The sequence below is a fragment of the Heloderma suspectum genome, chromosome 5, assembly GCF_057233095.1.
Source record: "Heloderma suspectum isolate Gila_16-S chromosome 5, 16-S_ref, whole genome shotgun sequence".
NCBI lineage: Eukaryota > Metazoa > Chordata > Lepidosauria > Squamata > Helodermatidae > Heloderma > Heloderma suspectum.
The window spans coordinates 203,537,642-203,825,999 of NC_139462.1; the positions used below are offsets into that span (position 1 = coordinate 203,537,642).

At 44.1% G+C, this 288,358-nt stretch overlaps 3 protein-coding genes across 6 annotated transcripts; 2 read left to right on the top strand and 1 right to left on the bottom strand.

The window, feature by feature from the left end:
* The first annotated feature begins 28,376 nt into the window (after positions 1–28,376).
* MYO3A (myosin IIIA) lies at positions 28,377–161,763 on the top strand. 2 transcript variants are annotated; one of them, XM_084860485.1, is made up of 35 exons: positions 28,377–28,550; positions 36,870–37,004; positions 55,900–56,004; positions 58,055–58,154; positions 75,543–75,619; positions 78,561–78,706; positions 79,821–79,886; positions 81,049–81,204; positions 93,209–93,308; positions 96,836–96,952; positions 100,858–100,962; positions 101,055–101,138; positions 101,993–102,195; positions 103,751–103,849; positions 104,177–104,291; positions 108,440–108,566; positions 110,141–110,351; positions 112,585–112,744; positions 116,703–116,856; positions 117,627–117,715; positions 118,186–118,315; positions 120,634–120,713; positions 120,852–120,893; positions 121,507–121,584; positions 125,552–125,757; positions 127,137–127,248; positions 127,410–127,572; positions 128,763–128,849; positions 130,621–130,744; positions 132,643–133,909; positions 134,263–134,401; positions 150,067–150,176; positions 154,963–155,003; positions 158,339–158,482; positions 161,649–161,763. In XM_084860485.1, exons 1-35 carry the CDS (start codon positions 28,383–28,385, stop codon positions 161,761–161,763), a joined length of 5,355 nt encoding a protein of 1,784 aa, XP_084716611.1. In that variant the 5' UTR covers positions 28,377–28,382. The 2 variants fall into 2 exon arrangements, with proteins under 2 accessions (XP_084716611.1, XP_084716610.1); XM_084860484.1 differs by having other exon boundaries at positions 28,383–28,550; positions 112,585–112,732.
* A 7,740-nt stretch (positions 161,764–169,503) lies between these two features.
* On the top strand, positions 169,504–228,170 carry GAD2 (glutamate decarboxylase 2). The gene is made up of 16 exons (XM_084860486.1): positions 169,504–169,579; positions 170,523–170,582; positions 170,852–171,004; positions 172,458–172,691; positions 192,958–193,048; positions 196,192–196,304; positions 198,737–198,852; positions 201,484–201,563; positions 205,525–205,579; positions 210,302–210,418; positions 214,969–215,033; positions 220,614–220,692; positions 223,881–224,030; positions 226,079–226,186; positions 227,163–227,252; positions 227,997–228,170. The coding sequence occupies exons 1-16, from the start codon at positions 169,504–169,506 to the stop codon at positions 228,168–228,170; spliced, it is 1,761 nt and encodes a 586-aa protein (XP_084716612.1).
* Positions 228,171–265,787: 37,617 nt separating this feature from the next.
* On the bottom strand, positions 265,788–282,437 carry LOC146345087 (uncharacterized). Of its 3 annotated transcripts, XM_084859073.1 has the most exons (6): positions 282,349–282,416; positions 280,758–280,774; positions 278,894–279,479; positions 277,943–278,481; positions 276,325–276,391; positions 265,788–271,617 (listed from the first exon to the last, which is right to left on the bottom strand). In XM_084859073.1, the coding sequence occupies exons 3-6, from the start codon at positions 279,465–279,467 to the stop codon at positions 270,098–270,100; spliced, it is 2,700 nt and encodes an 899-aa protein (XP_084715199.1). In that variant the 5' UTR covers positions 279,468–279,479; positions 280,758–280,774; positions 282,349–282,416; the 3' UTR covers positions 265,788–270,097. The 3 variants fall into 3 exon arrangements, with proteins under 3 accessions (XP_084715199.1, XP_084715198.1, XP_084715200.1); XM_084859072.1 differs by lacking the exon at positions 280,758–280,774 and having other exon boundaries at positions 282,349–282,437; XM_084859074.1 differs by lacking the exon at positions 280,758–280,774 and having other exon boundaries at positions 268,316–271,617; positions 278,384–278,481; positions 282,349–282,437.
* Positions 282,438–288,358: the final 5,921 nt, after the last annotated feature.

Consider the following 288,358-nt stretch of genomic DNA (forward strand, 5'->3'; position numbering starts at 1 on the left):
GAAATGAGTGTTTTGTGAACGGCAATGCCCACCTTGGTAGCCATTTTATGAATGGGCAAGCCATTCATGAACCATTTTGGGAAAGTGCCCACTATACTCTCTCAAAATTCCAAATATGCCCACTGATCCAAAAAGGTTGAGGACCCTTAACCTACCATACCCCATATTCTGGGGTGACCTTCACATACAAGTACATATCAAAGCCTGTGTTACTACAGATCAAGGATTCGAACACCCTAATTTAAAGGGCGAACACCTTTTTGTTGCTGTTATGGTTAAACAACTTGGAGTCAGAAAACTGTGCCAATCTCTATCCAGCAATCTACCAGGAGGTCCTGATGTACCTTTGGCTCACCCCGGGTTAGACTGTGGTTTGCTTAGCATAGTCACCTATATCTAACTTCTTCCACCAGGTGCTGCAGAAGAAGCTTTAATAGGAACAGTTAATTTTAGAGCCCAACATTGTGTAAGATTGTTGCTTCCAATGCACATCACAAAAGGAGAATTGAAAAAGGAATGTGATTGGTATGTCTAGAAGAGGGGGTAACTCCAGGCAGCTGCTACTTGGAGAGTCGAATGTTGACCATTTTGAAAAAATTATTTTATGATGTAGATAAAAATTCAGCTCAGCAGTTCCATGAGGGAGGTAGACCTTTTGTTTGCTTGTGGGAAGACATTAAACCCCTCTACTCAGCACGGGTTAGGCCTCATCTTGAGTACTATGTCCAGTTCTGGGCGCCACACTTTAAGAAGGATACAGACAAACTGGAGAGGGTTCAGAGGAAGACAACGAAGATGATCAGGGGACTGGAAACAAAGCCCTGTGAGGAGAGACTGAAAGAACTGGGCATGTTTAGCCTTGAGAAGAGAAGACTGAGGGGAGAGATGATAGCGCTCTTCAAGGACTTGAAAGGTTGTCACAGGGAGGAAGGCCAGGATCTCTTCTCAATCATCCCAGAGTGCAGGACACGGAACAATGGGCTCAAGTTACAGGAAGCCAGATTCCGGCTGAACATCAGGAGAAACTTCCTGACTGTTAGAGCAATAGGACAATGGAACCAATTACCTAGGGAGGAGGTGGGCTCTCCCACACTGGAGGCATTCAAGATGAAGCTGGACAGCCTTCTGTCAGGGATGCTCTGACTTAGATTCCTGCATTGAGCAGGGGGTTGGACTCGATGGTCTCAAAGTCCCCTTCCAACCCTACTATTCTATGATTCTATGATATTGAGGAAGGAAGAAAGTCTGTTCCTTCCTACTCTTTTCTCCTGCTGCAAAGCCGTTGCTGCAGTTACTTTGGTGTTCAGGAGCAACTCTTCATGGTTTATCTAGACAGTGTTATCGTAAGTGCAAGCTATCCCTCCATCAGCATTCAGGTCAGTAATGTGTTTGCTCTGAATACTGTGGATTTCTAAAATATCATCCTGCATGCTGATGAAGTTATTTTTAGATTCCCTTGGTGACCACATTAAAAGCAGAGTATCCAAGACATGTTATCTCATCCCTCTTAATACCTCCTGAATTAACTGGCAAATTGCTGTAGAGCAGGTGCAAAACACAACTCATTTCAGCCCTAATCCTCTTGAGCCTGATATAAGATAGTGGTATGCAGTTGGTTAGCTGCATGTCTTTAGAATAAAGCCTATAATTCCATTCCTGAGGACCATCTCTATGTTGCTCCACAGTCAGATGTCCAGTGGGTGGGCAACAGAGAGACAGGGCCTTTATGGCTGTGGCACCCAGAATCTGAAAAAGCCCTCCACAGAGTTGTTCCCAACTCAATTACTGGCATTATTCCAGTAGATATTTTCAGTATATTGCTTTCTTAATTGGCTTTTATCATCAGCCCGGTTTGCACATACCTCTAACATTTAGCATTGTAGGCATAAGCCACAGCAAGCCTACGACTTGTGTGTTCTCACCTCCTCCTCTGACACAGCCACGACAAAAAGATCAGAACCATCCACTTGTGTTTTATTTTAACCACAGCTTGGTGTTATGTCTGAATCCTAAACCAGGAGTGGTCAGAAGGTAGATTTTCAGATGTTTTGGACTTCAGCTCCCAGCATTCCTGATCATTGGCAGGGGCTTATGGGATTTGAAGTCCAAAATATCTGGTGAAAACACCTTCTTCTACCCATCCCTACCCTAAACTATGGTTAATCTTGATTATGGTTTGTTAAAACAAGCCAGCTACACTTGTAAGTATAGTCTGAAGTTGGCTTGTTCCAACAAACCAACGTTAACATTAACCACAGTTTGTCTGGGTTTTCATGACACAGCAAACTGTGGTTAATCTAAAACAAAAGCAAAAGCTTCCAAACTCCTCCTCACAACCATGCTGGAGGAAGGGAGAGGGAAGCCCAAGGCTCACTATGGCTCATCATTGCAACATTAAGCTATTTTAGTGTTACATCTGAACCAACCCATTGCACTAGTCTGCATGTAACCATGGGTTAACCCACCATGGGTTAATTAACCTGGGTAGTCCGAGATGTGTGCCAGCTGCCATTTTGAATATGCAAGCCATGGGGGTGGGGGAGTGCGCAGCAGATTGTCGCAATGCATAGATCTGAGTGTTGTGGGTTATTTGAGGGTTAAACAAATAATCCCCATGACCAGTGTTTGCATGACACGACAAGCCACAGTGCGCCCCCACTACAGCTTGCATATTTAAAACGGTGGCCAGCACATATCTCAGAGCCCCATGGGTTAAATGGGGACTGAAGGTCTCTGATATCAACATACAGCCCAGCAGGAGGATTCATTTTGCTTTCTTTAGTTTTGCCATTTGTGTCCCACCTTCCTATACACCTGTGAACCAGCCCAATGACAGCTGCCTTTATTAGTTTGTTGTTGTAACTGTGTTTTGATAACTTTACTTGTTGTATTACTACTGTTTGATTTCTGACTTAGTTGGGTTATTTATTTATTTATTTATTTATTTATTTATTGCATTTATACCCCGCCTTTTTTCCTCTTGCAAGGAACCCAAGGCGGCTTACATTATCCTCCTCCTCTCCATTTCATCCTCACAACAACAACCCTGTGAGGTGGGTTGGGCTGAGGGTCTGTGACTGGCCCAAAGTCACCCAGTGAGCTTCCATGGCCGAGTGGGGACTAGAACCTGTATCTCCCAGCTCCTAGTCCAACACTCTTGCCACTACACCACACTGGTTATAAGTTGCCTTACAGTTGGTTCAACAGGTATATAGGAAGGTGGGACACAAATGGCAAAAATAAAAACAGTAAAAAAAATGCTCCTGCTGTGGGCTGTATGCTGATATCAGAGACCTTCAGCCCCCAAGACAGCACAGATCTGGTGTTGCTAAGGTCGTTTAGGCAAATAGTTGAGTGTTACTTGATCTCTGAGTGAGGTTTACTTCGGGTGGTAATTCTGGTTAAAATATCTCTTCCATAGTATCAGAAATCAAGTGGTTCATTTCTACTGGGCTGGATCTGTGTACAGCTGTCACTGCTCTCGAAAACAGAAAATAGAAAGGAAGTAGGGATGGTGGAAAACTTTTGTTTAGTCTGCATTTTAGGTGAACTGACCTATTCACGCTTCCCAGATGCATCTTTCAGCTTACACACTTTGCTGAATTTGCAATGGAGTTCTCAGCTCATAAACTGTGCAGAAAAATATGTATAATAGGGATAGGGATGTCAGAGAATTCCGCCACGGACTCCAGTGAGGCTGGATTCTTTAGAATCCGGCTCTCCGGAATATGTGGCGGAATGGCCTCCCCCCCCCCCCACAGAATCCCCCTGGGACAGAGCTTACCTGGCAGCGGCGGCGGCTCCAGCGGTGGCGGCTCCAGCGGCGGATGCGGTGGTGGCTCCGGCTGGTCCGCCGGCTGGCTGCGGCCAGGCTGCTGCAGCCACAAATGGCAGCCATCGTAGTGGCCACCATTTGCGTCCTTGCAGTCAGCCGTGATAGGCTACGTAAGTATTTACGTAGCCTATCACGGTAAAGGCAGCCACACAAATGGCAAATTCGCAACAGAGTCACAATGACACATGATGCTTGTGCTTCCAAGTGTCTAACAAAACTTCCTTTTAGGGGTGGATGAATCAGTCTAATTGGCCGCTACGCCATTTGTGCCCCTGCTCTTTGCTGTGATAGGCTACGTAAGTATTTGGTGGCCGCTATGGCATTTGCGTGGCTGCCTTTACTGTGACAGGCTACGTAAATACCCTTCAGTTGTCAATTTTCTGTGAAATAATTGTGCATTTATTAGTGAGGGTCTCTTCACCGTAAACAGGCATCTTCTCTTGTATTCAGATGGTTCAAGACGAGACCCAAGAAACAAGAACTGCGGTGACTTCTGATAGCAATTATGCACATGCAGCAATTCACAACATGATACAAGTGCCATATGCTTCACTTAAGCTAATTAAGCACAAGTATCAGTGCAGTAATTAAAGCTCATTACTCATGGCTGCAGTTGAAGAGATCCCCCTCCTTGACACAGAACATCCAGCAATATGATTGTCATAGGATTCGGTATTGATTTAAAACAAGAGGTGTTTGTTCGAAATAGAAGATGGCTTATGTGCACAGTTCTCTCGGCTAAAAACTGCCACCCAAAGTCCGGTCCACACAAGCACAGCTCCAGTAAGACATTGGGAGGAGCCCCAGCTGACCGTTTGCACACCTTCTGTAGCAAGCAAAGTTCTGGTGGGCAAAAGAGGGTTGGGCAACAGGACAGGTGGAGCAAAATTGCCTCAGCAGGAGGAATAGCTGCACCCCTCTTGTTACTGTTGTTGCCTTGGAGCTTTTAAAGCAGGGGTGTGCAACCATTTGAGACCCGAGGGCCGCACTGGACATTGGCCTGGGGTCCACACCTGCATGTGTGTGGACACCCATGAGATTGCTGGGGTGAGGGGAGAGGCTGCTTCTGGGGTTGCTGAGTGACAGGGATGCTAAAGCCTCCTCCTACATATACACACACACACACACAAGACCCCAATGGGCATTGTTGCTTTTACCCTGTTATTAGTGGCATGGAAGCAGTAGTGCCGGCTGCCTCTGGGTCACTGGGAGGTGGAGGAGGTTTTTGCTTCCTCTGCCTCTCAGCAACCCTGGGGGCCACCATTGCTTTCGCTCCACTGTTAGCAACAGCGCCGGTTACTGTGGGTTCATTGGGGAGGCGGGTGGAGGAAGCTTTAGTTCCTGCCCCCTTCCTTAGAACCTGATGGGCATTGCTGCTTTCATGACGCTAATGGCGACACAGAAGCAGTGATGCCAGCCGCTGCAGGGTCACCGGAGGGAGGAGGAGATCTCTGCCTCCTCCCTCTTCTAGCAACCCCGACCAGCATCGCTGCTTCCGTGCTGCCACTAGTGGTGCAAAAGTAGAGAGGCCAATCATCAGGGAAAGAATTCGGCAGTAGGGGGAGCACACAACCCTCAGACTGTGGGTTGTACATCCATTTTAAAGGGACAGGCTGAGGCACTCTCTCTAGGGGAAAATGTGTCACTCTGCGTTACAACCATTCCCATGCTATATCTATGTGGAAAACTGATTCTGAGAGAGGGGGACTTGAACAAGGCTGTTATGATTCTGCCCCAGATCTGGAACCCAGGTCTCACAGATCCAAGACTTTCAAACACAGCTGAAACGCCACCACACTGTCCTCAGCTTAATCCCACTGACCAAAAATGGTGGCTTAACAGTGCTTCTGAAAGATGCTTGGACTCAAGGCTGGATACTAAGGTGAGTGGCAAGGGAAAATATTTCAACAGTTTTAGAACCTAGAATCATAGAATCATAGAATAGTAGGGTTGGAAGGGGCCTACAAGGCCATCGAGTCCAACCCCCTGCTCAATGCAGGAATCCAAGTCAGAGCATCCCTGACAGATGGCTGTCCAGCCTCGTCTTGAATGCCTCCAGTGTGGGAGAGCCCACCACCACCCTAGGGAATTGGTTCCGTTGTCGTATTGCTCTAACAGTCAGGACGTTTTTCCTGATGTTCAGCCGGAATCTGGCTTCCTGTAACTTGAGCCCATTATTCCGTGTCCTGCACTCTGGGATGATCAAGAAGAGATCCTGGCCTTCTTCTCTGTGACAACCTTTCAAGTACTTGAAGAGTGCTATCATATCTCCCCTCAGTCTTCTCTTCTCAAGGCTAACCTGTTAATGATATCTGAAGGACCACTTCCTCCATATGATCCAGCCCATAATTTACTATCTCCCTCAGAGGCCCTGTTATTATGTTCCACTACCTAGAGAATCTCTTTTGGTGGGTACTTGAAACAGGGCCTTTTCTGTAGCAGCCCCCCATCTGTAGAACTTCCTCCCTAGAGAGGTTAGATTGGCTCCTTCTCTGTTATCATGCTTTAGGAGCTCTGTCTGACTCCTGAAGACCATCCTGTTCTGTAGGGCTTTTAATAGTGTTCAATGTTATAAGCCAGTCTTTATTGTCACTCTAATTTTCTTCCACTGCATTATTCCTCTGTTTGCTGTTTTTTATTATATCTAAATTTTTACTTGATTTGCAGTATACTTTTATTGCATATAATGTGGATCTATTAAATAGATCTGATGGAATCCATCACTGTATGGCAGAAACACACACACACACACACACGCAGAGACAGAGACAGATTATGGCTATATAGTAAACTTATTCCTCTGCCTTCGAATCAATACTTGGCCATCAATATTCCATTTTGTTGGGACTGAGCTCATCAACATCTCCAAACACTGGGACTATAGGATATGGATTTCAGGATTTCTAGAGTGTAAGTGCCTTGGGGCAGGGTCTTGTGTATTGTTACTGTTGCTAGCTAAATAAATGGCATTTTAATGGCAAAATATAAGATACTGTATTAACAATAATGTATTGGGAACTGATTTTATTTAACAAAGGTCATCTTCTGTCACCAAGGAACAATGTGACACAGTGCCTGCATTACCTTTATACTAATTAATGTTTTAAGAAGCACATATTAGTTTACTTCGAGTTTACTAAGGCACATTATTTAACAGAAAGAGAACAACACAAAGAGGACAATGTATTACAGCTAAATTACTGCAATGAGGAAATATTGAGTATTCCCCCACCCCTGCTCTGCATTTTTAACAATGATGTTGTTTCTGGACATTTCTCCCTTGCCCCACCCCAGTTTAAACTTATTTCATTGTTTCCAAGTTTCCAGGTTTTTATTTATCTGGTTGAATTTCAAAGGAAAAGACCACATTCTCAAAATAATGTTGTGTTCTAACTCCCCCACCACCCCACACTCTACCCTAAAATGGCAGGTAGATAAGATAGATTATGTTCATATTAAATTCTAATGTGAATTATAAAGGTAGTGGCTGGTTAATTAGTTAATGCATTGCTTTAAATAAGTGGCAGGGGCACTTCTATCGAAGCAAATTCATTTCAATTCCCTCTTGTTTAGCTTTTGCATCTAAATTATCCTTGGTTATATAGCTGTATGTTTCTGGAGTTATTTCATGTGTAGTTCCATAAGTTTATGCTAGTTCTTTATATCACAAAGTCTGAAAAGCCTGGAAGAGTTTAGTCCATTCTCCAAGCTTAGGGCAGTCTCTCTCGTCTTAGAAAAACACCAAGGAAGATGCTACTGCTACTCAGTCTTCCAAATTCGAGTTCTGTACCTGACTACCTGTCAAATGAAAATGCTTTCTAGCTCATTTTTGAAGAAATGTACTGGAGGGGGGTAGTCTGGATGTCCTTGTGAGATAAGCTGCAAACGCAGTGATTCTTGACTCTAAGATGTCTGTGCATAGGTCTTCTAGCTTCATGGCCAAGTGGGGACTAGAACCCAGATCTCCCATGTCTCAGTGCAGCACTCATTACACCACACTGGCTGTCTTGTATAAAATACAAGTAGAAGGATGTGTGGTGTTTAGGGGGATGATGTGAGGTTGCACTGGACCCTTTGTCTAACTAGTCCAGTATTGTCTGCTCCAGTAGTTGCTCTCTCCAGGGTCTCGGCAGGGGGTCTTTTCCAGCCCTGCTGCCTGGGTGTTTTTCTTTTGTTTTTTGAACTCAGGCTGCTGGGTCCCTTTGCACAAGGGGCATGCCCTCTGACCCAGCCTTCCCCAATCTGGTGCCCTCCAGATGTTCTCTCAGCATCCTTGTCTATTGGCCATGCTGGCTGAGGCTGGTGGGAGTTACAGTCCAAAACATCTGGGCCCCACCTACACGAGCCTTTTACTCTGGGGTGGCTGCAAGTTGAGGTCCCTCTGGACAGACAACACAATCACCACTTAGCAGCCATCTGTGGTTTTCTCCCGGATTTCCAAGGAGGGGGTTTGCTGTGATGTTTTCCATTTGCTGCGGGTTTCCCCATGGTTGTGAGCCTTCTGTCCCTTCCCCAAACTGACTCTGCACTTTGTAGTGGGTGTGTTGTAGGCATGCACAGTGCTTGTGTCACTCTGTGATGCCCCTTTACCACCCCCGTCCTTTCACAGCTGTGCAGTTACAGAGGCACAGAGAGGCATTTTCATTTATTTAATCACACTTCCGCATAGCTTTGCAGCTTCATATCTTCGCAATGGTTGGTTTGGGACTCAGTGCCCAAGGGCCGGGGGAGCGGGTGTGTCTTGGGGCTCCGGCCACCATTTTGGAGTGATGGGTAGGCACGTACCGCTCATGCTTGTGAGTGCAAACTATCACGAGAGTCTCAGGCTGGGGAACTGACAAACAGATGGCATGGAAATGAAGGAGAACAGAACAACCACATTTTACCTAACACGGGACGGACAGACACAGTAGAACCCCTAAAATACAAAACAGCCACTGAAGTGTCACACCCCCACGCTAACAGGCCTGCACAGCTGCGCATTAAAATATAATGGCAAAAAAAATGGGGCATGGTGGAGTCTGTTAGGGAAGCCCACAGTAAATCGCAAGTGTATCCCAGCAGAAGCTAATTACAAGCTGAAATGCTGCGCAGTTCCAATGGAGTGAAGGGTGAAAGCGGTGGCATGTAGATGGGGCCCTGGAGTTGGATCCAGATTTACACAGGATCAACTGCACTGGTGGAACTTCCCCACACTTCCTTCATCCTGCGGCAGCCCTTCAGTCCCCTTAAAATGCTACACAGGAGGCCTTGCTGAATGGGGTAAGCTGTAGTGTGGGGAGGAGGAGGGATCTCCAAAAATCAGATGGAGGAAACTTCCGTGAGTGGAGCCCTTCTTCTTGAGGAAGGGAGATCCTGGATCCAACCCCTGGAGGACATTGGGCTGGTATAGTCTACAATAAGGTTACTGGGTGACTTTGGGCCAGTCACAGATTCTCAGGCCAGCCTACCTCACAGGGGTGTTGTTGTAAGGATAAAAACGAGAGGAGGAGGATTATGTACACCACCTTGGGTTTTTTGGAGGATAAAAGGCAGGATATAAGTGCAATAAATAAATAAATAAATAAAGCCCTTTTGCCCATGCTTGATGAGTACAGATGAAAATATATGTTAAATTAGATTCGTATATATGCCTTACACATGTAGGGAAGGCAGATCTATGGAGTTGGATCCAGGATCTGCCTTCTGTTGATAGAAGAGCTCCACTCACAGAGGGTGCCTCTGCCTGATTTTCAGGGATCCTCCCTTCTCCCCAGTTCACCCCATTAATTCAGCAGGGTCCCCTGACCCTCTGTGCAACATTTTTAGGAGGCTGGAGGGGCTACTGTGGGGAGGAGGGGTGAGGAAGTCCAATTGCACCAGCCCAGTTGCACACGGCTAAATCTGGATCCAACCCATGATCCTTAAGGCAGCTAAACCCTTGACTTAGGCAAGAATGAAAAACTTCAGTATCGTCAGGTCCTGTACCTTTAAGAGCAGCACCTAGGGGAAGAAATTCATCACTGGCGGCTTTTAACATCAACACACTTCTGTGACAGGATGAAAAGCACATTTGTTTGTTCGAAATCTCAATGCAATTTTTAAAGGTAGAAACCCCCTCTCAAGGTCTGCCAATCTTAGGAAGGAGCCATGACACCAATTCCTGACTTGTGTGGCAGATAACTTCGTCCTACAAAAAGGAGAGGAAGGAACTAGAGGATTGGCTATCCTTGACTTGATCCTAAACAACAGGGATGACTTAGTGGATAAAGTAGCAGTTACAGGATCTCTGGGGGAAAGCGACTATGTTGTACTTGAGTTCTTGGTTCTAAAGGAAACAAAAGCCGAGTGTAGCCAAACACGTACCCTGGATTTTAGGAAATCCGATTTTAATAAACTCAGAACAATGATAAATAAGGTCCCATGTCAAGCAACTCTAATGAGAAAAGGAGTCCAAGATGGGTGGGCATTTTTTAAAAAGGAAATTCTCAAGGCACAATTACAAACCATTCCAACAAGAAAAAAAGTTAGAAGACAACAGAAGAAGCCAACGTGGCTTCACAAAAAGCTTAGAGATGACCTGAAAACAAAAAGGCACACATATAGGAAGTGGAAGGAAGGCCAAGCAACAAAAGAAGAGTACAGGCAGGTAGCATAGAATTGCAGGGATGGCATCAGGAACGCTAAAGCTGAGAATGAGCTGAGGTTAGCAAGGGATGCTAAAAGCAACAAAAAGGCTTTCTTCAGATATGTGCGTAGTAAAAGACAGAGGAATGAAATGGTGGTTCAACTATTAAATAAGGATGGCAAAATGATAACAGATGACAAAGAAAAAGCAGAAGTGCTCAATTCCTACTTTGGCTCAGTCCTCTCCCAAAAGAGGGTCTATGACCCCCCTGGCAAAGGTGAAGTACAGGCTGAAGGGGCAGGATTGTGGCTTGAGACTGATAGGCATATGGTCAAGGAACACCTAATTTCTTTGAATGAGTTCAAATCTCCAGGGCCAGATGAACTGCACCCTAGAGTAATAAAGGAACTGGCAGGAGAGCTCTCAGAACCACTGTCTTTTATCTTTGAGAAATCATGGAGGATGAGTGAAGTGCCAGATGACTGGAGGAGGGCTAATGTTGTCCCTATCTTCAAAAAAGGCAAAAAGGAGAAACCTGGGAACTGCAGACCAGTCAGTCTGACATCAATCCCTGGGAAAATTCTGGAGCAGGTTATAAAGCAATCCATCCGCAAGCACCTTGACAACAATGCCGTGATTACCCGAAGCCAACATGGATTTGTCAAGAACAAATCCTGCCAGACGAATCTGATCTCATTTTTTGATCAGGTCATCTCCCTTGTGGACTGTGGAAATGCTGTAGACATCATATACCTCGACTTCAGCAAAGCTTTCAACAAAGTGCCCCATGATATCCTGATGAGCAAACTAGCTCAAAGTGGGCTAGACGAAACAACCATCAGGTGGATCCACAGTTGGCTACAGAATCGGACTCAAAGACTGCTTCTCAATGGGATCTTCTCAAACTGGGGAGAGGTAACGAGCGGGGTACCAGAGGACTCAGTCCTGGGCCCAGTGCTCTTCAACATCTTTATTAATGACTTGGAGGAGGAGGTGCAGGGAATGCTGATCAAATTTGCAGATGACACAAATTGGGCAGGATAGCTAATACCTTGGAAGACAGAAACAAAATTCAAAGTGATCTTGATAGACTGGAGCACTGGGCAGAAAACAACACAATGACATTTAATAGGGAGAAATGCCAAGTTCTGCACCTAGGAAAAGGAAACCAAATGCACAGTTACAAGATGGGGGATACGTGGCTCAACCACACTACGAGCGAGAAGGATCTTGGAATTGTCGTCGATCACAAGCTGAATATGAGCCAACAATGTGATGTGGCTGCAAAAAAGGCAAATGCTCTTTTGGGCTGCATTAATAGAAGCATCGCTTCCAAATCCCGGGAAGTACTAGTTCCCCTCTATGCAGCACTGGTTAGGCCTCATCTGGAGTACTGTGTCCAGTTCTGGGCACCGCACTTTAAGAAGGATGCAGACACTGGAGAGGGTTCAGAGGAGGGCAACAAAGATGATCAGGGTACTGGAAACAAAGCCCTATGAGGAGAGACTGAAAGAACTGGGCATGCTTAGCCTTGAGAAGAGAAGACTGAATGGAGAGATGATAGCGCTCTTCAAGGACTTGAAAGGTTGTCACAGACAAGAAGGCCAGCATCTCTTCTCGATCATCCCAGAATGTAGGACACAGAACAATGGGCTCAAGTTACTGGAAGCCAGATTCCGGCTGAACATCAGGAAAAACATCCTGACTGTTAGAGCAATACGACAATGGAGCCAACTACCTAAGGAGGTAGTAGACTCTCCCACACTGGAAGCATTCAAGATGAGGCTGGACAGCCATCTGTCAGGGATGCTCTGACTTGGATTCCTGCATTGAGCAGGGGGTTGGATTCGATGGTCTTATCTTCCAACCCTACTATTCTATGACTCTATGATTCTGTGATTTGTGAAATGAGCCAGCAAAGCTGACAAGACTTTTACTTTCTTGTCACAGCTATCCTTGTCAGCCTCCTAGGCCCTCCAGAAAACATACACTTGTTTGTGCCTCTGTTCGTTACACTTCCTAATTGGATAGAAAAGACAACAAATCCAAATCCCCAGGTGGCTATCTTTGGAACATCCCCTAGAGATTAGTGAAAGACCCAGGCATATTTGTGGATGTGCCTACAGACTTGGCAGCTAAAGGCTTCAGATTTGTGCAATGGGACAGGTGGGAACATGAAAATACAGCCTGCGGTATAGTCCCATCATTCCTGTCATCCGTAATTGACAGCTTTTGAGCAGCATTGAGGTTGCCAACTTTTTGTCTGGCAGGGCCACCTAGGCCTTTCACGGCTGGCATGACAGCAGAAATTGAGCAGATCCGTTATCTGCTCTTCTGTTATTCAGTTGTTAAAGACACCGATGGAGCCCTCCTAAGCTGGAAGCAGGCAGACTTCAGGCTTGCAAGACTGACTCTTTTTATTAGAAGATCCACTAACTAGCACCTGGTGCAAAGGTCACACACTTTTAATCAAAGAATTCTGAGCTCAGGAATTTTTGTTCTGAGTAGCAGAACTGAACAGAGCTCAGAGTCCTTCTATCCAAAAATCTACTCCTGGTTCCCACAGGTTTTCTCTGATTTCAGCTATATAATTTGGGGACATGGGGGTGGGGGTCATTTTGTTGCTGCTCTAGTTAAACGATTGGGAGTAGAAAATAAATAAATCCATGCCAATCTCCCAGAGTCTAGCATCAGATCCAGATCCACCTTCTGCCTACCCTGTCCTAAGCACCTTTCTTAACTTGCAGGAAATATGAGACATCTGTACTGCACAGTCAGCACCAGTTTCTAGTTCAGTTGCAGGTGTCGTGCTTGTGACCTATAAAGGTTTGATGGTTTAGAGCTTAAGTTTCCACAGGAGCTACCTCTGTCCCATTGGTTGGTTAGAAGAGGAAATCCATTTAGGTGCTCAGGGCAGTCTATTTTGGTATGTGGAGCACATAGAAGGGCAGTACCCAGAGATCATCTTCCTAATCTCAAACTCTCTCTCTCATGGCTATTCCTTGGTTTGTTGATCTTCAAAGCATGCCACAACATCTGGCATTTTGGTTTGGAGTGACAACCACTTTGACTCCTCCTCCTCCTGCCAAATTTCTCCGTTTCCCACTGTGTTGGGTCTACCAGTTGTTTTGTCATTTATTTAGTATGATACATTTTCACTTAGAAACTGAGGATAAATATATTCACCAGGCATTCTATAGGCCAGAGAGCCAGCCCAAGACATTTTGCTGCCTGAGGCAAAGGGCAGCATGACATCCCCTCCTCATTCCAGGTACAAAAGCTGACTGAATTGGCAGTTGATGCGGTAGCATCCTCCACCACTTCTGAGGCAACAGGCTAGTTTAGTGGGCCCAGGACAGGCTATGTGACATACACCGCTCTGCCCTCCAACAGTGGAGAACACCTGAGGAGTTCAGGAGGGACAGCCAGAGTATGGGGAAGCTGCCGGTGATGCCTCCCAGCAACTGCCGCCTAAGGCAGTTGCCTTCTTCTGCCTAATGGTAGGGCCGGCTGCACAGTACTGTTACATCTTTTGTTGGATATTGAAGAACAGTTGCATTCTGGAAGGAGTTGAACCTATGTCCTACAAACAAAAGATTATATATGTAGACCTACTAAGCCAGGCTGCCTTTTAAACTGAATGATATGAATCATATATACCATAATATACACCCCAATTCTCCAAGCAGCAAGGAGTTCAGTGGTGCAAGCTTTTACCCAGGGTTTCACCGTTTCCTTGGAATGAGGTGCAAGAGCAGCCTTCCCTATCCAGGTGGCCTCCAGATGGGTCACACTTTAAAGATACTTAAAGCTCCAACTCAGCACCGCCTTCTGTCTTCAGCAACTAAGGGCAATTTCCACAGACCTTTGCATTAGCATGTTCCACAGATGGAAGGAGACAGGAAGGCAGACCTCATTCCAGAACAGTCATGACTACTTCCTTGTCATAGAAAAGGCCAGAGATGGAGAGCCATCAGGCTACAGAACAAAACAAAGTACTGGGCACTTTGCCAGACCATTAGCAAGTTGAAACCTCTGAGGGGTATGCTTTGAGTGACCTACACAGCTAGAAAACCAATTGACAGAAATCTTAAGAGTTGGAAGGGATCTCACAAGGACATCCAGACTAACCCCTACACACAATATATTTCTTCAAAAGTGAGCTAGGAAGCATTTTCATTTGACAGGTGTGCAAGTCGAATTAAGTCAACAGAAGTCTAGGAGAGGTAATAGCAGCAGCATCTTCCTTGGTGTTCTTCTAAGATGAGAGACACTGCTGTAGCATAGTCTGCCTCTGAGTTTAGAAGATGGACTAAACTCTTTCAGGCTTTTCAAACTTGGTGTTATAAAGAACTAGAATAAACTAATGAAACTGCACATGAAATAACTCCAGAAATATACAGCTATATAACCAAGGATTATTTAGATGCAAATGCTAAACAAGAAGGATTCGAAACTAATTTGCTTCAATAGAAGTCTGCCCCCACTCAGTACTTAAAGCAATGCATTAACTGATTTTCAGTGCCTATATATATATATAACATGGAATAACTTGTTCAGCCTATTTATTTTAAGTATTTTATACAACCTTTCTATAAACCCACCCCACCAGCACAGTGGTGTACCACAAATCAACAGAAGAAAAATGCAAACATTAAAAACAACAATAAAACCCATCATCAACAACAAAAATAAAAACACTGAAAACATTTTAAGTGGTTTAACTTAATTTAAACAATTCAAGCAAGTTAAAAAGAAGTGTCTTGACACATTTTCTAAAAGCAGAAAGACCGATCCTCCTAACTCCAAGAGGCAAGCATTGTACAATTTGGGAGCATCACAGGAAAAAAGCCCTCTCACGTGTCCCTGTATCAAGTGGGCCTTCACATCTGTTGATGTCTTCAACAAGGCTTCTCCTGCAGATCTTAATATCCGGGCAAGTTCATAGCGAGACAGGCAGTCCCTTAGATGGCCAAACGCTACACCATTTAGGATTTTAAGCCCAACATGTTGAATTGAGCCTGGCAAAAAATTGGTAATGCATGCAAATCTTTCAATATCAGAGCAACATGATCTCGATACTGTACACCAGTTAGTAGCAACTGAAACTTCCACATGCTCTTCGAGAGTACCCTTACATCGAGCATATTGCAGTCTAAACATGATGTGACCAAGGCATGGATCACTGTTGCAAAAATCAGAACAACACATGAAAGGTTGCAGCTGGCACACTATACATCCATCAGCAAATACAGGCCTTACCACCACTTCCATCTGGAAGACCATGGACAGTGCTGGATCCAGGAGCCTGCCCAAGCTATGAACTTGATCTTCCTGGAGGAGTGCAGCCCTTTCCAAACAGGTTGAATCTTCAAGCCTGACTGGCTAATGGCCAACAGTACTTCCACCTTGTCTGGATTTACTCTCAGCTTGTTCACCCTCATCAAGCCCATTATCGAGCCCAAGCAATGCTCAAGGGTATCAACTGCTTCCTTAGTGCTAAGTGATGAAGAACAGCAGAGCTGGGCATCATCTGTGTATCGGTGGCACCTCACTCCAAACCTCCAGATGATCTTTCCCCGCAGCTTCATGTAGACATTAAACAACATAGGAGATAAGACAGAAGGTATGGGATGCCAAAGTCCATGATGTCAACCAGTAATCCCTTAGCACCACCTTCCAGACTTAACCTGACAGAAAGGACTGGAACAATCACAATATGGTGCCCTCAAGGCCCAGCCTCAGAAGATGGTTGATGGTATTGTAAGCCATTGAGAGGTCCAGGAGAACTAACAGGGCCTCATTTCCACCTCACTGAGTTCCATGTGGATTTACTTTCCTGTTTCCAAAGGATGCGCATAGGATTGCAGTCTTAGGCTGCAATCCCATGCACATTTACACAGGAGTAAGCTCCATGGAACTCAGAGGAACTTACCTTCCAAGTAAGCAGGTAAAGGCTCAGGCTGACACTCTTGAGACAAAATCCAACATAAGTCCTGCTTGGAGTAGACCCATTGAAATGAATGGAACTTCATGTCAGTGGGCCTACTCTAAGTAGGATTTATGTTGGATTCTACCCTTGGTGACAAAGGTGTACTGTCCAAACTTAATTTTCTTTAGGTTTTGAAAGGGAAAAAGCATCTTAGGCTGCAATCTTAACACATTTATCAGGGAATAACCTGCACTGAACATACTGGACTTACTTCTAAGTAAACATACATAAGACTGGCCTATGGGCTTGTTATGATGCTGATGTTGGAGAGCCAGAATATACTAAATGCTTAACCTTGTGATGATTTTTGCATCTGGTCATCCAGCAATGCATTTAGAACTGAGGTCCAAAGTTTGTCAAAGTCCTACAGGATCCAGAGAACTTTTGGAAGAGCTGAAACAAATGTGGAATTCATTGATTGCTGCACAAGCTTTAGCAATAAATAATAAACTAAACCATACAAAAAATAAGCCAGTGCAGATGTAACGTAATGACTGCATCACACACACACACACACACACAGAGGAATATTGCATGGATAGAATTTCCTTTTCATAAAGGCCAAATGACACGTGATATGAAAGATCTGTGAACTGGATCTTTTTCTAAATGTGAAAAGCAGCAATTGGTGTGGAAGGGAGAGAGGAAATAGCACCAGGACTATAGCACCAAGGGTGGGTGTATATTTTCCTGATTAAAATTACCTCCCAGCTGTCTGCCTAGTGACAGCTCCAGTTAAAGTGGGACTAGAAGGGCAGATGGTGGTTTCAGAAACAAAAAGCAAAATAGGTTTAAGGGTGCAATCCTGTGCATGTTTAGACAGAAAAAAAACAAGTCCTACAACTTCCAGCATTCCCCAGCCAGCATGGCCAAAATGGCTGGCTGGGGAATGCTGGAAGTTGTAGGACTTCTTTCTGTCTAAGCATGCATAGGATTGTGGCCTAAGAGAACTTGTGAAGTGAAAGATTAGGATGGAGCTACTGAGAGTGTAGCTCCATCCTAATTTTACCAGTTTACCTGTTTACCAGAAAATCACTCTCGTATAGCTTGTCTGTTTCATCTACTTCGGTCAGTTACTGGCTACAACTGGAGAAGGGGAAAACACCATTCCCTCCTATCTCTGAGGTACATAAAGAGTGTAAAGGCATGCCATATTAATTGTCATAAATAACTTGGCCAAAGACCAAATAATGTACAGGCAATCTGAATGGAAATATTCTTACCATAACCAATGACCTGCATATGCCAACCCGAAGCATGAATCAAATTTTAGATAAAATCCTGCATATGAAAAGTTTATAATGTACTTTCTCTGTTGCCCAGGCCAACCTTCCCCAAACTGGTGCCCTCCAGATGTTTTTGGACTACAAGTCCCATCAGCCCCAGCCAGCATGGCCAATGGTCAGTGATGATGAGAGATGCCGCCCAAAACATCTGGAGGGCACCAGGCTGGGATAGGAAGCTCGAGGAGAACTAGCCTAGAGTCTCAGACTAGGACCAGGAAGGCCAGGGTTCAAATCCTGCTTGGTCATGAGGCTCGTCATCCCTCAGCCTAGCCTACCTCGCAGGGTTGACATGAAGATAACCAGGGATGGGGTGGAGGAGGAAGAGAACATGGACCATGCTCGCCTTCCTGAGCTTCTTCGAGGAAGAGCGAGGTATCAGTAAATAAACAGAAAGCATGCAGAGGATTTCAAGGCACAGGCCTTACTTTCCCCTGATTTGTGTTCTGAAGGCACCATTGGGATCCTGGATACAACCGAGGCGCTGTCGAGGGCAGGAAGGCATCCCCAGCTGGGGCCGCAGGCAGCAGCACCCGCCGTTCGTGCCGGGGAAAGAACAGAAAAGCCAAGCCGGGAGGAGCTGGAGCTGCTGGTAACGCAAAGCCTCTTGCTCGGGTCTCCCAGCGCCAGGTGGCTGCTGCGCAGGCCACGAGGGAAGCACGAGGCGGCGGCTGTTTTTTTTGGGGGGGGGGCAATCTGTTGCATGCTTGCTGTCGAGGGGCGGGCAAGCGGGCGTGGAAAGGCAGCCGTGTCCTCGTCTGGGATTCCTGGAAAGAAGGGACGGGCTCGCCTGACCTTCCGCAACCCCCAGGGTAAACCATCGGCTGCCGGGCTGCGGGAGGGTCCAGACCCGAGCGGGGGGGGAACCCGGAAGGCCGCCTAGTCGGGAGCAACCCGATCCTCCGGTCTAGCGGCCGGGCTCCGGCGCCTCCCTTCTCTCCCTCGGCTCGCTGTCTCTCTCTCGTAGAGAGAACGTGTCTTGGAGTCGCCGCTGGATGGCCCGGGCTGCCCAAGGGGGACCGGCCACAGCAGCAAGCCCCGGACCACGCCCGGGCCGCTCTCCGCGGCGGCGGGGAGCGCCGCGGGCAGCCCCCGCTGCGTGCCTGCACCGCGCGAGGTGAGCCTCGCTCGCGATCTCGCCGCGCGGAAGGGAAGCTGAGAGGAGCGGCTGGCGGCCGCTGCGCCCCGGGGGGAGGAGCGGCTTCTCGGCGGCGCCGAGGATGCCGCGCAGCCAGGCACAGGTGGGCGAGCGGAGGGGGGCCGAGGAACGGGCGCGTGCTTAAGGGCAGCAAGCCCTGCGCGGCGGTACCGTGGCAACAGGTGGCCCCCTGCTCTTGGTGGATGTTGCGCTCCCCCCTTCAGGGGAAGCACGCGGGACGGCCCGGGTGGGACTCCTGCGCGCGGGACGGGTGCGCGTGCGATCTTCCACCCAGTCGTCGTCGTCCCCCCGCCCTAAATTCGCGCCCACCCCTCCGTGCCGGGGCTAAAAACTCCCATCGGCGCCATGGAGATCAGCACCTTCCACGCCCGCTTCCTTGGGAGCAGCCCTCCTTCTTGTTCACCTCTTTCTTTCTTTCTTTCTTTATTTATTTATTTATTTATTTATTTATTTATTTTCTATACCGCCCAATAGCCGAAGCTCTCTGGGTGGTTCATCCTTGGGCATCCTTGGGATCTAGGATCGAGCTGCACGCGCTGAAATGAGCAGGGCACGCCTTAAAACACGTTTATCAAGAAATTCTTTTTTTTTTAATCCATTAATTTTAGCATAAATTAATGCTAAAATTAATTTTAGCATTAATTAATCCCTACCCTTAAATATACCCAGGCAACGTCTAAGATCATCAAAGAGAGCCTTGCTGGTTATCCCAAAGCGAAGGGACAGTCACCATCACGAACCCCAATGGCGAGCCTTCTCTGTAGTGGCACCCACCCTCTGGAAAATCCTCCGGGAGGCAGAAAAAGTGGCATCTTTCAGGTGCCTCCTAAAAACGCACCTTTCCAACCAGGCTTTCCCTTGGTTGTAACCACTGTCAGGTTTTACTCTTTTTTATATGCTAGTTTTAAAGTTGTATATTAGGTTTTATTGTGTTGTACTTTATGGTTGTAATTGTTGTGAACTGCCCTTGGCTGCTGGGCAATATATACATGTAATAAATAACTAAATACCATCAGGCAGAGTGAAGCAGTTGCCTCAGCAGCATATACTGGGGGGCAGCAGCAGGAGGAGGCAGGAGAGAGCTATGGGCCACGCGGCCTGCCTGGCACCCTCCACGCTGGCTTGCTGCCTTCCGTGTGGTGGAGGATGCTGGGTTTCGTTGCCAATGTTGAAAGATTCAACTGCCAATCCAGTCGGCTTTTGTACATAGAATGGGAGGGACTGTCGTCCTGTCCTTTGCCTCAGGCAGCAAAACGTCCTGGGCTGGCCCTGGATTTTAGTCGCTGGCTCCTCTGCAAGTTTTCTCAGAAAGAAGCCCCGCTATGTTCAATGGGGCTTTCGCTGTCGTAAGTGAATGGGGTTGCAGCGTTAACCTCCAAGTGGGTTGTGAATGGTGGCTTCAAACCGAGGTCAAAAACACATTTGCTTATTAAGCACTGTGCGTGCGTCTCTGTGTGTGTGTGTGTGCGCGCGTGCGTTAGTGTGTGAGAGAGAGTTCAACAGGATTTGCTTCTAAGGCTGCAATCCTATACAGATTTACCTGGGAGTAAACCCCATTGAACTCAGTGAGGCTTACTTTTGAGTAGACCCACATAGGATTGCACTCGGAGGGCGCAATCCTATAGGGATAGGCGGCTGCCTCCGAACTCACAGGCGACCACCTATACAATGCAGGGCAGGAGAACCGTGGAGGGGATCGTCCCCTCCGCATTTCAGCTGCCCTGCATTTGTGGCTAGACAGCTGATTTTGGCTGCCTAGACACAGCCACGGGAAGGCGGAGCGGGGGAAGCGGAGGCTGGACGACACATAGGATGTGCCATACCGGGACTTCGTCCTTCCCCGCCCCGGAGCGCCCCCGGGAACTCCCTGTTTTCACCGCTCTGTGCTCCTCTTCCAAGCGCGGGGCTGTTCTGAGCTGCCTGCGAGGCAGCGCAGGAGCAGGGGGAAAGGTCGGTTCTCCGGGAACTGACCTCCGAGCTCCGAGGTCAGTTCCTGGAAACCAGCTCCTGGAAACCGGCGTATCCTATGGCCATATAGCCGCTGACTAGCGGCCATAGGATTTCTCCCTAAGTAACTACATGTTAGGATGCAGAAATGCAGAGCGCTTGTAGTAAATGTTTGATGGGGGCAGCAAATCTCCCCATTGGTTTAGATCTACACAAGATCTGTAAAGTTTGAACTGAAACCGTAGAATAGCTGCCGTTTCTGTTCTATATAATCATTGCCTTGTGAATGAAGGATCAAATTTAAGATTGGACTTGGCTCTTTTAAAAAGACTATTCTCTTATTTCCTGTTCAGCAACGGATGGGAAACAAGCTTAAGGGTGCAATCCAATGCATGTTTAGACAGAAAAAAGTCCTACAGCTCCCAGTATGCTGGCTGGGGAATACTGGGAGTTGTACAACTTTTTTCTGTCTAGCCGTGCATAGGATTGCGCCCTAGTCAGATACTGAAGCTGAAGCTCAAATATTTTGGCCACCTAATGCGAAGAGAAAACTCCCTGGAAAAGACCCCCATGCTGGGAAAGATTGAAGGCAAAAGGAGAAGGGGACGGCAGAGGATAAGATGGCTAGGTAGCATCACCGATGCAATGAATATGAACTTGAGCACACTCCGGGAGAGAGTGTGCTATGGTCCATGGGGTCAGAAGGAAGAGTCCGACAGGACTTAACGACTGAACAACAACAACAACAACAACAACAACAACAGCAACTGATCTCTTCCATAGTACGGTTTTACAATAAGAATGGCTTAGTTGAAGTGGCCATATATTAAGATGACCCAACAAATGACTTGTTTGCATTTGTAGAGTCTTAACTCCGCAGTCATCATCAGGTAGTTGTAATCATGTGCAATTGCCATGGGCTTACTAATTGTAAAACCAACAGGATTATTTATTTCCTAACCCCTTTATTAGGAAAACTCGTTTTAAACCCCCAAAGCACATTTTGTCTTTATTGTTCATCTGCAAAAGTATGCTATAATCTAAAAGATATTGGGGGAGGTGAGTTTCACATTTCCTCCTTACTTAATAGATGGGAACCTCTGCTTTTGCCTCCGAACTACTAAAAACACCTTTTGCCTATTTTATTGTCAGAATAATGCCATACTTTAAACAGTGCTCCCAGACTGGGAAAAACAAGTGTGGTCGTCTTCCATACGAGCTTAAGACCTGGTTCTAAGCATATTTCCTTAGAAGTAGAGACTACTTCGCACACAGGAGTTTCCGATGGAAATATAACTTCCATGGCTGAAAGCTTTGCAAAGACCACGGGTTTGTGATGAAGGGTGAAATGTTGTGCACACCGCTGGCACTATATAATAATGAAAGAGGATGTGTGTCTGTCCATCAGCACCGTAACACAAAGACCATGAAACCTAAGCACCAGAGGTTTGTCATGCATACTAAAGGCAACCCTAGAGGGCTGCGCCTTGGGGTTATTTTGTTTTTTTTAAACACATTAATTAATGTTGATTAAATATGTCCATGTGGTTGGTGACTGTAGTAACATCTTCAGCCACTGGGGGCAGACTTTCCTAACCAGCACATAGCTTTGCTGTCCATAAAGTTTCAAGCCTGGGGAAATAGGTGGAGGGACACAGTTATATATTTGCTCCCTGCTGCAGAGCAGCCCCCCCCCCCCCTTTAGGGAGCTATACCGGAGAGGTCATGTTCTGCTTGGGGGATTCCTGTGGGCATCTGCTTGATCAGAATGCTGGCCTAGATGGACCCTTGGTCTGATCCAGCAGGGCGCTTCTTGTGTTCTTATGTTAGGTATGCTTCCAAGGCAGGGTGTTTAGGTTTGCAGATGTGGTGTTTCTGCAGCTGCCCCTCGCACACCTCTGTGCATTATGGTCTTTGTTTAGGCCAACAAATTATTTGATGGTTAAAACATGAAGTATGCAAAGAGCCACATGTATCCGATATCTACCATTATCCGATCTTTATTTAGTTTATATGTTGTAGCTGCCTACAATCGTTGCCCACACTGGAGTTCTCTTAAGTAATCATAGCACTCCTATTAATGGTTATTGTTTTTGATGCTCTCTAGATATGTTGCTCAGCTGTCTCTTCTTAACTCGCTTCTGTGGTACTAATAACATTGCATCTGTGCACTTAGGTGGTTTAATTTAGGGGCTTTTGCTTTACTTGGGTGTGTTATCTGATACGCTGCCTTAATTTCTGACTTAGATATCAGTAGCAGATAAAGCAAGTGATTCTTGGGTTACAGCTGACCCAGTTCTTGGGTCACTAATACTTTGTTGTCATCAGTTCTGACAAATAGACCTGAGAGATTTTAATACCGAATCGATTTTTACGGCATTGTAAATGTTTGTTGGCTTGTAGTAGGACTTGTAAATAAGCCTACAAAATGCACTAGCTTGCTCCCCCCCCCCTTTTTTTTTTTTACTACCCTGCTAGGAGCCCAGTCTTCCATAGCCAACATGGAAATGCAGGAAGCTAGTCTTCACTAGTAATAATTTAAAAAATCAGTCTAGAATGTGAACTAGTTGAGGTCAAACGGGATTAGGGATGTACGAAAGTCACTTACCTTTCGCGGATTATGTTGATGGTGGTGGGGAAGGCGTTCCGTTCCTCCCCCCGGAATCCTCTGTGGCCAGCTGTGCTCCACGGCAGCTCCGCGGAGCAGCCAGCCAGGCCCAGCCAGGCCAGAGCCACCCACAGCCGGATTTCTGGCTGCGGAGGGCTCTGGGGAAAAAAACACAAAAAACCGCGTACGCAAATGGCAGCAGCTACGGCCGCCACCATTTGCGTTCCTTATTTTTGCCATCTTAATCTACGTAAATATTTACGTAGACTAAGACAGCGAAAATAAGGGGAACGCAAATAGCATAGCGGATGCTATTTGTGTTCCCCTTATTTTTGCCGTCTTAGTCTACGTAAATATTTATGTAGACTAAGACGGACCAAAATAAGGAACGCAAATGGCGGCGGCCGTAGCTGCCGCCATTTGCGTACATGGTTTTGGTTTTTTTTAAAACCCACCCAGCCATGATAGGCTATGTAAAGATTTACGTAGCCTATCACGTCGTTTTTTTTTTTTTAAACCCAGCCATGATAGGCTACATAAATCTTTACATAGCCTATCACATCTTTTTTTTTTTTTTTTAACAAGACTGGAAATGGCAGCGGCAGCAGCCAGTTGGAAGACCAGCTGCCGCAGCCGCCACCGCCCAGAAGATCCGCCCCAGGTAAGTCTCGTCTCGGGGGGGGATCCGTGGGGGGGTGGCAGGCCATTCCGCCACGGAGTTCGGGGGGCTGAATGCACTGGCATTCGGCCTCACCAAGATCCGTGGCGGAATTCTCTGCCATCCCTAAACAGGATTCCCTTCCTTTATGGTCATCCTGGAAACCAAATGGTCTGGTGGAAGAAGGATCCATTCTTTCTCTGCCAACCCACTCACTCACCTGTATGGAATTCCTTGTCACCCATGGCTACCAGGTGATTTGTTAAATGCCATAGTTAAATGCTGGAATTCACTGCCATAAGATGTGATGACAAGATGTGATGATGGCCACCAATCTGGATGGCTTTAAAAGGCAATTAGACAAATTCCTGGAGGAGAAGGCTATCAATGGCTCCTGGTCATGATGGCTATATACTACCTCCAGTATCAGAGGCAGCGTGTCTCTGCACACCAGTTGCTGAGGGACAGAAATGGGAGCGCTATTGCACTCATGTCCTACTTGTGGGCTTCCCACAGGCAACTGGTTGGCCATTGTGTGAACAGAATTGGACTAGATGGGCCTTTGGTTTGATTCATCATGGCTCTTCTTATGATCTTAAGACTGACCTTAGAGCAAGTTCTTATGATCTTAAGACTGATCTTAAGACTGACCTTCCCCAACCTGGTGCTTGTTTTCAGCTACATCTTCCAGCATACCTGACCATTGGCCATGCTGGCTAGAGTTGATCAGAGTTGATGTCCAAAACATCTGGAGGGCACCAGGTTGGGGGGTTCTGCCTTAGAGTGTTCAAAACAGTTCACATGCATTATCTCAGTACCCTTATAACAATCACATTTGTTGGTATTATTTTCTTCATATTGCTGGTGTAGTGGGAGAGAGATGGGGCAGAGAGAAACTGCCTTGCCTAAGGCCACCTAATGAGTTCATAGCAGAGCTGCAACTTGAACTGAGGAATTCTGACTGACAGCTAATAGTGCAGTCCCACGCCCATGTTGATGCCTTGCTGGTGCTTCTGCGTTGTTATTTGCTGGTGGAGAGACGCGCTGTCAGTGCGGGAGGCACCCATTGTGTCCTGGCAGCATCAGTGTAGTGGTAAATGTTGAAGTGCAGGCGCTCATCATGACAGTCCCCATAGCCACGCCTCCAAGGAGAGTACAAAAACTGCAGGCAGCTGTCCTGACCCATATGAACAAACAAGCTTATCTCCACCAGGAGCAAACTTTTTGTATCACTAATAGGGCTTAAGTGCCCATTCAAGACCAAGACATCCCAGAATAATTTGCATTGCAACAAGAAATTGCTGCTGGGAAATTAATTTTCCCCTAGCTACTGGGAGGATTGCAGCTAAGCTAAGAGGGAATTCTGAGGGGGGCGGGTGATGTCAGTGTCCCTGACCGCTAAGCTGAGTCCCTGCTGCTAAGCTAAGAGGGAATTCTGAGGGGGGGGTGTATGATGTCAGTGTCCCTGACAGCTAAGCTAAGCTTAGTCCCTGCAGCTAAGCTAAGAGGGAATTCTGCAGTGGGAGGTGGATGATGTCAGTGCCCCTGACAGCTAAGCTGAGTCCCTGCAGCTAAGCTGAGTCCCTAAGATAAGTTTAGTCCCTGCAGCTAAGCTAAGAGGGAATTCTGGGAGAGGGGGTGGGGTGGATGATATTGGTGTCCCTGCTAATAAAAAGTGCCAGCGCTGCATTGTGCAAGCCCTGACTCCACTACACCACTGCCGGGCAGGCAGAGAGCATCTGCCAGCAGTTCTCCCACCAATGGTAGCAGGTGGAACCCCCTGAAATGAGGCGTTCCATGGGCAGATTGGAGCAGGCTTTGGATCAGCTGAGGCACCCAGAGCAGGGGGCAAATCTGGTCGCTCACCTATACCAGCCTGGCGCTCGCTTAGGAAAATTACTGGGATTTTTTTTTAAAAAAACAACCTTTGCTCCGCTGAGGAAGATCTGCTCTGGCAAGGGCGAGCCAGCAGGGTTATGGATGAGGTGGTAAACCTGCCTCGTCCCTCCCAATCTCCCTGGCCCAACTCGGGATTGCTTTGTAAGCCACTATGCTAGACGAGTGCTGTCTTGATTTAAAAAAAAAAAATCTTTCTGTATGTATGTATTTATTTATTACATTTATATCCTGCCTTTTTTCCTCCTTAAGGAACTCAAGGCGGCATACACAATCTTCCTCCTCTCCCTTTTATCCTCACAACAACAACCCTGTGAGGTAGGTTGGGCTCAGAGTCTGTGACTGGCCCAAAGACACCCAGTGAGCTTCCATGGCTAAGTGAGAACTAGAACCCAGATCTCCACTACACTCTAACCACTACACAATACTAGTTATTTTTGACCAAATTATTTCTCCATAGCCTTTTTTAGAATGTTTTAACAGTAGGAACAATGAAGATCATATTCATTCATCTACAAATATGCCACCACACTTTCAGACTGAAACTTAAAATTCTGGTCTTGTATTGATGTCCGAAGGAGCACTCACAACTTGCACCCTAGGCGTGAGGTGAGATGAGAATACTTGGTATTGGTATTGTTGGTATTGCCCTTGTAGAACAACTTGTGGGCCTCCAGATGTTTAGGCCTACAACTCCCATCAGCCCTAGCCAGCATAGCCAGTGGTGAGGGATCCTGGGAGTTGTAGTCCAAAACGTCTGGAGGACCACAAGATCCCATCCATGTTGTAGAAGCTTCGCTAGCTTAAAACAGGGGGTAGGGGATGAAGTATTGGCTAGGATGTATCCCATCACCCTGACCAGGGAGACGTTTATAAATTAGATATATTCCAGGCCTTAATTCATGGTTTGAAATAAGGTAGAAATAAGTAGGGATGTGAAGTACTTTCATACCATGCTCCTAAAGTCATTTTCCTGCAAGTAAGTCAATTGACCAGGCACCTCTGTTAGAGAAGGGAGGCAGGGACGATTGTCAATTCTTTGGTCAGTCAGAAGATGGAACTCCTCTGGGATACATGTGGCCTCTTGGAAGACTAAGGGCACAACCCTATGCATGTTTAGACAGAGAAAAGGCCTGCAACTCCCACATGCCTGGGAGTTGTAGGCCTTTCCTCTGTCTAAACATGCACAGGGTTATGCCCTAAATATATTTTATGAAGAGGAAGTTGTCTGGGGCTGCCATGTTCAATCCAGAGAGTACATGCCTCTAAAAAGCTTTGCAGTAGCAAAATACATGGCAGCTAGTTTTTTCACTGGCCTCCTCCTTCCCTGGCCCCATCACCCTTCCTTCTCTCCTGACTGGCTGCTGAAGGGGGCAGGAGGAGATGATGGGTGAAGAAACTGGAATTTGGAATGGAGTAGGAAATCAACACTACTGCAGCATCTTTTGCAGCTGGGAAACAGTTGGGAGACACCCTCAAACTTTCAGGGTGCAAGTGGACAGTCTTAAGGGCCCTTCCATACATTATATGGTGGCCAACCTGGGTTTGCTAAAGAGCAGGGGTAGAGGACCTGGTGCACTCCAGCATTTTTGGACTACAACTTCCATAGTCCCTGATCATTGGCCATGCTGGCTGGGGCTTCTGGAAGGCTGCCTAACCCTGCACAGGAGTATACAGTTGATAGGGAGCTGCAGCCAGTCCTTAGGTGTACACATAAACAAACCAGATTCATGAACCAGCCCTGAGTCACTCCTTGTTTTCTCCAAATGCAGGATTGCTTGCCTTCTTCCCTAGATCTTTCAGGTTTCACAGCATTGCTTTTCTTGGGCCTAAAACATCTCAAATGAAAAGTATACTTCCCTGTATCTGGTTATATTGTTTATAATTTACTCATTCAGCACCATTGCAATGCATGGCATTTTACTTATTTTACTTACACAAAAAATAAACAGGTCCCTGCCCTCAAGGAGCTTCCTTGCCATGTAAAATTAGACTGTGAGGAAGAAAACAGGGTGGAGAAGGAGAGGAGGAGAGGGAGCAAACTCTCCGTGTGTGTGTGTGTGTGTGTGTGTGTGTGAGAGAGAGAGAGAGAGAGAGAGAGAGAGAGTCTAATCTCTTAAGACAGCCTTTTCCAGCTAGATGCCTTCTAGATCTAGCCTTCCCATCATCCCCAGCCACATCTGGAAGGCAAACACAACTGAAGGGCACCGGGTTGGGGAAGGCTGTCTTAACCCTTTTTTTTTTTTTAATCCTTGCTATGTTCAGTTTTCTTGCTATTGGCATATAAACACTGTAAGGTGAGTGTTCACTTTCATCGGTGATCAGGATGCGTGTTTGTTAATAATGGTGTTTTCAATGCAGAAATTTTGATTTTATTTACAGGATTCAGTATTTGAGATGCTGCCCTTAACTGGAAAAGCAATAATATTTGATAATTTTCCTGATCCATTGGATACCTGGGAAATAACTGAGACGATCGGCAAAGGAACATACGGCAAAGTTTTTAAGGTCTTCAACAAGAAAAATGGGAGCAAAGCAGCAGTCAAAATCTTGGATCCAGTTCACGTAAGCTACTTTTAAAGTTAATAGCTATGGGTTTTATGAACTTTTCACGATAATGTTATTATGAACAAGCCCCAGAGTGAAACACACAAGAGAGGTTATTTTCAAGTAAAAGGCAGTATTATAAGACATGTGCCATTGGGTATGTTTGTTGTTTTTTGATGCTGAAGTGGTTGCACTGATCCTTCCACATACCAACATTATTCCAGAGAAGTTGTTGGTAGGTATTGACACCAACTTTGAATGTACTGGTTGTTCTGATGAGGCAAGATCATGCGCATGGCTGGCAAAAAGGGTTGGCATCACTGGGTACTTGCTAAGGCCTGCACCCCAGCTCGGGGGGGAGGGGCTGCCAACCCCTGGAGCTCCCTGGTCCTGCTTTTCCTAATCCTTGCTGTCAGTCACTGCCTGTTTTCCTGTTTCCTTTAAGCACATGAGCACTGGTTGTGGGACAGGCTCCAACCAGCTTGCCCTCTCCCTCTGGCAGCTGTGCCAGTTGAGCTCAAAGAGAGAGGGCAAGTGAATGGGCATTGGCAACAGCAGTGAGGAAGAGTTGGGGCTCAGGTGAGGACATCTTTCAAAGCTTCCCCCCCAATAAACGTGGAACCAGCACTGATCATGTGGAGTCAGTAAGTATTACATTGAACTGTTTTGTCATGGTTTGCATAATCAACATCTGATCGGCATGATGGTAGGTTGTTGCGTGACATGCGAACTTAGACACTTTGGGTTGTTTGTGGGTTAAACAACCCAAAGTTTACCTGGGATAAGTTCTTAGGTTAACTTCGGGTTGTTTAACCCACAAATAACACAAAGTGTCTGGGTTCACACATCATGCAACAACCTATGGTTGGGCTGATCAGAAGTTGATTATGCAAAGCAGAAGTGTCTCGTGCGTGGCACACAACCCAGTAAATTGTGGATTAATTAACCCATGATTTGCCCTTGTTACATGCGAAGGAGCCCATTATCTTCATGCTAAATGTCCAATTCAGGGAGATCCCACTGTGGCATCCACAGATGAGTGTGTGTGTGTGTGTGCGTGTCATATGGATGTTAATGGAAGACTATTCCAGCTTTCCCCAACCTGGTGCCTTCCAGATGTTTTGGATGTTGACTGCCATTAGCCCCAGTGACCATGGCCAATGGCTATGAAAGCTGGGGGTTGTAGTCCAAAACATTTGGAGGGTATCAGATTGGAGAAGCCTGGACTACTCGAATGCATTGTACATGAGGATGAATTTGATGACTGTTTGGAAGTTTCGTTTGGCACAGGGTTGGGCAATGCTGGTTGGAATCTGTCAAGGCCTTAAAGAGATAGCCTCAATATACATTAGAGTAGCCTTCCCCAACCTGGTGCCCTCTGGATCTATTGGACTACAACTCATAGTAGTCCAACACATCTGGAGAGTACCAGGTCGGGGAAGGCTTTTTAGAGACTGTCTCTTCTTTTGTGTTAGAGTGTATGCTTTGCATGCAGAACATCCCAAGTTCAATGCCCACCATCTTCAAGTTGGGCTAGGAAAGACATCTGTCTTGAAACCCTGGAGAGCCTCTTACAGGCAAGGCAATCAATACCGAGCTAGGTGGAGTAGTGGTGTAAGGCAGCTCCCTATGATCTCTCAGATGAAGGTGGTCATCCTGCAGTGCCGTTTATGTGCCAGGTTTGGGCACCCATGTACATACAGTCAATAAGTCCTCAGTGACTGAAGGGGCTGTGGCTTGGTGATAGAGCCCCTGCTTGGCATGTAGAAGGTCCCAGGTTCAATCCCTGGCATCTCCGGGTAGGGCTAGTAAAGAATCCTGCCTGAAACCCTGAAGAGCTGCTGCCAGTCAGTGTCAACAATACTGGGCTAGATGGACCAACGGTCTGACTCAGTATAAGGCAGCTTCCTACGTTCTTATATCTCACAACTGTGGGACACTCTCTTAATAGGAGACTCTCCAAGGCTGGAACTTCATCAGTCGGCTTCTGGTGGCTGAGGTTAAGCTGATGGTTTATGTTTTTATCTATTGGATAGTATTCCTTGAGAAGAGCTGTGCAGCATCAAACCAAAAGCCTATCAAGTCCAGCTTTGCGATGCATTGTTGCCTGCTTGATTTTGTTTTTTATCCCTCCCAACACTCGAGCCTTATTATGGTTTCCATCAACAGCAAGCTGGTGCCTTTGCACCTCTTCCTTTCTCAAAGGAGCTGGCAGGATTCACTCCTCCTTAGCCCCACCTTAGATTAGAATGCACTTGAGATTATTGAACATCTCTGTCACCATCCCAGCAGTCGCCTAAAAGCAAACAGGTAGAGGCTGCTGGCAGGGTGGTCAACAGTACCTCAAGCCCGTTTTCTCCTTGTCCTTGCCTTGACCATCCCTCCACCTGTGCCTCTTCTGTAGCATTAGGAACATAGGAAGTTGCTTTACACTGAGTCATATTATATTGGGCTAGATGGACCGTTAGTCCATCTAGCCCAATATTGTTGATACTGACTGGCAGCGGCTCTCCAGGATTTCAGGCAGGGTTTCTTCCAGCCCTACATGGAGATGCCGGGGATTGAACCTGTGACCTTCTGCATGCAAAACAGGTGCTCTGCCACTGAGCTACAGCCCTTCCCTAACGGGGCTGTGTGCCTCCTCTCTGCCTATTTGCCCCTTATCCAGTTAGGCGACCTCCGTCCTAACTTGTCCCTGACGAGCTACCTACATGGTCTCCATCGGAAGGTCTCCTGGTCCTGGGGCTTTAGGAGTGACTCCAGAAATACTAGTTTGGGGGACTGAATTTATTTATTTCATTTCATTTCTATACTGCCCAGTAGCCAGAGCTCTCTGGGTGGTTCACACTGAAGGGGTGGCAAAGATCTTTATAAGGGAAGAGTGATTTAAACCATGCCATATAGGACTTTAATAGACTGTGACTGAAGCTACAGGAGCACCCACTACACCAGAGGTGGGGAACCTCAGGCCTGGGGGCCAAATCCAGCCCTCCTAGGGTCCCACGTCCCTTTCCCCTGGCCCCACCAGTTTCCCCCCAACCACTGTTTGGTGGTTTCCTGGCTTTTGTGCATTTTTCCCCCATTCTAAAAGGTTGAAATGCCTCTCCTAAGGCTTCGTTACTGGCAGAGAGAGCTTTAAACTACCACATGCTAGTATTTTCTAATATTTTGGCTCCACCCCCTTTGCCGTTAGCTCCATCCATCACTGGAATGCAGCCCCCGAGAGTTTCTCCGTAGTTGAATTTGGCCCTCAGGCTGAAAGGTTTCCCCACCCCTGCACTACACCTCGGAGTCATTTGTGTGAGGCTTGCTTAGTTTCAGAGATGTAGCAATGCCAACCACTGTCTCCTGGCCTCAGCTGAGTGTGGACTGTATCCAGAGTTCATTCATGAACACCCATTCTCCACTGCAGCACATTCTGCCTTTCAAAAGACTGATGGTGCTGAAGGGCAGCATCTGGCTCTGCATTTTTTGATTGATGCACAGTATATGGGTATACCCAAACATATTGATCCCTGTGATCCCGGTGCTTCTTTTTAAACATACTGATCCCTGTGCTTCTTTTTAAAAATATATTTTTAAACAAAGATCTTTCTTTGTCTGGAGCTCCCCATGGTATTGTGCTCTCTCTGTTCTTACTTCTGCAACTGCTGAAATGGCACTTGGATGTTACAAATTAGTATTTGGGGAGGATTGTCCCACAGATTCAAGATAGTAGGCTCTGGTTGTAATCCTAAATACATTTATTGGGCTGCGGTGGCTTAGTGGTTAAGACGCTGAACGGCAGACCGGAAGGTCGGCAGGACAGCAGTTCGAGACCTGAGTGCCACATGACAGAGTGAGCTCCCGTCTTCAGCCAGCTCCTGCCAACCTAGCAGCTCGAAAGCAAGAAATTGCAAGTAGATAAATAGGTGCTGCTTCGGTGGGAAAGGTAACAGCGTTCCGTGCACCTCGGTGTTCAGTCATGCCGGCCACATGACCACGGAAGCGTCTTCGGACAGCACTGGCTCTTCAGCTTAGAAATGGAGATGAGCACCACAGCCTAGAGTCGGACACGACTGGCTGGGGACACCTTTACCTTTTTTTTTATTGATCACTATGACATTTATTTGAAGCTCTGCTTTTCAAAGGCATTTTGACTTCACTGTGGTTGCAGATGGGAGTAGGATTACTTCCTCTTTTCGCCTCTTGAAGTGGCTGACTTTTAACAAACTTTGGGTCATGGTGTCCTTGCTTTATAACGGTGACATAGCTTGGAATATACAGAAGCTGCTGGCAGTCTCATCAAAGGCCCCTTTTGGGATAGAAAACTTATTTTACAAATCGACGCTCCATAAAATTAAAATATGGCAACTTTTATTTAGAATGGCTTCATCCTATTTCCAAAGAACTAGTCCATTTCCCCATCCATTCGTGTTTCTTATCAAATGTGTTGGTGATTCACATAACCTGAGATTATAATCTTAATTAAATTAATTTAAATGCATCAAAACATCTTTGCTGTCTCTCTGTATAGAAAGAGCTCTTTCCTATTACCCACCCACCCACCCACCCACCCACACTCTTGCTTCATCTGAAGTGCCTTGTGATCTTTGTTCATCTGAAGAATTCAAATATTTTCTGCTACTCTTCAATAGGAAAAAGGGAGGCCTTTTGTTCTTAATCAATAAAAGCAAAAGTCCCAGACTAGCAGGTCAAATTACACTTTTGTCATGGAGTCCTACTTGCACAGGATTTTTCCATTCTTTTCTGTGAGAAGGAAATTCTCAGGGTGTGGAATGCTGAGAAGTGCTTGTTTGTGCACTGAGCATTCACCTCTCATGGAAGAAGATGAGAAGGAGAAGCTCTGTAGTTAATGATTCAGGGAGAGGACCAGTCATGGAAAGGTGTTACGAGGCTTCCACAGCACCAGGACACAGTTCCCCAGAAAGGTTCAGGGGATCAGTTCCCCGGTATCCAGAAGAAGTTGCATTGCTGTCTTTGGACTCCAGCTACGAGGACACTAGCCGCTCCCACATCATTGTAGCTTGAGGCTGCTAAAACAGGCCAGGCCCCTTTAAGAGACAAAGCTTCAGCCAATATGAAGGCAGGGCTAACTAGCCTGAAGGAAGTCAAACTCTTATTTAAGGTTTAGCCTTGATGTGCTCCTTGTTGGAACAACTTACAGACAACCCTGTGTGGCTTCTAGCCCAACTTGGAGCTCTCTGTGGTGCTGACCTATTCCTGTGTAGCTTCCCTGTGAAACCTGGCCTACTCAGACCTCTGTTAAAGTTCTGACCCCTAGTACAACCCTGCAATCCAAGCTACAGCAATGCCCAGCAACCTGAAGCCGTCGCTACAACTGAGGCAGTGCAGGGCATTGACAGGACCCATGGCATGAAATGGTACAATGAGCAAACATTGGCTCTAGACCAAGGCCTACACACAAAAGGAAGAAACATATATATGCAGAAATAATACAGAAAGAGAAAATGTCCTTTGCAGCAAAGAGGGGCAAAGTAATGTTCAGCACCAAGGCTATAACAGAAACCTTTGTGAAGCAGGGAACAGCTTCTAACTGTACAGCTTGGCCATTTAGTGCATAACCAGAAAAGCTGGTACTGCCACATGAGGCAGCTACTCCTTTTCTCAGGACATCTCTGCATGAAAGCCTAGAAGCTGACTAGTCAAACTGCACATTTCACACTGGTCCAACAGTTGTCCTTGTCAGCTGTGTGGATGGAGAGGGGACAGGACCCCCCGTGGGCTATGGCTATAAAATGAGTAGATGAAAAGGATCAAAACCCTGCATGAGTCCATCTGTAATTTCTTGATGTTCATACTTTGTTGCATGTATAAGAACATAAGAAGAGCCATGCTGGATCAGACCAAGGGTCCATCCAGTCCAGCATTCTCTTCACACAGTGGCCAACCAGCTGTTGACCAGGAACCCACAAGCAGGGCATGAGCACAATAGCACGCTCCCACCCATGTTCCCCAGCAACTGGTGTACATAGGTTCCCTGCCTCTGGTACTGGAGGTAGCACATAGCCATCAAGACTATTAGCCATTGATAGCCTTGTATTCCACATGTTTGTGGAATTGGCATAGACGCATAATGTCCCTTGGGACCGAATTCAAAACATGAAAGCTTCAGCTCTCTGTCTAGCCTTAAGCATCGTGAACAGTACCACATCCCCACCCTATAGCATGTTTCATATTTGCTACTAGCTCCCCTGCCCCCCTTCCTCCAGGCCGTGCCATAAAACCCTACTGTTCTTGAAACCCCAAGAAAGGTGGTCCAGCTTGACTATAGCTTCTGCTTTAGTGACCATGAATGTGATGCCCCTGCTAGTGGGAGTTGGTCTGGTTACATAAATTATACTGCTTCCTTCTATTTAAACTGAAGGAATCATGAGTGGCTGCAGAGGGAGCCATTGTAATAAACAAAAAAAGGCACTTGAACATTTCCCATCTTTCTTCAGGGAACGCTAGGCTGGAGACACTTGAGAAATGAAAAGACTAACCCAAAATCAAATCATTAGCATCAGCTTACCTTGTCACTGATGGAGCACTAACTGATTCGATTATGTGTTTGCTTTTTGTAAACACGCTTTGATTTTTGGTTTGTTTGTTAAAAAAAAAAACAGCAGTTGAAGATGTGTGAAATTAAAAGAGGAATTTCTTAGTAAAACTAAGACTATGTGGCTGGGGAAAAATCAGGACCCCCTCTTTTGTAGCTGATTCAAAGATCAGCTTTCATTATGGAATAACAGGTTTAAAGCTGTTGATGACCAACTTTTGTTGTAAGTTGCCTTGAGTCTCTCTTGAGAAAGGTGTCTAAGAAATCTAATAAATAATAATAATTAAAGGCAAAGTACAATTATTCCAATTGTTTTATAGGCTGGAACACCTGCAAAACAGTGCCAGTGGAAAGGAACAACTGTGTGTGCCCTGCGCATGCCCGTTGTTTACATCATTACCCATGTTGCAGTGTGGGTTGGCATACCATGCCAATCTGGTGCACAGCAGGGGTAGCTTCATACCTGTCTTCCAACCCCTACGGCACATCATGGGTTGTAGGCTGGGTACAAAGACACCCCCACCGCATGCTGGGTTTGCATGACACACCAAACCCACACTGCAGCGTGGGTAATTATATAAACAACAGGTATACATGCGGCACACACAAGGGTGTGGGGAGAAGTCATGATGGGTTTTTTTCCCCCTGTGATCATCTGAACCCAGGTTCCTACTTCTTAAACTCTTCCCACCAGCAAGCCTTTTCTTGGGTCCCTTAAAAAAAATTAATGAGGTCGCAACCCTATCGATTGCGCCCTTGATGATCGAAGCCCCAGAATTTGGAGGCTTATGATCATCCAATGCAGGATGGGAGGAGCAGCGGAAGCGATCTTCGCCTTTCCATTCTCCCATCCTGCATTTTATGCCAGTTGGGCTTTTTTGTCTATCCAGCAACAGTGCCTCACAGGGGGAGGAATTGCCTGGAAGAGGCTCAGGATAGCTCGTATCCTTGCCTCTCCAGTCTCCTCCTCACCCACTGGAACGCCTCCTTTCCCCCTCTCTGAGGTTAATGTTCCAACCTTGGAGACCAGCCAGCATGGTTCTTTCCATACTGGCTGCAGGGGGGAGGGGAGGGCGGATATCCAACTCCCCCTTCCAAGGTCAGGGTGGGGAATCCCCACTATCCTATGGCCCCTCAGACAATGTCTAGAGGACATAGCATTGCTCCCTTATTAAATTTATATTCTGCCTCTCTCTCCCCTTCAAACAGTGGCAGCTAGTGACAATGAAGTACAAGATAAAATACAAAATTATAATTAAAACATAAAAATATCAATTAAAACATATCCATAAAGAAGAAATAAACAGTACCCAGCAGTTACAACCTACTTCAGCAAACAAGTCAGCTTAAAAGCCAAAAGCCTGTCTGAATAAAAATGTCTTTGCCTTCCTGCAGAAGGACAAGAAAGATGGAGTTTGTGTGGCCTCCCTTAGCAGGGAGTTCCAGGGTCTGGGAGTAACCACCGAGAAGGCCCTTTCTCACGTTCCCACAAAATGAGCCTCTGATGGTGGTGGGACAGAGACAAAGGCCTTTTCTAAGTCTTGCCTTATTTTTTGAGAAGACTGCAAACACTACTTTGTTTTCAGATCCTGTTCTGTGCAAATCATTTTGACTGAACATCCGTTCTAGTGCTATAAATCTTCTCTGTTTTACTTTTGCCATATCTTTAGATGTGGTCAATAAGCATATAGTCACAGAGGGAAGAAGGAGGCCTATTTTTATAGGCAATTTATTTTTACCTTGCTATTTTGTTTTCTTTCAATATGTGACACCAGGATATTGACGAGGAAATTGAAGCTGAATACAACATTTTGAAAGCTCTCTCTGATCATCCAAACGTAGTCAAGTTCTATGGACTATACTACAAAAAGGATGTGAAGGATGGGGATCAACTCTGGCTGGTTCTGGAAGTAAGTATACTTCTTATGGTTTGGGTTCTGCTCCTTTTTACTTTGTAAGAGACTGCCTGCTCTCCATAACTCAGTATGTCTATAATCACCTGAGGGAGCATTCATTATGAAAGAGTTTGAATGTCACAGGCTGCAGTCTTAAACACACCTACTAGAGAGTAAGTTAGGGCTGGGCAAATTGTGGCCCTCCAGATGTTTTGGCCTACAACTCCCATCGTCCCTCAGCATTGGCTATGCTGGCTAGAGCTGATGGGATTTAGAGACCTAAACATCTGGAGGGCGACAAGTTGCCCACCCCTATAAGTCCACATGTTTGGGATTGCGTTGACAGTCTCATGTAAATATATTTCCTGTATCTACTTCCCAGCTACGTATATGCTAAAGTTCAAATTGGTGGCAATTTTCCAGAAGTTATTTGATGGCCAGTTTCACACAATTGTGGATACCCATCGGGATGTGAGCTGAAGTGATCCAAGTCACCATTTTTTCTAGGACAGCTATCCTCTGAGTTTTTGCCATCGACCGAACAATAACCCAAATAATTGCTACTCACAACTCCAGGTGCTATGATATAATTTGTGAAAGGTCCTTGAAACTAGTTCTACTTTGGCCAGACAATTAGTAGTCAGGTACAAGTAGGAGGTAATTTTAGCTGTATACTTTAGAAATGAAACAGGGAAAGGAGGGGCACCAATCCAAGAAACAAAGACTCAAAAAGAATTATACGATTTGTTGAGGTCTAATGCATGTTGAGAGGCACCTGAAACTACTTCCTAGGAGGAACTGCTTGTGACAGTTTTCTTCCTGAAATTCCACCCTTTGTGGGGGTTTAAATAATAATAATAATAATAAGAAGAAGAAGAAGAAGAAGAAGAAGAAGAAGAAGAAGAAGAAGAAGAAGAAGAAGAAGTCTCCATCGGAGGGGTATGTGGAATTTTGGGAAGAAAACAGGTAGAAAAAAGGTTTAATCCCCCTCTCACAGTGCACACTGGTCCCAATCTGAATTGGGGCTGTGTGCAGTAATACTAAAGAAAACAATCAATCAATTAACATAATGTGGAGTTTGACCCATACAGTTCCCTGTGGAAGTGTCTTATAAGTTACTTTACCAAACAGAGTAACTGTGTGAGCAGCTCATTCTAGGAAATAGTTTGTTGACCTCAAGTCTTCGACTTGAAATGCTTTGGGCTTCAACAAATGGTTCTGTTTCCTTGTACCTTTTGGAGGTTTTGATGACCCCTTCTGCTGTTGGTTGTGTTCTTTAGCCTCAAAAAGTTGGCTTTGCCCTATGCACTGGAACCCCAGTAGATGGTGGAGTTCCACCTAGATCCCAAGATGCAATGAATGTAACTCCCTTTCTGGACCCCTGCATTACAATGAGAAGCAGTCCGCCAAGCACCAGCCCTCCTGCATGCCAGCTGACCATTGGCGGCATACTGGGCTAACTGGGCTGAACGTATAAAGCTGCCTTTAATTGAGTCAAACCATCAGTCACAGTACTGCCTCCTCTGACAAGCAGTAGTTCTGTAAGATCTTAGGCAGAGGTTTCCTCCAGCCCTGCTACTGACATCCCTTTAACTGGAGATTCCCGGGAATCGAACCCCTCCCCTGAGAAAGACAAATGGAGAGAGAATGGAAGTTGGACATTCGTCCCCCAAGTTAGTCCCTTCTGTCTTTTCTACCCTCCCTAATCTGTATGCATCTTGGCATGTTGCAACTTATGCTTGAAAACAGTTTCCCTCTATCATCCATTAGGTGATCAAGAGTGAGTACATTAACTTGCACAGCTTTCCTCACTACATTAATATTGGGGGACAAGTGGGACTTGCAGAAAAATGTTGCAGTGTGGAGTGCTTCCATTTAAGCTGCCAGCCAGCCAGTCAGCCATGCCCTTTTCCAGGATACTCCATGACATGCCCCCTCCCCTGTTAGTTTTCCATTGCCCCCTCCCAAACAATCAGTCAGCATTTTGTGGTCACTGAGCATGTTCAGTTCTCATTGGGCTGTTGGGGGGATCCCCTCCCCCCCTTAGGCTTCTTTTTCTGTGTGTGTGAGTGTGTGTGTGTGTGCATGCATACTTCTGCAAACTTTGGGGTTTCCCCCCAAATCTGCTGATGCCTCCATCTTGTGGTTGGGTGGTACCATTTTGGCTACATAAGGAATGGCACTCACGGCCCAAACACTGGAAATGGAAGGAATGATATATGATTACTCATCTTTGTAGTTCAGCAGGACTGCCCTGAAAGTGTTGTTTGTGTTCTGAATTCTGCCTTGCAGCAGCCCTTGAAGTTATTTAATAATGCTAACCACACATTGCTAATCCCAAAGAATAATTATCATGGAGGATTACTGTGATCCAGTTGGCAGCACTGTTTGCTAATTTAAAGCCTGCCTGAAGTGATACTAAGTTATATTATTTGGCTTTGATCTTTTAAAAGTTAACATCAGGCGCTCCCATTTCGTTCACATTTAATTCCACAGGAGCAGTATATAAATATTTAAATTTAACTGTAGGTTCCTCAGTAGGTTTGGTCTTTATCAGTTGTGAGCTTTGTTTTATCAAATAAATGAATCAAATGTTCTGTGAGGAATTAACAATAGGCTACAGGGATGTTTGAATACTATTTGGTATGCAGAGGCATCTGAGCATCTGCATAGCCAAAATTGTACTTCAGATCTCACAAGCCTGCCCAGAGTCCCCAGAGTCCTTTCCTGCAGCGTTCTAGACCTCGTGGTTGTGGAGGAAAAATGATACAGGTTATCATGTAATGATTCATATTAAATGACTATCCTCTCTGGATAAATTGGGGTGCTTTATTTGGGAGCGCAGGGTCCCTGCGTGTGTGATGGTGTTTTTCTGCTGGGTGCTGTGGCTCCCTACACAGTGGGCCTGTTCACACAATCACCATGGGTTAAATAAACCACGGTGGCTTATTTAAGCTGCGGCATGTGCCAGGCGCCATTTGCCTAATCTCTTGCCCGGGCATGGCTTGTTGTGTCATCTGAACCCATCAACAGCCCATGGGTTATTTGAGAGTTGTTTCCCCTCAACAAGCCATGCCACCCGGGTTTGGATGACACGACAAGCCGCAGCAGGGTGGGTGATTAGGCAAATGGTGCTTGGCCCATGCCACAGCTTAAACAAGCTGCCATGGCTTGCTTAACCCACGGTGATCATGAGAACCAGGGCAGTATGTTGCAGTTTAGGAGCGGGCAGCCATGCCCTTGCCCCAGTGACCTCAGGGGGAATACGTTGGAAGCTCTGTGCTGACAGTGTGTGTGGCCATAGCGGGTGGCTGGAGCCAGCAATGGGCAGGGCCAGAGCTATCCGTCTCTGCCTCTCTTTTTCTCTTGAAGCTCATCACTGCCCTCTCTTAAGAATCTCAAGGTTGGTGACAATCTTCAGAGAGAAACCTTATGAGGTAGTGATGAACTGATGATCATCACCACCCCGCTCTCTCTCACATACACACACCACACCACACTTCATTCATTCGCTACAATCCATCCATGCTCTCAACACACAGATAAACATATACAGGCACATAGAGGACACTTTGGAAAGCCCAGATCTGGCTGGTTCTGTGTTTCCAAAGCCTCTTCTCTCCTTGCTTGGGCAGAGAGTGTGTGCCCAGTTAGGGAAGACTCTACTGGAAATTAAACACTTTGGTACATATAAACCGACCAGGCATGAATAGTGCTATTCAGAACGGAAATCCCCGATTCATATGCCTCCCAGAGAGCATGGTGGATTATTCTGGACTGTTTCCATGCTGCTTCAACCTTATTTGAGGTGATATGCAAACAGTCCAATTCCATGAGTACCAAAACTATTGACCTGCTTAAAGAATTGGACACTCCCTCATAGGAAGTGAGTGTGTGCACTTACTGGGAGGCGCCATAACTCAGAGCTAGGGGTGGAGTTCATGCTTGGATGCAGAAGATCCACATTCAACCCCTGACGTCTCCAGCTAAAAAAAATCGGGGAGCAGATTAGGAGGAAGACCTCTGTCTCAGACCCTGGACATCTGCAGCCAGTTAGGTCAGGCAGTACTGAGCTGGATGGACAAAGAGTCTGGAGTGGTATAAATCAGCTTCCTATGATTCTATGACTCAGACAAAGGCAAAGCTTTGAAAGAAAGAAAGAAAGAAAGAAAGAAAGAAAGAAAGAAAGAAAGAAAGAAAGAAAGGCATCTACGTACGTTAAGCCTGTGTAATTTTTCAGATGTCTTAGGGAAATCTAAAAATCCTCAGAGGAGTCAAACTAGACACAGACATGTGTGTGTGTGTGTTTACAAGGATCGAAAGTCATTTGAAAGGGACATTGCTTTTTAGGCTGGCCATGCATTTATTCTGTGCCCGTGTCACCTGTGATCAAATAGGTTTTTGAAACAATAGAAAACCCAGGAACGTAGGAAGCTTATACCAAGTCAGACCATTGGTCTATCTAGGTCAGTATTGTCTATGCCAGGGGTGGGGGATGCATGGTCTTCTAGGTGTTGTTGCACTGCAGTTCCCATCAGCTCTAGCCAGCACTGACAGTGATGAAGGATTATGGGAGTTCTGGTCCAATAACATCCAGAGGGCCACCTGTTTCCCATCCATGGTCAACGCTGACTGGCAGAAGCTTTCCAGTCTCTTGACAGGAGTCTTTCCCAGCCCTACTTGGAGAAGCTGGGCAGAACTGAACCTGGGACCTTCCGCATGCAAAGCATGTACTTTACCACTGAGCTGTGGCCCTTCCCCTAAACAGAGAACCCGCAGAATCCAGTATTCCAAGTGGTCTCCCATCCAAGTACTAACATAGCCTGACACTGCATAACTTCCAAGATCAGATGGGATCAGGTGAACATATCATTCCAGTACTTTTCCAGCTGCACCGGCTGCCAGTCCATGTCTGGGCCTGATTCAAAGTGCTGATACTAACATTCAAAGCCCTAAATGGCTTGGGGCCAGGTTATCTGAAGGATCGCCTCCTCCCATATATACCTGCCAGGACCCTAAGATTATCTTCAGCGGTCCTTCTCTGGGTACCCCTGCCTAAGCAAGTGAATTGGGTGGCTACCAGGAAGAGGGCCTTTTCTGCTGTGGCACTCTGGTTGTGAGCTCCCTAGGGAGGTTTGCCTGGCACCGACGTTGTATTCTTTCTGGCACCAGATGAAATATTTTAAATATAAAATATATTTTATATTTATATAAAAATAAATATTTTTATTTTCCCAGGAATTTTAGCACTCTAGTCTTTTAGCTCTGTTGTTTTAATTTTGTTAACTGTATTTGAAATCTCTGCATTGCTACTGGGTTTTATTCTGGTTGTACTTTTTCTGTAGTTTTAAGCTTTTATATTTTATATAGTTTTTATGCTGTACTTGTTGTTCAATTTTTGTGAACCACCCAGAGATGGTTTGGCTATTGGGTGGTATAGAAACGTATGTATGTATAAATAAATACATGTATTTCCTTCCTTCCTTCCTTCCTTCCTTCCTTCCTTCCTTCCTTCCTTCCTTCTGGTGGCATGGTTGTGGGCATACTAAACCTGTTTGCCAAAGGCAAGAGAGGGATGAGTGTATACATCATGAGTAATGATACTTCTTCTAATCTGTCTTCAAGTTTCTGTTGGTGGTGGAACTTATCCATCTCCAGCCTTGGAGAAGTATCTATCTAAGAAGTATTCTGAATGCCTTTTTCCTGTATGTGCCAACAAATATGTCTGTAAAGAACAGTTGTGCATCCTGGAACTGTGGCTGTAGGAAGAACAATTTTCCTGAGCCCCTTATCATCTCTTTGGCACCAAGTTATACTGGCATTGGATCCAGATAGTTCTGGAACTGCTTTGCATTAAAAAAAAATCCAGTTAATAAGAACAAATAACGTTGCTGTAGAAACTTCTTTTCTTTCCCATGGGGGGGGGGGTATCGATGCAATGAATATGAACTTGAGCACACTCCGGGAGAGAGCGGAGGACAGGAAGGCCTGGCATGCTATGATCCATGGGGTCACGAAGAGTCGGACATGACTTAACGACTGAACAACAACTTCTCTAAAAGCTCACTTGCATTTTCATTACTTTATTTATTTATTTATTTCATTGCCCACGTAGACTCTGTTTCCTTGTGCATCTCCTTCCTTGTACTAATGTGTTCTGCTACCACCTGTGTGGAAACATAGCCAAATAACACCGTGGACAAAAGCAGGTTACTTGAAACCACTTTGCGAATGATGACAAAATGCTTGAGTATGGTACTATTATTCCTGCAAACTTCAGTAGTGCTGAAAATAGAGCCGTTTTCCTTTTGGCTATGTGCTCCAATTATACTACATAATATATTGTCTTTCAAAAGAAGCTGTGTGGGGGAAATAAGTCAATAAGAGACCTTTTTCCTACTCTTTAGACCAGGGTATTTTTCCATGCTGTCCTTATAATTGTTCCTTTCAGTCCAGCTCTACCTTCTTTGATCCATTACGGCTCTAAGTCAGCCTTGATTTAGCCATTTCTAATCGTCAGACCAGTAATGCCTCTTCTTTATTTCCCAATCACAGTAATTCTGCTCTTTAAAATCACATCCTTTCCCTCTCTGCAAGATCAAAGATTTGTGACTACAAGTAGGTTTTAGAACACCAAAGTCTGGTAAATAGACATAATTTTCTGGAGGGAAATTATATATTACAACCCCTTACTTGGGCAGACGGAAGGCATAAATTATTGCCTACCCCGGTGTACAGAATAAAGGATAGCTTTCTTAACATTTTGTTTTCATCATTATCTAGAAAAGCAAAAGCCAGATGGAAGTTTTGATTAGGAATTCTCAATAAATATAGATGAGGGTGCAGTAGCTGTTAGTATATTACCATTCAGTACAAGTTCGGAACTATTGCATACATGGATGTTACAGTGAGGCAGCCTTCCCCAGCCTGGAGCCCTTTATGCTCCCTGGGGAATGCTGGGAGTTGTAGTCCAACACATCAGGAGAGCAATTGGTTGGGGAAGACTGTAGTGAGGCATAAGTTGAGCACCATTTTTTAAAGTCTTCTTTGCTAGATGTTTTGAAAGGAGTGGACAAGCCTAATATGCATATTTTCCCTGTGTTCATAAATGCAAATTTTACTACTCCTGACTCATGCTGGCATAAAAGGACATGTTTTTTTAAAAAAACAGTCTTGATAAATGTACCACCTTTCATGTTGTAGTTCAGTCTAGAATCCCAGTCTAGAATCCCTTATACTTAAACTATGCAAGACACATAGTGAACTGTGGGGTGTGTGTTTTTTTAAATTGAGATGCTAAATATTGCTTCAAAATACTCCCTAGTGGAACAATGCAGAATGTCTAAGAGGAGTGAGCAACTTTTGATCCTCCAGATAAGGGGTAGGCAACCTTTTCGGGCACATTTGGCAATTTGCGAAACTGTCCTGGGCACCACCACAAAATGGGCACACTGGAGATGAAAGCGTCGGCCTGCAGCCACCTGTCATCTTCATTTCCTGAGAATGTCTCTGAGCCCCAAGTGTGGTTGAGAGGCCTTCATGGGAAAAGAAGATGGGAGCAGCTAGAGGCCCTCACTTTGCTTTGAAGCAATCCCAGCTGCCAGTTAGAAATTTTGTTATTAAAAAAAAAAATTGAAAAAGTAGAAGGGGGTAAAGCACCTCAACAGACACCAAGGAAGGTATCTGAGGGTGCACTGGTGCTCACGGGCACCATGTTGCTTACCCATGCTCCTGATGTTTTTGGCCTACAACTCCCATAATCCCTCACCATTGGCTATGCTGGTTAGGGCAGCTGGGGATTGTAGGCCACAAGGTGCCCACCCCTGAAGTATAGACATCCATACTGATGTATAGAGAGATATTCCCAGTGTAGTTTTATCCACAGTTGTTGCTTTTCTTTCCAGAAGAAAAGTTTGTATCCTGAAAGGCCACACATGCCTTGTTCAGACTTCATAATAAACAATAGTGTAGTGTTATGTGCACAAGCCTCAGGTTTGCGTGCTCCCTGTCCAATTCTGGCAGAGGTGTAAGAGGAGAAGTTAGAAAGCTTTCCCTTCCAATTTCAGTTAATCAAAGTTTACCATTACATCTAAGCCCTCCTGCAGTTACCTAACTAGCAGTTACTCATCACTTATGGTTTGAAGTTGTCTTGTTTCAACTAATCATAGTTTAGACTAACCACAGTTTGTCTGGGCTATGGCCATCTAGGGAACCCAAGGAGGGCCAGATTTGGCCCACGGGCCTCAGCTTAAGCACCCCTGCCTTAGGCTGAAGTTGGGGTTACATGGTCCGGCTTCTCCCCTCATTTGCTGCATGTTCACTGAATGCCAGCATATCTTCTCACCTGGGCTTTTGACTCTTGAATCTACAGGCACATTGGCTGCCTAATAGCAATGTTGAGTCATTGGTAACCTGAGGTGGAAAGAGTGCACGTACATTACTAATGGATCTGGATGAATAGAAATGTGTCACCTGTATTATAGATGAATGATGAGTTAAAACTGCAAGATGAGCTGGACAACTTTGATGATGAGGTTGCAATTTAAAATGACATTTCACGCCTCAGAAGCAAGTGCTCCATTATAAATCTGTTGTTATTTAAAAGAAAGAATAAAGAACTCCTTCATTCACTTGCTTCTCAATTAGCTCATCACGGAGCTGTGCTAGACAGGCAAGGGAGGCACAGCTAAGAAGTGACTCTTAGAGCCATCATTTTTCTTGATATTGGAAGGACATGAAAAGAGGAACAAGTGCTGTGAATTGGTCATAAGGTTGAAAACTGACAGCCATTTACCAATTGGTGGCTTCCCACACTGGGCGCTTACTAGAGATGCTGGTGAATATCTCCCAAGGCTCTCTTATAAACTAACTTTGGTGGTTCATTAAAGCCCACCTTAAAACCAAGGTGACCTTTACAAGCCCCAGAATTCTCCAGCTCATATTTTGATGCATCCAGAAAAATCCCCCCCCCTCTTTTGCTTTCCTCCATCTCCAAAATCCATCCTTGCCAGGCCCAAAATGCCTAACCACCTCACCTTAACATGACAGTGGCAGAAACAGTGGTGAAAGCACAGAGGTGAGGAGAGAAAAATAAGACTTTTTTCCTCTCTCCTTCCCCTTTGTCCCACTCCATCATGCTTGCTTGCAGCATAATGGGGCACAGGAGACGATGGGAGATGTAATTCCCCAAGGGTTCTGGCAACTGCATGAGTCTGCGTCTCTGATTTTATTTCCTTATTTATATTCCACTAAAACAACAACAAAGGTATAAAGCAAACCATATAAGAAATATTCATTTCTGCATTTCTGAATGAAATGTGAGCTGCTTAGGGCACGTCTGTGTGGAAAAACAGCATGCAAAGTAATAATACCAACTGAGAATGACCTCCACTCATAATCTCTGTGTCATGTTCACCATGAGCGGTATTATTATGGGTAACTCCACAACAAAGTCCTTCTCCTCCCTGGCGATCTGGCAAAGCTGAAAGCTGGGCAACTTTTAGAAATGTTATAAGTTCTTTCTATTTGTACTGACTTGCAGTGGCAGGACATAAACTATTTAGGGATAGAGTTATGGCATGTTCTGTTTGTTAGGGACCGATCTACATTGCGCCCGCCATCGCAATGAATTCGGTGTCCCATTGGGTTAAACGCTCTCGCATTAAAACGTGATTATTCACACTCATCCATTTTCCCCGTTGCAGTGCTTCATCAAATGCGCAAGCTTGGTTCACACTCAAGCACTGTGCTGTTTTCCTGCTGTTTTCCTGCGCACACTTGTCTGATCTCGGAAGCTAAGCAGGGTCGGTCCCGGTCAGTGCTTGGATGGGAGACCTCCTGGGAATCAGGCTTCCTGCACTGAGCAGGCGGTTGTTCTATCCCTTCAAATGAGACTAAGTTTTACCCCCTCCTATCCCCTGCTCTGGATGTTTTTTAAAAAATTCAGGCATTATCCTAGCAGAATCAGGGCTTCTCCGCAATGTTTTTTTTCTAATTCAGGCATGTTCTTCCAAGCTTCGAAGTTGTGAATCATGCCTCAATTAGAAAAAAAAGCATCGCGGAGAAGCCCCAATTCTGCGAGGATAATGCCTGAATTTAAAAAAAAAAAATCCAGAGTGGGAGATAGGAGGGGGTAAAACTTAATCTCATTTGAGGGGATACAACAACCCTCTGCTCAATGGAGGAAGCATGATTCCCAGGCGGTCGCCCATCCAACTACTGACCGGGGCCGACCCCACTTAGCATCCGAGATCAGACAAACGTGCGCACATCCAGCCCTTTGCTTGTTGCTGAGGAAACAGTGGCTGCTGAGGAAGCTATGCAATCGGTAGCCGGAAGAAGACATGGGGCCGTCGAGAGCTGTGATTGGACAGGAGGGAAATACAAACACCGCTGCATATGGACAGGCGGGGGAGGGGACTATGACTGGATACAGGAGTGAAGGTGGAAAATCAGAGCACATCAAGGGGAAATACCAGGATATTATTGTATTGAAAGCGGGAGCACAGAAATGGGAAATTCTGGTTCCAATTCGAGGCGGGTACTGTGTAGTGTGAAAGGCGGGCGGTGAAACCTCATTGGAAGCGAAAAAAGGTGGTAAGTGTAGATCCAGCCTAGGTGCAGCACTCTCTTGTATTAGAAAAGTTCTCAAGGTACCATGAATTCCCAAGGTACCATGGGGCTGGCTGGGGAATGCTGGGAGTTGTAGGACTTTTTTCTGTCTAAGCATGCATAGGATTGCACCCTTAATGGGCAAATTGGATACAATCCATTCCTTAATTATACTCTGCCAAGTTCAGAAGCATACCACAAGCTTGTGGATATAGCAGGGCCCCTAATTAATGCTGCGTGGTTGCCTCTAGCAGCACATCACCGATTCTCCCTTTAAAACAACCTTTTGACATTGTACAACATCGTATCATGGGAGTGGCTTGTTGCTCCCTCCTGTTCTAACTGGGACCCTATCTTTACCAATACTGTGTTTATTTCAAGCTTTGGAAGCTTCCTTGAGAGGGTTTTCCCCTTAAAGGTGTCATACAAATATCTTAAATAAGAGACCTGATACTTTCACTTATGAAACAGTAACAACTCCCCTCCCATGGATATTTATTGCTTTTCCAGTTTCTGGTCTGACGTGCATTTATTTCTGAGTAAGCCCTGTTGCATTCAGTGGAACTTACTCCCAGGTAAATGTACTTTAGGAGCAGAAATTGTCGGTAGACAGTTTACCTCAAGGAGCAGCTGAATGTATGTATTTATTTGCTTGTCCAATTTGTTTCTCATCTTTTCAACAAATAGTACTCAAGGTGACTTAAAAGTAAAATACAAAACAATCAAAACATGAGAACAGGCAGGAAAAACGTCAATAAAATAATCAATGTAACCAATGAAAGAACAGTCAGTTGAACAAAGTGTGACATTTCCTGTGGTGGGAGTTGTGGACCAAAACATCTGGAGGGTCACAAGTTTCCCACCCCTGCCTAGTGTTACATCAGGTTTGGATTGCTGCTGTATGTTACAAGTGTGACTGCTTCTGCATAATGTTTGGATGGTATACCCGGTGCAAAATGCTACAGCCAAGTTTGTGACCACCAGAGTGTCTTCCGGGGAGTACGTAACAGCCCTGCTGTATCAGCTATGCTGCCTTCCAATCTGCTTCCAGGTCCAATTGAAAGTGCTTGTGATCACCTTCTAAAGCCCTATATAGCTTAGGCCCAGGTTATCTGAAGGATCGTCTTCTGTCACATGAACCTATCCATCCATTTTATATTATCGGGGAGGCCGTTTTGCATATCCCACCATTGTCAGAGGTGAGGACGGTTGGCATGTGAGTTCTTGTGTGACAGTGTCCAGGATGTGGAAGTCCCGGGACATCTCCTAACCTCCCTCTTGGGTATTTCAGTACCACTTGAAGACTTAGTTGTTCTACTAGACCTTTGCCTAGTTCAGGGGTGGGCAACTTGTGGTCTTCTAGAAGTTGCTGGACCACAACTCCCATCATCCCTTACCATTAGCTATGCTGGCTACAGCTGATGGGAGTTGCAGTCCAACAAAATCTGAAGGGCCACATGTCCCCCCCCCCCCATGGCTTAGGTGTTTGATATATACCTTACTCTCTGGAGGGTTGTAATTTTTTAAAAAAACTTTGCTGTGTTTGCTGGGCATTTCTGTTTTAATTGTTTGTTTTAGAATTGTTTTTATTATTTTTATTTTTGTGTTTCATTTTGGGTGATGTATGCCAGGGGTGCACAGAAGGTGGATCTCCAGGTGTTTGGGGCTTCAACATTCCTGACATTGACCATGCTTATGTAGGCCACCTTGAGGGGCAGTTAGAAATCAAACAGAAAGATAGAATAAAAATATCCTAATAAATAAAAGTAGAGGCAGAGCAAGATGGTGGATGGGGATGGACCCTGGAGGACCAAGAAGTAGAAAGTAGCAATGGAAGTAGAAATGCCCCTCTTTTTAGTTCACACATACAACAGGTGAGGGGGTAAATCTGCTCCTGAACGGTACCACTTCAGCCTACAGGAAAGGAGACTGGGGCTGTTTACACAACAGGCGAACCCATACTCAGTAGTTGAGCGTGGGTTGATTTGAACTGTGGGTTGTTTGTTGAACCGTGGGTTATCATGATTTCTGCACGCAGCCGGGGTGGTTTGTTACCCATGCAGTGTGGCTTATTTTCTCAAACAAGCCACCTGGTTTATTATTGGGTTGTTCAGGGTGGTTAACAAGCCGCACTGTATGGTTAACAAGCCATTCTGGCTGCATTCAGACAACACGCGAACCCACAGTTCAACAAACAACCCACGGTTCAAAACAACCATATTCAACCACTGATTCTGGGTTAGCCCATTGTGTGAACAGCCCCTGAGTGACTTAGCCTTCCTCAACCTGGTTCCCTCCATATATTTTGGACTGCAGCTCCCATAATTCCTGAACATTGGTCATGCTGGCTGGGGATAACGGGACCTGAAGTTTGAAATGTTTGGAGGCACCAGCCTGGGGAAGACTGGTGTGACTGAAGGCTTCTCTCTTTATAAACCATTCCAAGTAGCAGAGTCCACACTCAGATGCATCAAGATCAGCAGGTCTCAAACTGAAATTGTGACACAAGTGCATATCTGCATGAACTGTACAAAATTTATTTCCCTTGCTGACCCAGGGCAAAAGTCTATTTAATTATTTTTCTCCCCTAAATCGAATTTCAAAGCTAATTCATCAGAGCTGCAGAGTATGCTTGGTTAATGGTATTAATGCCATTGTTTTCATTATCTTCAGATGCTTCTCAATTCATTTTCCTTGGTCCTGCTGCTAAGTTTTGCATGTTCAGCTGCACCATTTTAGCCCACTGGTTTCATTAGAGACAGGGTCATTGTTAGGCCTGGGCCCATGGGGCCCTGGGCCCAAATCTATTTCCCAGGGCCCTGGATCTATTCCACAGCGCCTTGAGTATCCATGGGTACCAATGGAAAGTTTTTTTCTTAGCTGAATTGCCATGCAGGGGGCAGTTTTCAAGGTGGATTGCAAGTAGGGTTCCCGCATGCTGCAACACCCACCCACCCCAAATCTTTCCCTGCATGGCAATTAAGCTGAGGAAAAAACATTTTCAATTGGTTTGGGATGATCTGGGGCAGGGTGCAAATTAATTGAAGCATTCGTTTTATTGGAGATTATTTGGACGATAAATTAATTGGCTGGCTTTGCCTCCTATAAAATTTAAACAAATCCTAGTAATTATGTCTCAATATGCACATATAGATAAAAATTAGCATATGCAGATTTGTGTTCTATGGGCTTGGGCCTGGAATCTTTTAAGTGCCTTGCAACATCCCACCTTTGAGACATGAGGGGATGGAAATGCCTCGCCTTTAATCTCTGGCTGCAACAACAGCCGTAGTGGAAGGATCATTGACACAATGAATAAAAATAGACATAGGCGTACAAAAATTAAATAGGAGGGTTTACTTTCCCCATGAGGTTTTCTTGGGGCTGTAAAGAGAATAGAACAAGGATAATATTAACGGGGGCGGGTGTCATTTGCACAGGTCAGAGGAAAGCACGTGAATGAACGTGCCTCCTAATCTCCTGGCTCTGGCATGCATTGTACTCATCCTTTTTTAGCACTGTGTATTCTGCCTCACCCGTTCATGGATCACTGCCTTGTTGTGGCGAAGGGGCTTGCGTAACTCAGTGAAGCCATAAGCTATGCCGTGCAGGGCCACCCAAGACGGACAGGTCATGGCAGAGAGTTCTGACAAAATGTGGTCCACTGGAGAAGGAAATGGCAACCCACTCCAGTATTCTTGCCAAGAAAACCCCATGGAACGTATCACAAGGCTAAAAGAGATGACGCCGGAAGATGAGCCCCTCAGGTCGGAAGGTGTCCAATATGCTACTGGGGAAGAGCAGAGGGTATTTCCAAGTAGCGCCAGAAAGAGTGAAGCGGCTGGGCCAAACCTGAAAGGACACTCAGCTGTGGATGTGTCTGGTGGTGAAAAGAAAATCCGATGCTGTAAAGAACAATATTGTTTAGGAACCTGGAATGTCAGATCAGTGAATCAAGGTAAGCTGGAGGTGGTCAAACATGAAATGGCAAGATTGAACATCGACATCTTGGGAATCAGCGAACTAAAATGGACAGGCATGGGTGAATTTAATTCAGGTGACCATCATATCTACTATTGTGGGCAAGAATCCCTTAGAAGAAATGGAGTAGCACTCCTAGTCAACAAAAGGGTGGGAAAAGCAGTATTGGGGTACAATCTTAAAAATGATAGAATGATCTCAGTACGAATCCAAGGCAAACCATTCAACATCACAGTAATTCAAGTCTATGCCCCAACCACTGAGGCCGAAGAAGCTGAGGTTGATCGGTTCTATGAAGACCTACAACACCTTCTAGAACTAACACCCAAAAAAGATGTCCTCTTCATCATAGGGGATTGGAATGCTAAAGTAGGAAGTCAAGAAATCACCGGGATAACAGGCAGGCATGACCTTGGGGTACAAAATGAAGCAAGACAAAAGCTAATAGAGTTTTGCCAAGAGAACACGCTGATCATAGCAAACACTCTTTTCCAACAGCACAAGAGGCGACTCTACACATGGACGTCACCAGATGGTCAATATCGAAATCAGATTGATTATGTCCTTTGCAGCCAAAGATGGAGAAGCTCCATACAGTCAGTCAAAACAAGACCTGGAGCTGACTGTGGCTCAGATCATGAGCTGCTTCTTGCAAAATTTCGGCTTAAATTGAAGAACGTAGGGAAAACAACTAAACCGTTCAGGTATGACCTAAATCATATCCCTGATGAATATACAGTGGAGGTGAGGAATAGATTTCAGGGATTAGACCTGATAGACAGAGTGCCTGAGGAACTATGGACGGAGGTCTGTAACATTGTTCAGGAGGCAGCAACGAAATCCATCCCAAAGAAAAAAAAATTCAAGAAAGCCAAGTGGCTGTCTGATGAGGCTTTACAAGTAGCTGAGGAAAGAAGGGAAGCGAAAAGCAAGGGAGAAAGGGGAAGATATACCCAACTGAATGCAGAGTTCCAGAGAATAGCAAGGAGAGACAAGAAGGCCTTCTTAAATGAACAATGCAAAGAAATCGAGGAAAACAACAGAATGGGAAAGACTAGAGATCTCTTCAAGAAAATTGGAGATCTCAAGGGAACGTTTTGTGCAAAGACGGGCATGATAAAGGACAAAGAAGGCAGGGACCTAACAGAAGCAGATGAGATTAAGAAGAGGTGGCAAGAATACACAAAAGAACTATACAGGAAAGATCTGAATGTCCCTGATAGCCATGAGAGTGCGGTCACTGAACTTGAGCCGGACATCCTAGAGAGTGAAGTCAAATGGGCCTTAGGAAGCATTAGTAACAACAAAGCTAGCGGAGATGACAGTATTCCAGCCGAGCTATTTAAAATCCTAAAAGATGATGCTGTTAAAGTGCTGCATTCAATATGCCAACAAATCTGGAACACTCAACAGTGGCCACAAGACTGGAAAAGGTCAGTTTACATTCCAATTCCAAAGAAGGGCAACGCCAATTAGTGTTCAAACTACCGCACAATTGCGCTCATTTCACATGCCAGCAAGGTGATGCTCAAAATCCTACAAGCTAGGCTTCAGCAGTATGCGAACTGAGAACTACCGGAAGTACAAGCTGGGTTTAGAAGAGGCAGAGGAACTAGAGATCAAATCGCCAACATTCGCTGCATCATGGAGAAAGCAAGAGAATTCCAGAAAAACGTCTATTTCTGCTTCATTGACTACGCTAAAGCCTTTGATTGTGTGGATCACAACAAACTGTGGCAAATTCTTAAAGTGATGGGAGTACCAGACCACCTTACCTGTCTCCTGAGAAACCTGTACGAGGGTCAAGAAGCAACAGTAAGAACCAGACATGGAATAACCGATTGGTTCAAAATTGGGAAAGGAGTACGACAAGGCTGCATATTGTCACCCTGCTTATTTAACTTATATGCAGAGTACATCATGAGAAATGCCGGGTTGGATGAATCAGAGGTCGGAATTAAGATTGCTGGGAGAATTATCAACAACCTCCAATATGCAGACGATACCACCCTAATGGCAGAAAGCGAAGAGGATCTCAAGAGCCTCTTGTTGAGGGTGAAAGAGGAGAGTGCAAAAGCTGGTTTGAAACTCAACATTAAAAAAACTAAGATCATGGCAACTGGCCCCATCACTTCCTGGCATATAGAAGGGGAAGAAATGGAAGCAGTGACAGATTTTACTTTCTTGGGCTCCAAGATCACCGCAGACAGTGACTGTAGCCATGAAATTAAAAGACGCTTGCTCCTTGGGAGGAAAGCTATGGCCAACCTAGACAGCATAGTAAGAAGCAGAGACATCACCTTGCCGACAAAGGTCGGTCTAATCAAAGCTATGGTTTTCCCAGTAGTAATGTATGGCTGTGAGAGCTGGACTATAAGGAAGGCTGAGCGCCGAAGAATTGATGCTTTCGAACTGTGGTGCTGGAGAAGACTCTTACGAGTCCCCTGGACTGCAAGGAGGTCAAATCAGTCCATCCTAAAGGAAATCAACCCTGAGTGCTCATTGGAAGGACAGATAATGAAGCTGAAGCTCCAATATTTTGGCCACCTAATGCGAAGAGAAAACTCCCTGGAAAAGACCCTGATGCTGGGAAAGACTGAAGGCAAAAGGAGAAGGGGACGGCAGAGGATGAGATGGCTAGATAGCATCACGGATGCAATGAATATGAACTTGAGCATGCTCCGGGAGAGAGCGCAGGACAGGAAGGCCTGGCGTGCTATGGTCCATGGGGTCACGAAGAGTCGGACACGACTGAACAACAACAACAACAATTCTGCCTCAGGTTCTGTTTTGTCAAAACTAAAACCAGCTTATTTGTTACAAATAAATATGCTAATATGAACACAACCACTCAGCATAGTTTTGCTTCTGTGCAGGCCTCACTGCTTTGGGTTACTTTCCCAAGGATAATGATAAGTTTACCTCACCTGAGAACTGCAGTTTTAGAACATGCTTATCAGCAAGAAGGTTGGAAAAAAGTGCCTATTTATAAGGAACCTTTTTTCTTTCTTTTTTTTGCAAAAGTACCATATGTGAAGAAAGGGTGTTAGATACATGAATGATATGTTTCTTTTGCATGTTTACCAATTTTGTTGGAGTGCTGACCTTGAACCAGCCTTTGTGCCCAGTGAACCTTTATGAATAGGTCTGTCAGCCTGGCTGAGCTAGGCCAGTTTCAGCTCCAGTGAGGGCCTGGAACCCCTCAGCCTTGAAGCTGAAGGCTGAGGGACTAGGCCAACAGCCTGTTTTATGCATGTGCAGCCTTTCAGCCACAACCCTCAGGCCTGAAAGGGCCGCCAGTAAAGGAGTCTGCTGCCAGAGTTTTGGCACTGTGTCTAGATCCTCTTTGCTCTTGGAGAGAGCAATTCTATGGTCCCTGGGCAAGCGTCCCAGGGAGCAAAAGATGGCTTGGATTCCCCCATCCAAGTTTGGAGATAACACTCTGACCTCAGAAGGGAGGGTTGGGGATACAACCCCCCTCACAGCCCCTCACAGCTGACATGGATAGACCTGCCCTGGCTGCCTCTCCAAGGTCAGAAAGTCGACCTTGGAGAGGGGGAAAGGGGGGCATTTTAGTGGTTGAGGAAGAGAGGAGACTAGAGAGGCCAGGATATGATTTATACTGAGCCTCTTTCCCTCCCCCTCCAAAGTGCCCTTGCTAGACAGGCTGAAAAGCCCATCTAGCCAAAAAAGCAAAGATCAGAGGATAGGGAGGCAAAGATCACCTCCGCCACTCCTCCTGCCCTGTGGCTTCAGCCCAGCAGGGGATAGGAATCTTGGAAACCCCTGAGTTCAGGGGATTCCAAGAAGTGAAGGCACAGTCTGTAGGACTGGAGAGGAGAGGAACCCAGCGATTGCATCAGATTTTAATTGTGGAAACTGCTCTGGAATCCATTTTGGTGAAGGGTGGTATACAAATATTTCAAATAAATGAAATAAAAATAAAAGATAAGCACCCCACAATGCTAGTAGCTTACAAACTAAGCTCACTGACTTCTGTCTCTGACCCTTCCTTAGTCTTTGAGAAAGCACTTCAGTCTATTGGTCTCCTCTGACATCTAGCTTCCCCCGACACCCAACTTAAATTAGTGGGGTGGGAATAAGGGTGAGTCCTACCATCAGCTTGGCTCATGTACCTGTACCTTTCCTAAAAATAATTTAAAAAAAGGATTATCTTGCAGTTTAGCCTGCTGGCCATTAAGAAATATTTGCAGTTGTCCTAGCTCCATTAATGCTTTCCTTTTCATAAGAATCAAATCTACTGAAAACCATAAGGGATACTTGCTCATCTTTTTTCTTTTCTTTTTTCTTTATATAGCTATGTAATGGGGGATCCGTGACTGACCTTGTGAAAGGGTTTTTGAAGAGAGGAGAAAGAATGGGTGAACTTCTTATTGCTTACATTTTACATGAAGCTCTTATGGTAAGTAAAAACATATAAATAGCTCAAATACTGACTCTTCATTTTGGTACAGAGCTACGTCTGCTGAAATAATCCAGCAATTTCAAGGGGATTACGCTCTCTCAACTCTGGGTTGGATTATGGCCGTTATTTACTCTTTTGTCCTGATCTAGCTGCTGACAATACAGGAATGGAACCAGGCTTCTGAATGGGAATCAGACACAGGATTTCGATTTTCCAGCCAGGGCTGTGCAGCTGTAGTCCTGGTTCTGTGCTCTGAATACCACTAATCCTCTATTTAGGAAAGCATGCAGGTGACTGGGGCTGGATCTACACTTACCGCCTTTTTTCGCTTCCAATGAAGTTTCACCGCCCGCCTTTCACACTACGCAGTACCCACCTCGAATTGGAACCGGAATTTCCCACTTCTGTGCTCCCACTTTCAATACCCTAATATCCCGGTATTTCCCCTTAAAGTGCTCTGATTTTCCGCCTTTGCTACCATATCCGGTCATAGTCCCCTCCCCTGCCTGTCCATATGCGGTGGTGTTTGAATTTCCCTCCTGTCCAATCACAGCTCTCGACGGCCCCATGTCTTCTTCCAGCTACTGATCGCATAGCTTCCTCAGCAGCCTGCATTTCCTCAGCAACAAACAAAGGGCTGGATGTGCATGCGCTTGTCTGATCTCTGAAGCTAAGCGGGGTCAGCCCTGGTCAGTAGTTGGATGGGCGACTGCCTGGGAATCAGGCTTCCTGCACTGAGCAGGGGGTTGTTGTATTCTCTCAAATGAGATTAAGTTTTACCCCGTCCTATCCCCCACTCTGGATGTGTTTTTTCTAAATTAAGGTGTTATCCTCGCAGAATCGGGGCTTCTCCGCAATTTTTTTTTTTCTAATTCAGGCATGATCTTCGATTCGAAGTTGTGAAACCCCGATTCTGCGAGGATAATGCCTGAATTTAAAAAAAACCATCCAGAGCTGGGGATAGGAGGGGGTAAAACTTAGTCTCATTTGAAGGGATAGAACAACCTCCTGCTCAGTGCAGGAAGCCCGATTCTCAGGCAGTCTCCCATCCAACTACTGACCGGGGCCGACCCCGCTTAGCATCCGAGATCAGACAAGCACGTGCAGGAAAACAGCACAGCACTCGAGTGTGAACCAAGCTCATGCATTTGATGAAGCACTGCAATGGGGAAAATGGGTGAGTGTAAATAATCACGTTTTAATGCGAGAGCGTTTAACCCGACGAGACACCAAATTCATTGCGATGGTGGGCGCAATGTAGATCGGCCCTGGGTTTCTTCCTTCCCAGATGAACTGTTCTTTACTGGTATTCAGAATATTTAACAGGGTTATGTGCATGTAGCATTGGATCAGGGCCTTTCCATTACTTAGAGGGGGAAACAGTGTAATGTTACACAGTCTTTTGTTCCCCTATAATTGTGTCAACCTTAGCATGCACTTCTTGCATTTAAACATACTTTCTTTCAAACAAATTAGAGTGATAAGATTTGCCTACATGTGTCATTGCAAAGCCCTCAGGATATCTCTGTTAAAAAAGCAAGCTACATACCCGACACAGCTAGCCATTATGATCTTATATTTATGCCTATGATGCACTATGTTTTGTTACATTTCCAGCGCAGTCCTATGAATGTCTACTCAGAAGTAAGTCCCACTGAGTTCATTGGGGCTTACTCACAGGTAAATTTGTATAGGATTGCAGCTTTTACTGGTGTAACTGCATCCCCATCCTCCTAACCACATATGACTGGCATAGCAAGTCATAGGATCGGCCTGAAAGTTTGTGAGTTCCACTGACTTGGGAAATGTATGATGAGTTTAATTCATAAAAATTCTATATACTTTTTGTCCAGAAATTACAATGGTAGGGATAATTTACACACTAATGATACCACTTGAACTATGGTGGATTTGTAATGTAGATGCATTCCTTAATTAGACTGAAAATATATTAATTATACTCTACTAAGTAAATGCACAGATATGTTTACAAGTACATCTTCCTTTCTGTATTGCAGATTAATGAGTTTTATAAATTTCTTTTCAGGGACTTCAACATTTGCATGAAAACAATACCATCCATCGTGATATCAAGGGAAATAATATCCTATTGACCACTGAAGGAGGTGTTAAACTTGTGGATTTTGGTAAGTTACGATATCCTTATGGCCTAAAGGAGTCAATGCACACACTATCTCTCTGTGAATATATACAGTGTGGATGTATGTCTATATTTTAAATGTCTATGAAATGCTGCCAGCTTAGGGTCTAGACAAGCCTTGTGTTTAATAACCTGCCTTGTAGCCATAGGCAACCAGTAATTCCAGCAGATGAGTGAATGGGCTGGGAGAAGAGAGACAGATCTTTCCATTCTTCCTCCACTAATCTGGACTGGGGCCCTACCATGGGAGCTAGGGGGCTTTTAACATCTGGATCCGGGACCCTGTGCCTACTCTGGTGTTAAAAAAAAAGAAAAAAGACCTAACTCCTAGATAGAGATTTAAAATGATGTCTGTTTTGACCTTCAGTTTTGTGCCAGGGGGACTTAAATAGAGAGTGAAGGATGCTGGGGTTTACTGCATGATTCATTTTTATTCTTTTAATATTGATATTACTTTGTATAAAGATGTTACATTTTTGCAAATAATAAAAGAGCTAAAATGGAGTAAACATATCCATATGTATAATTGAAGTCTGGAGATTGCCTTCCACAGAGGTAGAGGTAGTCCATTTTGACAAAGCAGTCTATCAATTCCAGATACAGGGGGAAATTTTCGTTCTAATATTTGGGGGATAAGTTAATCAGGTAACTGAGAAATCTCTGCTCAGAAGTGGTTCCGATTCTTGACAGCAGTTTAGTTCGCTTGTGTGCTCTGTACAAGGAAGGGAGTGGGGGGCGGGGGGGTTGGTATGTGATAAACTCTTTTGATTTGTGGCCCACAAAGCCCTGCAAACCTGCTTATGTGAGGGAAGAAGGAATTGTCCAAGGCACATTTCTGGTTTCAGTGGTCCACTAAGAGGAGCTTCTTCGATGCTACCATCTGTGATTCAGGCATGGGTGGATGTAGAAGTGTTTTAGCTGGCATGATTTTAATTGTCTTTTGTCAGTGTTTTTATTATGCTTGGTTATGGGAGCCTGATTTCAAGAAACAGACACTGGGTATATCTGCACAACACAATTGGCTCCCTTTGGATATTCTTTTCAGTTTCTTGGGTTCTTCCAAAACGTCATGGGAGTTGTACTCTGGTGAGGTACTGAGATTTCTCTGCTAGAGATCTCTAGCACCCAACCATAGAACTTCAAGGACTCAGAGGAGAGGAAGTGACCATTTTAAGCTGCAAGCCTATGCACTTACCTTTCAGTAAATCCTATGGAATAGGCTGGAAATGACTTTTGAGTAAATATTGATAGTATTGGATGATGGAAAGGGGTGTATAAATGTAATCCAGACATAAATAATAGTGTGGATATGCCCCTGACTCTGGATTTAGATGTACTTTCCCACTGTATTCTGCCTGTGCCAATTAATGACCAAATTTGAGTATTTACCAAAGGAAAAGACGGTCGATATATTCTCTTGAAATATAGTTTTATTGACTGTTAAGGTGTGTGCAAGGGAGGTGTTTGGCAGTGGATTACTTTTTCATGTTGATGTGTATTTACATTTTTACTTATTGTAGGATGCCCTTAGCTTCCTATTCATTTGTGAGAGCTGGTGTAGTCTAGCGGCTGAGCGACTAACAGTGTCTACTCCAAAGTTAGCCCATCTGAGCTCAGTAGGGGTTACTCCCAGGAAACTGGGAATAGGGTTGCAGTCTACGCACCAAAACGCAAAGGCCCCAGTTCAAATCTCTGATATGAATGCACTAACTGGCCTTATACAAGGCAGTCTCTCTCAGCCTCAGCCCACTATCTGCAAAATGGAAGTAATAATACTGACCTAATGTGCAGGGTTGTTATAATGCTAAGCTTGTGTGTGTGTGTGTGTGTGTGTGTGTGTGTGCGCGTGCCTTTCATAGACAGATAGATTGATAGATAGGCAGATATAACCTTGAACATTTGACTCTGAGAGCCACTGAAAGCTAGCATGGTGTAGCGGTTAGAGAGTTGGACTGGGTTTGGGGAAACTCGAGTTCAAGTCCCCATTTGGCCATGAAGCTCAGTAGGTGACTTTGGGTGAGTCACTGATGCTCAGCCTAGCCTAACTCACAGGGTTGTTGTGAGGATAAAATGGGCAGGAGGAAGATCATGTATGCTGCCTTGGGCTCCTTGGAGGAAAAGGCAGGATATAAATGTAGCAAATAAATAATTAATGCTAAATATAATTAGTACATTTAAGACATTAGTGATGGGTATCCTTGGGACACCCAGATTATTTTGAAAGCCTAGGATTGTTGGGGAAGCCCAGGTTTTGAAGATCTTCCCTTGCCTCTTGTGCCTACTCATGCAGCCTTGACATTAATGAGGCTGGCCATATCACTCAGTTGTAATTAGGCCAAGTTCCCTATGACAGTGTCTCATTCATAACAGAAAGAGAATACCTCATTCAACAGTAAAATAAATCAGGAAAACAGAGTGGAGTAGATCGGTCCGGAATGATGCTGTAAATATCCTTTAAAAATAGGCTTTACATTTTAAAAATAAGGCGTATTGCTTTGTGGATTGGATGGATACTGACTTCAGTGAAATTTGCCTTGGAGCGAATTAGATTCTTACTATGTACATAGTGCTTTTAATAAATATGGTTCTTTACACTCCTAGTCAGTGGCTGGATTTGAGGCATCAGTGCATGTACGGTGCCATGTATATGGGATAGAAGCTTTTCCATTCACTTGGGTCTTGGAGCCAAATCTATGGATATTTGAATCAGGGATACTGTCTTGTCAGCCTTCACAACACCCCTGTGAGAGAGGTCACTGTGGACAGCTGGGGAATTAAGGCTGAAAGACAGGGACTTGCCTTTGGATACATCCAGGCCAGGCTAGGTTAATTTTCCATTATTCATACCTGGAAATATCTCCCTACAAACCCCATGATGCACCTGTATCTCCCTATAAACCCCATGATGCACCTGTATTTCCTATAAACCCCATAATGCAACCTGGTGACCTCTAGATGTTTTGGACTACAGATCCCTTCATTTATGACCATTGGCCATGGGGGATGATTGGAGTTGTAGTCCAACATATGTGGAGGGTCCCAGCTTTGGGAAGGCTGCCTAAAGGAGCAGTATCAGAGCACAGAACCATTAGAAAGTGTTGAGGATGAGGCGCCATAGCTTAGTGGTAGAGCACCTGCTTTGCTGGCAGAAGGTCCCAGGTTCAAAAGATTCCTGCCTGAAACCAAGGAGAGCCGCCAGTCAGTGCTGACAATACTGGGTGAGGTGCACCAGTGGGGAGACTCAGTATAGGACAGTTTCCTATGTTGCCAGAAGTAGTGCTTGTTGAAAGGGTAGAAATGTTCATGTCCATGTATTTTAAGGAGAGAACGTGATTGTGCTAATCTTGCTGTCAATGTTAGGGCTGTTTTGTTTTATTTCATTACTGTAACTTGGTTGCTGATCATTGGAGGGAGCAATCCTATGGCTGCTAGTCAGCCATATGTGGGTTTCCGGGAACCGACCTCAGAGCCCGCGCTCCAAGGTTGGCTCCTGGAGAACCGACTTCCCCCCACTTCCACGCTGCCTTCCAGGCATCACAGAACCGCCCCACGCGCCACGCTCGGAAGAATCTGGGGACATAATATTCTCTTATCCTGCTAAGCCAATTTATTTTGCACGGTAGAGCTGATGCTCCACATGCTACACTTTGATGGCCTGCACATTTTGTGCATTTCTTTCTGGGCTTTTCTCCCAGTCCTTCCAGACACTTTTGGATTATTACACTCACAACAGGCAGTGGCACTGTCATAGCACAGACCCACTCCACTGTGCTCACTTTTGTAGCATGCTCTACTTTGTTACAAGCCTCTCAGGCACACGCTTTCAGTAATGTGCTAATCCGATGTTCAGAGCCTGCTGTACTATCGCATTTATTCTCTTTCTCATGCTGGTGAGGTGGCAAGTATATTAAACAGCTCTAAAGCTGTGAACATGCTACCGCTCCTCTGCCCTGTGATGAGCTAGTATGATCCCAGCAGAGAGACCAGGACACATGCATTCTCCACATGAAAGCATTCCCAGGAATGTCCCTGTGGGAGGTTTCACATCATGTAAACCCCATAATGTATCTGTGACAGCATGGGTTATCCCATAGTAGAGTTACCCAAGCTCATTCTTTCAGGATTGTTTGGACTATAACTTCTAGCAGTATGGCCAATGGTCAGGGATGATGGGAGCTGTAGTCCAAAACATTTGGAGGGAACCAGGTTGGGGAAGGCTGCTATGGGACAACCTATGATGTCAGAGGTATATTATGGGATTTACATGATGTAATACCTCTTCCAACACACACACAAAAGCAGGGTTCTCTGTACTCATTGCAGTAGCCTTCCTCAGTTTGTGATGAGTGCTATTCATTTTTTATTATTGGAATCATTGGAACCAGAGTTCCCCCAGTGAAACTGGTACTTCTGGGCAGACAAGAGAAAGTATTTCTTCATACAACAAAACATAACTAATGTATGGAATTCATAACCCAAGGTATGGTGATAGCCATTGGTTTATGTTTAAAGGGGGATTAGACAAATTCATGGAAAATAGGTCTATCAATGCTTATTAGCCATGGTGACTAAATGAGAGTAGGGGGGTGTGTTGGATCTGGACAAATCCCAAACTGAATCAGGCAGATTTGGACAGATTCAGGATTTGTCCAAAGTGAAGCAAAGGCTGCTGAAATTGCTCCAAAACAAATCTGGCTTCTCCTGAATCTTTGTGAGTGATTTGGAGGGACACAGAAACACAGACTGTGTGTCTCCAAAAATGGCTACATTTCCCCCCAAGTCTTACATATCTCTGCCTTGAGTTCATTTATCTTGACTTCATTTCTGTTCATCCAGTTCAACTTCGTTGATTCATTTAGTATTGTGATGTTTAACTCTGCATTATTTAAAGAATAGTGTGTGGCACGCAGACAGCACTAGTCACAAATATTTATTTATTTACAATATTTATATACTGCTCCACATCAGAAGATTTCGGAGAGGTGGACAACACGGTAAAAGAATAAAACAGCAGGTTAAAAGAGTTAAAAGATTTTTTTAAAAGACAAACTCCAATAAAGTGGAATTTAACAAACCACAGCTGGTCATGCAAGGAAGGCCTCTTGAAATAACAACATCTTCAGGAGGCTCCGGATGGAACACAATATTGGCGCCTGTCTGACCTCTAAAGGCAGGTAATTCCACAGGAAGGGGGCTACCACACTGAAGGGTCTTTTCCTGGTGGACTCCAGCTGGGCCATGGGTCCATGTGGAACCACCAGGAACATGCCCTCTGTTTGGTAAAGAAGGAAGCGCTGTCTCAGGTATCCTGGTCCGAGGTTGTTTAGGTCCCAAGTTGTTGAGTTTAGATTTGAGTTTCTTTATTAAGTTAATGCGAGTTAGTTAATTCATTTAATTTTATTTTATATCACTTGTAATGGGCTTTAGGTCTGCAAGTTATAGAAAATAGTTAACATATGTATGGAAAGGAAATAAAAATTGTTAACTAATTTCAAACAGTAAACTATAAATAGACAGGTAACTGAGGTGACCCAACTTTGAATATGAAGTTGGCAGTCATAAAAAACTGGTTTGGGATGTTTATGTTAACATGGAATAATTCAAATACAAGGATTACTTTATAAAGGTGTTCCTAGGCATAACATTGCTCGAGGACATTTCTGGCTGATTATTGAATACCTATGATTGCAACACATTTTCTTGAAATCAACCGTAATTCTAAATATTAGACATTGGGATCATACCCCCAAACTCGGTTTGTTCAAGTGTTTTCAGCCCGTTTAATCTATGATATATGTATGTTCTGACACTGTCACTGTTGCCCAGGCTGGAGAGGCTCAAGACATGTTTCTACAAATGCCATATCCCAAACTGTTCTGGAGGGTCCCCCAACTCTCAGGGGAGAGCATGGGGAGAGCATGGGGAGAGCATCTCCAGTAGATGGGGGAATCAGCAAAAACCAGGTGCCCTGTTTTGCATGTGCCGATGTGCTGTCTGCTAGCACAGAGCCACCATTGGATACAGCATGAAGTGCGTTACTGTAGGAGTCACATTAAGCGATGTGATAGAAAATAAGAACAGCCCTGCTGGATCAGACCAAAGGCCTATCTAATCTCCCATTCTGTTCCTCCAGTTGCCAACCAAATGCCTATAGGAAGTCCAAAAGCAGGACATGAGTGCAATAACATGCACTCTCTCTCTCTCTTGTGTTTGCCAGCAACTGGTTTTCAGGAGCATGCTGCATCTGATACTGGTGGTAATATATAGTCATCATGACTAGTAGGAACTGATAGCCTTATTTCCCCCTCCCCTCCCAATCTTTGGAGAAATTCTTGTTGGAGAATGATCTGCAGCTCACAGAGCTGAACATCCCAGTGGGGCAGACTGTTTCTGGAAACCCCTGGGATGATCAGGTGAACCCAACACCCTGGGAGTGACAGTAGTGGAGAGCCCCCCTTCTGATTCAGGGATGGATGCTGAACCAGCGCTGAGTTGTAGGGAACACAGGTTCTGAGGGTGCGGGCTCAGCTAGCTGTCAGGGGAAGAATTTCCCATCTAAGAATCCGAACTCTTTGTGAATAAAGGGCTACTCACAAGGAAGGTTCTCATGAGTAAGAGCTTTCTGAGGCTTCTCTGCAGACCTGCATCTGAGCCCTGGGAGGGGTTCTAAGAGCTCAAGCTTAAAAGCCGCCGGTCTGGGCAAATGGTTGCTGGAACAACTATGCTCACCAGCTCCCAGACTTCTGTCTAGCAGTCCCTTGCTACCTAACTCCCCTTTGGCCCTTGTGTTCTCTAACCCCTTCTTCAGGCCTCACCTTTGAGAAACACCCAAACCAGAACTGACCCCTTCACTGGCTCCTAGCTCCACAGCCTTGGTGTGCTGTATCACTCACTGCACAGCCTGAAGTGTTCAGTCAGCACCAAGGACTTGGTGTGGCTCTGCTTGAAGCAGGACACTTATCTTCCATGAATTCTCTGCGAATTTGTGTAATCCCCTTTTAACAGCTCTACGCAATCCCCTTTTGTTTTAACCATCCTAAATAATGTGGTGCCACCAGCAAAGTTGGCCACTTCACTGTTCACCCCTAACTCCAGATCATTTATGAACAAGTTAAAAAGCACTGGTCCCAATACAGATCCTTCGAGGACTTTATATCATTCCGTTGTGAGAACTGTCCATTTATTCCCACTCTCTGCTTTCTGTTCTTCAACCAGTTACCACTCCATAAGAGGACCTCTCCTTTTATCCCATGGCTGCTAAATGTACTCGGGAGTCTTTGGTGAGGGACTTCATCAAAAGTCCTTTGAAAGGCCAAGTAAACAGTGACCTGGTTCACATGATCATCGCAGCCCACCGTGCCTTATTTAAGCCATGGCAGGTCGTGGCGCCCACAGGCGCAACATTGCCAATTCAAGCTCCCCGTGGCTTCTTCTGTTGTCTGAACCTGGTGAATGTGGCTTGTTGGGGTGGTGAACAAACCACTCCACAACCCTATAACAGGCCATGGGTTCTGGGTGGTTTGTTATCATCCCCAACAACCCACCCTTGCAGGTTCAGATGACATAAGGAGCCACGCCCAGTGAGGGTAATTATGTAAATTGAGCCAGCACGTGATCACCACATGCAGGGTGAGTAACAAACCACTGTGGCTTACTAACCACCCTTGTGTCATGTGAACTGGCCCAATGTCTGCTGGATCATCTCTGTTCACATGTTTACTGACACTCTAAAAAAAATTCTGAAAGTTTAGTGAGACAGGACTTCACTTTGCAGAAGCCATATTGATACTTCTTCAGCAAGACTTGTCCTTCTATATGCTTGATAATTTTATCTTTAATCATGCTTTCCCCCGAACATTAATTTAGCTAATCAAGTGCCAGTAATTCTCCCTCCACCGATCCCTTTTTAAAAACTTGTGTTATATTTGCCAGAAAAAGGGGTGAACATAGACTTTGAATTAAGGAATAAGGGCATCTCTGAGTACATCTCAGCCCAGGATTTTTTTTTTCCAGTACCAGGACTGAGCTTGCAGTCCTTTCACACAAAAATCCATTTGTGGTTCCCCCCTCCCAAGCTTTCTTCATTTCAGCAGCCTAATTTGGGGGCAGGGTGGGGGTTATTGTTAAACAACTGGCATTCAGAAAGCCTTGATGATCTACTACAAATTACCCAGGGATCTGCCAGTGGATCTTGAGCCCACCCTTGAGCTAAAGGATGAGCTGAATCAACAGAACAGAAACGGACAGCTTTGCTTTTAGCATCAAGCAGCATGACTAAACCAGGGGCTAAAATTCCGCTGTGAGTCATCTCTGCAAAACAGAGGGGGAGATAATTGGCTTTTTATTTAGAATATTTGAAATTGGCATGACACAAGTACTGAATGCTGCTGAATCTATTGAACTGAAATAATTTATTTAAACAGCTTGTGGACTTCTCAGTTGCACTAGACACTAGGACAACAAACCTGTATGTATGAGTCAGATAAGTGCCAAATTAGTATAAAGAGGGGGATGGGAAGGTGAAATTCAGCCTCTCCTCTCATACTTCACCCTACACACACACACACACACACACACACAAAATTACTTCATTCCAGCCAGTTATATCTGGTGGATCTCCAGCATTGGAAGGAGCCCTTCCTAGAGGTAAATTGGCTAGGAAAGCAGAGTTAGGAGAGAATTCAACTTCCCCCTTTTGCCTATCGATTCACTTTAAATTGCACTCACACCGCCTAATCTGGGTTGAACCTCCGTAACATCTACTTTCTCCCTTGTCCAAACTTTGTTGGACATTCTCACAAAGTCAGTTGAAGCATGGCTCTTTTGATCTCATTTTACACTTGTCCTGAGACTGATAGGCTAATATTGGGAAAAAACACACACAACAACAGCAGAAATTGCTAAAGGTTAATTGGTTCCTCTACCTTTCCATTGTATCTATACCTGTCAGCCTGGCATGGCAGTTCATTTCATTTGATGTCATTTATTATATTTCTATACCGGCCCATAGCCAAAGCATTCTGAGTGGTTCACAAAAAGTAAAAACCATTAAAAATACATTATACAAGGTGCAAAACCATTTACATAAAAATAGCACATAGAGAGACAACATATATCTAAATACAATTTTTAAACAATCAACCAAAGACAATCCAGTTCATAGAGGTAATGTTCTCAAATGAGACAGAGAAATCCTACATTCCCATCTAAGCCAAAATACACAAACTATTTTAATGAAACCTTGCTCAAAGCCTAATCATTTTAATAATGGGCCCATTCTTAGAATTGTTGCATTACCTATGTATAGCATCATGAATGAGCAATGTCTTTTGCATGCAATCCCTTCGCTTCTGCTTTGCTCCTCCTTTTGCATAATCAGGTAAACAAATCATGAATGGATAGCTTCATCTTACATCTGAACCCTGGATTATGGTGAAGTGCACCCAAACAATCCAGGATTGGGAGCCAGCTTTAAACCAGAACTAGAGATGGGTATATCTGATAAACTCATTCTAAAGAAGAGACATTTCTCTGGAATGGGTATGGCTTGGTGGACAAAGGTTTGCTTTCATTCATGCTTCTTGAATCACATATCTTCTTTCATTTAAGTCTAAAGATGAATATTCTCCTAAATCTGAATAGGATGTGGTGTCTTTATCTTTTCATTTATTGGAAGGCATAGCTCACTTCCTTGATCTGTCCACCTCCATTTTGTTATACTTATTCCTTGTCCTCTGAGTAGATCTTATCCCCGCTTCTCAGAGGAGGAGGCTCTTAGTATAGACAATCTCTCAGACCAGGAAGAGGATTGAGCCCTGGAAGCACATATTGAGATCCCTTCTTCCTCTGATGCCCCTTCCCCAGAAAATCCCATGGACCAACTCCCTGCATTTGGGGGAGGTTACATTACCATCTTCAGACCCCAGCTCCAGAGTGGCTACTAGGGGTGGACGAAAGTCCCTTACCTGTCCTTGAAGGATGTTCGCGGTGGGGGGGAGGCGCTTCACTGCTCCCCCCGCGAAGTTCAGGCCGGGGGGGGGAGGCTTCCCGCCTCGCCCCGGCCGAAATTCAGGCCGGGGGGGAGGCTTCCCGCCTCACCCGGCCGAAATTCAGGCCGGGGAGGAGGCGCCTCGCCTCGCCCGGCCGCGAACTCGAAAGTTAAAAAAAAAAAAAAAACGCCCCTTGATAGGCTACGTGACGATTAACGTAGCCTATCACGGCTAGATCTGCAAAGTCAGCCGTGATAGGCTACGTCAATCATCACGTAGCCTATCACGGGTGACTTTAAAAAAAAAAAAGCGCGTACGCTAATGGCGGCCCCCATAGGGAGCTGCCATTCGCGTTCCTTATTTGGTCGCTGTAGTCTACGTAAAGATTTACGTAGACTACAGCGAAAATAACGGCAACGCTATAAGGGCAATGCTATAACGCGAAAATAAGGGCAACACTATAACGCGACCAAATAAGGAATGGGAATGGCGGCTCCCTATGGGGGGCCGCCATTATCCGTACGCGCTTTTTTTTTTTTAAGTCACCCGTGATAGGCTACGTGACGATTGACGTAGCCTATCACAGCTGACTTTGCAAATCTAGCCGTGATAGGCTATGTTAATCGTCACGTAGCCTATCAGGGGGCGTTTTTTCTTTTCTTTTATTGCAATGGCGGCGGCGGCAGCCAGTCGAAAGACCGGCTGCCGCTCCCGCCCCGCATGAACACCCGCCGAACCGCCGGCCGGACCCGCCGCCGGGAGGGACATTCGGCAAAGGTAAGTCCCGTCCCGGGGGGGGGTGAGGGGGCGGGGGGGTGCGGAGGATTTCTCCCCGAAACTTGTTCGGGGGGCCGAACACGTTGGCGCTCGGCCCCCCGAAGTTTCGGGGAGAAATTCTCCGCCAACCCTAGTGGCTACCACACTGCAGTTACATCCATATCATCACAGTCAAAGGCTTCTAAAGTAAGCAAGGTTCTGTTAAGTCTCATTCAGTATGAGGAAATAGCTAACAGAAGCCAGGAAACCAAAACCCTACTTAAGGCTCATTCAGAGTCTGCTAGTTGTTGCAGCAACATACACGTTCAGCTTGTCTGGCTTCCAGTCCCAACCCCACTCAAAGCTCACCCTGGCACTATGCACTTCTTTGTTCTGCTTATCCTAGACCTGATCTTGGACCTGTCTGACTAGGTTTCTGAAACTTCCCCTCTTCTGAGCTCTCCATGGTGCTACTCATTTTTATTCTGCCTATTCAAGACCTGACCTCAGCCTTGTCTGATCACACTTCAGGAACTTTGGCTTTGCAAATTCCTTAGCATGGTTCCAACTGAGCTAGACCCTTTCTTCAGCAGGTTTTTCCTGCCTGAAACAGAATATGCAGACCAATATGTTCAACTGTGTCTGCTTATCTACAGATCGCTTTTAAGTCAGATGTTTTCCAGTGTATAAACTATAGGATCTGCAACATGCCACAGGTCAGTTGTATGTCAGATGCACACCAATGTACAACCTAGCCACACAGCTTGCACTGGAAATGGGTGGGGTCATTTTTGTGGTCGCTTTATTCATACACAGTCTGCAGCCACATGGGATCACATCACGGCAAAGTGGCTCCTACATGGATCCATGGGAGAAGGGCCCTGAGTGGTTCTTCTAATCCTGATTAATCTGGCAAAACTGGCCAACTTTGGCTCTCTTCTTGTGTTTGCCCAGAAATGCTCCATCTATCTAAGATTTGCACTGTAGTTTTAATTCGTATGCCGCTGCGCTATATATATAGTTTTCCTCCAAAAATAATTTATACACATGCACATGCTGTCATTAAGCTGTTATTAGAAAACTCGCAAGTCTGCCTGGCTTTATGTTTGACTGCTTGATGAGGTGCAGAAAGGGAGGGTTGCCAAGCATGTCATGATGTCACGATCCTTTTGTAAGAGGCAAAGGCCCAAGGAAATATCATTCAGCTGATGGTGCAGACTGAAATGCCAGCTTGCTGCCAAGAGCAAAAGGTTGTTGTTGATGATGATGATACTGTTTTTTTAAAAAAACAAATCGGCCTTAAGAAAAACATGTCTTATGATTAAAATTTAAAACTTGCATTCAGTTGAATCCAAAGAAGGCCCTTGGATGCTCTCATTATTTTTGGCACTTTAGATTAAAGAAGCAGGGTGTGATTTCAACTGAGCATCTCCTGCAAATTAATTTTAGTTTTATATTTGCCCTTTTCTCTGTGAAGCAATTTATGGTAATCAATTTGGACAGTGTAGCATAATAAACAATTTCAGTCACTGTGTTTTCTTCAGCATGATAGTCCAAGTCCCTTTGCCCAACCTCAGCAAATGTAGTTAATTCAGGAGTATGATGTGTATTTTGCAATGAAGATGGAAACTTCTTCTCTCCAAATCATAAATATGAGAGCTCCTGTCTCTGTCCCTTTGCCGAATGTGAGTGAATGGAACATGATCTATGACAGTGAGGTAAAGATTGAATCTTTCTCTTCCCAAGATGGCATGAGACAGCCTTTTCTGTAGTGTTACCCATTACATGAAACTTGCTGCCATGAGAGGTTTCATTGGCCATGTTCACACAAAATGGTAAGACAGAATTCTGGAGAGTCATGGCTTATCATTTGTGAACAAGCCTACAGGTCCATGCTTCCCAATCACTCCTGCTTGGCTCCTCCCACCAGTGGGAGGAGCTTCAGGAACCAGGAACTCACCAGCAAGACAAACCTGACTCCTTTCTTGCCACTCTAAACAAGCCAGGCATTGTAAGCAAACTTCAAACTCTAGATTCAGACCCTGGCTTGTTAGGGGAGTGACAAAGCAGGAATGTCAGCGCGCTTGCTCATGAATAATAAGCCAGGATTCTCTACAATTCTAGCTTATTGTTTTGAGGAAATGTAGACATTATCTCCTCCTTTTCCAGTGTTCTGCCATTGTTTGAAAACTTATTTTTCAGCAAAGTTTTTTTTCCTCAAAATTATGTTGCTGCTGCATAGATTGGTCATGTTTAATCTATCTCTCTGGTAATATTAATTTTTGCTATTGTATTGCCACTCTTGATCTTTTGTTTTGGGGGGCGTGTGTTTTGGGGAGTTGGGTTGTCTTGTTTTTATGTTATTTTTATAACTGATGTTAACTCCTTTAGATATCGCTATGTGAAGTGGGGGAGTAGGATACAAATTATAGATGAGTGTCTGGGCATGACAGTAGCCATGCTGTTTTGCTTTGGATTACAGTCACTGTGTACTTTATGAGCCTTTCTTTTAGCTCCTGTGCTATCAAAGATACTTCACACACGTTCTTTGGCACCTTTACAGACTCAACCACATTTAACCCACTCAGTCTCAACTAGGGATGGATGAACTTACCCCAAGAGAAATTGTAATTTGCTTGTCAAGTTATGAATTCCTCCATTCTGTCTCAGATGAAAGTTGTCCATTATTCGACAATCTTGTTGTGTATATCTTATTTATTTATTTATTTATTTATTTACAACCTTTGTATACCACTCCGCATCTAAATAGATTCTGGAGCAGTGACCAACAAGAGATAAAATGAACAAGGGATAAAAAGAAGAATGAAACATGATATTAAAATTATTCTTTAAAGAACAGAGTGCCAATAAAAATGAGGCTGGTTACCAAGGAAGGCTTTCTGGGAAAGAGCTGTTTTCAGGAGGCGCTGAAAACAACCCAGTGTTGGTGCTTGCCTGACCTCCAGAGACAAGGAGTTCCATATGAAGGGGGCCACCACACTGAAGGCTCTTCTACAGGTGGACTCCAGTCCAGCCATAGGTCCATGTGGAACCACCAGGAGCATGCCCTCTGATGACCTCAGTCAATGGGCAGGCTGGTAAGGGAGAAGGTGCTCTCTCAGGTATCCTGGTCCCAAGTTGTTTAGGGCTTTGTACACTAGTACCAAAACTTTAAACCTGGCCGGATAGCGTATCGGTAATATATAAATTGTTGTGCATGTCGGTCAACAACTGTAGTATGGCATCATGCTATGCATCAGGACATCATGTATCACTGTGTTATGTTCCCTCTTCTGATTGGCTGTTTTCACATGGCTTACTGTTTACCCTACAGTTGGTATGGAGCTGGTGCAAGTGGCTGTGGCATGGGCAGCAGCTGTGGAAGAGGCATTTCTGTCTGCCAAAGCCCAGATCTCCTCCCCAGATCTACCCTGCCAGCCGCTGCTCCCCATCCAACCTGCTCCTTCTCCTTGGATTTCCATTCCAGTGCCCTCACTCTGCCACCCACCAGCACCCTGTTCTAAAGTAAATATTTCCTTACACAACAAGGAAAAGCAATATGTGCAATGCTAGAGGGCAATGGCCTCAGTTGACTAGCTGAATACAGAAAGGAAATGAAGCCATGAGTGAAACAGAAATGTTGAGCAAGGGATGGATACTAACTTATGTGGCTATTGATTCAGTTTTCAAATTCATACTTTTACACCGATTGGTTTGGAAAGCTAACTAAATGGTTGTGATATCATTCACATGATTTATTTGAACCACCCAGTGTCAAGTTTTGGCAGCAACCCTAGTCTCAATTTGTGAGGGAGATATATGCAACCAGCTGGGTTTGAGGGTGTCCATCCATTGTGAAACCAAGCGCGACCAACCATTTTATCAAAAGAAGCACAGCACATACATTTATTTTCCATCATTAATTTGTGGAATTCACTGCCAGAAGCTGTGGCAAGGGTGACTGGCTGAGGTGGCTTTGAAAGGCGATTAGACAAATTCATGGAGAATGATTCCACTGGTGGCAGTTGGCCATGGGAGCTAAATGGAACCTCTGTGTACAGATTCAGTACTCCACTGAATACTAGTGGCTGGAGTGTGGGGCTCTTGCCCTCATGCCCTGCTGGTTGGCTGTCCCAGAAGCATCTAAGTGGCCAATGTGGGAAACAGAACACTGGACAAGATGGATCATTGGCCAGACTCAGCCTAGAGCAGGGGTGTTGCATTCCATTTCAGAGAAGCTCTTGGAGGCTGTGTTCCACTGGTGGGCAGGGCCTAAAGCAAAAGGGAAGGGGATAAAAATACCAGCATATTTTAGCTTAAACCTGTTATTGCCAGCAACTCAGTCTTAGGAGAGGCATTTGAACCTTTTACAAAAACATGCACAAAAAGCCATACGATAGGGGGTGGGGCCAGGCAAAGGCAGCATGGCCCTCTGGGGAACCCTAAGGGCTGAATTTGGCCCCCAGCAGGGCCAGATGTGGCCCCTGGACTTGAGGTTCTGTACCCTGAGCTTGGGAATGCAACTGGTTTATTTCATAACTTGTTCACCTGTTTCTGATAGAGAGAGATCCAACACCGAATATTGAAATTTAATCCCAAATTATCTTTATGTTCACGTTATCCTTTGGCTAAGTCAGAATGAAGGTCAGTGCATTTATCACACTGTGTTCCAGAGGAACCCTGTGGGTCCCTGAAAACATATCAGGCCTTCCTCAGTTAGGAGACTGGGAATGACAGACAAGATTGCCTGAAAAAGAACTTGCCCATTCTTACTGATCTCTCGCTGCAGTGTGCAGCTGCAGGAAAGCATTGGATGTGTTCTAGGGTGCACCAACAGTTCAGGCAGGGGGACTATACAGGGTTGGTTTGCTGTTTGCTTTTAAGTCCTCAGTGTTATTGGTGGTGTTCTTTAAAATGCGAGACCCTTTGGAATGATGTTTTTTAACTGAAAGGCAAGATTTTTTTAAAAAAAAATTAGAGAGCAGTCCAGTGGACCACAAGCCCAAATGACAGAAGCCTTAAAGATTGGTGGCACCTGATCATCCAAATCCCTGCTGGGAGGTTGATGGAGGGATGACAGAGGCTTTATTTTGCCTCTCCATCCTCTCTAAAACCATTTTTCATTAGAAGGACCTCAGAGCCCATCTGCTTTACTCTATGCTGGGGACAGGGATGGGGCCTGAGAGGCCGCTGGACTGAGTGGATACACAGCGTCTCCCCTCCTCACTCACTGGCACACTCCTGACATGCCCATTTCCTCCCTTCCAAAGGTCAGAGTTCCAGCCTCAAGAGAGGGGGCCACCACGGAGCTTTCTGCGGCAGCTGGAAAGGACGTGGGTAGTGGCAGGAGGGTTCTGAGGTCAGAGCTCTGCTGCATCCTGTGGTCCTTAGGATGCTGTCTAGGGGCCATTGGATTATTCTGTTAATAAATAAAACACTGAAATCTAGTAGACCTCTGTGAACCGACCATGCTCCATATAATGTGCAAGGGGGATATTTACCACCCTACATGGCAGGGTATGGCTGGCCGAGAGCTGCAAAAATACTACTAAGCTTTTGGAGGAGAAATACCATGTTGGAACATAATTATGAAAATAATGAGAAGTGAATAATGAGAATACCCACCAAATGGAACTCCATAAACATAAATGTCACACTGGTGCCCCCCAGTCTTCTGCAACTTGGGGTAGGGATGGGCGGGGGTTCCTTAGCAGAGAAATCAGTGTGATAAGAATTCCCTGAAAATCAAAGCTTTGAAAAGCATTGATGCAGGTGGCAATGTAAGTTTTAGTAACAGTGTGCATTCCCTGTAAATGAGCTTTCTGTGATGTACATGTTTAGCTGTGCTTCAATTAGTCATCACCATCCTAGCACAAAGGTGGAACATTGCACTACAACAGCAGTCCATGCTCAAGACATGCATGTCATGTGCTTTTTTAAAAAAAATTGCCATTGATCATACTTTTAACAGAAGGGTGCATATAAATCAGATATTTTCTGAGGCTGAAATCAAGTTCATAAATCAGAGATTTTTATTTATTTATTTATTCATTCATTTCATTTCTATACCGCCCAATAGCCGAAGCTCTCTGGGCGGTTCACAAAATTAAAACCAAACAACACACAATAAAACAATTTAAAATATATAGAACAGAACATTTTTTTCCTAGTGTCGGTACTGTGCCCTTAAAAAGAGTACTGCTAATGTAGTCCTTAAAATAAAATAAAAACGCACATCGTGCCTTAAATAAAATGGTAGTTTGATTCTCTCAAATGCTCATTGTGGTTTCCTTCTGCTGCTAAGAAAAGGATACAGGAATACTGTAATCATCCATCCAAACAATGTACAGTCGGGTTGCTTGTAAAAACCCTAATTTAGAACTAAAGTCAAGCCCCTTTCAAGCCACTAGCAGTGGAGGAAGTGCAAAATGTGCAAGAAATATTTACCAGCCTACATGGCGAGGTATTGCTGGCAGGCTGGCAAAGAGCTGTAAAAATGCTACTAAGCTTTTGAAGGAGAAATGCCATGCTGGAACATAATTATGAGAACGGTAAGAAGTGATACCCTCCGGATGGAACTCCTTAAAGCAAAAATGTCACCCTGGTGTCAATTTGCCTGTTTCTTTTAGGTGTATCAGCTCAGCTGACCAACAGTCGTCTCCGTCGGAATACATCAGTAGGGACTCCCTTTTGGATGGCTCCTGAGGTTAGATGGGATTTTATTCATTCTTAGTTTTGGATCTTGTCTATTTGTGCTTCTCTCCTTCTCCTTCATCACCTTTTTAATCCTTAAATAGAAATAGATCCATCACCTTTTAATTCCTTAAATAGAAATATCTATCGAGGTTTCTAGTTCTCTCTACCTGCATGTTACATCCTTTGGAGAAAAATCCTTTACGTTTTGATCAGTGCTAGGTTCTTAAAATGAAATATAGTCAAGATGATATTTTCCCATTATTTATTTGGGTACAATATAATGCCTATCTTGCACTGAAGGTACCTCGTTCCTCTATACAGAAAAATGTCAGCTGTTATATGCTTTGTGACCTGAATGCTTATAACAACAACAAAATCCATTGTCTTTAGGTCTATTGCAGAAAGCTAATACTGTCCAGCTATTAGGTACATGACACATACTTATTTACTTGTTCAGGTAAATACTTATTTACCTGATCATTTACCTATTCAGATGACTTTTGTTCATGTCATCTTCTTCCCCATGTAAACTTCCCTAAGGAAAACCTAAATAAGACTGGGCAAAGTGTGTTCTGTCCCTGCCCCTACATCCAATCCCCCAAACCAAACATGCAGTTAAATATCTCACAGGATTTTATAAAAGGATACAGATGGTGGAATGTGTAGTCAAAGAGACATCTAACCAACAGTGTGTTAATTTGTTGCTTATTCCCTGCTAGGGAGTGTGGGACTATTAAGTCAGGAAGAGACACAGACACCTCAAATGAGCATCTTCAGTGTGCATGTGCAGGGATGTATGAGAAATTCATTTCAGTTTGTTTTTGACCAGGATTTAGCCAGTTCACACCCTCTAGACTGGACACGGACCCGAACGCAATCTGCGTTTGAAGTCCGTACATTTCCGAGCTTGCAATACGATTTGCATACCTCCAAAAGTTTGTTCAGTGGCATGCGTACATTTGAAAAATGTGCATAAAAAAATTCATACTTTTGAAAAATGCACACCAATATGCTTTAATAAATGGGAGGCAAATGTGCAGATTTCAAAGATGCGCACAATTGAGTCATACATTTAGAAAAATATGCACGAAAATACACATGGATTTTCATGCAAAAATGACAAAATATTCTGCTTTGAAATGTTCATAAATGCTGAAGTGGACAGGACAGCCCCTGCCACATGGTTTTCTGTGTATATCAGAGCCCTACAGAGCATTGGATGGATGCATTTCTATGTAACATAAATTATGCATTCTCAAGCTTGATATAGAAAACTATATTTTGCTTAGACAATTTCTTAACTATTTCCACTCTTCAACTGGTATCATTCGAATGAGAAACCTGGGTACACTGAGGGCCTTGTAATAATAATGCTTCTCAGGGGACTGAGCTGTCCTATGGATCTCATGATGTTGTTTACAAAAGATTTGCTGTTCTGAAGATGTCTGTACAATGTAACACACCAAGCCTAATGCAGTCCTCCACCATGTATTGTGGCCTGGTGGGTACTTGACAACCCCACTGTTTTTGCGGTGCCAGGCAGGCAGCAAAAAGAGCCCCTGGTGTATTTGGCTTGGTGGGTCTCAAGTTGTGCATGCGTAGTTTAGAATGAGGACCAGGAAGTCAGTCTAGACCAGGGGTGTAAAACCTCAGGCCTGGGGCCCCAGTGCAGGCCTCCTGGAGTCCCCAAATGGCTGTCTCCTTTCCACCGGTAGTGAAACTGAGAGACCTCAAACCACAACTCTGTACTGCAGTAATATGTGGAGGGTGGGAGGGAAGTACTGATCGTTTGGAAGTTTCCTAGCTTTTGTGCCATTTTTCCCCATTCTGAAAGGATGAAATGCCTCTACTAAGGCTTAATTACTGGCATTAAGATCTTTACACCAAAATTTGCTGGTATTTTTGCCCCCACCCCTTTTACTTTCAGTCCTGCCCACCATGGGAATGCAGCCCACAAGAGTTTCCCCAAAATGTAATTCATCCCTCAGTTTGAAAGAGGTTCCATACCCCTGGTCTAGACAGCTCATTAATCCACCCAGGCAAATACAGTATCCCATTTCTGGAATGAACCGGCTGGGGCCCTCATCCTTGAAATCTTACAAAGAAGCCATGTTACCACTCTTAAGTCTGTGAAATCAGCACCTTGCCCTAATCCAGTCTAGAAGGAAGATATTTGAATTCCTTTTAGATGCTTAGGCAGACACTTTGTTGCCGTGGCAATAGCTGTGGAAACATGGATAAGTTCTTTCATTCACCCTCCATGTATTACTGCAGTATCGAGTTGTCGTTTGAAGTGTCTCAGTCTCACTGCTGCGGTTTTTTCTGCAGGACGGCTCTCATTCTCAGGCAGCATGGAAGATCGAAGCACAGTTTAAATTGAATATTTACCTTTCTGAATATTTCCACTTCACACATCATAGCATATAACAGTTGTTCTGATTGCTGCACCAGAGAAGTTGAAGAACAGTTTCAGATGTACACAGCAGGGTTGTAAATAGAGATGGAGAGATCCATTTCCAGTCCATGTCTATTTCGCATGTTTCATTCATAACTTCATTCTGTCCCATATCTATATCAATCTATGATTATTATTTTTAAAGCGCATGAAGATTTGTTTTCATGTAGTATACATTTTTGTATGCTTTCTGGTTGAAAATATGTATGTTTGTACACACTTCATCCTAAAATAATACATTTTTGTATGCATTTTATCCTAAAATATGCATTTGGGTATGTTTTTTCATCTGAGAACTGTCTCTCAAAATTCAAGGAGGGGTGAAAACAAAAGAATAGCTGTGTTCCAATCCACATCTTAGTCTGGGAAGTGCAAATGAGGTTGGTTTGCTTAGTAATACAGACCAAACGAAATCCTCAAGCATCCCTAGTTACAAAATTCCTGTCTAGCAGAACTGCTAATCTCATATGCTTGTTGTTCATTTTTATCTTCACAGGTGATTGCATGTGAGCAACAGTTGGACAGTTCTTATGATGCCAGATGTGATGCATGGTCTCTGGGTATCACTGCCATAGAATTAGGTGATGGAGATCCACCTTTGGCTGATTTGCATCCTATGAGAGCTCTGTTCAAAATACCGAGGTACTGTCTCAATGAATTATTTCCCTTAGGGTGACACAGAATTGGAAACTGGCAAAAATAAACCTTAGGATGTTTCTGTGATAAATAACTGGTTCTACCTAAACATATTGGGCCTGTATAATACCGTGTACAAATTTCGCTCTAGGTTGTTAAAAGACCTGAATAGAATTGAAGACTATTAGGGAGCAATCCTATTGGGATAGTCAGCCGGCTCTGAACTCAGAGATGACCAACTATCCAATGCAGGGTGGGCAGAGCATGGAGGGGAACTTTTCCTCCGCGTTCCAGCTGCCCTGCATTAGTGACTAGGCCGATTTCAGGTGCCTAGCTGGAGTGGTTTGGAGTGGGGGAGGGCCAGCCAGTCAACACATAGGAAGCGTCATAACAACACTTCCGCTGTCCCCTCCCCTCCCCACCCGCAAGAACACCCCCTTTCCTCCCGCTCTGCACTGGTCTTCCAAGCATGGAGACAGGGACGATCTGCACCACCTTCGAGGCGGTGTGGGTGAAGGCAGGGAGGAGGTTTTCTGGGAACTGACCTCGGAGCACTGACTTCGAGGTCTGTTCCCCAAATCCAAAAAATCCTATGGCCGTCTAGCCGTTGCCTAGTGGCCATAGGATTACGCCCTTAGAGAATGAAGATCTCTTTATTGGTCAAACGATAGACCAATAGGCAGGTCAGATTATGATCCTGGGGGAATTAGAAGTAAATATATTTTTCTCTAACCCTGACAATGTTAAGAAATCTCAGGAATTGTAAAGCCTACTGCTTTTAGGACTGCACGGAACTTGTCATGATACCTAAATAATGATGAATAAGTCATTAGTCATATCATTTTGTTGGGATGCTGGAAAACTACAACACTTCTTGCTTTATTTGGTAGAGATTTTTAACTCCTCTTTTTCTTTAGCCTTGTAACATTAAGACAATCAGTGGTGCATTATACTTTTCCAAATAATGCTCCTTTTAAACTAGAGGAAATCAAAATTTTAATGACTCTTCCATAAACTCATTACTCAGCTTGACTTCTCTCACTCTTTTTTGTTAAAAAAAAATACTGTTGAGCCTATTGTCATTCTGTGTGTTAACCTATTTTAATGCCATTTTCTGCAGGAACCCACCACCAACACTACGTCAGCCAGAGATCTGGTCATCTGAATTCAATGACTTTATCAGCAAGTGAGTGACAATCAAGCCATTAAAAAAGAAATCAATGTCTAAATGCACACCATGCAGTTAAAAATAATGTCACCTTATTTATTCAGACAGAATCCAATGTTCAGATAAACAGAACTATTGTTTACACTAAGTTACAAAGGATCTGTTATACAGAGAATACAGAGCAAGTTTCACTATCTGGAGATTATGAATAAAAAATATTTCTATAAGCCATTTTATTTTTATTTTTAGTTAATACATTTATATTCCACCTTTCTTCAACCATGGAACACAATGTGGCATAAATGGGGCTCTAAGGCAGTCTCCCATTAAAACACTTACCATACCCAGACCTGCTTAGTTTCAGCAACATGGCTGCATCATGTACTCTCATACTATGCCCCTGTTTTCACTCTGGCTTTGATCCTCACTAGGCTTCCACTAATATAAGGGCTCCTTTCATTCACAGATGGGCCCAAGGTTAGTAGAGGATCCTGCAAGCAGAAGGGGAGGGGGAAGCAATTTTCACCTATTCCCCCTCTCCCTACAGCCTTTCCTACCCTTCCAGGGGGTCCCCATCCATTTGGAGCAGATTTGGGGGGGGGGGCTCAAGGGACTGCATGGGGAAGGGGAAATCAATTAAAGTCACCTCTCTACCATTGGCAGGAATGTCCCCTGAGAGGACCTCCACGCCGGGGACATTCCCGACAGCAAGAGCAAGCTGAGGCTCTCAGATTATATGTGAGAGTACATAATACTCATTAGTGATGTAACAGCAGTCCCAACATGAACAGGGGCAAAGTTATGGTCCATTGGCTACAGAAGCTGTGTTCCCTTCAGAATTAGTGGGTCATGCCTCTTCTTTTAGGACTGGGAAGGTACAGGTCCACTCCCAGAGACTGCCAGCCACTTGGTCCAATGAGTGTATGAAGAGGAGTGAGGGACTGGTAATTCATGTGATTACACTGCCATATTATTCTTGCTCTAGATCCTCCCATGGTTATCTGAAATTCCTTGCATCTTTGTATAGATGAAATATATGCACTGTGGAGATAATGTCGAGGTGGTGAAAATAGTGCTGTATAGTTCTCGCATGCCAGGCTTCTTTTCCTGTCCCCTGCCACCACCTCTTTTGTATTACATAAATGTATTTCTGAAAAGTTGTTATTTTCTGCCAGTCCAGGTGTTTGACCAAAGATTATGAGAAACGGCCGACAGTGTCTCACCTGCTCCAGCATGATTTTGTGAAGCAGGTGGAGGGCAAGGAGAACGTTCTCCAGATGAAGCTGATGGAATTCATTGATGTTCACCAGCAAATGGGAGTCACGGAGAAAGCAAGGTACTTTTTGGTCCGCAGGTAGCAAAATGAGTTTTAAAGGCCATTTCATGTTTGTGAATGTGACCCATTTAAGTAGCTAGTATCTCTGTAAACCACTTTCTCAACTCAGCAGCCTCCAGATGTGTTGGAATACAGTTTGGTTTGTCCCAAACTTTCAACGCATGAGGGAAAGGCCTCTGGAGTTCCCTATTCTGTTGTGTACTTGAAGTGTTACCATCAGTTTAATGCTACAGCGGCTCTTCAATATGAATAACTGGCAAAACCAGGCCCTTATTTTGCAGGTGACAGAAACGTATTGGCAGAAATAGCATGACTGACAGAGGAGGGTATTTTCATTTTTGTTCCAAGGGTATTTAGCAATGTAATCTATGCATCATGAAGCATTCAGTGTCATGTATCCTTTGTATGAAATTACCAAGAGTGTTTTGGCTCGGTGTCAGGTTTTCTGGAACAACTTCATCAAAGTGATGTACTGAATGTGAAATTTAGCCGTTGATGAGTATTGATGTATTTGTATCTGCTCTGCTTCAAGGTAAGAAATAATAGAATTGCGTTTTTTGTTTTTAAAAAAATGGAACATAGAACATAAAAAGCGTTCTTTTTTTGACACTATCAGTTGTTAGTGTCACTTATTTCTCCATATCAAATGAGCTGCACAGAGAAATCTTATTAAAATCTGCCACATTTCTTCTTATTGATACTTATGACAGATTAATGTGTTCTTTTGTTTTGCTTTTTGCAACCCTCTAGTGAGATCTAGGGATTTATTTTGCTCTTTTTAGAGTCTGACATAAGGATGCATTGCCCAGAAATGAAAACACCTTTCCTTTCCAGCATTTTAGAAGGGCTCTTCCCCATCCTTAAAGACCAGGAAGTGACTAGTATTTGTAGGAATATTAGGTCAAATGGCCAGGAGCAAATCCAATGCATGGCACTAATGAAAGGGCCTGAAGCTCATAGCCAAGAAGTCAAACTAGACACATGCGTTGATGGCAGCAGTAAACCTAAATGCCTTCCCAAATGACCTCTTCTTCAAGCAATAACAAGCATATTGCTACTTTTTTGTTAGAGGGAATTCTGATGCCCCTCTTTCCTCAAGGTTGCACAGGTGTCTCATTTTCCCAGCCCACAGTTACTGGTAAAATGTGACCTCTCCTTTCATTAGATATCGCCTGTGACAACACTGGGGACAAGCAAAATCATCTTCTCTCTCCAACTGGAACGCATGAAGCTTACTTGTCCACAGTCAATCAGACCACTGGCTCAATACTGTCCATCTAATGCTTGACTCCAGGGTCTCAGAGGGTCTTTTCTGGCCTTACATGGAGATGCCAAGGATTGAACCTAGGACCTTTGGCATGCAAATCATGTGCCATACCACATGCCCCCTCCTCAAAGCTACAGCCTCTGCAACAGGGCTCGAAGGATGCTAGTGGCATCTTTCTGTGCCACTAGCAACAATCCTGACTCACTAACCAACAAGCTAGGCACATAGCAATAGACTTCCTTCAGTTGGGGCACTTTTACACTCTGTCATGTACCAGGGCCCCGAACCCTCATCTTCAGAGGATTCTGACCCCTTGTCCTCAGAAGAAGAGGCTCCAGAGTTAATGGTTCAGCAAGAGGACTCAGCCATGGAAAGGTGTCATGAGATTTCGAACTCCCTGGGACCCAGTTCTCTAGAAAGACCCAAGGGCCAGCTCCCCTGCATCCAGAGGAAGTCACATTACCATCCTCAGACTCTGAGGGCTTAGGCCATGAGGAAACTAGCATGCTGCATCCACTCGCATGTTGTCTTAGCCTGAGATTGCTAAAATAGGCTCTGCCCTTTCAAGAGACAAAGCTTCAGTCAGTATGGAGGAGGGGGCAAGTAGCCCGAATTCAGCCAAACTCTTATTTAAGGCTTAGCCTTGCTCTGCTCCTTGCTGGAGTGACATACAGACAACCCTATCTGGATTCCACCTGGAGCTTTCCCTGGTGCTGACCTGTTCCTGTCTGGCTTCCATGTGAAACTTGACCTATTCAGACTTCTTTTCAAGATTGGATTGTAGCAGAACCTTGTCTACAGTACAAGGCATCAAAAGAGCCCACAGCATAAAACTCACAGATTCAGCACCACCTCCTGGCATATCTGGGCAGCCGCCAGGCCTGCCACTGTTGGTGATGCCTGCCAAGCCTTCCACACTGAGCTCCCAGTGGCTGCAGTCATCGCCACAAAATGCAGTATCCTGGAAGTACCATTGCTTTGTGGCATTGTGGATCAAAAAAAAAAAAAGGCAGCCAACATGGTTTTTGTGGCAACTGGCCAGATAATTTTTATGGAACTTCCGGAGCATTGCATTTTGAGAAAACCTAAGATGGCAGCTACAACTTTGGCCACTAGGGACCCATCAGATCCACCCTGCCAAGGGCCCCCATGGTCCTGGAACTAGCACTGCACACACATGGACCTTTTGCTCTGTACCCTTTACCTCTTCAGCATTTCACTGCCCATATCCTTTCATTTAAAAAATAATAAAATAAGAAGAGGACTCATGAACAGGAACATTCCCTTGCAGCAAGATTAACCTTTACTAACATATATCATTCTGGTAGACCTGGAATATATGGAACTATGTAAAGCAAGACCTACCCTCAAACTCTTGACGTTCCTGCACAGACTAGATTTCACTGGATATTGCACATTTTGAGGACTATGCTGAAAACCATAGGGGCTAAAACTTGCATTTCCTCCTGTGTAATTCTGAGGATGTTAACTTCTTGCTGCCCAATATCCAGTTTAACACTGATGTGGAACTGCAGCATTAACTCCTGCCCTCAAGAGATGCTTAGTGTCCTATGTTTGCTCCCTGAGTGGCAGTGCCTAGTGTGCTCCCATCACCCCAAGATTATCCATATGGAATAGAGCTGCATTTTACTCTTCCCCTAGTATTTGATTTGAGGCCATAATCCTCCATAGGATATTTGTGAATTACCTTCACACCAGTGTTCAGACGGTTCTCACCATAATGAACCCAGTCTTTTGATGCCCGCAGTGTATTGCAAGAGGCTACTGTGTGCTTTACAACATTCTTTCTCCTCCACTTCCTCCACAGCTCACCCATATAAAACAGTTTTGCCTGTCCTAATATGCTCCAGTGCATAGCAATTAGATGACTCGAAGTGACACTCAAGCAGTGAGGTTATCCCATCAAGCATTATCTGGGAAGATCAGCTTGTCTTCTGTTGCCTCGTCTGTCCATTTGTGTTTGCCAATCCAGGAAGAATTGTAGTGATGCTTGTGGCTTTTGTAGCTGATCCAGACAAATCTTACTACAAATATTTTTCACACACACACAGACACACACACACACACACACACACCAACCCTACAGGCATTTGGACAGAATGCACAGGACAACCTTTGGCAATGATAAAAAGTGTAGAAAGCATGCCATTCAATGACATGTTAAATGAACTGGGAGTGACTGATGCGTATTGAGAAAAGACATTTGGAGAGAGAACTAGGTGATTTTCAAACCCTTTGAAGATCCAGACCAGCACAGACATCATGCTTAACCATGGTTAGCGTTAGCCATGGGTTGCTGCTTTAAGCCAGTTTAAGATCCCAAATGTTCAGTGAAACCATGGCTTCTATTTATTTATTTCATTTCATTTCCATGCTGCCCAATAGCTGAAGCTCTCTGGGCAGTTTACAGCAATTATTGACATGACCCTGTGCCCAGTAGGGCTGCATAGGGCAAACCCACCAAGGACTGCTTGTCATCCTGCAAGCAGAGAGGCTGGAGAGGCAGGGAAACTGTCTGTACCATGGTTTTTTAAGTACAGGTGTGAATAAACCCAGGCCCATGCAGAGGTTTCTCTACGAGCCTCCTAATCTTGCACACTCAGTCAGATCCCCCTTAAAATACAAAAATATACAAAATTGGTAGTAATTGCTTTTCATAATTCTCCTTAATAGTTGATGCTTCCATTTTTGCTAGACATTTGGAGCTATTTTCATTTACCTTAAACCCAGTAGCATATAGTACAGCAGAACTCATATGCTACGGTAGGTAGGTGCTTATGTGGGCAGTCAGTTCAATAGATACAAAACAAACATATCCTTAGGAAATTGGACAACTTGGAATACAGAACAGAGCAGAAGATATGTCTAAGGTCTCTTTTTCCCTTGGAGGTGGGGTTCAGACTTGCATTAGTTATGGGGTTCTAAGTGACAAAAATCTGTTTCCAAAGCTGTTTCCAGAGCTATTTGGAAACAGCCCGCAAACCAGTCTCTGTTGACCTAAAATGTGTTGTCCTAGGACAAAGAATCAGAAAAACAAGAACTTACTTTATAGCAGCAGAATATAACTCCAAGTCAACATCTTGGAGTCTAACAACTTCTGGAGGGCTACAGGTTGCCCACCCCTGGACTAAAAGAAAACTCCTGCACCTTCACCTGCTGGTGAGGCATACCTCTACCTGAGGAACCAGAAATGGGGTTTCTAGACTCCAGCTAACCTTACAGAGCAATAGGGCAAGGGGGGTTGTCAGAAGCTGGATCCTTTTTCCTTTCTTGTATCTCACTATGGAATCCATAGTAAGTGCTCAGAGACTGTAGTTTGTACTATAACTAATTAAAGCCAGTGACATAAAACATCAAACCTTGGGCTGGGTGGGTAGGTAGGACTTCTTTATTATTGCGATTATCAGGTCATTTGACATCAAGCTGCCTCTCCTTATTTTTACTAAGTATTTATAACCTGCTTTTCAGAGCTACAACCTCACAAAGTGACATACCTCAAAGAAATGATACGTATACAATAACTATGTAGGCACACCTGAAAGGAGTATGTATTACTAAAGAATGATGCTGTAGTTAAAGGCAACTGTGAAGAGAGAGGCCATCAAGATTGCTTAAATGTCTGTTTGACAGAGCAAGGTGTAAGTCCTTGTCTCTGATGACACCATCCTTTAGTAGGGAGAAATGGTCAAAGGAACATGGGATTGTTCCTAACCTCAGGCAGAGATGTGACACAAGGTCAGAGACAAAATGAGGGGCAGGTTTCTGGAGACCACAAGTTTTGGCTTGGCTACCTTGGCCAATGCACTAGGGTTGGCCTGATGAGAGTCAACAGGAAGGGGAAAAACTAGAACCCAGAGGAGTCCTAGCTGGTCTCCTATCTTCATTGGGAGTAGAGGCAGCTGGGGCACCAGATAGAAAGGCTGTCTATAGAGGTGGCTGAAGAAAGGGGAAAGGTTTGGGAAACAGCATTTACTCCCTCCCCAGTTGCCTCCAGGGGCCTGATAAGGCAAAAAGAAGCCCAGAATCCTCATTGCGTGATATAAATGGCATGAGTGAACATAAATGCAATATTGTGCCGAATTTCTATAGTGATGTGTGGTCTTCTGAATTAAGTATGGAATCCAGAGGTTACATATTGATCCTTAGAGAATGTGTATGCAGATTTAGAATGATAGATGCAGAGGGCTTGAAGACACCTGAAAATCATCTGGTTAGGTTGCTGCACCAAGCCCAGATCCTCCATAGCCAGTCCCAAATTTCTCAGGACAAATGAATGCATTTTGTGTTAACAAACCAGATAAAAACATAAGAACAGCCATGCTGGACCAGAGTCCATCTAGTCTGGCATTCTGTTCGCACAGTGGCCAACCAGCTGCCCACAGGAAACCCACAAGTAGGACATGGGTGCAACAGCACCCTCCCACCCATGTTCTCCAGCAAATGCTGTACATCGGCATACTGCCTCTGATACTGGAGGTGCCATAGGGCCATCAGGACTGGTAGCCATTGATAGCTTTATCCTCCATGAATTTGTCCAAAACCCTTTTAAAGCCATCCAAAGTGGTGGCCATCACTACATCTTGTGGAGGTTTAACTGTGCTCTCGGGTAACATGGAATGGGGAACTTCCAGGTTCATCAGTCAAATGGAACCGGTGGAGGTGGGGATGTAGAAACATAGAAAATGGCCTAGTACCAGGTAAAACTATTGGTCCATCTATCCCAGTGTTGTCTCTTCTGACTGGAAGTTGCTCTCTGGTGCCTCCACCAGAGATCATTTCATCTGTAGAGGCCAGGGATTAAACCTGGAACCTTCTGGTTCCTCCTCCTAAGCAACATCAAATTTCTTCCTAACCCTGTGCAGGAAAGCAAAACCCACCCACCAGTTTTCTGCCAGATGAAATTGTTCTTAGTACTCTGTCACAGATCTACCTGAACAAAACAAATTGTTTTCAAGTTGTATAGTCCTCCCTATGATGCTTCAGTGTTGGATAGTTCACTTTTTGCTTATTCTTTTTAAGTGTTTATGCTTGAAATTGCCTTTCAAAATGAAATAATTATTGATAGTGCTCTTAAAAGTTTGATGTATGAGAAATGTTCACAAACAAGGTCACCTTTGGTATGCTTTGATAGGGATGGCTGAGAAATTCATTAGGTTCATATTTTTATGCGATAATAGCCAATGCACGCTTCCTGAATGCAGTTTGTGGCTGGAAATCCAGACATTTCTGAGGGTGCAATGTGTTTTGCAAAAAAAAAAGTTCAGAAACATGCACATTTGAAAAATGTTCACAGAAAAATGCCTTTCAAAAATGTGCACAAAGACACACATGCACAAAAATTCATACATTTGAAAAATGCAAACAAAACTACATACAAATTTATCTATGTAGGGGGAAAATACAATCTGATGAGGAACCAGGGTGGAATGAGCCTAGTGGTAGAAAAATTACATCAAACAAGATCAAACTTGACAGATTCAGCCATCCCTAGGTTTTCACCATTTCAGTCACAGAATAGAAAAGCATCTTTATAGGTACATAGATGCATCGTGGCAATGGGTTCTTGCAAATCTTAAGAGATGGTACTGGTACTAATTGGGCTCCCTCAGACTGCCATGGCTAGTAGGTCATGGGAGAAGCATGGAATATTTTTGCTGATGCTGAGTGATAATACACCAGTTTCTACCCTTGTCAAGTGTCACAGTAGGAGTTCTTTGCCAAAAACTGCACCCACAACTCTGTTTACATAGTGTGGCATTACTTTCCATGCTCCTGGACCACTCAGAATTATGGCCTTTTTAAAAAATCTTTATTTTAATCTCCAAGGTATACTTTTATCTTTTTGCTTATTTGTTCTTTCATTAATAGAATGTAATAAATAATAAATAATAATATCAAATAGCAGTTGCTTAGCTGACCTAGCAATTTTCCCTGTCAGATGAACTATTCTAATTACCTTACAAATGGCTACAAATTGCCAGGGAGTTGGCATTTTCGATGCTATTTTGAGAGCCATCGAAGATCACTTTTGTGCATTTCGAACAATTGGACCAAAAGCGCTCCAGTGACCTCTATTTGCTTTGACTGAAAGACAGGGATGGGGTAGGCAGCCGGGGGCGGGGAGAAAATGAGCAGAAACAATAACTGTCTTGAGCCATTCTGTTGTCAATGCCACCTTGAAGAAGCAGCCTGTCACGTTCTTGAAACTGCCTGTGGAACTGAATATCTGTAACAAATACGAAGAATAATAATTTCACTGATTGAAATGGGAGCAGTGGGGAAGTGCTTTGTTTACAGTGCCCATGAGCACGATGGTAAGAGAAAACACATCTACTAACATCAGATGAGAGAATTATTTTTACGAACGCTTTGGGGGCTAAAGACATGATGCACCCACTTGAGGGGGTCTGTGCCCTTTAACTTCGAAGCAGGCAAAATATCTTGGTGTTCTCGTATCTCTCTCTTCTATATGCGTTGCATGGTGAAGAATATTAGGTGATTTATTTTCAAGCTATCCATAAAACAATCAACATACAGACTTGGCAGATTTCCCTCTAGAAGTGCGTGTGTGGGTGTACATATACATACATGAGAAACTGTCAGGTTTCCTGATCTCCTCAGCGTACACTCTCAGGCAATCTGACACCGGACACCCAAATCAGTGAGATTTCTTTATTGCAGGGAATCCCACGGCCAAAGCTTAATGGTTACACTCTTCAGAAATCATATAGCTGATGGTCAGTAGCTATAGGCTCTATGTAATTCCAGAACAGTCCAAAGCTAAGCACTACTACCATGACTGAGATCCTCATCAACATGGTTTCCCTGTTGCCATTCTCCATGGTTCTGAACACAAGGGAAGGGACTCTGGATTCCTGGGTACCTAACCCAGGCAATCCTTTCGGGGTTCCAACCCCGGACATGGAAAGGGAATGATTCCTGGAATGAACCCATCATGCAATCAAGGGATAACTTTTTGAAGGGCCTAAACAAACCACACCCATAGAGAGTCCAACTTTGAATCTTTTGTTGATAACTCCAGGTTACATGGTCAAGGCCTATCAAGAGCAAAGGAAGGGTAAACCCAGACACACAGGGAGTTCCGTGCCACCACTTTCACATTGGTAACTCCACACTGCATGCGTCCAGACAGAGGAAAGTCCAAAACTCGTCAATCAAACCCAGCCTGCCAGTACGCTTAGCTGTCAACAGAAACATCCATGGACACATATCAAGGAATGAAACTGACATTCTAGAAGGAAAATCCATGTGGGGAAAAATGCAGGTGGAGAAACAGACAATTATCTTGGTGTCTTGACTTATTTCATCTTTCCCCAATTTCAGCAGCTGCTAAACCTTGTAGACTGAATAGGAGACCGCACTGGCAATCATTCTAGCAACACATTTTTCTATATTTGGCAATGGGGTAAAAATAGTTTGTGATATGTAATGGTTAACATCAGGAATAGGGAATGACAAGCTGAGGGCTACGTCATTCCCTTGGGTGAGAGGGGGAAAATAGCAAGGCAGTTCCTGCATCTGTCATTCACAGCGTACCTGCAGAGACTTGGTCAAAGTCACTCTGTCAAGAGGACAGGTAGGCAGGAGGATGACCTTTCATGTCCAGCCTTGCCAAGCAAATTGCTTCAAAATTACAGATTTATTTAAAAGCCAGGCATAATTTGCCCTTATTGAAATGCCTGCAGCCTGATCCAAATACTTCACTTTGCCAAGCAATGCTTAGGACATGGAGCACTTCCAAACATGCTCTTATAGTGTCACAGACCATGACCTTACATTAGAATTGCAGGGTGTTATCAAATGACATTTTACACCTGAGGCTTAAATCACCTTTGAGCTTTTCTCATGCTGTCTGTGAGAATATGCATCAGACCTTGTTCCTGTGAAACTTGAGGGCAGATGAGTGAGCAAGCCTGACCTGGAAGCTCCTGTAGAGATCAGGCATTATCACCAGACACATCCTTGTCCTATTGGTATAACAAAAGTTCTTCAGATGGTATGCAGTTCCCTCCTTTGGCCTTGCTGTCTCGTGTCAGAACACAGGTTGAATCCCTGTCTAACATTCCTCAGGTCACTAGTTCAAGATCCATTGTGGGCTTGAGTCCTGGCATAAGAATATAAGAAGAGCTGTGCAGGATTAGACCAAAGGCCTATCTAATCCAGCATTCTGTCCCCACAGTGGCCAGCTAGATACCTATGGGAAGCCTAAAGCAGAGCATGAGTGCAATAGCACCTTTCTGTTCATGTTCTTTAGCAACTGGTATGGAGGCAAATTGCCTCTGATACTAGAGATAAAATAGAGCCGTCATGACTAGTAGTCATTGTTAGCCTTATCGTCCATGAATTTGTCTGATCCTCTTTTAAAGCTATCCAAGTTGTGGCCATCACTACATATTGTGGTAATGAAGTCCATAGTTTAGCTATGTACTGTGTGAAGAAGTCCTTTCTATATGACTTGAATCTCCCACCATTCAGCTTTGTTGGATGACCCCATATTCTAGTATTATGAAGTTTTTCTTCCTATCCTTTTTCTCCACACCATGCATAATTTTGTATACTCAGTCATGTCTCCCCCTTACCCTCCTGTTTTCTAAGCTAAAGAGTGCCAAATGTTGTAATATTTTCTCATTTCATCCCCTTGAGCCTTTCAGTTGCTGAACTTGCTGTTTTCTTCACCTTTTCCAGCTCTACCATTTTCTATGGTGTAGTGACCAGAACTGTACACAATATTACAAGTGTGGTTACATTGTCAATTTGTATAAAGGCATTAAGATCGTGGCAGATTTCTTTATGATTCCTTTCCCAGTGATCCCCAAAATGGAATTTTCCTTTTTCATAGCAGCTGAACAATGATAAGCTCAGACTCCATCAGTGTATGCATGAAGTTAAGACGATTTGCTCCAGGGTGCATCCCTTTATACTTGCTTACACTGAACTGAATTTGCCATTTTAATGGCCATTCCTCTGGTTTGGAGAGATTCTTTTGGAGCTCTTCACTGGCCTTTTTTGTTTTACCCACACTAAATAATTTGATGTCATCAGAAAACTTGGCCACCTCACTGCCCACCTGTAACTCACACCAGTTTGTGATCAATATTTAGACAAGAAAGCAGAAGGGAAGTGTTTGTAATTAGGATGTGCATGCTGAACAATGTACATTTATATGCAAACCAATTGAACATGTGAAAACCACCCACTGACACACTGATGCAAATGTTTAGAATACAATTGTTGAGATCCATTTCATTCTAACAGGACATTTCTTATGTAGCACTCTGAAAAGCAGATTACCTTGATTATGCAAAATGCAGAATTTTGATCTAGGAAAGATACCACTAATATTGCCTTTCCATTTTCAGTGTGAAAATTGCATATTTACTGTTGTTAACCAAGCAACCCTATGGTCCCTGGAAGAACGTTCCAGGGGCCATAGGATATGGTTGATTCCTCCCCACTCTCAGTGCCATAAACACTGCTAGGACCTCAAGAGAGGGAATCTGAGATTGGATCATTCCCTCTTCCTCCATGCAGCCACTGCAGAAAGTACTGTGGTGGCTGCTCTTCCAAGGCCACAACATCAGACGAGCTCAGGAAGAGGGAAAAGGGAGCAGGATGTTGGGCAGGGAGGGAGGATGAGTGGCTGAGTTCCTCAGAATCCTAAAGCCTCTGTGTCACCCATCCAGCCCATAGCAAGGTAGGTCAGCTAGAGAAGCCAGGAGGAATGGAGGGAGGTGTTATCACCTCCATCTTCCTCCCTCCCTGCTTGGTTCCTGCCAACAGGGTACAGGATAAACAGAGGGCTCCAATCTTGGAGCCCTCTGCCTATCAAGTGGTAATCCCTTGGGACTGCACTCTTAAGTGATCTAACCAGGCATCAGATTTCAGTATATTATTGCTGGATCTTTGAAGGAAGAAAGCACTGATTGAATACACAAGGTGTTGTGCAGTTAAACCAATTGGGCATGCAGTGGCCAGCGCTGATTCACATCTGCTTTATTCTGCTTAGAAAGATGTCTGCACTTTTGAATGGGGGATGTGATGCACCATTGTGGATAATAATGTGAATGGAACTTGCAACGATGATTTGAATCTCCATTGCTAACATTGCTTTTTATCAGCTTCTGCAGGAAAGTGTCCTAGTTAGCTACAGTGGGAAACAGTATACTAGACTAGATAGGCCTGTGGTCTGATCCAGTAGGATCAGACCACAGTAGTAGTGCATAAGTTGTTATGCATGGAACATACAGTGTGAACATGCTGGAAGGTGGGAATTTTGCAGAAAGAGGGACAGGTTTTGACATCCTTAGGGCGCAATCCTATGCATGTTTAGACAGAGAAAAGGCCTACAACTCCCGGTATGCTGGGGCATGCTGGGAGTTGTAGGCCTTTTCTCTGTCTAAACATGCATAGGATTGCACCCTTAATGTTGGATCTACGATCTGGATTCAAATCCCAAACCTATGCTGTATGGCTGCCATAGTGCATTGCTGCATGGCTCCAGAGTGGTAAAAGTAGCTGTACATCCACATGTAAGTGATACCTTAATAAGGAATTAGGGATTCCAAAGACCTTGTTTCTTAAAGAGAGCATCCCTTTTGTTTATTAATTTCTAATTCAATGAAATCACAGTTGTTCTCTTTATTTTTCTTTCTTTCCATGCACTTATATTCTCCAAATTTTCATTTTCTTGAACAGATTTGAGCGTATTCATACTAAGAAAGGGAATTACAGTAGGTCTCCAGTTGCAAACCAGGAGGATGTAGATGATCTGGCAACCTTGGAAGTACTAGATGAGGTAAGACCTTTTAATCTGGCTAGACATTCATGTCCAGGGGAGATTAAATGTCCAGGTCCCTCCAGGGGTCAGTAATGACCCGGTGCTGGCACAGGAGGAACCTTTCCTTTCCTACTAATACATGGAGAGGGGAGTAGGATCATGCCTCCTGGCCTGGCCCGTTGACAACACTGCCCCTCTCACTTACCTAGCTCTGTTTTGCAATTGGTGAAGGTCTAAAAGGGGAGCCAGCTGTACTCTTATTGCCTCCTCCACACTTTTGGGAGCCCCAAGCGTGTGGAGGAATCTATGCTCCACGTTCAGGCTTCTTCTGAATGTGCAAGGATCAGAGGAGTGGAACCAAGCAGACACATTAGCTTTCACATTGTTAATGCATGAATAGGGCTATTGTGTCTTTAGGCCAGTCTCGTATACCATCTACCAAGCTCTGGACAAAACCTCTTCCTGCTTACATAGGAATATAGGAAGCTGCATTAAGTCCCATTGATTTCAGTGGGCCTACTCTAATTTGAGTCCCACTGATTTCAGTGGGTGCACTCTAAGTATGACTAAGTCCCAATCCAATCCATTGTCAACCCTGACTGGCAGCAGCTCTCAGGGATTTTCAGACTTGGTTCTAGCTGGAATTGCCAGGGATTGAACCTGGGATCTTTTGCATATGCTCTACCACTGAGCTACAGCCCTTCCCCATGGATTGGCATTAGGGATGTATGAGAATTTTTTTGATGTTTGCAAATCATGCAAACATGTCCCATTTGCAAACACAACAGAAATGCTCACCAATTCCCAAACTTGCATTTGCGCTCAAAAGAATGCGTACTTTCACACTTTATGGGGAGAAAGTGTGCATTTTCAGTGTGCTTTTTAAAAAATGCACATTTTCCCCATTTGAAATGTGCACTTTTCCATGTTTGAATGAAATGAAAAAGAGCACAAATGAACATTGTGAACCAAGCTTCAAGTTGGTGTCAGAGAATCTGGATAAACATACTAATCAGTTGTTCTCCCATCCCTAGTTGGGATCAACTTATGGCATCAGCTGAAGACATTTTATTAACCCTGCTTTTAATGGTTAATTTTATTTCTGCTCTTTCTTGGTGTCTTGCTGTTTTATTTGCTAATGTTACTGTTGTGTGCTTTTTTAATTGGAATCTGATTCTAATTTGCTGTTTTTAAATTGCTCTCTTGCATTCTTTTGTTAGCAGCCTTGAAAGCTTTCACTAAAAGATGGACTAGAAATCATTGGAATAAAATTTAAATAAATAAACATGGGTTCACACATCTTATATAAAGCTTAGCTGTCATCTGTCATGGATGTAGGGGTATTTTGGCGGTTTGTCATGGATTTATAGTGTGTGATATACTTTTGAAACAACTGTGCCAGCATCAACCAATTAATGGCACAGGAGCTAACCTAATAGATACGGTTAATCTAAGGTGTTTGGATGAGGGCCTAATATATATTTACACTATGATAAGCCATATGTTAAGAGTAGTTTGCCAGAGGGTAAAAGGGATTGAATGTAATGCTGAGTGTAGTCAACAAGAGACAGAAGTCACAGAATCCTCTTGTCCTTCCCAGTTTTATTTAACTTTTGCAAGGCTGATATAAAAATGAGGATGGGGATGAGATTAAAAGTAAAGTTATGGATGTCTGCACTTCAATTGACAGGAGCTTGTATATCCATTTTAAAGTCTATTTAACTATGGCCTTGTGTGTCAGGATCTCCTACATACTCAAGTGGCTCACTTCTTAATCTGTCACTTCTTTCTTGGGGCAAATGAGAGTGGTTATGGAAAGGCAACTAAGGAAAATATGGGAATATCTATGTTTGTATTAGTACATATGGGATGGCCCATTGCTCAGTGGTAATGCTTTGCATGTGAGAGGTCCCAGATTCAGTCCCTGGTGTCTTGACTTAAATGGATCTCAGGTGGCTGGGTAGGAAAGGCCTGAGGTCTTGGAAAACCACTGCCAGTCAGAGTAGGCAATATTGGGGATAGATAGACCAATCTGACTCAGTTGCGAGGAGTGGTAGAGCACACAGTTTACATGCAGAAGGTTCAGTCTTTGGCATCTCCATGTAGGGCTGGGAAAGACACCTGACTAGAACTCTGGATTGCACACTACTGAGCTGGTTGGACCAATGATGTGACTCAGGGCCAAAACAGACATTACTTTTAAGTAATGTGGCTGTCAGCTATCAGTTTGCTTTATGGATTATTCTTTTGCAGTTGAAATTGCAGGTGCAGGGGGGACAGATCTGGATCAGGCCCACAGAGGAGAGAATGGGTTAAAGGCCCCCCGTACCCCCACACTAGGGTCCTGATCTGGATTAGACCCCCTGCACCTACTCTATAATAAAAATGAAAAACATGTAGCTGTCAATTCCAGCGCTCCCTCCCCCTCTGACAAAGGGTGAGTTCCCATGGGAAGGGAGGGATGATGGTCTCTGAACCTGGACTTCCTGTTTGATAAGCCCCTGGGGAGATTCATCCCTGACTTCTGGATAGTCTTGGGGAATTTCCTCCCCCACTCCCTGTCTTGACTGGGCTTCTTCTAGCTCTGCCTCCAAATCTGAATCAGAGTCAGAAACCAAACCAGGGAGCTTGGGCCCAATCCTGACAGTATACATAGGATTGCACCCTAAATGTTGAGACACAGATCTGAAGATAGGGGATCATATAAGCCCTATCCAGGTATTCGCCCGCAACATGAGTAGGACTAAAGTGAGGGTGGGATGTGTCCAAGCATGCACCCCCAAGCGACACTATAGAACTTTGCATGTTCAGGGCGAAGATCTAAAAAGGGGCTTTTAAATGCATTAGGTTCAACATGCTGACAAAGCTCCCACAACTCGAAATCCTAATAACACAGGACTTGCAAGCCCCTTTTCAAATCTGTGCTGAATGTGCGAAGGTCTGTGATATAGTCAGCGGTGTGTGGATACTTGGAGGTGGGATGTGCATTCTCACACACATCCCATGCCCAATTTAGCCGCATTCATGTTGGTAGACCAATACCCACATAGGGCTATAGTGTAGAGAGAATACAAAATTATGAATTTTGGCAACATGGGTGATGTTTCTGATGTCTGTGTATAATCAAGATGCCTGAGAATCCTGAGAGACTGGGTTTCCACAACACTTGTGGTTGAACCGTGGGTTGTTTGTTGAACCATGGGTTAGCGTGTTGTCTGAACCCAGGACATTTTCCACAGGCTGGCTTGTTAACTGTGCAATATGACTTCTTTTTCTCGAACAAGCCACTTTGAGAACCCAGGATTTGTTGTTGGGTTTTTCAGGGTGGTTAACAAGCCACTCTACGTGGTTAACAAGCCACCCTGTGGAAAATGTCCTGGGTTCAGACAACACGCTAACCCATGGTTCAACAAACAACCCACACTCAACCACTGAGTGTGGATTAGAGTCTTGTGTGAACAGCCCCTTAATCTTTGTTCAAAGGATGTATCATAAAAAAGCAGACATAAATAGATGCTTCCTTTTTCTTTCTTTCTTTTAAACAGAATACAGTAACGGAGCAACTGCAAAAGAGCTATGCAAGGGATCAGATCTACACCTATGTGGGAGACATTCTCATTGCAGTAAACCCTTTTCGGAACTTAGACCTTTATGCTACACAGGTGTGAAAAGAGCATCTTCTATTTGGCATGAAATTTTGAAAGGTTGTTGCTGTTCAGTCGTTAAGTCGTGTCCAACTCTTTGTGACCCCATGGACCATAGCACGCCAGGCCTTCCTGTCCTCTGCTCTCTCCAGGAGTGTGCTCAAGTTCATATTCATTGCATCAGTGATGCTATCTAGCCATCTCATCCTCTGCCGTCCCCTTCTCCTTTTGCCTTCAATCTTTCCCAGCATCAGGGTCTTTTCCAGGGAGTTTTCTCTTCGCATTAGGTGGCCAAAATATTTGAGCTTCAGCTTCAGTATCTGTCCTTCCAATGAGCAGTCAGGGTTGATTTCCTTTAGGATGGACTGATTTGACCTCCTTGCAGTCCAGGGGACTCGTAAGAGTCTTCTCCAGCACCACAGTTCGAAAACATCAATTCTTCAGCGCTCAGCCTTCCTTATAGTCCAGCTCTCACAGCCATACATTACTACTGGGAAAACCATAGCTTTGATTATACAGACCTTTGTCGGCAAGGTGATGTCTCTGCTTCTTACTATGCTGTCTAGGTTTGCCATAGCTTTCCTCCCAAGGAGCAAGTGTCTTTTAATTTCATGGCTACAGTCACCATCTGTGGTGATCTTGGAGCCCAAGAAAATAAAATCTGTCACTGCTTCCATTTCTTCCCCTTCTATATGCCAGGAAGTCATGGGGCCAGATGCCATGATATTAGTTTTTTTAATGTTGAGTTTCAAACAGCTTTTGCACTCTCCAAGAGGCTCTTTAGATCCTCTTCGCTTTCTGCCATTAAGGTGGTCTCGTCTGCATATCTGAAGTTGTTGATAATTCTCCCGGCAATCTTAATTCCGACCTATGATTCATCGAACCTGGCATTTCTCATGATGTACTCTGCATATAAGTTAAAATAAGCAGGGTGACAATATACAGCCTTATCGTACTCTTTTCCCAATTTTGAACCAATCAGTTGTTCCATGTCTGGTTCTTACTGTTGCTTCTTGACCCTCGTACAGGTTTCTCAGGGGACAGGTAAGGTGGTCTGGTACTCCCATCTCTTTCAGAATTTGCCACAGTTTGTTGTGATCCACACAATCAAAGGCTTTAGCATAGTCAATGAAGCAGAAATAGACATTTTTCTGGAATTCTCTTGCTTTCTCCATGATCCAGCGAATGTTGGCGATTTGATCTCTAGTTCCTCTGCCTCTTCGAAACCCAGCTTGTACTTCCGGTAGTTCTCGGTTCACATACTGTTGAAGCCTAGCTTGTAGGATTTGAGCATCACCTTGCTGGCATGTGAAATGAGCGCAATTGTATGGTAATTTGAACACTCTTTGGCGTTGCTCTTCTTTGGAATTGGAATGTAAACTGACTTTTTCCAGTCTTGTGGCCACTGTTGAGTGTTCCAAATTTGTTGGCATATCGAGTGCAGCACTTTTTCAGCATCATCTTTTAGGATTTTAAATAGCTCAGCTGTAATACTGTCATCTCCACTAGCTTTGTTGTTAGTAATGCTTCCTAAGGCCCACTTGACTTCACTCTCTACAATGTCTGGCTGAATTCAGTGACTGCACTATCATGGCTATCAGGGACATTAAGATCTTTCCTGTATAGTTCTTCTGTGTATTTTTTTCCACCTCTTCTTAATCTCATCTGCTTCTGTTAGGTCCCTGCCTTCTTTGTCCTTTATCATGCTCGTCTTTGCACAAAGTGTTCCCTTGATATCTCCGATTTTCTGGAAAAGATCTCTAGTCTTTCCCATTCTATTGTTTTCCTTGATTTCTTTGCATTGTTCATTTAAGAAGGCCTTCTTGTCTCTCCTTGGTATTCTCTGAAACTCTGCATTCAGTTGGATATATCTTCCCCTTTCTCCCTTGCTTTTCGCTTCCCTTCTTTCCTCAGCTACTTGTAAAGTCTCCTCAGACAGCCACTTGGCTTTCTTGCATTTCTTTTTCTTTGGGATGGATTTCGTTGCTGCCTCCTGAACGATGTTACAGACCTCCATCCATAGTTCCTCAGGCACTCTGTCTATCAGGTCTAATCCCTTAAATCTATTCATCACCTCCACTGTATATTCATAAGGGATATGATTTAGGTCATACCTGAATGGTTTAGTGGTTTTCCCTACGTTCTTCAATTTAAGCTGAAATTTTGCAACAAGAAGCTCATGATCTGAGCCACAGTCAGCTCCAGGTCTTGTTTTTACTGACTGTATAGAGCTTCTCAATCTTTGGCTGCAAAGGACATAATCAATCTGATTTCGATATTGACCATCTAGTGATGTCCACATGTAGAGTCGCCTCTTGTGCTGTTGGAAAAGAGTGTTTGCTATGATCAGCATGTCCTCTTGGCAGAACTCTATTAGCCTTTGTCCTGCTTCATTTTGTACACCAAGGCCATGCTTGCCTGTTATCCTGGTGATTTTTTGACTTCCTACTTTAGCATTCCAATCCCCTATGATGAAGAGGACATCTTTTTGTGGTGTTAGTTCTAGAAGGTGTTGTAGGTCTTCATGGAACTGATCCACCTCAGCTTCTTCGGCCACAGTGGTTGGGGCATAGACTTGAATTACTGTGATGTTGAATGGTTTGCCTTGGATTCGTACTGAGATCATTCTATCATTTTTGAGACTGTACCCCAGTACTGCTTTTCCCACCCTTTTATTGACTACGAGTGCCACTCCACTTCTTCTAAGGGATCCTTGCCCACAGTAGTAGATATAATGGTCACCTGAATTAAATTCACCCATGCTTGTCCATTTTAGTTCGCTGATTCCCAAGATGTCGATGTTCAATCTTGCCATCTCCTGTTTGACCACCTCCAGCTTACCTTGATTCACTGATCTGACATTCCAGGTTCCTAAACAATATTGTTCTTTACAGCATCGGATTTTCTTTTCACCACCAGACACATCCACAGCTGAGTGTCCTTTTGGCTTTGGCCCAGCAGCTTCATTCTTTCTGGTGCTACTTGGAAATTCCCTCTGCTCTTCCCCAGTAGTATATTGGACACCTTCCGACCTGAGGGGCTCATCTTCTGGCATCATCTCTTTTAGCCTTGTGATACGTTCCATGGGGTTTTCTTGGCAAGAATACTGGAGTGGGTTGTCATTTCCTTCTCCAGTGGACTACATTTTGTCAGAACTCTCCGCCATGACCTGTCCATCTTGGGTGGCCCTGCACGGCATAGTTTATGGCTTCACTGAGTTACTCAAGCCCCTTCACCACAACAAGACAGTGATCCATGAAGGGGTTTTGTATTGAGTACTGAGGCATTTGAGCGGGAAGCTTTCTTTCCTCACTGGATGCTAAAGAGGTCAAGAAAGCATTGTCCAGGGGGAATAAACTAGCAGAGCCTGTAATAAAAAGCCTTTGCAAAAGCTACAGGCTGTTTGGGTTGGGAAACTTCCCAGAACTTGGTCAGGCAAGCTCAGGACTGTACAACATTTTCCCCAGGGTTGGGAACATCGCTGGGCTTGCCCATGTGTCCCTCGAGCCTTAACAATCCTCCGTGGGGCTGTTTGCTTAGTTCTGTCTGAGCAGTGACTGATGTTCTGGACATGAATTAAAAATAGACCTCAGTTCATAAGTTGTGTGTGTGCAAATCTCATTACCCATTTTGAAATGTTGAACAATTTAAGAGAAAAATAATGTTTGGTTCATACTGCATCCAAGCATTATGAGCTAGGCCCGTAACCATGCCAGCTGGGGGATGATGGGAGTAGACATCCAACACATCTGGAGGGCACCAGGTTGTGGAAAGCTGGGCTAGGCAAATTAGTATTCTGAACCAGGTAATTATAAGCTTTGGTGACACCACTACACATAACTAGTCAATCTCAGGAGACCAGAAATGCAAGAGGTTAACATAAGCTAATGAAATAAATAATATTTCTCTGCTCTTACCGTCAGCATTCCAAACTGTATATTGGGGCCAAACGGACTGCCAATCCCCCTCACATTTTTGCCGTGGCTGATATTGCTTACCAGTCTATGGTTGCATACAATTCGGACCAGGTAATGATAATGGTCTGCAAGCCCAAATTTGATGCTCCCCTTGGTTGTGTAGAAAGTTGGTTATACAAGTGGTCTTTGGCTCTTGTCTACAGTGTATTGTCATTTCTGGAGAAAGTGGAGCAGGGAAGACCCAGAGCGCCCATCTTCTGGTTCAACAACTGACTGTCCTTGGAAGGGTAAGACAGCTTCTAAGTCTATTTTTTATATTTTTGCTTCCAGACATCCCCAAAGGTTCATGTGCCATGCCATCCCCACAGATACCTTGGTAATAAAGCCCTGCCATGCCACTTTGGAACAGGGAAGAAAGCCATTCAGTTTACATTTTAATGCAAACTTACCTAATTTCGTACTTCTGAACCAATGCGTCAACTGAAACTCCGTTATCCTTCAAAATTCGCACTTGCTTGAATTTTGCAATGCAGTTCTCCAATCAAGAAGTGCTTACAAACATGTGACTATTAAGGGAAGGTGCACACAAAATTGCATTTCTTAGTGAAAATAACTTTTAAATAGCATTATATTTGGAAATGTGTATATTAGGGAAAAATTGTATACAAAAATGCATGCATTTGGAGAAATGCACACAAAAATGTGTACACATTTTCATGCAAACTTAAAAAAAACAACTCTCAACGTTCAGGACAAAAATAGCAAACATTCTCAAAGTTCAGGATGAACCAAACTTAAGGTTGGGAAAATGATCAATTGAGAGAAATCAAAATTGACAGATTTGTCCTTCCCTACTGCCACATAATTCTTTTGAATTCTTAGACATGAGTCCCCCAACCCATCTGGGTTGCCCCAGATGGAGAAGGGGTTCAAATAAATGTGTTCCCCTCTTTAGGAAACTAACATGTGAACTTGAGCTTATTTTCTGCTAGTTGTTGATGCTGGGTATAAGGAGAGTCACAAAACAAGGAGGGTTACAACAAAAGTATCTCCTATTGAGGGGCAGGGGAGAATACTTGTTCATGGGTATAATGAGAAATTCCATTTTTAAGAGGTTCTCTATTTTTTAACATACATCTAGGCTAATAATAGGACTCTTCAAGAAAAGATTCTCCAAGTCAACAATCTGCTGGAGGCTTTTGGAAATGCGGGCACTATTATTAATGATAATTCCAGCAGATTTGGGAAATATCTAGAAATGAAATTCACTTCCAGTGGAACTGTTGTAAGTGCTCAGATTTCAGAATATCTCCTGGAAAAATCTAGAGTCATACATCAAGCCATGTAAGTAAAAGGGGAACAAAGGGGACACTTGCAAAGAACAGAGTGAGAGAGTTTTAAATTAGGGTTTGGTTCAGACAAACACTGAGGGTACATTAGTGTACTATGTACATGTAGGCACAAGCTACATGTGATCAGCTGCTGGGATTGGCTGTAGTATTTGCATAAGATCTCTGAAATTTCATTGTGCATACAACTGAACTGTGTAGTCATTTCCTAGATCTTATGGTAATAACCATACAATGTGGACTACACATACATTATGTGCAGGGCTGCCCTTAGGGGTGGGTGAGCTGCGCGGTCACCAGGGGGATGCGAGGCTGAGCTCAGTGGCTGTGTTTTTTGTCTGCAGTGAGCTAGGGTGGCAAAAAGCAAGCATCTGTAACCTTTCTTTCAAGGTTCTACAGGCTGTTTGGTGCTAGCTACAGAAATGATCTTCCTTCAATGAGCTTTAAAGTATGTTCCGTTTTCAGTTTTCACTTTGCTGACATTTAGGTAGTGCTAGGCACGAGGTGAAAAACAGTGCAACACAGCTTTACTTTGAGGCAACATTACTGAGCACTTAACACTTCAAATACTGTAAGCCCTACAAGCACTATATAAATAATAATAAAATAAAGCCATAAGCTGTGAGAGGTCAGCTGGAAGCACATCTATCATTCTGCTTGATCCCAGAGCAAGGAGGAGCTGCAGACAATAATTCTCAGATGTAGTCCTTGCATACAATAAAGTCTCGCATGTAGCCCCCAGCTGTGTACACATGTACACTTATCACACTTACACCAGTCCCCATAACCCTCTGGGTAGATCTGCAAAGCTGACCATGGGGAGGGGGGGCACCAAAGGCACACCTTGCCCTGGCCACTATTTATTCTAGGGTCTACCCTGATTATATGTCTGTATATCCGACTCATTAATATATGTGGGGTAGGCATGAACGGTAGGCAGGCAAGCATGATATTGCATTCACCCCAAGTAAGCTGAACCACTCTGATGATTACTGTGTATTGCTAGTTGCAATTCTACTAAAGGGAATCACTACAATGTACAATAAGAATACTATATGGATGGTAAGAATTCATCTGAACTGGCCCACAGTTAGAAACTCAGCATGTCTGTAAGACATACAGAGGATTGTTTTCTTCTTTAAAAACACAATAATGATACTTGTATCTGTGTGTGTGTGTTTGTGTGAGAAAGAGAGAGAGAGAGAGAGAGAATGAATGCACACATGCACACCACGCACACGCATGCACGCACACTATACATTCATATCTCTGCTTTTTTCCTTTCACAACCTGCTTTCAGTGCTGGCCTATTGCTCTGTTTTGTTATCTTGCACACTGACCACATCCCTGGCATCCCTTCCTAAACACTTACAGGCTGATGGAGCAAGGCTTAGGACTGGCTATAAGATTACCTAAAGTGAAAATATGAGTGCTTTTGCCATGCATTTTGTAATAGTAGACAACCAGATGTTAGATGTTCTTGGCTCACTGTTGGTGTTATTTTAATACCTGCCATATTGTGGCTTGTTGCTCTGTTTTTTTAATTTCAGAGGGGAGAAGAATTTTCATATTTTCTATTACATCTATGCTGGTTTGGCAGAGAAGAAAAAACTAGGTCATTATAAATTGCCTGAAAATAAGTCTCCCAGGTAACAGTATTTTGCATCTGTATTGTATTTCTCTCTCCACCCCTTCCCGAAACCAGCCTTCCCCAACTTTGCTGACTGGGGATAATGGGAGTTGTAGTTCAACACATCTGGAGAGCACCAGGTTGGGAAAGGCTGCACTAAACTCTTGTTACCTAACCTGAGTTCTTCCAGGTAAATACATGAATTGGCTCTCACTATGTATTTATTTATGTATTACAGTTCTATAGAGTGAACCATTAAAAATGTAGGGTGAAGTGTTGCAATGATCTTCACGTGGATTTTTGCATTAAAACTCCCGTGCTCTTTCTCACTCCATTATTTCTTTAGGTATCTACAAAATGAACATCTCAGGACAGTACAAGATTTCATGAACAGCAATTTCTACAAATCCCAATTTGAATTAATTGAGCAGTGCTTCAAAGTGATTGGGTTCACAATGGAGGTGAGCACAATGAACATCTGTGCTGTTGTTGCTGCTTTTTAATAAAGCATTTTTGAGGTGTGTCATGTCAAAGCAAATGGTAGCAAAAGGGAATTTCCACAAACGTTGAACATGTGTGAATAATCCAATATGAGTTAAATAAAGGTTTGTTACTGGAAACTTAACTTGGTTTTTGTTTCTTACAATACCTGTTGTTATCTGAATAACCCATTTCATTTCTCTTTTAAGGTCTCTTTCATAATTGCAATAAATACAGAAGTAGCTTCCACAGGACATTTTTGTTTTGGACAGTTATCCCACAGAAGCATATGCATGAAAACCTTAAGTTAGAATACATCATCAATACAGTTTAGTTTAAACATGATCCCATGATTTGGATGTAGCTGGACTCATATCAAAGATGGTCCTCAAGCAAGTCGTCTGTATAGAACATTCCTGTGGAAAAAAACATGTTCAACAAAATAATTCTAATCCTGTGAATGCTAAGTTTTACCTTAGAACTGTGACGTAATTGTCACGCTCCTTTCATTCCGTCGTCCACCTGTTGATGGAATCAGATTTGTTTTGTTTGCAGTTTTGCACAAATGAGCTTTTGCGCAAATTCACACATGCAAAAATGTGCAAATCCTCCCCCCCCCCCCGCATGTGCATTTTCATGCTTTAGCCTATGGGGAAAATGCACATTTTGGCCATTTTTTTATTTTGTGTATTTTTCTATGATGAAATTTGTGCAAAATTTGGGAAAGCTAGAAAACTGGTCCACAAGTCCGTGGAATCTGCCCAACAGGGAGAAAGCTGGTCCGCTACGGAATCTGCAGGTCAGATTCATGAAAATCTGAACTCATTTGGTTCCATTGCGGATTTCTCTGACATCCCTACTCCACACTAGGAACCCACCTAATCTCAATGGGGAGATCATTCCACTTTGTGGGTGCCATAGCTGAGAAGATTTATAGATTTACAGAATGTTCTATTTGTTAGCTACCTCACTTCAAAAAGTAGATATGGTGGCCAAAGCAGGTGAAGTTAGATGTCATGTTTTTTTATCTTTCCACCTTTCTTTTCACCATGTATATAATCCTTTTAGGATGGTAGTCCTTCCAGAGACATAGAATTAGTTGGTGACTGCCTTTGTTTACTGGATTAGCTAGTGAAAAAGCTTATAACTTCTGTAATTTCAGCAAACTTTTCACCAGGCAAAATTGGTATCAAAAGCAATACCAGTCGAAAGCAATACCATGTCCCTGGGGGGGACATGGTAGCATCATCCATGGAAAAATGAAGTGTGCAGAAATGTCTCCTTCAGACTTAAATTTCCTTCAAATTCTGCTATGTTTAGAAAGGATCCAGGGCACATCTTATTGCAATATGGTCAAAATAATCATTGAGCATTCAGAAAAGCACTCTCTTTTAATAGAGAAGCAGCATGTTCCTATTTACACACGCTCACAGCCCATATAATACTTTGTACCTTAAAAATCAAACTAAAGGTTACATGACAAAACAATTTTTTAAAAAATATAATGGAAAAGGGCTGCCAGGAAGAAACCGTAATCATGCCGTACAAGACAGGTCAAGCCATATTTAACACTTACAGGGCAAAGACACAAAGATGTCACATAATGTGTTATAATGACAGAAACCAGCATGATCATTTCAGTCATCCCCAGAATAATTTTAGAAATAGACATAGTGGGCAATTTTCTAAAAAAAAAAACACAGAAGCAAAGTATATTACAGGTTTTGGCCAGGAAACAAAGAGCACATTTATGCTAGTTCAAGGTCTTGCACTTTTCTTCTTTGAACAACCAAAGGCCCATTGCCACCATAATAAACAACTCTTGCAGCTTATTTATTTATTTGATTTATACCTCGCCTCTCCATACCAAAAAAGGTGCTCTCAAAGCAGCTCAAGTTTCCCTCTCCTTCAGAAGTCCTTTGTCCTGTGGCATGTTCAAGAAACAGATGTCCAAAGGGCACAAGAAACGTCCAATATTTTTTTGTGTGCAAAAACTTTACAAATAGTTTTCAAATAGAAAACAATAAACATTAAAAAAAAACACTCACAGAAGATCCCTCATCTAGTTTGTGGCAAACCATCTTTTGGCATTTTGTCTGAATGCAGAAAACTATGGTTTTTGCAGACCTTAGCTTGCCTTCAGACCAGGATCCCAAACCAGAGTTTGATTCTAGTTTCGGATCCTGTTTTGAAGGCAAACTATGGTTTGTGCAAATCATAGTTTGCTGCATTAAGATGCAACATCAAACTAAATACGGAAGCATCTAATCACTTCCCTGGTGCACAAAACAAGGGCCAAGGGGAGGAGAGAGCATGCAAGCCACTGCTTCTTTTTCCTAATTTACAAACTATGACTTATCATCATTTCTGTATTAAGTCAGTAATGGGTTCAGTTCCGAACATGTTGAAATAGGTTTGCATTTGTGTACGCTATTAAAAGCCATCCAAGATTTTAAGTCTTTCTGAAGTATGATGGTTTGTTGGCATTTTCTATCACATGGTACCAATACTGGTACTTTACAATACTTTAAAAACTATTAAAGACTTAGGATGAACTAAACCCATTCTGAATTAATATTAGCTAGGGTTAGCATAGTGTAGTGGCTCCTTTGTTGAGTTAGGATGCAGAACTCACAGGTTCAAATCCTTGTGTATGCATTTAAAAAAAACTTTTTATTTTATTTTTGTCTTTATAAATGAAATAAACAGTACCAACAACCTAATCAGTAGCTACAGTTTCCCAACAATACAATATTCTTAAGAGGACAGAGCAATAACCAAAAAGGAGGGGGGGAATTATTTAAAAGGATTAAATTTAAACTCCAATACACACAGGCTTCAAATCCCGTTCTACTTAAAAATTATACCTATAACATTGGTAATATTACAATTCAATACAGCATGATTAATCATATCATGTCATCAGTCCTATAGCAAGGAAGCAGGCCTACAATTCATCTCCATTAACCAAATCCTTGTGTATGCGTGAAGCTTCCCGGGTATTCTTGAGCACCTCACAATCTCTCAGCCTAGGGCATTTCTACACCAGCCTAAAATCCTGCATTTAAAACGGGACATTCTGCAGGAGACACCCTGGAGGGTCACGGCATCATGTAAAGAGCCCCCAAAGTTCCGTGACGGAGCAATCTCAATCACAGGATAAAAGCTCCGTATGAAGGAGCCCCTAATCTATCATGCAGAATTGTTATAAGGTTAAAACTCCACTCTGATCTCCTTGAGTAATGATGAGATACAAACAGCAATAAATTTAGACCATTTGCTCCTTTTGCTGATGTTAGTCACATCTTGAGTATATATGGTAGCTCCAGTTAAATAAGCCAGGATATTGTTTTAATTTATCCTTGATTTTTAGTCATGTCTTTTTTAGCCACCCTTAGCTTTCAGGATATGGAGGGAAAGAAACCAAAACAAACAAACAAAGACAAGTAGGAAGCCACTGTTACTAGTAGATCTTTTAGAAAAGTGATCCAAAGGATATAGTTCTGACTGCAGACACTTCTCCTGGTGCATCAGGCTTTCTGCCCTTCTTGATTTTATTTTATTTTTTCAGATATTTTAGTTGACTTTTATTTCAGTTGGGAGGCTGGCATGGTGCAAAGTTTTTAGTGTTCTTACACTTACATTGGTTTTATAGTGCATTTTATATTTATTATGGACTCCTTAGAGATTTTAGAATATTAAGCAGTATAAAAGTAGTATGTATGAATGTGTAAATAAATAAACTTCACCTGTTCATCTGAAAAATGAGAAAAAATAGTGCCCTACTGTACAAGGTGGCTGTTAGGCAATACACAATGAAGATTCTAAAGCACCTTCGACATTAGGAGGAGCTGAAACAGTTGGGTTGAATCTAGAGGTCATCCTGGGAGCCACCTAAATATGGCTAGTAGTAGGAGTAGCCCTGCACATTTAGCTATGCAACTATAAATTTGTAAGATTGCAACTGCACTGTAAAGTTACGGTTAAAACAAATTCAAGAGGATGCAATCACTGGCATTTCAGTATGCAAGGTGAGTGTTAAAATGAAGAATGGTAGTACTGTGGTTATAGCCCAATGTGCCAATTATAAGACGATAAACTGAAAAGTTTATGTGCGTCTGTCTTTCAGGAACTAGGGAGCATATACAGCATCCTTGCTGCCATTTTAAATGTTGGTAATATTGAATTCTCATCAGTGGTAACTGAGTACATGATTGACAAGAGCATAATTTCCAATCCAACGCCTCTTGAGAATTGTGAGCTTCTTTTCCTTTTTATAATAATTAAAAGACTTTTGTGATTCATGGTGCAATCCTAGACATGCCTACTTGGAAGTAAGCCCTGCTGAGTTCAGTGGGGCTTGCTCCCAGGAAAGGGTATATTGGATTACTGCTGAAATGAACTGTCAAGTTAATTATGAACCATGGAGTTATCTGCATAGCGCGGAAATTGTCTGTCATTTCCTGTAAAGCTCTTCATAACCTGGTTCCAGCCTTATCAACCTTCACATTTTAAAACAGCCTTCCCCAAGCTGCCATCCTCTAGATGTATTGGACTACAACTGCCATCATCCCCAGTCAGCATGCCCATTGGCCAAGTTAGGTTTTTGAAATCCTGGAGTGGAGGCTGGTCCTTTTCTCTTGTGATCCTCAATGTTGAAATTATTTCCTAAGCAAAGTCTTCCTACACCTCACACACCAGGTTTTAGAAGGGGGGGAAAAATCAAAGTCTCTAATGGCATGTACACTTGTAAGTCCCACAGAACTTGGTGGAGCTGACTTCTGAGTAAACATGCACAGAATCGCAGTGTCAAACCTTTTCTTCCCAGCATTTCATGGATGAAATTGTTTGCATAGTCCTGATCAATTCATTGGTATAGTAATGGTCACATTGAGTTGGATCTGGGCATAGTTATGCTTAGAGTAGTCCCACTGAAATAAATGAGACTTAAGTTATCATGACTAAATTAAGTTAATTACTTCAATGGATCTACTCTAAGTAAAGCTAAGTATAGATTTAACTCATTATTAACTCATTGAGAATTATTTTTATCTTTAGGGTCATTTTTAGATTATTGTAACATGTTCTATATGTGGCTGCCCTTGAAGAGTGTTGGGGAAAATTGCAGCCAGATTGCTTTCTGGTGTGAGTTTTATAGACCATATTACACCTGGTCTTTCAGCATGTCTCAGACGTATAGAACAGGTTCCATAGTGCCCCATCCATACCTTCTGAATTTCAAGCTGACAAGAAGGACTTGCAAGAAAACGTTGCGTTGTGGAGTGTTTCTGTCTAGGGTTCCAGTCAACCATATCTTCTTCCACGATATTCCATTACATTCCCCTCCCTTCATTTTCATTTGCACACATGGTCAGCACTCCATGTCCACTGAGCATTCTCAGTCCTCAGAGGGCTGTTTTTGGTTCCCCTCTCCCTTGAGGGGTTTTCTTAAAAAAAAATTGTACTTCTACATACCTTTGGGTTCCCTCCACCCTGCTGATACCTTCCTCTTGTGCGTGGATGATGCCAGTTTGGCTACATAATGATTGACACTCAGAGAATTGAGTTGGCTATTAGTATAAATGATAATTTTAGGAGAGCTCTGTTAATTAATAAGTTTTCTTTGTGTCTTCCATGGGCCAGTCTTACACTGTTTTCATTTAGAGAGCTTCCGCTTTGCCACAGTCTACTCTGAATCCATCCCCTGAAGTGTCTTTAAGCTACACTACTTCAGTATAGAGTAACTTTACAAAGCCTGTGCATACAATATTTCTGTCCTTGACAAATCTTTGCAAGGGACAGATATTAACACTGTTTCTTTGCTTGCCAGCTGCTTCCTTGCTTTGTATTCAGGCAGATGAGTTGCAAGAAGCACTAACCTCTCATTGCGTGGTGACCCGAGGGGAAACAATTATACGACCCAACACGATGGAAAAAGCTACGGATGTAAGAGATGCCATGGCCAAAGCATTGTATGGACGCCTCTTTAGTTGGATAGTCAACCGTATCAATGCACTGCTCAAGCCAGGTATATTTTTAAGGTAAGAAATTTGTTCTCATGGGAAACAGATGTGAAGTTTGCTGTGATGTGAAGTTTACTGCATCTGTCTGTCATGTCTGGGAACTCAATAACCAAGAAAGGAACTTTTCAGTGGAATGTGATAGAGATTTTATTAGATATTCCCAAACCCACCATTAAGATATTCTAATTGAAGCCCTCCCATAAGGTGCTAAAGCAAGCAGAATAGGATGAGACTGAATGATTCATTTGTTATTGTGCTTCTTGGTGCCTTAGTCCAGCAGTGCAAAGTCATCTGTTTAGACACATCTCTTGCCTCCTCTCTCCCTTAGGTTTAAATTTACAGTTTTAGCTGTACCCATCACCCTCTGCATCACCTCTTCTTCTGTGCATTCCAGTATGTGAACATTAAGAGTTGGTTTACACATTGCAAAAGAGCATGTGGTAGCCACCTGAAACAGCCTCGTGTGTATTAGCTTATACCCGCAGAAGGTAGAAAGGACAGCTCACCTATTTGCAGGTGTTCCTTGTGGCTGCTGGCAGGGGTGTGGAAATTTGCACTGTGATCAGAGTAGAAACATAGAATCATAGAATAGTAGGGTTGGAAGGGGCCTATAAGACCATCGAGTCCAACCCCCACTCAATGCAGGAATCCAACCCATATGGTGCGCTGTTCTACGTGTTGCAGCAGTTACGTGGAGCAGCCACCATGTGCAACCTGTCCCAAGCGGTCCCCATGCACCATGTAATCTGCATCCTGCCCTAAGAACACAGTATGCGTTGTTGCTGTCTTTGGTCTGGTTCAGACACTTACTTGGGTAATGACAATCTTCCTATGGTAGGGGAACAGGCATGAACATCCTCTCCACTCCACCATGCATATAATGATGTAATGTCATGCTGCCTGGAATGCTGCACATGTAATGTAATGCTGCCTTCTCCCATACGAGCCTGCCCGGGTTTTAGGATCTTCTGGGGAGGCCCTTCTCTTGGTACCAGCACCATCAGAGGCACATTTCATGGGGATGTGAGAGAGGGCCTTCTTGGTGGCTGCTGCCAGGCTCTGAGGGCAGCTAGGTTGCCCCCTCTCTGTTGTCCTTCCCCACTCATGTAGTCTGAGCCTCTCAGTTCTAAAATCTGTGTTTTTAATTTGAGGGTTGCTGTGAGTTTTGTTTTGTTGCTGCTTTTGATTGTATGGTTTTACTTTTCTTTCTTTTTTTTACTATACTTTACTTTTAACTTTTTTACTGCACATTACTTTTCACTTTTTTTTACTTTACTCTATTTTGTATTAAAAACTGGTTTTTATGTTTATTTATTGTAAGCTGCCCAGAGAACTTTTATGTTATGTGGCAGCATACAAATGCCATAAAATATACATAAATTGCTACAAATTCACACGCACACACCAGTGGACTTGAACATGTTGCCCTACTTTTGTACATGGCCCAGATCATGACTTGCTGTGTCCTAGTTTACTCCACTTCTAAAAGACATTCAGGATAATGTTGAGCATTCCAGTGTGGTCACATGTCATGTGATTCACCCAGGCTGTAGGATACATTCAAATCCACTGAAAAGTAAATACCTATTGATTTGGCCATGTAAAAAATGGTTGTGTGACTCAGCTTTAGCTCTAAGTTTAAACATACGGTGGCTGTCAGCTTTTCATTTTCCCACTCAGAGATTTATGTGGAACTTTCTGCCACAGAACAGTAACACCTGGGGCAAAAAATAAGGTAACAGCTTTATCATTGTTGCTATCTGAATTCGAGAGAAAACCCATTGACTTCATTTCTGTTTAAAACTTTCTGTCATGAATGTTAAATACCTGGGTTTCATGCTAACCTTTGCTTTCTAGGCTAATGCCAGTCCTGCAGTGCAGGGGCCTTTGGGATAAGTTGCTGTATGGCAGTATGTTTGTGTAAATTCAGATTTGCAAGGCAAATTTACCATGGGATATGCAAATACTTGTGTGGTATAGGAACTCTCTGCCCAGAAGCAAGGACCACTCATCCTACAGCTGCTTTCCTTTCAGAAGCAATAGCTTGCATTTAGACATTTGGCCTCTGACTAACTCTTCTTAGAGCACAGGATGTTAGGATCTGTCAGTCTCCCAAACCATCTGATGTAACTCCCAACTGTGTTAACCCAGGCATATTAGTTACATTCTTGAAGTAGCTGTGGAGTTGAAGCTGATGAGAAATAACTAAAGGAGGGTGATAAAATGTAACACACATATTGTGCCTTTTCAGTGGAAGTGATGAAGGACTGAACATTGGGATTCTTGACATCTTCGGTTTTGAAAACTTCAAAAAGAATTCTTTTGAACAGCTCTGTATCAACATTGCCAATGAGCAGATCCAATTCTACTTCAATCAGCATGTCTTTGCATGGGAGCAGGTGGGCATTATAGTGTGTGCGTGCATGTGAATTTTGTTTCATGCTGCTTTTATTTATTTTATGCCACTTACAAAAACAAAGCAGATTTTCCATTTTAAAAGAGCATAAAAGCAAAACACTGGAAGTGCTCCTTCTCCCTTATCAGTCTGGGTAATTGGATGAGCTGCTCCTGGTGGTTCTGCATGGACCTGTAGTCTATTTATAGTCCACTTGGAGAAGAGTTTTTAGTGTACTGGCTCCCTCTCTGTGGAACTCCCTGCCAGTTGATGTCAGGCAAGTGCCAATGTTGCTTTGTTTCTGGCATCTGGTAAAGACATCTTTATTTAAACAAACTTTTCCTAACTGACCAGCCATGGTTTTATTGGTAATTTTTTTTAAACAAACAAACAAACAAACATTATTTTAAATATTTTTATTCATTTCTTCTTTACTGTTCATTGCTCAGGAATCTTTTTTTAGATACAGAGCAGTTTATAAATGTTGTAAATAACTAAATAAATATAACTAAAATGACAGCATCAAATTGCCTGTTTACATTAGCTTCTACATAGCCCACCACTCCAAAAGCCAGATGAAAATATGCACCATTCAGCTTTGCGAAGCTGAGCAAGGAAGTGGAACTCCCTGCAGTGGTATTCAAATGGACAAGGTTCACATGTTGCAAAGAGAGCAGGATTGCACCCGTCAGTCCCATATTCCACCACTGATGAGCCCTGCTGGCTATGCATTCAGCAAGTGTGAGAAAGAGCCTTACCCACATACTGAGATACACACGTAGGGCTCCTTTTCATGTTCACTGAACACACTGCCAGTATGGTATGTAACTAGTGAACATGGGGGGAGGGGAGCTGACAGGCAAGACCTACTCAACCCGTGAACACCCCTAATTACGGGGAATACCATTCTATTCATAAGAGCCTGTGATGCAAATGCAGTGTTGTGGTGGTGAAAGAGAGGGAGTGCCAGTGTGGTATTTCTGAACACATCACATTTTATCTAAGAAAGATAACCCACAAGTTCTTTTGGAGAGGCAAGCCTTCCCCCCACCCCAAACACCCCAGCCAAGAGACAATAAAATGCTCTGTTTATATATGTTCCATGTACAGTTGTTTGATTGCCATCTGCAATTTACATGTCCATCTGAAAATGCATCAGGCTTCCCATTTACAGTATCCAGGCAACAGAACACAGTGATAATAGGTTTGATGCAAATCCAGTGTTGTTTTGATGAGGAATAAGGTTTACTGTGTAATTTATGGCTCAATGGCAAAAAAAAGTTGTGTTTTTTTTAAATGAATACCTTACAGAGCAGTTCTGAAAGAAAAGAAAAGAAACCTGTGATGTTCTTGATAATTTGCCGGCAAACCTAATAACAACAGATTTTCAAAGGGGGCATGGGGGGGGGGAAATAGCCATTTTATTTTAATTTCATCTAGGAAGTTTACTGCCTAATTCAAAAGGTGAGGAATTTAATCTGACTGTACAAGATCATTTGATTTTTTTGTAAGATGGGTGAAAAATGAGATGGTGCCATTATCAAAACATGATGAACTTGAAGGGTCAGCGGGCAGACTTCAGGGGCTTTTTGAAAGGCTGAAAAATGGATATTTATCCATTTAAAATGCCAAAGGGGTATTTGTTTGGGATAATATTCCTCATTGGGAGGAAAGAACAAATGTTACAGAAGCCTATGGCTATAGGTCCCAATCCAGTGGACCTCCTTTCTTTCTAGGTATAGCGTACTAGGACCTGCAGCAAAACGTTGCAGTGCGTATCCTAACAGGAGTGTTCCTTTCCAGGGCCCCAACCAGCCTGAAAGAGGAGCTTGTCAGGTGTATTTGGGGTGGGAGTGGGAGGAAAAGAGGCACCCTTGCTTCTTTGCCACCTTCCTGAAATCCTCCCCCACTGTGCTATATAATGCTCTTACCATTATAGATTCTGGGTGGGCTGTCAGTTCCAAACCCATATGTTTTGTATTGCCATACAGCAGGATACCTTTTTCCTTTTCAACTCTGCAGAAACTGCCCTGTATAATGCAAGGAGTAGCAGGGGGCGGGGGGGGGGGAGAACCTCATAGCGTGTGCCAAGCACCCTGGCCATTTCAAAAGTAGTTTGTGTGTGTGTGGCAGAGGGTAGTTCCATACTGTGCGAGGAAGCAAGACAAACAGTTTTCACCTGGGAAAACTTATTTTGTACTGCCAAATAAAATCATCATTAGGCTTTCCCCTTCAGACTGCACTATATTCTAAAATAAATGCAGTATGAAGAAGTGACTTCACTTGATGCTAAGTGTGTAGTTTGCTTTAAAGGCTGCAAATAACCTTTAAAAAGTGCTTAACCCATGTAATATTATAACTGAGAGAAGGGAAGAATCAACCTGGATGGCATACCTAGTCGCACCAGTGATGAAAGGCACTCCTTGTCACAGAGGCAAGCTGGCTTCCAGTGACAAAGCTGGATCCAGGGGAAATGCAACCCCATCCAAAAAGCACTGGACACACCCCTCTGAACACATAAACTACTCAACAGAACCTCTGTCTTGTCAGAACTGAGAAAATACCATGCAAACAGTGTAGTCAGTCCTTTCATTTGACTTTCCCTCTGGTGTATCAATATAAGGAGCTACTGCACGGTGTAAGACCAGTGACCCATCCAGTTCAATATTGGGATATTTATTTGTGTGTTTGTTTATAAGTATTTATGAACAGGTGACAGATATTATACAAAGCATAAAACATGAAAATATAAAAACAATACACAGGATATATTATCCTCTCTACATATCTGTCAGAAATGGATCGTCCTTTCCCTTCGCAATCAACACCACAATAGACAAAGCTTCAGGCTAATATGACTTTATTTTGCTAGAGACTAGCCTCTCTACAAATGCAGGTTTAAGGAAAGTCTGAGACTGCCCCAGGCCCTGGACAACTAATCAACAATGTCTAAGTAGAGGAGATGAACCAAAGGGTAGAGAAGCTGGCAGCAATTTGGGTATGAACCTCATTCCCATGCTTGCTGTGCAGAGATGTCCCTCCCTTAGGGTGGCTCCCTCCTACGTTGGCTTCCAAGAGTGGCTATCCAGGCAGAGTCTGAGCCCGGTATTGATTTTTGAGATGCTGAGTTACTTAGGTCCCAACCAAACCAGATTCATGGATGCCAAAGTGAGACAAAACTACCAGTGGATCAGTTTAATAGTTTATGGATTACACAAAGGTAATAAGTGGAGGCAGAAAGAATATACAAAGAAAGCTCACACGTCCCTTCAGCAGATCAGAGCAGTCCTCTGTCACAGCTGATTGTGTGCTGGAGTCCCCACAGCACACGAGACGCCACTCTGTGGACCAACAGATTCTCCATGCTGGTAGCATGCATATTCCCCCTTGGAGCAAGACCAAATTGCTCTGCTCATAGCACAAGCTTATATCGTTCCCTTCCTCTTTCCCAGTGATGCTTGAAGCATCACAGGCTGGGAAATCAATCATTCCCTGAGAACAGGGCTCCAATGTTCAACCATGGGAGGGAGAGTTTCTCAGCTCCTCCTTGAGAATTAAGGCATAACACCCTTATCTTTAGAAGGCTGAGGTAGATTTGCACAGGCCTTGCAGCTGTAAAGTTCTTTGACATATAGAGCTGTACTTGCTTGGTACCAATTAAGGCGTGTGAGAGGCCTACTTGAAACTGCTCATTATACAAGGGGCCTCCTTTTGTTAGCTAAAGCCTGCTAAAATCTACTCACTACGTTCAGCTACACAGGTCTCTATGCATTCAAACAGCATATAGAACACTGTGTCAGTTCACCTCTTTGCCAGTTCTTCAGGTGTCAACCCACTAAAAACACACTTTTTTCCCATCCCACCGCTGTCCAGGTTCCCCCAACCTGCACAGAATTAGGCTGAGGGCTGCATACATGGAAGTACCTCTCTTTATAAAATAGTACAGCAAGGCAAATTTTTTACATCTGTTACAGAATGAATACCTCTACGAAGGTGTCGATGCACGAGTCATTGAGTATGAGGACAACAGGCCCCTGTTGGATATGTTCCTGCAAAAACCAATGGGATTATTGTCCCTGCTTGATGAGGAAAGCCGGTTTCCCCGAGCCACTGATCAGACACTTGTGGGTAAGCAAGCGGCAGCTTGTATTTAAAGGGTTATTGGCAATCAGTGTGTGACATTTCTTGTTTTAGTTATTTGCTTATGTGTTCTTTGTGAAAATATTCAGGTTTCAAAGCAGGGGTGCAGAACCATGGGTCAGATGACATCCATGGGGGGGACCCTGCCCACTGACATAATCTCCTCACTCCTTTTTCTTTTTTTCTCCACACTAAGAGAGAGGCACAGAGTTCTATGCCTCCTCCCAACAGCAGCTCTTCCTCCTGGTAGTAGCCAAGTCTCTGGCTTCGAGTGGTCCCCGCCAGCCAATCTCAGATCCTCCTCCCCCTGGGAGGCTCCATGGGGTGCAATGGGGAGCCTGACAGGCTGGATTAGGCCCACAGCCTGGGAGTTCTGCGCCCCTGTTTCAAAGGGTGCGAGTGGCACTTCTGCAGCTGATATTTTCTACCCATGAAAAGTGCTCACTTAGAAGAAAGATCAAGCAGAGCCAGAAAACACGGATCTGTCTTGCTCCACTTTACCCAAAGTAGTGGGAAATTCAGAGCATCCTTTCCAGAGTCCATTTCCTTCAGACCACCATCATCTTATGGGAAGTTTAAAAAAAAAAAGTTAAAACTTAAAACTGTTTACGTTTTTATGAAAACATCTCTATATGTTTGCATATTTGCAGACTGAGAAAGAATAGATGGAAAGAAGCAACACTTGACATAAAGAATACATGCCTCTAGTAAGCAGAAATTGGTAAATTTATGTTATTTCCTGTATGTTTCCCTTACAGAAAAATTTGAAGACAACCTGAAATCAAAATATTTCTGGAGACCAAAAAGAATAGACTTGACGTTTGGGATTTACCATTATGCAGGGAAGGTAAAAGAACTGAATGATGCTTCTTACTAATATTACTTCCTAACAATGTGAGTAAGAACTAAGTAATGGCAATATATTGCAAAAGTCCAAAGATTTAGTGACATTTGGAATAATTAAAGTTAATTGCTCTATAGCACAGTAAATAAAATAAAAAACTTCCTCCAGTATCATAGACAAAATTAACAGCCATGATGTACTTTTTAAGGCATTCATAAGTGATGCAGTCACTAAAACAAAATAATAAGACAATGAAGCTGGAGACTGTCTGAAGTTTCTCCAACTCTTTTTCAACTTTCCTTTTACGCACTAACAGCCCAGTCATATATGCATTTACATTTTTTGGAGAGGAAGTATGTTTATGATTTCTGGGCAAGTAATTTCCTAATGCACAGAAGCAAAAGCATTTGATAAGCAGTAAACATAAGAAAAAAAATGTTGTATAATTTTCACTGCCCTTTTTTAAAACACAGGTTCTTTATAATGCAAGTGGGTTCTTAGCCAAAAACAGAGACACTTTACCAGCTGACATTGTACTGCTCTTGCGATCCTCCGAAAACTATCTTACTAGACAGCTGGTAATCCACCCTCTTACAAAAACAGGTAATATGTTTCACAGTAGTCCTGCTGGGTTTGTCAGGTCCAGTGTTTATTGCTGCCTACCTCAGAGAGGACCACTGGATTAGCATCTTTCACCCTCCCCCTTACCATGGATTTAGAGGGAAGCAAGCATCCACCATGTTATTGACCACCATAGGAAGGGAGTAGCATAATGCAGGGTATATGGCTGGCATGTTGTCCTCATCCAGAAGCCAGCAATGTAGCAGTGAATTCTAAATGTACTACCCTCCGTGAACCCTTTGCACATTGATCAGTCCGCAGCAGAATCCCAGTGCCTCTGCCATTGCCCCCTTGCGTGTTTCAGAGGATAGGAACGTAGAAAGCTGCCTTATTCACAGTCAAACCATTGGTCCATCCAGCTCAGTCTATGCCAGGCTTTCCCATGCTGGTGCTTTCCAAATGTTGTGCTGCAATTCCCATCAGCCCCACCCAGCGTGGCCAGTGGTCTCGGATGATGAGAGTTATAATCCAAAATGTCTGGAGGGCATCAGGCTGGGGAAGGCTGGTTTACAATGACCGGCAGTGGCTCTCCAGGGTTTCAGACAGGAATCTTTTCCCAGCCCTACATGGAGATGCTGGGGATTGAACCTAGGACCTTTTCTGAAGCACATTCGAGGATGCACTTCAGTACTGGGTGCTAGAGCAGTCTGTTAAACCTCACCACTGCCCTGCATGAATTGAAAATCCACACAGCCCATGAGGATTTCCTCTTCTTTTTGTTGGCCCTGTTCCTGTGCCTTTAACTGTTAACATTTAACAGCCGCCTGACATGCAGAAATTTAGCAGGTGAAGCATTTCCTAGCATGGGGATGAAACGATGCAAAAAGCTTTATTTGCTTAATATCTGGTAAAATAATATAAGATGGCAACCCTACGCCCAAACTCCTGTGTAGCCATATGCTTCAGGGGATATTGGCCAGAGTGATGAAAACAGGGCTTGAAAGAAAGAAGATCAGGGCCCAGTTGCATCCCGTGCTTTCCAAGGAGGGATCGGTGAACTCACCTCCATCTGCACTGTGCGCCACTCGCCAGACCCCCACCAGCTGCTTGACCCTGCTCACCGCGTGGTCTGTAAGCACCCTGGCAAGCAGTGCCCAGGGTTCTGCTCCTCCACCAAGCCGCCATTCTGCACAAAATGGCAGCTCGGCCTTTTATGTAAATAGTGGCTGTAAAGAGGCCCACTTACGCAATATTACAGGTATACATGGTCCAGGAGGCTGAGGAGGTGGTAGTAATCCTCCGAGCTCGAGCCCCCAACTGGACTCCACCAACATCTCTATTCCCAAGCATGTCCAGTTTGTGATACATTTGTATAATCCACAAACAACATATAAATAAACCAACCATGTTTAATATTTCTTGCTGTTCACCCAAATATGATATAAGAACCATCTAAAAATGTGATTTGTCCTTAATGCATAAGGACCTTTGTCAGTTATTTCAGTTATTGCATTTGCCGGTTATTTCAGTAACCAGCATATAATTAATTTTGCTTTTTCCAAGTGCCCAACTGCAAGATTAATTTGTATTTAAATTACATTTTGATGCTACTTCTGGAATTGTAATGAGGAAGCTGCTTTATGGAAGGCCCTTGGGATAAGAATCCTTTTAGGTTAGGAGCTTTCAAACTCTGGTTGAGTTGTTCTAATCTGGTACTTTGAATCCCACAAAAATTGCATAGTAACTGGGCCAGGCCCTGCCAGTCCACACTGCACTGAGTGAATTGCAAGGTGTCTTGCTCTACCCAGAAAAATACTGGGCAAAAGCCTGTTTGACTGTATCAGGAGACAGCAGCAATTCCCCATTCTTCAGCCCTCTCCTTCTGGCACCTTTGCATGTTCCTCTGGGTAACTTTCCTCCATTCAAACTTCAGGAACCCTTTCACCTCAAAGGAGGCCATTATAAGATTTTATGTGGGAGGGAATGTTCATAAAGCTGAATATTTTAGGTGTACACTTAAAAATGTAAATAGTGATGGTGGCAAACATACATATAATACTGATACACTCACCAGGAAATCATGATTGGTTTCAGTACCCTCCTTAACGTAAACTTAGTGGCAAACTCTGGTTGGCCATTTGTCTAACTGGGGGCAGTGCACAACAAGTTGCACAAGCATAATGTGCAACTGCTTACACAATTGTGCTTGTGCAAACAACTGTAATTGCATTCTCCTCTTGTGCATAGTTCAGAACCTAGTTTCCACAAGCGCGATGTCATTTGCACTAGCGGAATGACAAAGCTGGACACTGCCCAGAGAGAGTGGCCCTTTTTAGCTGGGTGTTTTTCTCTTCTCTTAGGTAATTTGGCACACACTAAAAGCAAGAGTGCAATAAACTACCAGACATGGACTCCACAGAAACCAGTCAGCCAAACGAAGGTAAGGAACCCCATGGCAGCGGTCTAACCCACATATTAAAGTAGACAAAGGGAATATTGTTGTTGTTACTAAAAAAAAGTAAGCAAGTAACCCCTTCCTCGATTTCTCTCCCTCTCTCCTATTTTCTTTTCGGTTTAGCTGGATATCTTTGTGTTGTGCAATTCGTATTCCTTCCGTGAGGTAAAAACCTACATTTCCCGTCTTTCTGACTATAGTTTTATAACTCCTTCAGGGAAAACTCAATTAATTCTCGACAGTCACTGTCTGTAGCTTTCATCGCTAAGCATACTTACTTGTAAGTATGTTCCATTGACTTCACAAGAGTCTTACTTCCAAGTAAATGTGTTCTGGATTGGTATGTTAGTTTAAAAAGAGAAACGACAGCATTTTGTCAAGCTCTGTTAATGTAATAACAAATTATTATTATTATTATTATTATTATTATTATGGGATGTTAAATCCTGATATTTAAGACAGAAAGAAGAGAAATCTGCATAAGCCATTTTTATTTACAATGTCATTTGTGACAAATATCTCAGTTATGTTCAGTTATCAAACTGTGTCCAGTACGTGTGTGTCTTCATGTGTGTATACAGTGTGATAAAGTATTGTAATGTAACTGGTGTAACAATCTCTGACTCCCCTAATGATTCCTCAATAGCATCTGCAGCTTAGAATGAGCATGTTCCATTTATTAAGTGTGTTCTTTAAAAGGACACTTTCCTGAGCAGGTACAATAAGCTTCAGATGCTGTGCAGTTAAGAAATCCCATTTTATTTCTTAATGCATATAGAATGAGCCAGAGGATTCCACACATCATCCGAGAGAAACAACCAATATGAAAACGCAGACAGTTGCTTCATATTTCAGAGTAAGGCCTTGGTTTTTTAATACATTTATTTATGCATTAGTAGTAATCAGTTTACTGATTCCTCCCTCATCTCACTAAATGCAGCTATTCTGCTTCTTCTTAGGCAGGGGTAGGCAACATGTTGCCCACTAGCACCAATGTGCCCCCAAACACCTTCCTTGGTGCTCACCGAGACATCCTACTTCCTCCTGGCCCCAATTTTCATTTAAAAAATACTTTTATATTTTGTTACTGGAAGCCGGGAGCCTCTAGCTGCTGCTATCTTAATTTCCCATGAATGCCTCTGGGCTCATCATTTGTCCTTTTTGAATAGCCATGCCCACCCATGGCAGCCATTTTATGTTTGTGCCCAGGACAGTTTCTCAAATTTCCAAGTGGGCCCACGGACCCAAAGGGTTGTCAACCCCAGTTCTTAGTGATAATGTATTTAACTTAAAATCTGAAAGCTTTTAGGGGTCCATTAAAACTTCTAAACAGGGGTGGGCAACTTCTAAACAAGGGTGGGCAGTCTTTTCTTCTTCTTCTGTCGAGGGTTGCATTTCCTCGTGGGTAATCTCTCAGGGATCACATGTCAGCAGTGGATGGGGCTGAAACCAGTGGAGGGGAGCACCAGAGCCAAGAGTGGGTCGATCACCCTTTTCTCTTTGTGCCACTCTCTTTTCTCTCTATTTCTGCCACCCCTTTTTCTCTCACTCTATCTTCCTTCCCACCCAGCAGGCTGCCAGGGAAGGGACAGATGGTTCTTGCCAGAGGTCTGATCACACACAGAGGGCCGCATGAAATTAGGTTGAGGCAATGGAGGCTGGTGGCTCCGATGTCAGTGAGGCAGTGAATCCACTCCGGGTTTCAGTCAGAATCCTGGAGCACCTTGGATAGCTCCATTTGAGTTCTGGCTGGTTCTGACTGAAACCCAGATTCACTGCCCCACTGACATCGGAGCCACCAGCCTCCACTGGTGCTGAGGGCTGCATGTCGCCCTAGGGCCACAGGTTGCGCACCTCTGTTCTAAAGGATGTGAGGCTTGAGGAAAAACCCTTTAAGACACCCTATTTTAAAGCTACTGAAGTGGATACCTTACCACTTGCCAGGTATTTGAATGTAGAGATATCAGATCCAGCTCTTTGGGGAGGGCGGGTTACATCCCAGGTGAACATACAGGGCCAGGGCCAGGTACCACCCTGGTGCCCCCCCCAAAGGTAAGCTTACCAGAGATTGGAGAGGTGAGTGGCCCATGGTGGGGATGGGTGGCAGCAGTGACAGGCAGCAGCACAACTCCAGCTCCCCAGTAGTCCCACAGGTGAGCACTGAGAAAAGACACGCCAGTGGAGGTGTCTGCAGCAGCTGCTGCCATCTTCATTTCCTCAGAACATCTCTGGGTCCTAACGTGGTGTATGCTTAGAGGCGTTCAGGTCAACTTAGATGGTGGTGGCTGCACTCACCTTGCCTGGTGCTTGTTCTCTAAGCACTGTGCTCTACAACACTGTAGGATGCTGATGTTAGTTGCAGTCAACCTTCATCCACCTGACCATGCCATGTGCTGCTGCCAGGCATATAAACATGAGTAGCTGACCAATACTGAATCAGACAATTGGCCCATCTAGCCTTGTATTGTCTACTCTGACTGGCAAAACCTGGCTTTGTAAGGTCTAAGGCAGTGGCCTTTCCTGGCCTTGTTCCTTGAAAAATTTTCAGACGCCAGGGATTAAACCTTTCCGACAGGCCCAGCAGAGCTAACGTCTCTTTAACACTGCAAGATGGAACACTTTCCATGTTGGAAATGTCAAATAAACACTGTCTTCTAGCCAAGGCGAAAACTGTGGGCAGGTTTCTATGCTTTTTTCCCATGGCTACTATGCCCCTGTGTGAGGTTTTGATCCCAGTCATGTTGACAACTTTCCCTTCCCTCACAGGAGCTAAACTGAAAACTGTTTAGATCCCTGACCAACTGAACATGTTGTGCCACTATACCAGCTCAGCTAACTGAGAATCAGAGGTTTCACTGCCACAAGGAAAATACAATAGTATGGGTGATATTGCTTGAATTGGTTTATATGAGTTGCAGAAATCAATGGCACAGAAAGAAGTCCAGCTGTGTTTAGTTAATTATGTTTCATGTTCATAATGTCACTTTAGGGGTGTTCCTGTCAAATCTTTGATCAGGCATGTTGTCCAAGCTAGTTGGAATTCATTGTTATGTCATTGATAGTATTTTAGTTCTATGGTCCCACTGAAATAGTAATTGCACATGCAAGGAGCGCATTAAGATGGTTTTGGAATTTACATTTGAATAATGCACTATCCAGTTTTACATTATTGCTGTTATTTTCCTTTGAGTCACCCTGATGCTTGCACAATTAGCTTCTCTGTTTTCAATAAGAATCTGCATTTAGAGACACTCTGCAGAAAACCTGTCAGAACATCATTTTCTGCCACAACTGCCATTAACAATTTCATGCCAATAGGCAATTACATTTCCACCTGCTCATTAGGGGTGTGGAATTGGCAGGAGGCATGGAATAGGTGCTGTTTTCAATGTGCCATTTTAACCGAAAGGCTGTGACAAAAGAGCATTGACAATGCTGAGCATTAAAGGCCATAATATGATCTATATGGCTTTGGGCATAAGAGTGATTAGCCAAGAAACAGTTTGTAAAAAGGACAGTTTGGAAGCTAACCAGACAACATCACAATTATCCATAGGAAATGTAGGTCGTAAACAACAAGAACCACTTCCAGGAGATCGTTGAGAATCTCCAAAGCACTTTACAGCATTTACCTTTACAGAGTTCAGCATTGTTTTGTAAAGTTCTAAAGCAACCCTAGGATTCACAACCTTATCTGTCAGAAAATGAATAAGCTCAGTGACTCTGGATAAGTAAGAGCTTATAAACAACTTATTTGAAGAAGCCTCTTCTAATATTATGTATTTGTTGGATAAATTTATATCCCGCACCTTTTCTATCACTAGGGTTCCCAAGGCAGCAAACCTTACTTATGGAGTCCAGAATTATCCATAAACTGCAGCTTAAGCCAGTGACCAATAATGGAATTATGTGCCCTTGTCATACTGAAATGAGCCCCTAAATTCGGCCTGTAGTTAAACAGAAGAGCTATTGGGAAGGACACCTAGAAGAAAACTAAGGATCTTATTTTGTATAATTTCAAGAACCTCTAAAGCACAATTCCCCTCCATTTTGGTCCTAAAGTAAAGGTGTCCCCAACTAGTCATGTCCGACTCTAGGGGGTGGTGCTCATCTCCATTTCTAGGCCGAAGAGCCAGCGCTGTCCGAAGACGCTTCCATGGTCATGTGGCCGGCATGAGTGAATACCGAGGTGACCCGAGCGCTGTTTTGGTCCTACCATTACTTGTATTTTCAAAGCAAGAAAGATCATATTACACAAATGTAAACAAGAGTTTCCTATTATTCTAGCATTCCCCAATGTAGATTAATAATTTTAATTTCACGTACAGACTCCACAAATTGAGAAACCTTGCCAAATCCCCTTTTTGAAAGGATTCTTTCATCCCAATGTACAGATTTCAGTTAGTATTTTGGCCAGCTTTGCTTTTATAATATATCACCAGCTAAAGCTTAAGCGTTTCCCTCTTTTCATTCTGGTATTGTTTCAGCATTGTCAGTATTAGGTTGTGACAATAAAGAACTCTTTTTCCTAGTGTCAGTAGAATAGGTCACTGCATTCAGCATGAGAATACAGCAACTAGACTAGCTGCTACATCCTGTATATGGTCTGAGCATACATTTTAAATCAGATGCCTTTGCAGATACCTCCAATATTGTGTAATTTCCAACACAAACTGTAGGGAGTCCCACAATCTCATTAGGTCAGTACAAAAAATTCAGATAGGTTTGCAATAATACAAACTTTCCAAAGCTCTTACTTGCAAGGAAGGAGATATAAATGTAACATAAAAATTCCAAATGTTTCTTTCCATATTTCCTTTCAGTATTCGCTAATGGATTTATTATCTAAAATGGTAGTTGGCCAACCTCACTTTGTCCGTTGCATTAAGCCAAACAATGATCGACAGGCAAACAAGTATGACAAAGAAAAGGTGTTGGTACAGCTGCGATACACTGGAATTCTGGAAACGGCACGGATCCGGAGGCAGGGTTATTCTCATCGTATTCTTTTTGCTCAATTCATCAAGCGGTATGCCCTTTACAAGTGCTGTTTTGGTAGGCCTTGTCCATAAGGGACTTCCCCCCACCCCCCTCTCTCAGTTTGGTACCAAACGAGGTTCTGTTGCATACAAACATGTGCAACAGAATTTTTCTATAATGATCTTTCTATACTGTATTATTGTACATTTGACAACTGCTAGCTGAGTATGCAAACTGACTCCACTGAGAAGTGTTATATTTTGTGTAATGCAAACGTTCTGTCTGTGGTGTTAAAATTATATATCTATATGAATTGCTGTTCTCTGGTGATTTTAAATGGGTATCCTAGGGAACATGCATGTATGATATTGTTAACATTCAGTTCTGCTGAAATGTTTTTTTTTTAATATTATTCTGTTGTACGTATTTTACAGTTTTTAAGATTGTCTTTGAAGAGTCAGTTGACTGAAAAAACAACAACAAAGCTGGGGACATTTTACACTGATATACATTGGAGTAAAGGGCCAATCGGTATTTTCAATAAAAGCACCAGTTCAAAAGGCCGCTGAAGCATTGCATGTGTGAATGCTCCCCATGTCGAAAACTTGCTTCCTGCGCAGAACCAGTATGTCAGGAAGAAGATTTGTTGCCTTTCTGGTCTGGTACTGTTAAACAACAAAGAGTCTTGTGGCTCCTTAAACACCAGCACACATTATTAGTTTTCTTTGTACACAATGTTTTGTTCCGATGTCGGCGAGCATTCAGACATGCCATTCTTCATGTACATTCTGAAATGGTGCAATCCCAAGAGGGCTGTACCATATGGTTTTTCTGACTGTGTGGATCAGCGTGAATAAATTAAATTAGGGTAATGTAGTGGTGAGAGTGACAGACTGGGAGCTGGGAGATCCGGGTTCTAGTCCCCACTTGGCCATGGAAGTTCACTGGGTGACCTTGGGCCAGTCAAAGACTCTCAGCCCAACTTACCTCACAGGGTTGTTGTTGTGAGGATAAAATGTAGAGGAGGAGGATAATGTAAGCCGCCTTGGGTTCCTTGCAAGAGGAAAAAAGGCGGGATATAAATGCAATAAATAAATAAATATGCATGTTTAGACAGCCTTGGCGGCTGGGGAATGCTGAGGGTTGCAGGACTTTTTTCTGTCTAAACATACATAGGATTGCACCCTTAAAGACTTGGATGCTTTGTGGCAATTTTTATCTCAGCTGCTTTTCTATGCAGCCATGCCTGTGGTTAGCCTTTTAGCTTGGTGTTTAAATGTCATACATACAAATTCACAGTGGCTGTGACAGCATTACACTTCAGTTTGTACAGAAAATCAGATAAAAGTTAACTGATCAGCGCTAAATGTTTTCTGTAAATGCAGTGCTAAAGGATTGGGTTTCTCTCTCTCTCTCTCTGTCTCTCAGATACTATCTCCTTTGTTACAAATCAAACGACAACCCCCCTGTAAGCCCTGAGACTTGTGCTGCCATCTTGGAAAAAGCCCAGCTTGATAACTGGATACTTGGGAAAACTAAGGTATTTATTTTCACACACTGGTCACAATCCGCCAGGAGGATGTCCTACTCAGATTCTTCTTTTTAATTGTGGAAACTCCAATTTTGGTGATGTAATCTATGGAAGGAAGAGAGTCTTCATTCTGTAACATGTCATTCCCCCCACCCCTCTTGTTTAAAAAGGTGTTTCTCAAGTACTACCATGTAGAGCAGCTAAACTTAATGAGAAAAGAGAGAATCAACAGGATTGTTTTGATTCAAGCATATGTCAGAGGTTGGCTTGTTTCAAAGAGATACAGAAAGCTAAAGGAGAAAAGAGAAGGAAGTGCAATTAAAATACAATCAGGTAATAGTTTGAATTAATATACATAATTATGTGCAAATATGGTTTGTGCTGTGTGTGTAGACGTGAAATAAGACAATCAGATGTAAAATAGGAGATGGTTCTGCTGTTTTTATTCTTGGCTTATTGTTTGATTATTTTGTATAATACTGTTTTGCTATCTTGCTTTATCTTCTGATACTGTAAGCCATCTTGAGTGGGCACTTCGCCTACAAAGGCAGGATATACATTTTAATATAAATACAAATAAATAAAACTTGGTTGGTGTTAAGAGTCAAATCCACTGAATCTTGAACTTGTGGCCTGGGAACATCAGCTGAAGATTCAGCCTGTGGCCAAAGGAGAGGATTACAGGGAGATCAGCCATGCCTGCCAAGGAGGCCTCTTTATACCAATAGGCCAAGAAAGATCAAGTGATATTCTCAACCCCTTTCAAGAATTCTAAGTCACCAGTATAATAATGTGCTTACTGACAAGAGCTACTGGGAGAATCTGTTGCTCTTGCGGTCTACAGACAGGCTTTACTGTGCTTCTCTCTGCCTTCTCCTTGCCCAGCCTTAACTTTGGGGGATCCGCATCTAACACTTGCCTCTTTAAAATGCGTGGCTTACATCAGTTATCTTTTTATTATGGTTGAAACTGTTATCTGGTCATACACTTCTAAAAGGTAGAATTTCCCAACTGAAGAATGCCTAATACTCGACTACTGACATTGTTTCTGCTAAGAGAGATGTCTGGCGATGATGCCAAATAAACCAATGTAAAATAGGAATGATCCAAGGTAATAAGATTAATGAAGCAGTCAACTGAGCAGCTACAAGAAGAATTTTTGCTCAACATGTGAAGCATCTTCCTATTTGGGCTTAAAGCTATTCATACTTTTAATGTGATGAATGCAATTAGATCCATTAAGTAAATTTGATGTTTGATCCCTATTCAACTGAATGAGTGTAATAATTGGGTCCTGAATTTCTAGCATGGAAAACTATCTCTTTTGGGGGGTTGAACCAGTTTGTGCTTTCTTGTCATGAGCTTGGAAGCATAAGATCTCATTTATATCTCTTGTCCTAAAGGCTATGCCTTCTTTATCCACCCCACCCCACCCCACCCCCCATAGGCATGCAGAGGTAGTTTAGCAAAAAAAAAAAAAAATGTAACTGCTTACTTACAAAGTTATCACCGTCTGTCTTTAGCTTACAGGGGATATGTTATTCGCAAGGAGTATACAAGTGTAAAGAATACATACAAAATGGAAATGTGCATTACCAGACTTCAGGCTGGTAAGAATTGATATTTAATTCCTGTAAGCTTCTATTGAGGGCAAGTCTACACAATCGTTATGTGTGGTTGTGTATCTGAACTAGAGGGAAAACACCAGCAGGTTTTTTTGTTTGTTTAATGCAACCTTCCCTACCTGGTGCCCTCCAGATGTTTTGAACTACAATTCCCATAATCCCTGACCACTGGCCATGCTGGCTGGGGCTGATGGAAGTTGTAGTCCAACCTGGAAGGCAGCAAGTTAGAGAAGGCTGGTTGAATGTGTTCCTGCCAGACCAGAGCCATTGGGAACTGTTAAGCAGTAGCTGAGAACCAGAAGCCAGGAATCAAGTCAGGGGGCAGAACCAGGAAGTTGAGCCAAGCATCAAAGCCAGGAATCAGATTCAAAGAACAAGCCAAGAGCCAGAATACACTAACAATGCCTAGGGAAAGTCCCAGCCTGAATTGAAAGCTTTTGTAGCCCTTCCCCCTGAGGAGAAACCATGGCCAGCCTGCATGGGCAAAGTCACTCCAATACCCAGGAACCCTCCTGCCTAGGAAGGGCTTCAACCGGATGTCCCAGTAGCTCAGAAGAAGGAGTGCACAGAGAGCTGAAGCTTCAACCTCCAGTAGCTCCTGGCAGTTTTGTCTTTTGTTTGCAAGTGTGATGGTATTCCGCCCCCTCCCCTCTTTGCTTTTTGCTTGGTTTTTTACTGCGATGTAATTGCTATGCTTTCTGGAGAGGGAGTCCCTTCCAGAAATGAGTGTCTGGCTCAAGAGAGTGAACTGAGTTGAGAGGCTGACCTCAGACAGGTTCTGGTGAAGCTTGGCAGGTAGACTCTGAAGGGGAAGAGGCAGCAGGACTTGTGAGACCAGGAAGGAGTAATAAGCAGGGTCTGTAAGCAGCATACCTGTCAGTTTCTTGTTCTACAGATGAGGAGCTTTAAGGAAGGGGAACCTGATACAGGGACAAGAAGACAGAGAAACCAAAACAAATGAAGAGCGGTGGAGCAAGAAGAAAATCCAGTAAAACCAACTTGAGCCCAGGAGATTAACGTGAACCCTGGAAGCCAATCCTTAGCCACTTGCTCCTCTTCTTGATTCATGTCCACCTTACTGGGCTAGCTCTGACAGTCTTGCTTATTTTGTGTCCCTAGGGGCAAGAAGAAAAAGTTATCTATTTACTCTCCAAAGCAGTCACATATTCCACAATTGCCTGTGGTGGTCCTGGTCTGCAGATCTTGCAGAATGACATGGCAGGTTCCTGAGGCATAAGAATGAAATGTATCATTTCAGAGGCAGGGGTTCACTTTTTTTTAATGCTCCCTTACGGAAAAGTCTCCCCACAAGTACAAAATTGGCACATCAGGGAGTGGGGCTGGGAGAGAACCTTCCCACGCCAAACACCAATGTGCTATTTTATTTGCAGAGAGTATTTATATGGGAGAGCATTCCTCATACCACTTCAAGATTTTGCCACCTCAGTCTGCTGCATGTGTAGGCCAAATCATTGTGTGTAGTTGGTGGGACAAACCATTCCAGTTCTGTAGGAGGAGACTGAACATATTTCAGACAAATAAGCAATTTCGTAAGAGGACCTTTTCATAAAATGGAGTCTTCCATTTCAGAGGTTGGATGAATTCTCACCCGAATACAGATCATAAAAAGAACCCTAAACAGCTCTTTGATGGTATAAACTTGCCCTCAGTCAATAGTGTGGCTATTTAACACTGTTGGTTTATGACAGTTTTCAAAAAGGTCTTATTCTTTTATTCTTATTCTAATTTATTTCAGTTGCAAGAGGACACTTTATCAGAAAGAAAATTAAAGAACAAAAGGATGCAAATAATAAAGCAGCAACAACAATTCAGTCTCACTACAGGGGAAACGAGGAGAGAAGAACTTTGCAAAGGAAAAGGTCCCGTTTGTTTTGTTATTATGATTGTTCCATTAAATGCCATCTCCTTCTGCAATAAAATATAGCCAGAAAGCAGCAATATATCCTAGACCATGACAAACTGCAGTCTTCCATGCAGACAGGGTGAGATATATCTCAACATATTAACTTTTTTTCAGTAGACATTTCATGAAAGGGTATGTGATTTCCATTAAAAATACTGAAGGCAAATAAATAAAAAATTCACTGCTAACTTTAATCCACATCTGATTTGAAAAAGGGATTGGGGGCTATAAGTCTATATAGTGGATTCTTGACTCCATTTGGTGGGGTACCACATATATTTTAAAAGGTCAAGGTTGGATATTATCCAGATATTGAGAGTTCAACACAGGGAAAAGTAGGGGCAAGAAAATAGCATCACATATTCTCCTTAGCTAGCACTCAGACTGGAGGACAATTCACTGAAGCACATGGTCTTATTCTTAAACTGGTTTAGGTCAGCTGCTGCTACTACCTGTGGCTTAGAGCTGCAGCCCACAGCTATGCATGTTTACTCAGAATTCAGTGGGACTTACATCTACATGTGGATAGGATTGCAGCCTTTATGTCTCTAGGACAGTAGTGGGCAACTTGTGGTCCTCCAGATGTTTTGATCTACAACTCCCATAGTCTTTCACTATTCGCTGTGTTGGTTAGGGCTGATGGGAGTTGTAAGCCAAAACATCTGGAAGACCCCAAGTTGCCCCATTCTGCTCTAGGAAGATGCTTCATCTTCACAACAATCCAGGAGGTCGAAGAACATATAAAACCTTGTCACCATTCAAGATACTATCCTTTGGGCTTTGGCCCATAATGTTCTCAGGCTCTGACTGGCTTCCAACCTGGCCCTCTGATGGGATGTAAGATATGTATTCTTCCTGGGTCAGACCCACTTCTAGTATTGACATTCTGACTAAGGCCAAATAGCTTCTGCCTTTTAGTCCTTTTCCAGATGCCCTGACCCAGCCCTGTGACAGCACTCACAACAAATCCAGAAAAGCACCGGACAAGGATCTAAGAGAAGCCTGAGTTGAGTTTTATATAGGAAGAGTATCATAGGGAACTGGTAGGATACATTGTGAAGAAAGGGGATATGTGAGGATTTTGAGAGATTGATAAGGGGCTGATTCTTGTAGGAGTGTTGATGGATCTGAGAATTCATGGTACTGTCCCAACAACACAGGAGCTGGTATCCTGGAGTCACAGGTCTGCAACTGAGATGAAGGAGTTGTCCAGCTACGGTGAAAGGCTAGCACTGGAGCTAGGGTCTAGGTAGGACATGATTGCTGAAACAGCAGGGAAGCTTTTACCCACCTCCACCCACCCTAATCTCCAACAGAAAACCAATCCTAAAACTCTTTGGATCATCTCAAACAAATAATAATAACTTAAACCAGTACCATAGAACATAATTTAGCTTGCCCACTTGACTTCAACTGGACTGCACTGACTTGAGTGATTTATTTATTTATTTATTTACAACATATTTATTTATATACTGCTCCACATCTAAACAGATTCTGGAGCGGTGAACAATAAGAGATAAAATAATTAAAAGAATAAAACACTATATTATTCTTTTTAAAAACAGAGTGCCAATAAAAACTGTGAATGATTTTGTGAGTGATTGCCTCATAAACAATCTAAAATGGCTACTCTTGGAGATACTGAAGAATACTGCTATTCAAAAGTATGTGTCTTCATTTTTCAGATCCTGTTCCTGCTGTAAGCAAAACCAAAACCAAAAAAAAATTCTATTGTTTTCATTTTTTTTAATTTATCATATTGACATTGTAATGCATCTACAGGGCCCTGAGGGCTCTTGTAAGGTTACAATATCTGTCTCCTATAATACCGCCTAAATATGTCTGTTTCAGAGAATCACTTCTCAGGAAGGAACAAGCTGAGGCAGCAGCTAGTCCAAGTGAAGAGGAAAAAGGTGGACAAATTCCAGAGGCTAAAGGTGGTGCAGCTATTGGACAAAACTCTCCTCGTAGTGAAGAGGAAGCCGCTGTTATCCTTCAGAGCAACTACCGGGGTTATAGAGAACGTAAAAGGGTAAAGGAGCAGTGTAGGACAATGGGAGGTGCAGATGTTGTACAGAGCCCGCCTCCAGAGGCTGAGGGTGGTGCAGCTGCTGTACAGAAGTCCCTTCCTCATACAGAAGAGGAAGCTGCTGTTATCCTTCAGAGTAACTACAGGGGTTACAGAGAACGTAAAAGGGCAAAGGAGCAGTGCAAGACAATGGGAGATGAAGATGTTGTGCAGAGCTCGCCTCCAGAGGCTGAGGGTGGTGCAGCTTCTTCCCCTCCAACTGAAGAAGCCGCTGTTATCCTTCAGAGCAACTACCGGGGTTACAGAGAACGTAAAAGGGTAAAAGAACAGTGCTGCAAGAAAATGGTGGCTCAAGCACCATCTTCATTGCAGAACTTCCAGTTGTCCCCCCAAAATGTTCAAAATATGTTGGAAGCAGAAGCTGGTATGGGCCAAAAAGATACAGCTGCTGCTCTTCCTTGGAACAGCTCCTACTTGGATCAAAGGACACCAGAGGGGAACACAGAGGTTCTTCCCCAGGGAGGAAGTTCTTCAGTTAAACAAAAGCCTCCAGAGGAAGACACAAAGCAGGCCACTTCCAACCGCTTGTCTAAAAAAGCATCTTTCAGAAAAGTAAATGAGCCTAGCCAGCAAACTCCTCAGGAAAGGAGTAGTACAGATGAGAAAAACCAAGCTCCCATTGTTCCCCATGATCGTCACCTGGAAAGAGGGTCTCTGAAACATGGCCAGCTAATTCCCAATGAAAACAAAGCAACTCTAAGGAGAGGCTCCGCAAGAGGCTCTCAGAAACATATGGAAGCCAACAAGCCAGCCTCGGGAGACAAAGAGAAGGCAGCGTTAGTCATCCAGAGTAATTACCGAGGGTACCGAAGACGGGGAGAGCTTAGAAAAGAAGGGAAATTACCTTGTAAAAGCCAAGAGAGCACCCACAGAGAGCTGAAAGGTGGAGGAGGGCACAGTCAAAATCCTGGGTCTAAGACGGCAACAAAAGGGAGGCAGAGCTCTGGTGCTCAGGCTAAGGATCCACAGGATGTCCTAAAAGATGGGCCAGAGAAGGAGAGGTCTGACCTGGCTGCTTTCTCCAGGCAGGTAAGGAGCTTGAGGAATAGATGTGCTTCTATGGCTCACTCCTTATGAAATATGCTGTGGGTGCTGTTTGCATTAAATGATGATTCACTGGAAACGAATGCACCGAATCACACAATTTTAGAATTGCAGTAAATGCAGTAATAATAATAATAATAATAATAATAATAATAATAATAATATATTTTTAATGTAGCATGAGAGATTTGGTTCTGCATGAGAGTTTCTTGAGGTTTTCAAGATAGCTGTGGAAGCAGAGTTTTCTGTAACAAAATGAATCGGTTCGCATTCTCCTTTCATGCTGGTTTCCCTTCAATTTGCCTTTAAACATGGCTTTGTTCTCTCTCTGTATGTAGATCTCAAAATTATCAGAAGACTATCTGGTGCTGCAGCAGAAACTGAGTGAAATAATTCTGTCACATCAGCTGAGGCCTGTGATGCTCTCCAAACACAAACAACCTGATGGCCACCTTTCTCCTCGTGTTTGTCAGCCTGGTAGAAAAAAAATCTATCTCCTTATTTAAAGGCAATATTAATATGGTTCAATTAGGTGATCTGCAACTACAGCTGCTTTTAGGGCTTTACACCACTAAAAGAGCCAGTGTGGTATAGTGGTTAGAGTGTTGGACTGGGACTCAGGAGATCCAGGTTCTAGTCCCCACTCACCCATGAAGTCCACTGGGTGAATTTTGGGCCAGTCGCTAACTTTCAGCCTAACTTACCTCACAGGGCTGTTGTGAGGATAAAATGGAGAGGAGGCGGACCATGTAAGCCACCTTGGATTCCTTGCAAGAGGAAAAAAGGTGGAATGCAAATGTAATTGTCATCATCTCTGAAATCAATGAAATCAAAAATAATAATGGTTTCAGGCTGGGTTAAAAAAGATGGCTCTTGAATCAGAAAATTAAAGCTAGATAGTAGTAAGGTCAAGTGAGTTTGGTATAAGCAAAGGATCCATAATTACTCAACCAGTCAGTCAGAGAGGGAAATTTGCCTTATTGTTCAAATTCAAACAGTGGAAGCAAATACAAATTTACAACTTCTTGAATGATTGATTGATTGAACAGCATGTTCTCTGGATGGCTTACAATAACAATAAAACATTAAAATGCAATAATCAGAGAACAATGAAACCCAATTCGAGCATACAAATTTCAGCAGCAGAGAGAAATACACAGTGAAATACATTGAAACATATACAAGAGATCTGAAATGCATTGGATTCAAAGGTTTAGAATGTAAAAGCCTGGTAAAATAAAAAGATACTCACTCTGTGCTGAAATGACCACCAATAAATTGCCAAGCAAGCCTCTCTGGAGAGGGTATGCCATAAACAGTGGGCAGTATCCAATGGTGGGCCTAGTCAGATTAGGCCTATTCATTTCAATGGGTCTACTCTGAGTAGGAGTACCATTGGATACCACCCAGTGCCAATGCCAATAAGGCCCTTTCCCAACTAGCCACTTCTCAAACCTCACTTGGTGGGGGCACCTTGAAAAAGGCCTCTGAATTAATTTATTTTTACTGTAGCTGCATGACCTGACTCTGATATTTGTTATTTCAGACATCACATTCTTCCAAACCATGATTTGAAGGACTGAGAGCATCCTGCAGGCTCACATGTATTCCCTTCTCCTTTGCTTGCATATAACCACATCCAAATGAGGCAAACTATTATTAATGCTAACCAGGATGATCTCCACACCATGGGTTTGAAAACCAATTTCAGACCATGATTTCAGACCATGTTTGGGGGCAATACCTGCTTAGCACTAGCCATAGTTTGCCTGATACAGATGTCACAGCAAACTATAATTAGGAACATAGGAAGCTGCCTTATACCGAGTCATTGGCACATCTAGCCCAGTATTGTCAACACTGACTGACAGCAATGGCTCTTAGGGTTTCAGGCAGGTTTCTGCCCTAATCCTACATGGAGAAACCAGGGATTGAACCTGGGACCTTCTGCATGCAAAGCAGGTACTCTACCACTGAGCTACAAATCCAGGCATGAACAGGGAGAAGAAAGAGTACACAAACCTAGGGATGCACGAAAGTCACTTACCTGGTCTCGCAGCTTGCTTCGCGGTGGGGGGGAGGCGCTTCGCTGCTCCCCCCGAAGTTCAGGCCGGGGGGGGAGGCTTCCCTCCTCGCCCGGCCGAAATTCAGGCTGGGGGGGAGGCTTCCCGCCTCGCCTGGCCGAAATTCAGGCCGGGGAGAAGCGCCCCATCTCCCCGGCCGCGAACTTAAAAAAAAAAAAAAAAAACGCCCCTGTGATAGGCTACGTAACGATTAACGTAGCCTATCGTGGCTAGATCTGCAAAGTCAGCCATGATAGGCTACGTTAATCGTCACGTAGCCTATCACGGGTGACTTTGAAAAAAAAAAAGCGCGTACGCAAATGGCGGCCCCCATAGGGAGCCGCCATTCGCATTCCTTATTTGGTCCCTGTAGTCTATGTAAAGATTTACGCAGACTACGGCGAAAATAAGGGCAACGCTATTTGCGTTGTCCTTATTTTCACCGTAGTCTACGTAAATCTTTACGTAGACTACAGGGACCAAATAAGGAACGCGAATGGCGGCTCCCTATGGGGGCCGCAATTAGCCGTACGTGCTTTTTTTTTTTTTTAAGTCACCTGTGATAGGCTACGTGACGATTAACGTAGCCTATCACGGCTGACTTTGCAAATCTAGCCGTGATAGGCTACGTTAATCGTTACGTAGCCTATCACAGGGGCGTGTCTTTTTTTTTACTTTTCTTGTAACGGCGGCGGCGGCAGCCGGTCGAAAGACCGGCTGCCGCCCCCGCCCCTGACGAAGACCTGCCGAACCGCCGCTGGGACCCGCCGCCGGGAGGGACATTCGTGAAAGGTAAGTCCCATCCCGGGGGGGGGCAGGGGGTGGGGGGGCGGAGAATTTCTCCCCGAACAACCTTCTGAGGACCGAATGCGTTGGCACTCGGCCCCCCGAAGTTTCGGGGAGAAATTCTCCCCCATCCCTACACAAACCTGTGTCACATTCACAGTCTGTCTTAGACCATGGTTTTGAGCCAGCCTGCATGCCAGATGCAACCTGCACACACACACATACACAGAGAGAGGGAGAGCGTGCACAATTAGGCTTAGAAAAAGGTCCCATTCTACAAATGGGACCTTTTTTCTAAACCTAATTACTGTATCAGGGAGAGGGGAAAAGAGATTTTCAAAGGGTGAAAATCTCCCCAATATTCATTCATTCAATAAATTTATTTATTGCTTACCATATTTTTAAAAATGTATCTCTAACCTTCCATTCCCCTAATGGCAACTGTTGTGTTGTTGTTCAGTCGTTAAGTCGTGTCTGACTCTTCGTGACCCCGTGGACCATAGCACGCCAGGCCTTCCTGTCCTCCGCTGAGTGCGCTCAAGTTCATATTCATTGCATCGGTGATGCTATCTAGCCATCTCATCCTCTGCCGTCCCCTTCTCCTTTTGCCTTCAATCCATCCCAGCATCAGGGTCTTTTCCAGTGAGTTTTCTCTTTGCATTAGATGGCCAAAATATTTGAGCTTCAGCTTCCGAATCTGTCCTTCCAATGAGCAATCAGGGTTGATTTTGGCAATTAGGCATGCACAAATGGGACCTTTCTTCTAAGCCTAATTTCCACACAGAAGGGAGGATAGAAGGAGGAGAGTGAAAACTGGGGAGAGAGAGAGACGGTGGCAGAGAAGAGAAAAATTGGGTGGCAGAAAGGAAATGGCTGCCCCCCCCGGCTCTGCCCCTGCCCACTTTTGGCTCCAACCCCACCCACAGCTGAGTGGCCTAGCACCAGTATCAGTCCCCAAGAGATACTTTACTGTGGGCATACTTGGTTTCTCGTGCTAATGAAATGAGCTGAAATGTTAAGCTGGATTCTGATAGAAGTTTAACTGAGTCCTGACAGCATGAGTCATCATTCTTAGCTAATATGGTTCAAAGATAGTTCAAAGATGATTTCGGAAAGTAGCAAACACCTCTCTTCACATAACACATATGAGAGAGGCAAGAGAATAGACAGCTGAGCCTACATTTCCTCTTCTTTCCATTCATACATGCCAGGAAGTGGAAGAAAGGAAGAAAGGTGCTTAGCCCTTCGAAAACCGAAAGAAACTAGTGTGGGATGAATCACTGGTAACATCATTCCTGCAGGCTTGCAGGTCTGGTGAGCATGACATCACCAGTTATGGTGATCTACTTTAGATCCCCCAGTTTGGAGCCATCCATTATGGATTCTGTGGGGTAGTTGTCTGTTGGGATGAACCCAAAGCCCAACTGCCCAACAAGGACATGCCTTATGCGGTGTATGTATGTATGTATGTATGTATTCATTCATTCATTCATTCATTCATTACTAATACTTATATACTGCGTAATATAATAAAATCTCTAGGCTGCTAACATAATATTAAAAATCACTATTTCTAATACACTATTAAAAACCATTTCAACTACAATAACAATAAAAGGCAATACAAAGAACAGTGAGATGGAGCAGCATATGGTTAATTGCATGTTCCTGATGGTTCCACATGGACCCATGGCCCAGTTAGAGCCCACCAGGAAAAGAGCCTTCAGTGTGGTGGCCCCCTTCCTGTGGAACTCCCTGCCTTTGGAGGTCAGGCAGGCACCAACACTGTGTTCCTTCCGGCGCCTCCTGAAGTCATTGTTATTTCGGGAAGCCTTCCTTGAGTAACCAGCCGCGGTTTATTTAATTCGGCCTCGTTGGAACTTGTCTCTTTTAAAATTTGTTCAATGTTTTAACATGGTGTTTTATTATTTTATCTTTGCTGTTCACCGCTCTAAGATCTTTTGATGTGGAGCAGTATATACATATTATAAATAAATGAACAAACAAATTACAAGCACAGAAAGCCTGGGTGAATAAGTGAGTTTTTGGGAGTCATTTAAAACATACCACGTTTTCCGCATCCCAAACTGCATAGGGGAGGGTCTTCCAGAGAATGGGAACTGCCACCAAGAACCTTCAAGATATTATGGGGTGACATTCTGTTGTTCACAGAATGATCAGTAAGACCTCCTCTGAAGATCTTGAAGATCGGCTGGATAGAGAGAGAGAAAGGCAGTTCCCTAAACAAAGTAGCTGTTGTTTAGAGCAGTCCTGTCCTCTCATTTTGCACAACTCAAGGATAACTTTATTATTATAAATCTAACGTGTTCTGCATGTCCCAGGTAACTTTTTCAAGAGACATTTTGGATGTAAATCACAAATACTCAAGATTTTGTAAGCTAGTGTATTTAGGCTTCAGCAAGCTTACATCCCAGTCCTGACAAAATTATTTGTTAATACGTCCATTGGTTTTAGATGGATTTGATTCCAACTTAGTTTGCTTTGGATTGCAACCTTACAGCCCACCGAGTTCAGTGGAACTCCCTTCCTAGTACATTTTATTGGAATTGAAGTGTGCCTGTAGTAAACCAACTCGAGTACTATTTTTAGTGGAAAGGCGGGATATAAATTAAATAAATAGAGAGTAAATCCCATTAAACTCAGTGAGAATTACATGCTTAGGTTTGGCCATTTAGTGAGGCTATACCAATTTAAGGCACAATCCTATGCATATTTAGACAGAAAAAAGGCCTACAACTTCCAGCATGCCCCAGCCAGCCATAGCGTGCTGGAAGTTGTAGGCCTTTTTTCTGTCTAACCATGCATAGGATTGCACCCTTAAGCTGTCTATTTTATTTTATTTTATTTTATTTTATTTTTATTTATTTATTTATTAAATTTATTAATCGCCCATCTGGCTGGTCACCCAGCCACTCTGGGCGATGTACAATAATAAAAACCGTTTAAAACAATAAAATTCTACATTAAAACATCATATTTCTAAAAATACCCTAACCCACCCCCAATGCCTTCCTGAACAACCACATTTTTAATGCATAAGAGGGGGCATGGTGGAGTTCCCTAGGGAGGGAGTTCCACAGAGTGGGGGCCACCACAGAGAAGGCCCTCTCCCTCTTCCTCACCAGTCTAGCTGTCCTGGCTGATGGGGCAGAGAGAAGGCCATCCAAGGCTGATCTTGTTAAGTGGCCTGTCTCATGTTGCTGGAAGCGCTCCTTGAGATAGGCTGGGCCAGAACCATATAGGGTTTTAAAGGTCAAAACCAACACCTTGAATTTGGCCCGGAAAACAACTGGTAACCAGTGCAACTCCTTCAGCACTGGAGTAATGTGATCACAGCGGCATCTGCCTTTAATCAGGCGAGCTGTCACGTTCTGTACCAGCTGTAGCTTCCGAACCATCTTCAAGGGTAACCCCACGTAGAGTGTATTACAGTAGTCTAAGCTAGAGGAGACCAGGGCATGTGCTACCGATGGAAGCAGATGGTTGGGAAGGTAGGGGCGCAGCCACTGTATCAGATGGAGTTGGAACAGTGCTGTCCAGCTCACAGCTGACACTTGAGCCTCCATGGACAGCTGGGAGTCTAAAATGACCCCCAGGCTGCAGACCTGGTCTTTCAAGGGTAGCCATACCCCATTCAGCACCAGGTCAACATCCCCCAACCTCCTCTTGTCTCCCACCAAAAGAACCTCGGTCTTGTCAGGGTTCAGCTTCAGCTTATTCCTCCCCATCCAGCCACTCACCATCTCCAGACATTTGGAGAGGGATTCTACAGCCAACCTTGGTGAAGAATTGAACGAGAGGTAGAGCTGCGTGTCATCCGCATATTGATGACACCGCACCCCAAACCTCTTGATGATTAGGCTCCCAGTGGTTTCACATAGATGTTAAATAGCATCGGGGAGAGGATGGAACCCTATGGCACCCCACAAGTGAGCGGCCACGGGTCCGAAACCTCCTCTCCCAGTGCTACCCTCTGGTACCTGCCGGAGAGGAAGGACCGGAACCACCGCAATATGGTGTATCCAATGCCCAACCCCTCCAGGTGGTCCAGGAGGATACTGTGGTCAAAGGTATCAAAAGCTGCTGAGAGGTCAAGGAGAACTAGGAAGAAGCATTCGCCCCTATCCAGAGCCCTCCTCATATCATCCACCAAGGCGACCAAGGCCGTTTCTGTCCCATGCCCAGGCCTGAAGCCCAACTGAAATGGATCTAGATAATCAGCTTCTTCCAAGTGTGCCTTCAACTGCATCGCCACCACCCACTCAATCACCTTGCCCAAAAATGGCAGATTCGAGACTGGGCGAAAGTTGTTCAGAACTTGGGGATCCAAGGAGGGCTTCTTTAAGGACGGTCTTATCATTGCCTGTTTGAGGGCTGATGGCATCACTCCACCGCCATGATCACCTCACCCAATCTCTCTCTGCAGCCCATAATGAGCCAAGATGGGCAAGGATCAAGTAAGCAGGTGGTCAGCCTTACAGATGAAAGCACCTTGTCCACTTCATCAGAAGGAAGAAGCTGGAACCGATCCCACAAAACCAGTTGACATCAGTGGCACCAGCCGTGCTCACTATGGGGCACAGGTCCAGAGCTCTGCAGTCAAGGTGCCCCCCCCAACAGGTAACCATGCGGTGGTGGCAGAGTCTGCTTCTCCGCTGTCTCCTAGTCTGCTTGCAAAAGGATGTGCCAGGGCAGTGGGCTGGGTGATGCTCAGCCCTGCAGCATATCATTTTAAATTAACAGAGGTTTTTTTCTTAAGTTTGAGTAGCAGCAAGGTGAACCAATCAAAGCTGATTCTTGGGGCGGGAGGGGGAGATACATGGCCAATGAGGGCACAGGAGAAGTATAAGGGAAAAAAAGGTTCCATTTAAAATGGCATGCCACGGGGCTGTATCCTCACCCAGCTGGCTAAAACAGTGGGTCCATTTGCCAGCAGGCTAGGAGACGGAGAAAGACGAGGAGGAGCCACTGCTTCCCCCCCCCCCAGTAAAAAAAAGAAGAAGGGGTATCTGTCTGGCAGGAGGTGGAGAAAGCAAATTACCAAGCCCCCTTCCAAGCTAGCAGTGAATGGGAACTTTTAAACTGATGGGCAGGATCCAATGGGATGTTTGCACCCCCACTGATTATTTTCCGCCCCACCGATTCCCTTCCGCAAGCAGTGGGTCCCACCAATTCCATTGCACAAGTGCAGCCCACAGCTTACGCAAGGGAGATTTAGTGCTTCCTAGGGGAAGCCTTTGTGCAAAGTCCACTGACCTGCCTCCTTCCAGAAACAAGCATTTCCGCTCATTTTGCTCTGGAAGTACTAAATCGCTGTTGTGCAATGGAAATGGCAGGGTGTAAGAGAATCAGCAGGGATGTAAGCAACCCATTGGATCCTGCCCAGTGTTCCTAGCCGTGGGGGAATGATTTGTGGGGGGGCAAGGCTGGGGATGGACTTATAAATAATGTGACGAACGCCTTTTACCCCAAAGGTGATTCGATTGGACTCAACTGCAATTTGTCCTTCATTGAATAAATGCACTTGTGAGCAATTCGTGGTTTAGATGACCGTTTATTCTATTTTAAAAGGAAGCTTTTTATTTTCTTGTATTTAACCTTCTGAAATGCTAGCTTTTAATTTTCTTTATGCAACTGAGCAGGATTGTCAGTGGTAATATTATTGGGAGAACTTATATAAAAAGAAATGACATTTAAAAAAAAGTCCATCGATGCTTTTCTTTGCTTGACTAAGGCACAATTTAATTTTTGGAATGGAATCAGGAGGAACAATATTATTATCAATAATAATACCTTTCAAACATTCAGTCTGTGGCAAAAACGTCATAAAAGCCCTGTAGGCTTTCAGTCACAGGCATATTTTCTTGTCAAGTTATAAACCTTCAGAAAGACATTCACATTTTGAAAGAAGTTTGATTAGCCTATGTTTAGTGAGCTCTTAAAACAAATTAATTCAGTGCAGACCTTTGCAGGAGAGCGAGATAAATTTGTGAACTTCACATGTTGGCATTTCATTTTTTTTTTAATGTTCAAAGAAAATGAACAGCACAATCCTGTGCATGTCTACTCAGAAGTAAGATCATAGAGTTAAATGGGGCTTACTTCCAGGAAAGTGGGTATAGTAGTGCCGCCTTTGTCTATTTTATATTATCAAGAAGATATTTTAACTCATGGGGGGATCAGTCCTATGGACACCACTCACTGTCTAGAGAGCCATAGGATTGTTCAGTTTCTGGTAACTGAGGTCGTAGCTGGCGCGGTTCTTCCCCATCTCCACTCTTGGAAACAGAACGTGGAGAGGATGTAAAGGGGGCAGTCCTGGAGGAGGGGAGGAGACTGCAGAAGCCTCTTTGGGGGGCTTCCTATGTGCTGCACAGCTCCCCCCCCCCGTGCCAAAGTCCCTGGCTAGATGCACGAAATCACGCACCTAGCTGAAAATGCAGGGTGGCCAGAGCACAGAGGAGAGGCTTGCTTCCGTGCTCCAGCTGCCCTTCACAGGATAGTCACCAGCCTCCAAGTTGGGAGTCTGATGTCTATCTTCATAGGATTGTGCCCTAATTACCACAGAAAATTCAGGCACCGATTCTTCGTGTTCTGTGGATCTTATGACCAGCTGTAATGCAGATGTTATGTAATTCTCCAGTTGTTTTGGCCTTCAGTGTCCCTCATCCCTCATCATTGGTATGCTGGCTAGAGCTGATGGGAATGGTAGGCCAACACATCTGGAGGGCCTACAAAACATCTTGTAATGCAGCTGGTAATGCAGCTTGTTGCTCTTATCATGACTGGCTGGAACAGATGTGTGGTATTTTACTCTCTAGGTCTGACACTCTCTTGAAAAATGTGCAATCACTTGCTTGTTTAGCCATGCTGGGATGCGTTTCTAAGAGGAGAAGGTTTATATAGAAGAGAGAGACAGTTAAATATTGTTTATTGCTGTGTCCTGGACATACATAACAAACTGTTTTCTTCTTTCTCTATGTTTTTAAGTGACGGCCAAAGTCACTGAGCATTGAGGAAAAATGGGTAGCCTGAGTCCATCCTTGAAGTTCTGAAACCAGGGAGGAGTCAGACCCAGAATTTGCTTCTGTCCTGTCTCCCATCTTATGTGTAACAGCACAGAGGAACTGGAAAGACAAACCTGACTAGCTCAGCCCAGCATTCCTGCAGGCATCCACATGGCAACTTCCCAGCTCAGTGGGATAGAGCCCCTGCTTGGCATGCAGAAGGTCCCAGGTTCAATCCCCGGCATTTCCAGGTAGGGCTAGGAAAAAATCCTGCCAGAATCCCTGGACAGCTGCTGTCAGTCAGCATCGACAATACTGGGCTAATGGACCAATGGACTGATGGTGTAAGGCAGCTTCCTAGGTTCTATGTTCCTGCGTTCCATAATTAGCACAAATAGGAAATGTTCTGGCAAGAAAAGACACTTTATCTCTTAGGCCGCTATAACGTTGACCCTGAAAAACTGGCTACGCAAGATATCACAATTCATGCTGGTCTCACAGTTGCCCCTGTTGGTTGTGCGAATTACGGAGCAGCTGAGATGGACTATAGGGATCAAATGTGTGTCTTGAGTCTATCCAATCCCCCCAAATAGAAGTGTTTTTACATAGATGTGTTCTTACAGATGTAAGTATTGAGGACCATTAGCCTGGTGCCACCCCTAAACTCAACCTTAAAATAAGCAAAAGGTTTGACATGTTTACCAAGATTTCCTGAACTCAGCCTGTAAACATGACAGTAGTTCCAGTATGGGCCATTCATCACAAGTCAGCATCACTTATCATGGGCATCAACAGTCCAAAAAGAAAAAGGATTGCAGTGTTCATTTAAGTTCTGTATACTCAGTAGCCCTCTTCATGCATTTGCCGAAGAGGGGTTTGATATGAGCATGAAGGGGCCCAGCATGCACACTCAGCACCACCCCTCCACTCCTGACCTAAGGGTGCTTTAACCACATTTGGTTTAACATGGTTACAGAGCCCCACATGATTGGGAACCCCAATAAGCCAAGATTCCCAGTCACAGGGAGCAGAGTGACGCATTGCAGACTGCCTCCCACCACCATGGGGAAGTCAGGTGTCCAGGGGCCAGGACTGAAGCATGCATTCTCCATGCTTACAGCAAAGCCATCTTTGGTGAACAGCCTGAAATTATAGCAGCTTCTGAGTATGCACAAGTTATAGCTCTCGTCTCAATGGATAGTTGTATCTTCGTTCTTATTATTAGGCTCTGCCTAGTAGTGATCATAGGCCGTTGTGATGTGTGTGTGTCTAATTGTAATGAGAAGCATTGATTATGCAGGAGCAGTAAATAACACATTCTGACCTTTTCTTCATTAATAAAGAAAATACAACGTTTACCTCCAGCAGTGTTTCTGCTTCCTCAGCCCAGCCATCAATCAGAGGTTAAAAACTTGTCTCTAAGTGGAGAGTTAATTAAAAACCAGCACATCTTCTTTCCTATCCTTTAAAAAGCAGTGATTTCAGAGAGAAGATTCCCTACCAAGTTGCATCACTGTGGTCCCTGTTTCCAATAAAGGCATTAATCAGCGAGTGGCAATGATGGCTGATCCTTTGTTTTCCTTTAAATCAGTTGGCATTTCAGTTTCCGTAATTACTGTAATAGTTCAAGTAATAATTGTACACTTTTCCTTCAACTTCACTTGTTCAGTTTGTCATCTTACAGCTGTGATATGGGAATCCAAAAATAGTACTTTGTATGCCAAACAGGATTGCTTGTCTGCCTTTAGCTATGAATAGAGCCACATTACTCATTTTTGACAGCCCACAGTGGCTCTAGCGGTTAACTTTTGATTTTAGCTATATTTCCTGTAGATTATTTTTGTTGGCCACCCAAGGTGAAAGTGTAGTAAGAAAGCTGGCTGATGTGTTACGGCCAAGAATTTCATGTTTTCAAATAGTTGCTTTAAGGAGGCAGGGAAGGCTTAAGGTGTTGTTATCCTATACTCAGCTGCACAGGGGCACATCCATCAGCTCATGGAATTGGTTTGAAGAATAATTCTATATGTACACTGATCACCAGAGTAAGTTCAGACCCTTCCATCCAGAGGTTCCATTCACAGTTTGGAACAAACCACTATTTTCCATTTCATCTGAATATGGGAAACTGTGGCTTGGACAAACCATAGTTAATGGGCTGGGATATCAAACCAGGATTTGTTATCCTGGTTTGATCACTGACTGTGGTTTGTTCAAGCCACAGTTTCTGATATTCTGGTGAAATGGGAAATTGTGGTTTGTTCCAAGCTATGAATGGAAGCTTCAAATTTCCTCTCTTCATGTGCAAAAGAGAGGAGAAAGGGAGCTGGAGCACCATGCCTGAGGTATCACCATGGCATGTTCTCAACGAACTGTGTTTTGTTGTAATGCCTGAATCCAGCCTTAGCCATTACACATGCACCTTTAATTTAACAAAATGAAGCAGTTTTAAGTGAGATTCTAATCTAGCTTTGTATATCTACTTTAAATGGAAGACTCTGGTTCATATTTGCTTTCAGAATAGTAAAAGTAATTAATGGTATTGAAATGTCATTGTCTGTAGCAAATTGACTGCACCTTGGTTTAGAAAAGCACCATTGTTCTTCAAAAGGCAAAATGTTAAGAGATAATTGTCCATTGATTAAATTAGGAGCCTTCTGCATTCCAGATAAGAAGCTAGAACAATAAATGTAAACATTACTCAACCATATTATAAATTAACATTATTCCTTCTGGTTCTTCAATATATCAGTGACCTTTCCCAGGCTTTATTTATCACACATAACAAAGAAAAAGTTATACAGCTAATTCTGCCAGTGTTTACGCTGATGTATTGCTGATCATTTCTGATTATAAATGCGTGTGCCACTTTCTTAATTAAAATGGTATTATGGTGGTAATGGCTTTTTCCGTATCACCGGGGATGACAAGCTGCTGTAGACATCAGGGAGCAAATTCTTCCTTTTCCTACCCATATAGGTCAAACCAAGGTGAATACAGTAAATAGCTGCAGATGTGACAGGCCCATTCACGTGAGCAAGTTCTTTAACACATTATATCTTCATAGTAGTAGAGCTGGGCAAAGGGGGCACTTGTCCCAGGTGCAGCCCAGACAGGGTCACAAAATGGACCTCAAAGGTCACATAGCCGTAGCCTGCTCACTGAGGTGGTAAAACCAAGCCTAAAGGGGACTTGGCTTGAGGAATGGTTGAAAGAGCTGGGTGTATTTAGCCTGAAGGAGAGAAGTTGACAGGGAGCCATGATAGCTATCTGAAGGGCTATCATTCAGAAGATGGAGCAGACTGGCTCCCTGTTGCTCCAGAGGGCAGGACTAGAACTAATGGGTGGACTGGAAACTGCCAGGAAATAGATTTTGGCCAAACATCTGGAGAGACTTTCTAACTGTAAGAGCTGTTCAACAATGGAACAATGTTCAACAATGGAAGGTGGTGGGTTGTCTTTCACTGGAAGTATTTAAGCAGAGCCATCTGTCAGGAATGCTGTAGTTACATTCTGCGTAGCAGATCCTTCATTGATCAGCGTTTTGGACTAGATGACCTCCAAGGTATCTTCCAGTTCCTTGATTCTGTGAATGAAAAAGCCATTACCACCATAATACCATTTTAATTAAGAAAGTGGCACAAGCATTTATAATCAGAAATGATCAGCAACACATCAGTGTAAACACCGGCACAATTAGCTGTATAACTTTCATTCGTTCATAGAATCAAGGAATTGGAAGATACCTTGGAGTTTTCTAGGCTGAAAATCTTCATAGAAGAATGAAATTCTTCATAGAGGAATTTTCAGCATAGAAAACTAGCCATTAAGAAGCAGAGTCCTTCCCTAGCCTTCTCCCTGGCATTCTAGTTTTCTGTGTGTAGGAGATCTTGAGGGAGGGGGAGGATGCAATCCACTTGAGTCTGAAGCACCCCAGCCCAGAAACAGGTTTACCACCTCAGTGAAAGCTAGCTATACCTGTAGTTATAAAATGATGCTAAATTCTGTAATATTTTATTTTAAGATTGGAATATTTAGACTTTTTTTTCAAGGTGGTAAATGGAAAGCTAGATGCCAGTCTCCAAGAGGCTTAGTATGGGCAAACCGGGCAGAATAGCACCCTTGGAGTTTATCATTTGCTGTGTCCCTTCAACTTAGCACAGGAAAGCACTTTCAGCTATTGAAAAGTGCTTGAGGGAAACAAGTAGAGAACTGGAGGCTTGTGTGACTGGTTGCAGAGCAGTAACAATCAGATCTTATGCACCACATGCATTTTAGGATAAAATGTGTGCAAAAATGCATATTTTGTGAAAAGGACTCTTTCAAAAATAACACGGATTTTCATGCATGTTTTAAAACAAATAATCCACATATGGATGTGGAAACAAAACAGAACTATCATATGAATGCACATATGTGAAACAGACACAGACTGGAAATAGACTGATCCATCCATCCCTAATTAACTCTGAATTATTGGGTGGAAGTTGATTCTCTTTAGACATATTTCCCAAGCTTGCTCTGCATTCCAAAATTGCTTATTTGCTAAGCTGATATGCTGCCTTTCTGCCAATGCACTCAAGGCAGTTTAGAACTTAAATTACTGCAATAAAAATTAAAGAGACAAGAGTTAAACTATTTAAGGAGCAGAATTCTTTCAGAACATTGGTGGCCTCTTCAGGAACTGATGGCATGAGCTCCTTGCCTGGTCTGGTCTCCTCTTCTTTTGCTTCCCCTTCAGGGCTCCCAGGACTTTAAGTAGCCCTTGGAAAAGCAGAGGCGGAGGGCCTGTCCCAGTAGAATTATCTCAGATTAGTTATAACAAAAGATTAGGGTTTGGATCTAGATTTAGACATACTTAAGAGTAGACCCATTGAAATCAATGAAGCTTACATTAGTCATGACTAACATAAATACCACTGATTTCAATGGGTCTACTGTAAGTATGGCTAGATCTGGATCCAACCCTAGATATCTATGAGTAATAATAACACCATTTTAGGGTGTAATCCTATGCATGTTTAGACAGAAAAAAGTCCTACAACTCCCAGCAATTCCCCCCTAAGGAGAATTTGTGGGATACCACTTTTTATTAATTGTAATCAAACAAACTAAGACTGGTTAAAAACTCCATCATAATACAGTGGAGGCTGGTGGCTCTGATGTCAATGGGGCAGGGAATCTGCTCCAAGTTTCTGTCAGAACTCTAAAGGAGCTACCCAAGGTGCTTGGGTAGCGCCTTTAGAGTTCTGCCTGGTTCTGACTGAAATCCGGAGCAGATTCACTGCCCCACTGACATTGGAGCCCCCAGCCTCCACTGCCATAATACACAGACATCCAAAGCAAACCAACCAAGAACTTGTGAAGTCTCACAATTAACTTTACAGGGCTTGACTGCAGTCCTATGTATAGTTAACTGAGAGTAAGCTCCATTGAACTCCATGGTGCTTACTTCTAACTGCATAGATTCGACTTGTAATAGACAGTGTACTTTAACAAAAAGCTCTTCAGCCAGGTGAAATGCAACCTTAACTGTGCAATCCTATACTTATTTGCTCAGACGTTCAATGGGACTTACAGGTAAATGGATACAGGACTGCATCTTCAGGCTGCTATACTCACCTCAGTGTAATCCCATTAAAATCAAGGGGACTTTTTCTGAGTATTTTGTATAGGATTGCACCATACGTTTTTCATTAGAAAGCAAACAGCCTTGCAACTAAGGCTTACCATTTAAACTGCTAGAGTCAGAGGGAGGGTCCATCAATTACCGTGATGGTCCAGCAGACGACATCATCACTCCTGCTCAGGAAAAACTCCCAGTGCCCTGTTCCCCCTCCACTATACCTTGAAGCAGTCAGGCAAGTGACTGGCTATAGGCAGCTTTGCAGCATGTAGACTCCATAAACATGAATTGAGATTGTTGTTGAATGGTGGGCAGGAGGTTGAATTTGCTCCAGAAGGATTGGGATTTTTTCTTAAAATGTAGGAATTCACAACCTGCCAAGTGTTTTGCAAACTTTTAAAAAAATTATATAGCCTTGAAAATGTGCAAAACTGTTAAGGGCACAATCCTATGCAAGTTTAGACTGGAAAAAAGTCTTACAACTCCCAGCATGCTAGGAGTTGTAGGGCTTTTTTCTGTCTAAACATGCAAAGGATTGCACCCTAAAGGGCTTGCTGGATCTCAAACTATTTATCTCATGTAAAATAAAGACATACTCCTTTTGTTAACAAGCTTTTGTTGTGTGTTGATCCTTTCTTGCAGTTGCCTCCAGGCAAGAAGATGCTCGTCCAGTGCAGAGATGCCCAAGGAGACCTCAGAAACCCAAGACACTAAACAACCCCAACGATTCTACATATTACACTCTCATACATGTAAGCACTGGTGGGGAAACAGTTTTAGGTGTGGGGCCACATTGCCCCCTACTGGGCCCTCTGTGGCCTGGATGATGATGTCCGTGGGTGTAGTCATGCGCACTGACATAATTTCTCCTGCTCGTTTTGCCTTTCTCCATGCTGAGAGAGGCACAGAGTTCCAAGGGCCTCTGTTAGGGGTGGAGGCACATGCTGTATCCAGAGACTTGGCCAGACCTGGGGAAAACACCTGCTCCTCCCAGCACCTGCTCAGTCTCCAGCTTCATGCACCACATGTCCCCATGGGGCATGGTGCAAACAGGCTTGGACAGACCTGGGGATTTCTTCCACATTTTTGGACCATTCTCATTCAATCTGATAGACAAGTAATTGCTTTTGAAAATAAATTCATGGTTTTTCCCCCAGTGAAATTCTCATGGGTGGGTTGCAGGGTTCTTGAACTTAACTTAATTACAAGGTGGCTGAGGGATGCATGTGAGTGTCCTGCCTTTCACTGCAGAATCATCTTTCCAGCCATCTTCAGCCTCCCTAGTTTCCCACACTTCAGTTAAAGCCCAGCAGTAGGTGACATGAAGCAACTTGTTCTGAATAGGGATGCCAGAGAAATCGGCTTGGAGGGTGGCGTTCAATGGGTTTTCCTAGGCTCAGCCCCCCAGACTTTGTTTTGGCTCCCACCGTGGCACCCTACTCGATTTTCAGTGAGTCGGGCCAGTCCGTGGATTTTCTGGGAATTTTGCGCATAGGGAGGGGTCTGCAATTTTTGCAAATGTCTGAGAAATGTGAGCAAATTACAGGTGAATTTGCACAAAATACAGCCTAATTGCGCAAATTATGCAATTTATGGCCTAATTTGCACAAACGCAGCCATAATTTGTGCAAATTGTGGAACCTTCCAAAAAATGTGCAAAAAGCTCCCAAAGTTCAAAGAACAGCTCACAGCTTGGCTCGCAGACACAAAGCAAGTCGTAAACACAGCTGAACCCGGCCAAGTCAAAAAAGAAATGTATTTCCCAGTGACAGACATCCCTAGCTGTGAACCGCTGAGAGAGCTTCAGTTATTGGGCAGTATAGAAATGTAATATATAAAACACTTTTTAAAAAAAATCCTCCCTTGGGGCTTTTTCAGAAAGCATAGGGAGACAGAGAGGCTGCAGAATGATGGAAAGATGTGTAACAGAAAAGAAAAAATCACTCTGCACGCTTGACCACTTTGCAACAATGAGGTAAGCTCAAAAACACCATCAAAAGAAATTCTAAAGCACCCTGAGAATGAGGCAGAAAAACAGAAAAGTTCCTTAGAGGACAGGTTTTGGCACAGCATTAGTTAGAATCTGTCACTTTAATGTATAACTCTTAATTTATAACAGGCAATTCTAATTCAGGGCTTGTTCGCTTTGGGGCCTATTGAGTCCACGGTTGAGTTTTGATGTAATATATACTCCACTGGAATCAGTTGAACCAAGATAATTACTTTCAATGGATCTGTTTTCTACCCTGAAATCTGAGTATTCATTGCAACTTCACATCAGGGATCTCATTCTTTGTGGGTTTGTGTGCAGATGTGGCATTGTACCCTGCAACACCTAGGTCCCTGAGTGCAAGGAGATGGTGCAAGAGAGGAGATGAGGGTTCTCAGCCATTGTAGAGTCTCCTGGTGATCCCTTGGCTCCAAGGTCAAACAGCCATGACAGCTTTCCAGAGCTGACCCTAATGCTGCTAAAAGGAGAGAGAAAAGGGGGCGGGGCAAGGTGATCGGATGTGTCGGAAGAAAATTGAAGACACTGTTTTCCTAGGTTCCTCTTAAGAGCAATTACGCTCACTTGCTGGAGGCATATGCATACTATTGACCTACTTAGCAGCAGGTGACAGAATACATTTGTTTAGTCAGGCTGCTGCTATTGCTGGCACTCAAGCGAAATTATAGCAGAAGATCTGAAAAAATGAGGGTAGATGTTGACACTTCAACTAAGAGATGTGGAGCGGCTGCTGTTTCAGGGCTCTTTGCTCCCTCTTTCTTGTAACATCTCCTACAATAAGTATGTGATGTGACATCTTTACACTGCATGCTTCCTCTCCTCTACGAGTCAAGGCCAAGAGTCTGAGCAGTGCCATGATGTCACATTATGCTTGTGGTGTAAGAGACTTTCAAGAACAAGAGGAACAAAGAGATACTGGGGATGGCAGCAGCTGCATGTCCGTTAGTGTGACTAGGTCCACCTTGACATCTTTGCAGTTCATGTTTTTTTACAAAGCTGGACGAGTCAATGCCCACAGGCTGACCATCGGCTTCCTCCATCTTTGTCTGCTATGTGAATGGGCTCCTCTTCTCCAAACTCTTTGGGCTGCTCAGGCAATTAACACATTATGCGGCAAGTGCATTGGTTCCACTAAATGCTGTCAAGTACGAAAACCAGACATGAACATTTTGTCAACATATCAGGGCATGTAGTAGATGCATCCTGAGAACCTCTTATTGGCCACAGGTCCTTTGAACACAGCCATTGCATGTTTATGTCTGCTTCGTGCTTTTTGGTGTTTATCACTACAAACGCAGGTATATACACAGCAAGCATACCTCCCATATAAAGTGGGAATCAGTCCTAGCTGTAGTTGGCAGGGTATTTTATTCCCATTGGGTTGGATCCAGACTTGGTCATACTTGGAGTAGACCCATTGAAACCAATGGGACCAAATTTAGTCATGACTAACAAGCTCCATAGATTTCAGTGAGTCTCCTCTAAGTATGACTAAATCCAACCTATACTTCAGAAGGCAATGTGATTCCTCCACGTTTATGCATCCCACCCGCTCTGTATAGTCCATGCACCCACCAGGCTTCAATTCACAGCAGGTGAGGCATAATCTAGAGAGGAGTTTTGGCATGCAGTTATTCTGCATCAAATCATACGCCATTTTTGTGGGAACTTCTGCCAGATGTTTGGTTTGGCATGTGCTCAAATGCCATAGTGAGCATGCAGAGGAATGCCCCAAGACTCGGATATCTGGCAATGTTCTGCCCTCTGGTAAGCATTTGTACACTCAAGAGCCATGCTGCTTAGGAAATTATTTTTTGCACTTTGGGTTGTAGTCGGTCTTGACTGAAGCGACTGCTTGGATTTTAATCCTATTGAGGTCAGTGATATTAAACTAGTTTAGCTGCAATTATTCCAGCACAATTAATTTTGCAGACCACATCACTGTTAATTACTATGCCACATTTTATGCTCTCTAATTTCCGTATTATCACCCTTCACCCCATCCAGTTCCTCTTTGGGACAAAGAATTTGTGCCCAGGTAGGTCAGAGGTTGGCCCTCCATTCATACTGGGCTGGCTACAGAATTTTCTAATGGGCATATTTAAGTACATCCCATTGAGTTCAGTGGAACCTAATTTGCAAGTTAATATATGTGGGAGTGTTACCTTAGGCACCTTTACACACTGCAGTTCACTGAAACTTACATGGTTGTGCTACTGATCAGCTGCCTTCTTGCCCACTGCTCTTTAGAAACATAAAAAGCTGCCCGATACCGAGTCAGACCCTTGGTCCATTGAGCCCAGTACTGTCAACGCTGACTGGCAGCAGCTCTCCAGGGGCAGGAGTTTTTCCAGCCCTACCTGGAGATGCCGGGGATTGAACCTGGGACCTTCTGCGTGCAAAGCAGGGGCTCTGCCACTGAGCGACGGCCCTTCCCTCTGTATTTGTACACTGTAGAGCAAATAAGTCAGGTTGTTCATTCTAGAATATAGCAAGTTTTTTTTTAATATTCTCACATTGGTTTAAAACCAGATTTTAACCTCTTACATTACTGGAGTTGACTGGTGACTGGTATTGATGCAAAGTGAAATCCAGGTCAGACCCATTTTGCACTTCAAGATATAGTCCCCTAATGCCTGGCATTGCTTTGTATGGGACAATATCAAAGCTACTGAAGAGATATTAGGATTGTCCAAGAATTATCTTACCGGGTACATCTTCTCCGACACCACTGTATTTGCAGGGTGGGCATAGTTTCACCATAGCTGTAAGTGCAGCTGAAGAGAAAACAAAACATGACAACTCTAGAATACAGATTATGGAAAAAGAATGGGAGCAGAGTGGGAGGGTTAGGTCAAGGCATCTGCAAATCAGATACTTGCATAGAAATCTTTAATCAGCCTTAAGTGAGGCAATGTTCAGAGAACCCCACCCCCACCTCAAGTTTTAGGAGTGTGTGAAGAAGAGGTGTCTGCTCCCATTTGTACCAGAAGAAGATGGAGATGATAATGATGATTATCAATGATGGTGATAATCCTATGCAAATCGATGTAGGGATGTTTGAGGATTTCATTCCGTCTGCATTTTCAAGTGAATCAACCTGATTTGCACTTCCTGGACTAATATGCAAATAGGAATGCAGTTATCCTTCAGATTGTGCAATTTTGCATATCATTTTCAGCTCAAAAACATGCCAAAAAGCATACAAAAATGTTATTGTTAGGATAAAATGTGTACCAAAATGAGTACTTTAGGATAAAATGCATACAAAAAATGACATTTTAGGATAAAATGTGCACAAAAATGTATTTTTAACTACGTATTTAAATGCAACTCTGTGTGTGTGTTTAATTAAAAATTCTTAGACTGGTGCGGAAACAGGACTTACAAATGATTACACGCGATACTTACATGAATTGGAATGAGAGTGATCCATCTATGGATTACAGGAAAGATTGTAAATTCGCGTTTGTACAGAACATGCACAGTGTTGTTCATAGTTATAACCACTCAAAAAATTATGCTTTCAGAAATCAGTCCAGGATGAAAAGCGGAAACCAAGAAAAAACAGGTAATTTTTCTTTAAATAAAGTGCGGTAACATTTTGGTGTGAGAAGAGTTCATTTTAGCTGATCTTTATAGAAAGGAGTATTGTTACTTGATATCTAGGGCAAAATGCTTGCCTTTTGAAGAACAAAATTTAGTATTGAATTCTGAACAGTCAGTTTATTCATGCATCACGGTTCCACAGTGGCATCACACTTCATAAATAGTTCATAAATAGGCTAAGGATCTAAACTTAAGCAAAAATATTGATGATCCTTAAATTTCCATTTCCATGCAAATATACTTTCCATTTTCCATTTTTGTGTGCCTATTTGATTTCCCTTCCATGGCTAATAGGAGCTCAAGGTGGGGGATGAGATTTGGATCAGGGAAATGGCACAGGGGAAAAAGTTAGACCCTATCCCAACACACACACATGCACACTCTCCAGCCCTGAGACACACATGTACACATGCGATAGATGCTTTTTGGAGAAGGTTATTCTGGGAGTTCCATGTAATACATAGCTTGGCCCTTAAACCCACCGTCTCCTGCACTTAGCTTGCTCGTGGAGTCCATGTCACCCCCTTGCATTACATTGAGAGAGCCCACTGTAGGGCTAATCTCACTGTGCTGGCACCAACACACCTTTCATATCGTTGTCGTCTCCACTACCATCTACTGGGATCTACCGACAGTCTGGAGGAAATAAAAAACAGTGCCATGGGTTCTGTTAGGAGATCCCATGCTGTTCCTAATTAAAACCACATCCTTTTCTTTTATAAGTGCTGTCTGGCTCTGCACCGAAACAGTTAAGCAGACAGATGGTGATTATCTCTGTGTTCCTTTTTGATCAGCCTAAGCCATTCATTCACTTCTAAGCCTGACATACCCCTGATAATGTCACATTTTCACTGATATCGCAAAATGCTGGCATCTGAATTTAAATGCCTCACAGCCTTAGCTTAGCAGAAGCCTGGTTACAAAATTGCAATGTAGAGTCACATCGGTGTTAAATGCATAAATCCTTCTAAATAGGGGCTTAGAAAGGGAGTACTAATACAGTCCTAATTATATCAGTAAGAATAGCATTGCAGAAAATTGCCCAGTAATTGTAGAGCCTTTCAGGCTTAGTACAGTTCTGAAGTAGACCTGGTACGTGTCCCCTGTGTGCCTTCCAAAAGCTGCATCCCTGGGCACAGCAAAGGACATTTTAGAAAACTTGACATTTTGATTTTCTGTTTTGTGGTAAGACTTGGGGCTGAGTTATTTTTATTTGAATTTCTGTGCATTCCCATTGTAAGCTTTTGGCTCTCAAGGAGTACATTTTAAAAGAGCTGATAGAATTCTTTGGAGTTCTTTCTAATAATGATCCTTAAACCCACAATGCTCAGAGGCAGAATAATAAGCTCAGGTCCATTTCCCATATAACAAGCTCAGATCTCATTCCCATTCAGTTTGCCTTGCTTTCCTGGGACAAACACAGCAACCAGTGCTGAAGTATATCGTTTTTCATATTTATAATATGTTACTATGTTTTTATTTTACTTTGGTTCTGAACTTGCTGTGTTTGTCCCAGAGAAGCGAGGCATACTGAATGAGTAAAATAATGTGATACTGTTTTATTAGATCAGGTGCCTGGTGAAAAATTCACCATTACTTCCTAACAAGTTATGTGTAACTCAGAAGCTTGCCTACCCTTTTTCTTGTTAGAAGTTTGCCTAGACCGGCTTTTGGGTCCCCAGATGTGGTTGGGCTACCCAGCCAGCACGGCCAATAGTCAGGGATGATGGGAGGTTGAACATCTGGAGACCCAAGGCTGTGAATGGTTTCCCTAGACCATATATTGTTGATGTATTTATTAATTATATTCCTATAAGGCCATACTGGGACCAACCAACGTGGTTTACAAGATCTTCAGAGTATGGAAATCATAGAGAAAAACACAGTAAAATATTAGAAACACTTAAAATCATATACTTCAGCTCAGCGGTTGAAGAAATACACCCTGCACATTCTCAGAGGCACATATTTCTCACTCGGTGAGCCCTGACTTAAATTAAGCTGTATACCTAAATCTCCATTCATGGAGGATAGTTTTATCAATAGCTATTAGCCATGATGGCTACATGGAACCTCCAGATTCTGAGGCTGTTTTCCTTATGCCTTGCTTGTGGGCATCCTAGAGGCATCCGCTTGGCCCCTGTGGGAAATAGGATGGTGGATGAGATGATCTTTGGAAGGGGGGATGAACAGATCTTCTTACCTTCTTATAACACACCACAATCTTCATCTTTGTGTCCCAAAGGCATATCACTGCCCATTGTGGAAAACAGGATGCTGGACTTGATGGACCTTTGGTCTGATCCAGCAGGGCTCTTCTTATGTTCTTATGTCCACTGTACCATATATACACGTAAGTGGCTAAAGGGCTGGAGCTCTTTACTTCTGGACACAATCAATGTGTGCTAAAGTTCTAAAACAATTCTAGGAAACATAGTGTGGACTATAACTGCACCTATAGGTAGGGGTGTGTGTGTGTATAGGGAGAGAGAGAGATGGAGAGAGAGCATTGTAGCTGCAGTTATAGCCCACATTGTGATTCCTAGAATTGTTTTAGAACTTTAGCACACATTGGTTGTGTTCAGAACAAATGATAGCTGCAGACCTTTAGCCACTTATCTGGGCATAGGCATTATTACACGCGGTGGAAATTCTAAATAGACATGCATAAAATTGCAATTTAAGACTACAGTCCTAAATGCACACACTATTTTATTTATATATTCATTCATTTTATAACCTGCCTCTATACGAATACTCTGGGCGGCGTACAAAGTTAAAAACAATTTAACAAAAAATCCAACAATGAAAACAACAGAGCATAAAAACTGTATACGAGTCAACAAAAAGGAACAGGAGCTCTAAAAGGGGAAGGCCTGCCGGAATAATAGAGTCGTTAATTCCTGCTTAAAAACATTCGAAGAGGTCAGCAGGCGCATTTCAATGGGCAGGTCATTCCACAACTGAGGGGCAGCAAAGGAAAAGCTGCTCCTCTTACACTAGGGAGTAAACTGCATGGAAGACAGTGGAATATCTAAATAAACATACATAGGATTGTGCTGCACATTTGTGAATAAATGTTATGCAAAATCTATAAGGTAAGTGATGTGGCCCTTGGAGTAGTTTGAGACATGGTCCCTGCTTTACCAACCTTTATATCAAAGGCTGCTTTTCTAGCTCTCTTTTTGTTGTATTCCACTGTTGCTTTGTCAATGAATTCCAATAAAGATATACCGCTTCCACTTTTGAACCTCTTTTGGCCTGATTTTTTAAAAAATGTATACATATATTTAATAGTTTGGGCAAGATCTTGGATGTAGACGATCCGTATTACCGAGAATTTTCATCCACTGATTTCATCTCAAATGACAGCAAGACCAGTGCAAGAGAAAAGAAGCCACCAGAAGAGCCTAGAACTGCAACATTAAGGATTAGTGAAGGGTGAGTAATACCAAACAAAAATTGAGCATTGTAATGTGCCACTGTGTTGCACCTATTTTTAACTTTTCCACTGAAATCAGGAGTTAACTGCTTAACTGGAGCTGGATCAGGCAAATTATCAGGAAGAAGGAATTGTTGCTGGCTTAATTTGTGAACTTAAGAGAGGAATCCTGTGCCCCCTAGGTGGGGTCTGAGAGACCATACGAGGGTTGGGATCACACACACACACACACACACCCTGAGGCAATGCACAGAGCTATGACCTGGGGGGGGGATCCAAGCAAGAATCCCCCCCACCCGCCAGCTACTGCAGAAAGCTCTGCAATGGATCCTCTCCCAAGGTCAGACTTGCAACCTTAGAAGTGCAACCTTGGAAAAGGACAAGGAGGAAGGAAAAGGGGCATGCTGTTGGGCGGGGAGCAGAGAGAGGCCCGTCTAATGTTAAGTACTGTTTGGGAGGAATGGGAGGCACAAAAGCCTCTGTTATTCCTCCTGCAGAGCTTTGGATGGATGGAGAGCTCCAAGATCAGAGCCCTCCATCCTATGAGTGTCAATCCTGTAGAATTGCATAAGTGTTTTTATTTTATTTTATTTTATTTTTTCAGAGTGCTCAAGACAATCCATCAGTGTGCTTAACACTGGTTATAGTTGGAAAGCTAGTTGTCGTTCCCATTGACATCAGTAGGACTTAAGTTAAGCCATGACTAATTGGGTGTGGATCCATCCCTCACACAACAAAATCAATACAAAAATAGGCTGCAAGCCTATGTAAACTTTGAACATGGTGGGCCTTACTTCCAAGTAAATGTGCACAGGATCCAATGATATAATCTAAAGACACAGTAGCACAGGCCATTACCCATGCTCATACCAGTAGCCAGCTTTACTAATGGCCTCCTTCAGCCTATGCAAAGGCCTTTGTAGACTAACAGGCCTTATGCTCTTGTCTGGAATTCAGAGGAGGGAGGAAGATAAATTCACCTTCGTGGGACAATCAAATGAAAAGGCCCTGCTTCTCACAGTAGATGATCTGACCCAGAAATGTGGGAACCTGAAGAAGGGCACTCACAGTTTACCTTAGTCATCAGGTGGGCTGATATGGGGAGAATTGCTCTCTAAAGGAAGAAGCCGAAGGTGTCCTGCTGCTACCGCTTTGATGTTGTACTAGCGGAAACCAACACTTGCACAACATCAGTAGGGCTCGCAGCTGGTTTCTGCTAGCACAACATCAATAGGCTCACAGCTGGTTTCTGCTAGCAAAATATCAATAGGGCTCGTGGCTGGGCACCATTGGATCCCTCCCAAAGATACCTAGATCCTCCCAGGTCATATACAGTCGAAGTCCCATAATTATGAAATGTGGCTATCCAAAATTCTCTTTGTCCAAAATACCAGTATCCTCCTTGACGTCAATGGAGCGCAGTGTCCACAATCACGTGCAGAGTTAAGCATGTTTTATTCTCACAGAAGAGACCCTGGTGGCACCTTAACTCTTAACAGATTTACTGTAGCATAAGCGTCTGTGAATTAGAGCCCGCTTCATCAGCTGCTTGGTGTTATCTTCAGTTGGCAGATATATACACACACATAGATACAGAGATTTCTCTATACGCCCACAGATACAGGTCTCTACCAAATGAATATAACGCTTCATTCATCTGATGAAAAGGGCTCTATTCAAAGTGGCATGATCCTTTCTCTTGATTGTGCTGTAACAAACTAACATGGCTACCTCTCTGGGATTTATTCCCATTTATATCCCATGGGGATGGAAGTTATAAAACCTCAGATGATCAGGATTATTGTAGAATGTCAGTGGCTATTCCAGCACTTTTTTAAAGGGAGGTGCTGCTGTCTTAGATTTCATTGTGCATGTGTTACAACTGGCAGGCAGCCTAGACAATGTCAGCAGAGCTGGCCCAAGACATCTACAGCCCCGAGCAACAGCAGTCTGACGATTTTGCTCCATCATCCTCTGCGATGTTGCAAGGGACCCCATCAGAACACCCAGGGCTTCATTAACACTTCTAAACATATTACTGCCCAAGTATTGCTGGTCATACCAAAATTAACAGAATGTTGCCACATAATACCTTGATGGTATCCATCCTTTGGAAAACCCTGCCCCATGCAGTTCTGGAGGCAGAAAACATGGCATGTTTCAAACGCCTCCTGAAAACACACTTCTTTGCCCAGGCCTTCCCTGGCTTGTAATTAAATTAATCATGCTACTCCATCTTACCGCTCCTTGTATTGCTCTTATTGTAATTGTAATTATTATTAATATTGTATTTTAAATGTGTTTTTAATATGTATATGGGAACCACTTAGGGATTTTATTATATGTAGTGGTATATACATATCACAAATAAAATAAAGAAAGAAAGAACAACTGGGGTTGTTCTTCCAGCTGGGTGGATCTCGGTCCTGAACAAAGCTACCTGTACTTCAGCCATACCCTGAGCTAACTTGAGACACCAATTTTACACCAGTTTTTGCATGCATGCTCAAATGTTGATTTGCATGTGTGAATGGGTTGTTTGTTATAGGTCTTACGCTACAGAACGTTCATATCAACTTCAGTGCAATGCATTCCAATGAGGTCAGTTTACACATTCAGCTGCCAGTTTTCATGTGTAATCCTCCAGTGACGTAGGCGCATTTGCAAGATGAAGCTCCCTCTTGCTCCCTCCCTCTCTCTCACTGTCTCTCTCTCTGTCACCCCCCAACCTTCTCTCATTATGTGAGGATAGTGGGTTATATCATAGGGTTGGAAAGATCCAGTTGAATCATCTGCTACAGCACCCTGTTCTAAAACAGGATAACCTTTATCTGAAACATCTAGCCCTGAGTTTGTGTTTGGCCATCACTGGGTCTGAGAAGATAGATACATGGCAGCTGAGAAGCACCTAGAGGGTCATTCCCTATTTATTTATATTAATGATGTCCTTTTTAGTTCCCAACGCCCCCACATATTCAGCAAAGCACATTTTTTTATTTGATGTTCCCCTACTGTGTACAACATATTTAAATCTCGGTTGCTGTTTTTTTGTTTTGTGGGGAGTTTTTTGCTCGTGGTGGAGGTTAAGCAATCAATTAGCAGTGTTTAACAAAGTAAATATTTTGACTTCTAATTTCTAAAGCACTTCTTTACTTTAATCCCTAGGCCAAGGGTCATGGGGAGTCCGCTAGAAGAGAACAAAACCAAAGAGAATCCTTACGACTATCGAAAACTGCTACGGAAAACCTCTCAACGCCGACGCCTTATCCAGCAGTATTAGGTGCTGCTGTTCAGCTTTCTTCACTATAATCTCCTTTTTTGTATGGTTTTATACACTATCCTTTTCTTTTTCATGTATATCTTTCTGTGTCTCTGTCTGTCTTTCTGTCTGTTTCTCTGGCGATTTAAGTCAACTGTGTATTTGCGAATGCAGACACACAATCTTATAAAGCCTTACAGGGAAAGATGCCAGAGTTTAAATAGAAATTTGCTGATTTTTTAAATCGAAAATGTACACATGTGTGGAAATTATTTTATTTGTATGCTGTAACTTATTAAAAACCTAGATCATCAGTGTTTCTCTTTTTTCATTTTTCTATATTTTCCTGGCAAAAACGCCAGAGTTGCTCTTTTGATTAGGTTTGTTTTCTGGTCTGCTTTGACCTTTGAAACTTCCATGCACACATCACTGTTAAAATGAAGCTATTTCAATTAATGAAAATAAATAAATAAAAACACCAACCTTTTAAAGTCTGGAGATTATGCTGAGGCAGCTGGCAACTGTATTTTGAACTAACACTGGGCACGCTGAGTGGCCATTATGTACCTACAAAAATGCAAAGTGGATATTTAATGTGTGATTCGATCAGAAGGCTTCTGTGGGATCAATGCACAACCACTGTTTGTTTTTATAGGGGCTGTACTGAAATCCTGTGCTTGCATCTTTGTGGGTGTGGGGTGCATACTTTCTCCCTTCAAATCAGGTTGGTACAGATTTGGATTCCCTTCTTAAGAAATCTTTAGTTTTTGTAAGGATCCATAATGGTTAGGAAAATATGGATTAGTTTATTTCTCCCTGGCTATATGGGGAGAACTGAGACAAACGGATTCTTCAATCATTTCACTAATGTTGAAACAAAATGGAAATACCGAGTATTGCTAAAATTCAAGTTTCTGCATCAGTGATTTATAATTGACTGTTGGGTTCTCTGCACAGTGGGGAAGAAAGATCTCTCCCATACTCAAACCAGGTGCCCCTCAGCTGTTAGCCAAAATTATTGGTGTAAGCAAAACCTTCCACAGAGCACCATTCTGAGAGAGAGAGAGAGAGAGAGAGAGAGAGAGAGAGAGAATATACACATATATACACATACACAGCAGTTGTTGTTGTTGTTTTAAAAAAATCTCTTTTATACATTTTCCATAGATATGAAAGCCCTTTTTTTTCATTTACAGTAAACGTACGATTTTCATCTTCAGGTGCTGGACTTGAAAATTCCCTTTAAAATACCAGCATTTTGACATACTTTCTATGCTTTTTGTTAAAGAAGCAGGATATATGGAGAGTGGAGCTAGACTGCAGATGCAGACAAACTCAGAGGATGACTTCTGGGAAGTGAGACTTCTCTCTCTCAGCCCCTGTTCCCTATCTGTAATCTGAGAATATTTATGAATGGCCTACATTACAGGTCTGCTGTGAAGATGAATGAGAAGAGGATCATGAAGCAGCTGGCACACTAGAAGTGCTATAGAAATGGTGAAAAAACGAACCATGAGTAGGAGCCTCAGTCTAAACCATCTGGGGGTTTAATGCCAGTTCAGGATGAACCTCATGGGGAGGGAGAGCAGGATATATAAGATCCTCTTCACTGAGACTCCTGTCCCTATTTTACTTTTATGTGCTTGTCAACTGGAGCTAGGAACAAATCCAAGCCAGGCCTTCCCTTTCCTAAAGGGAGTCTTGTTTTTTCCTCAAGGCAGGTTTAAAAGGAGAGCAAGGGACTGCCTGCTTCAATGAACTCCAGGCGTAAACTAGCCTCAACGTACAGGAGAGCAGAATGCGTGCTGTGGATGCCCATCAAAGAATGCTATGTGCCTTCCAAGAACAAAGGGCGAGAGGCTGCCTGCAGCTTGGAATCTGTCTTCCCCAGAGGATGGAGGCTTGTCCCATGGTGGGCATGGGGAAGGGAGGAGTATCCCTGTAGCTTCATAGATACCACCATTTTCTGTTTGCATTTTGAAGTGTGTTCAAGATGATGCCCTTGTCACGCACTCCGTTTGGAGCCTGGTGCATCAGCACCCCTATTTCATTCCTACGCTAACTTTTTGCAGCTACCTGTGACCCTCTATGGCAGGGGTGGGCAACCTTTTTTTCTGTCAAGGGCTGTGTTTCCTCATAGATAATCGGTCAGCTGTAAGTGGGCCCACAGAGTAAGTGGGCAGGGCCTGAGCCAGAAGTAGGTGGGACACTTTTCTCTTTCTGCCACCCCTTTTCTCTCTCCTTCTTTCTGCCCATGCAGCAGGCTACCCGGGAAGGGACAGATAGCTCTGAACTGAGTGCACACACAGGCTTTTGAAACTAAGCCAAGGTCACAAGAAGTTAGGCCAGGCTCTGCAGGTTGCCACCCCTGTTCTATGGTTATCTCCAGCCAGTTCCCATGAACCTGGCATGGAGCATAGACAAAGATCTTTCCCTGACTCGGTTCACACAACATGCTAGCCCACACTCGGTGGTTGAGTGTGGGTTGTTGTTGAACTGGGGATTGGTTGTTGAACCATGGGTTAGCATATTGTCTGAACACAAGACATTTCCTGCAGGGTGGCTTGTTAATCATGCAATGTGGCTTATTTTTCTTGAACAAGCCACCTTGAGAACCCATGGTTTGTTGGGTTGTTCAGGATGGTTAACAAGCCACCCTGCGGGAAATGTCCTGAGTTCAGACAACACATTAACAACCCACAGGTCAACAAACAACCCATGGTTCAACAACAACCTACACAACCACTGAGTGTGGGTTAGCATGTTGTATGAACAGCCCCACTATGTGGCTGCTGGCCTTAATGTGTCTGTTCAAAAGCAGAACTGATGGTTGAACGACATTAATTGTATGTTTTGCAGCCACATCTGAGGTTTTTAAAATTTTAATACTAGGCATGCAGGGAGGAGAGGTTTAACCCTTCCTTCCCTCCCCAACCATGAGCTCAACAAATATCATACCCTCCCCTATGTTGCCAATGGAATATTTTTTCCTAAGCCTAATTGCTGGGGTTGTGGGAGGGAGTGATTTCCATCAGGATAGTGGCTAGGAAGGGTTAAACCTAATTTCCCTGCATACTGCGATGAAAATGGGGGCCCACCCTGCCCCCTGCACCTGGCTTTAATTAAAAAATAAATAAATCCAGGTATGGGTGTTAACCACCAATTAGAGTAATGTCTAATTTGCCCTCACAATCTTGCAAGGTGCCTTTAATTTTAAGGAACTATGTCCATGCTTGAGATATCCAGATGTTTTATAAAATGTAAGATATTGTCCTAGTTTTAACAGTACTATAAAACAGATCCCACCATTCCACAGTGGCTGTTATATCCAGACTAAATGAGAGCCCAAGATGAGTACAGAAAAGCCAGAAAAAGTACCCCAGATCAGGGACCTGGTGTGTTTGCTGTGCGTACCTAACTGGCTTCCAGTCACTCCAGAGTTGGTCCTTAATGCCTCCAGCATCGTTTGATGGAGAGACTAATACATTTGTCTCTGCAGTTCATTAACTCACAAATGTGTTCTTCAGCCTGCCAGCTGAGGTCCCTCCTCATGCCACCTCTTCACTGACACGATGAGCCAGAAGCTACCTTGTGAACAGGGCAGAGGAGGGCAGGCAGGAGGTCCCAAGATGAAGATTTGCCATTTCTCCCTAGGGATGGAGTCTCCAGCATGGTTCATGTGGGTGCCAGTGTGCCCATGGACACCTGTTGGCACCTGCCACACTCCCTGGCCCTCCTGATTTTTATTTTATTTCTTCAGATTTTTTTAACATAATAAATAAATAACTGGGAAGCTGGCTCGCTGTAAACCAAAGTGCTGCCTTCCAGCACCATCTTTATTTCAAAAGAGTGGTTTTGTGTTTTGGAGCTCAGACTCCACCTCTGCCTTGTGCTTCAGTTCTTGGGTAAGTTGCTTTTCTTTTAGTCTCACCAGTCCAGCTTTTGGGAAATGAGTGTTTTGTGACTGGCCCTGCCCCCCATGGCAGTCATTTTATTAATGGCCAAGGCACCCCCATGGCAGCCATTTTGTGAGAGTGCCCATGACACTTCCCCAAAATTCCAACTTTGCCCACCAAGCCAAAAAGGTTGTGGGCACCTGCTCTAGGGTGTTTACAAGGAGCTCTAAACTGTGCTTCCCCATTTCTGTATTATATGGGGGCACCCCAGATGATATTTCCTCTGTATTAGATGTCATCTCTACTGATGAGCATGTGTGCACATTTCTCAGTGTGCATACAAATAGTGACCTTACACTGTCTTGGGGTGTTGTGCTTTATTCATTTATTTAGGGCACAATTCTATGCATGTTTAGACAGAAAAAAGTCCTACAGCAAAATGTTGTAGGATTTTTTTCTGTCTAAACATGCATAGGATTGCACCCTTAAGAAATGTATACCCCACCTTTCCCCTCCAGAAAGTAGTTGCTCAAAGCAGCTTACAAAATATAAAAAACATAAAAACAACTTTCAGTGTCAGCAGCCTGCTCACTGACACTCTGTGAACACTGTGAAATAACACTCAATGGGGCAACTCTGATGTATATTGACACATAGACTGAAAGCTATCATCTGCTTGTGAATGCTCCAGAGACAACGCACACTGTAACTAAGACTTTATCAGGCACCTTTAGTCTTTCTTCACTTATTTATTTATTTATCTATCTATCTATCTATTACTGCCCAATATCTATCTACGCTGCCCAATAGCCAAAGCTGTCTGGGTGGTTCACAAAAATTAAAACCTCGAAGTACAACATAAAACAATATAAAAGCATAAAAGCATAAAACAACAATATAAAATTACAATCAGACTAAACCCTAGCAGCAATGCAGAGATTTAAAATGCAGATTTAAAACAGCAGAGCTAAAAGGCCAGAATGCTAAAATGCTGGGAAAATAAAAAGGTTTTCACCCTTGTACATGTACTTCTGCATTCTACTCGAGTGTTCCTAGTGTGACACTTTCAATATCTCAGGTGTGCTCAGTTCCATCTCTTCTGTAGCAGTTGCCATTTAAAAAAAAAGGAAAGGAATAGAACAGAACAGAACAGAACAGAACGAGCTCAGGAAAATGAATCGGAATAGCATTGACAGACTGGAAAGTCCTTGCTGTGCTCTAGGCAATGCAGTTTGGGCCTTCTCCATCTCCTCTCCCAGGCACACGTTGAAGCTGAAGGAACTCGGGAGCAGGCACAGTCAATAGGATGCCAAGGTAAAAAGGGCCTGGGGGAGAGGGGGAGATGGACCAGGGATCTAGCAGGGATTAGGAAACAGGAACTTGAGAACATTTCCCCATTCTAAAAGGTTGGCGTAGTTACTGGCAGTGAGAGCTTTAAGCTCAAATATGCTGGAGTTTTTGGTATTTTGGCGCTGCCTCTTTGTTCGTTGGCTCCTCCCCTTTTGCCTTCAGCTCCTGGAATGTGGCCCCCAAGAACTTCCCTGAAACAGAATTTGGCCCCCTGGCCAAAAGAGGTTCAGCACCCCTGCTTTAAACCTTCTTTCTTGTAGCTTCTCTCCATGGCAGTCATAATGTGTGGGACAGTGTCAGCCATTTGCTGCTTTCTCCTCACCAAGCAGTTGAGGAGTAATTGCTGTTATTGGGGATGCCTTCCTCCCTCCCCTGATGCTCCTGCACCCAGAGGCGCTCTCTCTACACAGAGGAAGCAGCAAGCATCTGAACAGTCTCATAACAGTGGCTCACCATATGGATCACTAACCCATGGCACTGGAGATGTACCACAACCCCACTAGCCATTTGTGGGAGTGGTTGTCAGCAATGCAGAAAGGAACCTCTCTCCGCAGAATGGGGGAGAGTCTTTGTGGTAAGCAGCAGGGGCTGGTGGCTCTGATTTTGGTGGGGCTGTAAATCCATTCTGGGTTGCAGAACCAGCCAGAACTATTTAGCTCCTTTAGAGTTCTGGCTGGTTCTGACTGTAACCCAGAATAGATTTACAGCCCCACCAAAATCGGAGCCACCAGCCTCCACTGCAGCTTCCTGGTAGTTGTATGGAGAAGCTGCCTGGCAAATCAACTTGCATTAGGGAGATAGGGTATGAAGGTGTTCCTGGGGCAGAGGCAAGCCTGCGTAACCGTGCTATGAGGAGGGTTATTGTGGCAGGAACCCAGGCCGTTTCTGATCCCCGTCATGCCGCACATTTGCAGTACAGCTTAGCATTTCGTTAGGAGGTGGAAAATATCCCCCAAAGAGGCTAGTCCCTTTGCCTCTGGGCCACCACTGTTGTCTGATACTGGGAAGCAACCAGCCCTGTAAACCGGTTGCATAGGTAAAGCACATGCTTTTCATGCAAAAGATTCCATCCCTGGAAGCTGCAGGTAGGCCTGGGAAAGACCCTTGTCTGAAACCCTGGAGAGCGGCTGCTAGTAAGTGTAGACCAGCCTTCCTCAACCTGGTGCCCTCCAGATGTTTTGGACCACAACTCCAGTCATCCTTGGCCATGCTGCCTGGGGCTGATGGCAGCTGACATGAGTGCCACTGAGCCCTGAAAGTGGTGACAGTGTTGGGACACTCGCTTTGGCTCCAGCACTTGGCCTGTCCAACTCTGCTTCCAGTAGAAACTGACTCTGTCCTCTTCTCCCCAGCTCCTCCCATGCACACACCACGTTAACCAGAAATGACCACGGAGTAGAACACAGTTGTTTGTTCTCAGTGCCTAAGGGCCAGTGGTGGAAGTCTGAGCCTCAGTGCTCAGCCTAAGTGTGGCAACTGCTTACACTTCGCCGAGCTTCTTCCCAGCTACAGCTGAGCTGCCTCGACTTGCGGATGGCTCTGCTGAGCTGTTGAGCTGACTCCTTTGGGCACAGACTAGCAGTGGGGTTCCAGCTTATGAACTCTTCCCTAAATTGGCCTGATGTGATGTGTGTGTTTTTCTTTTTTCTGACACCTCCTCTGGTTGGGTCTTGGAGAAGGCTCGGCCACAACTCGCTCAGGGCCATTCGTGATGACACGGAGATCTCGGCTTCAGTCACTCCCGAAATCCAAAGCGTTTCCCGAGTAGACAAGGTCCCGAGTAGACTGCCATGAATGCCTGGAATCCATATGCGATGGATCGAAGGATCCCTCTTCCCTCGTGAAGGTTGCCACTGGAGCAGCATTCCATCTCCCCTCACAGGTTTCCTCCCTGCCCAAATGTCTGAATTCCTTGGTTGAGCGCACCAGGCGGCGCCTCCGTGGAATCCTCCATCTCGCGCTCTCTCGTCTCTCAGACACGCGAGCGCTGTCCCTCGAAGGCGACTCTCTCCGCGCGGGCTCAGTTCCCAGACGGCCCCAACCGAGGCCCTTCCTCGCCGCCTCCCAGGGAGTCGTGATCAGACGCAGTCGGCGGCGAAAACAGCGGCAGCGCTTCCCTTCCCGACCCGTTCCCAATCCACTCCACAAGACCCGGGGCGAAGCGCGCTCTGCCGCCTGAATAAGAACAGCCCGCCTGCCGGGGGCCGCCTGCCCGCGGCGAGCGGCGGCGAGCGGATCAGCACCACGGAGAGCTCCCGCCGGCGCCGCCGCTCCCGCTCTGCCTGGCGCGCCCCGGAGGGAGCCGCGCCGGGCTGCTGCGCCCGGCGCCGTCGTCGCCCTCGGCCCGGCCCTCTCGCCCGGTCACGCTCGCCTTCGCGCGCACACGCGCGCCAAGCCCGGCACTCCCGCCCCCTCCCCTCGTCCCGCCCGCTCCCCCCGCCCCTGTCTCCTCTCCTTGGCGCACACAGCCGAGGCGCGCTCGCTGCACTTCGCCGGCTCCTCACCAGCTCCGCAGATGGCGACTCCCGGCGCGGGTTTTTGGTCCTTCGGGTCTGAAGATGGAGTCGGAGACCCGGACAACCCCGGTACAGGTAGGAGGACGACGTCCATCAGCCCCGACGCACCTGCCTCGGCAAAGTTGCCAGTCGATCCCCGGGATGGCTTCGCCTAAGCAGGACCGCACGTCGTCTTCTTCATCGCCGCCGCCGCCGCCGTCTGGTCTCATCGCTCCTGCTCTTGATTGCCCTGGAAAGATCGAGCGGGCGCCGACATCTGCCCGGAGAAGGCTCCCCCGAAGCATGGATCCCTCTAAAGGGCAGCCAATCAAGACCCATCTGGGCACACCCGAAGGGAGACGCGGCCGGACGGCTCACCTGCGCGCCACGGAGGGGTTGACAGCGCAGTTGAGGGGGGCGGGGGGGCTTTGAAAAAGGCCGCTCGGTGGCCAGTTTTGGCTCGCGGACTGAGGGATACTATTAGGATCCCACCCGGCTGGGAAGAGGAGGGAGGGGATGCGCCAAAACGTAGCTGTCCCTAAGAAAGGGAAGGACGGGGGTCGAGGGTGGGGGGCAGACACAGGTTGCGAGGCTGAGAAAAGAAGCTATTTTTCAGCTCAGAGCGCTTCAGAAGTCGCACGCATTTCCTCCTGGATTTGAGAATTCTATCAGTGTAAAGGACTCTGTGGTTTTTAATTGATTTATTTACTTGCTTCTTTCCAGCCTGCACACACCCCACCTCAAATATCGAGGGCACGCGGGGCACATAGCAGCACATGCGCAACACAATCCTAAATATGTTTACTCCAAAGTAAGGGCCCTTTGATTTCATTGGGACTTACTCCCATCAAAGCGTGCATAGGATTGCAGCCTAACGCAATACCCTCAACATGCACTATATCCTACGCAAACCCCAGAGGACTGGGAGAACAAAGCTGATGTCTGCGCTGTAGTGGCGGGGAGAGAGACACATATTTCTTGTCGCATCCACTCAAAACGACCCTTCTGATCCTATATTCTTGTTTCTCCCCTCCCTTAGCAAAAGCTTGGTGTCAGGCTGCCCAGAAGTTTACAGGAGGCATTTCAACCAAACTCTGTGGTAAGCGATGAAAACAGTCACCAGATCACAGGAGAAAGCTTGAATCAATATGGTGGGAGGCGGTTTCTTTAATAAGGGGAAAAACATTCCCCCCAGTAATCGTAAGGATCTGAGAGGACTTCCAGGGTAAGCTGACGATCTGGTGATGTTCGTCTGAGTAAATAACAGAGAGGCCTCCTTTAATAAATCGTGCTGGGGTGGGAGAAAGCACTTTGTGGGTTGAAACTCCGCTGGTGCTATTAGCGCTTCGCCCTTTGTGTCTTTGTTAGCTTTGCTGTACGGCGATGGGGATAAGCCCATGGAAACGGGGGCTACTAAGGAGGACCCGAGCCCCGCCGCCAGAAAGGCTACTTGCACGTGTAATAAAAAGCCCTGCGGTTGCCGGAAAGAGGACGTTAATTACGCGTTTTTACACTCCTCAGGTAACAAGCCTCTAGGGAGGGACGCGGGTGTCAGGATGGGATCAGGCTGACGGAATGTTTTGGAAGCCACCCATCATTTGGCGTGTGTTTTTCCACCAAAGGAAAGGCTTTTGGTGGAATGCAATATAAGCCAGGTTCATTCAAATCAATGGGAACTTTGGCCATTGAGTTTGTAGAGATTTTTTTTCACCCTTTAAGCAGGTAGGAGAGGAACAGCTCTGCGTGAGTAACGCGGGCTGCCCCCTTCCCAAGATACGATTTTCGATTTTGCACAGATTGAGCAATACAGTATATACATACACGTATACCTAGGCAATATGCATGAACACATTTGCTTCAAACAGCAATTTCAAAGAATGACATTGGCACTAGAGATTCACTTGATTTGCTCGAGGCTTAACACAGAAACATTACAAAGAAAGGACATGGAGGTTCCAAGGGAAATATCCCGCTTTCTCTGTCCTGCTTGGACACAATTATCTGAATAAGCAGCTATCTGTTTTATGATCCTCCCAAATTGTTTATTTCAAATCCCACCGCAGTTCTCCTTGCCCAATGAATGGTATGAAGAAGAAGCAAAAACAAAAAACAAAAGCAAAAGTGTGTGTGTGTGTGTGTGTGTGTGTGTAGAGAAACAGAGACAGAGAGACAGAGAGAGATCTAGGAATTGGAATCGGGCTGTTAATTCGTAAAGTTCATGCCAAGAAGTATATTTATGGGGTATGAATCTTTCTGCTTCAGTAAATCCCTCCAAAACCTTCTACGCTGAATGCAATATATATAACCGACAAATGGCCTTCCTCAACATCACAGAAGCTGGCTTGACATTGTCAATTACTCAGAGTCGGGGGGGGGGGCGAGAGAGATACTGAAGAGCGATACTGTCGGTTCTTTGGCAAACTTATGGTGATTTCAGCACCACTTGGAGGGACAGCGACCAAGAACAATTCGGATATATTTGAGCAATAATGCGTATTGGTAATAGACGACATAAACATTAGAATTAAGAGGACATTCGGAGTGGAGAAAAACTCGTTGCAAAATGTTGCCGGCACATGGTTGTTGTTGTTGTTGTTGTTATGAATGGTATTTACATTTTTCTCATTTGCATTTTTTGGAAGATGTCGCACTGTAAGCAACAATTACCAGTTCAAACCAACTCAAATATACAATATAAGTAGAGGTATAAATAGAAATGCTGAGATCTTTAACGGACCAATTTTCGAGAAATAAATGACTTCCTTCCTAACGACGGAGTTTTGCTTAATAAGAGAGATAAAGAAGTATAGTTTATATTCCCAGTGTGCCTTTTTGATCCAGTGACTTTTGTAGTTGTGTGCACCTGTGAATGAAAAATACTTAAAATGAATGAGACAAATTTCGTTTGTTCACCGTAGGTGGAAAAATGTGTCCAAAATCCATGTCGTATTTCATTCCTTTCCGTTTTTTTCAGATCTTCTGCCTGCCTCTGACGGAGAAGTAGCCACTTTGTCTTTCCTACAAGATGTTATGGACATTTTGCTCCAGTATCTGGTGAAAAATTTTGATAGATCAACCAAAGTTATCGATTTCCATTATCCAAACGAGCTCCTTCAGGAATATAATTGGGAATTGGCGGATCAGCCCCAGACCTTGGAAGAAATCCTGCTGAATTGCAGGACCGCGCTAAAATATGCCATTAAAACGGGTAAGAGCTAACTTCGGAGCTAACAAACATACCCACGCATACATGTCTTTGTGCCTTTAGAAAAGCCTGGCCGTTTTCCAGTATTTCTCGTCTTGTGCCGAAGCAATGTCGCAACATCTGAAGTTTGAAGCAAACAGTAGTAATTTCTGGTTTGAAAGAGAGCAGAGAGGGAAAGTTATTTATTCGGGGCAGATGGTTTCTTGGTTGAAAGATATTGGCTGGCTAAAATACTGTTTTGTTTTGGGGGATCATCTATCTTCTGGTGGCGATAAATTGAATCGAATACTGCTTCCTAATCTGTATATACAGGGAGTATATTCAGAACATACAATCTGAATATATTGTAGCATAGAGTATACCGCTTTGCTTCTATGAGGAGAGTAACACCTCTTTTAAAATTAGCTATCAGTTCTTTTAGAAGTTGCCTCCCGATTCTTGGGTTATTTTTATGTAAATGGAACTAGCGCGGATAAAGAAATAGTTTCAGCCCTTCTTATTTACTACACGATCGCCACCACACTTACACAGTTCCGTAACGGTGGTCCCGATTCTCCTTTTCTCATACGTCTGAAATCCTGGAAGGAACTTCCAGCGCACAGCAATGCAAATATGGAAGCAAACCGAGTCACACCGTTACTGAGGACAGAACAGTGCAGCTCAGAGTGGAGTCTTCCCCCCTAACGAGAGTCGCATCCCCAAGGAATGGTTTGCGCATAAGGGGTGTCGAGCCTTCCGGAGCAAGGGACCACCGAGCTTGTCATGGGGCGGGGCGGGGGGGGGGCTGAATGCAATCTAGGGGTGGAGTGGGGGCAGACCCAACCGTGCAAGGAACCACCCTAAACAACATCTAAATGGTGGAGCTGCGTCCGACTCCTGATGGCAACCCTCAGAACCCCGAAGGAGACCTTTGCTGTTGGCAAGTTCCTCGTCTCCTAAATGGACAATGATCCAAGAAAGTCGTGCTCTGGCTGGCACTCAGGTGGGTGGCAGGGAATTGTCAGGTTGCCTTCAAGTTCCGCTTTGTCTCCCAGAGTCCCAGCTAAAAAAGAGGGCGAAATTTGATTGCAGAAAAGATGCGTAATATAATTCATGCGTAATATAATCCATTCATAATCCATCGACTAAGTAGATGAGAAGCCATCGAAGCACGAGCTATGGCTGCAGTCCCATGGACGCTTGCATGGAGATAAGCCCCATTGACTTCAGGGGGACATTTCTAAGCAAGCACAGTTCATTCTGCCTTCGGTAGTTGCAGCCTGACCCTATACGTGCTTACTCGGAAATAAGCCCCACTATGTTGGGGCGGGGGGAAGGCTTACTTCAGACTAGTGTCCATCTATGTGTGTGTGTGTTTGAAAGCAAGTCCCGCTGTGTTCAACCAGCTTACTCCCGAGTAAGTGTGACTTGGATTGCAGCCCAAATCCTGTTTTTGTGACTATCCTAAACCACAAAAATAAGGACACATGTGGGGGGTTTGGATGTTTTGGTTTGGAGGGGGGTGCTTCTTTTGGTCATATTTCTACTAGAAGGTTGGCTTTTAAGAATATCCCTTTCGAGCTATGCCCGGAGGTAGAGGCCGCGATTGGCCGCTCACTTGTTTTGACGGGCTGATTTACGATCCAGCCATCTATCAGCGGAGACGAGATGATAATGCCCGATGTTGGACAAACAGCCACTAAATGCGGCGCCTGTCTTAAAATGTGCCATTGATTTCAAGGAGGTGTGGCTTGCCTGTTTACAGCAGGATCCTAACCATGTTCTCTTGGAAGCAAGCCCCATTGGTATCAGATGGATTTACACACCCAAGTAAGTGTGGAGAGGACTGCAGCATTAGGGCTGGATCCAGTTTTGGTTATACTTAGCGTAGACCCATTGAGATCAATGAGACTTACGATAGTCACGACGTTCATGTCCCATTTGTTTGGATGGGTTTATGGTAAGTAGGACTAAATAGAGATCCAACTCTTAGTTTAATATTGTTATTGTTATTGTTGTTATTATTATTACATGTATATCCCACCTTTCTTCCATCATGGAACTCAAGGTGGCTACATGTGGTTCTCCCTTCCAAGCACTGACCAGACCCAAATCTGCTTAGCTTCAGCAAGGTGGCTGCCTCAAGTCAAGTGCCTTCAGACTATTCCCTGGGACCAACAAAGCCAACAAAGCTTTAGCCAACAAAGAAACCAGAAAGGAAGGGAACCCTAAAGCTGCAATCCTATACCCAGTTATCTGGGAGCAAGCCCCATTAAACTCAATTGGACTGACTTCTGCGTAGACCTGTATAGGATTGCACTGTAAGGCTGCAATCTTACAATATGGAAGGCTCATTTAATTCAATGGAACTTACTTCTGAGTAGACATGCATAAGATTTTATGGATGGTGATGATGATTTTGGTAACCAGCAGCATCTGCTTTGCGGAGATATACTCCTTCTGGATAGGAAGGATCTGTAAAAAAAAAAGCGCAGGAGTGTGGGAGAACATTTTTATTTAGGATTGAAAGAAAAGGGACAGTTGTAAACACCTTGGATGATGAAAGCGTTGGGAGATCTAGACTGAAAAGCAAACTCACACACATAGATACGTACACACACAAAGGTTAAAGGCTGACAGATTTATTGTGGCATCATTCATCAGATGCATGAAACGTTGTTGTTGTTGTTGTTGTTAGACATGAGTAGGAAAAAAATGTAGACAGTGGAGCCAAAGGGCCACTCAGTCCAAGCGGTACAATGTGGTACACAGATACTGACAGAGTTACAGCTGTAGTTACAGATATTGGGATGGATCCAGATTTAGTCATAACTAATTTAAGGCTCATGGATTTTACTGGGTCTGCTCTAAACATGCCTAAATCTGGGATCTCTCCAACCCTAGAGTCGGAGCTAGCCATCGCCCCAATAGGAAAGTGATGATAATACGATGGCACCTTTTGGAAAGCATTCATTGCAACCAGGTAGGCTTGGGAATAAGGAACCTTCTTGCCCTCCCACCAGAATGAATGTCGCTTCTTGTAAGCACGCGCAGGCGTTTTATAAAGAAGCGCGAGAGGATAAGGCTACGTGATTGTACAGGAAATAATTCAACGAGCTGCATATAAGAGCCCCTCGCCCCCCCCCCCCGGGTCCGCGGGAGGTAAGAAGACAAGCGCTTCACAACGGACGGGGGATGATACGTCACAATCAAAATGATTTGTTAGACATGATTGACCATTTCCATTACGCGTTTATTATTTAATTTCGATGCCTTGATCGCACATAAATCCTTCCAAACGGTGCTTGTTAGGGAGTCCATCCTTTTCCCGGGATACCTACAGAAACAGGGCCATTTATAGAAGGCACAGTTTATGAGTGTTGTATTTCCAAATGACTGACACTCTGAGCTGTGCATAAATTAAGTCTATGATGCCCGGTATATATGTAGAGGTATTGTTAATTTAATCCTTTTTAATACAGGTATGTTCCGTATATATATATATATGCGAGGAGGGGAGAGGGAGAGGTGAGCACACATGACTTCATTAATAGATTAATCAATCAGTTCTTCGCTGCATCTTAAATGTGGAATTTAAGGGATTTTGCTTGTTAAAGGGTGTTCATGGCTAATGGTTTAGTAGTAAACCATGTATTTATCTCTCTAAAACAAGCAATACATTTTTTTTAACCAAATGGCTGTGTCCTTTAGTGGGGAGGAAGCTATATGTTCATTCAGTATGGAAAGACATCGACTTGCCAATACTAATGTTTATTTCGACCTGGTTCTTTAATTGCCTTGGCCTGAAATCCTCAACATAGGAAATGAGTTCCACTGAACTCAGTGGGACTTTCTCATGAGTAAAGATGGCTAGGATGGATCTGGCTATAAAAATACAGGAACCTTTCAGCTGAAATGTAAATAGGTTAACAAACCCAGTATTTACGTCTTGCTAGGCAATCAGTCACCCATAAAGAAATGTTTTGTGTATAACATTTCAATCTACGAATCAACTAAATCAGCAAAGAGGGGAAGAGTGAAATCCTAAATATTCTTATGTAGGGCTCCTCGAAATGGAGAGAGGGGAGGGCCCCTTCCGTGCAAGGGCAGTTGTGTAACTATCTAAATGAGGTGAAATGTATCCAGAGTGTATGGAGTATCCAGTACCTATAGAGGCAGCGATCCCATTGAAATCAATTGCTCTGGATAACACAGGCTAATGTGAATTGCGCAGGCTGTTGTGGGGGCTTTGTGGGGAGGGATGGGGTTGGTGGTCCTTTGTTCTCTTCCCATCTACATTGCTCTAATCCCACCAGCGGAGGCTGGTGGCTCCGATGTTGGGGGCGGGGGGTGAATCCGCTCCGGCTTTCAGTCAGAAGTCTAAAGGAGCTATCCAAGGTGCAGAGCAGAGCACCTCGGAGAGTTCCTTTAGACTTTTGACTGAAACCCGGAGCGGATCCCCCCGCCCCCCGACATCGGAGCCACCAGCCTCGACTGAATCCCAGGGCTGCAAATCCGGGTACTGTCGTTTAACTGCGGTGTGGATCACTCACAATCACAGCTGCGCATACGTCAGTAACTATAAATCAATAAATAATCTATGAGGCAGGAAAAAACGGAAGGAGGGAAGAGAAAGAACGGATGACATGCATGAACCAGGTCTTTGGGGCTGTTTTCTCTTTTTGGCCACCGGCTACTGAATCCGATGCAACCGAGCTGGATCTCAGCCAGGGGCAGTCTGTGGGATGGGAGAGTCCTCAAGTTAAGGTCGAGTCACGGACCGCGGAGGTTCTTGAGGGTGACGATCCGGGACTGGAGCGCCCTGTGGTTCGTTCCAAAACGCCCAGCGAATCAGAGAGGAGCCAGCAGCAGCACAGCGCGGGCCTGCGCCTCCGGATTTGCGCGTTTCCTTTCGCAGCGCGTTTCCTTGGCCTGTCGCGGGAGAGCGATTACTCGCTTTCCCGCCTGGAGCTATTATCTATTATGGGCAGCCAGCCGCTCTCCGCCTGCCTCGCTGAGCCTCCAGAGAGCGTTTCGGAAGGAACCTGTTATGTTATTCTGGGAGGTCGCGGCGCAACTGTATGGCAAGCGGGAACAAGGGCGGGGGGTGTTTTTAAGGGAGGGGGAAACTGCCCAAGAAGAGACTCTCAACGAGTCGCGTTGAGAGCCAAGTAAGAAATGCGCCGCCACGTTCTGGAAAAGACACGTGGGGGGGGGGGCGCTGCGAGCACTTCACTTCACAATGAAGCGCCACGTGTAATAAAGTCACCGACGGAGATTACATATGGAAATGAATGGGGGATGTTTGGCCGCAGTGGAGAACTCGATCCTAGAAGATGAGGGCAGGGACAAAAGTTGTCTGTTGAGTGTGATCTCGTGTGTGTGTGTGTGTGTGTGTGTGTAGTGGACACAGCCTAATGCACATATGTGGCTGGCCGTCAGCCATTCTACACGATGTGCAGAATGAAGGGGTAGATTACACCGCAGGAAGAATCCTGAACTGACCACTTCACACGGCACGGGCGATCATATTTTTGAATGTGGCCCCTATAAAAAATATCCCTGCATGCAGCAAACCAGCACATCTGGCCTTGCATCCGATGTGCTAGTTTGCAACATAAGAACACAAGAAAAGCCCTGCTGGATCACACCAGGGGTCCATCTAGTCCAGCATTCCATTCACACACTGGCTCACCAGTTGCCCATGGGAAACCCACAAGCAGGGCATGAGGGCAACAGCAACTGGTGTACATAGGCATACTGCCTCTGATACTGGCGGTAGCCATCATGACGAGTAGCCATCGATAGCCTTCTCCTCCAAGAATTCGTCCAATCCCGTTTTAAAGCCATCCAAATTGGTGGCCATCACTACATGGAATGAGTTTGTTTGTTGTTGTTTGTTTGTTTGTTTGTTTGTTTTTAAATTGGTGGGGGTGTATTCAAAGATATAGTAGCTCCTCAGTCGGAATAGTGCAGTCCAGAATTCTTCTACGGTGAAGAGTTAGGAGCGTCTTAAATCCACTGAAATCAATGGGTTTAGGCACGCCTAACCCTGCATAGGATTGCAGCGCCTACTATCGCTTTCTGCCTGTATAGATCGGCTCCTGAACCAGGCTGGAAGGGTTGAAGAATGTGCTAAATTCCAGGAGAGTCGACTCCGTGGGACAAAACGTAGCTGCAGCCTGTTAGATGAGAACTTGATAAATTCTTGATAAATTCTTATCGATGTTAGACTAAATTCTAATTAGTTGGTATTAAACCCAGCTCACATTTCCTTTGGGAAGAATATATATATATTTCCGATCAGATTGTTCAGTTGTAAATCCTACAACTGCAGATTAAAATTACAGTCATTTGCAATCTGGAGACCAGAGTATAGCTGCAGTTCTCTGAGCACCCTTATTAGGGCCAAAACACAAATGACTTTAAATGTGTGTCTAACAGGTTTTCATTTTTACTCTAGAGTAGGCACAAGTGACCCAATCAAGATCTTAAAAGCCCCCTATTCCCCATGCTAGGGTCCTGATCTGGTTGAGGCCTTTGCACCTACTCTAAAGTTAAAAAAGAATTAAAGAAGACATAGACACCCATTTAAAGGATAGCTAGCCACCCATTTAAAGTAAGGTCTGTTTTGGCCCTTACTATGCAAGGTGTGAGGCTTTGGGGTAAACATAAACAGGATCACACAGTGTGGGTGCGTATAAAATTGCAGGAGAAAAGCCCAGCTGGAACCATGTGGACCAGGGATGTTATTGGAGCTATGGAGACCTCCAGATATTCCTGGACTGCAACTCCTATCATCCCTCACCTTTGGCTACACTGGGTAGAGCTGATGGGAGTTGCAGTCCAATAACATCTGAGGGACCACATATTCCCCACCCCTGATGTACTGTAACCCCATTGATTGCAACAGGAATAACTTCCAAGTGCATTATCTACAGAACTGGATTTGCAGCCATGGAGACAAAGAGGTTTCCTGGGTAAACAGATTTCCTGGGCAAGAGTCCTGACTCCTGAACCCATTTCTTCAGATGCATGAAGGGGTTGGGAATGAATTGGAAATCGAGGGGGGCTGCATTCCAGAAAACCCGCTTGCAGCAGGTTCTTTGGCCAGTGTGGGGCGGCGGTGAGAGTGTTGTACTGGGACTCGGGAGATCCAGGTTCTAGTCCCCACTCGGCCATGAAACTCACTGGGCGACTTTGGGCCAGTCACTGACTCTCAGCCCAACCTACTTCACCAGGTTGTTGTCAGGATAAAATGGAGAGGAGGAGGATAATGTAAGCCGCCTTGGCTTCCTTGGAGGAAAGGCGGGATATAAATGTAACAAATAAATGCATAAATGTTTACTGAGAAATAAACCCTGCTGAGTTTAATAAGTCTCCCTCCCAGCCTATTTAAGGACAGGGTTTGTTTGTTTTTCAGCTCAATGGGCTGAGGAATTGACAATGCTGCCTCCAACCCTCTTAAACTGGCCTACTTGCATACAAATTGTGTCCTATGCACCATTATTCGGACGTAAGAAGCCCCGCTGGATTGAATGGGGCCTTACTCCCAGGTAAGAACGTGTGCATAGCATCCCAGCCTCATTCATGCTTTCTTATCAGGATTCACTGAAATCTGAGTTGGACAAATGCAATAGGACAACTAGTTTGCTGATTGAGCGATTTATATCGGGGATGCGCTAAAAGGAAGGACAAGGATGCTGCCCATCCAAAACCATGGGAGCTATTATCCAAAAGTCCACAGGAGGTAATGGGAGCTGCAAATGACAATTGACATGACTGGGCTCCATTGAAATCAATGCACGCTAGAAACAAGCTACAAATAAAGCAAGGAATGGATCCCAGAACGGAACTGGTCACAGGAACAGAAACCATTTATTTAGCCTTCCCCAACCTGGTGCCCTCCAGATGTTTTGGATTTCAACTCCCATCAGCCCCAGACAGCATTGTTAACCATCAAGAATGCTGGGGACTGTAGTCCAAAGCATCTGGAGGGCACCAGGTTGGGGAAAGCTGGTTTCACATTGCTCCTTCTCTCTTATTCTTTTATTATTATTATTATTATTATTATTATTATTATTATTAAGGTTGTAATCTATACTTGGGGGTAAGTCCCATTGAACTCAGATATATATGGGATTGCAGCCCAAATGTCAATTTTGATGCTTGATTTAATAGTGTTTTAATATATCCAAATCCCTGGGACAGAAATTGCTCCTTCTATTGTATTATTATTGCACATGTTTCAATGAAGCCCAGTCATGGTGACTGTCATTTGCAGCTCCCATTATTTCCTATGGAGCTTTGGATAGCTCCCACGGTTTCCTATGGACACTCTCGTCTTTCATTTTGGTATATCCCTCTAAACTGACCCCCTTTTCTGCTTTTTTGCTATGGATTACAGCAGGAGTGGGCAATCTTGGCCTACAACTCCCATTATCCCTCACTATTGGCTATGCTGACTAGGAGGACTCATGGAAGTTGTAGGCCAAAACATCTGGAGGGCCACAAGTTGCCCACCCCTGGATTATACCACGCAAGGCATGGATTGCTCACCCAGCTAGTCTCTGGATTATGAAAGGGATCAGCTCCTTGACAGTCATTGATCCATGAAATCAAATGGAATAATGCTTCTGTTCTGCTACTGGATAAAATCCAGCTTTGCATGATGCTTTCCTGAGATAAAAGAGGGGCATTCACTATTGTGTATATTGGAGCAGTCTAAGTCTGCGGTTTTGGTGGAACCAGGACCTCAAGACCAGCAGGGGGCAATTGCCCAACAGGGTACCCTTTTTAGGTTGCACAGAGTATCCAAGAAGATCAGGTGCAGCAGAAGGGAATTCTCAGTTTGCATGTCCTGCTTCTTCCAGGTTGGGGGCACTAGGGGAGCTCCAAAACTCCTGGTGGAACCCTGTAAACAGAGTTCTTCCTACTCCCAGTGGCCTGAATCTGTTCATAAGAATACAAGAGGAGCGCTGCTAAATCAGACGGATGGTCTATCTAGTCCAGCATTCTGCTCATACACAGGCCAATCAGCTGCCCACAAGTAGAGCTAGAAATGTCATAGAAATCTGCAATGGAATCAAATGAGTTCAGATTTCTATGGATCCGATGTGCAGATTCCACAATGGACAGGCTTTTTCTGAGTCACATGGATTCTGTGGACTTGCAAACTGAATTTTTTACTGGGGGGAGGGGATTTGCACAAAATCACACTTGCACTGATGCATTAATGCACACTTGCGCTAATGTACATCAGCACTAATGCACACTTGCACAAGTGGAACGAAATTTTCATACATCCCTAAAAAAATCAGGTTTGGTCAATGAGAGGACAATGGACAAAAGACACTTGACAATCTGCAAAACACAGATGGAATGGATTTAACAAAATCTGAACATCCGTAAGTAGGACACGAGTAAAATAGCACCCTCCTGCTTGTGTTGTTCTGGGAGCAACTAATCCAATTTAAATAATGTGATGCATTGTTGCTATGAAAGGGCACAGTGAGGGGGAGCTGGAATATAAGCAGCTGATGCAGAGCCAATAGGATTGGCAGGAATACAGAACTAGGAAGGCCTAGTCCAGGTGAATGGGATCATTGGCTGTCCTTGGCCAGTTTAGGTTGCAAGCCTGTACACACTTACCTGGGAGTAAGCCCCATTGAACTCAGTAGGACTTACTTTTGAGTAGGCATGCCTAGGATTGTGTTGTTAAGGTTTCCTTGCTCTGGGGAGTGGCAAAAGGAAAAGGCCAGAGACAAACATAACACCAGGGAGGGCTGCTGTGAGACTACCCCTGTGGCCTTAGTCTCAATGTCACCTTGACTTTTTGAAGCCATTCTCTGCAACTGTATTAAATTAGAATCAACAGTTCTTTTAGCTTTTAGACAGATGTTGTCAACCTGTGGTGCTCTTCCCAAGTAGTGGAATTCACTGTTGGAAGAAGTGGGGATGGCAGCTACATTTTCTCTTAAAAAGCATTAAAGGGATCTATGGAGTGTATTAGCATGATAACTAAGAACAGTCCCTTACAATACATCTATAAGAATCCAGTGCCTAGGACAACTTGTGGCCCTGCAGGTGTTTTGGCCTACAACTACCATCTGCCCTAGCTAGTACAGCCAATGATGAGGGATGACAGGAGTTTTTGGCCAAAATATCTGGAAGGCTGCCCTTCCAGTTGCCCACCCCTGGCCTAGGTCAAACAATAGCCATCCAGACTCATCATGTCTTGCTTCTGGTGCTGCATAGAATGCTAGGCTAGATCTATACTACTGCTTTATAGTGGTATTGAAGTGCACTGATGACTGTTGGGGCACATGACACATTTGATATACTGCTTTTGTAGTGTTATTTCCTGCTTTTTATTTCACATTATCCAGTCTACTGCAACACATGTCATTGTGTGCCCCACGAGGTATGAATACACAAGAGGGATATAGCATTACCATGATGGGATGGTAATGATATGACACAAAGTGTGGATCTGGCCCTAGTCTACATTGTCTTTTTGTCTGATCCAGGAAGGCAGTTTGTTAGTAGGCAGCTGCCATTTTGAGTGAACAGATCTCTTTTTTCACATACATCAGAAGATCATGGTCTCTCATAAGTCTTCCTGCTCAGGTGTCTTATTCCTGTGTAATTTCACACCTGCCCCTGTATAATCCTAACTCTTTTCCTGCCTCCTGAATCTATATTACTTCTGTTGACATACTTGCATTCTTTGCCTTTTTAGTTTTTTGGTGGTGGTGGTGGTTATTATCATCCATGTATGTTTAAAGGGTTTTTAAATTGTATTTTTCTCCTTATTTTTGTTACTCTTATAAAAATAATTTACCCTCCCAAGGTGGCATACAATAATAAAACACATAAGAAAATAATAAAAACTGATACAGTCTTAAAATGCAATAAAAACACAGCAAAAACAGCCAAACATAATAAAACAGGGATAAACAACAGCAATAAAAACAGCAATAAAACCAATAAAAAGCAGCAATAACAGCAAACAGCTGTTTGATCACAGCCCGCATACTTGTTCTTTGAGCAGCTGAGAGTTGCATTTGGGTCAGGGGGCTTATTACAAAGGACTAAAAAGGATCCAGGTGAATGTGGTACTCGTTTCCCACCTCCTCCTGTTACAGGCTAATATTTGTCAGCTAGGTGTACTGAGGGCTGATGCTTTGGTTGGAGCATTATGGTCTACAGCAGTGGTCAACAACTTGTAGCCCTCCAGATGTCCTGGCCTACAACTCCCACTCACCATTAGCCATGCTGGCTAGGGCTGATGGGAGATGTAGGCCAAAACATCCAGAGGCTAACAAGTTGCCCACCCTGGTCTACAGGCATCTTAGCATGGTGCATCTGGTTTGCTCCCACATTCGTGTTGTAGAACACTGTTGTCTGGATTAAACAGGCTATTCTTGTGATATGTGTGGCATATCCTGGCATAGCAAAGGGCTCCTGGACTTGATGATGTGCTGGTGCCTTCTAAGCAGACCCAGTATCAGCCCCTGGCAGCCTTGGGCAGCTGCCACGTCCCCAGCACCCTGGCAGGATACCACTGGCTCCGACTCCTGGCCTGGGTGGGCTTCTTGATGTGGGTGTACCTGGCAGCAGGCGGCAATTTAAATTTCCTACATCACCCCCAAGGGCACTGTGGGAAATTAAATAGGCCACCCTGCCCCCCAACTGAAGACTACCATTTTAACGTCCCACATTGTCCCAAGGGGATGCTGTGTGGGAAGTGTCAATGTCCACCCGCCACTCTTGTCAGGTAACCCTCTGCCTGTGAAGCCACTGATGCAGGAAGGTGCCCACCAGAGGGCAGCATGCCTAGGGCCTCCCAGACCCGGACCCTGCCCTGTTTAGAGAACAGAGAGTTCCTTTAGATCAGCCGTTCTTCCCGCTGTCTGCTCCTCAGTTATCGTTACTTGAGAAGGAGGTGCCATTCCATCAGCAATACTGAAGTAGATATGGATGGGTCCTCCTGAGGCATCTGAGAGAGCACTGTTCCTCCAAACTGCCCCACTTCCCACACCTCTGCTGTAGGATGCTCTCTACTTTCCTCACCCTCCACAACATATGGGAGGGTCCTTAGTAAAATGTTACCATCTGTTTCAGCTTCTTGATCAGTATTGTGAAGCCTTCTTGTTATGCTGGCATCTTCAACAGGGTGACCATGGGCACTAATGTGCCCACAGACACATTTCTTGGCATCTGTCAGCCCCCTGACCTTCCTGATTTGTGTTTTATTTCTAAAGATTTTTTTAAAAAAAATAAAGTTAAACAAACAGGGACTGGCCTGCTGCAAAGCAAAGGGCTATCCCTCAGCTCCATCTTTATTTGGGTTCAAAAGAGTGGTTTTGTGTTTTGGAGCTCAGACCCACCTCTGCCTTGCGTTTAGGTTCTTGGGCAAGTTACTTTTTTAGTCTCACATGTTTGTCTTCTGGGGAATTAGTGTTTTGTGACCAGACATGGCCACCATGGCAGCCATTTTATGAATGGACAAGTCCCTCTAATGGCAGCCATTTTGTAAGCACATAGGACACTCTCTCAAAATGCCAAATGTACCTATCAAACCTGGGGATGCCTGTTGTAATTCACCTTTAGAAGTGAGGAAATATTACAACGTGGGGAGACTAGCAAGCAAGAGTTCACTGGCAGAACTTATGGTTTAATTAAACCTATGTTTAACTTGAGAGCCAGTGTAGTATAGGAGTTAGAGCAGCAGAGGGGAACCAGCAGCCCGCAAGCCAGGTATGGTTCATGTGGCCAACTTGACCACCCCATAGCCCCCCCTCCTTGCCTTTCCCAACAGATAGGCTCTGGAAAAAAAAATCTCCCATTAGAGCCAATGGGAAACTTTTTAAAAGCCCAATTGCAGTGCAGATGGGTGATTTTGGGAGGTGGCAACTGGCAACCTCTCCACACACTGTGACCCTCCCCAAAATCACACCCTTGAAGAAAAAGCCTAATTACTGCACGGGGGCATGTGTGTGTGTGTGTGTGCGTGTCTGAATGTGGGGAGTGTGTGGAAGGAAGTGTGTGGATGTGGATGTGGATGTGGATGGCCATTTTGGCCTTTGGCCTGCAGCCCCCAGAAGGTTGCCCACAATGGAATTTGGCCCTCAGGGTGAATAAGATCCCCCATGCCTGGATAAGAGTGTCGGACTAGGACCAGAGGAGACCCAGCCAGCTACCTCACAGGGTTGTTGTATGTGTGAGGATAAAACAGATAGGCTGCAGTGCAAACCACGTATGCAAACCACGTATAAGTTCCTTGGAGGAAGGATGGGATAAAAATGTAACAAATAAAGAATGTCAGGTAGTGGAACTGGAGAAAATCCTGTCCAGAACTGGAACAGAAGACCTATCATTTTTCTGTTCCAGCTCTTATATGTAGCCTCTATCCAGAACAGTCAACATAATTTAGGCTAAAGCAGCAAGGGCAGAAGCTTAAGGCTTTGATTCCATTTATAAGAGAATAATGGGCTTTACTGCCTTCCCCTCTTCCCTCCTTTAGCTTCACCCACACAGTATGATTACTGAGCTTTTGTGTATTGTATCCTGGATGACAGACCAATACCTTTCAATGCTCCGTTCTTTATGTGGTGTGCCTGTGTGCATGTGACTGATACAAGACTGCTAGAGGGTGATAATTTTCCTCTTAGTTTTTGTACGCCTTTCCTTAATAGCCCTGCTGTATCTCCTGCTTCACATGCAGGCAGGTGCATTTATTTATTATGCTATTGAAGCAGTTGCTAATCCTTCTCTTTGCTGGTACCAAAACCCAGACAAGGCTTTATTTGGTACACAAGTCTTGTGTGTGTTTTTTAATGATTGTTATACAGCTTCAGAAACATTTTCTTATGAGAGAGAGAGAGAGATTCTCCAAAAGATTTACTAAAGATCTGTTAAAGAAAAATCTAGAAGCCAATGAAATAAGCTATGTAATTGGACTAAACAGTCCACAAGTTGTTTTCTCATGAATCATTTTGACACAGCAATGATTTGGACTTTAATCAAGTTTATTTAAAATCACAATTACCAGGCAATTTTGCGGTTTATAATTGTGTGTTCTGACAAGGGAGAAATGATACATCTTTCTGCTGCCCGGGCAATCTGTGTACCATCCTCGGCCCCTTGACTCTTGTGCAAAGCAGCCGGCAAGGAGTTCCCTTTCCTCATTTTGCCCTGTCTCTTATAATCATTAGCTATTCATCACAGAGGTTGTTACAAGCCATGGCAAGTTCCTCAGCGGGTATGCCTGCTTCTGCTTCTGAAATATAGCATTTATTGACAACATGTGGCATGTGGACAAAAATAATCAAAGGGCTGTTGCTAGAAGGCACTGCTAAGTTCATTTTAAAGAGAAGGAGGAAAAACAATCAGAACAAACACCACTTTATTATTTCTTCTTCTTTCCTTTTGCTGCAATGAAAAAGAAAACTGGTTTCAGCCATCTCTTTCCTGCTCAAGTTTGGATTAACCATTGTGCTCAGGATTCTATAGAGTAGAATCTCAGCCCAATTGTCTCCCTCTACTGTAGGTAAGTATTGTAGATCAACTTCTGGGAATCCACCCATTTTTACGTGGTGCAAGCAGTGGCTAGAAACAGCTCCAAATCATTCTCCTTTGTCAGATCACAAAGCACAGATTTGTTGTTGTTCAGTCGTTCAGTCGTGTCCAACTCTTCATGACCCCATGGATGATAGCACGCCAGGCCTTCCCGTCTTGCGCTCTCTCCCGGAGCGTGCTCAAGTCCATATTCATTGCATCGGTGATGCTATCTAGCCATCTCATCCTCTGCCGTCCCCTTCTCCTTTTGCCTTCAATCTTTCCCAGCATCAGGGTCTTTTCCAGGGAGTTTTCTCTTCTCATTAGGTGGCCAAAATATTTGAGCTTCAGCTTCAGTATCTGTCCTTCCAATAAGCACTCAGGGTTGATTTCTTTTAGGATTGACTGATTTGACCTCCTTGCAGTCCAGGGGACTCGTAAGAGTCTTCTCCAGCACCACAGTTCGAAACCATCAATTCTTCGGCGCTCAGCCTTCCTTATAATCCAGCTCTCACAGCCATACGTTACTACTGGGAAAACCATAGCTTTGATTATACAAACCTTTGTCGGCAAGGTGATGTCTCTGCTTCTTACTATGCTGTCTAGGTTTGCAATAGCTTTCCTCCCAAGGAGCAAGCATCTTTTAATTTCATGGCTACAGTCACCATCTGCGGTGATCTTGGAGCCCAAGAAAATAAAATCTGTCACTGCTTCCATTTCTTCCCCTTCTATATGCCAGGAAGTGATGGGGCCAGATGCCATGATCTTCATTTTTTTAATGTTGAGTTTCAAACCAGCTTTTGCACTCTCCTCTTTCAACCTCAATAAGAGGCTCTTTAGATCCTCTTCGCTTTCTGCCATTAGGGTGGTATCATCTGCGTATCTGAGGTTGTTGAGAATTCTCCTGGCAATCTTAATTCTGACCTGTGATTCATCCAACCCAGCGTTTCTCATGATATACTCTGCATATAAGTTAAATAAGCAGGGTGACAATATGCAGCCTTGTTGTACTCCTTTCCCAATTTTGAACCAATCAGTTGTTCCATGTCTGGTTCTTACTGTTGCTTCTTGACCCTCGTACAGGTTTCTCAGGAGACAGGTAAGGTGGTCTGGTACTCCCATCTCTTTCAGAATTTGCCACAGTTTGTTGTGATCCACACAATCAAAAGCTTTAGCGTAGTCAATGAAGCAGAAATAGACATTTTCTGGAATTCTCTTGCTTTCTCCATGATCCAGCGAAAGTTGGTGATTTGATCTCTAAGTTCCTCTGCCTCTTAGCTTTGCACAAATGTACACTTTCCTGAGCAGTGGGACATTAGAGCAGCCTTTAGAGAGTCACTTTTTATTGAAAGGGAACATTATACGCCCTAATCCAGAAAAGATTAGTCTAGTTTAAGTCCAACTGATTTTAAAGAAATTTAAGTGTCATTAGCTTAAGTAGTTCATTCACTCATTTATTACATTTCTATAGCACCCAATAGCCAAAACTCTCTAGGCAATTTACAAAGATTAAAAACCTTAAAAATATAATATTGTACATAATATAGAAACCATTTACATAAAAATATGTAAACAAACAACACACGTGTGTGCACACACACACACATATACACACTCATACATGCATTTATAATAGTCAACAGTAAGAAATCTCAGAACCCGATTTTTAAAAATTGCAGCAATCTGTTTACTCATAACCATACAGGACTAATAGGCATTATAGGATTGCAAAAACAAGCACACAGTAAATGCTAAATTCATTGCAATACCATCTCAGTTTCTCCCCCAGCTACCTAGCAAGATTTCAGCTCCTCCTTTTCTGTTCTGTTGTCACACAGTTACATATTTGCATGTGTCTTAAAGTACAATCTAAGGTGACTTTGACAAAAGACTAACCTAATTGGCCAATTAATGTTTCCCATTAATGATGAGTCCTAAGGGAGAGGTACTTGTACAACAGAACAGCATGGTGCTTCCAATAACCCAGTTGTACTCCACAGAAGGTCATGGGATATTTGTAAATTGCAGGTTTCACATTAGCATATAATTCTTCCAGCGCTGCATTCATCAGCCATTTTCTGGACACTTTCCTACGTATGGTTTGGAAAGGTAGAGAAATGGGATGGTGGAGCTGCTCCTGCCAAGGCTGTGCACCAATGGTGAGTATGTGCACCATTGGCATTTTGAGGGGCAGGCCTCTTGTATTTCAGGGCTACAGGGAAAGGCAAGGGGGCAAGCTAAGTTTCAACCTGCTCTCTACAACTTTCATTGCCTGCCAGGAGATTCAGTGGGAGAGAGCTTGGTCCCTCCTTCATAGGTAGCCACTTCTGAATCACCTGAAAAGTGGACACTTATCAGCAAAAAAGAGGACACCATTTTACATAAAATTTGCATATGCTAATTTATAGGCACAGATGCAAATTTTGAAATAACTATCATTGATATAGAAATACACTATATCTCACCATAGTGTGGAAGACTGTGAACAGGTGACCTGTGTGTCTTGCTCAGTCTGCTGTCCAGATGTTGTTGATAGGCAACTTCAAGGCCCAGCTGTTCTTCTGATGGTTCTTTATCTTTATACCAGACTTGGACTGGATATCCTTCAAACAGAGGATGCCTTCTGGCAGCCCTCCAGAGGCCTGTCCTCTGTAAAAGAGGACACCTGGCTACCCTACTCCTTCAGTAATCCAGACTGACACACGGCAGCTGGCTTACATATGGTCACTCATGAAAAGCACACATCTGAACTGTCTTTAACTTTAGGGGTGGGCAGAAGGTAGGATCTCCAGATGTTTTGGACTTCAGCTTACAGAAGCTCCTTCCAGCATGGCCAACGGTCAGGCATGCTGGGAGTTGAAGTCCAAAACATCTGGAGATCTACTTTCTGCCCAGCCTAAGAGTATCTCTACATGAAAAATAACCAACACCCTAGTCTGAGCTCCTTTTAAACTCCCTGTAGATCTTGACATGGCATCTATTGCTCAAGTAAAGCCTATCTTGCCATTAGATTCTTTGTAATGTTACAACAACAGCCTAGGAGAAAGCTGCCTGCCTGGTGGGGCTGTGAGAATGAGGTGTGAGAAGAATGGAACTTTGAGGAGGTAGAGTCAGGCTCAGGAATGGCTGAATCGAATGCATAGAGTTGGTTATTGTTTTAATACTTTCTTGGAATGTCAGCATGGCTAAGGCTACTACTAAGATCAAATCTGGAACCAATCCTAGCAGGTCAGAAGAACCCGCCAGGAGGACTGGGAGATGGGGGGGGAGTCAGATTGAGCTCACCTATGAGGCAACAGAGGACTTCTGATTGTCTCCCATTTTTCTGAAGTATTAAACAAAAGCATTCCTTAGGGGTGGGGGGATGTGACTATGAAAACTCTTTCCAAGTTCATTTTGGACTTGTTCTCCCTTCCAATGCATTGTGATTTATCTGGCCCTATCAACCTGAATTGCCTTTTCTGCCTGATTTAGGCACCGGACATTCAGGGCCACACTAAACGTGATAATAAAGATGTCTGTTTCTCTGGGCAGTATCCAGCTGTGTCATTCCATTAGCACAAATGATGTTGCACTAGCTGAAATTAGTTTCTAAACTATGTGCAAGAGAAAAATCCAACTAAAGTTACATTTCTGCAAACATGGTTGTGCAAGCAGTTTTGCATTATGGTTGTGCAATATTTGTGAAATATGTTGTGCAATATGTTGTGCCACCAGTTGTTCTACCTGTTGTGCATTCTGCTTGTGCAACCAGCTGTGTGACCAGTTGTGCAACTGCTTTGCACCCACTGTACAACCTGCCATGCAACTGCTTGCACAACCAGTTATGCAAGCTTAATGGGCAACTGCTTGCACAACAGAAAGATTCAGCAGACCTCCACTAGTACTATTTGAGTTTGCAGAATGTCACGGTTGGATACTGCCCCCTGCATGGTTCCCACCCCCCAAACAAGGCAAATGAGAGATTCTGGGGGCGGGGGGGGGATTTTCAGTGGCAAAATGGCATGAGAGCAGGACTCTCATGTTTTACTGAGTATATGTAAGCTGCTCCAGGAGCCTTTCTGGATGAGGAGCAGGATAAAAAAATGGTTTAATTAATTAAATACATTTGCAAGCACAGTCCACTGGATGAAGAAGGAGACAGACAGTGAGAGGTTCAGGGGCACCAAGGACAGCTCCCAGGTAGCAAACCATTTGGGCCCCAAAGCCAGAGGGGACCCTCCCTACTCCTAGTGCCAGATTCTACCTCCTCTCTAAGGAGTGTGAATCTTAAAGGGCCAGCATCCTAGCCTAGAGTCCTTGTACTTCATCAACCTTCAGATTGATCCAGATTGATAGTGGGGACCAGGTGCTGGTTTTCACCTTCTGACTATAAAGCCTTACATGGCTCAGGACCACAATACATGATGGAGTACCTCTCCCAATATGAACCTACCTGTACACTACAATCCATATCTGAGACCCTCCTCCATGGGCCTCCTCTGAGGATGGCAACAAGGGGAGTGACCCCCCGACTGTGGAATGCCTCCCGTGTGAAATCCATCTGGCACCAACATTGTCATCTTTACGGCGCCATGTTAAGACTTTCCTCTACCCCCGCCTCCCAGCCCAGACATTTGACAGCATATGATGGGGCATTTTATCAGGTCCTGGTAGTTTTGTTGTTGTTGTTAACCCGTTTTTAACCTGTTTTAAATTCTTGGATATTAAAGGTTTTATATTATAGTTTATCATGCTGTGAACTGCCCAGAGAGCTTTGAATACTGGGTGGTATAGAAATGTATTGAATGACTGACTGACTGACAGACTGACCGACTGACTGAATTTAGTACAATGGGTCACACTGATGGTTCCACTGGTGTCTTTGACAAGACAGGAGGGGGGTGTGTGTGTGTGTGAAGCTTTGGGCAGATGGCATGGCTCTTCTCAAAGGGTTCATGCTTGGGGTGCGGGGGGGGGGTGCAGCCAGCATGTGGTCCAGTATCAGTTGAGTCAGAGTGCCTTCAGTATCAGGTTCAATACTCAACTCTTCTGTGGACATATCAGACCTGGCCCTACCGTTAGGCAAAGTGAGACTTCTGCCCAGGCAGTAGATGCCAGGGGTGTGGGGGGCAGTGGGGGGAGCCTCCCCAGTCATTCCCCACTGTTGGAGGACAGAGCCATATGTGCCACACAGCCTGGCCTGTGCCCCCTAAGCTAGCCAGCTGCCCTTAGGTGCAGCAGAAGACACTGTCCAGTCACAAATGCTGAAGTAAGATTAAGCTGCCAGCCCAGTCAGTTTCTCTAAATGTAATGGGGGTGGGGGCATGACCCTGTCTTTTGCCTCAGGGAACAAAATGTCTTGGACCATCCCTGATGATTTTGGGCCCCATAAAAGCTCTCTGGGGCCTGCTCTGCAGTGCCTGTGTCCATCTGCTTGAGGCTGAGATGGTGAGACGAGGCAAGACCAGTGAATTGTCTTAAGCTATGTGCCCTGGAAATGCCTCATCCCTGCTTGTAGCTCAAGGAGGGCTGGATTAAATGGACTGGGGGAGTGGGTGGGTGGGTGGGGATATGCAGAGTGGCCACAGGTAAACCATACATTCTGCAATGTGGCATTCTCATTTTATGCTACAATCGCCCTTCCCTGCAGAGTGAAACATGCAATTCACTCTTCAATAACGTGACTTATTAAGAAAAATAAACAGCTTTAAAAATTATAATCATCACCCTTTTCAATGTTATACAGGGCATCCCAGGTATTTCAATCAGCTTTCAACTGGATTGGATATGGTTGGATTAGCTGCAGACTGGCTAACTTCTACAGCAAACACTAATATGTAAGTATGTAAATTTGCCAGTGCTTTTCATTATGGGATCCCTTTAAGCTTAGTTAATGCAGCCTTGAGTCTAGACAGTCTTTTCAAAAACAGCATCTTTCCTGCCATCATGACTGTTTTGTGTTTTGTTGACCTTTCAAAATAATTACAGTTGTAAACCAGCAACTGAGCGAGAACGTCCCAGAAATGCAGCAGACAATTATTTTGTGATTTGCATGAATAAATATCATGCATAGCTTCTTATCCCATCCTTCCTCCAATGACCTCTGGGTGGGCCAGATGATCTGTTTTTCTCTCTCCCCCAACCTTTATCCTCACAACAACCTTGTGAGAGATGGTGACTGCCCCAAAGTTACTGGGCTGCAATCTTATACATGCTTACCTGGGAGTAAGTCCCACTGACGTCCCTTTGAATAGACATGCACAGGATTGTACTATAAGTGAACTTCATACCTAAATGAGGATTTGAATCTGGGATCCACTATATGTACTACATTACAGGGCCTCGCTAGAGGCACTTTGATTTCCTCTTGGGTTACTAATCTGAACAAGTAACATATGGGGTTATGTTCTTTAACTTTCCCCAGTCCTCTTTTAGGTCTCAAACTTGTAAGGAAATTGTCTATTATTAGGAAGAGAAAATTCTTTATTTTATTTGTTAAAAATCTAGCGAACAGACTCCGCTTTCCACAGGTTGGAATAGCCCTTTGTTTGATACAGCGAAGCCTTCAAACAGTTACTCAGCTGTCAGACCAGGACACATCGACTTGGTTCACACAACACAACAGCCCACTGTGGCCCATGGGGGCTGTCACATTGTGCTGGATGCCCATGGGCACCTTTTTGCAGTTAAAATGAATGAATGTGTTTTAAAAAAACAAATAACCCTGAGGTGCACACCTCTAGGGTCCCCTTAGTATACTTGCCAAGTTTCAGGTTTCACAGTCATGGCACTATGGCAGTGACAGACAGACACAAATCTTCTTTTATTATTATTATATAAGATGTATACCTCACTATTCCACTTCCCAAATATAAATGCTTAAGGCAGCTTAGGGTGCAATCCTATACATGTTTAGACAGAAAAAAAGTCTTACAACTCCTGGCTGGGTGTTGTAGGACTATTTGCTGTCTAAACATGCATAAGATTGCACCCTTATAAACTAATAATCAATTACACAATTAAAAAAACCTTAGTCAATCAATTAATAAACCAATAATAAACACACACACAAAGCAACGGATAATTAAAAAAAAATAAACACACTCACAAAGCAGCGGAAAAAGCTAGTAAAAGAGCCAGTAAACAAATCACAAGCAAACTAAACAGTGAGAAAATTAAAGTCGTGTCTAAAAAGAAATGTGTCAGGATTGCCCCTGGTGCCTTCTGAATCCTCCAATAGCCAGAATCAACACTCGGACAAAAAGGCTGCTTTCCAAGACTTTAATTCCATTCAACCTACTGAAGCTTACAGATGCTAATTGCCTGAGTCTCAGAGGAAATACAAAGGAACAGCCTACCGGGGGGTTCTAAGAGTTAAGAAGTCAGTTGGTCTCCATTTGGGGAAAAGCACAGCAACTCTCTTAACTTAAGGAGTAGGAGGGGAAAGTCTCCCCCTCTCCCATGTGGCCTCGGGGCACAGCTGTTGACATTGAGCCATTTGGGCTGAGCGGCTGAGCTCAGCTCCCGCAATCTCTTGCTTGTGCCTGTGCCTCACATTTAAAAGCTTAAGTTGTCCCTCCCTTTCCATGCCAGGGTCACTGTCGCTCCCAGGAATGTGAGCAGGGGGTGCTCCCCCTCCAGCTGTACCTCTGAAACCTGAGAGAGTTCCTCTCCCATGGATTGTATCTCCTCCTCAGAATCAGAGCTGCTTTGGGACTCTATGGGCTCAGATCCAACCCTGACAAAATATGACTGAAGCAAAAGGCCAAGGGCAGGGAGTTCTACCTTATGGAACTTATCTACTGAAATGAATAGTGTTTAATTATTGACTTCTAATTCTACAATACCTAAGCAAAACTCAGGTTTTTCAGATGTGGGCCCTAGTTAAAGAGGCAATCTTCTGAGTATGTGCAGGTATTAGTCAATATGAAATGCCGTTGTCTGATGCTTTCTGTGCCTTTGGAACTGGGTAGGATACAAATTGAACCATATGCTCCTCTGTGGGAAGAGAATCTCCAGCAATCCACATATCTGAGCTTTGTGTATCTGCCATAGCAGGAATGTTTCAGGGCCGGCCCTACCATTAGGCAGAACAAGACAGATGTCTCAGTTGTCAGATGCTAGGAGGTGCAGAACTGTGGCAAGGTGTTGGAACAGTGTCAGCTCCAGGTTTTGGAGGGCTTTTGGGCAAGACACCCTCAATGGGACCCTTCCCTAAGCAGTTCAACCTTCTCACCACCATTGTCACTAGCTGCTATTCCTCCTCCTCCTCTTCCTCATCATAGCTAGCACTGTCTTCTCTGACTGGCAGAGAGCCAGTGTGCAAGTAGGCAGTGGCATCTCCTGCTCCTTCTTCTCACCACCACCATTGTCTGGGCCAAAACAAGAGGAAGGTGAACAAGCAGGTTGCAATGATGAAGAGGAGAAGCAAGTCCAGGGGGCTCTTGTAAGTGGGGCCCTGCTGGGGTCTGGGCCCTTGGCAGGTGCCCATCCATGCTTCACCTTGACACTGGCCCTGTGTCCAAGGATGGTGCTGTGTGTAACATACAGTCTGCCCTCTGCCCCCTAAGGTCACCTGTTACCCTCAGGTGCAATGGAGGATGTGGTCCTGACACCAGTGATGAAGTAAGATTGAACAGCGGGTTGCATCCAGCATCTGCCTGCCACAAGAGGAAGGGCTCCCCTTGTGGAAGGTCCCTCCACCCAATTTTGGGGGATCCACCACTCACACACCACAACACATCTCATTGAGCATGGTCTCCTGATTCTCTGTGTAGAATTTGCAGGGGGCTGGAGAGGTGGGGAAGTCCACTTCCACTGGCACAGTTCATTCAATGTACATCTGGATCCACTCCAGTGTGTTTTATTTGCCTTGTAATATATGTTATACTTGGAGTCTTTAAAGATTTGGGGCAGGAGACATGAGATTCAGTCAGTGTTTTAAATTGGTCAATAAAACACAGGCATTGCTATCTTTCAGGTTCACCTATGAAATTGCTCCAGTGTTTGTGCTTTTGGAATATGTGACATTAAGGAAAATGAGAGAAATCATTGGCTGGCCAGGGGGTGCTGGAGACGGGATATTTTCACCTGGTGCGTGATCTTTCTTTACATATTTAAGCCTGCAGTGTATAATGCCCTTTGCAGGGTGAGAAGCAGTGTGCATGTTCAAGAGAGGCTCTGGCTCATCCTCTCTTGGAGATCAAAATATTGCATATTTGTGGCAGAGACATGATTGTTCAGGACTTCAATGTCTTCCCCTGCTGAATATTTCCTTCAAGCAAATTGTGCTGCTTTATACAGAGCCAAAGTGGCAATCTGGGGAAACGTAATCGGAAGAGACATTTGCCCTTTCATCCTGCTATATTAAATATTTTGTAAATTGTGTGAAATAAAGAAATCATGCGATTGAATAATGAGATGGGGATGCTCTCTTGTGTCTGCAGTAAATACAATACAAATATCAAGGAAAAGGTAATATCCCTCCCCTTACAGGAATCCAGGCAGCCCTGGTCCTGTAAATCAGGGCTGTTGGACCTCTTTCAGCCTAAGGGCTGAATTAGCTGTCTAGCTGCAGGAGGGCTGAGCAGGAGAGGAGGCTGCTGTACAACACGTTGGATGTGTGTGTCGTACAGGCATTTCCGCCCTCCCCAGGTAACTGGCTACTAGCTCCTACTGTACCTATCACAAGTCAGATCTATTTCCTGTCCAGCACTGATGAGCAGGAAAAGGGCTAAAGTTGGCTGGTCCCCTTTGTGAGATAGGGAAACCTTTGTGAGGAATCGCCCCCCCCCCCTCCAAATCTTGGAGCTTGCATTAGGTGTTCCTTACCTAGCAATCAGGCAAGAAATGAGTGTGATTCATTGCCAGCAAGAGATCCATAATGACACAGTGTTTCTTGTGCCAACTTATGGCCCTGTTACACTGCTGACATTCTTACCCCTCCAAAACATAATTCAAAAATCCACTGCCAAGGAAAAGGGCAAAGGTCTCGTTTCAATGGCCTGCAAACACCCCTCTCCCCTTTCTCTGTGATGGCCTTCACAGGGAAATGACTAGTAGGGAAAAGCTGAAGAAGACTGGTCTTTGGGTGTAGATCATCCATCGGGACAACTTCATATCCATAATTCACTGCATGTGGGAGGTATGCAGTGGAAAGGCATTGTCAATGGTTGCTTTCCTGCATGGATGTGTGCAAGGGCAAAATACATATCTATGTGATCATATCTCACACAGGGTGATGTACCTGCAGAGTTCATGCTACTTCCTATGTGGGACTGTTTTCTATGTGTAGCCGATGTGTGAAGTCGCCCCCTGAAAGTATAACTGAGCCAGGCAGAAAGTATTACGTTACAAGTCCTCAAAGTGCGATCACTGTGGATTTGTGACCATCTGATATTGAGAGACTTAGGGCGCAATCCTATGCAGATAGGCAGCCGCCTCTGAGCTCGGAGGCGACCGCCTATCCAATGCAGGGCAGGAGAAGCACAGACGGGACTGTTTCCTCTGCACTTCTCCTGCCCTGCATTTGTAGCTAGACAGTCGATTGCGTCTATCTAGCCGTGGGAGGGCTGAGCAGGAGAGGAGGCTGCTGTATGACATGTTGGATGTGTCATACAGGCATTTCCGCCCCCCCCCACTCCAGAATGCCCTCCTGGAATGGCCGTTTTGACCACTCCGTGCTCCTCTTGCAAATGTGGAACACGGGGCTGTTCTACGGTGTAACCTTACAGGCAGCGCGGAATGGGAGGAAGGTCGGTTCTCCAGGAACTGACCTCAGAGCGTGGGCTCCAAGGTCAGTTCCCAGAAAACCAGATATCCTTTGGCAGTCTAGCCACTGACTAGTGGCCATAGGATTGCTCCCTCCCTAACTAATTAGAGCGTTAAGTGCAACCTGCTGATATAAGCCTGGTGTATTTCTGGGACTTGTGTTGTCAGAGGGCACGGCGAAGGGTGCGTTACGACTCATACTTTCTATTTCTTAGGCTGAGCTGCAACCATCCCTTGGGTAAGATTCTTTCCCCTCTTGCACAGGGGATCATGGCATCATGTGTAGAAGAGAAAGGATGGTGAGATAAGAAAGGAAAATGTAGGGGATAGCCAAGTATAAGGAAAGGAAGAGAACCTTTCGACTTCTTTCTAACAAGTCTAAATTTGCCTGTGCTTCTTTTATGGTGAAAGATTTGATTTCGCAAGTGATTTCGATGGTGGGGGGTGGAAATGGAATAGGAATTTCCCTTATCTAAGATCAAGACATGTCTTCTAAATGAGAAAAATCTCTATCTATAAAAAGTTGTTTAAGGTCACAATCCTATGAGTGTTCAGACGGGAAAAAAAAGTCCTACAACACCCAGCATTCCCCAGCCAGCCATGCTGGGGAATGCTGGCTGGGAAACGCTGGGCACTGTAGGACTTCTTTCTGTCTAAACATGCACAGGATTGGACCCTAAGCGTAGCTCTTTTGTGTACTTAAAGCAATGCAATTGTGAATAGAAGAAGTAACAGTGTATTACTGTGGACTCCAGGTGGTGCCATATCTAACATGTATGCTATGTTGATTGCACGTTTCAAGATGTTCCCAGAAGTTAAGGAGAAAGGAATGGCAGCTATTCCGAGACTGGTTGCCTTCACATCAGAGCATGTAGGTGTTTCTGTTTTAAACTGTTTGCTAATCTCAGTTTTTTGCTAGTTAAACTAGGCTTCTTAGAATCCCCTTTTGTGGAACATGTAGCCTCTTTCTTTCTGTGAGACACACACACACACACACACACACACACGAGGCCTATTTATTTGTTTGTTTGTTTTGCATACAAAGGAATTATGTGTTATGCCTTTTTCTTTCTGAAATGCATTGTCTTGGAAAGGTGTGTTCTATTATGAATCGGTTAGATCATGTGGTGACCTTTTGTAGGGTTTACAAAAAATAATTTAGTTTTTATCCTGTCCTTCCTCTAAAGAGCTCAAGGCAATGTACATAGTTCTCTCCCCACCCCTTTATCCTCACAACAACCCTGTGAGATAGGTTAGGGTGAGAGATAGTGACTGACCAAAGGCTACCCAATGAGCTTTGTAGCTGAATTGGGATTTGAAGCTGGATCTCCATTTATATCAATCTAATACAACTCCAATAATGGCCATGGGGCAAGCAATACTGGCAGTCTGATAGTGTTAAATAACAACAACACTTAGCACTTTAGGGTTCAAAGCTCTTCATATACATTATGTCTGTAACATTAACAACAACACTGTAAGGTAGCTCAGGATTATTATCCCCATGCAGATATGGGGCTGAGGCTCCAAGAGAGTGGCTTGTTCAAGGCCTCCTAGTTTGTACATAGCAGAGGTGAAAGTTGAATCTGAGATTTCCTGGTTCACAGTTTAGATGAGCCTTCACCAACCTCCAGATGTTTTGGACCTAAATTCCCATCACCCCCAGCCAGCAATGGTCAGGACTGCTGGGAGTTGTAGACTAAAACATCTGGAGGGCACCAACTAGGGGAAGGCTGGTTTAGGGTGCACTCCTATAGGCAGCCATGCTGCGAGTTGTAAGACTTTTTTCTGTCTAAACATAGGATCGCACACTTACATTCTTAGTCACTATACCACAGGAAGTCTCATATATATATATATATATATATATATCCATAAAATATTAAATTTCCACTCATCTTTAAAAACAACACCTCAGATCAAGAAAGTCAGAGAAAATATGGAAGTGCCAAGTGCACCACACCCAACCTGAGTAACACTAAGAGTTTTTCTACACAAGGCATTTATTGTCTGCTCGTGATTGCTTATTCACTGTTTATGGGTTCTTTAGATGATGTCATGATCCTCCAGTTTCACTTCTGTTTTTTAAGTGCATTTTCCCCCTTTTTTTTAGAGCAGGGGAAATGGGGTATTATTTCTGAAAGCCATAGAAAAGGTATTTTCTTACTTGTGTAATTGCAATATTCAGCTATAGCACAGCGCCACCTAGAGGTTATATAGCAGAAAAGCAGGAAAGGAAAAGCTCTTTGTGTAGAGCTGGGATCTAAATTCTGAGTCAAAACCAAAAATAGATACAGTGATTAACAGCCTTGTGTAGAAAAGCTGTATGCGCAATAAATAAGAACAAACCATGACTCATTTTGTGTTATGTTCATATGGACAGATTGATTATAAAATTACATTCTGTGGTTGATAAATATGTAGGGTTGTATCCAATGTTATCTTAGGACTAACATGGAGACAACCCCTAATCAGCAACAATCCTACCATAACAATTTCCACAGGGCCAGCCATGTTAATCTGTTGCAGCATAAAAAGCAGCCAGGACTCTTGGAGCACCTTAAATACTAACAAATGTATTATGGCACAAGCTTTCATGGGCTTCAGTCCACTTCATCAAATGAATGGAGTGTTACCCTGAGTTACAGGAGTATATAATATATATACTTGTAACTCAAGTTTATATACTTCAGTTTAATGATGTAGTTTAAAACTTTTAAAAGTTTTATATTATGTTTATTGAGCTGAATTTTGTGGTTTTAATCATTGTGAACTGCCAAGAGAGCTTTGGCGATTGGAAGGTATAGAAATGTAATAAACAAGCAAACAAACAAACACATGGTAGGAGGGGGATTGTAAATAGTGATGTCAGAGGAAAATGAACTGCAGAGCCAGGCTTACCTAATGCCAAGATGTTTGTGTTATCAGCAACAACTCTTTTGTGAATGGCCACTGTTAATAATGTGATTGTCACTGTCTGTACTTTTCTGCATTTCATTTCCCTCTGACCTCACTGTTTACAATCCACCACCACCACTTTATGTATATAAATTATATATTTGTAAATTATATATTTGTAACACTTCATGCATCTGACACAGTGGACTGCAGTCCATGAAAGCTTGTGCCATGCTTCCCCAACCTGGCACTCTCCAGATGTGTTGGAACACAACTTCCATCACCTTATGCCTGGGAATGATGGCAGCTGTAGTCCAACACATCTTGAGGATGCCAAGTTGGGGAAGGCTGGCTTATCTCACAATAAATGTGTTAGTCTTTTAAGGTTCCACGAGACTCTATCTTGTTATTAGTCCTACTATAGATGCTTGGTTCTCTGCGGGGAAACTTCCCCTTCTTTTCACCACGGCTTGCACAGGAGACATGCATAAGAGTGTGATTTACACAAGAGATGTTCCTGGTGGATTGTTCCCATGGGTGCTACTTCATTATCCTTTAGTAGTCAAAGCAAACATTGCAAAAAATAATCAATGTGCTTTTTCAGAGTCATTTTTCTGTGAAGAAAGGAGCAGCAGCCTTAGGAATTGGTACTGACAGTGTGATTTTGATCAGGTGTGATGAAAGGTAAGCAAATCCTTAATCACTGTAAGATGAGCCGTAGTTTGAAAACAGCAAGAAGGAAGGAAGACATAGCTTGAAACAGATCACCAGCAATTAGTATAAAATGGCATTGTCCTCTGTTTGGTCTAAGGAAGTACTGCCTCAGTGATACTGGACACTAACAGTAGCTTTTGCCAAGAGTTCCAAAAGTGATATGAAATAGGCATTGTTGCCTGTAATGTGCATGTTCTTTTCATGACAGCCCCTGGTAAATTATCTATTTATAAATATATGGGTTGCTTTTCAGCCCGAATAGGGCCCCCAAGATGACTTATAATAAAAACTTAAAACAATTTTTAGAAATGGAACTATTGAAAACACAACTTAAAAATGTTTTAAAACACAATTTAAAACAATTTAGGGTGCAATCCTATGGCTACTAGTCAGAGGCTAGATGGCCATAGGATAGGATGGTTCCCTGAGAACCGACCTCCATCCCCTCCCGCACTGCCTCATAGGCAGTGCAGGTTGGCCCTGTGCTCTGCGCTCGAAAGAGCAGCGCGAAGCAGCAAAAACAGGGCATTCCTGGGGGTGGGCCCGGGAGGGGAGGACAGATGTGCCTTTCTGATACTTCCAATCCAGCATCCAGCATCCTCCCTGCCCCCTGCTCTGACTTCCTGCACCTAGACAGCTGAAATTGGTTCGGCTGTCTAGCCGTGAATGCAGGGCAGCTGAAGAGTGGAGGGGAAGATCCCCTCTACGCTGCTCCTGCCCTGCATTGGATAGGCAGTTGCCTCCAATTTCAGAGGCGGCCACCTATCCCGATAGGATTGCTGCCTTAAAGACTTTGAAATATCACCCACAGCAGAATGAAGAGCAACTATGAGCATAGAAAGCCTTATACTGAGTGAGACCATTGGTCCATCTAGCCAAGTATTGTTGACAGTGACTGGCAGCACTGGCTCTCCAGGGTTACAGGCAGGGTTCTTTCCTAGCCCTACTTGGAGATACTGGGGTCAAACCTGGGACCTTCGGCCTGCAAAGCATATACTCTACAGCTTTTCATGCTTTTGTAGTGTTTCAAAAACCCATGCTGTCCATTTAAGCAGAGGTGATGGTGGAACAAAAACTAGCCCATTTCCAGGCCCAATTTAAAGTGCCAGCTGTATGTTTATTTGTCTATTTATTTGTTTTGGAGGTTTTACTCAACTTGGTGAGTCACCCTTTAGCCAAAGCTCTCAGGGTGATGTACATAAATACAAAATAAAACACAACAAAACCAATAAAAACCAGTTAAATGTAATAAAAACTGAGAGTAGCCACAGAAACAAGTGAAAATAACAGAAACTAAACTATCAAAAACAACAAGTACTAAAATTATTGAAAAATATCTACAGAAATAAAAGCTTGAAGACATGCCTTTAAGATACATCTGGATGGGAGAGTGTATACAGGAAGTTAAACAGCCTGCGAAAGTGAAAAGATCTTTTCCTGGCACCAAAAAATTAACAAGTTTTTAAGCTTTCAGGTCCTAAACAGCTTGGAAGCAGGTTACCTGAAAGACTGCCTTCTCTTATATGTACCTATCTGAACCTTAAGATCTTCTTCAGAGGTCCTGCTACAAGTGCCCTTGCCAAATGAGTTGAGGTGAGAGGCCACTAGGAAGAGGGCCTTTTCAGTGGTGGCACCGCTGTTGTGGAACAGCTTCCCCAGAGGAGCTTGCCTAGTACCATCTTTATGATCTTTTTGGCACCAGGTGAAGACATTTTTATTCACCCAAGCCATCTAAACAATTTATCTTTTTTTTAGCCTAGGTCTCTCAGTTCAACATTTGTATTTTAATTGTGTTTTAGTTTGCGTTTTTAATATGGTATTTTAATATTGTATTTGTGTGTGAGCCACCCAGAGAACTTGTGTTATGGGGCAACTATATAAATAAAGCAAATTTTTTAAAAATAACGAAATACATTAAATGTATGTAAACACCAAGGGGAACAGGAATGCCTTTATCATACTGTCAGTTTGCCTGTCTCCAACCTAAAAGTTACTGTTACAGCAATCAGTACTCTTTTGAATAAACCCATTCTTTCATTGATCAGATGGCCACTGAATCTCCTTTGATAAAATATGATGGAATAGGAGAGTGTGGGTTGGATCCAGATTTAGTCATGCTTAGGATAGACCCATTGAAATCAGTGAGACTTAAGTTAGTCATGACTAAGTCTAGATCCAACCGTGTGTGTGTGTTTCCAGATTAACAGAGATGTGTTATTGACAGCAAAGTATTGTGCTCTATTATAAAAATTACAGAATAACCCAAGCAATGTAGACAGTGCCACCTCCCAGTTTCTGAGGGTCCTTGGGCAAGAAACCTTCAGTGGCCCCCTCCCTCCATGAGTCTTCCTTCTCACTGTCATTGTCACCTGCTGTTCTTGCTGCTCCTCTTTCTCATCATTGCTGCTATTTGCTTGCTTGACAGGCAGAGAGCCAGTGAGCAAGTGGGCAGTGGCATCGACCGCTCCTCCTTTTCACTACTGCCATTGTCTGGGCAAGTGAGAGAGGCAGGTAAACAGGCAGGTTGCAATGGTGAAAAGGAGGAGAAACTCCACCAGGCTCTTGTCTGTGGACCCCTGTTGGGGTGTGGGCCCTCTGCAGGTGCCCAGTCATGCCTACCCTTGATGCGAGCTGAGAATATAAATTAGTGACAGAGGGAGATGATGGCCATTGAACTGTAGCCTTCAGAAAGCTAAGGTACAGTTATAAAGCATTACAGTCGATGTATTTGCATTTAAAATGGCTCTTCACTCAAGTTGATATACAGATATTTAAAATGGTTATTCTCGCAGTCTGAGTGGAACTGCATTAGCTTAAGGTGATGACAGAGCAACATTAAGTGCACCACCCTAAGCAGTTTGTGGACTTTAGCCTTTGGGCTGTTCTATACAGTCAGTGCAATGAATATGAACTTGAGCACGCTCCGGGAGACAGCGGAGGACAGGAAGGCCTGGCGTGCTATGGTCCATGGGGTCACGAAGAATCGGACACGACTTAACGACTGAACAACAACAACAAATACATTCAGTAGAATCATATGGTACAGCCCTCCTGGGACTGTATCACTGCAAAATGCAGGTAGGGTCATCTCATGATTGAATGTTTCACCATGTTTAAAATTCCCTGACAATGGAATGCTAGCCTTTCAGATAGAAGGATCCTAGCCACTCGCTGATGTGCAGATTTTCCAGATGCAGGGAGTTCTTTTATGGGGGGGGGGGGCGGTGAGCATTCAATCATGTGATTCCCCCAGCTGCATTCTGAAATAGTACAGTCCCAGGAGGGCCGTGAAATGTGATTCTTCTGAAAGTGTAGCTTGGCTCCTATTAAAGTATTCTCTCTCGCGCTCTCTCGCTCTCTCTCAAAATTGGTAGTTCCTGTATATCAGACTTGTTGAGCCAACCTCATGGTTCCAGGGCTGTACCAGCACAGCAGCCACAAAGATTATGGCCTGCAAGGTTCTGGATCAGTCTTTGGATTGCAGTGGGTTTAACAAACACCTTGTGGGCTATGGGTTTGACATGTCTGATTTACAGACAACGTAAAGGGCTGAGGGCCAATGGAGCGCTGAATGATCTAATCAACCTTATTTCCACATTCAGTCCTTTGATTTCCACATATTCAATTTCTTCACTAAGGGCAAGATCAGATTCACATAAGAAAGAGCTCATATTTGCATAACTGAGAGCAAAGTCTGACCGCAAAGCCAGCCATCATTCAACTCAGATTCAGTGAAGAAGGCAGATAATGAAGGACACAATGCATTGCTTTACGAGTGGGCAGTTAAAGCTTATGTTTCTGAAGCTTAGTGATAATCAAATTTCTCATAAATCGACAATATCTCATCTCAGCTAACTAACTTGAAAAGTAGACTGTTCAGAAAGGGCTGGTACCAAATCCATACCCATTATATTTTTATTGTTTATTCCAGAGGGAAAATGATCCCATCTGATCTCGAAAGGAGAATTGTTGAGGCAAAGCAAAAGGCAAGTAGATTCCCACCTATAATCATTATTCCATAAAGAAATAAGGCAGGCAGTTTTCTTATAACATATATATATATATATATATATATATATATATACATACACACACACACACACACACACACATACACATATACACATACACACACACACACATACATACATACATATATATGAATTATGTGCCCAATTCTTAATTGGGTGATGTGTTTATTTTTATTGTTTTTGAATTGTATTTGTGCTGGCTTAGTTGTGTTGTGACCTGCTGTGTGAAGGCTTCAGCCTTGGACAGCAGGATATAAAAACTGGATAAATAACAGAAATACATTCAGCTTTTCTATGTGCACATGTGGGTGGGCAGTGGGGGAATTGTCTATTGAATTTCAACACATTTTTCGAAGTTGTGTTGCCACAGACTTCTGCATAAATAAATGGATTTTATTTCATTTTATCGCTTGAAATGTGAGTTTAAGAGCATAAGAGGAGCCCTGCTGGATCAGACCAAAGGTCTATCTAGTCCAGCATTCTGTTCAAACAGTGGCCAGCCAGCTGCCCTCAGGAAACCCACAAGCAGGACATAAGTGAGAGAGCACCCTCCCTCTCATGTTCCCCAGCAAGTGATGTACATAGGCATACTGCCTCTGATACTGGAGGTAGCATACAGCCATCATGACTAGTAGCCATTGAGCCTTCTCCTCCATGAATTTGCCTAATCCGCTTTTAAAGCCATCCAAATTGGTAGCCATCACTATGTCTTGTGGTAGTGAATTCTATACTTTTACCTATGCACTGTGTGAAGAACGCTTCCTTTTATCTGTCCTGAATCTCCCACCAATCAGCTTCATGGGATAACCTCACTGGGCTCTAGTGTTAAGAGAGAGGGAGAAAAATATCCCCCTATCCACTTTCTCCATACCATGCATAATTGTGTACACCTCTATCATGTCTCCCCTCACTCATAGTTCCTCTACCTTTCTTCCTAGGGGAGTTGCGCCAGCCCCTTGATCAGTTTAGTGGCCCTTTTCTGCACTTTTCCTAACACTACAATATCCCTTTTTAGGGTACCAGAACACAGTATTCCAAGTGTGGTTGCACCATAGATTTGTATAAGGGCAGTATGATCTTGGCAGTTTTATTTTCGATTCCTTTCCTAATTATGCCTAACATGGACTTTGCCTTTTCACAGCAGCGGCACGCTGGATTGACAGTTTCTAATGGGTTGGACCAATGCACTGAATCAATGTGTCTCTGATCAGATTGGAGATAGCAGTGGGGATGAGAGGTGGTGGGATTCACCTGCGCAGGGGGGAGAGCGGCCACTCTCCCTGGTATGGGTGAGTCAAGCCGCAGCTGCCTGGTATCCTCACTGTGATCGGAAATAAAGCAGAGGTTTCGCTACTGGTGCAGGGGGCTGAGCTTGGAGTCTAAGCCCTGCTCCCCAAGAGGTGGTGCAGGCTGGTTTGGAGTGTCTGGTGGGCCATAAGTTCTGCACCCCTGCCTTAGGTCATGTGATTGTAGGAGAGGCAGGCCCATACCATAACAGCAGAGTGTGTATTTTGCATGCAGAAGGTCCTAGCTTCAACCTCAGGCATTTCCAGTTAAAGCATCTCATGGGGTATTTCCTCCTAATACAAGGACCAGCTTCAGAGGAGAGCTTTTCCTTAGGATTGCAAGAGGGGAAGAAAGAATTCACCCTCCATGCTTGCTGTGATCCTGATAACTATCCCCAGCCCCAAAAAAGCTTCTGCTATTTGCATTTCTTAAAACCCTCATATTAAATGCAAAGATGCATTTCAGGTCATGTCTGCTCTCAAGGCTGGGAAAGACCGCTCTCTGCCTGAGACTGTTGCTGCCAGTCAGAATGCATCATGCTGCCCTTAACAGTCCAGCGTAAGACAACTCCATAGGAAGTTGCCTCATACCATGTCAGACCGCTAGCCCGTCAAGCTCATTATTGTGTATTACTCTGATCTGCAGAGACTCTCCAGGGTCTTAGATAGCAGTGGAGGCTGGTGGCTCCGATATCAGTGGAGCAGTGAATCCACTCCAGCTTTTAGTCAGAACCAGTTACAACATGGATAGTTCCCTCGGAGTTCTGACTGGTTCTGACTGAAACTTGGAGTGGATTCACCACCCATGGGCTGAAAGAGGTTCAACACCACTGACCCAAACAATTGGTTGGATCTAGGATGTGATTTCTATTGATGGAAGGGCTCCGCTAACAGAAAGTGCCTCTCCCCAATTTTCATGGATCCTCCCTCCCACGGACCCCAGCTCACCGCATTCAGCAGGGTCCCCCAACCTACTGTGATGGGGCGCTGGCTAGAGAGGCTGCCGTGGAGAGGAGAGGGTGGAGAAGTCTGTTTCCACCAGCTCAGTTGCACACAGCTAAATTTGGATCCAACCCGCTGGGTTTTAATTAATTGACATTTGGATTTTTCTGACCCCCAGATATTCTTGATTGAACAAGAAGACTAGATTTAAAGAAGAAGACTAGATTTAAAGAACTATGCGTGTTTTCTGTGGGGACTGTTTATGGAAGAGTTCTTTTATGTAGACGTACTTTTAAATCTGAACAGTCTGGCTTCCGCTGATTCTTACATCATCCAATTGAATCCACCAGAATGACATCAGAGTGTGTAAGCTACACATTCAACAGAGTTCAGAAATGAAAAGCAAACATGGCCTTTCCAGATGGCTGTGTTATTATGTGTCAGGAAAAGCTTTGTGCAAACAAAACATTGAAAGGTTTTTGCTGCCTTGGCAGTTTTCTGCCACCTACAGGTAGAAACGACAATCATGCTGGCAAATGAAGGAATAGAGAGATTGTTTGTTTAAAAATGATTTTAGGCTGCTTTTAAGGGTATAGTCCTCTCAAGGCAGCATGCAAGATAAAAACAATACAAATCCATGCAAATCAAATGCAACAAAAAACAATAAATATTCAATAAAAAATACTATAAAAGAACAGATAGTGCCAGTAAAATCTGCAGCCCACAGACTATGGAAATACGAGCAGAAACAAGTGGGTCTTTAAAGCCTTCCTGAAGACCTGCAAAGAAAAGGCCTGATGAACCTGTGCTGGAAGTTGATTCCAGAACAGACTAACACATACAACCACTTTAAAACTCTAAAATGCCTGGGCAAATAAATAAGTTTTAACCTGGTGCCCGAATGATAGCACCATCACTGCAGTTGAGCTTCTATAGGCAGGGCATTTCAAAGAGAGGGTGCTACCACTGAGAAGCCCCTCTCCTTTGTTCATACACAGCAAATACTCCCAGGTAAAGGAATCTGCAGAACAGCCTCCTCTGAAGATCTTAAAACATGGACAAGTTGGTATAAGGATAGGTACTTCTTCAGGTATTTGGATCCCAAGCTATTTAGGGATTTAAAGGTAAGCAGCGGCACCTTGAATTAGGCTCAGAAACAAATGGACAGTCAATGTAACTCTTTAAGAAATTGGTGTAATATGATCCCACCTCACTGTACCACTTAGAAGTCCAACAGCAGCATTCTGCACTAATTGAAGCTTATGAGTTGTTTTCAAGGGCGGCCCCATGTACACTGCATTACAACAATCCAGTTGGGAAGTTACCAGAGCAAGGATCTCCATGGCCAGACTATCCCTGCCCAGGAAAGTTCATTGCTAATGAAGCAGCCTCAGCTAATAAAAACTACTCCATGCAACCAAGGCCACTTGGGCCTCAAGTGACAATACTGGAGCCAGGACTGTACCCCAAAGGACATATTTGTTCTTTCAGGGTATATCATTTCAGGCCATTGGTACTGATAATGCCCTATGCTGCCTCCATTGTGGTGAAGGCTTCATGTTGCTATAGCTTGGGTCTCAGGGTTCTATTAGGGGGTGACATCTTGAGCAGGGGTCTGCATAGGTTTTACAGGGAAGACAGACAGGAATATATCAGCACCACAGAAAGCTCCAAGAGGGCCTAGAAGCCAGACAGGGTTGTCTATATGTTGCTCCAACACACAGCAGATCAAGACTAAGCCTTAAATAAGAGCTTGGCTTCCTTTAGGCTGGTTGGCTCCACCTCCACACTGACTGAGGCTTTTTAAAGGGACCTGGCCTGTTTTAGCAGCCTCAAGCTGTGACAATGTGACAGTGGCTGTGGCATGCTAGTGACCTCATGGCTGAAGCCCTCAGAGTCTGAACATGGCAGGCAACCTCCTCTGGATGCAGGAGAGCAACCCTTAAGACCTTTCTGGGGAACTAGGTCCTGGGGAGATGAAAGCCTCATGATGCCTTTCCAAGACTGAAGCCTCTCCCTGAACTGGACCCTCTTCTCCAGAGGACAAGGCATCAGAGTTCTCTGAGGACAAGGGATCAGGATCCTAGTCCATGACACCAGGGGAGTGTAATTCCATCTAGAAAAGGTTACACACCTAATTCCCAAACAGAGAACCACCTACCCACAGCATCTCCATCTTGCCAGGATTCAGCTTCAATGTACTGGCCCTCATCTAGCCCATTACTGACTCCAGGTACTGCTCCAGCATCTGCCTGGTCCCACCTGACTCAGAAGACATAGAGCTGGGTGTCATGTAACTTCCATGAAGTTTCTGTGATTATCGATGTGCCGTGCACTAATTATATTTAGCTTCTGATCCGTTCCAGACTGCTTCCTAACAGGGCTATTGCAGGTGCTGGGTTGCAAATAGTCTGCGTATCTAAAGAACATTTTCCTGTTTTTCCCATAGGGATTTGTTCCATTCCTAGTAAGTGCCACAGCAGGAACTACAGTATATGGGGCATTTGATCCACTTATAGCTATTGCAGATATCTGCAAGAAGTACAAGATCTGGATGCATGTTGATGTGAGTATAGAATTAGTACTGTCTGCAAGCATTGGGTTACAAATACTGGATCATCTAACAGTAAACCAACAGGGCCACATCCATTTGGTTTGTTTGTTTGTTTATCTAATAGATTTATATACCACTGAACATTTTTAAAAATATATCTGAGCAGTTCACAAAACACATTATAATATACATTAAAATACAATTAAAATACATTAAAATGCTAAAACATTTCTATAAAACATTACTAAAAACATTAAAATCAATTAAAATGACACCATAATTAGAAACAAACAGACTGGGCAGCACATTCACTCAAGGAGGGCCTGGGTAAAGAAATGGGCCTTTAACTGATGCCTAAAGCGTGATACAGGTGATGCCTCCTGAATACCCAGGGGGAGATCATTCCACAAATTGGGTGCCACCACAGAGAAGGCCCACTTCCTGGTTGCTGCAAGATGGCACTCTGCAGGTCATGGTACAACCAGCAAGCCCTCCTCTGATGATCTTAACGTTTGCACAAGTCTGTTTTGGAGAAGGTGATCTGCCAGGTAACCTGGTCCCAAGCTGGTCAGCTATGCCAACAGCAAGACCTTGTACTTGGCTTGGTAGCTACTACAGACCCAGTGCAATTGCTTCAACACCGGTGTAATATGTGCACAGCCAGGCGCCCCCCTCAGCATCCTGGCTGCTGCATTCTGCACTAGCTGCAGCTTCCGGACCAGGCACAGGAGTAGCCCCACATAAAGTGCATTACAGTAATCTAATGTGGAAATTTATTTATTTATTCATTTCATTTCTATACTGCCCAATAGCCGAAGCTCTCTGGGCAGTTCACAAAAATTAAAACCAAACAACACACAATAAAACAATTTAAAATATATAGAACATTAAAACCAAAATATAACAATACAACCACAATAAAACCTAGCAGCAGTACAGGAATTTAAAATACAGATTTAAAACAACAAAGATAAAAATTTAGAAAGCTAAAATGCTAAAATGCCTGGGAAAATAAAAAGGTCTTCACCTGGCGCCGAAAGGAATACAATGTAGGCGCCAGGCGAACCTCACTAGGGAGCTCATTCCAGAGCTGGGGTGCCATAACAGAAAAAGCCCTCCTCCTAGTAGCCACCCGCCTCACTTCCTTTGGCAGGGGCTCACGGAGAAGGGCCGCTGAGGATGATCTTAAGGTCCAGGCAGGCACATCTGGGAGGAGGTGATCCTTCAGGTAACCTGGCCCCAAGCCGTTAAGGGCTTTGAATGTTAACACCAGCACTTTGAATCGGGCCCAGAAATGGACTGGCAGCCAGTGCAGCTGAAAAAGTACTGGCGTAATATGAGCTCGCAGGCCAGTCCCTGTTAACAATCTTGCTGCCCTATTTTGGACCAGCTGAAGTTTCTGGACCGTTTTCAAAGGCAGCCCCACGTATAACGCATTGCAGTAATCCAGACGACAAGTTATCAGAGCATGGATAACTGTAGCTAGGCTATCTCTGTCCAGATAAGGGCATAGTTGGTATACCAGCCTAAGCTGATAAAAAGTGCTCCGTGCCACTGAGTTCACCTGTGCCTCAAGTGACAGTTCTGGATCCAAGAGCACCCCCAAACTACGAACCTGATCCTTTAGGGGGAGTGCAACCCCCTCCAGAACAGGTTGAATATCACCTAGCCGGGCAGACAAACCACCCACTAACAGTACCTCCGTCTTGTCTGGATTGAGTTTCAGTTTATTGACCCTCATCCAGTCCATTACCGTGCCCAGGCACTGATTCAGAACAGCCACTGCCTCACCTGGGTTTGATGAGAAAGAGAGGTAGAGCTGGGTGTCATCTGCATATTGATGGCACCTCAGCCCACACCTCCGGATAACCTCCCCCAGCGGTTTCATGTAGATGTTAAACAGCATGGGGGATAAAATAGAGCCCTGTGGAACCCCATGGCACAATTGCCATGGCACAGAGCAATAATCCCCCAGCACCACCTTCTGGAATCGGCCATCCAAGTAGGATCGGAACCACTGCAGTACAGTGCCTCCAACTCCTAACCCAGACAACCTATCCAGAAGGATACCATGGTCGATGGTATCGAAAGCCGCTGAGAGGTCCAGAAGAATCAACAGGGTCGCACTCCCCCTGTCCCTCTCCTGGCAGAGGTCATCCCACAGGGCGACCAAGGCAGTTTCCGTTCCAAAACCAGGCCTGAAGCCCGATTGAAATGGATCTAGATAATCCGTTTCATTCAAGAGTGCCTGGAGCTGTCCTACAACCACCCGCTCAAGCACCTTGCCCAGGAAGGGGACATTGACCACTGGCCTATAACTGTTAACATCCTCTGGGTCCAGGTTAGGCTTTTTCAGGAGTGGTCTAATTACTGCCTCTTTTAAAGCGGCAGGCACCACTCCCTCTCTCAAGGAGGAATTTACAACCTCCTGGACCCAGCCGGACATCCCTTCCTTGTTTGATTTAATAAGCCATGAAGGGCAAGGGTCAAGCACACAAGTGGTCGATCGGACTTGGCCAAGCACCTTGTCCGCATCCTCAGGCCTCAGTAACTGAAACTCATCCAATAAAACTGGACCAGACGGTGCTCTGAACGCCTCTACCAATGGAACTGCATTAATGGTGGTGTCCAATTCATGACGAATCTGAGCGACTTTATCCTCAAAGTGCCGTGCAAACTTGTCACAGCGTGCTACCGAGGGTTCCACCGTCTCTCTCCCTGGCCCAGAATGTAACAGGAGGCCGCAAACCACTCGGAAAGGCTCCGCTGGATGACACTGAGAAGATGCAATGCTGGTGGAAAAGACCTGTCTCTTTGCCACCCTCACCGCCACAGAGTAGGCTCGATAGTGGGCTCTTACCTGTGTTCGGTCAGACTCAGCACGAGTTTTCCTCCACCTGCGTTCTAGCCGTCTCCCCTCTTGTTTCATTGCCCTCAGCTCAGGTGTATACCAAGGAGCTGGCCGGGCTCTGCTCAGAGGGAGAGGGCGCTTGGGTGCGGTCGTCAACCGCCCGAGTCATCTCTGCATTCCACAGAGCGACCTGGGCTTCGACATGAGCACCAGCCATACCAGCAGGAAAATCCCCCAGAGCCCTCTGGAATCCATTGGAATCCATTAATCTCTGGGGGCGGACCATTTTAATAGGTCCCCCACCCTTGCAGAGGGGAAAGGCCGCCAGGAGTCTAAACCTCAGCAGGAAGTGATCTGACCATGACAAAGGGACAGATGTTAATTCCTCCACTTTCAGATCACCATCCTCCTGCCCAGTCGAGAAAACCAGATCAAGCGTGTGTCCTTAATAAATAAATAATAAATAATAAATTAATAAATAAGCTCTTGAGTAGAGTTTTTGGAGGATCCTAAGAATCTCTGCTTCTAAAACTGACAGGAAGGGCATAAAGGTGGTGGACATCCCCAGTTGATTCACTTGGGCTGGGCCTTGAGCTGAGGACCAGGGCTCCTGCAGGCCAGGGGGGCCTCAAAAGGCAATCCAGAGCACAGCAGATGATGGGGGCAGTGTCAAGGAGGCTCTGCATCAGCACCAAAGCCAACATAAGCATGCTGGGGCCCAACAGGAGTGACATTGCTTGCCGCAGCATCCTTTCCTCTTATTTTTAAACATTTTAGAGTTAGAGGGCAGCTGGCATGTACATGGTTACAGATGCTCATTTTATTTTATTTTGTTTTTTCCTTTAAAAAGTATGTTATCCTTTTCTATAACAAAATGATACTTATTTCCAGTTATGTTAGCTCTATCATTCCCAGTATGTTATCAGGCCAGCAGAAGCAAACTCCATCTTATTCCTGTAGTTCTGATGGTTCTATGATTGAAATAAGTTTAAAATGCTCAGAGTACATTGTACACATGCTCAGAGTGTTTCTTTTTTCCAAACAGTTTTTTTCTTTTAACATATCAGAAATGTACAACCAGCTGTGATGAGGAGAAGGGAAATGTTAGTTGCTTCACAACTGAAGTAATACATATAGCCATGTAAAAGGTGGGACCCATAACACCATTAAGTCCAGGGACTAGAATTACCTAACTTCAACACTCAGTTCTTTGTCCTCAGCATTTAATATTCAAAGGTATACTGCTGCTTGGATGTGGAGGTTTCATTTAGTTCTTTTTTAGTTTGCATGGACAGTAGACCCATCTGCCATGGATTTGTCTTACTTACTTATTTATTTATTTATTTATTTAGCACCGTAGATCTGTACAGACACTTTACAAAGTACAAGATGACAGTTCCTTGCCTTGAAGGCCTTTCTTTCTTTCTTTCTTTCTTTCTTTCTCTCTCTCTCTCTCTCTCTCTCTCTTTCTTTCATCACCTGACTTCGTGCCATCATCACATCTTGTGGTTGTAAATTCCGAAAGTGCAGCCGGATCACTGTTTCTCATCAATATCCATGTTTTGCAGTTTCCTCTCCATAGTTTTAGCTGTGTCCCCAATTGCACAAAGAACAGATCCAAAAGTGTCTTGCACAGTTGCACACACCTTTCGACATCTGCCTCCAAAAATCAATATCATTGAGCACAACTAATGGTTATCTTCTTTTCCAGGGAGCATGGGGCGGTGGGCTGTTGATGTCAAGGAAACATAAATGGAAATTGAATGGTGTTGAAAGGTAGGGCTAATGGAAATATTATTAGATACTACTCACATACTGGAGCAATTGCCACCAAAGTTCCTGAAGATTAAATTGGTTTAAATCAATCCACATGCTCTTGTCAAATGTAGCATCAGAAACTCTTTTTAAAGCTGATTACTACTGAAAATAATTGACTAGACCTATACATAGCATAAAGAGCCCAGTACAGTTCCTTTTATTTTATCTATTTTATCAAGGCCCTTCTTTATCACCCTTTCTCACAAAAGCAAGGAACAACTCTTTTTTTTACATTACAGATAATACATGCAAAGATGTAATGACAGGGTGCACGACAGGGGCAAATCCATATTTAGGTGGGAGGAGAATTTGAATTTTGCTCAGGAAAGCATGCACTCCCTGCAGTTTCCATGGAAATCCACCCATGTGGGCTGAACAGATTGCTGTGGTTCTGCTCTGGTTCCTTTCAGTTGTATGGACTGGCAGGGATTAACATAGGCTGATCAGTATGCATGTCTCAGCTGTGGAGATCAGATGTGCTGAAACTGCACATCCAGCGCACAAAATTTGAGCTTTCTGGACATGTTCCTGAGCATCCAGTGTTAGCACTGATGGTCTTTCCCGCCCTAGATTTCAGTTCTCAGTGTTGATCCTTCTAAGAACTCATTCTTAATTTGGATTTTTTAAATCATGTTTTACATGTACAGTGCTTTCAGTAAAAAAAAAAAAAATCTGGCAGGAAAATTACTTTTTTCATTAAAGGGTTTGAGTGCTTTGAGACAGTCATCTTCTTCCTAATTTATACACACTAAACAAAACAAAACATCACTTTGCAAAGTTCATGTGAATCAGTGACTGCACCAGCACCTCTTGTTGGTGGGACTTTGTCTCGAACATCTCATCACCAATATAAAAAGCGATTTGCAAGCCAAAAAGATTTAGAAGGATTTCCATTTTGAGAATTCTCTATTCATTACTGTAAGTCTAGTCCTGCCCAAAACTGATACTAGCAAAGACCCATCCACTATAAAAAGCCTCATTTATTCAGAGAATCACAAGTTTAGATAAAGTAGTGCTGCTGTTTCCTTAGGATTCTTTGTTTCTAACTTACTATTTTGTACTTCAATATGGATACCAAAGTATAAATTACACATAGCTCATGCGCTCAAGTGGTGTCTTTCCTTGGCAAAATACATAGTAGCATAGGCTCAAACCTTTCCTAATTGCTTCCATGTTTTGCCCAAAATGTGCCCAGTGATGTAAGACTATCCAGAACTGATGTGAGGCATATGCCTCACAAGTACAAAATGTTGTGAGACTTGGAATTGGGTTCAAATCTGTCTCTGCTTAGCTGGCAGATGGCTTTCTACAACTGACATTCTCTCACTCTGTTTTATACCTGGTTTTGTTGTTGTTGTTCAGTCGTTCAGTCGTGTCCGACTCTTCGTGACCCCATGGACCATAGCACGCCAGGCCTTCCTGTCCTGCGCTCTCTCCCGGAGCGTGCTCAAGTTCATATTCATTGCATCCGTGATGCTATCTAGCCATCTCATCCTCTGCCGTCCCCTTCTCCTTTTGCCTTCAGTCTTTCCCAGCATCAGGGTCTTTTCCAGGGAGTTTTCTCTTCGCATTAGGTGGCCAAAATATTGGAGCTTCAGCTTCATTATCTGTCCTTCCAATGAGCACTCAGGGTTGATTTCCTTTAGGATGGACTGATTTGACCTCCTTGCAGTCCAGGGGACTCGTAAGAGTCTTCTCCAGCACCACAGTTCGAAAGCATCAATTCTTCGGCGCTCAGCCTTCCTTATAGTCCAGCTCTCACAGCCATACATTACTACTGGGAAAACCATAGCTTTGATTAGACGGACCTTTGTTGGCAAGGTGATGTCTCTGCTTCTTACTATGCTGTCTAGGTTTGCCATAGCTTTCCTCCCAAGGAGCAAGCGTCTTTTAATTTCATGGCTACAGTCACCATCTGCGGTGATCTTGGAACCCAAGAAAGTAAAATCTGTCACTGCTTCCATTTCTTCCCCTTCTATATGCCAGGAAGTGATAGGGCCAGATGCCATGATCTTAGTTTTTTTAATGTTGAGTTTCAAACCAGCTTTTGCACTCTCCTCTTTCACCCTCAACAAGAGGCTCTTGAGATCCTCTTCGCTTTCTGCCATTAGGGTGGTATCGTCTGCATATCGGAGGTTGTTGATAATTCTCCCGGCAATCTTAATTCCGACCTCTGATTCATCCAACCCGGCATTTCTCATGATGTACTCTGCATATAAGTTAAATAAGCAGGGTGACAATATGCAGCCTTGTCGTACTCCTTTCCCAATTTTGAACCACTCGGTTGTTCCATGTCTGGTTCTTACTGTTGCTTCTTGACCCTCGTACAGGTTTCTCAGGAGACAGGTAAGGTGGTCTGGTACTCCCATCACTTTAAGAATTTGCCACAGTTTGTTGTGATCCACACAATCAAAGGCTTTAGCGTAGTCAATGAAGCAGAAATAGACATTTTTCTGGAATTCTCTTGCTTTCTCCATGATGCAGCGAATGTTGGCGATTTGATCTCTAGTTCCTCTGCCTCTTCGAAACCCAGCTTGTACTTCCGGTAGTTCTCGGTTCGCATACTGCTGAAGCCTAGCTTGTAGGATTTTGAGCATCACCTTGCTGGCATGTGAAATGAGCGCAATTGTGCGGTAGTTTGAACACTCTTTGGCATTGCCCTTCTTTGGAATTGGAATGTAAACTGACCTTTTCCAGTCTTGTGGCCACTGTTGAGTGTTCCAGATTTGTTGGCATATTGAATGCAGCACTTTAACAGCATCATCTTTTAGGATTTTAAATAGCTCAGCTGGAATACTGTCATCTCCGCTAGCTTTGTTGTTACTAATGCTTCCTAAGGCCCACTTGACTTCACTCTCGAGGATGTCAGGCTCAAGTTCAGTGACCGCACTATCATGGCTATCAGGGACATTAAGATCTTTCCTGTATAGTTCTTCTGTGTATTCTTGCCACCTCTTCTTAATCTCATCTGCTTCTGTTAGGTCCCTGCCTTCTTTGTCCTTTATCATGCCCGTCTTTGCACAAAACGTTCCCTTGAGATCTCCAATTTTCTTGAAGAGATCTCTAGTCTTTCCCATTCTGTTGTTTTCCTCGATTTCTTTGCATTGTTCATTTAAGAAGGCCTTCTTGTCTCTCCTTGCTATTCTCTGGAACTCTGCATTCAGTTGGGTATATCTTCCCCTTTCTCCCTTGCTTTTCGCTTCCCTTCTTTCCTCAGCTACTTGTAAAGCCTCATCAGACAGCCACTTGGCTTTCTTGCATTTCTTTTTCTTTGGGACGGATTTCGTTGCTGTCTCCTGAACAATGTTACGGACCTCCGTCCATAGTTCCTCAGGCACTCTGTCTATCAGGTCTAATCCCTGAAATCTATTCCTCACCTCCACTGTATATTCATCAGGGATATGATTTAGGTCATACCTGAATGGTTTAGTGGTTTTCCCCACATTCTTCAATTTAAGCCGAAATTTTGCAAGAAGCAGCTCATGATCTGAGCCACAGTCAGCTCCAGGTCTTGTTTTGACTGACTGTATGGAGCTTCTCCATCTTTGGCTGCAAAGGACATAATCAATCTGATTTCGATATTGACCATCTGGTGACGTCCATGTGTAGAGTCGCCTCTTGTGCTGTTGGAAAAGAGTGTTTGCTATGATCAGCATGTTCTCTTGGCAAAACTCTATTAGCTTTTGTCCTGCTTCATTTTGTACACCAAGGCCATGCCTGCCTGTTATCCCGGTGATTTCTTGACTTCCTACTTTAGCATTCCAATCCCCTATGATGAAGAGGACATCTTTTTTTGGTGTTAGTTCTAGAAGGTGTTGTAGGTCTTCATAGAACCGATCAACCTCAGCTTCTTCGGCCTCAGTGGTTGGGGCATAGACTTGAATTACTGTGATGTTGAATGGTTTGCCTTGGATTCGTACTGAGATCATTCTATCATTTTTAAGATTGTACCCCAGTACTGCTTTTCCCACCCTTTTGTTGACTATGAGCGCTACTCCATTTCTTCTAAGGGATTCTTGCCCACAATAGTAGATACGATGGTCACCTGAATTAAATTCGCCCATGCCTGTCCATTTTAGTTCGCTGATTCCCAAGATGTCGATGTTCAATCTTGCCATCTCCTGTTTGACCACCTCCAGCTTACCTTGATTCATTGATCTGACATTCCAGGTTCCTAAACAATATTGTTCTTTACAGCATCGGATTTTCTTTTCACCACCAGACACATCCACAGCTGAGTGTCCTTTCGGCTTTGGCCCAGCCGCTTCACTCTTTCTGGCGCTACTTGGAAATACCCTCTGCTCTTCCCCAGTAGCATATTGGACACCTTCCGACCTGAGGGGCTCATCTTCCGGCGTCATCTCTTTTAGCCTTGTGATACGTTCCATGGGGTTTTCTTGGCAAGAATACTGGAGTGGGTTGCCATTTCCTTCTCCAGTGGACCACATTTTGTCAGAACTCTCTGCCATGACCTGTCCGTCTTGGGTGGCCCTGCACGGCATAGCTTATGGCTTCACTGAGTTATGCAAGCCCCTTCGCCACAACAAGGCAGTGATCCATGAAGGGGTTTATACCTGGTACATGGGATTAATAATCACCTCACAGGGTTTGTGAGGGGATGAATGAGAAGGCAAACTGAAACTTATGCTTTAAGTTTCTAAGGGTGCAATCCTCTGGGGATAGGCGGCCGCCTCTGAACTCAGAGGCGACCACCTATCCAATGCAGGGCAGGAGCAGCATGGAGGGGATCTTCCCCTCTGTGCTTCAGCTGCCCTGCATTCGTGGCTTGACAGCTGATTTCGGCTGACTAGCCACAGGAAGTCGGGGGGGGGGATGCTGACTGCCCATAGGAAGCATCAGAAAGGCACGTCCGCCCCTGTCCTGCCCCGCCCCCAGGAATGCCCTGTTTTCGCTGCTCCACGTTCCTCTTATGAGAGCAGAGCGCAGGGCCGATCTGTGCTGCCTACAAGGAAGTGTGGGAGGGGGTGGAGGTCAGTTCTCAGGGAACTGACATCGGAGTGTGGGTCAGTTCCTATGGCTGTCTAGCCACTGACCCATAGGATTGCACCCTAAATTGTTTTTTGGGGGGTAGTTTTAAATTGTAAGCTGCCTTAGGAACACTATCTGTGCCAGAAAGTGACTGAGAAATATTTTTTAAATAATAAATATAAATTAAAAGCACTACACATAAATAACACGAATATTCAGGACTGAAATAATGTGGAAGCCTTACTCTTAGCACAATAACTGGTTAGGATTCCAAAAGTCCAAAATCTTTGTATTAAACTGTTCAATCATTTCCAAGGAGCACTGTCTGTACAAATAAATTTAAATAAACTGTTCTTGGCTTTTCATAAAAGGCCTAATTGTGGCATCAAATAATTACTCTATCTTTTTTAAAAAATTGCTTGGCTTGTTTTCAACCTTGCTGCTTTGACAATACAAAAGCACCACTTTTATTTTAGTTTTGCAATTACGTCTCTGTGATTGCAGTCCAGTGCCATAATGTCTCTCTTTAAAGTTTGGTTCCTGTTCTAGGGCCAATTCCGTGACATGGAATCCACACAAGATGATGGGAGTCCCACTGCAGTGCTCTGCACTGCTTGTTCGAGAAGAGGTATGTCTCCAACAGTTTGCATCTCTGCTCACTTCTGACCTTTGCCTTTTAATATGCTGGATGCTTTTCATTGTGATACAGCTGAGCTGATACATGTACATGTGATGAAGACCGCATCTGAAACCCAAAAATCAAACTGTAGTCACTTCCCCATAAGAGCAGTGTGTGTGTGTGTTTTAAGCTGTGTTCTTTGAGGTTCTTCAGCAGCAGCTGATTAGGCATTCCTCAGTGAGAATATCAGTACAAGTGGATAAACTTTTCTGAAACACAGTTTGCCCAGTCCTGCCAATCTTTCCCTGATTTTTTTTATTTATTTCAGGGGAGAGCAATCTTCTTTCTGTGGAGGGCTATATTCCCTCATGGATAATCTGTTAGGGGTCACATCTCAGCAGGCAGTGGGCAAGGCCAGAGCCAAAGTGAATGAGTCACCCCTTTTCTCTTTTTGCTACTCGCTTTTCTCTCTCTTTTGGCTACCACCTTTCATCTTTCTTCCTTTTCCTTCCCTCCCAGCAGGATGCCAGGGAGGGAACAGATCACTCTTGTTAAGACATCTGAACTGATTGCAGAGAGAGGACTTTTGAAATTAGTTATTTATTTCATTTCTATCCCACCTTTCTTCCATTGTGGAACTCAAGGTGGCTACATATGGTCCCCAGGTGGTCTCCCCTCCAAGCACTGACCAGATCCAGATCTGCTTAGCTTCAGCAAGGTGGCTGCCTCATGTGCCTTCAGGCCGTGCCTTCAGGCCATGCCTTGGGACCAAAGGCCACATGAAATTAGGCCAAGGGTTGCAGGTTGCCTATCCCTTCCTTCCTTCCTTCCTTCCTTCCTTCCTTCCTTCCTTCCTTCCTTATTTATTTATTGGAATAGACTGCATTCTGCCTTTCCACTTACCAGAGTGGTGCTCAAGGTGGCTGACAATATCCAAAGAACAATTTGTTTGTTTGTTTGTTTAAAGTATTTTTGATTGCCCCTCTGCTCAATAAGTGCTCAAGGTGAAATACAAATAATCAAATACATTAACTACACAAAGCTGAATAACAGAGTGCAGCATTTACTATTAAAAGCTCGGCAGAACAATAATGTCTTCACTAATTTTCTAAAGGACATTAAAGAGGAGGCCAGCCTAACCTCCCTGAGGAGGGAGTTCTATAACCAGGGTGCTGCTACACAGAAGGCCATGTTGTGAGCACTTACCAATCCCATCTCTCTACAAGGTGGGATAATAACAGAGTCAGGGACTCAGATGATAAATGCAATTTCAGGTGGGCTCATATGGGAGGAGGTGGTCTTTCAGATAGTCTGGCTGCAAGCCAGTTAGGGCTATGTAAGTAAGAATTAGCAGCTTGAATTGGGTTGGGAAACAAACTGAAAACCAGTGCAGCTGTTTCAAAACCCACTGTTATATGGTCTCTAAATGCACACCAGATATCAGTCTGGCTGTTACATTTTGCACTAGTTGAAGTTTTTGGACTCTCCCCACACACAGAGTTTGTCACAATAATCTAAACATGAAGTGATTAAGACATGGATCACTGTGGCCAGATTCATGTTCCCCAGGAAGGGATGCAACTGGCACACCTGCCAAAGCTGGGCAAAGGAACTCCTGGGCACCACTGCCACTGACCAAACAGGAGTGGCATTGAATCCAAAAGTACCCCCACACATCATATCTAATCCTACAGAGGGAGTGCTATCCCATCCACAAAGGTAGTACTCCTCATCTTGCGTTGACCTGTTTACTGACCAACTCAACTTCCATCTTGTCCCTCACTGTGCCGAGACACTAATACTTCCACAGCCTCCTTGGCATCAGCTGAAAAGGGGAGATATAGCTGGGTATCATTAGCAAAAAGGTAAGACCCAACTCCAAAACTCTGAATGACTTCTCCCAGCAGCTTCACATAGACGTTAAAAAAACATGCAGAACAAAATAGAGCCCTGAGGAACCCCATAGACCAATGGCCAAGGAAATGAGCAATGGCCCCCCAGCATCACATTCTGGGAATGCTCAGTCAAATAAGATTGGAACCACTTCAACACAGTACCTCCAGGTCCCATATTGGCCAGGTGTCCCAGAAGGATACCATGATGGATGGTATTGATCACTGCTGAGAGTTCCAGCAGAACCAACAGGGACACACTCTCCCTGTTTAGCTTTCAACATAGTTCATCTACCAAGGCAACTGAGGTTCTGTCCCCATACCAGGCCTGAACCCAGATTGAAAGAGGATTCAGATAATCGGTTTTATTAAAAACACACACACACAACCTTGAAGTAGCAAAGCCACCACTTCTCAAAGACCTTGCTCCAAAAAAGATTAGAAGCTGGCTGGTAAATTGTCAAGGTTGGTGGGAGCCAGTGAAGGCTTCTTCAAGAATGATCTTACCATGGCCTCCCTTAGAGAAGCATGGCAGCACTAACAATCTCCACTGCCCAAATGGTCAGCCCCGCTGTGGCATCTCTTATATGTCAGGATGGACACAGGTCTAAAAAGCATGTGGTTGGCCTTACCCCTCCAAGTAACTTGTCCACCAGTAAAACGTGTGGCCACAGATGAGTGTTGAGTGTGTTTAGGATGCAGGCTCTTTGCATGGCGCAATAGTGAAGATCAACAGGCCTTTGAACAGCACTCTGCATGAACAGAGTGTTCCATATTTCTCTGTAACACTCAGGGGGTTCCATGGCTGCATGAGGGGTTCCTTAGCAGACTAGTCAAGCATTCCCTGAAAGAAAAAAGCCACTGAAATGGGGCCTTCTGCTCTAACAAATTCTAGTAAACATGGTTAGTTACTAGGCACTGCCATCTTTACAACAACTGGCCAAGGACTGGATGATTACTGGTAGGAGATGAAGGTGGAAATATCAAAATAGTACATTTTCAGCTGAATCAATTATACGGCTGATGGTAAGAGGTAATAATTATGTGCTAGTGATGTATATGGATGAGAAGATGGTTCACAGGGTCAAAGTATAGTACAAGGATGCCGCTGGTGCCCCTTTTGCCAACACCAGATCCTGCAACCTTTCAATGCCACAGCTGTTGAGGCCATCACAAACGTGCATCAACCATTTCTTGTAACGCAGATGAAGAGTTGCCTGGCAAGCTTTTCCGTGAAGCAGTAAAAACTGCATGTTGTTCTGCTTGCCCTTCAGGGTATGCCAGTTTTGTTTTTGTTCTTTCAAGGGGTTGATGCAAAGCTGCAATCAAATGCATGCTTCCTACCTCTTTCAACAAGACAAGCACTACGACCTGTCATATGACACTGGAGACAAGGCCTTGCAATGTGGGCGCCATGTTGATGTCTTCAAGCTATGGCTGATGTGGAGGGCAAAGGTAAGCAAGCATTCTAGTCAGAAAAAAATGAGTTATGTCTTTGACTTGCAAAAATACCATTTGGAAAAACAATGAACTTCAAGGATAAGCCCAGGTGTTTTGATTTCTTGCCTCCCCATATTTCCCACACAGTCTCAACTATCAAAATCTTTTTTGAGCACCTGCCACTGCCACCTCCTTCTCCTTCCCCCTCTGAAATGCCAAGAGGAGGAGGAGGAGGAGATAGCAAGGATGGGTAACTGTTCTGATTGCCCCCTCGGACATCCCCTGTGAGTCAGTTGACATTAGAGGGGGTGATGGTGCTTTCCAAGGGTACAAGCATAATCGAGGCAGTGGCCTACTTGCAGCAGGCTGTGGGGTTCCCATTTCAATTAAGTTTGCAAGAATGAAAGCAGGGGTACTCTCTAGGGAGGTCATGTATGCATTGCCATAAAAGAGGACATGCATCACCCCACCCCAGAGGACAAAAGAGGACACCAGCTTGCATAAAATGTGCATATGCTAATTTATATGTATAGATGCCAATTTAGAAAGAAATATTATAATTTAAATGGAAATATAGTGCATCTCACCATAATGTGGAAAAATGTGACCTGTGTGCCTACCTGCTCAGTCTGTTGTGCTGTTGATGGGCAACGTCAAGGCCCAGCTCTTTCTTCTGATGGTTCTTCATCTTTAAACGGGACTTGGACAGGACAGTCCTTTGAAGAGACAATGCCTTCCAAATAGTGAACTGTCCTCTGGCTGCCCTTAAAATAGAGGACTGTCCTCTGCAAAACGGACACCTGACCACCCTCTCTCGCACCCCTCTTCAAATTCTTGACCATCCCTATTCTCAACCAATCATTCCCCCTTATCCTGCCTATTCTCCCCTTTATCCTGCTACCACCTGGTTTTCAGTTAAGGCAACTACACTTCTGCCTCAGCCAGCCATTGTGCTAGGCCTTGGACAAAGGAGAGTTGCATGCCAGTTGCTAGGCAACTGCTGCTCAGCACTCCTGCAGGGCAGTCTGACGGCAAGCCCAGCCGTCCCTAACACAGGATTTCTACATGTGCAACAGATAAAGCACAGTCCTGGAAGTGAACCAATGAAGAATAATTGTCAATACACATCTCAGCCCTAAGAAATCAGGTGTCGCATAGATCCTATGACATCATGCAGAAATCACTTCCCCTCAGCTCCAGACAATTTGGCAGCATAGCGATTATGTTTTAATGTAGTCAGGCTAAAAGCTTTTGAGAAAGACTGAGGATTCTGTTGTCAGAATTCTTAAAACTAGACATGGCAAAACTGTGACTAGAACACCTGCTTCCATTTTATGCAGCAATTAGGAACAGGCATATTATTCTTGTGGGGAAACTAATTAAAAATCTGTTCTTTTCTGGGGCATATTTGTAGGGAATCTCAAAGGACAAGCTTATTTGCAGTTTGTAAATGCTGCCAAATAAATACTTCTTGCTTAATGATTTCAAATTTCTCTCCCAAGATTTCCTTAAAAAACGAATTAATTAATTTGCTAAAACAGCCTGCAAGAAACACACGTTTCATGTAGTATTTGTTGTGTGATCTCATCATCAACCTTATCATCAGCATATTAGAACCCTCGGACCAGGTTGCCATTACTTTCAGTTAGGAGAGCATAACTTGTCACCTGTCAAATCAAATGCAGTCCACCAGCAGCTATGGAGACCTGCCAGGTGCCCCATGGAACATTTAGCTTTGCTACGAGCATTGGGGTGCAAAAAGAGCCCGGGAGGGGATTGTCAAAGACGTGGCAGTCCACAATAACATAGCTGGTGTGCTACATTCTGCTTGGAGGGTCATTACTAGGGTGGCCATGTATGCATCATCAAAAAAAGGAAATTCATCACACAAAAAGAGGACAAATTTGGATACATGTTTGCATAAAATTTGCATGTGCTAATTTATATGCATAGACGTGCATTATGGAAAAAATACGATAATTTCAGTAGAAATCATTGTTTTCAGATATATTTGTTTTGCTTTAGTTCACTTCAACCTGTCTCTTTCTCCCTTTGTTCCAAAGGGCACTATAGGATTTGAAGCACATATTGACAAGTGCTTGGAACTTGCAGAATACCTGTATAACAAAATAAAGAATAGAGAAGGCTTTGAAATGGTGTTTGATGGAAAGGTATGTCTTTACTTTGAATAGCTTGGTGGGTCTTTAGGATGCAGTCCTAGGTACACTTACCCAGGAGTAAGCACCACTGAACATGGAAGACCTTACTTGCATAGGATTGCTCTGTCAGAGAACTTCCATCAGTACACTAATAGCTATCAATTTATTAATAAGCAAGTCTGCCCTGTGCTGGCAAATCAGAAAGGGGTTAGAAGACAGTCTTGGTACCAATGGTCTGTTTGTAAATGAATTTTCCTGTCCATTGTGCTAGGAGAAATAAATGTGAGCACTGATTACCATACTGGTTCATTAATAGGTTGCAAGATTGGTGCAAGCTGGCACCACAACTGGAGGACTCATGCACTGTTGCTGTCAATCAGGCTTCTTGCCTTGCATACCCCCAAAGCATCCAGGGTTGGGAGAGGGCAGCAAGAATACTTGCCCTTCCATTACTGGAGACCTTCTTTCATTTCTGGAGTAAGCCAAGAACCTGCTGAAAATGTACACATACACACACGCACACACACACGTGCGCGAACATGGAAAGCTGCTTTATACCAGATCAGACTGTTTGTCCATCTAGCCTAGTATAGTCAATTCCAGCCTTCCCCAACTTTGTGCTCTCCAGATGTTTTGGACTACAACTCCCACCATTCCATGCTGATAGCAGTTAAATTCTAAAACATCTGGGGTGGCGCCATATCGGAGAAAGCTGATCTACTCCAACTGGCAGTGGTTCTCCAGGCGCCCAAGCTGAGGTCTTTCCTATCCCTAGCTACGTGATCCTTTTCGCTGGGGATCAAACTCTAGACAGTGCCATATGCATTGATCCAATGGTGGCAATTCTTACTGGGCTGCACTAAAGTCAACAACAAAAATGGAGCAACTGATCACTGTCATAGGAAGAGTGACATTGGGGTAAGGGGACAGCATGAATTGTATTGCACTTGAGCTATTAAAATATGAGATGTTATTGTTCTTCCATTAGCCTCAGCACACAAATGTTTGCTTCTGGTACTTGCCTCCCAGTTTACGGAATATGGAGGATAATGAAGAAAGAATGAACCGTCTTTCAAAGGTAAAGAGAGAGAGAGAGAGAGAGAGAGAGAGAGAAGATAATGAAAATAAGCTGTTGCTTTGGTGGTCTCCAACATCTGTCCAGTCCCTTGTAACTCAAGGGGAGGCCCTGACCAGTTCTTTTACCAGCCTACATGGTTTATGGAAGCTTGAGTTGGTTGCTGATTCCCAAATGGAGTAGAACACATTTTCACATTACCCACCCACCCCCGCCACCAGTGGCAGCCAATGATGTGGCGTGCATGGGCAGAACCACAGAATGTGTGACATTAGGACACAGGTGAGTTCTACTAGCTGTTATGGAGGGGGAGTCGCATGCAGTGATGCACATAGGTAATTGTAGGCTCTAGACTCAATTTTGTACTCTTATGGAAGAGCCTTGTGGACTTAGGACACAATCCTATGGATGCTTAGACAGACAAAAGGCCTACAACTCCCACCATTCCCCAGCCAGGTGGCTGGGGAATGGTGGGAATTGTAGGCCTTTTGTCTGTTTAAACATCCATAGGATTGCACCCTTAATGGACATATGAAGGAGGCCTTAGTTAGAAGGTAGTGTGTATTCCTTCACTTGCTTCAAAATGCATTAAATCTGCTGAGTTGGGGGACAGGCTTCTTGCTGATGGGGCCTCTGGACCTCTCCCCCAAAGCCCTAACCTAAGTTCATGCCTAGCTTGGCTATGAGAACAAGCTAAGAGAAGAGACAGTACAATATTGATTTGCTTTTCATACTGTGTCTGTGAAGGTGGCCCCGGTAATTAAAGCCCGAATGATGGAGTACGGTACCACTATGGTCAGCTATCAGCCCCTGGGAGACAAGGTCAACTTCTTCCGCATGGTTATCTCCAACCCAGCAGCGGCTCACCAAGACATCGATTTTCTGATTGAGGAAATAGAGCGCCTTGGGCAAGATTTATAATCACGTGGTCTGCCAGACCCTTCCGAAATGTCTCTACGCAGACAATTAAGTTGTCACAAACTGTGGTGAATGTATTTGTAGTTTGTTCCAAAGTGAATCTATTTCTATATTGTGGTGTCAAAGTGGAGTACAATTTAAAATCGAGAACATTGCTCCTCTTTAAAAGTCTTTCTTTTCCCCCTTGAGTTTGTGAAGACCTCTTTTTCCGATAAGGTAATATACAAAAGGCTGCATTCACACAAATCAGAAATAAAGATATGCTCACAGTCCCACCTTCCAGATTTTAGTACACGTAGTAAAAGAGATAGTTTATGTTAAAAGTAGCCAAATAGAACAGTGCCAAATTTGTTCCCAAATGGTCACAGAATAAAATGAGGGGCAGTGTAAAGCGTAAAATTAAAATATGATGAAATTTTGCCTTTTTTCTTAGTCTGTTAGAACAGAATTTCTAATTTACATGCAACATTTCAGATGTATTTAAATACATATAATTTTACAAAAGAAATATATAAATATATATATATATATTAAAAAGATCCTATTTTGTAAAATATAGATTTTTTTATTTTATATGGGTTATAAAAACTGCAGGGGCAAATAATAATAATAATAATAATAATAATAATCCTTTATTTTCCTTCAGAGGAGGTGCATCAAATATTTAACAATGCTTATTTTGAGACATAAGCCCACGTCAATTCTTAAAAAGAAATGTCTCTCAGTTCTACATGTCATTTATCTTCTACATCTCCAGAGTTGAGTACTGCAAAACCTCAAGAGATTACTGCAGCTCTTAAAGAAACAAACAAGACCAATGACGGGGAAATTACAAAATGCTGCTATTCCTCATGCTACTTCCCATGTGGCCTACCTAAGCAGATGCACAATCATAACAAGAGTGCTACCCAAGACTAAACTTATGGTTGTATGTGGAGACTTCTCCAAAAAGGGTCACACTTCAGAGTAATTGTTTGGACCATGAGCATCTTTATGAGGGAAACATGAAATATCTTCGGTTCCCAAGCAGCTCAATCCACAAGGCTTACTGGTAAGGGAACCTTTTGCTGGGATAACTACCCTATAGGTGGCAGGACGAGGCAGTGAATTCACAACACCAAATTTTACTAGAGTATTTGTATTAGCAGCCAACCAGGAGTTCTTGCTGCACTCCAAAGTGTGTCCAATGCTGCCATCCCCTGCTGTCAGTCCAGACTTGGAAGTAAGTTGTGTTTCAGTAGAATTGCTCTCTGATATTTGTACCCTCCCCACTCCACCCACCTCCACTACCACTTTTCCTTCCAGAAACTCACTCAGAGTGGCACTGTAATTTCCCAGCAGCCCTGTGCATAACTTAGCCTAACAAAGAAATACATGCCCAAAGTTAACCAATAAATGTTGTATCTGAACACATCTGAACCTGGTTTACCACATTCAAGCTGCAACACCCTAGCCATTATTTCCACCTCGCTTGGAGGTCAGAGATGGCATAGCATGTAATGCCTAAGGGCACAATCCTATGGGGATAGGCGGCTGCCTCTGAACTCAGAAGTGACCACCTATCCAATGCAGGGCAGGAGAAGCATGGAGGGGATCGTCCCCTCTGCGCTTCAGCTGCCCTGCATTTGCGGCTAGAGAGACAATTTTGGCTGTCTAGATGCAGGAAGGCGGAGCAGGGGAAGCGGCTGCCAGACAACACATAGGATGTGTTGTACCAGCATTTCTGCCTCCCCCACCCCGGAACGCCCCCTGGAATGCCCCGTTTTGACCTCTCTGCACTCCTCCTCCGGACGCGGCGCATGGGGCCATTCTGAGCTGCCTACGAGGCAGCGCAGGATGGGGGAAAACGTTGGTTCCCGGAAACTGTCATATCCTATGGCCATCTAGCCACTGACTAGCAGCCATAGGATTGCTCCCTAAAAGACTAAGCTACAAATCAGGAAGTCCTTGCTTTGAATCTCCCCCCCCCCCGTGTGTGTGCCTACCATGTGATTATTAGGTGGCCTTAACCAAGCCACTGCCTCTCAGACTTAGCACCTTTCTGCAACAAGGAAATAATAATACTGGCCTACCTTATAGGGTTGTTGTGAAGACTACTACAAAGTACACTGAAGCATTTTGAACATTTGGAAGTGCTATACAAATGCTAATTTATTATTATCATTATAGTTGTCCGAGCCACTATTGGGCCATTGTTATGGCATGTTAAAGACCCATCAAGGGTTGGATCCAGATTTAGTCTTACTTAGAGTAGGCCAATTGAAGTCAATGGTAATTAAGTTAGTAATGGAACAAAACCCTAAACTTTACAGAGGCAAGTCAGGCCACAATTTGGGTGATGGAAAACTTGTCATGGCTCCATTTCATGTCTCGGGGTTGTCTCCACTTATAACCTTGTCTAAGTTTTGGGTTTTAGCTTTAACTAGAATCAACGTGGCCACCTGGGTTTGTAAAGCAATATTGTTTTACACTCTCTCCAAATACTTGAAGTTAACCTGTGTAACGTTGTATGATTTGATTGAAAATGCCTAACTTTGGGTCATGGCTCATTGTAATATTGCAAACTAGGAACAAGGAGATAAAACTGTGTCTGTAATTGTGTTGCCTTTTAAATTATATTGATAGTATGGTTTTTGTTACCTCAGGCTGAGGGCTGTGCACTTTAGATTTAAAACTGTACAGTGTTGCCAATTGACATGTATTGCTGTATAACTTGTACAATATATTCCTGCGATGTCCTTATCTGTGTGGTAGCAGTATTGAATCTTGATATTGTAAGAACTGCATCCATTCTAGTTTCTCTGTTGCTTACCTGCTTTAGATCACAGTTCCTTCCACCCTAAGCTGATGATTCCCATGAACAATGCTTAATTCTAGACATTAAAGCTGAAGCATTGGAAAGCTTAGCTGCTCTGCCAATGAGATCAAAAGCAGCTTATTCCAAACAGTCATCCCTTCCCAGATGCCAATGGTCATTGCAGAGCCTCCTGCACATAAGGGCTTCCCCCATTCACTTCAATGGAAGGGGAAAAGCTCTGTGTTTCTATCAGAGGGCGGTGGGCAGCAACAGCATCTCTGTGGATCAAGGCATTTGAGTACCACCCATTAAACACTGCTGCTATGCAATCTCCATCCAAGTGGTGGTAGTGCAGCCTCCATTGAAGTGACTAGAAAGTTGTGCACCAATAGCTTGTGGGATAACATACCTATTAAATGGCTAGTTTGCAACTCACAAACCACAGGGGGAGGGGGCAGTACAGGGACAATGGCAATAGATGATTTATATGTATGGGTTTTTTGCATGTGATTTTTTTTGGTAATTAATAAAGCTGATTATAGTCAGTGTAGATATTACTTCTGTGTGCCAGTCGAAGATCTTCACCTGGTGTTTTCATGTGGATCACACCAGCGGAGTTTTCTTTTCCATGTTTATTCTGTTTGTTGCATCTGGGGAAAAGAACTACATGGCAACCTGTTCCTCTTGTATATGATTGAAGTATTTTATCTGTCGTGTCATTCAGAACCCAAATAAACGTGTAAAATGTGGTAGTCTTGTCTCTACAAGGTTCCCTCCCCCTTTTTTTCATTGCTGGCTTGAAAGATCATAAGAACCAGGAACATCTGTCATGCCATCTTTCAGCAAAGGTCATGAGGACTAGAGTGTTTTATTCCAGCTGTCATTGATGTTGTGTCATTGCTTTGGCATTGACATTGATATGGCATCCCTCAAGTAAATGTGATAAGCACAGAAATAATAGCATTGTATTGTCACAGCGTCTTGGAGATTCACATATAAAGTGTTTTTCATTATCTTATCATTTGTCAAATTAGAGGTAAGTTTTCAGTCATCCGAGGTGTGCTTCCGTCTCCTTTACAAAAATGCATTTTGCATGTGTGTGATCCCACTTCCCTGATGTCTATTTTAACAGATGTCTAGTGTTGGTGGAGCTGTTCATTAAGGAATGGACCCATAGCCCCTGCATCAGTTATACAGTCCTTTCACCATTTGAATGTCTGTCTCCCTGTAGGGCTGATGCTAAGGATGCACACAAATTTCATTTCAGTTTGCAAATCACTCAAAAATGCCCCATTCGCAACCCCAAGCATTAATGTGAATGGGAGCACATTCTGAAAATGTTCGCAAATCCCTGAATTCATGTTCAGAAAATGGGTGCTTTAAAAAATACACACCTTTTAAAAATGCACTTTAAGAAATGCACTTTAAAAAACTCGCATTTTCACACTTTACTCAATGGAGGAAAAATGCGCATTTCAAATGGGAAAAGTGTACATTTTTCCGATTTTTCCCCATTCGAACAAACCGAAACAGCAGTTTGCAATGAGAGTGGGAAGGAGCTGGACCAAGCTTTGAAGTGAAGTTCAGAGAATTTTGGCAAGCTTGAGCAGCTCTGGTTCTCCCAACCCTAGCTGAAACTACCGGACAGTTTCCCTGTTCAGTGTTCCACCATGCTGGTTGTGCAGTCAGGCACAGGAACCGTGGTGTTAAAACTTGAAATAAAACACTCAGCATTCAGTGACTATTCAAGAACGTGCTGTGATAATCAGTACATAAGAAGCTGCTGTACACCAGGTCAGATTATTTTTCCATGTTAGCCCAGCATTGTCCACTTTGACCTCTCGAGCGTCATAGGCAAAGTTATTTTCCATCTAGGGTGGCTATGTGTCATACTTTTCAGAGAATAGTCCTTTGTTTGAAGGGCAGTCCTAGAATCATAGAATAGTAGGGTTGGAAGGGGCCTACAAGGCCATCGAGTCCAACCCCCTGCTCAATGCAGGAATCCAAGTCAGAGCATCCCTGACAGGTGGCTGTCCAGCCTCGTCTTGAAGGCCTCCAGTGTGGGAGAGCCCACCGCCTCCCCAGGTGATTGAAAGCATCCTCTATGAAAGCATCCTCCATTTGAAAGGCTGTCCAGTCAAGTCTGGTTTAAAGATAAAGAACCATCAGAAGGCAGAGTTAAGCCTTGAAGCTGCCCATCAGCAGCACCTGGACAACAGACTGAGCAGGCTCACAGGTCACCTGGTAACAGCCTCCCCAGCTACAGTGAGATGTTCTGGATTGGACCAGATTTGCACTGACTTCCCTTCCCCCTCCTTCCCACGGCAGACTCCAGCCCCCTGAAAATGCTACACAGAATCAGCAGACCTTGCTCAATGGGGTGAGCTGTGACGTGGGGGGAAGGGGATCCCCAAAAATTGGGCAGAGGGAACTTCTGCAGATAAAGCCATTTCTCTCGAGGAAGTTCCCTTCCTCTGAGGAAGGCAGATCCTGGATCAAACTCATTGAACTGCTATTTAAATTATGGTAATTATTCCCAAATTTGCATCTATACGGATACATTGCCATATGCAAATGTCATGCCAATTTGTGCCATCTTTTGTCCTCTTTTTCTGGTGATGCACCTCCACTTTTTGGCGATGTGTAACTGAGCATCTTGTTTCCATCACCTGCTTCCTTATTCTTTTTTTAACTGGAGATGCTAAGGATTGAACTGGGGACCTTGAGCATGCTAAGCGCGTGCTCTTCCGTTGGCCTATGTTCTCTCTGCAAGCAAACATGCCATTACCTGCAAAGACATTGCGCAGATTAAGGTGTAACTGGAAGGTTGCCCATAACACTTTAGCATTGCCGTACCACCTAAACTGTTGCACCTACAAGCCAGATTCCAGTTTCCTCCAGTCACCCACCAATCAGCCAGGGCTCATGGGGCGTAATGCCTCCACCCAGCTGCCCTTATCATAGCTTAGCCTGCACTGCTATAAGTCCATTGATGTGTGGGGCTGCAGCTGCTACATGCATACGAACTGGGCCTCAGCCAACCAGTCTTATTGTCTTGAACATTGCCCATACTGCTGTACCAAGAATAATGAATCCACATCTTTACATCTAGTTCCATATAGATCAGGAGCAGGCAAAACACAGGGTGCATATGGCGCCCCATTGCCCTACTGCAAGGAAAAGGCTTGACTTATGACAGGGGTGAAAAACCTCTTTCTGCCAGAGGGCCGAATTCCATTTTGGAAAAGCCCTTGGGGGCCGCATTCCAGTGGGGCAAAAGGGCCAAGGCCAAAATACCAAAAATACTGGCACATTTTAGCCAGGAAACCACCAAATGTTCAGTGTTTGGGGGAAAGGGTGTGGCTTTCTGGAGAATCCTGGAGGGCTGGATTGGGACCCCCCGTGGGCCAGATTTGGTCCTTGTGCCTGAGGTTCTGCACCCCGACTTACAACATAAATTGGGTGAAAAGCATAACAGCAGGGCCAGCCCTACCTTTACAGAGAGTGAGGCGGTTGCCTCAGGCAGCAGATGTTGGGAGGTGGCGGCAAGGTATTAGAGGAGAGAGCTGGGGGCCACGCAACCTACACTATGCCCCTAAGCTATCCTGCTGTCTCAGGTGTGGTGGAGAATGCTGTCCCATAACCAGTGTTGAAGAAAGATTCAACTGCCAGTTCAGTCGGTTTCTTTACATGTAATGGGGCAGGGTGCCATCTTGTTTTTTGCTTCAGGCAGCAAAATGCCTTGAGCCAGCCTTGCATAACAGTATCACACATGTAGTGTTGGAGCAGAGTGGAGCAAATCTCCAATCAGCCATAATGCCCCCTGCATTACTTTGGGCCAGTTCTCTTAGCCAAAGCCTACCTTACAGGGTTGTTGTGAGCATAAAAGTAGATACTCCCCCTGTACACCACCTTTAACTCTTCAGAGGATGCAAATGTCATAACCCTAACTGTTTTATAGGGGGCTTGGATGCTGTATTGATCATTAGCTGCTATGAGACTTCGGGATGCTGTGGTTCTACATACGAAACATAAAAATGGTTGGTAAGCAGCTCGCAGTGGCTGGGGCAGCTGGGATTCAAATATTTAAGTCGGGTTTTTCTGTTTTGGGGGAAGGGAACAGATGCAAAGGTTTGGATCCCGGACCCAAATTAAGCCAATTCCAATGCTATTATCTAAAGTATGCATGCAGCCTTAATTAGCACCTTTCAGGATAAATGGGTAGGGAATCATTACAGCTGCTTTGACATGGCCAGGGGAAAAAAAGTGGGGGGGGATTGAGAAGTATATAAATGGAAGCATTAGCTGAGCAGTGACTCAGAGCTGTCTCCACAGCTTGCCATCTGTTTGCTCTCCTTTCTCTCAAAACTCTCCAGCTGCCAAGTACAATAAAGAGAAAGGAAAACAAAACAATATTGACCACCAAGAGCAGGCAGAAGCCTAATGTAGCATCTGGGACAGGCTGTAGAAAAATCTCCTTTTCACTGGACTTATCTACCATGAGTTCACTTGCACTGTGGTGTTTTAGTTACAAGGTCTGACAAACCTGTGCATCAGACCAGCTATTTTATTTTTAAATAACTACTCAGTTATAAACTGTGACAAACTGGTACATCTGCACCTCCACCTTGCAAGGTAGGACAGGCTTTTGTCCCTATCCCTGAGAGCTGGTGCCACCACCACTCCCATGTCTTTTTCATATCCTCCCCAAAGAAGAAGACAGGCTTATAGTGTTTTTATAAGGAGAAAGATAGGGCCCCTTTTTCAGAGCTCCTTAACAACCCGGTTAGCATGTTTGCCAAGCAGTCCATTTCATGAGTAACGCCAAGGCAAGGCAAGACAAGACAATCAAATCGACTCCAAGTTCCAATCCAATTTATATATTAAAGAACAAAGCAGAGAGAAATTGAGAAGTAATCAGTTGCTTTAAAAAATAAAAAGACATAACAAGCCAGTGGAGACCGATGGCTCCAATTTTGGTGGGGCTGTACATCCATTCTGGGTTTCAGTCAGAACCAGCCAGAACTCCAAAGGAGCTATCCATGGTGCTGAACCTTATTGCCAAAATAGATTCAGCACATTGGATAACTCTCTTAGAGTTCTGGCTGGTTCTGACTGAAACCCTGAATGGATTCACCATCCCACTGAAATTTGAGCCACCGGCCTCCACTGCATCAAAGTAAACCTTACTTATCAAGATCCTAAGAGTAACTCACCAGAGCAGCTTACAGGTAGGGGAAGGACCACACCTGGCATAGCATAGACTGATGTTTCCTCTGCTATCCAAGTGAAGACAACAGAAAATCTCAGTGAGCCCAAGTATTTCTATGGGGTTGTGGAGCACCTAGCAAGGGAAACTTAAATTGACCAATCAGTAGCCTGGGATGACACGTTCATGCATCGTCCCAGGGATTTCTACTGTACTTCTTTTACATGAGATAAGTTATGGGAGGGACAGGTGAGGCTAGAGTGTCAGCCTAGAAAGTATAGAGATGTAAATTTGGGGCTATTGCAGCCTTGTTAGGCCTGACCTATTCTTTGCTGGAGGATCTTTGCAGAAAGACAGTGAAAAGGTTTGGTCCACCACATAAGTGCACCCTAGCCCTGATCCAGATATATTTGTATGCAGCAACCTATGTAGCACTACCCAAGACAGCAGTTGGGGCAGTTAGTTAATTTTAGACTCTCAACTTATAGTGTTAAGGAAAGCTTTTCTGCACAAGGTCTGCTGTATCTACTTTTGGTTTCGTCACAGGACTGAGATCCAAGCTGTACATAAAGAGCTTTTCCTTTCCTGCTTTTCTGCTACATAACCTCTAGGTGGTGTGCTATAGAGGAATAATGCATTTACACAAGCAGGAAAATATGTTCTCTTTTCTTTTCACAAATAATACTCCATTTTCCCTGCTCTAAAAAAACCCTGTGGAAGTGCTCTTTAAAAACAGAAGTGAAACTGGAGGGTCACAACATCGTCTAAAGATCCTGTAAGACACTGTGAGTAAGGAATGACAAGTGCACAATAAATGCCTTATGCAGAAAAGCTCAGAGCAGGGCTCTTTAAAATGGTAAAATGTATAATGTCACTTACTTCAAAATATAGTACACCAGCCCTGCTGCATTTGGGGGCCCTCTCCCCTCCTTCTGATGAGTGAGTCCTGGACATCTCCCCGAAGTCTGCCTATGATAGTACCCCTTGGCTGGGGAATGTACATTTCTAACTACATTGGGGAAAACTGTACATAGAAATGAGCACCTCCACCCAAACCACACCATGTGTTGCCAATGTAAGCCATGCACCTTGCAGTGCAAATGCACACATCCACATCAACTCTGGGTATTGAGCTTTTCTGTTCCACCAAGGAAGCTGTATATACCATTCTCTCTATCTCTGTTGTTCAAGCTGTGAATGCTATTGTTTCTGTAGCCAAAACAGCACCACCCACATGCAGAGACAGGTAGGAACCCCAAGGTTTGCAGAAGTACAACAAATCTTTGGAAGAAAAGACAGCCTAAGGGAAAGAACTCTCAAAAAATCCCAGTGAAAGATGAGCCTATTCAGGTGCCACAGAAGGCTGGCTCAGTGTTGGGGGGGGGGAATTGGGCTGAGGAGGGGGGAATAGAATGGAGGGTCCTGGAAGAGATTATGGCTGAACAGAAGCAGAACATTTTCTTGCAGGTTCCACTGGAGTATAAATGATGGGCTGAGCAATACGACAATGGAACCAATTACTTAGGGAGGTGGTGGGCTCTCCCACACTGGAGGCATTCAAGATGAGGCTGGACAGCCATCTGTCAGGGATGCTCTGACTTGTATTCCTGCATTGAGCAGCGGGTTGGACTCGATGGCCTTGTAGGCCCCTTCCAACCCTACTATTCTATGATTCTATGGTTGGATCCAGATTTAGTCATACTTACGGCATTTCTACATGAGGTTTTTATCCCGCACTTTTACCAGGGCTTCTGCTTCTGGATTCTTTGCAGGATTAAGATAGGCTCCATTACATCATGTGCTTTTTTCTGGGTGGGGGGGGTGTCTTTCTCTGCCTTTCTATATGTTTCATTATACAACCACTAGATGGCACTGTGGTATAGCAAAATTGCACAGTTACACAAGCCTCATTCCATCATTTTTAAATAATACTACACCTTCCTCATTAGGAAAAAAAATGTGATAATGATTGCAAAGCACAGGAGAAGCCTTGGAGGAGGAGGATGTGTAAATGATCTGCAAACTACCATGAGTGAGCAATCAGGAGTGCACAATAAAAGCCTCAAGTAGAAAGGCACTTAAAGTAGACCAGTTGCAATAAATGGGACTCAAATTAGGCATGGCTAATTTAAGCCTCCTTGATTTTAATGGGCCTACTCTAAGTATGACTACAAATGGATCCAGATCTATTTCTGCCCATGTATCACCATTGCGGGATTGGGGCACCTAGGTTTTTAGACTATGTTGTTCCTTAGTAATAGGGAACGTGAAATATCCCCTCCACCCTTCCTGAGCAATTAAAGACATTTCAGAACATTGGCAGGAAAAAGATTAATAGAGAGCAACAACGTCACTTATATAATTTTGAATTGGAAATGCAATGGTGTTGGTTTTTTCCTGTGTGAGTCCAGCCCATATGATTGCTAAACAGCCTCACAAATTATTCTCTGACAGGTAGATGATAAATCATAGCACTTATGAAAAATGGCAAGTGACTCCACGTCTCACTCTGTCCTTGTACGGTACTTCAGGCAGAGATGAATTATGAAGCATTTCATCGTCTGGGTACCTTCCATGCTCCAGCTGGAAGTTTCTTTTCAGCTTCCCCCTGTCAGCAATTCACAAAACTGTTCACTTTAGGGCAGGGGTCAGCAACCTGCAACCCAAGGTTCACTTGTAGCCCTCTGCTCAATTTCAAAAGCCCTCTGCAAGCAATCAGTTCAGACCTCGGACAAGATAGAGCAATCTATTCTTCCCCCAGCAGCCTGCTGGGCAGGGAGGAAGAGTAGGAATGGGTGAGAATTTTGTTTCAGTTTGGTTTTGATAAGAATTTACCAAAAATCGCAAAGAACTCCATGTTTGAGATTTTTAAAAACTCAACGTTGGAGAAACCAAAACTTAATTACTTGCTTGCTTGCTTATTTATTTATAACATTTCTATACTGCCCAATAGATGAAGCTCACTGGGCAGTTCACAACAATTAACTAAAATTCATGAAGTTCAGATTCAAAAGAAAAAGAACTGACAGATCCACCTATCCCTAAGGGAAACAGGAGAGAATGGGAAATAGATAGCAAAAAGAGAGATGGGGGTGGGAGAGAAAATGGGTGTCCCTGCCCACTTTTGGCTCTGGCCCCGCCTACTGCCAGCATGTGGCCTTCGACAGAAAAAAGGTTCTCCATGCTTGCTCTGGGATAAAATGGACCAAATGCACTTTAAGATAAAACAATAATGAGAGTTCACCAAACTGCTTCTTTATGCAAATACTTTATTTAACATATTGTTTTTGCTTAAGATACTCATTTTTTGTTTGAGACTTTTTTCTATCTCTTGACTGCACATTGGGGCAAAACAATCCTAACTATATATATCCTGATGGAGTCTGAGCTAACGATGGAGTCTGAACTGACAGTGACCCAGACCACATCTTGGGGCTGTGGTGGACAGCTCAATGAAAATGTCAACCCAGTGTGTGGCTGCTGGGGAAAAGGCCAATTCCATATTAGACATAATTAGGAAAGGAATCGAAAACAAGACTGCCAATGTTATAATTTCTTTTACAAATCTATGGTGTGACCACATTTGGAATACTGTGCACAGTTTTTGTTACACCACCTCAAAAAGGATATTGTAGAGCTGGAAGAGGTGCAGGAAATGATCAAGGGGCTGGAGCAACTCCACTGTGTGGAAAGGCTACAGTATTTGGAGCTTGTTAGCTTAGGGAGAAGAAAAAAAAAAAGGTAAGGGGAAAAACCCAGGATGCTAATGAAATTCCTATGCCTTTGGGGTCAATTTATTTATTTATTTATTTATTTATTTATTTATTTATTAATTACATATCTATACCGCCCAATAGCCAAAGCTCTCTGGATGGTTCACAAAAATGTATGGGGTTGGGCTTACAGTCTACAGTTCAGTTGCAGCAGCTTTTTGCTTTTAAATTCCTTTCTCTTTCCTTCCTGTTCTTCCTTTCCTTTCTCTTTCCTTCCCCCCCCCCCCTTCCTGTCTTTCTTGTTGTCAGTGGGTGCTTCCAGGTAAGGCTAATTTTGTTTAGTTACCCTGCCTTGAACATGGGATTTTACCGGGGGGGGGGGGAGGAGTGTTGGCCAGGCAACAATGTCTCCCATTTGTAACTCCCCTGTTCTTTCCCACAGCTTCTTCTGACTTTTTTTTCTTCCCCCAGAAAATCCATTACAAAGGGAAAGACAGAATAGCTGCACAATGCTTCTTGGTCGGCAGTGCTAGGAGCCCTCCATCTGAAAGCACCCAATGTCACTTTGAGAAGCAAAGAAAAGTTTCTGCAGATCTCAGCTAGTCCTGGCTATTCCTCCCTGTTAATTGTGCAACTTGACCTCTAAAGCTACATTTACTGATTTAAGGGCCATTTTCACATTCAGTGCTGAGTTGCATACATGAGACACTGTTGCCATTTCTACTGTGCAAAGCAATTCTATTAAAGTTGCCGTACCAATAAATTTATGAACAAATAGGCTTTTAATGTGGTCACTGCCAGTCATAAAAGGTAAGAGGCTGGTTGTCTTTCATGCTACTACTGCCTAGTTTTCAGTGGTAATCCCATAAATGCTTCCACAACTGCATAAACTAGACACAATTGCACTGTAATTGTGTCTCATTAGCCAGGACAGCTAGGCTGGTGAGAACGAGGGACGAGGGAGAGGGCCTTCTCTGTGGTGGCCCCCACTCTGTGGAACTCCCTCTCTAGGGAACTCCGCCATGCCCCCTCTTTAATGAGCTTCTGCCACGCATTAAAAACATGGTTGTTCAGGCAGGCATTTGGGGTGGGTTAGGGTATTTTTTAGAAATATGCTGTTTTTAATGTAGAATTTTATTGTTTTAAACTGTTTATGTTATTGTACATCGCCCAGAGTGGCTGGGTGACCAGCCAGATGGGCAATTAATAAATTTAATAAATAATAATAAATAATAAAATAATTGTAATTGGTCATAGTCCAAAGATCTGGTTCCCCAAGATGCTGGTTTTCCATCTTGGCCAACGGGGAGAAAAACCACCATGCACGTACCCTGCACACATCCCAGGCATGCACAGAACTGCTTTTTCGTCTATAAACAACTATGGGGAAACTGAGCACTATCTTTGCAGACATTCTCTTTCATTTATAAGCATAAATCAGTCTGATAAGCATGGATGGAACCCTGAATTCCATGAATCATAGAATCATAGAATAGTAGGGTTGGAAGGGGCCTACAAGGCCATCGAGTCCAACCGCCTGCTCAATGCAGGAATCCAAGTCAGAGCATCCCTGACAAATGGCTGTCCAGCCTCGTCTTGAAGGCCTCCAGTGTGGGAGAGCCCACCACCTCCCCGGGTAAGTGGTTCCATTGCCGTATTGCTCTTACAGTCAGGAAGTTTTTCCTGATGTTCAGCCGGAATCTGGCTTCCTGTAACTTGAGCCCATTATTCCATGTCCTGCACTCTGGGAGGATCAAGAAGAGATCCTGGCCTTCTTCTCTGCGACAACCTTTCAAGTACTTGAAGAGTGCTATCATATCTCCCCTCAGTCTTCTCTTCTCCAGGCTAAACATGCCCAGTTCTTTCAGTCTCTCTTCATAGGGCTTTGTTTCCAGTCCCCTGATCATCTTTGTTGCCCTCCTCTGAACCCTCTCCAGTTTGTCTGCATCCTTCTTAAAGTGTGGTTCCCAGAACTGGACACAGTACTCCAGATGAGGCCTAACCAGTGCTGAGTAGAGGGGAAATAGTACTTCCCGGGATTTGGAAGCTATGCTTCTATTAATGCAGCCCAAAAGAGCATTGGCCTTTTTTGCAGCCACATCACATTGTTGGCTTATATTCAGCTTGTGATTGACAACAATTCCAAGATCCTTCTCGCTTGTAGTATGGTTGAGCCACGTATCCCCCATCTTGTAACTGTGCATTTGGCTTCTTTTTCCTAGGTGCAAAACTTGGCATTTCTCCCTATTAAATGTCATTCTGTTGTTTTCTGCCCAGCGCTCCTCCAGTCTATCCAGATCACTTTGAATTTTGTTTCTGTCTTCCAAAGTATTAGCTATCCCGCCCAATTTTGTGTCATCTGCAAATTTGATCAGCATTCCCTGCACCTCCTCCTCCAAGTCATTAATCAAAATGTTGAAGAGCACTGGGCCCAGGACTGAGCCCTGCGGTACCCCACTCATTACCTCTCCCCAGTTTGAGAAGGTCCCATTGATAAGCACTCTTTGAGTCCAATTCTGTAGCCAACTGTGGATCCACCGGATCGTTGTTTCATCTAGCCCACTTTGACCTAGTTTGCTCATCAGGATATTATGGGGCACTTTGTCGAAAGCTTTGCTGAAGTCGAGGTATATGATGTCTACAGCATTCCCACGGTCTACAAGGGAGGTTACTTGATCAAAAAAATGAGATCAGATTTGTCTGGCAGGACTTGTTTTTGACAAATCCATGTTGGCTTCGAGTAATCACGGCATTGTTGTCAAGGTGCTTCCAGATAGATTGCTTTATGATCTGCTCCAGAATTTTCCCAGGGATTGAAGTCAGACTGACTGGTCTGTAGTTCCCAGGTTCCTCCTTTTTACCCTTTTTGAAGATAGGGACAACGTTAGCCCTCCTCCAGTCATCTGGCACTTCCCCCGTCCTCCATGATTTCTCAAAGAGAATAGACAGCAGTTCTGAGAGTTCTTCTGCCAGTTCCTTTATGACTCTAGGATGCAGTTCATCTGGCCCTGGAGATTTGAACTCATTCAAAGTAATTAGGTGTTCCTTGACCATATGCCTGTCGATCTCAAGCTGCAATCCTGCCCCTTCAGCCTGTACTTTGCCTTTGCCAGGGGAGTCATAGACCCTCTTTTGGGAGAAGACTGAGCCAAAGTAGGAATTGAGCACCTCTGCCTTTTCTTTGTCATCTGTTATCGTTTTGCCATCCTTATTTAATAGCTGAACCACCATTTCTTTCCTCTGCCTTTTACTATGCACATAGCTGAAGAAAGCCTTTTTGTTGTTTTTAGCATCCCTGGCTAACCTCAGCTCATTCTCAGCTTTAGCCTTCCTGACGCCATCCCTGCAATTCTGTGCTATCTGCCTGTACTCTTCCTTTGTTACTTGGCCTTCTTTCCACTTCCTATATGTGTGCTTTTTTGTTTTCAGGTCATCCCTAAGCTTTTTGTGAAGCCACATTGGCTTCTTCTGTTGTCTTCCACCTTTTCTTCTTGTTGGAATTATTTGTGATTGTGTCTTGAGAATTTCCTTTTTTAAAAGCTCCCACCCATCTTGGACTCCTTTTCTTGTTAGCATCGCTTGCCATGGGACCTTACTGATCATTGTTCTGAGTTTATTAAAATCAGCTTTCCTAAAATCCAGGGTAAGCGTTTGACTACACTCAGCTTTTGCTTCCCTTTGAACCAAGAACTCAAGTACAACATGGTCGCTTTCCCCCAGAGTTCCTGTAACTGCTACTTTATCCACTAAGTCATCTCGGTTGGTTAGGATCAAGTCAAGGATAGCTGATCCTCTAGTTCCTTCCTCTACTTCCTGTAGGAGGAAGTTATCCGCCACACAAGTCAGGAATTTCCTGGAGGGGCCATGTTTTGCAGAATTTGTCTCTAGGGATGGCGGAGAATTTCTCCACGAATCTCCGGGAGGCTGAATGCCAACGCATTCAGCCCCCCGAAATTGGTGGTGAAATTCTCCGCCGGCCCCCCGCCCCCCCCCCCGGGATGGGACTTACCTCATGCGAATGTCCCTCTTGGCGGCGGGTCCCGGCAGCGGTTTGGCGGCGTTTCGGCAGGGGCGGCAGCTGGTCTTCTGACCGGCCGCCGCCGCCGCCATTGCAAAATAAAAAAGGAAAGTAAAAAAAACACACACACACCCCCGTGATAGGCTACGTAACGATTTATGTAGTCTATCACAGCTAGATATCCAAAGTCAGCTGTGATAGGCTACGTAAATCGTCATGTAGCCTATCACAAGTGACTTTGAAAAAAAAAAAAAGCGTGTATGCAAATGGCGGCGCCCATGGGGCGCTGCCATTTGAGTTCCTTAGTTTGGCACGTCTAGTCTACATAAAGATTTACATAGACTACGGCGAAAATAAGGGCAACGCAAATAGCGTTCCCTTATTTTCGCCGTAGTCTACGTAAATCTTCACATAGACTAGACGTGCCAAACTAAGGAACGCAAATGGCAGCGCCCCACGGGCGCTGCCATTTGTGTACGTGCTTTTTTTTTTTTCAAAGTCAACCGTGATAGGCTACGTGACGATTTACATAGCCTATCATGGCTGACTTTGGAAATCTAGCCGTGATAGGCTACGTAAATCGTTACGTAGCCTATCATGGGTGTGTTGTTTTTTTTTACTTTACTTTTTTTTTCGCGGCCGGGTAGACAGGGCTCTCCCCCCCGGCCTGAATTTTGGCCGGGCAAGGCAGGGCGCCTCCCCCCCCTCGCCTGAACTTCGGGGGGAGAACCGAAGCGCCTCCCCCCCACCGCGAAGCAAGCTGCGGGACCAGGTAAGTCCCTTTCGTCCATCCCTATTTGTCTCCCAACAAATATTGGGCAAATTGAAGTCCCCCATTACTACTACGTCATGCTTCCTTAAAACATTGGCTATTTGCTTTTCAAAAGTTTTATCCTTGTCTTCTCCTTGATTGGGTGGCCGGTAGTAGACTCCGACCACCAGGTCCCTTTTATTCTTTGCTCCATTTATTTCAACCCAGATGCTCTCAATGGGGCTACCAAGCTCCTCCTCCTGTATTTCTGTGCAGAGATATGTATTTTTCACATACAGTGCAACCCCACCTCCCTTTCTTTTCCTCCTGTTCTTTTTGATCAAGTTATATCCTCCATGATGTCAGCCCTGTTATATTTCATGGCTTTGAACATCTCCCAGCTTTTCTGAAGTATGTGGAGAACAAAGCACAACTTTACAGGGCTGGTATAATAGTCAAGAAAAAGCCAGTACTACAAGCCAATTGCTGGATGCTCCTTAAAGTCTCATCGTGAGCGGGGCTGTTTTTTAACCCATGGAATAATCCCCCCTGCCAGTTTTCCATCCGAGTAATACAATGTCTCTGCACCAAGAAGAGGACAATCTCTTGCCAACAGCAATCCATCCACACAAGCACTTTTCTGAACATGCTGCTGACATGGTGATGCTCCTCATCTTTGCACTAGCTGGATCAGGGCCAGAATCTGCTAACTGAGTCAATTACACAAATTTATGCACGCTTATTTTGCAAAATGTATTCTCCTTCTATTAACCATGGGAAGGAACAAGAGCTATGGAGATCACCAAGGCTTCTGCCATCCCCATTTCCCACCCACCCCCAAACAGTGGAAATTGGTGGGGGGACAGTGTACAAGTTATATATGTATGAAGTCCCAGGTTCAAACTGTGGCACCTCTAATCCAGTTAAAGGAACAGAGGGCCAAGCCACACCTGACCCTAACCCTAATTAGCAGCCCCATGTTTCATTTCACTTATTACATGTCTATGTACCACCCAAGAGCCAAAGCTCTCTGGGTGATTCACAAAGATTAAAAATACATAATATAAAACCAACATACAAAAATATAACAATTTTAAAACAATCAACAGTGAACACATGGCTAGTATTTCTCCAATCTAACCTCCCCCTGCTATTACAGGGATAGGCAACATGTGATCCTGCAGAAGTTTTGTCCTACATCTGCCATCATTCTTCACCATTAGCTGTATTGGCTAGTGTTGATTGGAGTTGTAGTCAAAACAGTGTAGTGTGGTGGTGAGAGTGACGGACTGGGAGCTGGGAGAGCCGGGTTCTAGTCCCCACTTGGCCATGGAAGCTCACTGGGTGACTTTGGGCCAGCCACAGACTCTCAGCCCAGCCTACCTCACAGGGTTGTTGTTGTGAGGATAAAACGGAGAGGAGGAGGATAATGTAAGCTGCCTTGGGTTCCTTGCAAGAGGAAAAAAGGCGGAATATAAATGCAATAAATAAATGAAAAATAAAACATCTGGAGAGCCACATGTTACCCAGCTGTGTGCAATTAGCAGGTGGGACACAGACACACACACACGTCACTATATGGCAGCTGTATGTTTTCTCCATGGGGCAAATAGCAGCTTGAGGGGGGCATTTTAGATGGGGGAAACAGCACAGAGGGAAACGTTTAACCTCCCTGGTGCTACTATCCTGATCTTCAAAGCAGCCACATGGTGCTGCTAATTAGCAAAACTCTAAACCAAGACCTGGTGTAGCGGAATATGCATTGTACTGGGTGGAATTGATAAGAATGTATTGTATTTTGTAGGCGTGACTAGTTCCGTGTGTGTGTATTATGAGATAACTATGAGTAACGGAATGCATTCTTGGAATTGAAGGAAGGCTGCCACAAGTGGGTCAGTCAAGTATTGGAAGCGGCAAGTTGCCTAGCGTAGCAGGGATACCTTGTCTAGGTGTTACGAGTGTCAATGGCAGGCCTGGTTACACTGAGAACAATGGGAATGATGGTGAGACCTGGTCTGAAACTAAGGATGAGGTTATCGACTTCATAGGAGTTATAAAAGACCAGGGTTTGATTTGTTTGGAAGAGAGATCCTGGGAGAACGAGAACCCCATCATATGTGCTTAGGGTGGCTTCTCCCACCATGCCTTCCATTTATGGAACTTTGATAATGACTGTTAAATTGAGAGGAACCTAGGTTTTAGCATGTTAGCAAAATGCTTGCTATTATTTCCATTATACTTTTAATAATAACTTGTGTGCATTTAGGGATGTTTGTAATCTGCCTCATCTTAGCTAAAGCTTGCTATTCTCTTAGACTCTTTGAGCAATAAAGATATATTAATACCATATTTATGTTGTCTGGCTTGAGAGAGGTTTCAGGGTCCACTACCCATACATTAATTCTTGAAGCCCTAAACACCTGGTAGAGATTTGCAAATCCATCACTGAGTGGGGTCTGTCCTTAAAGCCATTGTATTCTCTCTTGATCTGGTGAATCTCAGACACACCTGTTGAACTTTGGAAAACAAGCTAGTTGGATGGAGCGAGAAGAAGTTACCTGTCTCACTGGAAGATTCTGATTATGGATTTCCCACCTTCCGTTGTAGCTTTGCCCTGATATAGCAGGACCAGGGATGGGGGAGAAATTAGTTCAGCTCACATTTTAATGAAAACCTTGCACTTTCAAACCAATATGCAAACTGAAACTCAGTTATCCTTTGAAATTCATATATCTCCAGATTTCACAATAGCAGTCTCCAATTAAATAATGCATACAAAAATGTGCATATTAGGGAAAGGTGCATGCAACAATGCATATATTAATGAAAACAACATTAAAATGTATTACATTAGGAAATTAATTGAAAAAATGTATATTAGCCAAATTGCATACACAAATGCATGTATTAGGAGAAATGCACACAAATTTTCATGCGAACCTCTAAAAAACAATCTCAACATTGCATCCAATGCTAGTCCTACTTAGAGTAGACTCACTGAAATGAATGGGACTTATGTTGGATATAACCCATAAGTTTGGAAAAATAAAAAAAAACTGAGAGAATTTGATGTTGACAGATTTGTCCATCCCTACCAGGGAAGACTTTTGCCTGAGACCCAGTGAAACTGCTGCCAAGGATGAAATGAGACGAGCAAACACCTGAATGCTAATATTCTACAAATATGGTTCAGACCACACCATCATTTGTCAAACATGCATATAGCAAGGAAAGAAAAATAGGAGAAAGTTTTTTAAAATTGCATGTTGTATTTTGTCTTCCCAACCAAAAATCCCTAATCATTTGAACAGACCCAACACATTTGATATAAGTCTGACTCCTGCTGGGACTGATAGGAGATGATGTTCAAAACATCTGGAAGGTACCAGTTTAGGGAAAGCTGGTGCAGGGTGTGTGTGGGGGGGTTGTATTTTTTAAAACATTCAACTAGGAAACAGTAAATCCCACATAAAACTACCAACTTAATCAATTATAAGAGTAGATCATCCTTGCCTAACCTAATGCCCTCCAGATATTTTTGACTACAACTTGCAGCATTCCTGACTGTTAGCCAAGCTGTCTGGGGCTGATGGGAATTGAAGTCCCGAACATCTGGAAGGCATCAGGTTGGGGAAGGCTGGAGTGTATCAAGGATATGTTTCCCTATAATTACTAAATCCAACTGTTTCAGGTTAATTGTTTGCCTAGATTTCATATTTCATTTTAAATGTAGCATATCCACATTCCAAGTTAATTTCCATCAACTTCTGTTATACATACATTTTCCTCTAGGGAAGCCTTTTTAATACTTTGAGCACCTCTAGCAATACAGGAGTTTTTGAGACTGCCAGTACTTCTGCACAGAAATCCCAAGTGAAAGCATGTTTGAACTGAATGTTCCACTGCTATTGAAGAATGTTACACCTGAAGTCAGGTTTGGTCTTTCTTCTGCCAATCAAGGGGGTCACTGTAAAGAGCCACAGGAGTTCTGAATCCTAATAAACAAAATGACCTTGCTTAAAGACACAGCCGAGCTTTTTCTTCTTTCTCTTTTTTTGTGCATGGTACAAATAATCCCAGAAAAAGCCAAGGATAAGTAGCATGATATTTGAGGAACTGACCCCAATCTCCAGGTAGTGACCCTTATCGCACATGCTGCTGCTACAGAAAGCTCAGGGAATGGGAGAAGGAGATCCCATCTTTGACAAAGGCAGTAAATGTAGCCTTCTACCAGGCAAAATAAATTGGTTGCTATTGATTCAGCAAAAGAGAGCTTCATCAAGCCTGCTAGGAGATGCACAGGTAAAATGTTGGCCATTGGTGTTTTAATCCACCAAAACTTTACCCCCTGTGATATAAAAGCATCTTGGATATATACAAAAGCAGGGGTGCAAAACCTCAGGCCCATGGGCCAAACCTGGCCTTTGGTGGGGGGCAAATCTGGCTTTCTGGAGTTCCCCAGACGACTGCACTCCCTTCCCTTGACCCCAGCCTCTTTCCCACCCCAATCACTGATAGTTTGGTGGTTTCCAGCTTTTCTTCAGTTTTCCCCCCATTCTAAACAGTGCTGTAGTGGATCCAGGACTCACAGGGATGCAGCACCAGCATGTTTTGATTAGCAGGGATGCTGACATCATCTGCCACCTCCTCCTCTCAGAATTCCCTTTCCCTTCTGAGTTTATATGCAATCCTCACAGCAGGTGGAAGAAACAAACCTTCCCAGTAATAATATATAGCTCCCCTCATAACGCAAAGCCTTTGGGGGCAGCCTGGTCTTAAGACAGGACCACATCTAGCAGGTGTAAGGTTTCATTTCTGTAGACGTTGGCCGGAACCGATGCCTTTCAAAGTGGTGCAGTCTTGCCCACTTACATTTCATTTGCTTGATCTTTCATCTCAAACCCAAAGAACAGCCACTTCCGTAAAGGGGGTTAGTATCCCTGCCCCCCCCCCCGCAATCCTTTAACACAGCATTCTAGTTCTGAATGTTTTGACTGGAAGCAACCTATAGCAAAATACAAAGGAATAATCTAGTGGTGTTGTGTTAAGCAATAAAGAAGAGGCAGCAGCATTTTGATTTTCCTGAAAGTAACACCTGGGGTACAGGAAGCTGCCTTATACTGAGTCAGAGCATTATTCCTAGCTTAGTATTGTCTATACCAGTGGTCTCCAAACTTTTTTGATTGCGCGCCCCTATCAGTGAAAGAATTTTGAGCACGCACCCCCAAGATATGTACATTTATTTATAAATTGTATACATGTATACAACACAACACAATACAATACTGGACTAATAAATTATGTACATTATAAAACATACACACACAAAATTACACCGGATGAGAGAAAGATGAAATAAACAATATTTTATATATATATATATATATATATATATATATATATATAATTTAATGGTACAAAAAACCCTTTTTGCTCTCACGTAAAAAAATTATTGATATAATCTGTAAATCCACTTAACTGTGCACACGCTGTTTCTATACGCTGACGATCGAGCAATGGCACCGCTGACAACTTGCAAGGAGGGAACAGGTGTGCTTGGCCGGGCTCCTGCCTTTCACCAGAGGCAGGAGTCCTGGTCATCAGCCCCGCACCCTGCAGAGAGTCCCCGCTTCTTGCTGACTGGTGGCCTGGGCTGTTCGCCCTTCCCACTCTCCTTGGGCAGGATGGCAGCTGAGAGGAAAGTGCCCACTTCCTTCTCGGCATCGAAAGGAGAGTGGGAAGGGTTAATCTCCTTCCCAGTCTCCTTCGACAGGATGGCAGCTGAGAGGAAAGTGCCCGCTTCCTTCTTGGCTTCATTCTGCAAAAGGAGAGTGGGAAGGGTTAATCTCCTTCCTGCTTTGCTGAGCGGGAAGGGTTAATCTCCTTCCTGCTTTGCTGAGCGGGAAGGGTTAATCTCCTTCCTGCTTTCCTTCAGCCACCACCACCCTCCTTGCGCACAAGAGCAACTTGTAGGGGCAGCGGGAGGCAGCTCGCACACCCCAGTGGATCGTCTTGCGCACCCCCAGGGTATATGCACCCCACGTTGGAGACCACTGGTCTATACCAGAAGTAAGCAACCTGGTGTCTTCCAGATGTTTTGGTCTACAGCTCCCATAATGCCCGACCACTAGCTATGCTGGCTGGGGCTGAGGGGAATTGTAGTCCAAAATATCTGGGAAGCACCAGGTTTACTACACCTGGTCTACCCTAACTGGTGAAGCTCTCCAAGGTTTCAGACAGAAGTCGTTCCCAGCCATACCTGGAAAGGCCAGGAGCGTTTAGTGATAAAGAAGAAATAGAATTTTGATTTTCCACAAAGAAAATCAAATTTAAAAGCTGGGACTTCAAACTAGATGCTGTAACACTGATCTGTTAAAAAAAAAAACCTGAGGTGTGCACTGATCACAAGATTCAGCTTGGTCCCCAACTCAGTGCTTTGTAAAATGGCCCAGTTCAGCTTGGAACAATTTGGACTCTGTCCACTCTGACTCAGGTACTGAATGTGGGGGGGGGGGATTCAGAAATCCATGGTTTCATGCCTCATTAATTACCCCATTTACTATCATGAGAAGTTTAAAAATGGCTATATCTTTTTTCAGAAGTGGATGAAATTTACAGGCGTAGTAGCCCCTTAGGTGGGTATTATGCCAGCCAAATTTCAGAAAAATAAGTATAGTGGGTTTTGTGCTATGCACTTTTATATTTTGATTTTCTTAAAGGGAATTGCCAATAACATTTCTTGGCAGATGGATGAAAGTGGCAGGGGTATTTGCCCCTTGTGAGGATATCAAGCCTGGAAAGTTTCAGATGAATAGGCACAGGGGGCTTTGTGAAAGAGCAGCCATTACAATTTGTGTGTTTAAAAAAGGAGATGCTTATCCCCCTATGCCTTCTGTGGACCATTCTTCTAAAAATGACAGATAGTATAGAGGTGTACTTAAGTCAGAAAACTGCAAAGTTTCAGAAGGATAGGTGTAGTCATTTATGTGCTGGGTGAATCCTCCAATTTGGGAAGGATAAGTGATTTGCTTCCCCTTCCCTCCCTTGTGACTTTTTGTTCAATTTGTATGACAATGGCCCACATCATAGAGGTGTCTCGAGGCAAGAAAACTGCAAAGGTTCAGAAGGATAGGTGCAGGGGCTCAGGAGTTATGATGACTGAAAAGCAATTCAAGGCTTTTTTCATAGTGAAGCCTGGTGGCATTGGAAGAATGGCCATCCCACAGTCTCATCCTTGTCCTCCCCCAAAGCACAGTGATTGGAGAGCCCCTGGGAAAATGTGCCCTATGATTACAAGGTGGACCTGTCAGTCACTCAACAACATTCCCCACCCACTACCCCCATCAGCATTTAGAAAAATGAAAGCAAAAGATTTTTGAAGATATGCTATCTGCCTTTCTGAAACCAAATTGTGAATGAAACCTTGTGCAGGGTTGTTAGATAAAAAGTTCTTGCTTCTGGTTGAAAGAAAGGATGCCAGACAGGCAGCAGTGGATCCAACACTATTTTATTGAACGTTTTGCAAAATGGGTGCAGAGCAGTCAGCAGTCTGGACCCCGAGCTAAGCAAGCATAAGTCTTTTTATACCCCCTCCCCTTTACAATTTTTTGTTAGCCACAACATGTCAACTGACTGAGCCGTTAGCTGACTCATTAGAGCACAACTGTGTCAACATGTTTATTTCTGATTATGCTTATGTGACTGTCTCACCAGACTTCCCCTTTTTAACAGATGTACACTGCCACTGGACATGTGTCCGGTGGGCTCAATAATTATGACTAATAGCTCAAAGGTCAAAGAAAGGTCAAAGAGCTGACAGCCAAAGAATAAGAGGACAGTCTTTTTCTAACAGGGTCCATCTTTGGTTCTGGTCACTCTTGAAGGAAGCCTGCTTCACCTAGAGAGGCACCAGAAATGGTCCAAAGGGGCCCAATTCAGCTTGAGTTTCAGACAAATCCAATGCACATCCCTAGTAAAAACTATTGATCATTGTACCTGGGAGGAGGACTCCCAAATCCTATGGCCAGGGATGGGTCATCTAAGCAAAAGATGGTTTTCCTTGGGCAAGTGTAACCATTTCGAAAAGTGCTGCCCATTGTGGCTCTGATCCAGTTGTAAGTATCTGGATGCTAATTCTTAACCCAGTAACTTCCTAGGGTTTTTTGGGAGCACACAGTAAATTACTATCTATGCAGGGTTATATTCCACTTCAGTGTTCTTTTTTAAATAGCCTGTGTTTGATTATGCCTTTTTCTGTCTATGTTTTACCAATATAAATGTTATTGTTGTTGTTATTGTTAAAGGTTCTAGACTGACCCATTTGTGGTAGTTGGTTGAGCCTTGCCTTTAGAGCATTACTGGGCTAAGAATTAACATCCATGCACTACCTGCCAGGACAGGCCCAAGCACCACTGTGGGCCATAACACTGGGGAGTGTCTGATCCTGGATCAGACAAGGATGATTTAGAATCCAGTACTATAGTGGAAAACTCAAGAAAGGCCTGTGAACTTGGCACAGCCTGACTCTGCAACTGATTACATGACAACGGGTAGCATAACTCCTGGACTGGCCCAGCTGCAAGATGAGGCTTCATGTTACACCCCTGATTTATTGCCCATGATGGTGGGAACCAGAGAGAGAGGGGAATCTGAGGGGTGGGGTGAGGTTCAGGGAGGTCACCCAGGGTGAGACATCAAATCAAGAAGGAGGAGCAGTGACGCTGCCTTTGGCATTCTCTGTGTTTACGGGCTTACTTTCAGGCCAGGAACTGTGGTCAGAAAAGGCGGGGTTAACAGGCCTACCCTTGAATTTAAGGTACGGCCCTAGTTGATGCGATCTCCCTAAGATCAGCATCTTTAATGCTTGGATATTTACCTGGTCTGGATCCCCTTGGTAACTCTATGAACTCTTGTTTATGATAATCTGGTCTTGGAGTCTATATATGACCATCTCTTGCTGGGAATGACAATGCTGAATGGATTCTAGCTTAAGATTGTTTTCCAGAATCACGTTGGGGGTCTCTAGCTGTGAAGAGTCTAATTGTTCATTGTGAGGAGTGTAAGTGCTGAAAGGTATTTCACAGGTCTTTGTGTATCTATGTAACCTGATCTACCACAATAAAGATCTGGATGCAAGTGGTGCTCTCGTGTTGAATTGCCTGATGGGTCAGGTAGCCAAGCTCTCACACCAACAACGTTTGGCTTAGAAGAGTAATCCCATGGCCTCCTATGGGGCTTCTTGCAGAAATGCTCACAAGATGTGTGTAAAGGTGATGGAATCTCATTTGCATGGAAAATTCAAAAGATTCCTGCAGTGTTTGATGTGTGCATTTCTCCCAGCACTGTGATATTTTCAAAAGGGGGGTTATGTGGTGTAAAATCACACAGATGAAAGCAACACCACCCCATCCTCCTAAGGCAAAGATTATGAGGCAATCATGTCCATGTGCTGGCAGTAACAGGTGGCTATGCTAAGTGTTGTTCAACAAAACCATATTGTTATAATTTTCTCAAGGGCAAACTAGGGAAGTAGATGTGAGGCTTCCTCTAAAGCCACATTTTAACACCAGTCAGTAAAGGGTTGCAGATTATTTTCAGTTAGGCAGGAGATGAATGCATGATGGTCCAGTGTTTGACCAAAAATAACTATAGCGCAGAAGATAACGCTTGACTTACATGGCAACAGGGCTAGGACACCTCTGGTCCAATTTGTCAAATCAGCTCCAGTACAGCTCCATCCTTTGCTGAAGGTTTTGATGCAGAGGCTGGACGGCCATCTGCAGAGCTGGCATCAAGAACTGGTATGGTCAGGCAGCTGACTCTCTCACAGTACTAGAACCCAGGGTCCTCCCATGAAGCTGATTGATGGGAGATTCAGGACAGATAAAGGGACGTACTTCTTCACACAGTGCATAGTCAAACTATGGAATTCACTTCCACAAAATTTAGTTATGGCCAATTTAGATGGCTTTAAAAGGGGGTCAGACAAATTCATGGAGGAGAAGGCTATCAATGGCTACTAGTGTTGATGGTTATGTGCTACCTCCAGTATCAGAGGCAGTCTGCCCATGTACACTAGTTGCTGGGGAACATGGCCAGGAGGGTGCTGTTGCACTCATGTCCTGCTTGTGGTTTCCTGGTCATCACTGTGTGAACAGAACGCTGCACTTTATGGACCCTTGGTCTGATCCAGCATGGCTTTTTTCATGTTCTTATGCTGAGGGCCTACACCCCAGCAGGATCCCACTGACAAAAGCACCTTGGACTTGCCTCTACTCTTCACCATTGCAACCTGGTAGTTCACCTGCCTTTGCTCTGGCCCTGATGGTGGTGAGAGGGAGGAGCAGTAGTTGCCGCTGTCTGCTTGCTCACAGGCTCTCTGCCTATCAAGCACACAAGCGGTAGCAAATGATGAGAAAGAGGATGAAGAGCAAAAGCAGCTGCTGGCAATGGTGGTGAGAAGGTAGACTCCCTGCGAGAGGGAGCCCACTGAGAGAGTTCTGCCCAGTGACACTAGAAAACCAGGAGCTGAAACTGGCCATCTGTCAGGAATGTTGTAGTTGTATCATACAATGCAGATGCTACATTGAGCAGGGGGTTGGGCTAGATGACCTCCAAGTTCTCCTCCAACTCTAGGATTCTACCTTTCCTTCTGACTGAGCAGTGCCAGCACAAGGTGTTCTGCCACCTCCTCCCCTCTCTTCCCCCCCCCCCCGTGATAATGGTAGCAGCGCAGGTCATCTTGCCCATCAATGCCTTGCTCTGAGGGGTCTTTTATCAGAGTGAGGCATTGTGGGCAAGGTTGCCACAGAGATAGCCTGTGCTGCTGCACCACAGGCAGTCTCCAGTGCCACCTCATCCACAATGCCTTGCTCTGAAGAAGGCCCCTCAGAGCGAGACGTTGGTCTGGTGTGTGCTCTAAAAAGCCACACTGGCTGCTTTCCTGCTGCAACATTTGCCACAGCAGGAAAATGACCAGTGGGGCTCTCCAGAGTATCCACTCCGTGCCTTGCTGTACAGTAGGCAGGTGACAGGTGGGTGGCATTAGCCACAGCCAGCCAAGAAAATATTGTTAGCGGCCTGCCACCCCTCCCAATTTGCCATCTGTGAGAGGATGTCACTCTGCTTCATTGGAAGGTTGGCCCTGTGACTGAGGAGTCTTATCTTCTTGGCCCATGTCAGCTAGATGTGGGTATTTTAAGGAATAAAGGCATAGCCTGGCTCTAGAAGGTTTCTTGAAAATAGAGTGCCCTCTGTTCTGCTACTGACACAGAGAGAGGAAGTTTACATACTTTAAACCAGGCCTGGAAATGCACTGGCAACCATATTGCTGGTACAGTATAGGTGTGACGTGGTTTGACCACCATGCCCTCACCAGTACTTGGGCAGCCAGATTCTGCACCAGATGAAGTTTCTGAACCATCACCAAAGGCACCTCCAGACAGAATGCATTTCAGTAGGCCAGCCCAGACATCACTAATGCATGGTTAAATGAAGGAAGGTCTGTCCTCTCCATACAGCCTGGAGAGCTGGCATACCAGCCTAAGCTGGTAAAGAGCACTCCTCGCTACTGCCACTACCCCAGCTTCCCCAGAGAGCTATGAGGCCAGAAGAACTCCCAAACTGCAGATTTTGTCATTCAGGCGGAGTGCAACCCTATCTAAGTTGTAAAACTCCATCCAGAGTAATCAGTTTCCTCCCCACAACACCTCCATCTTGTCTGGTTTAAGTCTGAGCTTATCCCCCTTCATCTAACCCCAAACCACTTCCAGATACTGATGCAGGAGTTCCACAGCTTCTCTGGGACAAGTAGATGGAAACAAGAAGTGGAGATGATCATCATCCATATACTGGTGCCACTTCAGCCCAAACCTTTTGCACAAAGGACCAGAACCACCAAACTACCATGCCTCCTAAGCCCAGCCTAAAGGATGCCATGGTCAATGGTACTGAAAGCTGCTGGGACATCCAGGAGAACTGGCCAGTCCCCAGTGTAAGTCATACTCCAGGGTGACCAGGAATGGTGGCTTTCATAATGAGGTCTGAAAAGGGATTGGAATAGATCTAAATAATCATTATTATTCAACACTGCCTTTTGAAAAGGAGTTGAGAAGCCACCATCCTCTCCAACACATTGCCTGTTCCAGGGGCATGTCAGGGGAATACAAGGGCTTTGAATCCAAAGTGCTCCTCCCAATCCGCCCCCAACATGCCCCCTTCGTCCCCTCTCTGCTCTTGGAGCACAGCAGCAGGGATGAAGCTCTCCCCTGGGCCACCCTTAGAAGTTTTTTAACCAGTTAGGACCCTACCTCAACCTGATGCCCTCCAGATGGTTTGGGCTACAACTGCCAGCATTCCTGACCATTGACCATGCTGGCTGAAGCTGATAGGAGCTGAAGTCCAAACACAAGGAGGGCACCAGGTTGGGGAAGACTAAATTAGTCTAATCAATGAATTGGCTAAATATTGCAGCCCCGTTGTTGCTGTTGTTCTTTCTTATTTCATCTGCCCCATGATAAATTTCCCCCTAGATAGTTTAAGACATTCGTCCATAAAAACCTCCACTAAACACAAAACCTCATCTAGGTTTTGTTTTTTGCAGCTGTCATACTATATAGGAGCCAGCCATGAGGCTTATGAGGCCTGCTCCTAAAACATATTCAAGGCCTTCCATGTAGCAATAAATGGGCTTCCCCCTCCTTATTCTTCTTTTATAACCCATTTATAAACACACACACACACACACACACACACACTTACTTGTACACAATGAAGCAAGTAGAAGCAAGTCAGGGGAATGATAGAAAACCCCATAAAAATTCAATGGCTGAACCAACAACCCTTTTCCGTTCCCAGAAAAATTTCGACAAACCAACAGAATACATTCCTCCTCCCTTTTTAAAAAGTCAATTCCGGTAATGGGGGTGGGGTGGGGAAACTAAGTATTGGATTATAGCTTTTTTATTAATACTCAGCATTAAAAAATTACATTTGAAATGTTCAAATGATTTCTCGTACATTATTTTAGTAATTAGGAATTACAGTGTCTCTTAGTAAAAGTATTGTTTTTAATATGATTAAACTGTGTGGGGACCCCTTCATGGATCACTGCCTTGTTGTGGCGAAGGGGCTTGCGTAACTCAGTGAAGCCATAAGCTGTGCCGTGCAGGGCCACCCAAGATGGACAGGTCATGGCAGAGAGTTCTGACAAAATGTGGTCCACTGGAGAAGGAAATGACAACCCACTCCAGTATTCTTGCCAAGAAAACCCCATGGAACGTATCACAAGGCTAAAAGAGATGACGCTGGAAGATGACCCCTCAGGTTGGAATGTGTCCAGTATACTACTGGGGAAGAGCAGAGGGTATTTCCAAGTAGCGCCAGAAAGAATGAAGCGGCTGGGCCAAAGCCGAAAGGACACTCAGCTGTGGATGTGTCTGGTGGTGAAAAGAAAATCCGATACTGTAAAGAACAATATTGTTTAGGAACCTGGAATGTCAGATCAATGAACCAAGGTAAACTGGAGGTGGTCAAACATGAGATGGCAAGATTGAACATCAACATCTTGGGAATCAGCGAACTCAAATGGACAAGCATGGGCGAATTTAATTCAGGTGACCATCATACCTACTACTGTGGGCAAGAATCCCTTAGAAGAAATGGAGTAGCACTCATAGTCAACAAAAGGGTGGGAAAAGCAGTACTGGGGTACAATCTCAAAAACAATAGAATGATCTCAGTACGAATCCAAGGCAAACCATTCAGCATCACAGTAATTCAAGTCTATGCCCCAACCACTGATGCCGAAGAAGCTGAGGTTGATTGGTTCTATGAAGACCTACAACACCTTCTAGAACTAACACCAAAAAAAGATGTCCTCTTCATCATAGGGGATTGGAATGCTAAAGTAGGAAGTCAAGAAATCACCGGGAAAACAGGCAAGCATGGCCTTGGGGTACAAAATGAAGCAGGACAAAGGCTAATAGAGTTTGCCAAGAGAACGCGCTGATCATAGCAAACACTCTTTTCCAACAGCACAAGAGGTGACTCTACACGTGGACATCACCAGATGGTCAATATCGAAATCAAATTGATTATGTCCTTTGCAGCCAAAGATCGAGAAGCTCTATACAGTCAGTAAAAACAAGACCTGGAGCTGACTGTGGCTCAGATCATGAGCTTCTTGTTGCAAAATTTCGGCTTAAATTGAAGAACGTAGGGAAAACCACTAACCCATTCAGGTATGACATAAATCATATCCCTTATGAATATACAGTGGAGGTGAGGAATAGATTTAAGGGATTAGACCTGATAGACAGAGTGCCTGAGGAACTATGGACGGAGGTCCGTAACATTGTTCAGGAGGCAGCAACTCAATCCATCCCAAAGAAAAAGAAATGCAAGAAAGCAAAGTGGCTGTCTGAGGAGGCTTTACGAATAGCTGAGGAAAGAAGGGATGCGAAAAGCAAGGGAGAAAGGGGAAGATATATCCAACTGAATGCAGAGTTCCAGAGAATAGCAAGGAGAGACAAGAAGGCCTTTTTAAATGAACAATGCAAAGAAATCGAAGAAAACAACAGAATGGGAAAGACTAGAGATCTCTTCAAGAAAATCGGAGATCTCAAGGGAACCTTTAGTGCAAAGACAGGCATGATAAAGGACAAAGAAGGCAGGGACCTAACAGAAGCAGATGAGATTAAGAAGAGGTGGAAGGAATACACAGAAGAACTATACAGGAAAGATCTGAATGTCCCTGATAGCCATGATAGTGCGGTCACTGAACTGGAGCCGGACATCCTAGGGAGTGAAGTCAAGTGGGCTTTAGGAAGCATTACTAACAACAAAGCTAGCAGAGATGACAGTATTCCAGCTGAGCTATTTAAAATCCTACAAGATGATGCTGTTAAAGTGCTGCACTCAATATGCCAACAAACTCAACAGTGGCCACAAGACTGGAAAAGGTCAGTTTACATTCCAATTCCAAAGAAGGGCAATGCCAAAGAGTGTTCAAACTACCGCACAATTGCGCTCATTTCACATGCCAGCAAGGTGATGCTCAAAATCCTACAAACTAGGCTTCAGCAGTATGTGAACCGAGAACTACTGGAAGTACAAGCTGGGTTTCGAAGAGGCAGAGGAACTAGAGATCAGATCGCCAACATTCGCTGCATCATGGAGAAAGCAAGAGAATTCCAGAAAAACGTCTATTTCTGCTTCATTGACTACGCTAAAGCCTTTGATTGTGTGGATCACAACAAACTGTGGCAAATTCTGAAAGAGATGGGGGTACCCGACCACCTTACCTGTCTCCTGAGAAACCTGTATGAGGGTCAAGAAGCAACAGTAAGAACCAGACATGGAACAACGGATTGGTTCAAAATTGGGAAAGGAGTACAACAAGGCTGCATATTGTCGCCCTGCTTATTTAACTTATATGCAGAGTACATCATGAGAAACGCCGGGTTGGATGAATCACAGGTCGGAATTAAGATTGCTGGGAGAATTCTCAACAACCTCAGATATGCAGATGATACCACCCTAATGGCAGAAAGTGAAGAGGATCTCAAGAGCCTCTTGTTGAGGGTGAAAGAGGAGAGTGCAAAAGCTGGTTTGAAACTCAACATTAAAGAAACGAAGATCATGGCATCTGGCCCCATCACTTCCTGGCATATAGAAGGGGAAGAAATGGAAGCAGTGACAGATTTTATTTTCTTGGGCTCCAAGATCACCACAGACGGTGACTGTAGCCATGAAATTAAAAGACGCTGGCTCCTTGGGAGGAAAGCTATGGCAAACCTAGACAGCATAGTAAGAAGCAGAGACATCACCTTGCCAACAAAGGTCCATCTAATCAAAGCTATGGTTTTCCCAGTAGTAACGTATAGCTGTGAGAGCTGGACTATAAGGAAGGCTGAGCGCCGAAGAATTGATGCTTTCGAACCGTGGTGCTGGAGAAGACTCTTACGAGTCCCCTGGACTGCAAGGAGGTCAAATCAGTCCATCCTAGAGGAAATCAACCCTGAGTGCTCATCAGAAGGACAGATACTGAAGCTGAAGCTCAAATCTCTTGGCCATCTCATGCGAAGAGAAAACTCTCTGGAAAAGACCCTGATGCTGGGAAAGACTGAAGGCAAATGGAGAAGGGAACGGCAGAGGATGAGATGGCTAGGTAGTATCACTGATGCAATGAATATGGACTTGAGCATGCTCCGGGAGAGAGCAGAGGACAGGAAGGCCTGGCGTGCTATGGTCCATGGGGTCACGAAGAGTCGGACATGACTGAACGACTGAACAACAACAACTGTGTGGGGAAGGAAAAAGATGTCTAGGCTCCACTTTGTGATGGGGGATTCTTGGGATTAATCAGTTAAGTCCAGAAGACTCCAGACTTTACCCCCACCCCTTTAAACTACTGACCTTCAAAGTGTAAGCAACGTGATTCTCTCTTCTCCATGGGCTTCTGTTGCAGCTTGGAGGACGCATTCAATGCAGCAGCCATGTTTTCTTGTGTATTATTTCTTGTACTATTATTTTACAGGCCATGTGTTTTACAGACCATATAATACCAGTGTTAAAACAGCTGCTCTGGCTTCCAGTTTGTTTCTAAGTGCAGTCAAGATGCTGGTTCTTAAAGCCCTAAATGGCTTGGGGCCAAAGTATCTGAAAGACTGCCTCGTCCCCTATAAGCCTGCTCAAAATTTGCACTTGTCATCTGAGGCCCTAGAGAGATGAGGTTTGTGGACAGTAGTAACAGGGACTTTTCTGTAGTAGCACCCCAGTTGTGGAACACTCTCCCTAGGGAGGTTAGGCTAGCCTCCTCCTTAGTGTCCTTTAAATGGCTGGTGAAGACAATATTGTTCCACTGAGCTTTTAATAGTTAATGCCTCTCTCTGTTTTAATAAGTAATCCCAGTTCTAAAATATGTTGTAAGTTTTTATATTTTTATGTATTTTAATCTTTGTATTTTTTATTGTACATCAACATCACCTTGAGCACTCATTGGGTAGAGAGGCAATCCAATAAATATTCTAAAAAAATAAAATAAGAGCCTTCAGCGTGGTGGCGTGGCCCCCTTCCTATGGAATTCCCTGCCTTTGGAGGTCAGGCAGTATTGTGTTGCTTTTGGCGCCTCCTGCAGACACTGTTATTTCAAGAGGCCTTCCCTGAGTGACCAGCTGTGGTTAAGTTCAGAATCTGTTGTTTTAAAATGTTTTAATTGTTTTAATTATGGGGTTTTATTCTTTTATCTTGTTGTTCACCATTCTGCACTCTCTGATGTGGAGCGGTATATAGATATTGTAAATAAATAAATAAATAAATAAATAAATAAATAAATAATATTATGCTTATTGACTGATTTTTTGTACTCTTATTGGCTTTGAAATATTGATATTGCCGGTTTTTGTAATAATCCAGAACTGTTTATTGGATGGGTGGTGTTTTGTTTGTTAAAATTAAGTTTATTGCTGAAATTGCTATTGAATTATTTTTATGAACTTAATTTACTGTATTGTTGATATTATTTTGATATGAACATGTTTACTGAATTGTTCTTGGTTTTTAATATATTGCTGTTATATTGTTGCATTAATAGGGTTTTTTCTCCGTTTGTTTGGTCTTAGCTACTTTGGGCTTACTTCAGGACAGAAAAGTAGATTACAAATACATCTTATGTTTGGTAATATTTACGTGAGCAGAGCCAATAACTGGGTTCACACTTTCACTATTGCCCACTGTGGCTTATTTAAGCCATGGTGGGTTATGCACATGCAGGGCAACTTTTGAATATTCAACCTGCAACAGCAGCTTGTTGTGTTGTCCGAACCCGGCGAGAGTGGCTTGTTGCCGTGGTTAATAAACCATCCAGAACCCATGGGCTGTTTTAGGGTTGTGGGTGATTTGTTAACCACAACAACAACCCACTATTGTCATGTTCAGATGACACAAGCTGTGGTTGCGGCTTGAATGTTCAAAATGGCCACACGCATGGACCGCAGTCCACCGAGGCTTCAATAAGACACAGTGCGCTGCTTGATCATGTGAATCGGCCCTGGCAACTTGTTGAAGGGAGGGATATAAATCACATTAATTAATTAAATGGAGCTTTGATAGAATTACAATGTAATCTTATGCATGTTTTCTCATACATAAGTCCCACTGGGTTCAGTGGGAATTGCTCTGTAGCAAGTGTGTTTAGGGCTACAGTCTAAGTAAACTATGGAGCTACAGTACTGATCGATAGTCCTAGTAAATCACAATTAGTATTTTTGTTTATCTCACTTAGAAGTGTCTTATAGTTTCCCCCTGTAGGCATGGAAAACATATAATTACTTTTGCACAAATTATGAAAATATTGGCATTGTAATAAGTCCAACAAATTAAACTGACTGGAAGTCTGAATTAAATAGCCTCCCGGGAATGTTAATGCTCTTTCAAGCATGAAAATAAAACACATTGCTTCAGGTACCTTTATGCATTTGGCAAAAAATAAATGCTTTTACCCCACTCCTTCCTTCTTCCTTAATACAACTGGCAAACCTTTTCCTTGACCAAACAAAATGTCTTACAATGATAATAAATCTTTCCCCCATTTTGGCTTTCCAAAATGAACATGAGTTTATTTGCGTCTGATGCAGAGCATCTGTAACCCTCTTCTGAAGCCACCTGCTTTCAATCTATTAATATTCACAGAAGTCTTTTATGCTCCTCTCAGCCAAGGGCCACAGTCATGCAATTCATATGCGATTACCAGTTTAAATCACTCTACAGGTCATATTTGCTTTGAAGTGTTTAGATGAAAGCTCCCATGCACACATCACAGGCGTATCTTTAGCTAGACGCATTGGAAATAATGAAGCAAGCCAGCGAAAGGAGCCATTAAAGAGTAGAGTGATGCACCTGTGCTGAGCAAATGTCCTTTATAAGGGAGTGCAGGGGTTTTTTTGAATAGATACAAGATCTTTACATGGAAAACCCATCTGTGTAGGAATGAGTAGATAGCCAGTATTGTCATGCTGGTTTTTAGCTGGGCCCTCAGTTTTTAGTGGCCTTGTTGAAACTTGTTTGTTTTTAGCTGCTACTTCTAGGAGTACATTTCTCATCATCAGCCTATCACCCACAAACAGATGGGCAGACAGAGTACAAATCAAACATTAGAACAGTATCTATGCTGCCATGCCACTTACCAACAAGATAATTAGACAGAGCTACTAACCCTGGCTGAGTCTATGGTCAACAATTCCACTTGTGTACAACAATTCCACTAACCCTGGCTGAGTTCGTATACAATTCCATAACAACTTTCATATGTTATGGTTATCACCAGGGCCAGTGTCAAGGGTAGGTATGGCTGGACTCCTACCAAGGACCCACACCCCAGCAGGGGCCCACTGATGAGAGAGTTCCTTAGACTTTTTCCTCCTCGCTATTTCAACCTGCTTGTTTACCTGCCTCTCACTCTGGATCAGACAACAGTAATGATAATGAGAAGCAGCAGCAGTAGATGCCACTGCCTTCTTGCTCCCAGGTCTGCCTGTCAAGCAAGAAAGTAGTAGCAATGAGGAGAAAGAGGATGAGGAGCAATAGCAGCTGGTGAAAATGGCAGTGAGAAGGGAGACCACGGAGGGAGCGATCCTATGGCCCGTAGGCAGCGGCTAGACGGCCATAGGATATCTGGTTTTCCAGGAACTGACCTCCCCCTACTTCCACGCTGCCTCCGAGGCAGCGCGGAACAGCCCTGTGCTCCGTGCTCACAAGAGGAGCGAGGAGCAGCCGAAGAGGGGCATTCCTGGGGGGCATGGAGGGTGAAAATGCCTGTACAACACATCCAATGTGTCGTACAGCAGCCTCCTCCCCTGCTCTGCCCTCCTTTGGCTAGACAGCTGCAATCGGCTCTCTAGCAGAAAATGCAGGGCAGGAGAAGCACGGAGGGAATGATTCACTCCATGCTTCTCCTGCCCTGCATTGGAGGCGGCCACCTATCTGAATAGGACTGCTGTCAGGAGCGCCCTAGCGGCCTCTTCCAGTCTACCCCAATAGCCAACTCAAGACACAGACAAAAGGATTGTTTTCAAGGCTTTATTCCTTTTACAACTTAATGACACTTTCAGATGCTAATCACCAGCGACTAAGCAATGAACAGCAGAGTAGCCTATGCTCTAGGTTAGGCAGTTGGGCCCCGTTTGAAGGAGAATCACTTGCAGACCCTGAACTTACAGGCTAGGGAGAGTTCCTCCCTCTTTCCCTTGGGTCCACGGGACGTGACCGTTGCTTGCACGCCAAATGGGCACTACGCCTCCTTTTCGCACCCTCCATCGCTCATCGCTCCCTGCGTCGAGCGTCTAGCAAGCCCCCCTCCCGCACTCTCTCACTGCCAGGGTCACTATCTCTCTCAGGATTGCTGGTGGGAGGAATCTCTGCCAGCTGCTGTGCCTGTGAGGGATGAGCGGGCTCCTCTCCCACGGATTGCTGTTCCTCCTCAGAATCAGAACTTCTCTGGGGTTCTATGGGCTCAGTTTCCACCCTGACAATTGCGCCATTGAGGTTGTCTTAGAAAGGAACATAGGAGGCTGCCTTATACTGTGTCAGACCATTGGTCTGTCTGGCCCAGCACTGACTAGCAAAAGCTTTCTAGGGTTTCAGGCAGGAATTTTTCCAGCCCCTCCTGGAGTTACTGGGGATTGAACCTGGGACTTCTCCATGCAAAGCAGGTGCTCTACCACTGAGCCACAGCCTCTCCCCAAAGGGCCCTCAAAAACCTGGATCCAGTATTGATTACCATCCTCTCTACCTCCCCAACCATGGTCCACATACCATACCTGCAGCAGACCAATTCTGAGAGGAATCATATGTAATCCAGAGATACCTCAAAGACTTATTAGACCAACCCAAAAATGCAATGAAAAAGCAAACTGACAGAAAATGTGAAGAGGGACAACCTCTACATGTGGGAGACTATGTCTGGCTTTCCACAAGACACATCGACTCTGCATGTCCATCTCGTAAACTGGAGTATAAGTTCCTGGAACTGTTTCCATATCATCAACCCCATGGGTTTTCATCTCCACCTCCCTGCCTCAGTGAAAAGCCATCGTGTGTGCAACTACTTAATATCAGACGATAAGATAGTAGGTAAATAAAATTGTTTTATTTGTATCAAATCCTCTCAATGCAATATAAAATAACAGATCAAGAGTCTGAATAGTATGTTGGCATAATTAAAGTGATATTTGGTAAATAAAAAACCTAACATAAACAAAGAGTTTTCAAAGTGTACTATATTCTGCATAAAAGCTTGCAGAAAGCCTGAAATCAATTACAATTTGCATACTTTAAAATTAACATACTTAAGGTAGTTCTCATGTCTGCACACTTTAGCAAATATATAAATTTTTAAAAAGCAAAACAATACATTCAAATAAAATCTGTAAAATGGCATAAATATTTAGATCACATACTGAAGTTTAATAATTTGCGTATAATAAAATGGCAACTGGTTATATAAACCAACCCTCTGTTTATTATTTCACATATGATCCTCGTTTCAAATGCTATATCTACCCCCAACACAATCCTCCAAAGTCTGAAGTGAGAACTGGGCAAAATCTTTAATTCAGCACTAGGGCAGAGGTGGGCAGAACATAGGCATGGATCTACTAATAGATCTCTGGGTGATCTACAGTAGATCAGCAAGGATTTATGACTCTCAGTTCTTTAAAGCTAGAAGAACAAAATGCCTCTTTCCTCCCTCCAACCTAAACTATATGTCTGAAATGAAGAAAGCCTGGGGGAAATAGGAGTGGATTTTTCTGTAGAATGACTGAGACCTTCACTCTGTTTTTGTATTCAAACCCAATTACTGGGCTCAGAATGTTTTAATTCTAAATTCATGGGTGTTCTCAGATGAGGCTTTTATTATGAAATCACTCTGCCAGATTCACGGATTATTACAGGCTCAGGCATCATTGTCTTCCATTTACAACCCTCCTGTTTTTCCCACTACTGCATCCATCTTATTTCTTGATAAGGAAGAAAAGATGGAATAGGTGCTATGACAATTGGAGGCAGGGATATTATTAGGCCCCTTGGGAGAAGATGGACAAGCAGCCATGCCTCCCTCCCTCCTTATCTCTTGCCCAAATAAGCAAGGCCATGTGGGGAGAGAAACGGAACATGCTCCCTCTCTTGAGGTTGGCCGGAAATCACTTCCCAAACTCCAAATTAAAGAGCAAAGTTTATTATGAACAAACAATAAAGGACAAGACGGGAAACAAAGCAGGCACAAAACAGAAATACAGAACTTACTAACCTACAATAACGGAGTGTCTTTTAATTCCCAACATGCTGATTACAAAAACTGTAATGCTTCAATTATTCCCCCCTGGCTAGGGGAGGAGAAGGGTGACCACCCAATTAATTCTCCCAGCAGGAACAAAGCCAGTGCCGGCTGTGGTTTTGAGGGCCCTTGGGCACGACACCCTCAGTGGTCCCTTCCCCCGGTGAGTCTGCCTTCTCACCGCCATTGTCATCAGCTGCTATTGCTACTCATCCTCTTGCTCATCACTTGCTTGCTTGGCCGGCAGGGAGCCAGTGAGCAAGCAGCCACGGCATCTACTGCTCCTCCTTCTCACGACCACTACCGTTGTCTGGAGCAAGGGGCAGATGAACGAGCAAGCTGCGACGAAGAAGAGGAGGAGCCACTCCAGGGGGCTCTTTTCAGTGAGCCCCTGCTAGGATGTGGACCCTCAACAGGTGCCCAACCATGCCTACCCTTGACACCAGCCCTGTGCAGAGCACTTAAGGGCAGGATGCCAATTACCACCCATTAGATTAAACTAGAAGGAGGCCACTTAAAGGAGAATAACCCTGATTGGCTCACTCAGATGAAATACCTCTAAGAGCTTGTACAGCCTCCTGGGCCTTACCAGGAAGCAGCTGCCTGGCCAAAAAAAAATACGCACAGCTAAGGGGCGATAGAAACCGAGAAACAGCTTGGCATCACACATGCCTTTTGACTGGTAGCACTGGAAGCTCTGTATGTCTTTTGCACCTGGCTCTAGTTGGTGCATCTTGGGGCACTAGAATAAGAACAAAATAGATCCTGCAAGACTGAAGCCTGCTTACCCCTGCCCTTGACTAGGGTATGATGTACTGCATGGATGTGGAGGGATCACCATGGTAATAACAGGGCCCAGTGCCCTCCCTCTCCTCAACCTGAATGCATGGGCACACACAGCAGCATGCCAGCCATTACCCAGAATGGGAGGCTGGCGTGCTTCTTGTTCCTCCATTCCAGCCCTCATTCTAGAGTGGCTATGTGTCCTCTTTTATACAGGACAGTCTTCTATTTGAAGGGCCAGAGGACGGTCCTCTGTTTTGAAGGCATGCTCTATTTAAAGGGCTGTCCAGTCCGAGTCCAGTTTAAAGATAAAGAACCATCAGAAGGGAGAGCTGGGCCTTGAAATTGCCCATCAACAGTTAGCAACTTGACAGCAGACTTGAGCAAGGCACACAGGTCACCTGCTCACAGCTTTCCACACAATAGCGAAGTGTACTGTATTTCTATTTAAATTATAATATTTCTAAATTTACATCTATTCATATGAATTACCATTTGCGAATTTTATGCAAATTGCTATCCTCTCTTGTCCTTTTTTGAGGGGTGATGCATATCCTCTTTTTTGACCATTCATAAGTAGCCATCCTAGTTCAGCCTGGGACCCAGCTCAGTTTATGCTGCACTTCCGAGTTTTGTGTAAATACCCCATCAGAGCATGGAATGGGCCTTAGGTGATCTCTGCTAAGGCCTGGGGATGGAGTGCACCTTTCATTTCTAAGCATGAAACGGGACACTATGAACAGTACAGATACAGAAATCATGCCTTGCCTTATTACAATTGGCTTTGAATGTTTTGACACCATTCTGTTCTTCTTTTGACCCACTCCTAATTTTGTTAAAATGAAAACCACCATATGGGAATTCTGCAGCAGGTGGAAAGAGAAAAACAGACTGCATTTCAGGATGAATTCATACATTAGTAGAGAGGAAGCTACTTTCTTGTGGCAGGATCCCATACTCATCTGGAAAGAAGAAAAGCCCTGTTGGATCAGAGCAGAAGTCCATTTAGTCCAGCATCCTGTTTCCCACAGTGGCGAGTCAGATGCTTCTGGAAAGCCAACAACCCCATTGTTCATCTCCCAGCAACAGTTATTCAAGGGCAGGAACACAGGAAGCTACTTTATACTGAGCCAGACCATTGGTACAGCCCAGTATTGATGACTCTTCAGAGTTCCAGGCAGGAATTTTTCCAGCCCTACCTGGAGATGCTGGGGATTGAAACTGGGACCTTCTGCATGCCAAGCAGGTGCTCCACCAGTGAGCCAAGGGTCCACTGCTTTAGAACCTGGAGACTCCAGCCAGCTAGCCATCTTTCAGGATACACCATTCTATTTCCTCTCCCATTTTTCTGGTCTCTCCCCACCCTCCAACAAGCAGTCAGCATTCCATGCTCACTAAGCATGATCAGTCCTCACTGGACAGTTTTGCAGACTGCAAGGAGTTCCTAAAGATTTTTTGGGTACTTCTACAAATCTTGTTGCTTCCTCCAAGCCAGCTGATACCTCCCTTTTCTGTGTGAATGGTGCCACTTTCACTACAAAAGGACCCACACTCAAAGAATGAGTTCAAGCTATCTATAAGAAAATGTGTTAGAAGAGACAACATGGTTGGAGAAGTATAATATCTTGGCATGCCAGAGTTTCCCAGCCACTCAGTCATGGGAAATAACCACTTTGATCATCAGGGCTGGCCCTACCATTAGGAAGAGTAAGGCAACTCCCTCAAGTGGCAGATGCTGCCATTCCCTTCTGTTGCAGATCACACAACAGCAGCCTGCTATCCTAAAGGTGTAGTGGAAAACTCTGTCCTGCCACCAGTGTTGAAGTAGAATTCAACTTCCAGTCCAGTTTGCTTCTTTATGTGGAACAGGGCAGCATCTTGTCCTTTGCTTCAGCCAGCTAAAGGTCTTGGGCCACCCCTGTTGATCCCCCATCCCACAGGCTTCTTCCTGACAGATATCAAGAGGGAGCCTGGGTTCAAGCTACATGGAAGTGGATCCCACACCACTCTGTCAATGTATGGATTTAGCCTTTGGTCCACACTGCACATCCAAGGCTCAGTTTCATAACTCTTCCTCCACTAGGGTACTAAAATCATACTGACTGACCCCCTCGAATAGCTTATCTTAGCCAACCATTATCACCTTTTTGTTTTGCCTTGTCCATTGTCTCCCTGACAAGTTCTGTGCTACTCAAATGCAACTGCTGAAAGGACCAAAAACAAGCTCAACATGAGCATAGAGGATGCCACCCATTGTCCTTATTTATTCCTTCCTTATTCCTTATTTATTCCGTTTAGTTAAGTTTTGTGTTTCCTCCTGGGATGGCTACGATGAAATCCATAAAATAGATAAGCTGGTGCCATGTTCATGAGCAATGTGGTTGACCCTGCCGCGCACACAGTCTAGAGAAACAGATATCATTGTGCCATTGCGAACTTCAAAAGAGGAGCGAAGGCTAACGCTGGTCCAGATGCTTCCTTCTGGCATTTGGCCTCCAACTTGCTGAGCAATTGCATTCGGCTGCACATGATCACCAGTGAGCTGATTTAGAGTCACTCTGAGCATATTACAAGAGTGGATCAGCTTTAAAGTAAACACAACGCTGGCAACTCCCCTTTCAGTAAATACAAAATATTTCTGAGCACGTTGTCCAGTAGAAACCAGATGGATCTGTTTCTCATCAGATGAGACCTGAGTAAAATCCAGTAATTTGTTTCTGACAGCTCCTGTAGGCAGCCCCATAACAGAGACCAAGGCTGAAAGAGCCGTGGAAACTTCAGATGGGATCCAGATGAGGCTGAGCATGCTGATTCCAGAGCCATCTCCAAAATAACGAACATTGCATTGTGCTGGTGAAAGGATCTCAAAGCTAATTAGGTCCCCAGCCCCAACCTTGGTGGCCCCCGAGACAGAGATTGTCGTGTCTCTATAATTAACACCAGACTTATGCACCCCCATTAGTTCCACATTGGTGCCATTTCTGTTGAGATAAGAAACCAGGGAGAACCCTTCACGGATGCAGGTGTGACCCATGGAGTATAAGGCTTGGTGGAAAACAAACTTCACAACACCCCTTTCGGTAAATTTGATGGCTCCGCCATCATGGGTCAATGTTAGCATGTAAGGGTCGGAAAGAGAAACTAATTTAAATGTTGGCCGATAGTTAGTTTGGTAGTGCGTTGCAGTTGACGTCTGTGCAGTCATGGCCACTGCCCCTGTATCGTGGGATACCCAAAACAAACTGAGGGGGGTGTTGAGGTCATAAACGTTTAAGTCCTTACTTTGGTTGCAGAATTGGTTGGGGCTCTTCAAAAACACCGAAAGAGTTTGGCTCGGTTCGATCTCCGCACCGCCACTCGCACTGGTGCTCTGGACAATTTTGCCTTCCGGCTGCTCAATCCGAATCCCACTCAGCTCATAGCCTTCTTCGCTGTTGCTGAATTTTAAGGAAAGTTGAAGGAAGTTTCTGCAGTTATGTTTCACAGCGAAGTTGAGGTCAGCCCACATTAAGCCGTGCTGCTTGAACACCAAGCCGTTCTCTTCAACCGATCCTATGTCACACTCCTGCTTTCCCTTTACCTTCACATTAAAACCAGGATAGACTTGAGAAGTGCCAGACACCGCCAAGGGTAAAACAAGGTTTGCAGCCCATGACTCAGACAGCTTGTTTTCACTGGCCGCTGAACAAACTGTATCTCTAACAGCGGAGCACGGGAAAGCCACCACCTCACCCTCACACATGAGGCAAGCCTGGCACTCCTGCAGCTCTTTGTTAAAGAAGTACTTCTCTCCACACAGTCCCAAAGCAGCCTGTTTTTCTGCAATTCCAAGACATCGGAATCCTCCTGTTCACAGGAGGAAAAGACAGTTTCAGTCACAGGCCCACACTTCGTTATTTACTTCAAATATTTACATCCTGTCTTGCCACACATTTGGGGATACTCACAATAAAAAACTGCAAGGAGGTCAAATCAGTCCATCCTAAAGGAAATCAACCCTGAGTGCTCATTGGAAGGACAGATAATGAAGCTGAAGCTCCAATATTTTGGCCACCTAATGCGAAGAGAAAACTCCCTGGAAAAGACCCTGATGCTGGGAAAGACTGAAGGCAAAAGGAGAAGGGGACGGCAGAGGATGAGATGGCTAGATAGCATCACGGATGCAATGAATATGAACTTGAGCACGCTCCGGGAGAGAGCGCAGGACAGGAAGGCCTGGCGTGCTATGGTCCATGGGGTCACGAAGAGTCGGACACGACTGAACGACTGAACAACAACAACAATCAACATATACCTCAGGAGGAGGGCTGTCATCAGTTAAAGACATCTGTTGATTTAATTGTATGAGTTTTAGTCGCTCCACTGACTGAACAATCAATTACATCTGCATGTGAGTAAAAACACTTCCAAAGCAAAGCCAGCTCATGTTCTTTGTTTTTAGATGATTCTCATGTTGTAGCAAGCACAATCTTAAAAGAGCCATGCCCTTTCCTCTCTCCTCAAGGAAAGAATGTCTCTTCTTGTCATCTGCAGTTTTTATAAATGTTTGTATTTAAAATAACACTTTTAAAAAATCTGCCTCCGAATGCCTTTTTAGTCAATCAATTAAATGTCACAGTCCTAGCATCTATATCAAAGTTCCCCAGCCTAGCACCCTCCAGATGTGTTGGACTACAGGTCTCATAATCCCCAGACAGCAGGGGTGATGGGAGTTGTAGTCCAATGCATCTGGAGGCCACCAGGTGGTGGAAGGTTGATCTGTATGTTTCAAATACTATGCTACACTGGGTGCGTCAGGATGTTTAAAGTGGTGGGATAAGCTCACAACTTGGGAAACTAGTGGGCAAGAAGGCCAAAGCAGGTATCAAGCCCTAGGGAGGCCAAGGCAGGCATCAGTGATGTGCTGCCCACCCTTGCCAGGACACTAACAGCTGCCCAAGGGGGCTGGCTGCTGACGCCAGCCCTGGTTGCCTGAATTATTTCCAACAGCACCGCAGCATTTCTTAGAAACCCAAACCGAATGAAATAAAACATTGCAATATAAAGGAGCCTATGCCCTGACACCCCTTCATGGATCACTGCCTTGTTGTGGCGAAGGGGCTTGCATAACTCAGTGAAGCCATAAGCTATGCCGTGCAGGTCCACCCAAGATGGACAGGTCATGGCAGAGAGTTCTGACAAAATGTGGTCCACTGGAGAAGGAAATGGCAACCCACTCCAGTATTATTGCCAAGAAAACCCCATGGAACGTATCACAAGGCTAAAAGATATGACGCTGGAAGATGAGCCCCTCAGGTCGGAAGGTGTCCAATATACTATTGGGGAAGAGCAGAGGGTATTTCCAAGTAGCGCCAGAAAGAGTGAAGCGGCTGGGCCAAAGCCGAAAGGACACTCAGCTGTGGATGTGTCTGGTGGTGAAAAGAAAATCCGATGCTGTAAAGAACAATATTGTTTAGGAACCTGGAATGTCAGATCAATGAATCAAGGTAAGCTGGAGGTAGTCAAACATGAGATGGCAAGATTGAACATCGACATCTTGGGAATCAGTGAACTAAAATGGACAGGCATGGGCGAATTTAATTCAGGTGACCATCGTATCTACTATTGTGGGCAAGAATCCCTTAGAAGAAATGGAGTAGCACTCATAGTCAATAAAAGGGTGGGAAAAGCAGTACTGGGGTACAAGCTTAAAAATGATAGAATGATCTCAGTATGAATCCAAGGCAAACCATTCAACATCACAGTAATTCAAGTCTATGCCCCAACCACTGATGCCGAAGAAGCTGAGGTTGATCGGTTCTATGAAGACCTACAACACCTTCTAGAACTAACACCAAAAAAAGATGTCCTCTTCATCATAGGGGATTGGAATGCTAAAGTAGGAAGTCAAGAAATCACCAGGATAACAGGCAGGCATGGCCTTGGTGTACAAAATGAAGCAGGACAAAAGCTAATAGAGTTTTGCCAAGAGAACACGCTGATCATAGCAAACACTCTTTTCCAACAGCACAACAGCACAAGAGACTCTACACATGGACATCACCAGATGGTCAATATCGAAATCAGATTGATTATGTCCTTTGCAGCCAAAGATCTATCGAGAAGCTCTATCCAGTCAGACCTGGAGCTGACTGTGGCTCAGATCATGAGCTTCTTGTTGCAAAATTTCGCCTTAAATTGAAGAATGTAGGGAAAACCACTAACCCATTCAGGTATGACCTAAATCATATCCCTTATAAATATACAGTGGAGGTGATGAATAGATTTCAGGGATTAGACCTGATAGACAGAGTGCCTGAGGAACTATGGACGGAGGTCCGTAACATTGTTCAGGAGGCAGCAACTCAATCCATCCCAAAGAAAAAGAAATGCAAGAAGGCCAAGTGGCTGTCTGATGAGGTTTTACAAGTAGCTGAGGAAAGAAGGGAAGCGAAAAGCAAGGGAGAAAGGGGAAGATATATCCAACTGAATGCAGAGTTCCAGAGAATAGCAAGGAGAGACAAGAAGGCCTTCTTAAATGAACAATGCAAAGAAATCGAGGAAAGCAACAGAATGGGAAAGACTAGAGATCTCTTCAAGAAAATTGGAGATCTCAAGGGAACGTTTTGTGCAAAGACGGGCATGATAAAGGACAAAGAAGGCAGGGACCTAACAGATGCAGATGAGATTAAGAAGAGGTGGAAAGAATACACAGAAGAACTATACAGGAAAGATCTTAATGTCCCTGATAGCCATGATAGTGCGATCACTGAACTTGAGCCAGACATCCTAGAGAGTGAAATCAAGTGGGCCTTAGGAAGCATTAATAACAACAAAGCTAGTGGAGATGACAGTCTTCCAGCTGAGCTATTTAAAATCCTAAAAGATGATGCTGTTAAAGTGCTGCATTCAATATGCCAACAAATTTGGAACACTCAACAATGGCCGCAAGACTGGAAAAGGTCAGTTTACATTCCAATTCCAAAGAAGGGCAACGCCAAAGAGTGCTCAAACTACCGCACAATTGCGCTCATTTCACATGCCAGCAAGGTGATGCTCAAAATCCTACAAGCTAGGCTTCAGCAGTATGCGAACCGAGAACTACCGGAAGTACAAGCTGGGTTTCGAAGAGGCAGAGGAACTAGAGATCAAATCGCCAACATTCGCTGCATCATGGAGAAAGCAAGAGAATTCCAGAAAAACGTCTATTTCTGCTTCATTGACTACGCTAAAGCCTTTGATTGTGTGGATCACAACAAACTGTGGCAAATTCTTAAAGTGATGGGAGTACCAGACCACCTTACCTATCTCCTGAGAAACCTGTATGAGGGTCAAGAAGCAACAGTAAGAACCAGACATGGAACAACCGAGTGGTTCAAAATTGGGAAAGGAGTACGACAAGGCTGCATATTGTCACCCTGCTTATTTAACTTATATGCAGAGTACATCATGAGAAATGCCCGGTTGGATGAATCAGAGGTCGGAATTAAGATTGCTGGGAGAATTATCAACAACCTCAGATATGCAGACGATACCACCCTAATGGCAGAAAGTGAAGAGGATCTAAAGAGCCTCTTGTTGAGGGTGAAAGAGGAGAGTGCAAAAGCTGGTTTGAAACTCAACATTAAAAAAACGAAGATCATGGCATCTGGCCCTATCACTTCCTGGCATATAGAAGGGGAAGAAATGGAAGCAGTGACAGATTTTACTTTCTTGGGTTCCAAGATCACCGCAGACAGTGACTGTAGCCATGAAATTAAAAGACGCTTGCTCCTTGGGAGGAAAGCTATGGCAAACCTAGACAGCATAGTAAGAAGCAGAGACATCACCTTGCCGACAAAGGTCTGTCTAATCAAAGCTATGGTTTTCCCAGTAGTAATGTATGGCTGTGAGAGCTGGACTATAAGGAAGGCTGAGCGCCAAAGAATCGATGCTTTCCAACTGTGGTGCTGGAGAAGACTCTTACGAGTCCCCTGGACTGCAAGGAGGTCAAATCAGTCAATCCTACAGGAAATCAACCCTGAGTGCTCATTGGAAGGACAGAGACTGAAGCTGAAGCTCAAATATTTTGGCCACCTAATGCGAAGAGAAAACTCTCTGGAAAAGACCCTGATGCTGGGAAAGACTGAAGGCAAAAGGAGAAGGGGACGGCAGAGGATGAGATGGCTAGATAGCATCACCGTTGCAATGAATATGAACTTGAGCACGCTCCGGGAGAGAGCGCAGGACAGGAAGGCCTGGCATGCAATGGTCCATGGGGTCACGAAGAGTCGGACACGACTGAACGACTGAACAACAAATGCCCTGACAAGCAAGCAACTGTCCTATATGCATTTATCATTCTTCGGCATAACTTCAGATGTTATGGGTTGGATCCAGACTAAGTCTGTCATGATTTAATGCCACTGAAATCTATGGGACAAATTAGTAATGACAACTTAAGCTCCTTTGATTTCAATGGAACTAAAGTATGACTAACACATTTGGACCCAACCCAAAATTTTTAGGTGCTATAAAATGCATGATGAGCAGACATTCCTGTCTTCATTCATTCTCAGAAAGGCAGCAATTTACCTGGAGTGTTCAGGCATTTTATCCTTTCCCCACAGATGGTTGGCGATTCAATGCACTCATCTCTATCCTACAAACAACAGAGTCAAGATCAATCACAAGTCAATACTGTCTGTGGAAACTGCCTGTCTACATTTCTTACATCCACAATATACATAGAGTTATAAGTGTGTGGCAAAAGTTCAATCAGTGGTGCAGTGTGCTAATAATTCATACATAGCAAGATGCAAATGAATGAATTGCTTATCCACTTACCAATGTGATCGCAAGTGTGCCCTCAGAAACCGAGTCTTCCTTAGTCTGGCCTCCTGCTTTCCACACTGTCTAATAGAAATTCTTGTCCCCTTCAGCTTTCCTCTTCACTATATTTCCTATTCAGTGTAATTTTTTGTTTGTTAAATCACTGGTGCTTCCAAAATTATCATTTTCTTCACTTGCCATATAGTCTCTGCTCAAAAACCACATCTTAGAGTAGTAAATCTAGGGCTGTGCTAAATGATTGCAAAGTGAACGTTTTGGCACAAGGGTTTTCAGAGGGCTCCAAATGTTCCCTGCCTATCCTTTTTGTTTTTTCATGCCCATCTGCTGGCCATTTGGGCTGCCTTGTAAGCTGCTTTTGTGCCATTTCTATTTGTGTAAGGATCTTCTTCTTGCTGGCAATGTGATCCCAGCCAATGGATCATGGATTTCACTGCCAAGATTATGACATCACAATGCTGTGTAACCAGATTTGGCAACATTATGACATCAGAAAGCCAATTCAGAGCAAAACTTTACCCTCATTCTGAGTGAGCACTAGGGGGAGCTGCCACATGGCTAACACTTTTGCTCCTGTTTGCAGCCCTCCCCCACAAAAAAAAAAATGCCAAAGAGGGGCATATTTTGCAGAGGGCAAAATGTTTATAAAAAGTACTGCCTCTCATATTGATTTGGCTCTAAGTAAATCCCTTCAAGTAACTGTGTGCTGTATGAAGACATACTTCTTTTTATTTGTCATGAAGCTATCAGCAATCAATTTCGTTGGGTGATCCTGAGTGTTTTATGACATAAATGTCTCCCTATCTGCTCTCTCTGTTCCACTCATTAGAAACTTCTATGATAATTCCTCAGATTTTTTTATTTTTATTTTTTTGGTAGCTTAAATATCAAACTGTCTCTTTCAGATGATTGTCAGTTTCCCTTAGCTCAGTGGTGGGCAACTTTGGGCTCTCCAGATGTTTTGGCCAAGAACACCCATCAGCCCTCACCATTGGTTATGCTGGCAAGGGCTGATGGGAGTTGCAGGTCAAAACATCTGGAGGACCACAAGTTGCCCACCCCTGCCTTAACTACTACATCCATTCCCAGAGTTCATTGCAAAAGAAGTTTTGCCCCCCACTGTCATAAATCAGGGGTCAAGGATCAAAGCATATATGCCTCTGTGCTTGTGCAATGCGCATACAGACAAAAGTGAACATGTTAGGACTAAAGACAGAATAAATGTAGTTTGCACAAAGAATAATACAACTAAAACCATGCTGGTACATGGATACGTTCTTGATCTTCTGTCATTATGACTGTGGCATTTCACTGGGGCTATCCTGTGTCTACCACTAAAATGTAGAGCATGACAATGTTTCACCTGGCATATCCGATCAGCATTTGCAGAACACTCAGACAGCTGGAAAAAACCAGCAGGGCATAAGGTGCATTTTTCACACTGAGAGGGCGTCTTCTGGAAATTGCAAAATTCATCACTTTCACACAGGCCACAGGCCATTAAAGGTTCTCCAACATCAAACACTTTTGCATCAACTTCTACTTTATGCACAGGGTACGACTTCTGGAGATGATTCCTGACTTGGTTCTGGAGGCCTTGGAGACTGGCTTCGAAATAATGCTGAATATCCTCTTGCAAACTCTTAAACGATGTTTGCTTCACTGTGTCATAAAGCATGCCATACTGGACCTTTATCAGATCCATGTGCTCATATATTTTCCTTTGTTGCTCAATAATTTCCCGCTGCTGAGTAACCAATGTGTTCTGTTGCTCTGCCAGTTTTTGCTGTAAATCCACAATTACCATCTGCTGGCTTTTTAGGGTTTCCACAAACTTCTCTTGTCCTTTCGTCAGCTGAAGTTGCAGTACAAGTGCATCCTCAGATGGGACTTCATTTTCCCCTAAAATGCAAACAACAACCTGACATTGAAACAAAAAACAAATAATCTCCTTGTTTTCATTTTTTCAAAATGCCACTAGATTTTCTTCTAATAAAACCCTACTATTCAGCCTTCCCCAATCTGGCAACCTCCAGATTGTTGGACTACAACTCCCACCATCCCTAGCCAGCAAGGCCAATGCTAGCTGGGGGGGATGGGAGATGTAGTTCAATCCATTCAGAGGGCACCAGGTTGGGCAAGCCTGTCCTCGGTATGCAATGTATGTAAGACGAGCATTATTGGAGAATTCAGCTCTGTGCAGGCAAAGGGCAGAAATGAATGAAGTCAGGTAGACAAATGTCCAAATGTTCCCACCGACCCAAAAAGGTTAAGGACCCTCCCACCAGCCCCTGTTTTAGATGCTAGCACCTACCTGGCTTAACATCACAAGTAAGCTGAACACCCAGAGCAGCACCGCCAAGTTCTGAAGCGGTGTAAGCAAGGTCTTCCCCGATGAACTGGGCTGCCTTCTCGGTCACTCTGACCAGGGTGGGCTCAGGGCAGCCATCGCCCTGGTCCGGGGGGCATGGGATGGCCTGGATTGTCAGCCTGGGCTTCTGGCGAATGCGCAGGGGGAGCCTACACTCAAGGCCTTTGCAGTCCCGTATGGTGCCATTGGCAGTCCTGGTGGGGCAGGCCTCTCCTCCAGAGCAAACCCTCGTGGCCAGGTCACTGTACCCCAGGCTGCTCCCCACCAGGGGTTGCTGCTGCTGCTGGCTCTGCAGCTGCCCTCGCACGGGCATGGTGGTGTGAACAAAAGCACGGGACGAGCGACTAGCCCTGCCTGAGCAGCGAGGCCCCTGACACGGCTGCCCTCTTTCGCTGCTCCTGCTGCACGGGGGGCTTCTGCAGAGCTCGGGACTCACACATGCTCCTTCCCCAGCCAGAAGCCACAGGTAAACCCCTAGCCAGCAACAGCAAGTCCAATGGGGTGGTCTCACCAGCATCTCCAGTCACATCTGCAAGAGAAAGAGAGCTCAGGAGTCCAATGGGCAGGGAAAGAGAGACCAACCGCCCCATTCAAGTCTGTGCCTCTCTGCCTCTGTGAGTCCCGTATCTGGATCTGTTTTAGGCATGGGTGTGGAACCTCAAGCCTGGGGGCCAAATCCGCACTCCTAGAATCCCAATCAAGCCCTCCAGGTTTCCACAGGTGGACATGCCCTTTCCCATGGCCATGCCCTACCCCCAACTGCTAATCATTTGGTTGTTGCCTGGCTTTTCTGCATCCCCCCCCCACCATTCTAAAAGGTTGAAACGTCTCTCCTAAGGCTTAGCGACTGGCAGCAAGCGCTTTAAGCTAAAATATGCTGGCATTTTTTTGTATTTTTGATCCCACCCCTTTTGTCTGCTGCCCCATCTACCACTGGAATGTGGCCCCCGAGAGCTTCTCCAAAATTGAATTCAACCCTCTGGGTGAAAGAAGTTCCCCATCCCTGTTTTTAGAGAATTAACAAGGAAACTGACAAATATGCATGCAAACATGTATTGATATTGTTATGTCATTTGTGTTGTTACTGTTTTACTTCTATATTAAATCATCTCAAGAAAATAACGCAAATATAATAGAAATCTGTTCTGTCTGTCAGAAGCGAGGAGGAGCTTTTATCTTGCTACTGAGATTGCTCAGTCACAGAAGTTTGTGAGGCCTTTAGGTGATCCTCCAGGGCATCTCCTGCACTGAATGACCTTTACACCATTTTTAAATAGATAGGAGATAATGAGGTATCAAATTACCCACTTGTGTTCCCCTTGAGTTCCCTCCATGAAAAAGGAAAAGCTGCAAGAAAAGGAGCTAGATCAATGAAACATATGGAAAACTGAGAGAAGGCAGAGGAGGAGGAGGAGGAGGAAAGGAAGCGCGTGTAAAGGGAGTCCATTGTGATCCTGCATTTAAAACGGAAGCAGAAAGCCCCATTTTAAATCTGGGATTTGGGGTTGGTGTAGAGATGCTCAGAGCGTTGAGTCTGGATGGACCAAGTGCAAGTCCCATTGGATAGCCTTGGGGTTTTGTGCTCTGCCTGCCACATAGAATTGGTGTAAAGGCACATGAGAACAAATGTAAAAGTAACTGTGGCATAGTGGTTAGAGTGTCTTGTGCCATACCTGGCTGTGACGTCACAGAAACTATCCAATAGGGGCTTGTGCCACTAAAACAACCACACACACACATCCCACACAAAATACATGTTATATTTTTACTATTTATTTATTATTTAATAGATTTATATACCGCTTACCATATTATTCCTTATTCCTATTGAAGAGAGAAATATCCATAAAATAAACAATATTAAAATAAGACAAACTAAAACAAGAATAAAACAGCAAAGCATAAAAGGACACAAAAGCCATTGTTGTTAATGAAAAGTGCCTAAATGACTGCAGCAGTGACACCAGGCGAACAGGGAAGGAGTTCCAGTCAGGGTGCCACCACAGAAAAAGCCAAAGATCTTAATCACCAACAAGCACATTCATATGAAGAAGATGGTCTTTTATATCCTGGTCCCAGACTGCATATGTATGGCTTTAAAGGAAAGAAAGAGTGCCTCAAATTGTGGCCAAATAGAAGCTCATAGTTCAAGTGAAGGGCGGAGCCAAAGGAAAAAGGGGTGGAGCCAAAAAACAAAAATGACAGCATATTTTAGCTTAAAGCTATTACTGCCTGTAACTAAGCCTTAGGAAAGCCATTTCAACCTTTTATAAAGAGGAAAAAACTGCACAAAAACTGCCCCCCCAATGATGAGAGGTTTGAGGTGAGGCCAGGTGAAGGGGGTGGGGCCTTCCGGGGAACTCCAGAGGGCCAGATTTGGTCCTGGGTCTGAAGTTCAGCATCTCTGCGATAGACAGGTTGATGCTATTCCAAGGTGTCCTCTCTCACATTAAAAAGCACATTTGCTCTTCCGCTGTGCTGTTAAGGCGGGACAGAAATGCAAGGGGGGGATGTGATGCAGAGTAGGTAGGCAGTGTAGGTTTTACATTTGCATCACAGACAGTTTTCAGTGTAAACCTAATTTATGAATACCTCAACAGAGAAGCTTCCTCATGGCAAACTATCGATTGCTGTACCTAAAATGTGCACGTTCCTTGGACATACGTCCAATGGTTTTCAACAGAATTTACCTCTAAATATTTAGTAGGATTAGGTCGCAATCCTATGCATGTTTAGACAGAACAAAAGTCCTGCAGGACTTCATTCTGTCTAAACATGCATAGGATTGCACTCTTAAATGTACCAGAGGTTAGAACAAGATCTGGAGAAAAGATTCCACACAAACACACGCACATACAACTTTTGTCACACACACATTTTCTTCATTTACTCTTGGAAGGACAGACAAGTTCAGATTCAGCACATCTGAGACTGTTCCATTCTTAGCGATATATGCTCATACTAAGACACTTAACATTTACACACATAAATACATAGATACAATCAGTTGTTCTTATTCCTGACTGTTTATCTGGCCCATCAACAGTTCTAGAAAGTTTTAAGGGGATAAATAGATAAACAAATGCCCCTTAGTATTCAGTAAAATACCTCTTTTTAAAAGATCTGGCAACCCTATTCCCATTTATAGAGCTCAAGTTGCTCAAGTCTTTTCTCTTTCCCACCTCATGTTATAAATTCCCCCCTCCCATTGTGTACAATCCTCCATAAATAAACTTTTAAAATACTCTTTATTAAGAAATGCCCATGATCCCGCGCCAGTATTAGGCTGCAATCCTACGTACACCTACGTGGGAGTAGCCCCATTGAAGACAGTGAGATTTACTTCTGAGTAAACGTGCACAGTATCTCACTGTTAGGGAAGTAATCGAGGGGCTTACCTAAAGAAAAAAGCGCAGATGAAGGCAAAACAAACAAACAAAAACCGGTCGCTTTGGGGGAAAGTTCTTTCTCTTTGGATCTGGGCTTCGCGGCAAGACGAATCAAGGATCGAGGAAAGAAGCAAAGTTTCTTGCCCCAGCGCCGGGGAACGGACGACCTCCTCCTCCGACAACCTGGGAAGGAATGTTAATGTGCAGCATTACTGGAGACTTCAGGGGCACCCGATTCCCCAAGCACCTCCCTTTAACTCTTGAAACTCCGCGCGCATGTAGGCAAAGACAGCCAGCAAGGGTTAAAGATGTAGCAAGAAGTTGTGCTGGCGGGACGCTCCGAGCCGGGTTGCGATTGATTCGTCTCCTTCGAGCAGGGTGCCTGATCGCGCGCCTGGGAAGGAGGCAACGCAAAGCTTTGAAATCGGACCGCAGAACTGGCTGGGCAGATCCTGACTTCAGGGGGCGGATCCTGACTTCAGGGGGCGGGCGAAGAATGGCATTTGGCTGAAGAAAAAAGCCTCCCGCTACCCCTGAGCCAATCCAGAGGGCGAAGCTCGTCTCAGCGTGTGCATGCTTAGACATCCTACAAGTCCCAGCATTCCCCAGAAAATACCGAAAATCAGTCTCTTGAGCCAGGCATGTGGCAGTACTGCAACCGAAACTCTCCCCACGACTTGAGTTCGATCCCAGCGGAAGCCGGGTCTCGGGTAGCCGGTTCAGGTCGACCCAGCCCTCCATCCTTCCCAGGTCGGTAAAATGAGTACCCAGCTTGCTGAGGGAAAGGTAGTCACGACTGGGGAAGCCAAACCACTCCGCAACAGTCTGCCATGAAAACGCCAGCGAAAGCGGCGTCCCTCTAGGAGTCAGCAATGACTCGGTGCTTGCACAGGAGGAACCTTTCCTTTCAGAAGAGCTTGCTGACCTCTTCTTAGGGCTGATGAGGAATGAGGATCCAGCAGAGGAACACCTCATAAACACCTTTTAGAGTGAAATCCTAAAACATTTAGGGCTTTTCTGCAGGAGGCTGATAAAGCACCTCTGTACTTTCGGTTTCGTCCTCTGAGTTGGAATCCTAGCACTATACGATGTTTCCTTTCCTGCTACATAACTTATAGGTGGCACTGTGGTATAGTGGAATAGCGCAAATACATAAGTGAAAAAGCTTTGCTTTCACAAATAATACCACATTTTACCTGCCCTAACGTCCTCCCCCCCTTTTAAGTGCTCTTTAGACATAGAAGCGAAACTGGAGGGTCACAATGTTGTCTAAAGAACCTGTAAACAACGGTGAGTAGGAAATGATGGGCACAAAATAAATGCCTTGTGTAGGAAATCCCTTACTCACGGACACCTAAGTCATAAATAACTTAAGTCCCATTGATTTCAGTGGAACTAAACCATGACTAAATTTGAATTCAACAGAAAGAGTCTTGTGGCATCTGAAAGATGAACAAATGTATTAGGACATCCATGTTGTGGACAACGATCCACTTCATCAGATGTATGAAGTGTCACTCAGTATAACACCATGCATCTGATGACATGGACTGTAGTCCACGAAAGCTTATGCCATAATAAAATTCATTAGTCTTTCAGATGCCACAAATTTCTTGGATGGTTTTGCTGCAACAGGCTAACCTTTTCCAGAGACTGCCCCTCTGGAAATTGATAGTATGCAGTGGATACAGTCTTGACTTCCCATTTAAACCTTTAAGAGCATTGTCGCTGATTCAGCTGGGGATATGAGTCAGTCAGTATTTTAAACATGTTTCAAACTAAGGATATATTGTTATTGGTCCTACAGAGTTGCCACTGTAAATGCATTAACATAAGAACAGACATGCTGGATCAGACCAAGGGTCCATCTAGTCCACATTCTGTTCACACAGTGGCCAACCAGCTGTTGACGGGAAAGCCACAAGAAGGACAAGAGTGCAACAGCACCCTCCCGCCCATGTTCCCCAGCAACTGGTGCACATGGCCATAGTGCCTTTGATACTGGAATACATGATACAGAGTTTCATTTGTGTCTCTTAAATGTTATATCATGGAAATATTTCAATCTTGCCAGCATTTTTGCTATTTTTTCAAGGAGACAAGATACTTTCAGCTCTTGCCAGCTCCCTTCAAGTGGCACAAGCAAGAGCGAACCACAACTTTCTTCAAGCTGCTCTGGACGTATTTCACTCCCTTTTTATAGTTCATTTTTATATACATTATATTTGTACCTATTGATATGTACTCATTATGAACCTTTTACCATGTAGTATGAACATATTTTACATTCCATTTGTGATACCAAAAATTGACAAACTTGTTCAAAGTGATTGTTTTCAGTGAAATTTACCTCCACCCAAGCAACTCTTCTTAAGGTGAAATGGGTTTTTCTTCCATTTTGTATTGCCATTAATTTTTTTTTTAATTCTCCTATGTTTTAAACCTATTTTTTTTTCAGTTTTACTCTTCTGTTTTTTGTGTGTCCTTCTTCCTGCTTTTCTCTTTCTTTTCTCAGTTTAACTTGCTTTTATATCAATCCTAAAGCTTCTATTTTGTTCATTTAAAACTGGCCTAGGTAGATTTTTAAAAATATATATTGTGGTGAGATGGGGGCAGTTGTACAGGAGAGGGTTAATGAAGCCAGTCATACTGCTGGAGAGCCCTTTCAATGGTCCTTGCAAAGTTAGCAAGTATCTATTTTGTCAAGAAACAGACAACAAACTATAGACAATATGCTTCCATTGGCACTAATTGTCAAGAAATACCTGAAAGTAAGACATGTGTTTCTTCCCACCACTCGGATGTTGTAATCTAGAAGTTTGTATGTGAAAAGAATCATTGAGTCAGAAACACAGGAAGAGAAACAGAAGTTGTGCTCTGAATGTAGGGTAGCCACTTACACATCACCAGAAAAGACGACAAAAGAGGAACCGATTTGCATCCAGATTGAACGTGCTAATTTATACATACAGATGCAAATTTGGAAATAATTTCTATCATTTAAATAAAAACACAATACATTTGAAGACTATAGCTACATGACATGTCCTGCTTGATGGGAAACTTCAAGACCCCTGCTGCTCTCCCCCACTTCTTACGGTTCCATGGTAAGGATCCAAGTGTGCACTACTGCTATTGACATTGCGGAATGTCAACTGCACTTGCTAGCATGATAAGTTTCCCAAGAAACTTGTTGTACTAGGCCTTCAAATAGATTACTCTTCCCTGTCAGCCATTCAAATAGTGTGCAGTCCTCTATAAGGAATAACACATTGGGCAGCATCCAACAGTGTCATTCTGCAAACTCAAGTAGCACTAGCAGAGCTCCACCAAATCTTTCCATTGAGCAAGCGATTGTGCATTAAACTTACACAAGTGGTTGTGCAAGTGTAATGCACAACAGTTAGCACAACTGTGCTTCTACAAACATAACTGTAGTTAGATTCTCCTCTTGTGCATAGTTGCAAACCTAGTTTCTGCTAGCGCAACATCATTTGCACTAGCAGAATGACACAGCTGAATACTGCCCATTATTACCCTATCCATATGCTGACAGCATTTTGGGGTGCTGTCTATCTGTCTGTTTTTCTCTCTCTCTCTCTCTTTCTCAATCTGTTGTGAGAGCAGTGGACTTCAGCTATCTGCTGGAGTGGTTAAGGTGTGACTGGTGCTCAACCTGTATATTTGTAAGTAACGTCAAATATTTCAAAATGCCAATGTCAAAATGCTCCACGGAACGCCTTCCAAAGGAACCCAAACCTGGATAAGTGCCATGCTGCTAGAGCTTCTCTAGGGATGTATGAAACACCTACCTGGTTCCGCGGTGGGGCATCCGTGGTGGGGGAGAGGTGCTCCGTCCCTCCCCCCAGAATCCTCCCCGGCCGGCTCCGCTCCACAGCAGGTCTGCGAAGCCGCCGGCCGGGGCCAGCCACAGCCAGAGTTCCGGCCACAGCTGGGCTGCTGCAGCCGCAAATGGCGGCCATCATAGCGGCCGCCATTTGTGTCCTTCCAGGCTGCCATGATAGGCTACGTACGTATTTACGTAGCCTATCATGGCAAAGAGCAGGGGCGCAAACAGTGGCTGCTACGCCGTTTGCGCCCCTGCTCTTTGCCATGATAGGCTACATAAGTATTTACATAGCCTATCACAGTAAAGGCAGCTACACAAACAGTGGTCGCTGCGCCATTTGCGTGGCTGCCTTTGCCATGATAGGCTACATAAATACTTACGTAGCCTATCACGGCAGCCTGGAAGGATGAAAATGGCGGCCGCTACGACGGCCGCCATTTGCGGCCACAGTAGCCAGCCGAGACACCAGCCGCCACCGCCGGAGCCGCCACCGGAGCCGCCACCACCTCTGCATCCACCCCAGGTAAGCTTCATCCCGGGGGGATTCCGCGGGGTGGCGGGGGGTGGGAGGCCATTCCGCCATGGGTTTCAGGGGGCCAAATGCCAGTGCATTCGGCCTCACTGAAATCCGTGGCGGAATTCTCCGCCATCCCTAAGCTTCTCACTGCTCAGAGAATGGGAGTGAGCATAACTTTATATTTGCCAACCAGCTGGTTTTGTTCAAATTCAAGACAAGATAATGAGGAAATTGCCTGCCTTGTATAGGTTTGCAGTGAATCCTACACATGTTTACTCAAAAGTAAGTTCTTCAAAGATCAATCACTAAGGGCACAATCCTATGGTGATGCCCGTAAGCCTCCGAACTCAGGGGCTTATGGGTATCCAGGCAGAGTGGGAGAAGCAGTGGAGGCAATCTTTGCCTACATGCTTCTCCCTCTCTGCATTTTGGCTAGACGGGCTTTTTCACCCATCTAGCCTGGGAGCATCAGAGTGGGAGAGAAGGAGGCTGAGAAGGTCTCCTGCTACATTGTATCCTGGCTTCCCTAGTCCCCTCCCCTTCCTGCCCACTGGCATGCTCCCTTTTCCTCATCTCTGAGATCACCTTTGCAACTTTGGTAAGGCAGCTGGTGTAGTTCTCTCCATGCTGGCTGCAAGGGAGAGGCAATGTGAATTCCTGGATCCATGGCAGGAGCAGCGTTTCTGACCTCAGATCCAGGAATCCAGATTATCCTATGGCCCCAGACTCTTGTCTAGCGGCCATAGGATTTCCCCCTCCAGAGTAAATGGGTTTAAGATTGCAGCCATTCTCATTCTCATACATTTAGGGAGGTGGGATTAGAATCCTGATCTTTCATGTCTACATACCTCACTTGTATTGAATTTAAAAGGAAACATCTTTCTAATTAAGATCATATTTGTTCAAATCCTAGTAAAGGACACAAGATTCTCTGGGATTGCTTGGATCCATTCCAATATTAGTATTATCTTTGGAGTAAGCTAGTTGATGTCAGCATGCTTGCATGTAAATGCAAAAGCAGAATTCTCCAGGATCTCACCCATGGTAAAATGTTTCTTGGTTTACTTGGAACCCCTTATATCCTACTTGTGGAAGGAATGCTACAATTCTCTTTGTACTTTCCTCCACTCTATATTTCCCTTCTCATCTTGACTCCATATGCTTATGCAAAATGACTTTCACATATACATAAAAGAATCATTTTTTGTACTTGGTTCCACTCATTTGGGAATGCATTGGCTCTGTATGAGTTACAGAGTCTGGGCTAAGATCCCAGTTTCTCCAAAGGAATTTAACATTTCTGATCATAGGCTCAATCTAGTCTGTTTGGAAAGCTAAAAAGAGTAAAGCTGCAATCCTATACCCACTTGCCTGGGAGTAAGTCCCACTTAAATCAATGGGACTTACTTCTGAGTAGACATGTATAGGAATGCACCATAAATAACTTTTCTGGAGCTGCTTGAGAAAAAGGCTAAATAATATCAGTGAAAGAGTGACTCCATCTGGTGTTTCCACATGGCTTCAAAATAGAAAAAATTGAAATTTGGGGGGAAATTGAAAAATATGCATACTTTTTTTTAGTGGTCTTTACAGATCTAAAGTCACTTTGTTACTTTATGAACATTAAGGGCGCAATCCTATGGGGATATGTG

What these genes read in the sequence shown, in the direction of transcription:
- MYO3A (XM_084860485.1), top strand. Translation starts at nt 28,383, where the DNA reads ATGCTGCCCTTAACTGGAAAAGCAATAATATTTGATAATTTTCCTGAT. An exon ending in GCTCTGTTCAAAATACCGAG is followed by an intron (nt 78,707 to 79,820) that starts GTACTGTCTCAA and finishes CATTTTCTGCAG; the next exon opens with GAACCCACCACCAACACTAC. An exon ending in GGATACTTGGGAAAACTAAG is followed by an intron (nt 127,249 to 127,409) that starts GTATTTATTTTC and finishes TTGTTTAAAAAG; the next exon opens with GTGTTTCTCAAGTACTACCA.
- GAD2 (XM_084860486.1), top strand. Translation starts at nt 169,504, where the DNA reads ATGGCGACTCCCGGCGCGGGTTTTTGGTCCTTCGGGTCTGAAGATGGA. An exon ending in TTGATCAGGTGTGATGAAAG is followed by an intron (nt 201,564 to 205,524) that starts GTAAGCAAATCC and finishes TGTTTATTCCAG; the next exon opens with AGGGAAAATGATCCCATCTG. An exon ending in GAATGAACCGTCTTTCAAAG is followed by an intron (nt 227,253 to 227,996) that starts GTAAAGAGAGAG and finishes GTGTCTGTGAAG; the next exon opens with GTGGCCCCGGTAATTAAAGC.
- LOC146345087 (XM_084859072.1), bottom strand. Translation starts at nt 279,467, where the DNA reads ATGCTGGTGAGACCACCCCATTGGACTTGCTGTTGCTGGCTAGGGGTT. An exon ending in TACTTGTGATGTTAAGCCAG is followed by an intron (nt 278,482 to 278,893) that starts GTAGGTGCTAGC and finishes TTTGCATTTTAG; the next exon opens with GGGAAAATGAAGTCCCATCT. An exon ending in ATGCTGATCGGATATGCCAG is followed by an intron (nt 276,392 to 277,942) that starts GTGAAACATTGT and finishes TGTTGTTTGTAG; the next exon opens with GATAGAGATGAGTGCATTGA.